Source organism: Sinohyriopsis cumingii, chromosome 2, assembly GCF_028554795.1.
Source record: "Sinohyriopsis cumingii isolate HCF-2022 chromosome 2, ASM2855479v2, whole genome shotgun sequence".
NCBI lineage: Eukaryota > Metazoa > Mollusca > Bivalvia > Unionida > Unionidae > Sinohyriopsis > Sinohyriopsis cumingii.
In genome coordinates, this window is record NC_142962.1 from 159,888,850 (window position 1) to 160,138,605 (window position 249,756).

At 34.8% G+C, this 249,756-nt stretch overlaps 1 protein-coding gene and 1 long non-coding RNA gene across 11 annotated transcripts; one reads left to right on the plus strand and one right to left on the minus strand.

Annotated features, from left to right (window-relative positions):
- Nucleotides 1–25,430: 25,430 nt before the first annotated feature.
- On the minus strand, nt 25,431–46,018 carry LOC149806206 (uncharacterized). 3 transcript variants are annotated; one of them, XR_016419871.1, is made up of 4 exons: nt 45,339–46,018; nt 38,985–39,123; nt 34,116–34,318; nt 25,431–26,537 (listed from the first exon to the last, which is right to left on the minus strand). It is a non-coding gene; the product is annotated as an uncharacterized LOC149806206 (long non-coding RNA). The 3 variants fall into 3 exon arrangements; XR_016419870.1 differs by lacking the exon at nt 45,339–46,018 and having other exon boundaries at nt 38,985–43,591; XR_016419872.1 differs by lacking the exons at nt 38,985–39,123; nt 45,339–46,018 and adding an exon at nt 35,100–35,462.
- On the plus strand, nt 44,962–190,101 carry LOC149806207 (uncharacterized). 8 transcript variants are annotated; one of them, XM_089951142.1, is made up of 13 exons: nt 44,962–45,057; nt 48,689–48,873; nt 55,825–56,241; nt 137,765–137,930; nt 146,874–147,071; nt 161,440–161,654; nt 169,775–169,839; nt 170,168–170,408; nt 171,412–171,510; nt 172,757–172,984; nt 176,158–176,274; nt 185,030–185,137; nt 185,618–190,101. In XM_089951142.1, the coding sequence occupies exons 3-13, from the start codon at nt 56,076–56,078 to the stop codon at nt 185,716–185,718; spliced, it is 1,704 nt and encodes a 567-aa protein (XP_089807268.1). In that variant the 5' UTR covers nt 44,962–45,057; nt 48,689–48,873; nt 55,825–56,075; the 3' UTR covers nt 185,719–190,101. The 8 variants fall into 8 exon arrangements, with proteins under 8 accessions (XP_089807268.1, XP_089807267.1, XP_089807272.1 ...); XM_089951141.1 differs by lacking the exons at nt 44,962–45,057; nt 48,689–48,873 and adding an exon at nt 53,828–55,605; XM_089951140.1 differs by lacking the exons at nt 44,962–45,057; nt 48,689–48,873; nt 55,825–56,241 and adding an exon at nt 115,945–116,552.
- The last annotated feature ends 59,655 nt before the right edge of the window (nt 190,102–249,756 follow it).

The following is a 249,756-nucleotide window of genomic DNA, read 5'->3' on the forward strand; positions in this document are numbered from 1 at the left end:
CGAGAACAACTGCACAAAATGGCTTTTGTTCTAACCCATAATATGCCTTCTTTCTTAACCTGGCTGTACTCGAACCAAATCTAGTCTTCAGGTAAAATGTTATTGTTTATCTTGTGACTCTGACTTTACGTTTCCGTTAAGATGATTGAGTAAGATTTATTGTGAATAAATAGTCAACGAACTTTTTCTATTTTACACATATTTGGTTACCAAGGTTAACTTTCAATGACGACAGCAAATCAAAGAAAGACAAATAAGATGATATACTTGCCAATGAAATTAGCTAATCTCTCATTTACATTATGTGATTTGTTTTCAGCATTACATAAAACAGAGAGTTTAGGAAGATAGACTAATATTAAGAGTTTGGACAATACGGCGGAAAATATGAATCTATGTCTGCTTAAAATGACCCGACTACATGTAATTGGCAGGTTACTTACGTCACAGTCAAGTTTAATATCCTCCATAGAGTAAACACTTATCTGTTATTGTTATTCGTTGCAGGCATACAAACTGGTTATGCAAATCTCCTTCTTTGGTTTTATTTTCCATTTCTTATATAAACATTCGTTTCCTTTAAATATTTTTTCCGTTTGACGGTACGCCAGTTACAGATTTGTCAGGTGTTATGTCTTCTTATTGAGGGAATTTCTTGCAAAAATAAACAAATCTTCTTCATCGTTATGATCAATGTTGCCATGACACGTCTTCATATACGTCATTCTGGCAATTGTTTCCTTCGTTATTATTATCGTCGTCATAATTATTGTCACTGTTGTCATCAATATATCAATAATATGCATACATGTCGTCGTTACCGTCGATGCCATCATCATCATCGTCATCATCAGAAATATCATTAGATAATAACAAAGCTGTTTTGACTATTCTCTCGATTCAATTCTTATTAAATACGTTTCTCTTTAAGTACACGTCACTAGCGATTGGATTTTCTTATGTTAAGTGTTTAGGCTCGAATATACAGTAACACAAGAAAGAGCGAAAACAACAAGCTTTGAAAAATATAAAAAATAATGTATTTCCCTGGAAAACTTCTGTAAAAATGAAAATATATGGACTTACGGTTTCCAGAATCAAATCCAAAAATAATCCAAGAATAATCCACGAATAAAAAATTTGAAGACCTAATATTGAAATGTTCTAATAATTTCAAGTTCGAGTCCCGACGAAGAATCCAATATGGAAGGCGATAACATATGCTGTAACCTGTACTGTGCTGAAGTATATAGTTCCTTGTAGAAACAAAATAATTAATCCTCCGGTTTTGAAAATCCAAATAAAAATATTTACGAAAAGTCTTTGTTCAAGAATTCTGTATAAGCAGAAAAAAATATCCAGAGAAACGAATTAATCTTTATGAATCCGAAAAATTAAAATAAAACTATAAAAAAAATCAGAACTAGTCACAACAGAAGAAAACAACTTGGCATCAAGTGTTTAAAGGCCCCCTAAACACTGATCTCTCTCTCTCTCTCTCTCTCTCTCTCTCTCTCTCTCTCTCTCTCTCTCAACATTACTATTAATACTAAGTATTTCGCAATTTTGGAAATGCCTAATTGCGAAATCAAGAATCACGTGATCATGTTTACATATAAAAATTACGTAACCCCTGTATGCCCTTGATAAGAACCAATCATTTTACTCCAAGAAAAGGTTGTTTACTTGACCCTCAATCAAGGCCAGAAAATAAGACTTAAATAGAAACAAGTGTTTAGATCATTAGGTATTTATGGAAAGATTAAAGACAAACTGAATTTTCTGGAAAATATTAAATTTCTAGTAAACAAAATTACAATATATTGACATAAAAAAAAAGATTCCAAAACCCACAAACAATCAAATCAAATCCAACACAAATTAAATCAAATATAAATTAAATCAAAAATATGTAACAATTTGAAAGATCATTTTTAACAACACCGTGAATAAAACTACAAGAATCCAGCAATAAAGCAGTAGTTATTGCCTTTTGAAAGAACGACTTCATTTTGCTAATCAGTATTTAAGAAGAAAAGATGTCTAGAAAGTATATCCATTTTTATTTTAGTAGTTTATTTTATCCCTCTAATGTCGATAACACAGCAGTTAAATTCAAAACTTACATTTATGCAGCAACAGTTATAAATGAATTTTTACAAATTTCAGGTAACACTAACAAAACCAAAAACTTTTTTTTGCAAAACATAATTACTGGCACAAGCTATTTGTACTGAATTCAGTAGAAATAATTAATGAAAGCAACAATGTCGCTGTCAAATAAAGATTTATTTACACATTTTGGATGGGATATACATTTAGATAGGGTACACGTTTGAATGGGATACAAGTTTGGATGGGGTACACGTTTGAATGGGGTACAAGTGTTGGTGGGAAACAAGTTTGGATGGGGTACATGTTTGGATGGGGTACACGTTTGGATGGGGTACAAGTGTTGGTGGGAAACAAGTTTGGATGTGGTACATGTTTAGCAGCAGGGGAGGTGAACCCACCTTTTTGTAGGAGCGTCCAAACGTCGAAAATAAGCCTTCCTACAAATGATAGAAAAAAAGAAAAGCGTGGACAAAATTTGAAAAAGCGTCGACACTTTACTGAGAGAGTCTCTATGGAATTTCTAATTAATATTACTTTATTGTCGTTGGTGATTTTTTCTAGTTTATTATACACGTTGTTTACGCAATTACGTCAACGCCAGGTCGCGCCCTCTCTGCTGCTATTTATCCAAATATTTTATCCAGACCTATACGATATCGGGATCTAGGATCATATAAATTTATTGTTATAAATCCATGCGGAGTAGCTTGCGCTCGTGAAAAGAAGTTTCTAAACTGAGATATTCTTCTGACTCGAGACACTGCGAGATAAACTAAGTTTGACCACTCGATACGATCATCTATAATCCAAACAACTGTATCAGAAATAGTTAATCCCTGAGATGAATGAATCGTCATTGCATATCCTAGTGTCCACGAAGATTTGTTCAACGATAATGCATCTTCAACAACATCAACTTCAACTTTGATAATATCATTTAATACTAAATTCTGTTTCTCGGTCTGTCCCGGTATATCAAAGTCAGTATTTTGCCGCCGTGTATCAGCTGGTCGATAACATAACGGAACCGCCAATGTTGGAAATTTTTCTTTATGCAACTGAAACGATTCCCGTTGAAGTGTATCACGAACTATTTTTGTACTTGCAACTATCAGATCATTCGGTTTCCACGTCTGCAAAAAGTTGTTCATCGAAGTTTCTGGAATTATTCCACGCATTACTTCACATTGAATTTTATTCGGCTGTAGTCTGATTAATTTTTTAAACTGCTTTAATTCTTCATCAATTGCTCTATGATCATCATTTATTTCTTCGTAATAATCGACAAAGTTCTTTAGCCATCCATGTGGAGATGGTCCAACAAACGGTGGTGGTTGACCATGATCGCCACACATTATTACAGCAGTATATCTTGTTAATAACCAATCAATAAATGTTTATAATGTTTCTAACGGCATCCTGCATATTTCATCCCATATTATAATCCTTGGAACATATTTGTCTCCCATCCTCGAGGAAGTCCATGCATCACCCTTCCATCGGAAGAAGCTATGATAAGTACATGATTGTACTCCTCGTTGTTTCATCTCTCGCGTGAGTCTGTGTGTAGGTGTCAGCACGATCATATCTGAGTTCTGAAACAGTTCGATCGCTCGAGTGGTTTTACCAGAACTGCCAAGTCCGTTTAGATAAACCGTTTTATTTCTAGTTATTGGATCGTATACCGATGGTGCAGATGATAATTGTAGTTTTTGATGTTTTTTACAATAAATATCTTTAACCGCAACATCAGCTGATTCGGAATAATCGAGTATATTTTCCTTTTTTATTCTCCACGAACCCCATGATGCACAAGTACCGATATGTAGTTGTTCTAGTAATCCTGAATATTTTTTATTGATATAAAAGGAATCTGTAGCGACTCTGACAGCGAGTGTAGAAACTTTATTTATCATCAATAATAGATTTATTGAAACGTACGCGAGCATCGATGATCTTAAATGAGTATACTGCGGTGACTCACCGTCCATATAACTTACAATTGTACCTAATTTAGTTTCATTTGACAAGAAAGCAATTTCTCGACTTATAAACGTATTTCTGTTCGTTGTATCAGCGATTATAAAATCTAACTCAGCATCATCCATGATTAGTCTTGTACAATGTCGTCTGTGATCATATGCTCCTCCTTGGGTGAACTTATCGATTATTTTTCTCCCAAGATCTTTTGCGATTTTATTCTCGTAATCGGTTATATCGGGGTTTTCATCATCGGAATATTTCTTTTGTTGTGGTAACCAAACTTCGGTTTGTTTCCGATATGATATAATTGCTTCACTTACAATCAACAGTATTAACATCGCACAATCGAGCATATATCGTAACAGTACTATTGGTGCCCATATTTGTTCTGAAAATGTTTTCCAAACCAAGTATAACAAATCGCATGGAGATCTTTAGACATTTCAGATGACTCGATACAAGCAAATCCAGTTAGGTCAAAATCCGGTAATGGTTCATTTATCGATACTCGTGTCATCTCGTGCGTCGGATGACCGAATCGCTCAAAGTACACAGAACAATCTCCGTATCCAAGAAAACTTCCAGGATAACATGCAACCATATCAACTGATATAACATCTTTATGATCGTATTTAGTATTCCACAATCCACCGTGTCCGTATTCGACACAACTTGATATCATATCATTGAGAAAATCAAATCTAGTTGGTTTCCACAAATTTTTCTTTCTAGCAAAATGAGCCGCAACTGACGGAACAGTAAAATAGTTCGTCATTATCATCAGTATACTGCACCGCAAGATTTTTCATTTTTCCTGGAGAAGATCTGTTCGATAAATAACACCATTTGGTCTTACAAACTGATCGAACTTGATTTTTTCTTCCATATCTGATTCGTCGTTAGAACTCTGAAACAGCCATACTGACACAGGATCGTTTTTTTTTTTCTCGTTAATAAAATCAAACATGCCTCCCCCAGAATTATCGGGGGGGGGGGTAAAATCTTACAGTTCGATCTCGTGGAAACACTGTTACCGCGCTGGTCCGCGCGTGAGCGTTTTGATCAATGATATTTATTGGAGCTCCTCCTTTTCATAATGTTTCGAATTATATAAAATCTCCCCTGTTATAGTTTTTAATATTATTGGGAATTTTAGTGTTTTTTCCAACTTAGCAACATCGTTTATTGTAGCTCCAGTATCCTTCACTAAATCAGCCCATTTGTTTATTTTTTCACGTCTTTTATCTGTTAAACAGCTTCCGCGCATCGTGTTTGTAAAATACTCCGTTACTCGCTCGGCTACACAATTTATTTTTGAAAATATCATTGGCGCCAGTTTATTAAGGCTGGGTTTTTCATTTATCATACAAATTCCATAAATAACCGCTGTCACGTGATATGCTCGTTCATAATACTGTTTGTCAATACCAGTCAGCGCTCCTGGTTTGAAATTTCTACTCAGTATGACAGTTTTTTATTATTGTGGACAGGATCATATTTGTCACGGATAATCCAGTTATCTGTTTCTGTTAACACGACAAATTTTATTCTGGAAAGATAACTTCTATCATCGAGCTGCTCAATAATCGGGGCCGCTCGTTTGTCATTCATCGTAGCGTCAATGATATCTTTGTCGCGTATAATTTTGAACGTTGACCAGACATGAGATGCGCCATCTGCGTTAAATTCTTTCTTGGCGTCGTGAATTTTATTGATCAAACTTTTATTTTTCTTATCAACTAGATGTTTTATTGGTAAATCAGAAGGTATCCTGTTGAGGTTGAATTTACTTGTTTCCCAAGACTTGATTCTGGATAATCTCTCAAACTCATCCATATTATATTTCAGACAAGTATTTAAATAAAAAATATCGTATATACACAATGTCTCAACAGAACAAGTGCAAATGGTTGATGATCGGATCATCAACTCCCTGCAATAAACCATGCAGGAAGGAATTCTGTGGGATTCACTTGCAGAGCGTTCGTAGGGGTTGTTTAGGACCGATACCGTGTCTGCGATGTGGTGTTGGAGTACGAAGCAAAAGAGAGTTATGTGCGCGTTGTGGTGGTAAAAAATATCGCGAACTTAAGAGATACTACGATAAAAAAAATGTCAGTGACGGAGCGCTAAAATCCGTGGAGGATTCTCTAAATAAGTTTTCAGACAAATTAAGATTTAAACAAATAATATTATTGTATAATGGAACAAAATGAATTTGTCCCACATCCCGTAATAACAAACTACGAATCAAATCGTGATGGTATAATCATAAATTGTAGGTTGAAAAGACCAGATGGTTTTGTTACTAATACTGGCTATCTGATGTTTTGTGTTGATAAAAAGAAAAATTATTACTGATATCATTTTGTGTACGAGTGTTTCTTTGGGATAATCAAAGACGGTCTTGTGATCGATCATATTGACGTGGATCCTCGGAATAATTAATCCAACCTTCAGGCTATTACATATAGCGAGAATTCTGCACGGGGTAATACTGGGAAAAGTATAAGAACCGGAAAGAGGGCGGTAAAATCTACAAATACAGAAAATGGCGAAGAAATTATATTTCAATCAATAAATTCTGCTGTAAAGTATTTTGATATTAATCCGCATTCTGTATATTTTGTCGCAGAAAATATAACCAAATCCGCCTGCTCTAAAAAATATAAGCAGAAAATTATTTTCTAATATCAATAATGGAGATAAATTATCATCACTATCAAGTAATTACGTAGAATTATATTTATTTAATTTCTTTATCCTTTTTGTCAGAAATCCCCATGCTGTCCTTGAAACATCCTCCTGAACTTGCTAAAACACTCGATTAGGGGTTCACATGGGGATATATATTTTTGATTTAAATAAATTTATACCGTATAATAATGAATCACGAAAATATTAATGATGTAATTGTTGCTCTTAAAAAATTGGAAAAAGATGGTATTAATATATCTGATGAACTAAATCCTGAAAAAATAATTTCAGATTTTGAAATTTTACAAGAACGTAAAAATGATGGTGGTTATGTACTATCATCCGAATACAGGTTCATAAAACAGATTCAAGCTGCGATGTTCCAGTCGCTAGCTACTATAGAAGATGATCAAGTGAAGGAATTCGTTCCTCTTTCTGCTGCAGTAGAAAAAATTAGATCGGAGTTATCCCACGAATACGAGGCAAAAAAATAATTAGTACTCGTATAAGACAATTAAGAAAAATTACGTCAGCGAGTAACTTCGTTACTGATGAAACGACCGAGCACGTGTAATATTTATTTTATCAGAAATATTTTTATTTTATTTTATCAGAAATATTTGTTTTATCAGAAATATTTCTTTTATCAGATATATTTTTTTATCAGAAATATTTTATTATTTTCAGAAACATTTTACTTTTTCAGAAATATTTTTTTTATTTTTTCAGAAATATTTTTATTTTATCAGAAATATTTTATTTTTTCTGAAATATTTCGACATTTTTAGTCAAATTTGTTATTTTTTCAGCTGTTTTAGTCGATTTTGTCAAGAAAAATTGATGAATTTTCCAATATCATTCGGGTCAAACCTCAAGCGGTTCTTTAATTAATTTATCGATAAATCGTTAAAAATCCTCATTATTTTTCGAAACTTACCAGAAAAATTAACAAAAATCGCATGAAAAATCTCATTTTTTGAGCTAATTTTACTGATTTTTGGTGATTTATCGATAAATCAATTAGAGAACCGCTTGACGTTTGACCTGACGAAAAACTGTAATTTGATGAATTTTCCTTGACAAAATCGACTAAAACAGCTGAAAAAAATAACAAATTTGACTAAAAATGTCGAAATATTTCAGAAAAAATAAAATAAAATATTAAGGTCAAAGATCTATGATCAAAAATCATCACGATAAAAGTCCTCAAGATGAAGACCTACGATCTTACATGCAGGTTCACAATTAATTTCTCCCCACGCAGGTTAATTAATCGTCCTACGTGGTCGGTGAGTTTGAAATTGATTCGTGACAAATACTGATTATGTGTACGTAGATAAACAGGATTGGTTGGCTCTTGCACGATCAAACTCCCAGGAGATACTTGTGGTGTGAACGTGTATAAGATATATCCTTGTTGAGCATGATTTGACTTTCCAAGATCTATTTGATAGCTGCCAACGATTACGTCACAAACAAGATTGACTGCGATCGTTGATTTTATATTAACGATTCCTGGTGAAACATGTCTACCACCTCCTTGTCGGTCGTTATTATGTCTGAGAATAAACTCCGGTGGAGTTATTTTTCTCCATGCATGGTGGTATAAAATTTAATAAATCTGCTTCATTTATCTTATAATGATCAAGATAAGTTTGTTTGGTACTTTTATCTGTCTTAAGCGGAAGAATACCTTTATTTATGACATCAATAAAATACTGATTAACGTATTTAAGATCTAATATAATTTGATTCAGATGTTGTATTTTTTCAATAATTTTCCTTTTCAGATCGTTATTAGGATACTCCAGGATATAATTTTTAAACAACTGTGTTAATGTGGTTGATGTATTTGTAAACTCGGCCTTAATTTCGTCGGATATAATCCTGACATATTTTTCACCAACATTTGTGGTTGCAGCTGTCACATCAACAACAACAAAATGAGGAAATGTTGGTGTAATAAGTTTTCCACCACCAGCAGCAACAGAATCTCTCCATGCTGGATACTGACGAGAAAATCGATATCCTGGAACCGTTATAAGTTTTGCTTCGACGGTGAGAAATTCACTTAACTTCGGTTCTGATGATCCATGATACTCTGGCGGAATTTCAGGCCAACCTAGTACGGATCTTATCGTATTCCAACAACGTTCCAGTCAGGTGTTCCATCTGGTTTGTTCTTGTTAGCAAATACAAGCGTATTATTTGCTGGTGTACCATTAAATGATTTCGATCTGATGTTTGGCCAGTTGTAATATACTCGTAATTGCGCTAGTGCAATTTCATTTGCACGACTCGCAGTTGGACACTAAATTCAGGATTAGTCGAGCTTACCGAGATCATTGTTGTTTTTGGTGGAGCTGTGTTTGTCACGATCTGTTGAAGTAGCTCAAGTGATGTCATTATTAATACTCGTACCTTTAACAGCACTGTTATATATTTTAATCATTTCTGAAAACTCAAAGTCAGAAATTATTCCATCGCTGAGGCTTGCTGATAACAACGAAGATAACTTCGAGTATGCGACCGTCGCTGTGTGTAATTTTATTATGTAATCGGATAATTTTTCATTCATGCAGGTGCATATATTTCTTTTGCAACGATATTAAAAACACCTGCAATTGTTGTTGTAGCTGAAATACAGATTGTTACGGCTACTGGTGCCATCATCACCATTGTTGACAATATAACACCTGTTCCAGCAACAACAGCGGATACTGAATAAACAATCACGTCGACGATAACTAGTCGTCGTCGATATTTTTTTACTTTTACCGTATATTGTTCGATGATATCTTTCAACGCTGCTTGCCATTCACGCGCTTGATTATACCTCTATTGAGATGCATCGTCGATTGAGGTACTCATTATATTTTATGCAGTAACCAAGTGAGGTGTTTCAGCTACAAATTCCAAATACCACCAGTAAGATGTTGCGGTTAATTTTTTATCAGATGCTTCCAGAATAAATATTTCTTCGGTTCGCTTGTTTAATATGATAGTTACAACTCCAGAAAACTTATCAGTTGAATGACGCCATGGATAGATTGTAAATATCTCGAATTTTGCAGCACTGAACACAGATAACCTGTACACACAAGTGACTATTGCGGTATATTTAATAGTTTTATTTTGCGTTGACCATGTTGCAAATCCTGATGATACCGTGTATATGATGTTGGTAATATGCCCAGGTGTTATTCCAGGTGGAATTTTAATCAATCTAATTTTGTTAACGATCTCAAGAATCCCCGCTACGATGTCTTCGAGTGTTTTTTTAATCGTGTCGATGTTAGTTTTGATATCAGGGAGTTTTATATCAGCAGTGGGCGGAGTACCAAAAGATTCCTCTGCGGTTTCGTTAATTTTTCTAAAATTTCTACGGAGATTTGTGAACGCGTTTACGTGAACATCATACTCGGCCCGCAACATGGATAATTTACCATCTACGGTGTTACAGTTGACGTCGACGTATTTTTTCGTTGCTGCGTCTTCGTCGGATGTCGGATCTCTCAACACTACTATCTTATTCCCGTTCATGCTGAGTTCTCCCGTCATTGTGTCACCGGTATTTTTCACGCTATTAGCAACGCTTCTTGCAATTTCATCTCTGATGGTTGTAAACGATATACTTTAATCCCTGATTTTTCCGCTGTCAGTTAATACAGGGATGTTATCCGTGACCGCACCGAGTACTCGTCGAACTATGTCATTCCATTTGATGTTACTCGTTTTTAAAACACCATATCGGTCCTGAAAACAACAACTTCATCTCGGTCAACTTCAGCAAGATTCATAATATCGGCAAGTTCATCTTTAGATGCGTACTTTGACAAATCGATGTCATCGGATTTTTTCTTACTTTTCTTACACGTAGAGGTAGATCTTCCGTAAATATCAACCATTATATAAAATCCTTGATCTATTTAAAACACCTTGCACGCAACGAAGCGGTTATTTGTATAATCATGCACAACTTTATGTGGTGGTTTGGATGATTTTGATATGGCGTTAAGTACATTAATTGCTTCACGGCCGCATATTGACGGATCTGTCATTGTTTGTGTTGGTACCGTTGAATACCAAACTTTTTTATGAAGTGGCTCGACATACTTGATAAATTCAACGGGTGGAGCTAATCCGTACGAATCGAAATAAACAATACCACGTGGATCAATTGCGTATGATACCCAATGAATACCGGGTCCTGAATTCTAGTCAAGATTAATAATACCCGTTTCAACGCTGTTTGGTCGTTGTGGTAACTGATCTCGCACAAAAACACCTCTAAAGGCAGATATTTTTAGTTGTTTAGCAGCATTAAGTAAATCAAAATTTGATGCTGGAACGTCTAACGGATTGTTCATGGAAGCCTCAGACCTTTTCCCCAACGAGATCCTGGTAATCTTAGGCCGCGTCCCTTTTTTTTGCATCCCTTTCCTGTTGCTTTCTTTAGAGCCATTCCAGCAGCGTTTCCAACAGCACCTAACACAGCCGCTTTTGCTACGGCTGGAGCAGCTGAAGCTGTTAATGCCGAATGACCGCGAGAAGTGGGAAAATACCACCTGTTTTAACCATGTCCTTGATGGCGCTTGGAGAAAGATGAAATTGAACTCCGGTTTTTGATTCCAGCGCTTTATTGAGATGTTTAATCTGATTATTTGTCAACGATAATTTGTTTGGACCGCCACTAGAAATCTGATCTCGCTTTAGTGATATTTTTATTCCGCATATGTTGGCGTTTTTTGATTGAAGTTTCTTCACCTGACCGTGAGTCAGAGTGACATTAACGTGATTGTATGACATTTTTTATATAAATATCTTTTTCTAAATAACACGATTAAAGATTTTCCACTGGTGCATCAACGACTCTCATTCGACCACTACCACCTTCAAGTAACATCGCTTTGTCACTAAGTATGACCGCGATTGCTCTATAGGTGCCGCGAACAGGGGGTGGACCGGCTATATCAGGAGGAGGGTCATTAACATGAGCTCGGAAGTGTATATCAACGACAGATTGTTTGGATAAATCAAGATGCTCCAGCGAAAAGTAATAAATCGGATACAGTTTTGTAAAATCTAACTGTGATATTTGCAGCCCTGTGTCTACGTTTAGATCACGTCCCATAAATGTCATCAAACGACGATATGCGCGTGCCACATGATGTGTGGTATAATCTAACGATATATCTTCGGATGGTTCTTGTTGTCCGTTTATCCTCAACGAAACCTAGCTAACACCGAGATTGTGAAATATCATATGTGAACGTCCCTGACTACCTATCCGAATTTTATCTTGCAGCGCAATAAAAAATATGTCGTGGCGCAGAAACACCTTGCTGTGATGCTATATGCCATGTAAACATACGTCTAAGGGTGTCTTGAGCAGCATCTGTGGTTACTGTTAACCATGATAGTAATGATTAACCGCCTTGATCCATAAAAGACAATAATTTCTGTTCTTCTGTGACCGATGGAGTTAATACCGGCATCCACAGTGAGAGTTTCGTTATATTTACTCTACCAGCATCGGCAACAGCATCCCCTCTCCAGATCGTATCATTATCATCACTTTTTCTTACAAGTGCAAATGTGTGTCTAACTCCAAAGATGACTTTTCTAACATCTCTGCAAAATCCGAAGATGTGAGACAGCGGAATTTCTATTTCCTAACAGCATTGCTCTGCGTGTTGCAAATCCCAAGTTGTAAGTTGCACTAACATTTATAAGTACCGACTCCACATCTGCGTCATCAGCAGCAGTAGAGTATTTTTGGTCGTCTCGTAACATACAGAATATGATCGGCGTTGTCGGTAATATCCTTAGCGCATCATTGTCGTCGCCTTTTCTAACAAGCACGACCGTATGTTTTGCTCCGAAAATTACCTTTCTGACATCTCGGCAAAATCCAAAGATATGCGACAGCGGAATCGCACAAGAAAATTTTTTACTATCTCCGCTCAACATTAATTTACGCGCGGCGAAACCCAAATTAAAATTTGCATTAGCACCATGAACCACCGGATTCACATCAGCGTCAGCGTTGGCGGCAAAGTTTCTTGGTCGTCTGATATTGTACTGATCATCGTTAGGATGATTAGAAGTGTCCTTGGCAAACATCATTGATGAACCAGCTGATCATGTATAATCGTCAGAATATCTCGCTAGACCAATTATTGTTGTAGCAACATCGACATCATTCTGAATCGATTCGATATTTCTTCCATCAATCATGTATGTGGCGCTGCTAAACAATGCCATGATCCCGTTGTTGACAAAAATAACTCGTGCATTGGCATCGTATGCATTATCATCCGTCTTTACAAGTTCACCTTCTACTTCAGTAAATGACTCAGCGGGCAAAAAGTATCTACTTGTGTCATAAACTGTTTGTTCAGTTCTTCCACGTTGATGTGGTAATCGTGCGTCATAAGAATAAAATTGATAATCACGTACCGATTCATCGTTGAGGACCGGTTCATCCATTTTAAATGCTGAGTCGGATATACGTTTAAACATTTATTATATAACTTTGATTTAAATCATCGTCGCGCTGACTTTGTCAAGCGAGTACGAAGTCCACTTCCTGCTATCAAATTGCAGTAATATTTCTTTGTACTTCATCAGATTCTTGATCCATCAACGCTGCTAGTTTTTTATTTGCGGCTTGATTTATTATTTTCCTGACGTCTGCGGACATATCTGTAGTGCTTGGTAATTTTACTTGTTGTCGTTTTCGTCGTATTAATCGTGCTAGTCTATCTTTGATCGCCGAGAACGCCTTACCACCAAAATTGATAATTGCACCAGGAGCTTTTTTACGAACAACATCGATAGCTTTCATCGATAATTGTTTTTCAACAGGTGCTACGTTTGGAGCTAATCTTCTAAATAACCTTTGAACAACATCACCAAGTCCATCTCCGTAAGTTGCTCTGTAGATTGGTCATCGTGAGTTTACCGCTCTGACCTGTACGGGTCTATAATGTCTATTGTACATGATCACTTTTATTTCATTTATCATTTATCTAATCGCAGTGACTAATCATCAACGAGCTCATCAATAAGTTCTCGGTAAACGCCGATATCCATGATGCCGCCGCGAAATAATCGTTGACAAATATCAGCTGCTTCATTAATTATTTCTGGTGAATTATTTCCGGCACGTTTTCCCCCTATGAGAACTTCTAACCGTGACACGTCATTGAGAATATTATCAGGACAGGTTTTAAAACCACTTCCCACTGTATTCAGGGAAGAAAGACCACTTGCAGTAACGTCAAAAGAATCATCGCCAGGAACTCTTTCTTTACCCAGTGAACGTAATTTCTCCTGTTGTCTAGTTTCTCCATCTCTAAATATTTCTTCTCTTTGTTTCCATTCTTCTTCTGCTTTTTGTTTCATTTCTTTTGCCATCTGTTTCCTTTTCTCTTTAGATGGTTTCAACATCATCTCTTTCTACGGTGAAGAGGATTGTTGTTGTTCTATTTGTTGCAGAGGTGGAGGAAGTTGATAGGAAGGCTCTTGCTGGGAGAGTTGTTATTGTTTTATTTTCTCTCTATAAAGTCTTTTTACTTCTTTATCAAGACTTTTGTATTCTGGACCTCTAGCTTGTTTTTTGTTGTAATATATACGATATACCCATTTAATAAAATTTTCATCACTTACTTTTTCATGTCCGGGTTTTAAAATATCAGATTTATTATCTTTACCAAATAATATTATTCCGGGTAAATCATTTTCTTCAGTATTTCTAATATCTTCGATAAACCCTTCGTTAAATTTGGCAATCAATTCTACGTTTTCTTTTACTGGTTTGGGTTTAGGTGCAAGTTTTTTTTTCACGTCGGCGACTTCAGTACGAAGTTTTCCAATACCTTCAAGTATTTCTTCATCGACGGGTGGAGGTTGAGCCGCAACTATATCAGTTGGAAGATCTCGTAAAATCTTTTTTGTCTGTTTAGTTCTTCTTGCTATTTTTTCAGTTTGTTCTGCGGATTGTTTTAATACTGGAAAAATACCCTTTTTTCTCTCCTCCTCGTCCTCCTTAATATCTCCCCATATAGTTTTTTTCAGCAGCCGCTGAAGCTTTTTCAGTAGCTGTAGTGACGGGTTTAAATAACTTTTTAGTGTCTTCCTCGTACTCAACTTGTGATTGTTGTGCTCGTAAGTTTTCTCTAAATGAGTCTCTAACAGGAAGAAATTTCTTAATTGCTTCTAATCGTTCTCGTGCTATTCTTGCAGTATGAGAATCAGAGTGAACCATTTTATTATAACAAAAATTTTTTTAATTAATAGCAGCAGGGGGGAGGGGGCGCGACCTCAATTAAGACGTAATTGCGTAAACAACGTGCATAATAAACTAGAAAAAATCACCAATGACAATAAAGTAATATTAATTAAAAATTCCATAGAGACTCTCAGTAAAGTGTCGACGCTTTTTTAAATTTTGTCGACGCTTTTCTTTTTTCGATCATTTGTAGGAAGGTTTATTTTCGACATTTGGACGTTCCTACAAAAAGGTGGGTTCGCCTCCCCTGCTGCTTGTTTGGATGGGGTACACGTTTGTATGGGGTACAAGTGTTGGTGGGAAACAAGTTTGGATGGGGTACATGTTTGGATGGGGTACACGTTTGGATCGGGTACAAGTGTTGGTGGGAAACAAGTTTGGATGGTGTACACTTTCGGATTGGATACAAATTTAGATACACGTTTGGATCTGAAGCACAGTTGAGTGGGATACACATTTGGTCAAGGCTATTTGTGTTGAAGTACAACATTTAATGTAAGAGGTGTTGTGTTAATGATTTAATACATCAATAAATAAATATTTACATAGTTTCGAATAGATGCAGACATACGAAGTGCATTTACTGATCAGAACATGGAAATAATCAACATCTTGCCCGATAGCAAGATTGTTAAAACAGTGCAGTAAAGAGACGGCATAAATGACGTATTTACTCTGAGAAATACAAAAATTTGCATTTGTGATATATTCAGTACAATAAGAAGTAAACTGTCCAAAATGCATCTACAGTGATTCAGCAAATGCAGACAGAATTTATGGAGAACAAAGTTCCATTTTAAAAACAATACTTGGTACCTCAGTCTTCGAAGAATATCAAAACAGTTTTAGAATCAACCATAAAAATGGAAAAATATATAAATCTGAAATAAAAGAATTTAAGAAACGTTGCAAATTAATGGAAATGAGGGCACCTGTTTTAAAGATCAAGCAGCCGCTCGCTCTTTATATACCGTCTTAAAGTATCATTACACTAATTGGTATAACAATGTGTTTGGTGTATCATATTTGAGTCCGTAGAAAAATCATTAGTAGTATCAAAAATGATTTTCCTGAGAGTTGAAAGCCAGTAAAGTGTTGCTTGCATTAGGTAGAAAGCAACATTAAAATCTAGAAAGAAAAATATAAAAATTATAGTGAGTTGAGCCTGTACCAAATACATGCTGGAGACGATGAAGTAATATATAATGGAGTATTGTGTCAAATGACGCAGACAAGTCAAGGAGGGCGAGAACTGTAATATTTCCACTATACAAATCAGAAAGAAGGTCCTTAATTACTCTCAAAAGGACAGCTTCAGTACTTTGGCGAGGGCGAGATGCAGAATGAACATTGCTAAAAAGACTATTTGAATTTAGATGAGATACAAGTTCGGATAGAACAACTTTTTCAAATATATTTTAGATAACTAGGGTGTTAGAAACGGGGCGGTAGTTATTTAAATTGTTCGGTTCAAGCGTCAATTACTTCAACAGAGGCTTTACAGCGGCATTTTTGAAAAATAATTGGAATTCACCGGATGAGACAGAAGTATATACAACATCATTTAGGGAAGGCAATAGTGAATCTAAGCACTCGAGCAGCAATGATGTCGGAATCGGATCGAGTTCACATGCCTTTGGTACGCGTTTCATCACAACTGTATGTACTTAATCCATAGACACAGATTCAAATGCTATTAAACGGTTCGAGTGATATGTATCACAGCTGTGTGGTGACGATCAGTCAATTGAAACTGTGTTTTCAAGTTGTGTTTAACGGATTGTACTCTGTCATGGAAGAAATTTGCCAATAGGTCAGGAAGATCATTGAAAGTGGTGTACATTTTTTGTGATTTCTTGTTACATTGGCTTGTTCATAATCTCGAATAGCTCATTGCAACTGGAAATTTATGTGCTCTTAGTATTGTAGTAAGTTGATTTTGCTGCATGAACTATGTTTGTGACATTCCTTTTAGCGATTTCATACATCTTCTTATGAATAGTGATGCTGTTGGAAAGCTAAATCCTCTCAGCCGTACGGTGTAGTGAGGCTGCTGAAAAGTTAATTCCTCTCAACTGTACGGTGCAGTGAGGCTGCTGGAAAGCTTAATCCTCTCAGCCGTACGGAGTAGTGAGTCTGCTGGAAAGCTAAATTCTCTCGCCGTACGGTGTAGTCAGGCTGCCGGAAAGCTAAATCCTCTCAGCCGTACGGTGTAGTCAGGCTGCCGGAAAGCTAAATGCTCTCAACCGTACGGTGTAGTGAGTCTGCTGGAAAGCTAAATCCTCTCAATCGTACGGTGTAGTGAGGCTGCTGGAAAGATAAATCCTCTCAGCCGTACGGTTTTGTGAGGCTGCTGCAAAGCTAAATCCTCTCCGCCTTACGGTGTAGTGAGGCTGCTGGACAGCTAAATCCTCTCAACCGTACGATGTATTCAGGCTGCTTGAAAGCTAAATCTTGTCAGTCGTACGGTGTAGTGAGGCTGCTGGAAAGCTAAATCCTCTCAGCCGTACGCTGTAGTGAGGCTGCTGGAGAGTTAAGTTCTCTCAGCCGTACGGAGTAGTGAGTCTGCTGGAAAGCTAAATCCTCTCAGCCGTACGGTGTAGTGAGTCTGCTGGAAAGTTAAATCCTCTCGCCGTACGGTGTAATCAGGCTGCTGAAAAGCTAAATCCTCTCAACCGTACTGTATAGTGAGGCTGTTGGAAAGCTAAATCCTCTCAGCCATACGGTGTAGTGAGGCTGCTGAAAACCTAAATCCTCTAAGCCGTACGGTGTAGTGAGGCTGCTGCAAAACTAAATCCTCTCAACCGTACGGTATAGTTAGGCTGCTGGAAAGCTACATCCTCTCAGCCTTACGGTGTAGTGAGGCTGCCGGAAAGCTAAATCTCTCAGCCTTGCGGTGTTGTGAGGCTGCTGGAAAACTAAATCCTCTCAACCGTACGGTGTAGTTAGGTCGCTGGAAAGCTAAATCCTCTCAGCCTTACGGTGTAGTGAGGCTGCTGGAAAGCTAAATCCTCTCAGCCTTACGGTGTAGTGAGGCTGCTGGAAAACTAAATCCTCTCAGCTGTATGGTGCAGTGAGGCTGCTGGAAAGCTAAATTCTCTCATCCTTACGGTGTAGTGAGGCTGCTGGAAAGCTAAATCCTCTCAGCCTTACGGTGTAGTGAGGCTGCTGGAAAGCTAAATCCTCCCAGCGTTATGGTGTAGTGAGGCTGCTGGAACGTTAAATCCACTCAGGCGTACGGTGTAGTGAGTCTGCTGGAAAGTTAATCCTCTCAGCGGTACGGTGTTCTGTTTTAGCAGTGTGAAGCTGGTCCCTAACGCTAATATACTAAGGAGAATCATTTTGAATTGATACATGGTTGCTAGGGAGTGATTGTCAAGCAATACACGCAAGCACTGATCAAGTTGTACTGCTGTAGGAAGTAACGAAGTTGCTAGGTTTGCTTGAATGTAATGCATTGGTTGACATCTATTTAACATACGGTAGTTTCTCTTAGTAGAGGGATGGAGGGAGAGGTTAGGGACTGATACGTTAAGATGGCATATGACGCAGAGGTGATATGATGCAGTTTGCTATGTCCAATCTAGTGCCTAGGGTTGATTCGGCAGGTTGGGTCACTAGCACTGGTAAGTTCATGCCAGTGCAACTAATTTTAAAATATTCATATATTTATTTGTTACGTCCCGGTTAGGACCTAGCGTTATATCGGAACTTAAGCTAATGCACTATGCACTAGATTTCAACGACAAATAAAGGAACATGAAAGAAATATATAATAAATTTAATTTAATTAGTTTAGTAATAACTTAAATAAGTTATTTTGGAAAATCCATGGTGAATACCCCATTTTGATAAACAAGCTTTCTATATGCAATCGAAGTGATTTAGTAGATGCATGTATGTGATATAAATTCTTTGATGTATATTTGAAAATGCAATGCCGAAAAAATCCCACTCACCCACCTTTTCTAAAGGTAAGAAGCATCAGATTCAGACATGATTATTTAAATTACTAATACACCTGCCACATATTTTCTGTCACATGGTTTCATAGCTTGGAATTTATTTCAAACTTCATTTGGACGCAAATAAATTTAACTGGACAAGTTTTACTGTAACATTTTCTTCACCCTTGGGGTAATGCTACATTGTGGATATGACACACAGAGTCGGTTCGAGTATTCAGATTTAATTGGGCGATGACAGTTATTAAGCACTGCCGTCATGCTTGGGTTAAGGCTACATTGTGTATATGACACATAGAAGCGGTTGGAATGTTCAGATTTAAAAATGGGGCGATGATTGTTATTAAGCACTGCTACCATAATTGGCGTATTGCTACATTGTGTATATGACACATAGAAGCGGTTCGATTCTTCAGACTTAATGGGGCGATGATTGTTGTTTAGCACTGCCGTCATAATTGGCGTATTGCTACATTGTGTATATGACACATAGAAACGGTTCAAGTCTTCAGACTTAATGGGGCGATGATTGTTGTTAAGCACTGCTACCATAATTGGCGTATTGCTACATTGTGTATATGACACATAGAAACGGTTCAAGTCTTCAGACTTAATGGGGCGATGATTGTTGTTAAGCACTGCTACCATAATTGGCGTATTGCTACATTGTGTATATGACACATAGAAACGGTTCGAGTCTCCAGACTTAATGGGGCGATGATTGTTATTAAGCATTTCCATCCTAACTGGAGTAATGGTTAGTCTGTCTTTAAATATAAAACACATACATTTATTGATCTTCTTCTAAGGAAACGTTTGGTTAGTCCATTCAAGATGACAGAGAAATATAATCATGCAGACATTTAGGCTACTGGTTTTAGCAGCCATTTTTGCTAATGGTTTGGGCAGGCATTTTGGCTACTGATTTCGGTTTGAGCAGACATTTTGGCTTTTTCAAAAACATTCTCCACTTAAACTGCTTAATTTTTTTGACCAATTGAACTCTCCAGCAAACCCCACCCTTCAAGGGAGAAAAATAGATCAAAGGTATGGATCAGTCTATTATGTAAAACACAGCTGGCTCATTTAAACGCACAATTTTAGAATAAGCGAGACGACATTGATGTTGGCTATTTTCCTAAGTTTTACAGAAGGAGTATTTAAAATAAAGCAGGTAATTTTGGATGATCCGTTGTTCACAAACTATAAGACTATAAGGGAGAGGACATGTTGTACAAATGAGAGCTCTCAACAAAATGACATATATAACGCTTGAAGACTAAAATAATGAACGGTGAAACATATGTACATGGAACGCTAAGGATGTGATGAGTCATTGAACAGTTGGAAACCGGCTGCAAAAGTTATGTCAATAAACAAACGACACCTCTTCTTCAGATATGACGAAAGAAAGGTGTATATACTGCGGTATTAAAAAGCTTAACAGCTCTATGTTTTAGAGGTGATTAAGCTTCTGGAACGTTAGGAATTGAACGGAAAATCTGTGCACTAGAAATTGAAGGTGTTAAGCCATCCACGGCATGAATATTTATACTGGTCACGACACCAAAGAGGAAAATGGAACGATATAGAAAAGCAATACCAGTAAATATAATGTTACACATGAAATACGTGACTGCCATGTTGAACAAGTCCTAGCAGGGCAATAAATAATATTACGGAAGAAATGAACAAAGATAATAATCAAAACTAGAAAGTTAATTTAACGTGTGTGTGTGTGTGAGAGAGAGAGAGAGAGAGACTTTGAACGAAAGATATACAGTCAACAATCCTTTCAATAGAGGTACCAATGAGAGAAAACAAAATGGGCCTTTGTGGACAGTTGGCTTCCTCGGTATATAGGTTAACCCTTCAAATTTGGAATGTGAACAAATATCATGCACCGAATACCATTATTGGCCAATTTGGTCTAAAGCGCGCTCCTTTACTGATCAATGCAATCTCACCTTTGTCCGAGTTGGTTCCAGTCTCAGGCTAGGTCTATGTGGGTATGTGATATAGCTTGCCAGTGGCTTCCCGTGGGTCCTTGGTTCTTCACGGGGTTTTCCAGTGCCACCATGTATAGCATATCAAGCCCACAATAACAACAATGACCATTATTATTATTATTATTATTATTATTATTATTATTATTATTGTTATTACATATGCCATTAGTATTATCTTATCGACATATTTAGTTTAGTGCATTATTCAATTTATGTATATATCACTTTTTGTGGAGATCTGTATTGTATGCTTAATTTTTGTCCATGATTGAGAATTATGGATTATTTGTCTCCCTGACTTTTGTCATGATTGTAAATGATAAACAGGATATTACGTTTGAGTTCATGGTCAGTCTTGTTTACAGTAAAACTAGGTTTCTCCGTTGGAAATCTATTACATCGTAGGTCAAGTGAAATGTGAATATTTAGCTAACTTTGAAAATAAATAATTATTCCTGCTTCATATCAGTCTTTCGGAATCTATTATCATGTTTTGTAGGTGTGTTAAGATATAACTTGAGAGTAACTATTTATTTAAATTACTAGTGCTCGTTCTCGCTTATTGAGAACTCATTGAAAGACATTCAGGACTGTAACATTGTGGTACATCGGGACATTCAAAACTATTCTCATTCATTCAGAACATTTTATACTTTTGGACATGGGATAAGACATCCATTATTTTTGGGGATTTAATTCACAATAATGTGACTCTTAAATTTTCACTTCGTAACTTTGAGAGATAAAGTATGTGTCAATTGTACTTAACTTGGTTTCACTTCTTTCTGTTGGATAATTTAAGACAGAGAGTCACAACACACTGATCTCACTATGTAACACAATTTTTGTTCCTTGGTTGTAAGTATTATTTCGTAATTGCTTATGACTAAAAGGTATAGAAAATGGGTATTATTCCCCGAAAACTTTGCTTTTTTAACCAGGACAGTGATATTTTGAAATATATTTATTTCCAATGAGAAAACGTGCGAATTTGTGTCTTTTCGGTTACAGAAAGTCAGAAGAAAAAAAACGTATGAACCAAAATTAGCATGTATTTATAGTAATGTAATAGAACAATGACCACAAAAGATTTAGAAGTGAATAGTTTTTTGAAATTATACTGTAAATCACTTTTTTAATAATCAGCCCCCAAATGTAGTCTCCCACCATGTTCTCGTTATATTTTCCTTAGTAGCGGCGTTCGAAGTTCAGTATATCCTGATGGAAGCGCTTGCCTTGCTCCTCCGGGTACGCTCCCATGCTCTCCTTGAATACATCAAGGTGACCATCGAGGATATGGACTTTGAGGGACATTTTCAGCCCATTGTACCGTAGCTCTTTACATGAGTCTCAACCAGCTCCACATAGCTTTCGGCCTTGTGATTACCCAGGAAGCCCCGAAACACTGCGACAAAGCTGTTCGAACCCGCTTTTACCTTACTAGTGAGCTTCTTGGGGAATTCATTGCACTCCATAATCTTCATTATCTTTGGTCCGACGAAGTCACCGGCTTTGACCTTTGCCTCTGACAGCTATGGGAAGATGTTTTGAAGGTACTTGAAGGCTGCCGACTCCTTATTTAGAGCTCTGAGAAATTGTTTCATAAGGCCCAATTTGATGTGCAGTGGTGGCATCAGCACCTTCTTGGGATCCACCAGTGGCTCCCACTTGACGTTGTTCCTCCCCACAGAGAACGCGGTTCGCTGTGGCCAGTCCCGCCTGTGGTAGTGCACATTGGTATCACTGCTGTCCCAAAGAAAAGATAACAGGGAAACTTGGTAAAAATGCCTTGGAGACCCATCAGAAATGTCACCATTTTTGAAGTCTCCGATGACCTCCCAGCCGTACTCATCATACTTCAAGTCGTTCGGCAAGGTCTTGATGCTGTTGTAATCCTCTTTGAAGTGCACAGAGTGAACCAAGGGAAGAAACGGGTACTTGTTCCCATTATGGAGCAGCACGGCTTTAAGGATCCTTGATGAGCTATCAATGAAGAGGCGCCACTCATTCTAGTTACAAGAGATTCCGATTGCCTCGAACAGACTGGTCACATTGTGGCAGAAGCAGAACCCATCTTGACGGGTGAAGAAGCTGGAAAAGCTTGGTGACGCTTCCTCTGATCTGCGACTTGTACACTTTTCTCCAGCAAGTTTCACTGCTTGAGCCTAGACGTCAAAAGCTCTGTATTGGACTTGGTGAAACCAAGATCTCTGATAAAGTCGTTGAGCTCTTTTTTGGCTGGAGTAGTATGGGTTTCTCTCCTCAGCTCCACCTCTGAAATTGTCATCTGGATCTAAAACGTCTTCCTCGCTCTCTGACTTTCTGCTCTCTTCTAAAGACAGCGGCTCTTTCTCTCCGGAGGAGTTGGTACGGGGAGCTCAGGGTAGTGTGACACAAGGGCGATGGACGAAGGAAGGTCCGGATACGTGATAGCGGGTGCATTCTTGCCAGTCATACGTTTGGAAGGGTCCACCATGCAGAAGTAGTAGTTGCTTAAGTGGTCCATGGGTTCCCGCCAAATTCTTGGGATAGCGAACTTCATGGCTCTTATCCCCTCTGTACCATCCTGCAAAAATACATTTATTTCACCCTTTACAAATTTGTAAGAGATTCTCGCAACATTTTTTATATTTATTTTTTCAATAACATTGAAAATTGTAAAACATTTCAAAATAAAAAGTTATACAATTTTAAAATTTGAACAAATTTTATAACATAAAATTCTGAGCAACAATTGTCCACCTTACCTACCAGCGTTTTTTGCAGTCCTCGCAGGTGAAATGATGTGCCCAAGGTTTGTCTTGATGTCCGTCAGACATGCCGAAATATGCCTTGTAGACCTCAAATATATTAGCCGATGCTTCCACAGAGTATATTTTCACTCTTGTCTTTATAATTTGGCCGCAGACATAGCAAAATGCGTCTGCCGGATGCTTGCAACCTCTTGATGCCATCTCAGAAAAATGCAGATATGTATCCACTTAGGCAGCTGAAACTAAACTGAACTGGTGGGCTTATGGCCCCTGCGTCTTTACTACTATTTATATTAATGGAAAGTTCTCGAAAGTTCTAGAAATTACTCCAAGTTTACTTAGCAATGAATCTATCTGGAATGTTATGGAAAATAGGTAAATTTTAAAATATCACTGTCCTGGTCCTAAAAGCAAAGTTTGTGGGGAATAATAAACATTTTCTATACTATTGAGACATAATCAATTAGGAAATAGCACTTACTATCCAGGAACAACAACAAAAATTTGTTACACGGTGTCATCTTTGTTTAGTGCCTCAACAAAAAATACCAATTCCGCTACAAAATGACAGCTTACATATGACCGTGAAACAGGATCGATTCTATGTTCGGCTCATTTATATAATTAGGTTTAGCAACAGCTGTTCACACTGCATCAATAACTGGATTAGAGAATTGTGAATAATAGGGAATGAAAAGAGGCTTTATGGAGCTATTATTAGTAGCACTTACATTGAAACTTCGCCTGGTTCTACAAACAATGTTTTATATATTGAATGACTCTTGACTCTAAAGAAAACGGATGTAACTCGTTTCTCCTCAAAGGTGAACGATTAACATCAAGATGAAGATATCGAATTATATTTGTCATACTGGCGAAAAGTTGACTTAAATTTCCGCTGCGACATGATGACTGATTTGCTGACCTTCCGGCAAACGAACTGCTTCTGCATTTTCTCATATTGATGAAACTGCGTCACTTACGATTTTGATATACTGACACGTATTGGTTATACTGACTGTTTGACTAGAGTAAGGTGAGTACAAGCGAAATAAGAAATGTTTACACATCGAATCACGTGATATGCCTTATCTGAACAATTCCTTTCCCATGAAGTTAAACTTTACTTTGCAGAGCACCAAGAAGTCACTGTCGATACTCTTAAGTGACGGCTTAAGCCGACGAGAAGGCATTGTTCTCTAAAAAACGTTGACCGTTATATCCATGACTTTACACAGAAAATATGTTAGGGTACATTAAAATAGCCGTTGATGCCATGTGGCCACTATATCAAGGTGGCGCTTGTACTGTTTCTCTCATTTTCTTAGGGATGAGCTGAAATAAATCGTCTCATTATCGTATAGGAGATTAATACTAAAGCTATTACTCTCTACTCCCTATGACAATATTCTTTAAATTTATTTCAACTTCTAAACTAAACTAATCTGGAGCCACCTTATTGCACTCAAACATTAGATTAATTACAGATTTTTGTATGCCAGAAGCCGACATTATATTGATATTGAATAATATTTTTATTACTTAATTATACTATTTGCCAATAATATCTCTTTTAAAATAAAAATGATAGAATGTAAAAGACAAGAAGCAGGACTATTAAATAGTTTAATAAAATAAATGCCAATGAAATAATATAAAATGTCGATGCAACAAAGAGCACATTAAAAATTACCTTATTCAATACAAAGAAGCAATATTGTCAACTACATCATTGATTATACGTTTTTTCTGAATCATCATTTACTGTGTTAATTTTAACATAACGAAAATACCATCTGCAACAAAGGATTTACATAAAATTAAACAAAATTATTTTTACTGGAGGATGTTACACACAAATAGGATGAAGTAAACTCTAGTACACATTCAACTACGTGTAAAATATATAGATTATAAAAATATTTTTTATACAATTTTCATTTAATAATTGAAGTTAACCTTCACATATAAATGATAAGATCAGCATTTCAGTTAAGTTGTAAAACTTTACAATGCAAAAAGAGAAACGTACGGATAAAACATACGATAGCCGAGATGCGAAGAATGTGTAAAGTCAACAAAAATAATTGATAATCAAAGTGACGGAATATCAACGATGACAAAATGGTATTAAGGAGGAAGAAGTGAAAAGATTAAAGCCAGAATGCGTTGGCTCCTTAAGACAATTTGAATAGGCTCAATGTATTTGCACCAAAAATACGTCAACCTTGGATTTATATTTGAATATAAATAATGGACATTAGATTAAAATAACCAATTAATACGGAGCATTAACCGCGTCCTGTCATTCAAATTAACTTATCAAGTTAGATAAATCGCCTGACCTTGTCAACATGGCACATGCATTTAGAGATATAAATATTTACAATACTGAAATCCGTTTTCTTAAACAAGCCATTAAACATTGATGATAACTACAATTGTGACAATAATGACTGACGAAACAATATGGAGCACTGTTGAACGTGGCAATTTTTCAAAAATCAAGTAAACGCAAATGTCGATGATACTTCCTAGTGGCATACTGTACCAGAAGCAGGCAAATCATTATACAAATTACAAATTTATTTCTAGTTGCGAAAAGTGTTGTCGTTGTGTAAAATAGCTTTATTAAATCAAATAACAAAGCATATATATTGAACAATTTAATTTGATCTACAACTCATTTAAAATAAAAAAATAATACCACTGGAGATACCTGAAAGGAAAGAAATACTTAATCAGTAATGGGCCAGAGGAACATAAATCTGTATTAGGGTTTTAGGAGCCTATGTTAGCTGCTGACAAACGTAGCTGTAGAGTATGTATAATTGAATAATGGAGACCACTGTCAGCTTATCAAGAAAATTATATGACAATTAGCACTATGAAGACCAAGTTACAGCGCAGATTTTTCGTCTCTGTTGTAACTTTGAAACATTTTATTCCAGGATTATGAATCAATTTTAAGGGTGAATATTGTCCTGAAAATTGTAAGCATCCAAAGATTAGACAATAACTCAACTAAATTCGGGTGCTTCATTTAACAAGGATTAATCCCTACTATTAATGTACATACAGCAGCTATTGACAATAACCCAAAGACTTATTCTTATGTTACGTGTTTAGGCTCGAATAAACAGTAAAGAAGGAAAGAGTGAAAACAACAAGTTTTGAAAAATTCAACAAATAATTTATTTCCCTGTAACAACAAAAAAAACACAACAAAAATAAAAAAAGAACTTAGGTTTTAAGAATCAAATCCAACATAATCAAAGATTTATTCATGAATAAAATTTTAGAATTCCTAATAATGACATGTTCTAATGAATTCAAGTTCGAGTCCCGACGAAGAATCCAATATGGAAAGCGATGATGTGTGCTATATCCTGTACAGTGTTATTGTCTACAGTTCCTTGTAGAAACACAAGAAATAACACTCCGGTGTTGGAAATCCGAATAATAATTTTTAAGAAATGTTCAAGAATTCTGTATGAGCAGTCAAATATTTCCAGAAAAACGAATTACTCTTTTAGAATCCAAATAATCTGAAGCAAAATTAATATATAACTCAAAAACTGGCTACAACAGAAGAAAACGACTTGACATCAAGTGTTTTAAGCGCAGAGTGAGATTATTTCTCTAAAACATTGGTTATACAGTAATTTTGAGACGCAGAAAAGGTACCTGTATAAGGGTCACGTGATCATGTTTACATCACGTACTCTCAACATGGCCCTGACATAAATCAGTCATTTTACTATAAGAATAAAATTTTACAAAGTTGTTTACTTCACAAAAACTATTTACAAGCCCAGGGTCACATATCCAATACAACCTTGATCTCACCCTTATTATTTCCACAATAAAAATAAATTATATTTAAAAAAACTTGTTCACGTGGCTCTTACTAATTTTGAATTAAGGTCAGGAATTAGATCAGCCTTTGGTGTTTATAATTGGAGTCAGATCAAACATATTTTCTACAAAAAAAAAATTCCAAATCATGTAAATAATATTATATTATAATAGCATATAATAGAATAACAAAATTTTAAAGCGGACTAAAAAGCAATAAAATTACAATAAATATAAATTAAATCAAATCTGCGTAACATTTTTAATAATCTGTGACAGTACGATAAGAAATTATAGGTGACCAAAGAAAAGAAGACAAACTGGACAAACATGTCGAGGAGAAGAACAAGGACGATGAAGATTATGAATATAAAGATGATGGATTTTCTTCTGTCAGGTAATACTCGGTCGTTCGGATGACGTTAGCCACCTTCCTTTTCTTTATCATGAAATTAACATTTATATCAATATCAGTGATTGCGGGAGCTGTTTTAATTTACTTTTTAAAGCAGCGGAGTTGTGTAAAAAAATTAAGAAATCATCCATAATTGTTTGTGTGGTTGATTTGTTTGCTCTGTTTTTGTTTTTGTTTTTATGTTTTTTTTTTTTTTTTTTTTTTTTTTTTGCTTTTCTTATTTATCTGGGGTATTTTGTTATCTTTTGTAATTGAAAAAAGGCCTCACCTGCACTGACAATAGAACACCTGAAGATATCACTTACGATGATGAGCTTTGCAAAATTCTTCAAGCTACCTTTTACCACCTTGAAGAAAAGTTTAAATTTCAAACGAACTATTACCAGAAACAAACTCTCCAACATCTAATTAACGTATTATACTGACAGAAATTCCAAAATTTTGCCAACGAAACAATGAATCAATTTAGCTACTGACGGAACACTGCCATCACTTATTTCTCCGTCAATTGCTAAACTTTGCACGGAATTGGCCACAGAGATATCAAAACCTGATATACTGCTACTCGTTGTAGTGGCTATAGCAACTATTATAATACATTTGTATTGAAATAACTATTACAGGATTTACTTAATAACAACGTGTCCTTAATATATGAATTGATTGTTGACTCTAAAATATCTCTAGCTGTGCTACGTGTCCACCTCAGTGAGTTGTTTCAGTTGCAACACTTTCAAACTGTTCTTGCAATACAGTATTTTGTAGGTATGTTTCTTTGCTGTTGTTTGTTTAAGAATTCGGTCTCTGTCATACATGCCAAAATCATTCTAGTTTAACTTTGAAAACATCGCTATTTATATAACCTTGAGTTTGATGTCCTCTTCTGCAGTAAATAATTATTTAACTTCAGGTAAAAGCTCTATACTCTGTATTCGTCACTTACACCTTCTCTTACCTGTTCATCAGATAGTCTGTGTCTATTGTTTGCATCTCTCTTTACTCGGGTATTTTTATGCGTTGTGTTGGAAAAGCAGTATGTTCTAACAGATATTTACACTCTCTCTTTTCAACAGGTAATATCGATGTTTTGCCCAACCTACTGTGACTAACATATTCCTTCCACTCTGACCTGCTATAATGTCCAGTGAGAACACTGACTTATTTTATTTTTTCAACTGTTTTACCGTCATATTCGTCATAATAGGACGTTTTTTGTGTAAAAGTTATTTGCTTCCGCAACATGCTGAAATTTACAGATTTTCAAAGCGTCACTTTATATCCATCTCGTTCAAGTTGAGACGTGGCGTGAAACATAAACATATTCATTTGTAGCAACACCTTCGAAACGTCTTGAATTTGCTCTAAAAATCCACTTGCAAACTTTACTGTCTGATAGCATTTCACAAAAACAGAGAAAAGAAAAGAAATGGGAAAGCACTGAATAAACAAATTCTTGATATATAAATGCGTATTATTGATTGCTTTGCTGCTTATGAAAGTGTGCCTTTAATAACAATTATTACAATGTATGTGATTACCAGAGTATAAGCTTACCAAGTAATAAAGCTGCACATGACAAATAGACAAGGTAAAACTATTCAAGATCCTTTCAGGGGAAATACCTGTGGTCGTACAGTCTCCTTAGTGAATAAGTTAATTCAAACTTTTCAGTTGATTTGCTTTAACTTCTCCACGCACATGGCATGTCTTTAGTTTCATCTTTGTATCTAACCAAGCAAATTTTAAATTACTTTCCACTACTCAAAGTAAATTTCAAAATTATAATGTGTTCCAATTCAAATTTATGTTCATTTTGCTTTCCAAATGTGAGATGCTATTACAATCAAAAGCAAAAGATGATAGTATAGTAAATAAACTGAAACTGTTATTTTACACCAAAAAAAAAGACCCCAGCTGCGTTTATCTTAAATGATTACCTGGAAGACGTTCGAAAGCAGATTAAGAACGGCACGTCCGAAAAAAGAACAAAACGACTCAAAAGCATCACAAGACATCACAAGCATGCCTCGTGAAAAGAAGACACGAAGTTGCAACATGCTCTTTTATGTAACTGCGTTATGTATCATTTTCATTTGGTCGAAAGGCAAATTTGTTTCTGGAAAAAAAACGTGTACATAACAATAATATCAGAGACTAAGAGCATCGACCACTAGAAAGCACAACTGCAAAACCCTACAACATTCAACAACATAAAACTATGTATGCATCATCCACCTCAATACCAGAAAAGCTGTTAGGGTAATTATCAACATAGCGTTTACCAACAGACAAATTACGAGCGAAGAAAAAAACATGATCTCTGTTTATCGCTCAGGATCTTATCAACTTATCCCCAAAATGCTATTTGAAGATGTTTATAATGTGAATAGGTCCTCATTCAAACATGTGTATTGGAGATGTTGAAGAGATAATTGTTCCATTTTCACTTAATCAGTTCACAGTCGAGTGCCTCATAGCATATGCAGTGTGACCGAGAAATGTTGCTTTCACTATGTGCACAAAAGGAATATCCATAGAATGTCTATATAACACAAGAATTGAGGTTCTAACAATAAAAGTGTGATAAAAACTACTTATCATGCAACACTGAACTCGATATAATGGTATCCTTAAGGTTGATTTTAAACAATATATTGAGGTTGCAATCGCCCACCGCCAATCATGCATATTGAAGAAATTATCCACCTAATTATTTCGGTTTCTATTAACCAGCTTACAAGTTACCACGAATAGCGTATGTCATTTCAATGGACAAACTTAGGAGAATAATTGTATCTTTGGTGCAATCTTCAGTCTGCACTTTTCAAGCGCAGGAAGAACTCATAAATCAAAGAGTAACTATGTTTAAAGCCTAATGAAAATTAAATTTAAAAAAAAATAAAATAAACTGATATAAGTTGCTTAAGCTTGTGAATCAGTTTTACTCCATCCTTGAGGTATGAATGTGACGCAAAGCAAAAACATTTACCATTTACAGAGAAAAATATTCGGCTACCCAGGGAAGAATAAATTCTCTCTCTCTCTCTCTCTCTCTCTCTCTCTCTCTCACACACACACACACACACACACACACACACTCACTTTGTGTATATCATATTTTATATCCTAAGATAAAGTATTGAAAACTCACAAAGTTGGTACACTGCCTGTGGTCTGCCTATGGTACACGGACAAAGAAACCTCCCAAACGTGTATACATACTATCTAACGAAGAAATAGCATCATTGGGTCAATACTTTTATATTCCACACTACTTATACACGAAACAATTGAGAATAGTCTTAGTATCGGGTTGCAAACCTTAACGAGATTAAAACTGTTAGAAAGAATAATAAAACAGCATACAGAGTTTGGGGTGACGACAGGGGTGGAAATAGTTTCAGCCTCTGTCCCTGTAGCTGGAAAGGGTTAATCGTGAATACTTACAGTAACAGTTTTTTCTTTGGCTATTTGCTACTAGTACGATCCTTGTAGATATTATCGCAAAATCCATGAAGGGTAAAATTTACGATAGTGTATTAAGACGTGGTTTAGTATTTATGTTCTATCCAGTGAAACTATATTGATGACATTAATTTCAATGCTAGCATTGAATATTTTGGAAGAATGGATGAAATTAAATTATAAAGATGCTATAGAACCTTTTATAAAAGACACCTCCAGTGGCCGTACAAGCAGAATACGAAACTGAGCATCATAACTTTAACGTTTTGCTGATTACAATGTCCCTATGAATATATAATGTCAACAAAACATGAAACCTTGTTCCGTTTTGACACAATAAACAGGTGTGCATGTAAACACACACTTTAATAAACATAAAAATGTGTCTGACACATGATTATCGCCAAACATAATAACCATCACCACTCATTCGTGTGTAGCATATGAAACACTCTTTTCACGCGGATTCCTTAGGAATCAAATATACCTCAACAATCCTAGGGGTAACAGAATTGGTAAATTATCCATTTTCATTACAGAAAATCTATTTCGTTGTTGAGAATTACGACACCCAGACAGTATGTTTAGCTTTGGAAAGGACAGTAATGAAATGAAAACCGTTTAATATATGATTGCTTTTACAACATTTTGATGTATGTTCATGTTTCAACAAAGCAAACTCAGAAATAAAATCGTCAAAAGTAAAATTAACACAAACAGCAATTCTACCTTACTAGAATTTAATTGCCTGACAAACTCTTCGTGCATCTCCCGAATTTTGCACAATTTATGGATTCCTTAAAATTAAAAATGCATACATTTTTCTCTATCAGATCAACAACACCAAACACTGATCTACTTTGTTCGAGTCTTTGTCCATTAAATATGTTTTCGTAATGACTTTGTTCATAATATCAATGGTTGTGACAAGAAATTACAAATATGTGCCCTAAATATATTGAATACCAGTGTAGTAGACGATGACGGAAAAGTGACTTTCACGGTATTCCTAAAAGAATGTTTCTTATTGTTAGTTAATAATACCAGAGTGACGTACGTCGAGAGATGCAGGTTTATCACTAGATAAATGGCATTGATTGTAATCTCTTTTAGACGATCCCAGTCACTTTCATTTACTTTTAAATTCTGAGACAAACACAAGGGAGAAGGATGCAACATTAAGCCATATAATTAACACTGATCAAACCTTAACAGTAACGTATCACAAATTCATGCAATCCTGTAAAATTAACGGATGCAGATACTAGCTGACTTGTGCAGAGACATGTTGATACAATAATACACAAAATATTCGAGGATAAAATTATGAAATCGATTCAATGCATTGAGAAAATTTTTACAATAGAATACAAGCTATCGACAGGAGACGCTGAAAGAGTTGGTGCAGTCAAGGATCTAAAGAAAAAGTTGAAAAGAGCAGAAACATTTTTTGATGCTCAAGACGAATTTAAACAAAGATTCAACACATTTTCTAATGACATTCGAGTTTTGTTAGCTGTAAAAGAAAAACTACGTGAGTAATCTAGCGTCAAACAATATTTACACTGAATAAAACATAGGATGAAAGGTTCGATATGAGCTTTAGAAAGTCATACGCAAAACATCAAAATTCCTACGACTGATCCATCAAAAATTCGAGCTAATGATGAATGCCATAAGTATGTTATACTTGCTGAATTTTGCAAGTTAAATACCGAGTCTATAAAATCAAAACCAAATTTGAAATAATACGTAGATCGAGAAGGTGCAGTAGGAGGTGGTGTATGCAAAGAATTAAACAGAAAAGATTTCAAAATTATTTGGACAAAACAGTATCACATTAGCAGATGCAATTACAGCTGAAATATATAAAATGGCTCACATTACGCGGTAAAATTTTATACCGAAAACCGAACTAAACGAACCTTTGGCGACATTCAAAACTGGTTTGAAATGATTGTAAATATTAATGCAGCTCTTTTCAAAATTAGAACATTGAAGAAATCGGTAAATCCAAAACAAATTTGATAATGAGACCGAAATGAAGCATGAATCTGAAATTCATTACGAATTTTGCATCGCACCCGTTTTTTCATATCTCTATATTGATGGCACTAAAATACGTTTTGCATGGAACAAATTAAATTTCATTTGTTAAAGACGAACAAGTTCGAGATACAAAATTAGTCAAAATGGTGATAGGTGTTGCAATCCTGACACTCCACCCAATCATTAGCAAATAGTTATCGATTTAACTATATATCATTTAAATCAGAAATTCAGGCTTATACATTATCGATATCATTTTAAATATTGTCGCAAACACGTTGATCTGACGTTTAATTAAACGTAAACAACCAATGTGTTGCTTGCTCGTTTGATTTTAAATATGAATATTATTATTTTCAGTGTAAAGGGATCTCGTATATGTTATTTAAAAAAAAAACAATTATTAAATAAGTTTAGCGATTCTGTCAGGAGGGAAGATAAAAACTGGCTGCAATACCAGAATTTGTTGCTTTGACGATAGAAGACAATAAATTATTTAAAGAAGCAAACCTTTATTGCGTTGTTCTTTGGAACACCATGCTGAAAGCAACGCAATTTCAAACATAGGAATATTTATTTCTGAAAGCGATAACCTTCACTATACTCTTTCGAGTGACTCAACTGGCTGTATCTGGCATGCGTAATGCAGAAGCTTTCGTGGTCTAGCATTTAACGGAAGCATCCTCTGTTCAATCGACTTCATCCTGGTACATCTGAAGAAGAAAACACTAGGCATGAGACAACATGCAAACGCTACAGAGGATGAATGAAGCTAGAGCCAAGACATGTGGTTACTTGAATCAAAGATTAAAAGAAACATCCATGTTACGCAGCAATAAAACCTTCTCACTGCTACATTGTATATGATTCTACTCATCCGGACATATATTCTATCCCACAAAACAAGAGAACACTTGACAACAGATCTACTGCTCTGAACGTGTTCAGCCACAACAACCAAACACTGAATAAGTATCAGTCTTCTGATCAAAATGTAAAACTACTTGAGCATATTCGTCGCACTTTGGATGGGAATTAGTGTGCTTATAGCTTGAAAGTCTTCGATGATTTTGAGTCTAATAAATAACGTATATCGTATGCCTTGCACCTTTGAAGTTACCTTAATTCAACACATCATTGTATTATATTCACACCAAATATCATCAAACCGGAACAAATTTTAGAAAGCTAGACGAAAATATATTGTACCAACTAGTTTGTTTCGTATCATATCAGATGAAAGGAACGGAAGATGCTAACAATGAAGTAGTAAACAAGTTCGGTAGAATGCTAGTGAAAGAAAGAACTCACATCTACGGAAGCAATGATCGTCTAAAGTTGAAGGACAGTAACCTAGTTATGGCATCAGTCGGAACAAACAGGACTGAACAAGTTGTCATGAGTGAAAAAAGTGTAAAAACGTACGAGGCACAAAACACATGAAACAAGTTTTTCACTTCACAGCTTGTGGTAAAAGGTTCAAATATCACTTACCTTAGACACTAATAAATCCAAACATCACAGTAGGCCTACTGTGCTCTTTCTATGGGAGTTCAAGGCAGTAAATAGGAAACGTTTGTCTCCAGGACGGTACGATTGCTTCTGTTTCAGTTACGTAGTCGGTAAATAATAACTACGAAAATATAACTACTTTTTTTACGACTACATTACAACAAAGGAATTGTCGACATAGCAGCCAATACAACTTTAGCCAGTCTTACACACAGCCTAGCAGGTGTGGTCTTCCAAGAATGAGTGTAAAATGTGTTTTGCTCCCCGAATGAGTCTAAAAGGTGTTTTGCTCCAAGAATGAGTCTAACATGTATTTTGCTACGGTGCAAAAGGAGTGAAAAATATGAACTTTAAATGATTCACAAGTCAGCAAATAGAAAAACACCTATGACAATAGAACGTAAACCAATATTGTTTATTCACGTAAATTCCAACTCTGACAACAACTTATAAAAACAACAAAGTACTTCCTTGATCAACAAGTGTAATATCCATTTCATCCTTTTATATTTGAGAAGTATACATGGTAATAGATTGTATTGTAGTGACCTTAAATTAGTTAACATTCCACAAGGTATTCAATTTCAGAAAGATAGAAATTGAAATGTACGTGCTCACAAAATTTATCTTATTTTGTATCTGATGTTGCATACATTCAAACAATTACGTATTCAAAATGTTTCCTTGGTATTTTTATGTATCCTAAGGAACGGCAAAGGCATTACTCACGAAAACCTCATACGATTATAATTTCTGGAGTGAGTAGTAGTAGGAAGACTACCTGCGCTAGATCTAATATAGAATATTTCATGATTACATGGTTATTACTCACAAACTGTAACATTTTAGCAAGACATAATACATGGAATTCTCATTCAAAGACGGAAAAGTGGTCAGACATAGTGGCTGATAAGTTGTAAAGGCCATTCCTGGATGTCCATCAAGGTACAATAATTTCACATCAACGACGGCAGGAATATATATATATAGTATGTACGTTGTATCAATGATATACCACGAGATGTATAAATTTTTCATTTAAAGGGAACGATGCTTGCCGAGTTTCCTTTAACGAAAAATGTATACAACGAGCGATGTATCATTGATACAACGTACATACTGTACATATATTTTATTTATATCAAATACAAATATATATATTTACCCTTTGAACGGAGTTAAGATTAACTACAGGCAGCTCTGTATTGACCAAGTGAATGAACTCCTAACATCCCTGAGTGTCCGCTACAAAATGTATTTCTATGCCTTTTGTGGCTATTCACAATCACCTTTGCATATTGATAAGTTCATTGTTTTTTTTTTTTTTTAGTTTTTATTTTGCTTCACATTGATTAAATCAAAATAATACACACTTATGATTTAAACGTGAAAGATGGTTATAATGATAAAAGTATCGCACTACAAAAACTTCGTTAGCTACGCCATTCATTTGAACGCTAAGCCATTCACCTACCGGCTCATGGAAATTAACGTGAAATAGAAACGAAAAGACGGACCAACAAGAGGTAATTAACATATTTTAATATATTTACAGTTGATCTAAGTCATCGTTCTGCTTTATTAACATTACCACTGAACATAAACTCTCTCTCTCTCTCTCTCTCTCTCTCTCTCTCTCCCTCTCATAAGTCCAGAGATATCGTGGGATGACACAAGCGGAAATCCTGTTCGTTCGTACTTTCATAGATGTTAGCCCGTATCTTGCTACGATGGTCGCGAGAGAGAGAGAGAGAGAGAGAGGGGGGGGGGGCTTTGGACATTTTCATAATTAATTAATAACAATAATCGATTTTTAGAACATTATAGTACGTTTAAGAAAATACAACAAAAACAAAACATAATACAGTGTACCATGTAACCGAGGAATTTATTGTATAATGTCGACATGGTTGTAACTTTGTATCATTGATAAACACTGTATATAAATCTCAAAAAGTGCACACGTATCATTACGAAGAACCATATTCTTGTAGGTTACTTGGTGTAATTTCTAATTCAAGGTTTTAATTCCTTTTCTCTCACTTCACATTTCTGCGTAGTTTGTTTGTCAGTTATGCGGGGGGGGGGGGACAGAAATCAAGGTTGTGATGAAAATGTCTACCATATTATATTCATTTAGAAAACGAGGATTATTGATATTTTTTATCGTTATTTTCATACATCACTAACGATTAGTGTGTGGAAATTCATCATTGAATTATAATTAACTGCAGACGGTCGCTAAAATGTTTATATATCTGTATCATTGCGCAATGGGCGGATCACAATTTGATATACCAATAGTATTGGTACTAGTATATCAAATAGCCTTATACCAACACTTTAAATGCCATGTTAATTTTAATGTATGTGGTATATATATATATATATATATATATATATATATATATATATATATATATATATATATATATATATATATATATATAGTATTTAAAAGCAAAGACCTATCGTATTGGACCTGCGTGAAAATGTTCAGGAGGTCTCCTATAGCAAGGACAAACAAGCTATAGAAACTATCTTCATGGAAAATGATTTAATCGCAGATTATACACAAGTTGAGATTATGGATAATCTAAAATGAAACTAAGCAAATAAGTTTTTAATCCGTCCAGAATTGTGCTTTTTTATGGAGTGTTTTAACGTAGTGTTCATGTCTGTAAAGTAATGTATATACGATGTTAACCTAAACATGTCCATCATCATACAGATATTAGGCATTTTTTATTTCATTATATATATATATATATATATATATATATATATATATATATATATATATATATATATATATATATATATATATATATATATATATATATATATATATATATATATATATAGATAGATAGATAGATAGATAGATAGATAGAGAGAGAGAGAGAGAGAGAGAGAGAGAGAGAGAGAGAGAGAGAGAGATTATGATTATTAACGTAGCTTTAACGATTTATCAGTCATCGCTACGATCTGCAGTGTGGCAGTTTATCGCACCCACCATCGCCTTGCCTGCCGTCCGTTTACCCGCGGATCTGGGTTCGAATCTCCGTAGAGTACGAGTTAAAAATTCTCTAACCTGTATGATAGTATTATTTGTATTAAAATATTAATTCTGCCAACTTTTATCAAGCATTCTTCTATAGGAATCAAGGGATAGCACTTTCCGTTCTGTCTGATGTATATTTATAATTCTCTATAATTAATTCTATATACCTTGATTTCTTTCATAAGAATCTGGAATTACTGTGTAGATAGATGATAATTAATTATTAGGTCGTCATGCGAGTGTGTCTGCTACACACGAGTGCATATAACACCGATTGAGAATATACGTTACGTTCGTTTGATTTGTTTAATTTTCTTGTTTTCTAACTACCTATTGCTAAGTTAGTGTCAATAATTGTTCACATGGCAAATGATAGATCTTTCTGGCATTTAAAAATGGCTGTCCTTTTCCCCCATACTCTCCCTTGGTTTTCCAAGCACAGTGTTATCAATTTCAAGTGATTTATCCTCATCTTTATGTCTTGCGTTTTGTTTTCAATTTGTATTTTGTTCAGTGGAGGATTCAGGCCAAGGTTTGTTTTCAAGCAAAACACACCTTTTTATTTTTATTTTTTTAAACATAACTGTATGTAAACTGTTAGGTTTCTCTGGTTTGCCAAAGTTGTGTTTAAAACAGTGCGCTTGCTATCATATATCATCTTCTATAACTCTGCTTCTAACATACACCAGTATCGTATGTATCCGGTATTTCAACCAAAATGTCTTCTACCTGTCCAATTTCTTCTTTTTTTAAAATTTCTTTCACTGACATATATTATGTCATGACCCAACCATAGCTATTACTTAGGTGCACAACAAGCAAGTAACTTGACATTTTGGACTAGCCACCAAGCATTGCTTCTCCATCTTCGTCCAAGTAGTTTTCAAAGTTCCCTTCAGGAGATTTGCATAGTATCATGCCACTTCAACCTCGACTTCGACTCTCAGTTTGAAAAAGAAAGAAAAAAAAAACTTTAATCTGTGAAACCGTCGTTCTACACGTGATGCCTTTAAATCTGCATTATACACTATATAGTAAGCAGGGATTAATTTGTTATTTTAGCACACATTTGTAAATTCTTCAAGGAAAATGTCAGAAAGCCGTAGAGTATCCTTCATGACATAATATACGCATGTAGATTTCTAAGTGTTTAAAGGTTACACATTTTCAATGGCATAATATACAAACTGACAGTCGTCATTCGTCATCAAAAGGTTGATATTGCTGGTACAGTTGTTTCATGACACATTTAAAAGCTATCCAAAACTGTTTCGTATTTTTACAGTAAGAGTGTGAAACCAATGACTGTGCCTATCCAAAATTTATTTGTACGGTATGTCATGATTGTGAGGATTTATAAAATTGATTCCACGGTATGTTATCGGTACATTGAGCATTAACACGTGGTTTTTGTTTCTAAACCATTTGACCAGATATGAAGCTTCCTCTTAACGTTCATACGTATATATGTAAAGTGTTAAATATTCAACGATAGAGTAATTCCAACGTATATTTTTATTTTTTTATAGAAATTTTGTACGTACAATATAAAATAAACTTGAAATTGTATTATCTATTTTACGCATGTTCAATATATTTAGAGAAGGCTTTGTGCAATACAAATTTCTGTAATCAACTCCTTCTCCATCTTGAGTCGGCCGTTTCATAAGTCGGACCCTCAGGTTTAACTGAGCCTCTACTGAACGAATTTTTCCAATAACGAACCTCTTCAAACATGCCTCATGTTCCTTCTAAACGTTAACAATAATAATGAGTGCTAACGCCTTAAAATCTGTTCTTTGGAAAAACGTATCAATATTGGGAGGTGTTTTGTTTGTAGTGACAATTCTGTTGAAATTATGTTTATTCGTACGCTTTTAGTTTCCTTTTAGTTTGAAGCCCTATTAGGGTCGATGTAATTTTGTCCCATATCTTTATGAAGTGTTCATTTTATGTGGAAAAAATTCAAAAATAGCTAACTAGTTTGCATGTGTGATGGATTGAAAAAGCTATCAACAGTGATAGTATTTACAAGAAATGACAGCTAAAAAATAAAGTATATTACTTTTCATTGCAATGATAAGCAATACTAAAACGGTGCACGTAATGTTTCAGTCATATCTATAATCTATTCGTCACTTACCAGCATGTTTTCTCTTTTAAACGGTATCTACATGTGTCTACATTAAAATGGTGTTCATTATTACCATTTGTCCTTATAGACAAGGCTAAACATAATGGTAACCCTTGGATATAAATATAACAGTTTTAGTTCGTACAGAATATCTCCAAAATCATTACTTAACTCTTAATATCACTGTCATGCCAGAATTTTCCACCAAGTCGCAAATTTGACTACTGACTGTTAAATATTGCCTTTATTGTAAAGAAATTACTGTTTGCCTTCCTTAATAATTTTAATGAAACTGACATATATTAAATATGCTGCTTTAATCAGAGATAGGCACATTACGAATATAGGTCGTCGGAAAAGGAATTGCGACCTTGACCTTACGTTTCCTCATAACAAGATCTGCCTGTCAAACATCGTCTTCATCAACTAGATGCAACTCAAACCGTTTACGCTTGAATTCTACACAATTTTCAGCTAATCGAATCCTTGCTGTAAAGATCTAAGTGACAAATATCTACAAGTGTGCTGAACTTACGAAATTGAACGTAAAATTCCTTATATTGCTTCCTAACTAAACTTCTGACATGCAAGCATATGCCTGTACCGACCATGAAGAGCTGTAAAATTAGGGGCGAACATTGCGTAATGATCTGAGCACATGAATGATTGAGCCGTGCAGAATCCTGGTGTAAGATATGACAAAAGCTAAAACAATTATGTGTTCGTTATGAAGTTTTGATTTTTTTACTTTAATGTTTCTGTATATCTAAACGAGTGCATTAGTCTAAAATTTACTATTTGCTATAATATTCAAAATATGGTTTTGATTTTAGTTACTGTATCAGTGAAGAAAAAACAACCGAAAGGAAATTCATAACGAAAATATGGTAAACTGCCTACAAATATCTTGTTCTTAACTATTCTGTAAGTACACGATTTAAAGAAACAAATTATTGAAGCTTGTATTATGGTATGTTCGTATATTTGCGTCGATATATATTTGTATATCATGTGCTGAAAAACTTGTGTTAAACCAAACCAACCAACCAATCAACCATAAACATTCAGTGGAAAATCTGTCAGTGTGGCTGACGATGACGTCATGTGGAAAGGGTCTTATAGAATAGTGAACACACAAGTTCCCAGAATTATTAAATCACCTTCTTACACAAGGAAAGTGGCTGGCCGTGATTGAACGTTGTAAGATTTTAGGATACTGGGCACAATGTAGGAGATTCTTACGACACCGACTATTCAGACTCCTAATATATGCCTGCAAGAAACAAAAAATTAAAGAAAATATTTTTATTTGGAAATGATCCTGACCCTCGTGTTTCCTTTATTTTAGATTGAATAACATCGATGCATAAGAAAACCATACACAACTTTAATTTGATTCAGCAGTATCTTCAATCGGTGACAAAGTGGTTTTGAAAGTCATAAGAGTGATTTTATCGTTTGGGGTAAAGAAAGGACCCACGCAAAACACTATATTTGCAGATGTTATCTAAAGCGCTGGGGAGGTAATAAATAATTTTGTTTTCCGACTTGTAAAGTATACAGGCAAACCTTTTCTCGAAATACCTGTTTAAAATGATGATTTAAGTGCAAGCTCAAAATGGAAAATTAGGCTTTTGCGATGAAGTCAGTAAAATCAGGCTTTTGTACGATGAAGACAGTAAAATCAGGCTTTTTTACGATGAAGACAGTAAAAATCAGGCTTTTGTTGTTGTTGTTGTTGTTGTGGGGTTTAACGCCATTTTGTTCGATGAAGACATGGCGGCCAGTATTAATGGTGGAGGAAGAACCCGGGAAAACCCCGGAAAGAACCACTGACCCACGCAAAGCTACTGGCAAGCTTTCTCACATACCCACATTGGCCGAATCCGAGACTCAAACCCATACAGACAGAGGTGAGATGGCAGCGATCCGTAACGGAGAGCGCTTTAGACCACTCGGCCACTCGGGGTCCCCAAATCAGGCTTTTGTACTTTGAATACAGTAAAATCAGGCTTTTTTACGATGAAAACAGTAAAAATCAGGCTTTTGTACGATGCAGACAGTAAAATCGGGCTTTTGTTCGATGAAGACAGTAAAAGCAGGCTTGTTTACGATGAAGACAGTAAAATCAGCCTTTTTACGATGACGACAGTAAAATCAGGCTTTTTTACGATGAAGATAGTAAAATCAGAAAGAAATGGAAAAATGTATATTCTATTATACTCAAGTGTAAAGATCAGTAAGATTAGAAATGTATTGTATTTGACGTTGCATCAAACACGTATATCCTGCTCGAATTCTTTTTGGCATTATATTATTTACGCATATAATCCTCAGAGTGTTTTCAGCCTACGGTTCATTTCTTTCGCCGTCGTTTAGGATTTAAGGAACAACGCCATTTTTGGCAAATGACCTTTATCATTATATATTCTTTCGCGATATTCCTCGCCCCCACTAAATATTACTTCCAACTGCCCATACTTCTCGTTTTCTATCATTTTCAATTAAGGTTAGTAATAAAGTCGTAGAGCTATATCCTCCGAACTCCAGTGCAACATCTTTTTTAGAACAATCTACTCAAACACAAGCAAAATAGAAAAGTGTGTTCTTAAAATCTATATTTGTGTATTTATTGTATCTCACGGAAAAGGAAAAAAAAAAGAAACGAATACAGATTCCTGCAGCATTGGGGGTTTAAGGAGTCGATGTTTCAGCGGAACATCATTTGTATGTGAACCCAAAGGGTTATCTCCAAGGAAGAGGGTGAGAAGCGGGGAAGAAATCGACACTTGTACATACGGCCCGGCCATATGACCACATGCCGCACAAAGTCCTTCGTCTATTAGGACTCACGGTACTAATTCAGTTCAGACAGTAAACCTATGCAAAAACCATGATATTAAAAATTCAATAACTTTAAATTTCTGAGTGCTCATGATAAACCTATATTTATCAGTAAAGATGAAACATGGGTGTCAGCTTCTGTGTAGAGAAAGGGGTATGAGCCGCGGCATTTTCTAGGCCTACGTGTGTTTGAAACATGTGCTTTCAATTCCATACCAAACAGTCAGGTGCTAATTTCAGTAATGAGTGTTTCAAATTCAAGACGGTTACAAGCTGAAATTTCATCAATAAAATAATGTCTCTGTTTTTTTCAGTTACAACTTGGATAAGCTCTCAAAAGATTATTTAACCTTAAAAAAAAAATAACTTACATTATTAACCAAGACTGGCCAGATAAATCATATATACTCTATTTTATGTTCACCCTTTGCCAGGCTGGTTCTCATTTTTCCATATAATTAGTACCGTGTGCCCATTGCGGCATTGGTGCCAGTGTGAGACGCGCGCGTGTGTGTGTGTGTGTGTGTGTGTTACTCTCATATTTCCACTACATTATACCAGGAACGGAACTATCAATATAGGGGGGGCGTAAACATGTAAGTAATGGAATGGGTCTGTGGTATATAAGCGATATATTTGAACCTCCTAAACTTTAGTATATCCAGTGCATATTTTAACAAATTAACTGTACATAGGACTCTGTGAAAGTCTGCTTGCATCTCACTTATTTTTTTTTGGGGGGGGGAGAATGGGTAACGCGGGGTTATACGCCCGTTATAATACGGCTCTCTTGCAAGTTGTTTTTTAAAATATATTTATGCAATTAAGCATGCAGACTGTGTAGATAATAATTGTTTAGATGAAAGGAGACACTAGAATAAATCCGGTTTCAAGTTTGGATAGAGTGGTGGGGTCACTTAAAGTATGCATACATCTGCTAAGGACAGAGCTTGTCGCATCACTTATACATGGAAGCAAGCTTTTTTATCAGTGACGTTTTTAGTAGGATTGTTTCCGTTTTGACTTCATGGTAAAACAATCTCTAAGAATGACACAAATTTATTTAAAATCCCATTTTACGGACAGTGTTATTGAATATTTTCCAATGTATTGAGTGTCGGGTGACTCAGGTCTATAATTCCCACTCTGGGTGAGCTTTAGTCGACAGAATAATTGGGTCTATTGTTAACTCTATGCCAGTACCAGTCAGCCAATGGCCTTATGATCGTACAAGGTGTTTTTTTTCCCAAACTTTCTAAAGACTTCTATTTTGTACATAAAGCTGATCTGAATAGGTCTACCTGTGCACTATTTATTTGGTCTCAGTGAGAGTAATGTACAATGACTGTCACGCGGCGAGAAAAATAACTCCTCAGATGACGGGTATTTAGAGGCCTCCGAAGGGATGGGCAATAAATGCCATTTCGTTTAAATCATAACGAATAGCGTTAAGTGCGGTTATTCTCATTATCCATCCATTGCAATTATGAGTTTGAGATTGATCTATTTTACTACTGGAATCGTTAAATAAATCTTTACGTAATAAAAGCACATTTAACTCGAATTTCATCACTTACCCCTCGACGCTCTTGACGCAGTCCGACGATGTGCATGCATTGAATTGGGTTAGCACGAGATCCTCATGTAATGTCAGTAATCAAAGGGGTCAATTTAGTGTTTCATACCAGGTAATTAAGGATGTCCTTGGAGAGGACAATGGTGTCAAGTTGCCCAGCAAAGCGTATGCATCAGAACACCTTTACAGTGTATAACTACTTGAATTATTAGTGGATGGGTGGTCCGTGCCAATTTGAAGAACTTTCGATTTCTTCTGTAGAGACCGTAAATGGAATACAAACACGAGAAAACTGTGGAAACATAAAACTAACCGCTTGAAGGTAATGTATTTAACAAATACCTCTTATGCTAAGTTCTCATAAATATAAATCATATAGGTAAAATTTATGGCATTAGAAGTCATGTCTCGTCTTATGTATGTACTATATTAAAAGTATCTGGAGAGGAAACTAAAATTGCCACATCACCTTTGAATGAAAACCACCAATCAGACATTGTTTAAAATTGGAAGGTGTAGAGTGGTGCGTACAATATTCAGACAAATATATGTGTGTTTGAATGGCTATCAATGAATGAAATTGCAATAATTAAACACGTATACCTTACAAATGAATTGTACTGTTTGCAATCAACAGTCTGGAAAATACTGTAATCAATTCCTCATCTGAACATGTAATCAGCTGCATGGAACAAGCGTCACAAGTTTTAATCAAAGATCTGGACTTGCGTGTTACACAGAAATCTCCATTTAAGATGGTTCAGAATTTTATCCGTTTCCTTCTAAAATATAAAAGTCCGATACTGCTTGCTGTTCGTGCTTGTACAAAACTCACTTACTACACACTTCATAATCAAGTCAAACACAAAATCCAACTTGAAGTTCGATATCCGTCTTGATCTGGAAATTTCTGAGAATTCCATCCTTCCGATATCTATTTTTCGTCACCAACACATTTCCATATGTCTGCGATAGATTCAGCTGAAGAAATATACGTGAACGTTGTTATCCCCTATACTACAGTTGCTACGACAAGTATCGTTAAACAGACTTTATCTAATACCGAACGTCAAGACGTTCCTTTGCCGCTTTGGTAGACACAATGCAACGGACTTGGCGCTCCAGTTCCTTCTGTTGTCAGTGGCAGGTGGTCAACCTTGCAGTTCCATAATTAGTTAGGGAAAATACAGATCACAGTGCCTGGGAATTACCTTTTCAACATGTGTCCTGTACGTTTGACTAATCATCCAAGACCAAAGGTCGTAGAATTCGAAGCCGATACTCCTCGCATAGTATACCGACTGAAAAGTTACTAGACCGTTGATGGCAAAACAAGGACCAGCCGTCAGCGCTGCATTGCAACTGTAGTATGCTAAATATGTGCATTTTCTCTCAACACAAAATTAATCAGCAAGACAAACCAACGAGAGTTTTGAAACATGCTAAATTTGTTTCCAAAACATACAGCATAATAGTCTGTAATGACGTCACCAACATACCCAGTGGTTCATCATCGGCGTTTCATGTTCATTTTAATTATATATATTGTCTTTCCAAGAGAAAATAGTGCAGTACCAAATGCTACGAGACCGACCGTTTGAGGGGTGGTTGGGTGCAGAGCATGTGACTTCTTTAAAAGAAAAGATCCAGCCTCAAACACGCTTGAACAAATTGTCTAGATTCTCATTTGTAAAAGAAAGGAAAAACAAATAATTATATGTACAATAATAGTTTTAGTGATAGAGAAAAATATGTGAGTTTGAAACAAAATTCCAGGTTTACACAAACAGACACACACACAGACACACACACAATTAAACGGTCGATGCCTAATGAAACGCTGACAGATTTTTCAAGCAAGGCGTCATGTCAATGTTACCATGTTACATAACACAAGCTGGAAATATAACAACCATTATCCATCTTTTTACATTATTTGGTTTAAATCGTCATCCATTGATAGTATATTTCATAACCAAAATATCGCCGATGTATTTATGTTCGTTTATATAAATTTTATAACGGGTTTCTAAATTTATTATTGTTGTTTGGGGTTTTTTTTGGTGGGATTTTTTCTGCGAAGACAAAAAATGAAAGATTTAAACGTTGAGGGACTGACACACGCACACACACACACACACCTTTATGTACAGAGCATCTCTTGTTTACACTGACAAAGTATTATCTTAAAAGAACCTTAATTCGTTAATCCCGTACATGGCCATGTCCCCGTCATGTATCGAATCATCTGCTTGTAAACGGAACGAAGAAGGAATGTATGTACGAGTGTGTGTGTGTGTGTGTGAGAGAGAGAGAGAGAGAGAGAGAGAGAGAGATTTATAACGTAGCTTTAACAATTTTTCTGTCACATAGCTACCATGTCGGCAGTGTGACAGTCTATAGTGATGTCTAGCACTAAGGCATCATGCCGCAGACATGTGGCATCATGTCCCACCCAGTCACACTATCCTGACACCAGACACACCAGTTCTAACACTAATCTCTTAATGCTGAGCGCCAAACGAGGCAGTTGCAAGTACCATTGTTACAAGTCTTTGGTACAATTCTGCCGGGGTTCGAACACGCGACCATTCGCACATGAGGCGGACGTTCGGCCCGATTAACCACCTAGAAGGAAAGAATACTACAAAAAGCGGAATAAGTATATTGGATATAGTGCATCAATATTACATGTTACAAGGAAATAGTTTTCTCGTGACAAAACCCTTCCCAAATGGCAAACGAAGCATGAAAATTGATGTTTAATTTCTTTTGGTCATCGCAGTTGGATATTTGCTTGACCCAGTCAATACAAACAGTGTTATTTCTTCTTCTGTACCTTACTTGCATCTATTTAACAACAAAATGAGAACATTTATGACTGGACCGAATACTTTTATCTCATCTCCTCTAATCAGTCTCTCAGTTACTGCTCACTGCAGAGAGAGAGGGAGAGGTTGTTCTTTTGTGAAGATTCTGACCTTAAAAAAGTGGAATTTGGAGGGGTGATATGAATTCTTCCGTCACAAGTAAGTTTTGGGATTGTTCTAGTGTGTATATAGTAGCAATCGACTACACCTCAGTAAGATATTGGCTATATGGTGCCAACTCAAAGAAAAGTTCCAAGAGTGCAAATGGATTTTTCTAGAGATACCTAAAGTATCTTATTTTCATATATGATGACTTTAACAACATTTGGCATGCGACTTTTCAAGCTCACGCCTGGCGATTGTATTTATAAGCAGCATGTTTATGGAATACTATTGAAAATTTCTTCCTGTGGAGAAAAACTAAATTTGTCCATAACATGGATTTCATAGTGTTTACGCAACAACCACTTGGATCTTAAGCGTGCGTGAACGCGCGCAGGTGTGTGTGTGTGTGTGTGTGTGTGTGTGTGTGTGTGTGCGTGTGTGATTTGGATTTTTGACGTAGTTTTAAGATATTTTGAGTCATATCGTTAAGACGTCAACAGTGTGGCACCTTATAGCGATGTCTAGCACTGGGGTATCATGCTGCAGATATGTAGTATGATGTCCCACCCAGTCACATTATCCTGACACCTGGCCGACCAGACCTAACACTACCCACCTAATGCTGAGCACCAAGCGAGGCAGCTGTTTGTACCATATTTATAAGTCGTTGGTATGACTCAGACGTGGTTCGAACCCGCGACCTCACACATCCGAGGCGCTATCTTAAGCGTCGCAAAACTGGTAGCTTTTATTTATATGTAGTTACCTGCGGATTCATGTGCACTTGTAAATTACGTACTTGTTGAGAAGCGATCACCTGTTACTCTTCATCTTTTCTAAATATTCGCATTATAGTTCCCATGTGTGCTTGTAATCATGACCACGTAAAGTTCAAATAGCAGTAAACTTGAAGTTACTTTATTTTGAATCTATCCAGAGAAAGCTGATACCTCTAAAATACCCTGTATATAATTTCAGGTACCTTCAGATACGAATGTCAAGGATTTCAAAGACATTAACTGCGAGTGTAGAATAATGGGAATTTGAAATCTTCAGTCCCTGACAGCGACAAGAAAGTCTCGAGGTCACCGAATGATTGTGGGGCTACCTAATGGATGGATATTTGAGAAAACCGAGCCCGTCCTGGCAAACAAGATTGTACTGTAAGAAAAACAAAATAATTGGATTTATTTTTTGGGGCTCAGATGTAGAACATAAAATATAGAATGTCACTCAGCAAATGGTTTTATGTGGAATTTGCAACTTTCAAAAAGTATAAAGTTGAACATGAAACGATTGGTGTTTAAATGTAGGGCAGTTATGCAAATTAAAGCAACAACAACAACAAATAATAATAATAATAATAATAATAATAATAATAATAATATGTTCATCACCTTTACCACCACCATTAAAAAGCAGTATGTTGTTAAAAACTGAATGCATGAGAACCAAGTATAAAGCAGATTCAAATATGGGTACAATTACGATAACTACTATAAACATCACAAAGTCGATGAAGTCACCGATGTGTGCACATAAAGTTTCTTTTAGAGCATAAAATAACAATATCTTCATTTCTATGTCAAATAATGAGTAAATGCATGGGATCCGCCAAATACTACCTCTTGTCAGAGTAATGGGTTTGTCAAAAGAAGAAAAAAATAGCATTGACTTGTCAGAGTAATGGGCTTGTCAAAAGAAGAAAAAAACTAGCATTGACTTGTCAGAGTAATCGGCTTGTCAAAAGAAAAAAAAACTAGCATTGACTTGTCAGAGTAATCGGCTTGTCAAAAGAAGAAACAAATAGCATTGACTTGTCAGAATAATCGGCTTGTCAAAAGAAACAAAGATGGCATTCACTTGTCAGAGTAATGGGCTTGTCAAAAAAAGACACCAAAAAATAGCATTCACTTGTTAGAGTAATGGGTTTCTCAAAAGAAGAAAATGGCATTAACTTGTCGGAGTAATGGGCTTGTCAAAACAAAACAAAAACAGCATTGACTTATCAGAGTAATGGGCTTGTCAAAAGAAGAAAAAAATAACATTAACTTGTCAGAGTAATGGGCTTGTTAAAATAAAAAGTATAGCATTGACTTGTCAGAGTAGTAGGCTTGTCAAAAGAAGAAGAAAAAAATAGCATTGACTTGTCAGAGTAATGGGCTTGTCAAAAGAAAGAAAAAAACTAGCATTGACTTGTCAGAGTAATGGGCTTGTCAAATGAAGAAGAAAAATAGCGTTGACTAACATTTAACACCAAGTTGACGATATCAACATCGCTATGTCTCACATTGTTCTCAACAACAAAAATTTCGATACACGATTAGTACGTAAGGTGGGGGGGTATTCGATGCAAATCCGTATACGTTTCACACAATGGCCACTTGAAAAATGTCAGTTTGGACCCTCTGATCCCAATGTAGACCATGACCCACTCGTTTAAATCAAAATCAGTCAGCATAATACAATATTTTCCCATTAAACAAATTTAAAATTTTATGGGAACTGAGATTTTAGTATACTTCACGTTTTGACCCAGGAGACAGGACGTAAAATACTATACCCCTCTTGCAAACAGTTATCACTTGGACCCAGGGATGGGACGTAAAAGGCTATACCCTTCTTTTACATGGTTATCTTTGGACTCAGGGGACAGAACGTAAAAGGTCACACCCCTCTTGTACATGGTTATCATTTGGACCCATGGGATGGGACGTCAAAATGTACACCCCTCTTGTACATGGTTATCATTTGGACCCAGTGGATGGAACGTAAAAAGTTGTACTCTTCTTGTACACGGTTATCATTTTGACCCAGGGGATGGGACGTCAAACATTGCATCCCTCTTGTACATGATTATAAGCTGGAACAGTATAGTGCGATGTTTAGCACATTTTCACCTTCCAGTTCAAAAATATGCACCGGTATGCATAGGGTTGAATGGCACATCGTTACAATCCAGACTATATTATGCCATGTAAGATTAAGCATCCGCCGAATAGGTATGTAAAATAAAGTTAAAGGCAAAAGAAAGTAGACTCCTCACAATACATTAAATTTCAGGTATCCACTAACAGGTATGAAGTTAAAGGCAAAAGAAGGTAGACTTCTCACAATATAGTATAAATGTTTAAGTATCCCCAAATAGGTATGCAAAACAGAGATAAAGGCAAAACAATGTAGACTCCTCACAATACATTAAAGTTTAGGTATCCCCAAAAAGAAATGCAAATTAAGTTAAAGGCAAAGAAGGCAGACTCCTCAAAATTGATCAAAGTTTAGGTATCCCCAAATAGGTATGCAAAAAAGGTAAAGGCAAAAGAAGGTGGACTCCTCACAATATAGTGTAAACGTTGAGGTGTCCCCAAATAGGTATGCAAAATAGAGATAACCTCTCCACAATACAGTGTCAAATCATTTAAATAAACAGCAATACTTTGTAAAGTTCAAGACTTTCTCAGCACCCCAGGGGAAAAGGTTGTGGCTGTTACTGAATGCAGTAAGGCCTATTCCACATATCCGATCTCGCATGGGATCGGTTCAAGATAAGAAATAATAAAAGAAAGACGGAAGAGATAATATGACTTTTTTATTGCAGATTATAAGGCACCATAGAACAAACTAAAACTGAAATATGCATTGTCATATCAAACTGAAATGCATTGTCATATCAAACTGAAATGCATTGTCATATCAAACTGAAGTGCATTGTCATATCAAACTGAAATGCATTGTCGTATCAAACTGAAGTGCATTGTCATATCAAACTGAAATGCATTGTCATATCAAACTGAAATGCATTGTCATATCAAACAGAAATGCATTGTCATATCAAACTGAAATGCATTGTCATATCAAACAGAAATGCATTGTCATATCAATCTGAAATGCATCGTCATATCAGTCTGAAAATCATTGTCATCTCAAACTTAAATGCATTGTCATATCAAACTGAAATGCATCGTCATATCAGTCTGAAAATCATTGTCATATCAAACTGAAATGCATTGTCATATCAAACAGAAATGCATTGTCATATCAATCTGAAATGCATCGTCATATCAGTCTGAAAATCATTGTCATCTCAAACTTAAATGCATTGTCATATCAAACTGAAATGCATTGTCATATCAATCTGAAATGCACTGTCATAACAAACTGAACTGCATTGTCGTATCAATCTGAAATGCATTGTCATATCAAGCTAAAATACATTGTCGTATCAATCTGAAATGCATTGTCATATCAAACTAAAATACATTGTCATATCAAACTGAAATGCATTGTCATATCAAACTAAAATACATTGTCATAGCAAACTGAAATGCATTGTCAAATCAATCTGAAATGCATTGTCATATCAAACTAAAATACATTGTCATATCAAACTGAAATGCATTGTCATATCAATCTGAAATGCATTGTCATATCAAACTGAAGTGCATTGTCACATCAAACTGAAATGCATTGTCATATCAATCTGAAATGCATTGTCATATCAAACTGAAATGCATTTCATATCAATCTGAAATGCGTTGTTGTATCAATATGAAATGCATTGTCATATCAATCTGAAATGCGTTGTCATATCAAACTGAAATGCATTGTCATATCAATCTGAAATGCGTTGTCATATCAATCTGAAATGCATTGTCATATCAATCTGAAATGCGTTGTTGTATCAATATGAAATGCATTGTCATATCAATCTGAAATGCGTTGTCATATCAAACTGAAATGCATTGTCATATCAATATGAAATGCATTGTCATATCAAACTGAAGTGCATTGTCACATCTAACTGAAATGCATTGTCATATCAATCTGAAATGCGTTGTTGTATCAATATGAAATGCATTGTCATATCAATCTGAAATGCGTTGTCATATCAAGCTGAAATGCATTGTCATATCAATCTGAAATGCATTGTCATATCAAACTGAAATGCATTTCATATCAATCTGAAATGCGTTGTTGTATCAATATGAAATGCATTGTCATATCAATCTGAAATGCGTTGTCATATCAAACTGAAATGCATTGTCATATCAATCTGAAATGCGTTGTCATATCAATCTGAAATGCATTGTCATATCAATCTGAAATGCGTTGTTGTATCAATATGAAATGCATTGTCATATCAATCTGAAATGAGTTGTTGTATCAATATGAAATGCATTGTCATATCAAACTGAAATGCATTGTCGTATCAATCTGAAATGCGTTGTCATATCAAACTGAAATGCATTGTCATATCAATCTGAAATGCGTTGTCATATCAAACTGAAATGCATTTCATATCAATCTGAAATGCGTTGTCATATCAAACTGAAATGCATTGTCATATCAATCTTAAATGCGTTGTCATATCAAATTAAGATAAAAGATACAGAGGTTGACACAATAATAAGACAACAGATATATAAGCAAATACTAATTTTGTTGCTATAGCAAGATATGTAACAAAAATTACATCACACATCGTATAAAATTAATGTAGTCTATTTATCATAAACGATGCAATGATTGAAGTTAAAATGGTATCGCTGCTAAAGAAGACAAACCAAACAAAACAGCTGGGGATAGAACGGAGCTATGGTATACTCATTGCCTTAAAAAGAAACAGTTAAATAATAAAACAACAAATAAAAATAATAGTCTTTAAATCAAAGCACAAAAAAACAATATATTGAATGATTTCTTCTCCCGTGACTTTGCTGCACAACGCACCCCACCCTACCTCACCCCCCATGATAATAATGTGCGTGGCCTGGATTGGGCTATGTGTGTTCATTATATCTTCCATAATACACTTTATTGTATATAAACACTCGCTCTTGTTGATTACAATCTTTGTTAGCTGTTGGATTTAGCTGTAGGGTCTTCAAAGACCTAGACGGTCATAAATGCATAGATTGATCCAATGCCTTCGGTCCTGTGTGAATTTAATGACCTTCAAGTTAAATTTGTATAGCTCCCTTTTACAAATACAAGACGGATAAAGGGAATAGATGTAAATATGAGAATCTGGGTTATGTTTGACATGTATTATTATGTTAAGAATACTATAAGCTGACACAAATCTCTCTCCCCATCTCTCCCTCAGCCGATATATATATATATATATATATATATATATATATATATATATATATATATATATATATATATATATATATATATATATATATATATATTAAATGTGTATTTTTAAAATAAGGCATAGTGTTGAACCATGGGCACACAAAATAACGCACATTATAAAAAGAATCTGGACAATCTAATACATCTTGCAGTTATCCTTTTGCTCATATATTAACTTCCTACATGAAGATGTTAAGTTTATTTCATTGAGATAAACTTCCCAACACAACAAAATTACAAGTATCTATTCAAACAGTTCGCATCATTGTCTTTTTCCTCGCATTTGCGACAAGTGTTCATAGTCGTCGTCTTTTTAACAGAACTGTTGATGCGTTTTCATATTGGTATAAAGACACAAACAGCGACAGCAATCGCCATCATCATCACTTTCTTGATTGATGATGATGATGATGATGATGATGATGATGATGACGATATTGATGAGAAAAAGAAGATCATCAACAAAAACAACAAGGCCAGTCCCTAAATGTAAAATGATTGACTTTGAATCTAATGTCAGAATGTTGAACCTACATGTTTCAGAGTAGGCGAAATACGGGTGTGGCTTTAAAAGCACTTATTATGTTCACACCCTGGAGGAAGTCGATTAGTTTCATAATGATTCATCCAAATTGGAAAGAAAATCCATCAAAGAGTTCAGTAAATATAAGCAAATGAAACAATTATAATCAAAACTTCAGCCCAGTTTTACTATGACTATGACCTTGACCCCAAGTCAAAGGGTCAAACGAGGGTCTCTGAATTGCCTTAGTTTCATAGCAGTTCATTTCACCACCGAAATAGCGATTGTTTTGCCTTGCTACCCAACAACGTATGCGTATTGATAGATTCGAGGGTATCATAGGCGCAAATCAGGAGCCATCTAATAAGAAATATAAAGTAAAAGTGTAATTTTAACACATAACTTATTTGCAAATAAAATGTTGAGAAACAAATACAAATTAAAATTAAATATGAGGTCGTGTTTAACTTTTAAAAAATTGTATATCTACCAGACCAGTAATTTTATGTAGGATAATGAATGTCTACATGGGAGACAAGTCTTGCAATATATTCTCGATTCCTCGTCAAAAGTGCATTTTAAATTATTAAGTGTATCGTTCGTTTCAAATTTTTGTTCTTTGCTCTTTGTTAATTTGACTGCAAAAATGCGGAGAACCGCCCGGCCATTACCACGTATGTATTTTTAAGTTGCATGGTGTTTACCTATCGGTTAAACTTTTCCCACGGTTTAAATAGGCTTTTAGATATTCTATTCTAGTGTATTTCCACCTGCATTAGAGCATCCAAATGAAATCTGGCGTCGAGAGACATTTTAAATAGCAAATATTACAATCTTTTCGATCAGCTGTGCTCTGTCATTCGCCCTGGAGGGCTATTCCTTATTGACGAGCTCTAGCATGGCGGGAATGACATGCTTGGCCAATCAGCGCATAGGACACACTGTAAATATGCATGACTACAAAAAATAGACTCAACTAAACGGGTTTCCTCATACCTGAGCCAGGTGTAAACGTACGGAACAGTTTATAAAAACAGAGTCTGGTAACTCGATTCCAATCAGGATAGGTGTATCCAACGTGTATCCGAGATCCTTGGAGTGTTTCGTATTGCTTCAGTAGGAAACAGAAAGCGGGTTCAGGATCAGTGACGCACGTCACGGAGTGACAGTGAAAATACCTGCGCGACGAGCAGTGATCTGGAGAGTGTACGGGCCAGTGGGCCCTGCGGTATGTAGTTAGAACTGTACATACACTTCTTCGCTTCGTTAGCTCTTCAAACCTAACTTGTTCACGGTCCCGTGGGCTCGGGTTTTCCTTTAATCTTTTGTCAATCAGTGGGTAGTCAATTGTTGAACAATATACTTTACTAGCGTTTACTACTAATTCTATAAAAAGGTATTTGTAGTTTTTGTGTGTGTGATATCCTCGCCTCCTGCCTATTTTCAGAAGTAAACAATCCTGACGTGAGGTGAATAGGAGTACTTTTCGATCAGCCTCGTCTTTATAGGAGAGTCGTCGTGGATCAAGGCAATTTAGGAATAATTTTAAAACCCGTCAACCTGGAGGGGGGAACGATTGTGGGTGTGTTGGTGCCGGCTTCAGGAGTGACAAGCCTAGCCACCAATGACACCAACAACAACAACACATCAGTGTCTTTATCCACTCCATCCACCGCCATAACTACCAATGCTATTGAGATGGTGGCGACGACCAGCGAGGAGTCTCAGATAACGAATATCCTACAGTCCATCCCAGAAATGCAACTCCATCAGGCCCACATAACAGGGCATCAGATTCTGGTACAGGCAGCTGCCGAAATCACAGGGCCAAACTCTCCTACATCGAAGACAGGCGCTAGTAAAGGTAAGAAAGACATCATGTGCATCTTTTGACAAGTGCTTCACTTTATTTTAAATAAGATTTTCTAACTACAGTTCCATGAGCTTCACTGAAGCAGTGCCATGGAAATAAACGGATTTTCTTAATAAATAATCCACTTTGGTCCGGCGAGTGCATGGTTACGAAGATGGCTCCTAATGTATATTACGCGCACCTGTCAGTAGACCCACATAACAGCAGCATGGTATATAAAACTAGCCCCATCATTTGTTTCCATCAACAGGAAGGTTAGGAACCCGTCAGGTGGTATCTTTAAACTACTGCTTTATTTTTAGTTAAATGAAATTGACCTATACTGTTCAACAAAATAGTGTATGCACACACAAAAACGTGACGGCGTAAGTGCTGTTTAGTTTATTTTTGGTGTATTTATCTAATTTTTGAGCGGTTGTGTATGTAGTTTATATTAATTTTCTCAACTTAACGTTGTTTATAGAAGTATATACAGCTGTGTATTTAAGAAACAGTTGAATAATGCGTTGTAAAAAAAACGGGCAAATTGGAATTGTAGTATTTATATGCAAGAACTCGAGTTCAACAATACTATTAAGTATAGTAACCTTGTTCACAGTTGTGTAACTTTAACCTGTACAGCTACATTTATGAATAAATGCTATCATCCTGACATCAGACGTGTTGGAACGGCTTCAGCACCTTTTTTTACGCTGAGTTGTCTGTGCTACTAACTGTGTAAATAATGATTAAGTATTTTCTTTAATTTTTGGAAATGAGTTGAAACTGGAAAATCGAAGTTGCACATGAAAACCTTAAAATCGTCCCAATCCTTTTCTAGTTTGTGATGTTATACCTTTTAACCCTTTAGACTGTCATGTAGCCCCCTCTCAACAGGATGTACCGCAATAATCGAGGTTTACCTGTAAATTGCTAACTTGTCTGGTAGTTTCAATACATAACAATCGTCTCCTCCTATTATCGCGAATCAAATTGCCCCGACTGAAAAGAATCGTAATGCTGCAAGTACAATGCCCAAGAGCCGAATTATGCAATGCTCAATTGTCCACCCGTTTTTGTCTTGGGAGTTGGCCTGAGGAAAAGAGACTAATATCTGTTGACACAATCCAGACAAGCTCTAGTCCCGCAAAGAAATGTGATGTATAAAAAGGGGTGACATTCCTTTATATAGTATTAACTGTAAATTGTTAGCCCGTTGATGGTAGTTATGCGTGTATATGTTTGTGTAAACTATACTTTTGAGACGGGTTGTTAAATATCTGAACATTAAAGCTGAAGTAAACTAATTAGAACTAAAATTTTAATGGTAATGTTTTAACAAAGGCTCATAGGAAACAGGCCATATATCGTTCCTCATTTAATATTTCAAGATTGGAAGGTGCTTGTTATTTTTATATGTTGGAAGAAATTGTGTATCTTGAAGCTAATAAAAAAGTAAGTTAATAAATTGAAGATATGATAAAATTCCTGTTGGAAAAATAAATCTTTAGAGAGGGATGAAATAAACACATGCACAATATATTGGTTATAGTGGTATTTTGCATCCATCAACGCATTTTCGAACAACTTCTCTCCACCTGACTTCAGTAAGAATGCAGCATCAGTGTTTCCCTTTACCCTCATTTATGCTTCAAGGACACCCAAAGGTTTTGTTTGCCGCCCCCTCCACCACCATCCTTTTGATACCAAAATTCGTTTCTTACTCAGTCTGACCCCCAGTTCTGACACCAAAAGTGATTTTTTTACTCCCCACTCTTGCATCCCTATGGAATACTCTGAGTACAGTCAGAAAATTGTCAAAATCAATGATAGAAATGTAATAACTATCAGTGATAGAAACATGTCATAACATCAGTGACACGGAAATATGCCATAGCATCAGTTTTAGTAATGTCATAACTATTGGTGATACAGAAATGTGTCATAACATCAGTGACAGAAATGTCATAACATCATTGATAGAAATATGTCATAACCTTCAATGACAGAGAAATGTCATAACTATCGATGATAGAAATATGTCTCAATTTGTAATGATACAGAAATATCATTACTATCAGTGATATAGAAATATTCCATAATATCAGTGACACAGAAATATGTCATGACTATCAGTGGTACAGAAATGTCATGACCATCAGTGGTACAAAAATGTCATAACAATCAGTGATACAGAAATGTCATGACTATCAGTGGTACAGAAATGTCATAACTATTAGTGATACAGAAATGTCGTGACTATCAGTGGTACAGAAATGTCATGACTATCAGTGGTACAGAAATGTCATGGCTATCAGTGGTCCAGAAATGTCATAACTATTAGTGATACAGAAATGTCATGACTATCAGTGGTTCAGAAATGTCACGACTATCAGTGGTACAGAAATGTCATGACTATCAGTGTACAGAAATGTCATGACTATCAGTGGTACAGAAATGTCATGACTATCAGTGGTACAGAAATGTGACTATCAGTGGTACAGAAATGTCACGACTATCAGTGGTCCAGAAATGTCATGACTATCAGTGGTACAGAAATGTCATGTCTATCAGTAGTACAGAAATGTCATGACTATCAGTGGTACAGAAATTCATGACTATCAGTGGTACAGAAATGTCATGACTATCAGTGGTACAGAAATAATGTAACTATTATCGATACAGAGGTGTCACAAGTATAAATAATAGAAAGAAAGTGAGATTGATGAAATGTGTTATATAAAGTTTAAATGTGATAAGAACAAGACGCCTTAAAAAATATAAATTGTATTCCAGAATATAGGCAGAGTATCTTGAAAATCATGAGTTAGAGAGTTGAATTATTCATGGTAACCCTGTCATAGTATAATTGAAAATAAATTAAAATGTATGTCCTAAAATAATTGCTGAGGCATTGGCTTGGGGAGGACGGGGCGAAATTAAACTTGAAAAAGGATAATATCTTAGTAAAAAATATTTTGTTTTTATCAGCATCTACTATGAAACGAACATTATTGAAATAGAAGGAACTGTCTGGTGAACGTATTATATAACTGTAAATAGTTTGTATGCTATCGCCCAGCTTTCATGAGAGAGAGAGAGAGAGAGAGAGAGAGAGAGATTAACGCCTGGGTAAATGGTGTAATTTGTCTTTAAAAAAAGAGACGTCTTTTAATTTCATCTTCACAACTTTGGCTGAAGAATAAATGTGCCTGGGGATGCCCAATTATGATAGACCAGTGACGTTTTTATTTATGACGTTAAGTCTAAGATTGGCAGTGTAAGTTGAGCAAGTCAAGAACAGTTACTAATGGGCATAGTGAAGCATATTCATTTTTGTACGATTTCAAACGAAAATAATTTGTAATAAATTCAAAGTTTCTGAATTTGTTAAAGTCTTTGCTTTCATACAAAGGACAAATTTTTGTTTGCCTGCTTTCTAAAATCTGAAACGAATTATGAATCATTTTACATTATATTTAAAAAGTGTGTTATGTTCTTTATTTTCTTCATGGTGTCTTTTTATTTTATTTTATTTTTTTTTTTTTCATTCTTAAGCAAGATCAGGTATTCCAGGTCAGAAAAATATTTTGAACCTTATTTTTATTCAAATCATGCAGACAAATTATGCAAAAAACGTACAGACGCAATCACACACAGTTTTATATGGGTGTGTCACAAATTGCTAAACCTTCTGACATTTGAGTCTATATAGCGATGGTGTACCTTCTATTTTACTCTCAAAGTATAAAATGTTGTCCAGACAGTTATTTCTATATTTCTATATTCTACACCAAAATTCACGGTTATTCACTTTTTCGCAGTTCGCTTTTCTTAAGATAAAGTAGTTTCCATAAATGTTACTTTCATTCAATATGTTAATTTTTCAAATTAACAGCATCAATATATTGCAAAACCTACCTTTCATTACCTAAGAATGTCAATTATATTCGTTCGAAATACAAAATACAATTATTTTTCTTACTTTATTCGGTTTTGCCGTTTGATATGATTGATGTGAAACGTACTGTCTGTAATGGCTTATACATCAAGTCCAACAGCAAACTACGCAGACCCAGATGTTCCGCCACGGAATGCGCTAGCATATCTGGATCTGTGCAGTTTGTTAGGAGCAATCAGTAGAATAAACAACATTTACCCTGGTCTGTATGAGCGTTCTGTTATGTCAGACCAGGGTCTTTGTTTGGTTCTGGGGTGACACTGTAAGTGAATACATACGTTATGCGAAGGGAAGGTGTATCAGATTTATATATATATATATATATATATATATATATATATATATATATATATATATATATATATATATATATATATATATATATATGTCATATTTACTGACGAATCTTAATTGATGTTATCAATTGCCTCACTCTCTTTTTCTCAACAAGAATGTCACATTTTTGTGTGGAATACATCAAACACACCTAGTTCACCTCTAAAGTCAATCCTTTTGTTTTAAACTAGCTTGATGGAAACCTTCGGGCACCGGTTACAATGATACAGCAATTCGGGTTTATCAATCATTTCAAACTCGTTCAGTTGCTTAAAGTGGAGACGACGACGTAGATATGGCAACAAAGTATTTTCAGTAATTGAAAGGTTTACCATGTTTTCAACTACTGTAAGTAAAGCAAAAGGCAATGAAGATGTAGTATGGAATATTTTATCATTTCCTCTTTGATGCCTAAGAAGGTTAAACCCTAGCTTTCTCAACGGTTGTATCTCGTCCAGTTCCGTGGCACGGTCATTGGGGTTTATACATGACGTAAATGGACTAATATATCCTGTCTGTAAGAAGGAAGATTCAGACTACAGGATACATTTTGTAACCTTTTTTTTAACCTTCATGCCGTTCCTTATTTTCGTCCTTTATACCGGTTTGCTTTCGTACAATGATTTTTCATTATTTATGTGACAAAGGACCAATATCAACATTTGCAAAGAATGTTAACAGAACACAATTTCAAATTAATACGTTATGGATAATGTATCTACCACCAGATCATGGCTGATATGCAGAAGGGGCTTTCTCATGGGAGACATTGACAATATAAGCCACATTCGACTTACATTTTCCACAGTGTATCCTTGTAAAATATTAATACAGAAAGATGTAGTAACATAGCATGTTCTTATACTCAGTCTTTGACGAGAATGGGATTGATATGCCTTGAACCGAGTAGAATGCACTACTCTGTCCTGTTATAAAAAGCAAGGGTGGGCACAATACGGCCCGCGGGCCTGATCCGGCCCTTGACCTGGTTTTATCCGTTCATTTGCATAATAGGGTGTACTTAAAAAAATCACTTATCAGGCCTGCGCCCGGGAGGAAGTTATCCGTGTCTGTTAAAAAGGCTTCTACTGTCCCATACTCTCCAATCTCAAGCTACTTTATAATAAAGAAAATCCACGTGCTTGCGAGTAATGACTAAAACAATAATTTAATTAACATGTATATCAATGCATTTCAGATTAATTCGAAATAATATACCGTTTGAATTGAAATTGTATTGACGTTCTTGTCATTCTAGCCAAAATAATTTTTACCATAACAAGGCATGAAAACCAGTAGCGTACCATGCCTGTCGGAACCCATACACAGATTAAAAAGCATAAGAATAAATGAGCGATAGATAATCCATCTACTAATCCTTCCGATCCACCTATTTCAGATTAGCTGTTTGGTTCTCAAAAAGAGGTTTGGTGCTGTTGGCTTCTGTCTGTTCGTCGATCGTTATTTTTGTCATAACATATCAGCACTGAGAGTGCCAACGTTAAATCGGATTGAGACAGATTAATGTCGGCATGCATTGGTTCCTAAATATTAAGTACATTGTTCATAATTTAATTGCATCTTTACAAGAAAGAAAGGAAGACGGGGATTTAATTTAAGTCTACTGAATGTGATAAATTCATTGCCTTGTTGATAGTGCATATATATTTGATAGTGTCATGACAGTTCGCAAAGTCGGCAAGCACTGCGGTCGACGTTACAAATTCATGAAACATTTGAATACTCGAGTTTGTCACTGGAACGATGTATTATCATTGACTTTATTTCACGGTGATGTTTTTGTTCGTGATTTAACCTTCAAACACCGACAAAATTAAAGAAAAAGATATTGTGGCAATAATGTTGACAGGTGCAATACCTTGTCTTAAATGTCAAATTTAGCAGCATGGTAAACCAAGTCGCGCTCACCTTCATCATACTCCTGACATTTGGCATCATATGTCTAGTTTCAGCTGTCTGGATTTATTACGAAGAGATGTGGAGGACATTTAGGTACAAACAGAGTAGTACATGGCGAAAAATGAGGACTCTTCGTGGTTTTATCAAAAGCTGAGTGGTAATGCAAATGCGAATAAATCAAAAACATATCTGGATTACTTCAAGTTTTGTCTTATCTTCAGGTGTGTTCTCGTCTGTGCATCATAATTCTCGGATCGCTCAAAATAAAACTGATTAAACACGCATACATACGGGAACATGTTTTAAAACTGGACCTGGTTTGACAGTGATCTATAGATTTTCACGTGTACTTTATATTTATATTGTATTTGGAGTTGGATGAAAATATGCATAAATTCTACAACTCGCTAATGTCACATTAAGCAATAATCGCCATGTTTAAATTTTCAGTTATGGGTTAATGTCCATTTATTTATTTCTTTTACAAACAAAACACAAAGTAGTTATTCTACTTCCTAAAAGGATAAGTTACATATATATTTCTGGACAGACATTGACCTTTTATGTACAGAAAGCAAACACTCCGCAAGACCGGTAATGAATATCTCACCACAGAGTCAGCTTTTACGATAAGTATTACATGGCTTTCTCTGCATGGAGAATGTCGCGTGATACCATCTACGCTCCCCGGAAGCTGCAGACAATTGTATTGTTTGTCGAGGTATCTGCGTCAGGCTGAAATTCGATATTTTGTTTCTATGGGCATTAGCAATTCTCACTGGAAATGTACACCGAACGTTGCATTCCAAAAGTGGCAGTGATTTTGTACCGTTTTTGTCTGCATTTATGTACTATACAACTGCATCATCGATAACCTTTGCCAGCTGCCGATGCAAGTCTCAATAGATGACATAGCACACGATACCCCAGTCCTCGGTGCTCATATGAAATGGACATCGTTTGGTCAGTGAGTAGCCTGCCAGGCTCGTGACCAGAAGGACATAGAACACACTTAATTTTACTATATGTTCTCTACATTTGTTTCTCAATACTGACCTTTCCACTGTGTGACAATCAATACAAATCATATGTTAATCTAAAATACCTTCAAAGATGACTTCACGGTGAAGTTCTTGTCAAAGGTTGACGTGCATTTTTGGAGAGGCTGGACTGTCAACAGAGCAGCATGTAAACAGAACACAGATTTCACTTCCGGATCATCACCAAGGCTTTATTACTCACTGTGCACTGTCGCCGAAATACACACGGAACACCACACGCTGAGCTCATATTCTCAAGAATAAACAATTACTTTTAAATCCATACCAAAAAATGCATAAATATAACTCTTCTATCACTACCAAAATGAGAGAGGAAAAATGTTCTTAAAATAGGCTGTTCATTCGAGTCCTTCAATCGGAACAGACCGGTTATGCTACCATTGTTTATCCCTGGGCAAGGTACATTACTCCCATCGCATGGGCACTAAGTAAACGGCGTGTGTTTCAGTATCGTAAGCCTCCAGACCAAACCAGTCTTGTAAACGCGTGTGTTTGTCTTGGATCCCAGACAGTTCATTCTCCATCTTGTCACGACACAAGCTAAAGCGTCGAACGGTGGTTTAAGAAACGAACGAAATAAAAAAAAAACCGAAAAAATAAAACAATTTTACTAAAAGGGATATAATGTCAAACTTGTGTTACGGTGCTGACGGCAATGATGACGTTGGTGAAACGACCACATCTCTCGGTGGCTTCTCAAGCAAGGCAAATAGTAGATCAAAGTACAGCTCGCCATATTCAAAAGCTGAATGACTATATATGTATACTTTTTAAAATAGCAAATCACTTATACTCCATGTTCAGTACCAAGTTTGACAGCATAATGTACATTAACTGGAACAAATTTCGGACCCGCCGTACCTCTATGGTTAGAGTGTCGTACTTGTAATCCAACGGTCACGGATTTCATACCCGACAAGGCCAACATGGGTCGGCTACCTCTATGTCTTGATGGGAAGGATACTTATCTTCCATTTCCTCAGCATATTATATCTGATGTCTTTAAAGACTCCTTAAAACCTGCAGCAAAAAGAAATGGTACATATTTATTCGGTTGCTTCTGACACTTCATTTCGAGGCGAAACAAATAGATCAAGGCAGTTATGTCTTAGAGGAGAGAAATAACCCAATTGTTAAACGACATGCGATAAGGTAGAACTGATTAGGATTCATTTCATTCATAACCCATTTTGTGATGTCATCCAAACTGAACGTGGAACTCGTGCAGCTCGTGCTAGAATAATGCCGAACAAATGGACAGAGAATAAATCTCTTCGCTGCCGATAAGAATCTCAATGACAATGTATACAATTTTACGATAAACCATTTAACTCTTTTTTCTTACATTTTAATTTTTCGTGCTTCTTTTTTTTTTGGGGGGGGTGGGGGTGGAAGGTACTGTGATTTTCCTTCCAAACAGGACAAAAATAATTTTCATCTCAACATAACTTTACGGGGGTAGAATTAGTTCTATCTATTTGGGGGGGGGCAAATTAGAGCATTATTATTTCATGAAGCTGTTTGCATGACGGAAATTTATTTATATAAAAAGATCCACCCCACCCGGAAACTTAATATGTTCGGTTCCTTATTTGGTTATTTGTGAAACGAATCAGTTGATTAACCATGTAGTAGACCGCTCCAGTGTCCTAAGTGGTTAGAGCGTCCGCCTCTGATACGGGAGGTCGTCGGTTCGCACCCCGGCCGAATCAAACCAAAGACTTATAAAAATGGTACTAGAAGCTTTGCGCTCAGGTTAGTCTTATGACTGGTCGGCCGGGTGTCAGGATAATGTGACTGTGGTCGGCCGGGTGTCAGGATAATGTGACTGGGTGGGAGTCACCGTGGAATATAATGCTACCTGTCTGCGGCGTGATGCCTCAGTGATAGACATCGCTATAAACTGCCACAATACTGACATCGTAGCGGTATGACTGACAAATTGTTACAGCTGATTTAAAATCCTATGTAACAGCTATGTTAAAATCCTATGAAACACACACACACACACACACACACACACACACACACACACACACACACATGTACAAACAACGTTCTTTCCGGGGTTTTACGGGTTCTTCCTCCGCCATTAATTCTGGCCGCCATGTATAGCCTATCGTGTGCTGAAAAATGGCGTTAAACCCTACAACAACAACAACAACAACAACAAACAACGATATGTTGAGCTTTCTTAAGGTGCCGAATTATTGACCATTCCATCAACTTTTTGGATCACTAATGTCAGTATGGGTAGCGTGGATTAACAAAAATAATCATTGGACCCTAGACAAGGGCGTTAAGCTGAAGTTGTGTTATTTTTTTTGTCTCAAAGAATCACTCTATTTAGGGCTTTTTGTCGCACATTCCGATTTCCATAAGATGTGGTTATCAGTTTCATATAAAAGTTACAATTTGCTGTAAATTGATGAGGGTAGATAAGTCCATTTAAAATATTAAGTAATAATTTTAAAGTCTAATCTGAAATAATATTTATGGTGTAAACGTATCTCTTCAGAAATTTATACCAAGACTTACCTACAGCTGTACATTGGTTCCTAAAAAATGTGAATGCAGATCTAAAATCTGATTCTTAATTCGGGCAAAATTTCAACATTATGGAGAAATATTCTGTTTTAGTAATTCAAATTAGACTCTATCTTACGGCCACTAACGTCTCTCAGGCCATATATACTGTGTTTTAATGTTCGTCTTGTCTAAAAGTCTTATTGATAATAATCGTAGAGCCGGTTGAATTGCCGAATGTTTTCTAAGTGCTCTTGTAACCGTGTTGAATATGTAGACGGATAGAAACTTAATATTTTAGTACATGGGGTTGAATTACACAATGAATTTTAAATGATTTACAAAGAGACCCTGCATGACATTTGCTGAGTGGTATATCGGTGTTTATTTTGTTGGTCTATACCATATCAGTCCATCCGACTCTGATCTTATTCCAGCTGTATGACAGTCCGATATGACAAGAAAGACGGTTGAATATATTAAATTGAAAGCGCTGTGCAATGTCAGTTGGAAAAGAATAAAACATATTCATTTGAATTCTTCTTATGATTCAGTGTTTAGTGGATCGCTTCAGTGGCCTAAGTGGTTAGAGCGTCCACCTCGGATGCGGGAGGTCGTCGGTTCGAACCCCGGCTGAAGACATAAAAATGGTACTAGTAGCTGCCTCGCTTCGGTATAGTTTCAGGAAAATGTGACCAGGTGGGACATGATGCTACATGTCGGCAGCATGATGCCCCAGTACTAGACGTCACTATCAACTGCTGCACTGCAGACATCGTAGCGATATGACTGGCAAACTGTTAAAGTTACGTTAAACATCGATATGAGAGAGAGAGAGAGAGAGAGAGAGAGAGTGAGTGAGTGAGTGTTAAGTGTGATGGACACGATATCAGTGGGTTGCTGCTTCATATTCTGCTATACTGCTGTTGGCTACCGCAATGTGTCTCAGGCAAGGTATTTTATTCTCATGGCCACTGCAAAAATAGTCTTTCGTGTGCTGATGTGTCGTGAAACTCCAAACACCTAAGCAGTTAGTTTTCACACTGCACTTGGTTTTCCGTGATTGTTGTAACATTGGCGTCGTACTCGTGGTATATACTCGCTTCGTATATTTTGCAAATTATAAATCTACATTGTTATTACGGCCAAATTTTCATTAATTGGCTCGTTTCAAGAAGTTCCCCCTTCCTCCAAAACAGTGACCACCCACCCCCTTAGCAAGCTACGACAGTTAAGCAAACATAAATACAAATCATCCGTCTTTAATTTCTGTACACAGCAAGGCAAATGTATTAGTCTTGGTAAAACTTTACATGAATCTGTTGCGTTCAATCCACAAAAGCCCACACACAAAAATATTCATCTCCGTTATCCTTTTAAGTCAATACTTTTTTGAGACTTTTATTTAAGCCAGGTATTTTTAAACGTCGGATGCTTTTATGGAATTTTCGCCATCAGTTCTTTTTTAAATTATTTTTCTAAAAATATTTTTTGTTTTTTGTTTTTCTCTTGTGTGTTTATATTTTATTTGAATAACAAGTTTTTCTTTACCATTCATAAACAGTTTATGTTTGGTATGGTGTTTTAAGGCGCAGTATTTAGTATCGTTGTAATTGGAGTAAATTGCCTTACTTCCCACCGCATCCGAAATACCCCTCCAAAAAATAACAACAACACAATAACCGCCCCGGGCTTATGTGATGGTAGGATTCGAACATGAACCCTTTTAGTCTCGAGTCCGGCACGGTAACCATCGATAAACCACCACACCTTAGCAGTCATGTTGAATAAAGATATCTGCTGACCCAATATTTGCCACTCAAATTTGCCATCGTTGCCACTTAAATTATAATGCATGTCGTTTTCTGCAGCATACCTGTAGGAGAAAAAAGTACGTTTCATAAAAAGATCGTATGTTTATTTTACACTGATTTGATGTCTAAAAAACTTCTGACAGGTTTTCTGCCACCTTTATTTGTTTTTCTTATTCATTCTTGCCGTGAGGAAATCGAGGAATGCCATCTGCATACTCCGTTTTCTGATGCAAATCATGTACAAAGCTCAGCATATATCCAATCATATGTCTGACATTCGTAATTTTTCTCCTTTCTTTGTAGTAATTATACATGTGTGACACTTTTCCTACATAAGACGTATGTCTAGAATGCAAATTTCTTAACTGGGTGCAAATGAAGACACGATTACGTCTTTGTGACCCGAATAATTACTCCTCGAGAAACATATACATGTGTATACATAAGTTCTTGCAGTTTAAAAGGTCGAGGAAATCTTCGTATCTACTATCATTTCGTTTCACAATTTATTTTTCCCTTCAAAAAGTTAACGTTTTAAGTTCAGTCTTGTCAAGATGTATTCTGACCTTTATAACCCCACTCCACCAGTAAATTTGATAAAGAATGCGCATAATTCTATGCGCTTTCTTCATGTAGATATAAGCAATGTGTCCCTGGGCAAGGCATCTTATACTCATTGCTTCGGCTAAAAAAATCGTCTTTCACGTGATTATGTGCCGCAAAACACAAACCACCTACTCGGGTAGAGTGACTCATCTAAAAAAATGTAATTTCTTTATTTTAACCACCTTTTCATATCGATAACAGTGCATTGTGCCCTCCTTTTAGCACTGCTCATAAGAGACATACGGAAAGTTACCTTTAATTGAGTTTTTTTTTTCTTCCAAAGGTGCGACATAATAATGCATGAAAACACATCAGCGGGGTATATAATGATATGCAGCAACAATGTAATGGGTTCTTATTAGCCAAGTGCTAAGGTTTTATGAAATTATATAAATAGTACCGATGATACCACAAACTTTGACCAGTTTTGCTGGATTCCATTACGCTGACCACATTATATGAGGGACTGCTGTGTAGAGAAGGGCTTTGTGGTTAGTAACAACTGTAAAAAAAAAAAAAAAAAAAAAAAAAAAAGTTGAAGATCTTATAGCGACTCTTGTAGTTTTTATGACACGAAAAGACTAAGAGCTAATGTCTTTCTCTAAGATATGAGCCAGTCGATCGAATGTTAACTTCTCTCCACGTAAGTAGTTGTTGTTAGCGTCATGTATTCTCCAAACATTTTAAAGCTCGGTTATAAATCTAAGATTCAAAAACTTGTACGTTCTATAACTTGTATAGAAATGAAGATGGAATCTTTAAAGCACGATTTAGCTAATTTCATTGTCTCTCTTCGTATGCTAAATTTCAATGAATAGTTTATCACAATATGACACACATCCAGATTGTGAGTTTGAGACTGCGTTTTCTGCCGATTGATTTACCAATATACAGGACCAAGTCATGCTTCCCTGAACATATTAAGATGACTTTTCTTAAAGTGAATTTTAATCCCTTACGTTTCAAATCTTTCTCAGCTGTATCATGCTTAATGTTCTAATCTTCTTGGGACAAAATATTTTTAATTATTATTTATGTATTCCTATCGCGCATGACGGCCAGCTGATATAATTTTCCGCACAATGTGGAGTCAACAGTTCCTGTCGTACACATAAAAAACTAATGACTGAAAGGTAAATTAAAGGCAGCTGTTGTGTTAGACATCAACAAAGGGACTCGTATTTTAATGGCAGGGAGTAGGTTTACAACTTATAAAAGTTACATGAATCTGAATATATTAAAACACTGGAGTAATGTCTGGAAACGTCCATGTATTCCAGCTAAGCACATGCTCAGGGGATAAAAGCCTTGGTTATGTTGGAGTTAGGATGGAGTGGCGAACTATTATTTGTTGGTTTGTTTGTTTGTTAATACATTTGACTTGATAATCTCGGCAAAGTTCTCTCCGGTGTAATGAGTGGCATATACATGCTCGGTTTAATGAAAGTGTGTTTTGCTTTTTTTAAAGAAATTTTTTATGTTCTGAGACAGTTACAACTTACTGAACATAACACCAGACAAGTTGAGATTTTTGGGTCTATTTTATTTATTGTGAAATAAAATATTCAACAATACTTATAAAAATATTAGTTTTACTTATAATGTCAGTTTCATCCTTTTTTGAGCAAAATGCAATGTTACTTGGATATCTGTAACAGATAATTGATATGGAAAACATGGATCCGTTCAAGTTAGCGGAAGTGACGCCCTAAACGAAACCAGTCCAAAGGAAGTTGCATCAATGAAAATGATAACATGAATGATATCAGGATCAGGAAAGATTTAAGGACAACATTTATGGACATATCGCTACAGCTGCGTTAAAGTATACACTGAATCCATCTTTTAGCTGTGTATACCATTTCACAACAGCCTGTCTTCAATTGGCCTGAATGAGAGAGATACAGAGTTGTTTTTATTTAGTATCTCCTTTAATTCTAGAGCTGGGGCAATGGCTTTATAGGTAGAGGCATTTTAACAGGTAATGTGTTTCTTGACATACGCAGAAACTGATATTATGTTTGGAGATTAACTTCAATTAGACTGTATGGAAATTTTCTATCTATGCACCTGTCTTCGCCAAGGAAATTACTTGTCTGGTACCCAAAATAGGTGTACCCTTCTTATTCCCATGTATCAAATGTGAAAATTGACACCGACAAGATTACCGTATTTATTATTGTGAAGGAAGTAGTCTATCCATAATCAGAAAGTCATAGGTCATACAAACAGGAATACATCTTATTTTTTAAATACGTACGTTTAATAGAGAGTAGTATTTATAAGGGCATGTTTTGTACTCTTCTCTTAGGTAAATGGGCTCTTGTGATTCGATAGAGTATCTTGTAATCATTCCATTTACCTGGAGAATCCTGGGTAGACCTTGTCTAGTTTTTACCTTTGGTACATGTTAATGAGTCTTAATATGGCCTGCAATTAAAGCAATTCTAAGATGTAGATGACTGTCTTTACGGTTTCCATGATTACAATATACAATTAATGAAGGATGTTTTGATTATCAATCCATCAAGAGCGTTTGTACTCTCGGGCCCACTTTAGCGGGAAGAGAGACATGACACTTGCTTTTCCGTTCTCGTCTTCGTCGTCATCAGTTTGTTAAGGTTATGGTTCAAGTTTTCACTTGCATTTATTTCCCTAACCTCTTGACAGATTCGTATCATACCTGACATTAGTCATTATGAAGCCAAGACAATTTATTCTACAGAAGCTACGGCAATTTATTCTACATGTGCTCTCTCGATCTTTTCTTGGTGGAGGAAGTCGAGATGCGAAAAGAGTCAAGGGCCAAGTGTTAGATCAGATAATTTGCACAAGGCTTTGGTTTTCTTTCATCAACAACCCAGTAATCAATAATATGATATGAATACAACATGGTTACAATTTCATCAACAACCCAGTAATCAATAATAGCATATGAATACAACATGGTTACAATTTCATCAACAACCCAGTAATCAATAATATCATATGAATACAACATGGTTACAATTTCATCAACAACTCAGTAATCAATAATATCATATTAATACAACATGGTTACAATTTCATCAACAACCCAGTAATCAATAATATCATATGAATACAACACGGTTATAATTTCATCAACAACTCAGTAATCAATAATATCATATGAATACCACACGGTTACAATTTCATCAACAACTCAGTAATCAATAATAGCATATGAATACAACACGGTTACAATTTCATCAACAACTCAGTAATCAATAATATCATATGAATACAACACGGTTACAATTTCATCAACAACTCAGTAATCAATAATATCATATGAATACAACATGGTTACAATTTCATCAACAACTCAGTAATCAATAATATCATATGAATACAACATGGTTACAATTTCATCAACACGTGCTTTTAACTGGCATCGATTTCAGATGCATTTAAAACTGAATGACAAAAAGTGCCATATAATTAATTTTTGAAAATAACAGTATTTCTACAAGAATTGTATGACGCTGGGTTTGCATTTAGTCTCATTTGTTGAACTTCCAGCATGTTATGAGACTCTAAAGATAATGTTACTAATAACCCGATGTTCCGGTGTAAATATTTCTAAATAAATTGAAAAGATGGATTTGTAATTATGTAATACAATATGACGATTATTTGGGAAAGAAGATAAGACAGTTTTGCTTATTTAGCTTTTCTGATGTCAAAGTGAAATTAAAGTTGTATTCCATGTATGCTTAATTGATGTCACATTGTATTCCATGTCTAAATGACGTATGATTGTATTCGTTGTCTGTCTAATTGATGTCTCATCTCATATGTCCAATAAAGTTCTAAAAATGAATAAAATCACAACTAGTTTGAAATAGAAAGGTATATTTAAATTGGAGTATCTTACTTTTTAATGGGAGTATCTGTATGTTTAAATTGGAGTGACAGTGTGTTTAAATGGGAGTATCTGTATGTTTAGATGAAAGTATCGGTATATTTAATGGAAGTATTTGTATGTTAAAATGGGAGTATCTGTATGCTTAAATGAAAGTATCGGTATTTTTATATGGAAGTATCTACATGTTTAAATGGGAGTATCTGTATGCTTAAATGAAAGTATCGGTATATTTAATGGAAGTATTTGTACGTTTTAAAGGGAATATATATTCGTTGAAATGGGAGTATCAGTACGTTTAAACTGGAGTATCTATATGTTTAAATGGAAGTATTTGTATGTTTAAAAGGGAGTATATATACGTTTAAATGGGAGTATCTGTACGTTTAAATGGGAGTATCTGTATATTTAATGGAAGTATTTGTATGTTTAAAAGGGAGTATCTGTTGTTGTTGTTGTTGTGGGGTTTAACGCCATTTTTCAGCACAAGATAGGCCATATATGGCGGCCAGTATAACTGGTGGAGGAAGAACCCTGGAAAAACCAGGAAAGAACCACCGACCCACGAGAAGCTACTGGCAGGCTTTCCCACGTACCCACGCTAGCCGAGCCTTGGACTCGAACATACGCAGACAGAGGTGAGATGGCAGTGATCCGGAACGGTGAGCGCTTTAGACCACTCGGCCACTCGGGGCCCCGGGAGTATCTGTATGTTTAAATGGGAGTATCTGTATGTTTAAATGGGAGTATCTGTATTTTTAATGGAAGTATTTGTATGTTTAAAAGGGAGTATATATACGTTTAAATGGGAGTATCTGTATGTTTGAAAGTATCGGTATATTTAATGGAAGTATTTGTATGTTTAAAAGGAAGCATCAGTATGTTTAAATGAAAGAATCGGTATTTTTAATGGAAGTATTTGTATGTTTAAATGGGAGAATTTTTGTGTTTAAATGAAAGTATACTTTTTAATGGGAGTGACAGTGTGTTTAAATTGGAGTATCTGTGTATTTAAATTGGAGTGACTATTTAAATGGGAGTATCTGTGTGTTTAAATTGGAGTATATGTACGTTTAAATGCATATGTTTGTATGTTTTTTATAAAGTGGGAATATCAGTATGTTTTAAGTGGAAGTTTATGTATGTTTAAACGGACATTTATATGTTTAATGACTGATCCGGTAGTCTAATGAATAGAGCGTCAGAACCCGGCCAAGCCATTCCAAAGACATATTTAAAAAAAGGTACTACCAGCATCCTCGCTAGGCGCTCAGCATTAAGAGATTAGTGTTAGGATTAGTCGGCCTGGTGTCAGGATAATGTGAATAGGTGGGACATCATGCTACATGTCTGCGGCATGATGCCCTTGTGCTTGACATCACTATAAACTGCCACACTGCAGACATCGTAGCGATATGACTGAATTTGTTTTTAAAAAATGCTACGTTAAAAATCCAAAATACTCACTCTTACACACACCCACAAACACACACACATCTGTGTTTAAATGGGGAAATATATTTTGTTCAGTGGTTGTATGTGTATGCTTAAGTGGCTGTATCTGTGTTTAAATAAAGTATTTGTATGTTTAAAAGAGAGAATATGTACGTTTCAACGTGGAAGTATCTGTATGTTTAATGGAATTTTCAATGTTTGAACGGGAGAATGTATGAAAGTATATATGTTTAAATTGGAGTATCAATACGTTTCTCTACAAAATGTTAATTACTTCTAGATTTGACAGATGTTACCATCACGCTTGAAATGAATAAAACACAATAATATATGTGAATTTATAGGACATGTGACAATAACAAATCATAAAGTAAATAATTATATTGCAAAATATAATTTAAAAACTAAGACAAGAAAAACATTTGAGATATATTCTTTGGTGTTACGTAGTTTACAATACAACCAGAGGCAAAAGCAGATTCGGCAGAGCGTGTTTTTCAACCCGCTGGCGTCCGATTCGAAGCAAGTGTTTGCCCATTCCTTTGCTATACAGATGTAATCCTGAAAAACTTTTTTCCTCAACTTGCTTTCTTCCAGAATGACTTTGGTTTCTTCAGAAAGCCGCGGGGCCCAGAGTGGCCTAGTGGTTTAAAGCGCTCACCGTTCCGGATCACTGCCATCTCACCGCTGCCTGCGTTGGTTCGAGTCTCAGGCTCGGCTAACGTTGCTACGTGAGAAAACTTGCCAGCAGCTTCTCGTGGGTCGGTGGTTCTTCCCAGGGTTTTCCAGGGTTCTTCCTCCACCAGTTATACTGGCCGCCATGTATAGCCTATCTTGTGCTGAAAAATGGCGTTAAACCTTATAGCAACAACAACAACAACAACATCAGAAAGCCGCTGCTAACAAGCCCAAATTATTCCACATGATGGTGGGACTATATTAAAGGCTTGGGGCGGCCATTAAAAATCGACAATAGAAGCAACGGTCGCAAAGGGTTTGTAGGGTACAAGGATTTATGTTTTTAAATTAACATAAATCATAACGGATGGTGACGTTTAAAGACACCGACTGTGTGTCTGTACGACATAAAAGGAATGTGTGGCTACCTAACACCTAGGAGTTTGGATTAAAGAATGCTGGTTGTGTTCATCTATATGTCTCAGTGGGAACTATACAGATTTGCACTATTTATGTCTTCAAGTTATACCCGCACTTATGAATGGTCTTTTGTATTGGCACTCCGGATTTTAGCACCTGCTTTTCAAGTAAATATTTGATAGGATTTAGGCTAAATTGAGCCAGCCATGTACATGTGCCGTCTTTATGTGAAACTTAATAACTGGTTGAACGAGGTCATTTATATATATATAAAGTACACGACCGTACATAACTGCGTACGTGCATGTATGAAGTTACCCGAAACCATTAAATATATTTTTGAAAAAAATGTCAATTTGGAGAAATGTTTCATTAAAATACATTTTTAAAAAATAAAAAATCGCACCTTGCGAATTATTTAAAGAATATTTTTATATTCTTCTATTCGGTTTTGTTAAGCGTGTTAATTCTACTTACGGTATACTTTTCATCGAATTTATCCGTTTTGTAAGCATGGTTGGAAAATCCAATCACAGTTTTGATTAAATCTTTTTACAGATTGATGAGAATTCTTATCGTCGCTAAGTCATTCAAAGAATTTACCTGAGATGAAAACCAAACGGTTTTAATACTTGCACGCGATTAGGTTGTCATAGTAACGTGCTGAATAATTCTCACCTTTATTGACTTGACGACACTTCATTTGGAGAGATTTTTATGTTATATCGTTTCACGATACCCAGGAACAACATAGTACCAACTAAAGGTAAAAATTTCGAAAAATAAACTTGAAATAAAGAATTGCAACAGCAACAACAAAATTGAAGATAAACCCTTGCAATTAAATATAATCATGAAGTACAATAAAAAATATTACAGTAAAACGTATTGGAGTCATTAATTGGGATGCACCTTGTACGTTTCGTGGTAAAGAAAGTTATATAATGGCTCGCATTACTATGTTAGCTTGACTTCGTTTGTTTTGAAACTGAAGAATTTAACCATGCAACTAGGACAGACAGACAGACCGACTGATATTTGTTTATCCTTCTCAATGCGCACTGTCCAAAGAATGTTTGTCTTCTATCAAAATGCAAATTCAAATGAGTGACAAATTTCATGATCAGTGTCTAACAAAATATTTATGTCTGAGGTAGTGTTTAAGGACACCTCAACACAATAGTGGCTATATCGTGCCTACAACAATCAAAGTTAAAAGTATATAAAAATGAAGACTTTCACAAAGTCTTTAAGAAGATAAACATTTCCAAATAGACACACATTTAAATCAAGATAAAATATAAAAGGTAAAGATGTAAAAATTCTCTAAAAGGTAATACATGATTAGTCTTCAAGTAGCAAGTTTTGTCAAAGATCAATCTGTAATGGTCTTCAAAGTGTTGTCACTGAGATGGTTGTCTTCATCACCCAATTGTCTATCAATTTAAAAACTCCAGTTCTGTCTCCTTTTGTTGGTGCTAACTGTGATATACTCGACACGAAAGCTGTTCTTCTATTGAACAGCCGTGGACTTTTCAAAGGGTTGCTTATACAACGTACATACGCCCTATGTTAAACTTAGAAACTAGGACAAAAATTCTTGAGTAATTCTAGTTCCAGGTAAAAAGGAGCTCCGACAGGGATAAACAAAAATTTACCGCTTACAAGTGAAAAGACACAAACAAATGTCCCCTTATCCATCAAAACCATGTTTTCTAAATCTTAAATCTTGTATTGATAGTATACGTGCGCTATCTTCGTATTATTAAATCATTTGCATTAATTTTGAAATCTAATTCAAAACCGAATGCTAGATAGAGCCATAGTTTCTTCTACGACTTTTCCCTCAGAGTCCCTCATAGCTCAGGAATGTAATCCTTAATATAAAACGCCTTTCCTTTCTTTGTCCCGCGAAACCGGTTTTGCGGAGGTAAGCAAAGGTGTTTTTCTATGCTCCGTGTTGAACAATTAAGTTACCTTACATTTTCTCTCCATGTAGCTATTATGGAGCATACATTATATTGTTTTACCCCGAGGCCAAGCTATTCGATCTAAACTACGGGCACAAGTGAAATGGATGTATTCCATCTTCACAACGGTACCCATCATGGCGCCCCTGTGTAGTCCAGTCGCGATGATAGTATCTCAAAACAGTCCTCAGAAATGACGGTCTGTCAAACGAATTGTGTGGTGTGTTCCAGATGACCCTGATTTTAGGACGATAAACCCTCTGCCTCCTAGCTAATTCATAATATATCATGCAGTGTCAATCAGTTAACTTCAAAATCACTTTGACAATTTTTATCCAGAATAATCATTTAAATGAAAAGGCCATATGCACTCAGGACACAGCTATCAGTAAGAAGCATTAAAACAGTTCCAAATTTACATTTGCTTCTTGAAAATGCTTACATTAAAAGGGTCGGTGTATGTACCCAGTTTGGTCTTTCCAGTATGTGTTCTTCGGTTCGTGTACATGGTTTATTTCAAAATGCGTTTAAAATCTTTTGTAGTGTTGTTCTTTTCGACGAAGTTTAAAAAGGTAACCATAACTAAACGGGGATTTAATTACTAATCAATTAGTTTCAGCTCAGCTCATTTGGAATCATTTGACCTAAAAACGGATGTGATGACCAAAGTTCCTGCATAGCGGTCGTGAACATCATTTCTTGTTGGAAAATTCGTTAAGGGACATGTTTGTTTACATCCAGTAAGGTAACCGTTTGCTTCGTTTACATCAAGTCCTTTGGAGCTCTAATAATAAATTCGATCATCACGTGATCGCATTTGTTAAACATCTTATGTGGTGTATTTATTTCATGCTTTTCAGTTGGAAAAGTCGTCACCCTGCTGTTGATAGCTCTAAAATTACGCTGTGTAGAACAGTGTCTTCTTTTGTTTTTTTAGCAGTATTGGAAGTAATATATATATATATATATATATATATATATATATATATATATATATATATATATATATATATATATATATATATACCACATACATTAAATAAACATGGCATTTAAAGTGTTGGTATAAAGCAATTTGATATATCAGTACTATTGGTATATCAAATTGTGATCCGCCCATGGCGCAATAATACGCATATATAAACATTCTAGCGACTGTCTGCTGTTGATTCTATCAATGATCAATTTCCACACATTAATAATTATTGAAAATAACCATAAAAAGTATTAATAATCATCGTTTTCTAAACGAATTTAATATGGTACACACTTTCATCACAATCCTTTCTGATTTCTGTTCCCCTCCCCTCTCATGCATAACGGACAAAGTACGTATAAATGTGGAGTGAGACAGAAAAAGGAATTTGGGCTTAATTGAAAGCTTGAAATAGAAATTACACCAAGTAACCTACATAAATATGATTCGTCGTAACGATACGTGTGCATTTTCCTTGGGATTTATCTATAGTGTTTATCAATGATGCAAAGTTGCAACCATGTCGACATTATACAATAAATTCCTCGGTTACATGATACACATGCTGGCATGTATTATGTTTTTTTTTGTTTTTTTGTTGTTTTTTTTTTTCTTTCTTTCTTAAATATACTATAATGTTCTAAAAATCTATTATTTTTAATTAAATATGAAAATGTCCAAAGGCGCCTCTCTCTCTCTCTCTCTCTCTCTCTCTCTCTCTCTCTCTCTCTCGCACCGCTCAGGTTGTCTAGTGGTTAGAGCGTCCGCCTTAGATGCGAAAGGTCGTGGGTTCGATCCCCGGGTCGAGTCATACCAAAGACTTACAAAAATGGTGCTAACAGCTGCCTCGCTTGACGCTCAGCATCAAGAGGTTAGTGTTAGGACTGGTCGGCCTGGTGTCAGGATAATGTGACTGATAATGTGTCTGCGGCATGATGCCCCAGTGCTAGACATCACTATAAACTGTCACACTGCAGATATCGTAGCGATATGACTGAAAAATTGTTAAAGCTACGTTAAAAATCCAAATCTCTCTCTCTCTCTCTCTCTCTCTCTCTCTCTCTCTCTCTCTCTCTCTCTCTCATCGTAGCCAGAGACGGGCTAAAATCTTTGAAATGACGAACGTACATGATTTTCGTTTGTGTCATCCCATGATATCTCTGAACTTATGAATGATGGTAAAAGTTAAGTCATACCGACCAAAGCATGAGAGAGAGAGAGAAGAGAGAGAGAGAGAGAGAGAGAGTTTATGGTTGGTGGTACTGTTGCTAAAGCAGAATAATGACTTAGATCAAGTATAAATATATTAAAATATTTTTATTACCAATTTTTGGTTCGTCATTTCGCTTAGTTTCTTGTCCACATTAATTTCCATGAGCCAGTAGGTGAATGGCTTAGCGTTCAAATGAATGACGTACCTAACCAAGTTTTTGTAGTGCGCTACTTTTATTATTAAAACCATCTTTCACGTTTAAATCATAAGTGTGTATGATATTGATTTAATCAATGTGAAGAAAAAAAGAAACTAAAAAAGAAAACAATCAGCTTAATAATATGCAAAGGTGAGTGTGAATAGCCATAAAATGCATAGTACGAGATTTTGTAGCGAACACATTCGGGGATGTGAATTCATTCACTTGGTCAATACACATCTGCCTGTAGTAAATCTTAACTCCGTTCAAAGAGCAAACATATGTATTTGTATGTGATATAAATAAAATATATGTACAGTATGTACGCTGTATCAAATATATACCACTCTTTGTATAAATTTTTCATTAAGAGGAAACTCGGCAAGCCTCGTTTCCTTTTTAATGAAAATATGTCCACATCTCGTGTTATATCATTGTTACAGCGTACATATTCTATGTGTGTGTGTGTGTGTGTGTGTGTGTGTTGCTTCGTGTGGGTCGGTGGTTCTAGCCTATCGTGTGCTGAAAAATGGCGTTAAACCCTACAACAACAACAACAACAACAACTGATGTAGCATTTGTTACCATCGAAGTACATGTCTGTATAACGATATCATAACAAGTTTATTATTGTTGTAATGAAATGAACATTATTTGCAATTGTTGGATAGTGAATGATGGTGACACGAAATTTATGGCTTGTCACGAATATTTATCTTTATGTATCACATGAAAAATTAAACGGATTCGTTTTGATCATTTTTACTGACTTATGGGATAAAAAATACCAGTTCCCCGTGTAAGTCCAGGGGCAAATTTTCCCCATAAAATCAATGTTACTGTTGCTAGAATGCCCATGATCCTCAGAAATTTTCCTGGTAGTTTATTGTGTTGAAATTTTGATATGGTTGATCAGAGAGATTGTTCTGACAGAACCGTATGTACTCACTTATACAACTAGCCCAACTGCAAACTGCACAGACACAGATCTGCCGTTGCATAATGGGTCGGCAGATCTAAGTCTGTGCAGTTTGTTAGCAGTAATCAGTAGAACAAACGACATAGACCCTGATCTGCAGGTGCATTATGCTATGGCAGATCAGGATCTTTTTAGTTTGCAGTTTGACTTAACTTAAAACGAGTATAGTCAGCATTTTATTGTACATTTAAGACTATGTCTGATTGTGTAGACAGTATAATGTAGAGTTTAGACGGTGTATCGTTGTTCTGACTATATTTTTGTGCATTTTAAGATGGTGTATGATTGGTCAGACAGTTTATTTTTTACAGATTAGACGGCGTACGATTGTTCTAACAGTATATGATCATATATTTTTGGCAGCGTATCGTTATTATAGGTTACTGCATTTGTATGGGAAAATATGAAAAAGCTTTGGGATGGAATACTGTACGACCTTGAGCATATAATAATATATTTTAATGATCAGTGCCCATTTTACGCTAATTCTGTTTTGTCTGAGACATATTTTTATGTGACGACTCTAGGTCTTGAAATATGTAACAGAAAAAAGCGAAACCAACAGTTTAAGTAAAATCAGCAAGTTATGTATTTCTCTACAAGTATGAAGTGAAAATTCAAGAGACTATTACAGTAATGTGAATTAAGATTCCAAATAATCATAACCGCCCTATCACAAGTAGAAAAGTATTGTGTATTCTGAATGAATTCCAATAGTCTTGAATGCCCTGTAGTATCACAGTAAGGCAGTCCAACATGTCGTTGGCGGGTTTACAATACTCTCAAATTAATGTCTATAAATTCGAGAGTTAACGAATGAACACTTTAATAATTCCAGTGAATAATTTAAATAAATAATTCCACTTGAATTATATCTGACAGACTGATCTAAAACAGGAATGAGCTTTTTGTTTATCAAATTCCTATTTATACACATGTTCAATAAACATATAAGGTAATAGAATGGGAAGATTTCCAACGGAAAAAAAACTAGTCTAACTGTAAAGAAAGTTGACCTTAAACTCCTGCTTTGCAAACATGTTGTTTATAAATTACAGTCATGAATAAACATTAGCAACGTAAGCATGCTGTTAACAGCATAAAACAATGGACAAAAGTTAAGCATTATCAGATAGACATACAGTTTTAAAAGAAAACTTTAATCCATCAATAACGTATGCATACACGTTTGGGAGAGTCGATTTGCAAATTAAAAAAAAGAAGGAAAAAACATTCTGGTCTTGGTGTATATTTCGAATCACATTTATGCGACGCTGTCGGAAGAGATCTGCATAACTGATGCAACAGAAATAAACAATAAAGCTGAAATGAATTTTCCCAGTGTGACTAAATTATCAAAAATTTCAAGTATTTGGCATAGCTATTTTATGCTAGCTTGTTCCAGTAAAATTTTGTAAGTTTTTTCTACTTTCTTCTATGTATTTATTATAGATTTCTTGAACGGCTTAATCAACGTTATTTATATAATCTGCTTTAGCGATTCAAATTTATTTCGTACACAAAGGTAGGAAATCTTGACATTTAAGAACAACACCTCTAAATTAAACAATAGATCTTACGGTATTGCGGGACCGCACCTTTGGCCTAGTGGTTAGAGTCTCTGCCTCGGATGCGGGAGGTCTCGGGTTCAAACCCCGACTGAGTCATACCAAAGACTTATAAAAATGTTACTAACAGCTGCCTCGCTAGGCACTCATCAGTAAGAGGTTAGTGTTAGGACTGGTCGGCCTGGTGTCAGAATAACTGGACCGAGTGGGACATCGTGCTACATGTCTGCGGCATGATGCCCCAGTGCTAGACATCACTAGAAACTGCCACATTCAGACATCGTAGCGATATGACTGAAAAATTGGTAATGCGTCGTTAAAAATCCAAACCACACATACGCACACACGGCATTGCGGGCGCATATATTCTCGCTTGTATATTTTTTTTTCATTTTGGCTTTGAGATACTTTATTGCAAGGCTTTTGCTATATTTTCCTGTAGAAAAAAGCACGTTTTCCCTGATTTAATCCTCATTGAATATATTGGTCACTACAAAAATCTATGATTTGATTTAGCAAAATATAACTGTAGTAAAAACACAACTGAATCAAAGATGTTATTGTTGTATGGTTTATCGCCATTTTTCAGCACAAGATAGGCTATACATGGCGGCCAGTATTAATGTTGGAGGAAGAACCCGGGAAAACCCTGGGAAGAACCACCGACCCACGAGAAGCTGCTGACAAGCTTTCTCACATACCCACATTGGCCGAATCCGAGACTCGAACCCACGCAGACACAGGTGAGATGGCAGTGGGCCCCTTGAATCAAAGGTGCAAAGTTGAATATGAGTAATTATGAAGAAAGTAATAAATATTCATCTGTGGTGTTTCTTCATTTAGATTTAATGATCAAAATCAGACGTTGAGTGAGCCTAATGTAAAATGGATACACTTCACACGTTATTCAGCGCTCTAATATTAGTGCGTGATCTTGGTTAGCCAATCAGATCGCTGCTATTAATCAAGCAACCTTTTCACATCCACATTTGGCGTTCCCAAGAAGGGGAGAGAGGTACTCGTGATTCGCGCGAAACTTTGCATTGATTATGCATGCAATTCCGATGGATTCGATTTCCTTAAAATGCATTGGATGATTTGTATAGTTCATTATAGACCGAGCGGTAAAGGGAAATAATCCCTATTGTTAAATTCAAATGAGTTGATTCTTCTTCAGGTGCGTGTGTTTCAGGATAAAGGACCTATGTATTACAAAGACTAAAGCCGTTTTGCGAAAATAACGGTCCAATTTTTCATAGGTTCCTGAAGTTCTGTATTCGAAATAATATTCGCCAGCGAGAAAATCGAACACTGTTGTGAAGATATCCCATTTCGATTTGCAGTCACTGAAAGAGGTGTTATACTTATTTAAATTTATAGTGTGTGTTTAACCTTTGTCCATGATTGTAAGTCGGAAACAAATTGTTTACATGCCTAACTTTTTTCCATGATAGTAATTTGTAAACAGAATGTTTACAAAGCAGCTCCATTCAAGGCCAGTCTTGTTTACAATTAAACTGTTTTTCCTTTGGAGTCCTTCAAATTCTAGTACTTATTGGTCAAGTGAAATGTGTATAAATAGGGATTCGATAAACAAATAATTTATTATTGTTTTACGCCTATCTATTTGAATCGATTACTGTTGATAATACTTAAATTGTTGGTTTTACTTTCTTTCTGTTACATATTTTATGATCTAGAGTCGCAACAGAAATGTCTCGACTTAAAATCAACAAGCAATTTACTTCCCTGCAATACAAAATGAAAACTCAAAAGGCACAATATTTTGAATTACATTCTAAATAATCCTAAATGTCCTATCACACGTCCAGAGTATAGAATGTTCCGAATGAATTCCATTCGTCTTGAATGTCTGAAATATAACACGATGCAATCCATAATTCCTTTGAATGAGTTCACAATAATTCCAAAGAAGTGCATTTGTCCAAATGTAAAAAAAAAAATCCAGATTAACTAAATTTACATAACAGTAGATTGAATATCTATCATTGTATGCTTATTCATTTTGATGATCGTTTGTTTCAAAGTTATTACAACGTCCAAATTGCTTGAATTAAATATTGTTTTTCTCTGTTCCATTATACACCACTGTTGTGCTAGTTAGGCTGAATCCGTCATGAAATTGTTGCAAATTGTACAGTTAGCATGGAGAGAGTATATTTGCTGAACAAGGGAGTCTCTGTAGTATTGTAAATGCAACGTTTAGGGTACTACTGTTGGTACGCTTATTTGTTAAAAGCCCACAGCATATTTAACATCTCTAGGGTAATCAGGCAAGTAGTATGCCAGAGCATACTTCATTGAATTTGCGCATATATTGTCATTTTCCAAACGGGAAAGAGATTCTATTTATGTAAACTGCAACTGCGAAATTATGACGTTTCGCTTTGGGGCTCAAATGAAGTCAACAACTTTCAAGTCCCAGCCTACCAAAAACCATGCATTGCTCTTGAGATTCAAGCTGCGACAGCAACTCTGGACCAGTAGCATTTATCACATTCTTAATTTGCTTACATTTTAGCCTACTAATAAGGACCACTCCGGTGGCCTAGTGGTTAGAGCGTCCGCCTCGGATGCGGGAGGTCGAGGGTCTGGACCTCGGCCGAGTCATAGCAAAGACATTAAAATGGTACTAGCAGCTGACTCGCTTGGTGGTCAGCATTAAGAGGTTATTGTTAGGAATGGTCGGGCTGATGTCATGATAATGTGGATGGGTGGGACATCTTGCTACATGGTGCGGCATGATGCCCCAATGCTAGACATCACTAAAACTGTCACACTGCAATCGTCATAGCGATATGACTGAAAAATTGTTAAAGCTGATTTAAAAATCCAAAACACACAAACACTTACACGCTCCTGTCTAATAATAATAATAATAATAATAATAATAATAATAATAATTTAACGAGACAGTACATTTGGTAATGAATGATCCATCTACGATGTGGTCATTAGCATATTATATGATCATGTTCTAAAAAAAAAATGGGTCATTTACACACACTCAGCTATACTCCCCTACGCTCTCATAGATTTAAACCGGATTAATATATGTAACTATATTGATGATCAAAGGCACATATATAAATAATATGCTATGCACAGGTATACAAATTTCAGCATGTCAGAAGTCGTATATACATACATAGAATAGTAGCCACGGTGGCTCGTTAGTTAGCGTGTCAGACTCACGACCAAAAGAATGCGGGTTTGATTCCTGACGCCATTGAATAAGGCTCGAGTCTTTGGGCAATGCACTAGATAACATACTTGTGTCGTGAAGTACCAAACCAAAATGAAACCATACAACGTAAAAATCGCACAGAGATGCCATGCCCCAATTCTGTATTAGGAGGCTTTAGTATATATCATCCCATCTGGTCAAGATAGAATTCTTGAAGATTACATTTCCACAGGGGTAGTGCATTCCTAAAGGTATGTGCTGATATAGTAAAAGAGCTTTTGATGTGTTTGGTTTTCGGCCGAGAAAGATTTTATGTATATTTAATTTGCATTTGTGATTCTTTCTCTCATTGATTCTGTGTTATGTATAATTGTAATTTGTAACTGACTTCGTCCAAAATCAGATTGAATGTGTACTCGACTAGGAAAATTGATGTTGTTTTGATTTTTTAAACAGCATAACACATAGCTAAATTTTCTTCATGAGTGTGGACTAAATATTCAAATCATTATTAATGTTTATTTGGGTCTGGTTCCAGGATATTGGAATTCTCCATTTAAAAAAACATGGTCTTCATGATGTTTACCACATTCTTTATTTGATTTTAGTAACAGATTTTCTAGAAATGTACTTTTGACCCTCATCCTGGTTTTACTTTTGTTTCATATGATGTTGTTTACTTGAGATATTACTCATTCTTGCGTTAAACATCTGAAGCAGAATCGGTCTTTATTTTTGTGTTCAATATTTGTTTTGGGTGGAATTGATAATATTAGTCACTGGAAATACAAAGTGCTCATCTATAATATTATTGGACTGGAACATTAATTTGGACTTATAGTGAATTCAGACAATAACATTTTTGGATTTAATATCGTGATACTCAAAAGACTTTTCAATAAAATTACTTTGTATTCTTGGTAAATACATTATTTGATGAATTTTACAAAAGCTTTTGATGTTCGCTTTTTCTGCTTCTTAATTAAGACCATAGAGTCGTAAAAATAATTGAGACTTTTAAATTACGATTCCTTTAAAATGAAGTATATTTGGTGATCCATATGTGAATTCCAGCTGCTGTATTTCATTGTAAGTGATGCTTATTTACACGCTGATAATTGTGTGGTTTTAGGTACTGTAACCAATATTTCCGATACAGTGAAAATTTGAACTAAATTTTAATTTATTACAAGTTGAAATAGATTTTAAAAGTTGCTTTCATTTTAGCTGAAACATAGATTGTTATCATTGATTTATATAGGTAGTTACTCAATGTTGTAATTTGATAAATTCATTATTTAGCAAACAAGAGTTAGACTAAATTTCCGTGGCCTTGGATATTGTCGTTTATATTATTTATTGTTGTGGTGGTGGTTTTAACGCCATTTTTTCAGCACACGATAGTCTATATATGGCGGCTAATTTAACTGGGGTATGAAGAACCCGTGAGAACGCCATTAAGAACCACTGACCCACGGGAAGCTACTGGCAAGATTGCTCATATACCCACACTGACATTTGATATGGCAGTGATCGGTAAAGGTGAGCACTTTAGACCACTCGGCCACCCGAGGCCCTATTATTTGGATGTTACTTTCCATTTTGAAAGTAGTAGCCAAACATCCATTTTGGGGTCAAATCGGTACGCACAGTTCCAAACACATTGATCATGGAACGTATACACCGATATCAAGTTGTTTGTTTATATATTTATTTTCACACAAAAGATCGTATCAAAACCATGAAAAGCTTTGCTAGACCACATGGAAATCTTAGTTTGCTAGCCCATGGATGAGAAAGAAAGATTCAAAATGTTGATAATTGATACATAACTTTCCATTTACAAGCATTTAGTAACTTTTTTTGTTGTAAAGTAAGGCTCTGCATCGAGCTGCTGAAGCATTATAGTATTAGCCTTCTTCGTCCGTCCATCAGTCCGTCTGTTCACACATCATGCAATGACCTTAGCTCTTCAACCTTTACACATAATAGGGTGTCTATTTGTGCGCTAATTGCGTATGACATGCATGTGTGCCTTTTATAGGTTTCGTCTTTCTGATCCAGTATGGTTATTTTTATATCAGTTTGAAAGCTCCACTATAGCAGATCCCATATAGTCGTTTATACATGTTTGAAAGCTCCACTATAGCAGATCCCGTATAGTCGTTTATACATGTTTGAAAGCTCAAGATAAGGTATGGTCATTTTTATATCAGTTATAAAGCTCCGATCGATCAGGTTGGTCATTTTTATCTCAATTTGAAAGATCCACTTTAGCAAGCAGATCCATGCAGCCATCACAGTTTAGGAACCAGTCAACTTATTCCGATGCAAACTGGCGTGCATACTTGTCTCATAGACGTCGATGTACCGCCTGTTATGGATATTGTCTTTCAACTTCGTGTGGAATTGAGTTAGGTCTCTTGAAAAGTAACTTCTACCTTCACAGGGGAAGCTGCCTGTAAGAGGCATATCTCAAGAACCAATGAAAATATTAATACCTAATATGGTGTGCACATTGTCATATAGACATCGATGTGCTTTTGGTGTTTTGTCTGGACGTTTTCATTTCAAAATGAGTTAAGACCCTTGACAGGTAACCTCATGCAAAATGTTTCTTGTAATAAGCGTAGCTCAATAACATTCCAAGCCATTTTAGTGTGTACGTTGTCTCACATATCTAGATGTGTTTTTGTAGCGTGTGAAGATATAAAGTATATCATATTGGGAACGTATTTCAGTAATTTTTATGTAAATGTACCAACAATCCACACGAGAAAACGCGTATGATTGGCCAGAGTTGCAAACTGACACCCAGTTAAACTCTTAAGTTCCTAAGCGCAAGGCTTTTGCTATGTACATTTTCAGCACTGCATATGAGTGGCAAGAAGTTGGTCAAATGTTGCTGTTTGCCTCCATTGAATAATTACGTCCTAATAGGATCTCTAATATATTTAAAAAAATACAAAACAGCCCTCACGAGAAAACAAAAAGATTTGTAAAACTACAGAAAATATTCAGGATACATTACTGAAATAGCCACTGACTGGAAAGCTAGAAGGTTGCATACTGCGCACCAGTGCAAGGAAAAGCCATTTGACGATATGACGACAATTTTAACATTACGAGGGTCTTGATCCATTGAGGGTACGTTGACTGCACATAATCCTTATTGAAAGGAAAAAATGGTATAGAATTATGTAAGCTCATTTGAAAGAGACTATCTTTGTCCATTAGAGAAACCATCGGCATTCACACATTTCTAGAGGCAGCAACGCGCGATGCCCTTTGAAACAACTTCAATTTTAATCTGTCCAGTCTGGACATGAAGTCCAAAAAATGTGCATGTGATCAGTAGAGCTTAATCAGTAGGTCAGTTTATCTTAATATTCCTACTTTAAATAGATTACCTAACCCATTTTTCCCCTCACCCTACCCCACCACCTTTATAAACATTCTTTTTATTCTAGCCTATGAATGAGTTAAATATAAAGGAATCTTACAGCTTTTTGAAAAGCAAATGCTTGTATGGATTTAGTGTTGTGTCGCTTTTTGAAACGCTCTTTACATCTTTGAAACGAAAGCTGTTTTCCAGAACTTTGCAGCCAGACACACAGAATCGATTCCTTCCCATTTCACAGTATTTATGTCCTTCTGGGTCTTTCCGTTACCTCACCTCTATAATTGTATCAATACCTTCTGACAGGCTAGGAATTTCATTCATGCACTTTACTGACTAGTGGTACTTTGTATTTTGTACTGACATGCAAGACTAACGGCGGTTGTAAACATGCTCGTCCGTAAAGAACATTTCTGCGTGAGTAATTATGCCTGGGAATGTTTTGGCGGAGGACCACTCAGGTATGGCTGCCCTGGACGCTGTCATGACGTAATTGACATAATAAAGCCGGAAGAGCCGAGATCTGGGGACGTGACTAAGGTGATTAATGGCGCAGAAGAATAGATCCGTGTTTTACTATTTGCTATGCCAATGTACGTCTGGTTAAAATTATTATTTAATAAAAATGATTTTTGTTATTTACTAAAACATTTGTTTAAACTGGATTTTTTTTTATTGGAGGGAATACAATGCAACCTGCATATCTGAAATATTTGAGCTTGACAGACCGTCAGTTTAATTGTAGATTCAATGCATGATAATAATGATGCATATCAAATTGACATCCATCATATATATGCCACAAATTTGTCTGCAATACGTATTTTTGGCTTTTTTTGTATGCAACCAGTAGGCCCATTTGCTAAATTCAACACATAAGTAGATCAATGAATTGGACCAAATGTACATTTTTAATCCACTCCTGATTTTGCCTTTCGTTTTTTGTTTTAATATAGATACTTATTGTTGCCATGTTACAATATTGTAGCTGTTGAGGTATTCTCATATACCACCTAAGTTTGGGCAGAATTTTACTTTTATTAATAACAGTTTTTTTCTGTTCTGTTCATTTCTGCATTTATTTTATCATGTATCATTGTTTTATTTCTCCACTCATTTTGATGGTCATGGGATTCTAACCGTTCGCGAAAGCGTGCTTGCGTTCATTTTGTCACACAGCTTGTCCAGCACCGTTCAAAGTAGGGACTTCAGACCTCGAGACATGATTGGGACTGGTCTGTAGATGCGCAAAACTGTTTTAAAATTTAATCTATCGCCTGGTTACGTGTTCAGAGGTTCGGCTTATATCATATGTGGTTATAATGGCGTCAATACCATTTTAAGTTTGTCTTAAAAATGACCCTTTCTTAAGTTTGTTCGTGATTCTTCAGACAACTGTCAACACATATCAGACGATGCTCTGAATGGGTCCACTGGTTCGTGTCCTTGGCATACGCACATTTGGCCTCTGGGTCATAACTCGGAGTCTGTCCTATTAACCGTATATATATATATATATATATATATATATATATATATATATATATATATATATATATATATATATATATATATATATATATATATATATATATATATATATATATATATATATATATATATATATATATATATATATATATATATATATATATATATATATATATATATATATATATATATATATATATCTGAAACTCGAACCCACGCAGACAGAGGTGAGATGGCAGTGATCCGTAATGCAAACACTTTTAGTATTACAACTCAAACTTTACCAGCTAATGAAGGTTTTAGCAACTTATAACTTTACATTTTCAGAGTTTAATTTGTATTCTGTACTATATAGCCGTGGTTGTGCTTATGTGTCCTTAAACTCTCAACACACATACATCGTATTCGTACTGGATATTTTACTACAGTTCTTAGATAATCTAATAATGTCGAAAACAAAACTGGTGTGCGTGCGTGTGTGTGTGTGTGTGTGTGTGTGTGTGTGTGTGTGTGTGTGCTTAGGATTTTTAACGTAGCTTTAACAATTTTTCAGTCATGTCGCTACCATATCTGCAGTGTGGCAGTATATAGTGATGTCCAGCACTGGGGCATCATGCCGCAGACATGTAGCATGATGTCACACCCAGTCACATTATCCTGACACCAGGCCGACCAGTCCTAACACTAAAACTCTTAATGCCGAGCGCCTAGCGAAGCAGCTGTTAATACTATTTTTGTAAGTCTTTGGTATGACTCAGCCGGGGTTCGAACCCACGACCTACCTCTTCCGAGGCGGACGCTCTAACCACTAGGCCACAAAACTGGGAAATATCATGACATTTTCAAAACTGCATCTTCTCGTTAAAGAGAATGCGTATCAAGCAGAGCCAGGGGTGTCACTTGTGACGAATACTGGACTTTTCTTGCTCTTTAAAACAATGTTGTCTACTGGTTTATTGAAGATTCGTCCACCATAACGAGAAGAATATTATGATATATGTTGTCCGCCTGTTTTTTTTTTTTCTGTTTTTAATTTCATTTCCAAACAGCAACGTAGGTTCTCTACCATATATAATTATCAAACTTTCTGGATGGTTTGCACTTCGATTTTAGGGTTAAAAGGTCAAAGGTCAATGTCAGTGTGACTGAAGGCTGAAAATAGATTCCACACAATAACGTTGCATCACGGACCTGGACTAAACGGTGTGGATGGCTAGCACTTTCCACAAGAAAGAAGCTTGCTTGGGGGTTTAAAAGGTCAAGGTCACTGGCTGAAACGAAAAATTGTCTGCACGGTAATTTAAAGTCTTGAGATTATAACTTCACCGGTGTTTATCGATAATTCTTTTTAACTAAAAGAAAATATTTATTTATTTTTTAAAAAAAAACTAAACTTTGTGTTTTTTATTGCAAGAATACTTTTAAGCTTGACCATGTGTCTCGACCAAAGCTTGTGAAGGGATTGCCTTGAAGCTGCTAGGCAGTCAACCATCTCTTGCACATATCTTGCACATAGCGACTTAGATACTATAAATACACACACAGACCCAGACACACACACACACACACACATATATATATATATATATATATATATATATATATATATATATATATATAAACAAGAAGCTTCGTATCATCAAACCTAGTGGGAGGCTTCATATAGAGCAAATAGTAGAAATGAGATTGTTCCTCTGAAGTATAGGCCACATACCTGTCCAGTATAGGCCACATCCATGACTAGTATAGGCCACATACATGACTAGTATAGGACGCATACCTGACTAGTATAAGACACATACATGACTAGTATAGAACACATAACTTTAGTATAGGACACATACTTGGCTAGTATAGGACACATAGATGACTAGTATAGGCCACATACATGACTAGTACAGGCCACATACATGACTAGTATAGGCCACATACATGACTAGTATAGGACGCATACCTGACTAGTATAAGACACATACATGACTAGTATAGAACACATAACTTTAGTATAGGACACATACTTGGCTAGTATAGGACACATACCTGTCTAGTATAGGACACATACATGTCTAGTATAGGCCACATACATGACTCGTATAGGACGCATACCTGACTAGTGTAAGACACATACCTAACTAGTATATGACACATACCTGTCTACCATGGGACACATACCTAGCTAGTATAAGACATAAATGACTAGTATAATATACACTTGCCTGAATAGCATAGAACACACGTACCTGACTAGTATAGGACACACACGTTTGACTGGCATAGAACACACATACCTGACTAATATAGGACACATACGTTTGACTGGCATAGAACACACACACCTGACTAGTATAGGACACATACCTAACTAGTATATGACACATACCTGTCTACCATGGGACACATACCTAGCTAGTATAAGACATAAATGACTAGTATAATATGCACATGCTTGAATAGCATAGAACACACGTACCTGACTAGTATAGGACACATACATGACTCGTATAGGACGCATACCTGACTAGTGTAAGACACATACCTAACTAGTATATGACACATACCTGTCTACCATGGGACACATACCTAGCTAGTATAAGACATAAATGACTAGTATAATATACACATGCCTGAATAGCATAGAACACACGTACCTGACTAGTATAGGACACACACGTTTGACTGGCATAGAACACACATACCTGACTAATATAGGACACATACGTTTGACTGGCATAGAACACACACACCTGACTAGTATAGGACACATGCCTAACTAGTATATGACACATACCTGTCTACCATGGGACACATACCTAGCTAGTATAAGACATAAATGACTAGTATAATATACACATGCTTGAATAGCATAGAACACACGTACCTGACTAGTATAGGACACACGCGTTTGACTGGCATAGAACACACATACCTGACTAGTATAGGACACATACGTTTGACTGGCATAGAACACATACACCTGACTAGTATAGGACACACACGTTTGACTGGCATAGAGCACACATACCTGACTACTATAGGACACGCATACCCGACAAGCATAGGGCACATGCCTGACTAGTATAGGACACACACACACACACACACACACACACACACACACACACACACGCACGCACGCGCGCATGACATACAAATACTCTTAAAGTTTATAAGATTTATTAACTACCACCCTGCGAGTCAAAAGTTTCTTTTCAGAAACTTTTTGAACTATGTACCCCTATAAAATGTTTTGACCATGTAATTTGACTTTGGAATAATGTTTACTTGTGTCAGGTTTAGAACATCTTTAATTATTATATTAACTATATTTGTCTAAATGTTTTGTTTATTTGGAATGTTTGACTAAATTTTATGTTTTTGGAAGGGCTTATCAGCCTGAAGATTTCGGGGAAATTTTAGCTTCACAGTTTTAGAGGTTAACTTTTAATAGTGTTAATCGGCACCGTGTAGTCATCCTTGTTTACATGCCGTTAAATGCTGTACAGTATTAATACAAATGATTCTATCATCTGCGACATTTATGAAGACACTCCATTTACGTTCTTTGGAAAAAATACATAACCCCAAGACATAATAAGTGATGCCAAGGTCGGGAAGCCTAGTGATGATCGCTGTACACACAGGACTCCTGTAAATATAACTGATAGGTAATAGTTCATTATTTATATTAAGACATACGATATATCGTATAGAAAGGAGAGAGGAAGAAAGACCCATGCATAGTGTTTCTAAGTACAATGAGTGCCAAAAGTTTAAGGATGACGGGTCTTCTGTAACAATAGCTTGTTTCTCCTCAGTACATTAGAAACAATCCTATTGTTTGTTAACCAGCCTGTCGAGAAAATGTGAAGAAATTAATAAATATAAATGAACATATTACCTGTGTTAGAATGTTATCTAGCCTTTCATTTTTCACTGAGTTTTATCAACCGAAATAAGCAAACGTGAATGGAAAAGTTCTAAATAATGTTTATACGTTGGTGTTTCCTTAAACAATAAAAATGGAATTGAATTAATCAGTGTCCATATTGTTGAAAGTGTTGATGACCTCTTCAAAACGAAGTATGGCTATTAAAGTCAGAAGCAATCATTTACGAAAATGACATTCTGGAATGACAGCTTCTTTGTCTACATGACGCAAATGGGTGACAATAATACTTGACGAAAGAGGTTCAAGTGAGTACGCTGTCGTCATTAAAGATGGATTTTGTCTTTGCAGAATCACCAAAACTATGCAAGTTCTGAAATGGATTCTTCGTTTGGAACTTCCCTCCTCATATAGCATGAGGATCTTCTTCATTCGTATATTAATGTTTCGGTGGTAAACCAAGTCACGTTTAAAACACTATTCCAAGAAAAATGAATTCGCTGTTATGTATGACGCTTCTTAAAGGTAAATGCAGTGATCACTTTGTCGAATCGATTTTGTTTTCTTTTACCATTTCAAAATTTGGGCATTCGTACATTGGATACTGATGAGCAAAATGAGTCAAGTTAAACCAAATCTGTCGAATACCACTGTGTAATTTATAAATTTTAAAGATGTACAGTATAGGCCCAGCTTGTATTGGCATGGTTACCCCATATTGGTCCTACATCTGCATGGTTACTCTATTTTGGTCCGGTATCGGCACGGTTACCCAGTATTGGTCCTGTATCGGCACGGTTACCCAGTATTGGTCCTTTGTCGACTCTGTCCTTTTTTTGGTCCTGTATCGACTCGGCTGACCAGTATTGGTTGAGTTTTCTCGTACAAACCTAATCTATAGTTCTGATGAATTATATATATGACATATCGATGCTTTGAAATATTAGCTATAATTTGATGGCGGAGTTTATTCATAAAATTCAAAAGAAGAATTTGTTTAGCAAATGGTAGACCAGAGAACATCCATAAACATGCTTTGTTTTGTTGTTTCGCATAAATCTGCATCGATGATTTAAAATTACCTTCATTACGATAAGTGTGACATGCCATACAAGAACCGTTATTGTCTAACGTGCCTTCGTACTTAGTAGAAAGGTCAGTAACACGAGTTTTATATGCAAACGATAAATACCGTGATTGATTTTATGGTCCTGATTTTGATGTAGTGTTGTCGTGTACATGTTGAGAAAACGTTCGCATAATGATGCAGTGTTGTCGTATACATGTTGAGAAAACGTTCGCATAATGATGCAGTGTTGTCGTATACATGTTGAGAAAACGTTCGCATAATTATGCAGTGTTTTCGTGTACATGTTGAGAAAACGTTCGCATAATGATGCAGTGTTGTCGTGTACATGTTGAGAAAACGTTCGCATAATGATGCAGTGTTGTCGTGTACATGTTGAGAAAACGTTCGCATAATGATGCAGTGTTGTCGTGTACATGTTGAGAAAACGTTCGCATAATGATGCAGTGTTGTCGTGTACATGTTGAGAAAACGTTCGCATAATGATGCAGTGTTGTCGTATACATGTTGAGAAAACGTACGCATAATGATGCAGTGTTGTCGTATACATGTTGAAAAAATAGGTTCACATAAGGATAAGTTAGAGGACTGACTTCAGACTAGAATGATATTGTGTGGCAAAGTTCCATCGTCACATCATTTTTCCAAATTTTTACGCCTGATACATTATTCAGTAGTTGTCTGTATCATCTGAGATGGTTTATAAGGTTCATATCTACCTTGTTGCATAAATGGCACCATCTAATATCGAACATTTAAGAAACCCTATCAGTATGGACCAAAAACATATTGGCTTAGTAACCCGTTATTGTCATATGCGCCATTCTCACCCAACCCATTTCGTAATTACGTTAATGTAAAATGGAATCTATCTTTGATTTTCTAAAGATATGTATAGAAAAAAGAGACTTGGTGTGCCTGAGATGCCTTATATAGGTCATATTTACCTAAAAGCGAAATGCAATAGCAAGTATCCAAGACATCAAGTGTGATGTGATTCGTGCTGATATTAGCCAAGACACTTGTTGTTGTATGAATCTTGCGTACATTAGCCAAGACACTTAGTGTGGTATGATTCTTGCTTACATTATCCAAGACATTTGGTGTGGTATGAGTCTTGCTTACATTAACCAAGACATTTGGTGTGGTATGAGTCTTGCTTACATTAACCAAGACATCTTGTGTGGTATCATTCTTGCTTACATTAGCCAAGACACCAATACACTTGGTGTGGTATGATTCTTGCTGACATTAGCCAAGACATTTAGTTTAGTATGATGCAAGTTGATATTTAAAGGCTTTTTTCGCCTGCGACAAGTATTTCAAAAGACTGTACATAGAGGTCATTGTGATATTGTGTCCTTCCCTCTGATGTCAAGTTTTTGTTATTGTTTTATTGTTGCATGAGGAAAGAAAGAGATTTGTTAGACATGGAAGACCTGTGAGCAGAGTGTTCAAACATCAGACGAAATGTGCTTATTTTTTTTAGTCTTGTGCGAATAAGGTAGCAGCGTATTTATATGTTGATCTTAATTAGTAATTGCGCTATACTGGGTCGAAGATCAGAATAATTTAAGCACCTTTTTGAACCGCCGAATTACGGTATACTTTATGGCAAAATCATTATATTTCTGCTAATAGTTTTTATTTTTTTAAATTCCCTTTGTTCATATCTGTGAAATTTTGATACGTGGTCAAAGATTATTTCCACAAAACTGAAAGGTTTTTCATTCCATGAGGCTTTCTGTCATGTTGGTCCTATTCAGCTGAGTAGTTGGTTTTGAAGGGTTCATTTTGTTGTAAGGCTAACTTACTTATAAGCATGACCTGGCGATAGTCGGGCGTCGTCCATCTTACGTCGTCCGCCGTGCGTCTTTCAAAAAACTTAGTTTAATCTTCTTCTGAAAAAGTACTTGACAAATTCGGACCGATTTTAGTAAAGAGTATCATGGCATAAACATCTTTCCAATTTTATAAATGTAACCGATTGATAATAATTAAATATGGCCACCGTTTCTAAAATTAGAAGGAAAAAATATCTGGCTTCTTTTTAGACAAAGCATCTAGGTATAAAAAAAGGCTTAAAACCACTTGTCAAAAATTACTAAACAGAATTTGACATAAATATGTTCGACTTATCGAAAATAACCGACCAACAGAATTTGACCGTCTTTCACAAAAAGCTTCTTTGCATAGTGACCTCGGTAATGGACAAATAATTCTAACGTGCCGTCATATATGGGTGCATGTACAAAATGCAGGCAAACTTTAAAATATTTTTTTTATATAATATAAGCAATCAACAACACTGGGATTAACTATTCAGAAAGCATCTTATTAGTCCAGATTTTCCAAAACTAATTACTCTTTCGCTTGACTATTATACATAATTTGTACAAATCGGAATGATCTCCTGTCAGAAGTCGGTTCATTTTTCGACTTCCGTTCTCAATTTTGAATCAGTATCATTTTTATTAACTTAAGAGGCATTTATGACAGTTGAAGAAGTAATTTAAGTGCAGTTATGCCTTCAATAAGCATATAACGGTGGCCGTGTTTAGCAATAAATTTGTATTATTTTTACCAATCTGAAAGATTTCTATCCACCGTGTGGATCTTTTTATGTGTGTGTGTCTAACTTTCTTGAACATTGGCAAGCACATTTTGAGTTGTTCAGATATGTTTTTGCATTTAGTAATGGTGGCCATATTTGATTATGCATTGACGTCAGTTGTACCACTGAAATGGCCATTGTACCGGGACATCATTTTGTCATGTTTTATGAAATTCTGTTGAGGAGATTCTTTTTTTTAAAAAAATGTAGTTCTTAAGTTTTATTATTTTTAGTAACGGCGTCCATACTTGATGGCGAATCAGCGACAGTAGTACAAATTCAAACGGCGTTCATACTTGATGGCGAATCAGCGACAATAGTACAAATCCAAACGGCTTCTATGCCAAATACTTTCTGTTCATTGTAAAAATGTGTTTTACCATGAAATATTGCTTAATCTGTGGGAAAGATGGTCGTATCTCTTATGACATCAATTGTATCATTTGTATCAATTTTAAGGTCTTTATTCCAGGATGCGTCCTTCAGACTTAGATGGTCATAAGGGTCTTATTTTTTGTTTTATATCAAGCAATTATGTACAGGCTTACTAAACTGGAATCTGTTTACTAAAAGCGGCTGTAGTCGAATACGGCTGTAGTCGAATGCGGATTGACATCATTTGTACAGATTTTAAAACTTTGATTCTTATGAGCGGTTTTGGGGCAGAATTCTTTGCCTTTTTATGTACTGCAAATAACGAATACTCATCGTTTGTATAAAACTGAAACTCCGTTTATTTTGTTGTTTTTTTTGTGTTGTTTTTTGGGGGGGAGGGTGTTGTATTTATTTGTTGTTTCTTGATATAAATTGTTGACGGACAGCGGACTGTGCGCACCTAGTCACGCACAACCACGTCATAACCTCAACTGACCTCATGGTCAAGTAAGCTAAAGACCGTACAGTGTTGTCCATGACATTCCAGTCATAGACACAATAACAACGCACAGATATCAACTGTCCATTATCATGTAGCACGATTTCCTTTTATACCATGCTTGTTCAAGACAAAGAGTCAGCTTCAAGTACTATGGATTCTTTTTTTTTATGGTGGAAAAGGTAAACAAAGACGAAAATATAAACCACTGGGACAGATAGTAGCGTGATTTAGTCAACACAACTTTAGGATGGACACTTTTGTGAAGTACACGTTCTGAAATTCCGATGGCAATCTCTGCGCATTTATACTTAATATGCCATGTCACCGACTAACTTAGACATTTTACACTATATTTGTACAACATAATATAATTGTACAAATCACCATTTTTAGCTTATGATATTTATTTTCTTTCATTGAATGTCGTGTAGAAGATATAGCGATAAACTGAGAATTATAAATTTTGCTAATTGGGTCTTCAAATGTCGACATACACTTCATTCAAAAACTTCAAAAACTATTTAATTGAGTGCGTGAAGAATTTGGACGCAAAATATTGATATTGGTCCAGGCAAAATATTTATGTTCTTATATTTATAGAGATGTAAGAGAGCCGCCTGTGTAGAGGAATCTACTTGCCTTCAGGTGACTTCGGGATTGAGTAATGAATCATCGTACTTGTCATACAGAAGACCTAGATAAGAACATGTATGCAGGACATGGCCCTGGTGATACCTTCAGAGCATAAAAAACACACATATTTACATACAGCTGGTGTTTGATGTTATTTACGCAATAAAATGTAATGACGTATGATTTGCACTTAGAACCTAGAACAAACGCGAAGGCATAGTTACATTGTTTTAACGTTGTATGCCCAAGACCACTGAAGTATTTTTATTAAAGATAATCTCTCTCTCTCTCTCTCTCTCTCTCTCTCTCTCAAGTCAATGAGCAGGCTGAAGAAAAAAAAAGGTATGCGATTGAGGCCATATTTTGAGCAAACAAACATTCTTTTATTTTGCAAGTCATATCTAATACACGTATTTCAATAAATATTCAAATTATAATCAAAAGACAACAAGCAACTGCTTGCATTCATGAAAACAATACTGTATTACAGCAGGATACAATACTTTTTGTACGGTATCTCATTTAAAATTCTAGTTTAAAAAAATATACGTGGGTGTTGAGTTAATGCATTATGCATATATTTGCAAGTGGAATCTTTTGAATCACGACATGAAGTACTATATTTGAATAGTTATGCCCACTAATATGGGGAAGTTAGGCGTGTGTTTTTCTTATTTGTGTGTTTGTGTGTGTATGTGTGACCCGATTTTCTCATATTCAGATAAATATTATTCCCATCTCTTGGCACCACTTTTGGGTTTTGACTTGCGTGGGATCCGGGAGTCAAACATGGCTTTTGGAACACACTTTGAAGTTTATTGTAACACTTAAATTTACAAAACTCCTTCACAATTTCACCCCATGTTTGGAATATAGCATACCACTTACCCCCCCCCCTTCTCTCAAAACTATTCCTGACCCAGAGTTCTGTCCTCTGGGTGGGGTCATGGGTTCGAGAAGTATATTAGGGCGACATTGTTTGCTTAACGGTTTTATGAAAGGTGTTATATCACTTATATTCCAATACCCGGATGGCTTCATACTTAGAATATAATATCATTTGATGTTCTTCTCTTAGCATCGAGCATGTACTTCCAATTGGGTGTGTCCATGGGGCCAGAAATTATAATGGTGACATCCTGGCTAAATGCGTTTTCATTCCTTATATTTCTATGACCCCAACGCCTGTTCACCTAATGTTTGGAATCTAACATCATCACCTAGTCCTATTCTCCCAGTGCCACTCGTGCTTCAGAATTCTGCCCCAGGGTTTGACCGTGTGGTCAAGATTTATACTGGGGACACAATCGTTTTACACTGACCTTATGGACATTACTGTTCATACCCCCCCCCCACCATGCCAAGTCCCTGATGTGGGATGGGGTCAGTATATAGTGTACTGTTTGGTTACGGATTTTCACTTATATTTTAATGGACTCATCCAGTTCATTATAAATCTGGAATATTCTATTATCCCCAGACTCCCACTTTTCCTTCTAATGATGTTATTCACTTGTGTTACGTTGCTAGATGGGGTCTTCTAGCCAAGAAGTAGTGCGCCTTTTCCCCTATACTGCAGTTGTACCCTGGGTCACGCCCCTAGATGGGGTCATTGAGTCAAGAAATAGATGCCTTTTAGTTGAATATTTTGTTCTAGCTATTCAGATAGCCCCTCACTCAGTTTGAACTTAATAGTTATCAGTATGTGTTGTTATTATTGTTGGTGCTATTATTATTATCATTATTATTACTGTTGTTGTTGTTGTTTCAGCATTAATCATACCCGATTCGGTACATATTTGGAATATAGCATGTTTATCCTTTTACATATCATCATGTACCACCCCTGTTGAGGAGTCAGAGTGGTTAGGATGCTAGACTTGTGATCTAGAAGATGTGGGTCCAAATCCTACCATCGAACCAACCCAAGTTGGCTACAGTGGTGTGTCTTCTGGTAAGGCACTTTACCCCAGTTGCCTCGATACTGTACATCCCACTTGTATTGCTGTGTAGTAAAACCCACAGCACACTGACTTCTGCTTTTGGGTTATATCTGGACGGGGACATTGGGTCAGAAGGTATTGTGCTTTATTTTAGTTTTAGCTTTAGTTGTCCTCGCCCTGTTCGGAATATATAATATCACATACTTCCCTTACTTCCTGTAGCTTTACTATCGACATAAGGAAATTTAAAAATAATATGTTTCCGTGCATCAAGATGAAACGCGGAAAGAGACATTTCTATATAATGTACAGATCTGTATACATGGTAATGCACGTCTAACAAGAAAGGTAATTGAAATGGAAATTTGCTAATTGGCAAATATGGCTACAATGTACAGTAAAAATATTCTGATTCTATCAGGCATGAATTTCAGGATTTTAAGTTTTCTATTGATATGATCACAAGAAGGTCAATATTACTGACCACTCAGTTTTGTTTGTCAAAACACAGAGTAAAAACTCTTCATCCTTATAACCGTTCTTACATATTATGGTTTGTTTCTTTTGTTGTTAGCTTTTTTTTGGGGGGGGGGGGGTACGTATCACCCTGTAACTGGTAACGTGGTTTGCGGTAATTATTTACGAAAATCATGTGATAGGGAATCTATATTTAAATAATAAGTACATGAAGTACCGTCCTACCCCAGTGAAAGACAAACTTTGCATTCCTGGTCCTAGTTCCACTAAACAGTCCAATTCCTTTCTTCAGTTGAGATCTTGGTAACAACTTTTGTTTTGATTGGTGGATAACAATGAGATCTGGCACAGAACATTCAGCAGAGATCGGGTATTAAAAAGCAGTACGCAAGTATTAAAGTTTGCGCCAAAAAGTCTTGCTTATTCACATCTGAGAACATTTAGAGAATTGTCTCTAATTTTAAGAATTCAACATTTAGTTCTGCAATATTTTATTTCTCGTGTTCGCATCCTAACCACTATCTGTACCTGAAACAAAGCATATCGATATTATTGGTACTTTAAACAGCAATAATTGGTACCATCTTAATTTGAGGAGAAATTCTGAGACTTTTGATAAAACCAGGGCCAGGAGATCATTGAATTATATATAAATAACAAGCTATATGTTAGACCAATGGAATTTCAAACGCTTAAGGAAAGACACAACTCTAAGAAATTTGTAAAAAAAAAATTGGGTATGCATCTCTCTGCTTTGGAACTAAATGCGTTTATTTATATTTGTTTTAACTGGAATAACGCAAATGCAAAACGTGGGCTTCAAGATTGAATCGGAATCATTAAAATTGATACGGCAAAACAGTTCGTTGAAAGTATTAGACTAAAGTCTTTACGTAATTTCCGCCTCGGATGCGGTAGGTCGTGGGTTCGATCCCCGGCCGAGTCATACCAAAGACTTACAAAAATGGTACGAACAGCTGCTTCGCTTGGCGCTCAGCATTACGAGGTTAGTGTTAGGACTGGTCGGCCGGTGTCAGGATGGTGTGACTGGGTGGGACATCATGCTACATGTCTGCTGCATGATACCCCAGTGCTAGACATCACTATAAACTGTCACACTGCAGACATCGTAGCGATATGATTGGAAAATTGTTAAAGCTACGTTAAAAATCCAAATCACACATCACACACACACACACACACACACACACACTCTCTCTCTCTCTCTCTCTCTCTCTCTCTCTCTTTGCGTAATTTGAACGCATTTACAAATTTCTTCATGCATTGTTAGTCGAACTATCAGCGGTAAAATGCGCAAATACGTTGCTTTTCATGAACTCTAATTAGAGCAACTACTTGTGTGCCAGACGGGCGGAGCTTGGATAAATCACAAGACTAACTGATTTTAGTCGGGAATTCATACATTCATCGCGTAGCTTGAGCCATAGATTGTTTCCTCCTCCCTCAGCCACCTAAAAGTCAGATTCAGACGTGAAGTCCCTTGTAATTGGCGGACGCATAATTGTAGGCTTCATCTCGAATTCTGATCCGATCAGTGCTTATGAACTGCACAGTGCAAGTAAGCAAAATACACACTGCCATCATAGCAGAATGGCATTCGTTAAGTTTTTGTTAGCAAAAAGTAAGAGTTGAGTTCATTTGTATTCATTGCAAAGATTGCTTTAATACTAACAAAGAAAACCGGATCAAAAACTAGTCGCTAATGAGAATTGTTACATTTATTTATCACATGCGCTCTTACTGCCCGGAATAGGTACTGTATTTTTCACTTTTGAGCAGTTTTATGTGGCGTGTATTAAAATCACATTCAGCTGCCTGATTTCATGATTGACATTTGCAAACGTAAGAGGTTCTGACAGCTATAAATAATTGAAGAAGATTTTAGTTACCTTCAGAAAGGTTGTTGCAAAATTTAGATTTGCTTTTTAGTATGGTATGATGAGTAATTTACAATTGACAAAAAAAAAACCATTACAAGGGAGATAACTTATGGTATATGTTGCTAGTAAATTTAATTTTGTTTTTATTTCTCCGTTGGATTGACAAAGGTTTCCACCCCTCCATCACACTTTCATTGCCACTTAATAAATTTGAGGCTATTTGAGATCAAGGAATAAACATACATCGTCACTAAAAGATGTGTACAACATTGACAATGCTGTCATCAAGGTCATGTTTTACGTTTTTCTCCCCTCTTCCTTCCTCTCCATAACTTCAAACCGTGCGAGATTAAGGTGTAAAGTATAACTAAATGATGAGTTGCGTACAATATATGTGGTCCTGTCTTCAAGCGTATCACATTGATGGTCCTACCTTCAAGCACGCCACATTGATGGTCCTACCTTCAAGCACGCCACATTGATGGTTCTACTATCAATATAAAGATCACTGTTCAGTGAGTTTTCAGCACAATTTTCGTTCCGCTCTGTAACTTTAAATCAGTTTGAGATTGAGCTATTAAACTTGGTATAATTGTCGCTATTAATTATGTCACGAACCGCTCCGGTGGCCTAGTGGTTAGAGCGTCCGCCTCGAAAGCGGGAGATGATGGGTTGGAACACCGGCCGAGTCATACCAAAGACTTACAAAAATGGTACTAACAGCTGCCTCGCTAGGCGCTCAGCATTAACAAGTAAGTGGTAGGACTGATCGGCCTAGTGTCAGGATAATGTGACTGGGTGGGACATCATGCTACATGTCTGTGGCATGATGCCCCAGTGCTAGACATCACTATAAACTACCACACTGCAGACATCGTAGCGATATGACTAAAAAATTGTTAAAGCTACGTTAAAAATCCTAATCACACACACACAATTAATTATGTCACGCACACATTGGGGCTTCTATCTTAAAGGTCAAGGTCACAGTTCAATAGTGTACGCTTTTTTTAATAATATTTTCCTTGTCGCTGTCTATCTTTAAAGTCGTTTAGATTTAAGGAACGAGATTTGTTTTAATTCTACAGCATCAGCAGTAGGTGAAAATTGGTATAACTGTCATCATTAAAAGTGTTACTTACCACAGTGGTAATCCTCTCTTCAAGGTTATATGTTAATTACAATCTGGGTCAAATTTACTATTTTGCTTTCTAATTTAACAGCTCTGTAAGACAAACGGATTAATAATGGTTTATTTATTTATTTTCACTAGAATACGTGGTGTATTGCATACACGTCAGGTATTATCCTTAATGTCAAGGTCATGGGTAAGTATTTTAATGTCTCTTATGTTTCTGCAGTAAAAGCTGTATGTGGTACAGGGATGAACACTGGTAATATTCTTCTCAGTTTGAAGTCTTTCATGTACCGTAGTGACGGTTTTATCTCTCAAGGTCTGTGTTACTGATAAATTGTGTTACTCCCATTTCTGCGCCTGTCCTGGAATGCCCTTTAAAATAGAGCAATTAAAGTTGGTTACTTTCCTGACCAATAACTTTACAGCTGTCTTGAAGGCCATAGTCAAATTTCATTATTATGAAATTTCGTGACCTCCCTATTGCAGGTAGTGGAACCAAATTCGCTGAATTTGCTTGTTCTCTCATCAGCTGGTATTGAAACCAACGTTTCTCATAGTGAAGAAGATATTTTATTGTACAAATCTGATCATTCACAAGCTATGAAGACAGCAATTTCATTTCAGCCTGCAATTTAAAATAATCCACATGTTGTGTTCTATACTGTGATATTTTTTAACGTTAATCAAAGAGCGACCACGTCTAATCTCTGTGTCACTTAATTTCTCAACATTATATTTGGCATTAAGTAAGGAGAGATACAATATAAATAGGGAAAGTAGTACGTTAGTTGACATTTTTGGACATAAGTGAAATTTTTAAAATTGTGTGATCTTTCTAAGGAATTCGCACCACCTTTTGAAAACAATATTTATAAATTTCCCGTAAATCAAATTCAAGTGCTCCCTATTTGCCTACAGTGGTGAAATTACAAGCTCACTTATATTCCATGGTCTTATTTCAGACTTGTATACTTTTGAAATTCTCGACACAGCATACATCTGTTTTAAAGGTACATTGCATGGAATTAAATAGTTTCCATATAGGTAAGTAGCATTCAGGTTGACGCGAAATCGGTACATAGAGATTAAAGCTTATTTATAAGATTCGATGGGATAAAAGTATGATCAACGCTATTTGTATTTTAAAAAATAAAATTCAGTAGAATAATTATGCTAATTTGTTCATTAAAAACATTTAACAACATATAATCGGATCTTTCGGAAAAGATGAAGATTTACGGATTACATTTGATGATAAAATTTGCAATAAGTCGTATCACACACACACACTTACACTCACACACACACACACACACACACACACTCCCATACACACACACATACCCACCCACACCCACACTCACATACACACACACACATACACCCCACCCACCCACACACATACACCCCACACACCCACACCCACACTCACACACACACTTAATCTGATTGAGGTATACAGTTAAGTTCATCACACATATTATCTATCAAACCTTTTATTATGAAGTATTACTACAACATCAACCAAGATCAGATGATTTTGAAATAATTTGTCACCACATCGATTAAGAAAAACTAGTACACATTTTACAGTGTGTAGATGTACCGGCTTTGAAGATAGTTTTCTGTTTTATTTAGTGATAATCTCGCAAATCTTAATTTTGTAGCAATCTGTGAGTTTTAATTGAGTGAAGTTATTGCACAAATAAATAGCACAGTTAACACAACACTTGATGGTGTAGACAAAGTCCGATTGTGTCAAAGGCAACACATATCAGACGAAAGAAGAAAAAAGGTGACAAATGCATGTGAGTGAAGCTGTTGGCGAAAAAGGAAAAACAAAACACAAAGTACCACATATATAAATAGATATTTATAAATAGTATGTACAATAAATGAGGTGAAGATGGTATTGCAGTTGGTAAAATTAATAGAATAGATAGAGAAGTCAACAAGAAATTGGAAAAGCCTGAATAAATTTAAATATGAACAGGACTTCACTGAATAGCACATGAAGAATGGACTTCAGGTACAGGCATAGACACCATACTGCCTTTGCAGCCCATAGACACTGGAGGACTCCACTCTTAAAGTAAGTAAATTCGTTGTAAGGAGACGTCGAATCTACTTATAATATGCACAGTGTCCAGTGCAATGAACTTCAATTTTTTTTGTTTTTGTTTTTTGTTTTTGTTTGTTGTTTTTTATTTTTGTTTCTTTTTGTGTAAACTAGTGCTACACCTTACTTTTGTTCCGTAATCAAACTGAATACAGTGAAAACCTGGTTAAGTCACCTAAATCAGTTTAACATAAGTAACAAAATTATTTAATGCAATAAAGCTGGTTGGATAACTTGACAGTGAAGACTGAATAAAGTGATAACCTAGTTTTAGTCACCTTTAGTCAAATTAACATATCAGACATATTTAATACAGCTAATACAGTAAACTTTGTTGAGTTACTGCAAATCAAGTTAACATGTCAAACATTTAACGACATCATAATTTACTACTGTGAGACCCGATATTTCACACACAAAACATTAAAACATTTATGTATAACAACACTTTCAATTTTGAAACGGAATCTGAACAAACCAGGAGAGCAGTGTAACATGAGATTTCGGCAAAATATTTTAAACTAGGCAGAGTTGACGACAGCAGCTGGTTGTGCGATTTATCACTTAAAATTTATACATAAATCAGTTTGCAGGTTTATCTTTTAAATCAGAAAACTGTTATCTAGCTGTAAACTACCGTTACCAGGCAACCAACAATAGCATAAACTTAAAACAATTTAATGTGATCTTCGACACATTTCACATCCCTCCGCTTCTTGATGGGAAGATAGGTGGAAGTTTCAGCTCTGAATCTTTGAAACATTGTGTCTGCATGAGTGGAAGATAGATTTCGCTCAGATTCTGGTGGAAAAAGTTTTTTAATAAATTAATTGAAAAGTTGTTTTAATTTAATTCAATGATTATCTGACTTTAGTCACGAAAGCTTAAATATTAGGAAGTTTCTGACAGTAAAGCTATGACATTTTGCGCAGTTTCGTTGCTATTTGATTTTGTTTCAGTCACAATCTTTGGCAACGGTTTATTCAAGGTATGGGACACAACTCTGTTAGATTTAACCAATGATTTCACGCTTATACATTCATCAACGCCATAGCCTCTCCAAAGACATTGGTGCTCCTCTCCGGACGTTTAACCCACTATCACACGTTGCTTTCTTAACTAAATTCATGCATAAGACGTTTAAGACTGAATGGATATGGTGTAATGTTTGGACATATTGTGATAGCATTTTGATATGTCATATTTGCGGAAATAAAAAGTGAATAAGATGTCTAAAAAATGCAACAATATTTGGATTTGTCATAATTAATTGTTTCCACCTTCCATAGCATTGAATCTCAGCTTGTCTATAAATACCTTTGTCATATTAGACTGAACACTGATTTCAGCAGATAGAAGATATTGAAGGTAGGTTTCATAGTGTGTGTGTGTGTGTGTGTGTGTGTGTGTGTGTGTGTGTGAAACATTATTACTTTACGATCCCTATATCAGTTTGTTTCAGATCTGGTTTGTATTGAAACCACTCCGTCCCTGAAGTCAGTATTCCTGTCATTCTTTGAAATATGAATTAAGCGCTAGTCCATTGTTGCATTTAGTTCCAGTTTCCATCAGGGCGGAGAAATATCACGTCAATCAAACAAATATTGATTCAACTCCGCCCACATGCGCAGCCAAAACAGTTAATACTGCTAATGTCTTGAGAAAAAAACGAGTATATGGCAATTTACCTGGCAAACCGTAAATAAAGGCATGTGGATGAGGTCATAAAAAAATATACACATCTTCACGGTTTAAGCGCTCTCTCTCTCTCTCTCTCTCTCCAACACACTTCACATGAGCCGCAGCTTTAAATTATTATTATTATTATTATTATTATTATTATTATTATTATTATTGAAGCAGTTCAATATTTTTGCTGCTACAGCGTAATATTTACCTGTTAGTTGTAACCCTATGTTGCCAGTGCTTACAAGATAGTAGTGTCAATTTACATATAAGGTGATCGACTTGTGTATATCGCCCACCTTAATGTGAACAAAGTATCGTCAGATACTCCTGCACAGACCCTGAGCAGATCACAGGAATCGCTTTTAGTGCGATATTATTTTTTTTTAAAAAGGGTCTTTTAAATTCTCCATCATTGGCTTTCTGGACCAATTGCTTGTTTGTAAGGATTGTATTGATGCGTTTCCCTTAACTGTAATTTAGTCCATTGCAGTAACCCAGGATTTGTCACAGTTGTGGTTCCTCTTTTCGTAAGGAAGATGTTGTGTAAAAGTTCAGATTTAAGCCTAAGAAAGGTTTTTCTTTGTTATATGGAAATGCTCAGAATTTACTCAAGTGTTTACATCTTCAAACAATAAACCAATGTGAATCAAGTTTACAAACACGGATAAGAGGAAAATACGTGCAAACACGTACACACACACACACAATATATATATATATATATATATATATATATATATATATATATATATATATATATATATATATATATATATATATATATATATATATATACACGCTTAACGAAAAAGTTATGCATTCTGTAAATCACCGTTTAGTTTTCCTATTTCATTATTGCTAAATTTTTTATTGTGTGTGTGTATGTGTTTGTGTTTGTAGTACTGAAAAATGAAAAAATTAAATCCTACACCCTTTATTGACAATACAGGATCATTGTTGGTTACCGTAAGTCGGTATTATATTGCTCTCGCTTGTCTGCACATAAGCGAAGTAACGTTAGGGGAAGTAGTACTTCATCGATTCAACGGACGCACCAGCTCATTCCACTTGTTTGTTTGGAGGGCAGGTTTAGGGGCGGGGCAGAGGAGGGGTTTACACGCCCCTCTTTTGATTGGCTGCTTATTTTGTGATGCGTTACGTGTTATTATTCCACGGTCCGTAAAATTGTTCCATTCATATGCATATTTATAGTTTAAAGGTTTTACTGTTGTGTATTCAAGCATGTTTATATATTTATTATAAAAATAACTTTTAACGAGCAAGTTAGACCGCTATGTTAAGAGGTGAATATACCAATTATGGAAAGGATTTCTTTCACGATATGAATGCAATGGATATTATGATCTTCGTCCTTTTAATTTTCAGACATTTGTTATCAAAACAAGTATTTTATATCACGATCTAATGTTTCGCTAATGCAGCGTGGCATATATAAACCTACATTTCACTATCCGAGTTGACATGATTTTGTACACAAGTATGGTGATGACCCTATTTAACTTGTTTTATGTTTGTCCAGAAAATAACTTTTGTAACATTTTTTTTTTAGATATTTTTCCTTTTCCCGCCACAAATACGAGAATACAGAGTTATCCTTGACCATCCGTCCATTGCCCAGATTAAGACATAGGGGTAGGGGGCACTTATGTTGGATGGGGAGCTTATACATCTATAAATGCACACTGAAAGCAGTCGATAAACTGTCTTTGCTATGTGTATTATTATTATTATTATAGCTATATTTAGCTAAGCATTACACGGTTTAAACCGATATAGGGTTTATTTAAACACATGTAATTTTATCAACGGCAACCAGTGGGTCCCCAATAACTACGGGGGCCCTGGGCACACATGCATCCCCTCCCCACCGCTTCATCCTGCCATGCATCCGTCCCATGAAATTGTTTTTGTTTTGTTTGTTTGTTTTGCGGGTGAATTGATTTTTCTTTATTTCATTTTCTTGTACACTAGCATTCGCCTATGTATGTAAATTGATGTACATCAGTACCTTTCAGAACGTGTCTTCAGGACATCTGGACATTCGTGTTCAGTGGACACGTGATGGTGTTTTTCATGGTAATCTGTATCGGAACCATGACCGGTATTCCCTCATTGGTAAGATATATCAACCTGGCTTGGATACTTGGAGATTGTAGTAGTCTGATATGATAATGAGAAACTACAAGGATAAAAAAAAACAAGGCACTTAACTCCCATATCGTCAGCATGATATTACACATGATGTACTAAATGTGTCGTTAAAACCCAACAAAATAATAAAAAAAAGTCGAACACACCCAGTAATTACAAGTTAACTGCGCATTAAAAATGCGTCCACTCGAGGAAAAACATTAGAATGTTCTATACAGTATATTACACGAGCATTATATGGATGACTACTAACGCACGTGTTTGACAGCTACGTTGGTTACAAAGAAAAGTTTGCTTTTTAGTGTTAGTTTTAACGGTACTTTTGACACATAATAGGCTATATTGTGCCGCTTGGACGGTAACTGCCTTTTCCAGGGATGCACGGTAGCAGCCTACCCAGACTGGCATATGCGGGTATCGACCCCGCGACTCTTGGATTACGAGTCCGTAGGTCTACAAAGAAGACGGGTGTTTTAACATCAAATGCTGATCGTATTAATAAATTATTAAACCACTCAGTTTTAAACTTATTTGTACTGGGGGGAGGGAGAGACCATCCATATTAGATCACTGTGCAACAGCGATCCATTCAATTATTGTATTTTCTCCTCGTTCCTTTTGTTTTGATGAAATGCAATCTAATATTCGCTACAGACATTCGCGGTGGCTGGAGGTCATAAAAGTTTCAGCATCGGCCTGATCTCGCCTCGACATTAAATAATGTAATTTTGCAGCTCACTGGACTGATACCGCGGTTTATCAAACTCTAATACAGAAATCCACAATTTTATTGGAAGATTTGTTACCAGTCTTCATTGCGCTCTGAGTCATGTCGTCTGCCTAATTGAGGTGAATAGACTTTTCTTCAAAATTTTTACATCGCTCTTCCTCCACTGAAAAGAGTCATACCGCTATGAAATTTTTGTTTGAAATAAGAAATATTTGAATAATTGACACTAATATTGTTCGGGTTTTTTATATTTGTAAAGAGGAAGTTAAGTTACAAAGCAACGCACCGTAACAAGTGCCCATCTGCCCTCCTATAGGGAGTTATTACTTGACTGTTCAAAATGGATTTAAGGAGTGTTCCACTGTATGACAGTTAATAGATACTTTTAATTTCAGTGGTTACGTTCCTGCTTCGTTCTACTGAACCCTACCCCCACCCTCTGAAACATGTGTTTCTAAATGATATATTTAAACAATGCGCAAGTAAAATATATTGGCAAATATTTCAGTGCAAGGCACTCCTGTATTACTCATTTGTTGTGTGACTACACTTCTTATGTGTTATTTCGTCTCCATTAACAAACCTGTTTTTTGTATTCACATATGACACAGCGATTTATTTATTCCTTGTAATCTAGAAGGCTCCGGAATAAAATTACAATTTTACATTTTCAATTTATTATATTATTCAGCGAGACCACCACTTCCCTTTACAAATTTTGCACTGACAAGTGGGAAATAGTCCTGGTACAAGTTTCAATCTCTGTTATGAATTATCAGAGCGACCGGAATATATCGAAATCATTTTATCATTTGTCTAACATCACCAGAGGGAAAGTTTGATCTATTGCTCTAACAATAACTGCGAACAATTTACATTGAACTTAAGTCTAGTTTAGTGTGTTTCCCTGTATTAAGTAATATTCGATGAAGAAAACTCTGCACCGACGAAAACATTTGTAGATTAAAACGTTATAAGTGTTCCATAGGGACAACATCACATAATACTTGCCGGAGATTGATGAGGTGCTTGGCAATTCTTATCATCGGCGTGTAAATTGGTTTAAAATACGGAGCCTTTATTCTCTGCCAGCATCTGTTTGTGGTCCTTTATGTGATTGCTGTATCCATTTGTTAATTTTGTCATCAAACTTCAATAAAGAGTTACCCCGTCAAACTTCAAAAGCGCGGCTGTGCAAACCGTACACCAATTTTCGGTTTAATTGAAGTTAAATTTAATCATAAGGGAATTCTTGCTATCTTAAATATCCACTTTGTCCTTCACCGTGAAAACCTTCAATTTCAGGGCAAGAAATTTAAAATACTCAGATTAATTACTAAATGCTCTCTCTCTCTCTCTCTCTCTCTCTCTCTCAGACATAAACGATATTTCGTAGAAAAGTGTTTGTACAAATCACAATTCATAGTGTGTGTGTGTGTGTGCGTGTGCGTGCGTGCATGTATGTGTGTGTGTGCAGCATAATGAGCTTTTCGGACAAAATAGACAAGTCGAATGTGTGATGATTATGATGGGGACAGTTTCCAAATGTTTTAAAATAATGAAAGGAGATAACTGTTTTCATATAATTTATTAATCGGTTAAGACGTATGATAAATAACATTGATATAAATCAAAGTGTCGCACTTCTTAATCGAATAGAAATGAATTCACAGAAGTCTAGACACATAATGCCTATAGTCAGCATTGCTGAAATTTCAGCAAAGCGATTAGGATCAGTTTTTTCGCTTACACTGATTTAAAATACAAAGCTTTGAAAATTCAAACCTATCTTGAAATAAGAGTAAATGACTTGTAATCTTACCATGTTATGCGCGTACAGAGACAGCGTGTGTGATTGCTTTAATAATGTTTTCTCACTTGGTGCCTTTATGATACTTCCATATTGTTAATTAATCTCCTGCTGTTTTATTATATATTGTAATTATGTGCAAGGAGGAACATTTAAAAAAATACTTTCAAACTACATTTTCGTTGGCATTGTTTTCGTGTTGCAAATTTGAAAAAAGAAACAAAGTTATCGTAGGCATTCTAAATGTATACTAAGTCAGTTTCCTAGTATATTTACGTCTTGCGTGTGTGAATGTATATATATATATATATATATATATATATATATATATATATATATATATATATATATATATATATATATATATATATTCAATTACAATGCCTTCACGAGAAATCCCAAGGCGCGTTTATCACGTATACATTTAATTAATTGTGTGCCTAACCATTTCTAAATCGTAAGGTTGATGGTATAAACAGTCGATGTTTATGGGTCTTCTGGCGTGAAATACGGCCTTGCTTAGACTCTGGGTGGGAAACAGTGACATTCTCGCCTTCAAACTGAAGAGTTGACAAGTCAAGTGACAGTGTAACACGCTTATTTACCCCGAGGGACAAATAAAAAACGTCTCCGGTGTTTGCCCAAAATGCATTGCTCCGGAAAACATGCCTACGAATAAGATTAATTTCAGTACTGTATGACCACAATTTTCAAACTTAATTATTTATAATTTTGTGAAACAGAGTAGATAGAAACGTTGTAGGCTAGGGGTAATTTTTGGACCAAGCTTAAATGCCATATTTATTATAGTCTTAATGCATTTTATAACCTTTAAAAAGGCGAGTCCCTTTGTATAGTAAGCAATGCTCGAGTCTTTACATATAGACCTTTTGTTGCTTTAAACGCATTTTTAGCTGGTATATTTTGTTACATTACTTTTTGGAAATACACTTCACATGTTCAAGTTCTTATCCCGAGGTTAGTATAATTCCGTATATGGTGAAGATGGAGCCAATTCGTCTCAGTTTAATCGTTAGTTGTTTCATGTGTTGTTCCTTTCTGTATTTTCGTTCCAAGTGGTAAGGTTTTCCATAAACTAGGTAGGGCAGTTTCATATTAAAAAGTTTGCATTTGACAATAAGACCAAATTGCATCAACTGATCTGACCCGGTATCCAAATCAGTTTAGAAGATCTGGTCATTGGACTCGAATGTTACTAGAAAAATGTATACAGTCGTTCATTTGTAAGGTACTATAGTGTTTCTTTAGAATCAGAATCAGTTCCTCTAATTCGGTGTAGTGTATAACTTGAAATATATCTGTTCGCCTAACTCATTGTAGCATGTAACTTAAAATCTATCTTTTGATCCACGTACATTTTTTGTACGATCGTATTAAACTTGTGAAGGAGTGACACGATATTTCTGAGAAACGTGTCAATTTACTGAAGACAAATCTAATTGGTGGCAGCTTATGTTGCGTACTCTTCAAAACAACTCGTGATATCTTAGCCATCAAAGAAACTTGGGGGAGGTTTGGCAGTAACCGCTTAAGGATGGATTGTTTTGTTGATGTCGACGATTCTATACTTTGTCCATGCTAAATACGTACGAACTTTTCAATTGATGCCCTCTAGTTCCAACGAAATCATCATTTGGCCTAATAAATACGGATGAGGGTGGGGTCGTTAAATATAATTTATAGCATATGACACTTAGAAATTGATTATAAAATTCTCTCTCTCTCTCTCTCTCTCTCTCTCTCTCTCGGGTGCCCCGAGTGGTCTAAAGCGCTCACCGTTCCGGATCACTGCCATCTCACCTCTGTCTGCGTGGGTTCGAGTCCAAGGCTCGGCTAGCGTGGGTACGTGGGTACGTGGGAAAGCCTGCCTGTAGCTTCTCGTGGGTCGGTGGTTCTTCCCTGGGTTTTCCAGGGTTCTTCCTCCACCAGTTATACTGGCCGCCATGTATAGCCTATCATGTGCTGAAAAATGGCGTTAAACCCTGCAACAACAACAACAACAACTCTCTCTTTCTCTCTCCTGCGATGGAATGTAAATTCGAATATAGTGTTTTTTACATATTGTGCCCTTATGCGAACCGATAATTCTTTCGGGCATTGATCCCACATTATTAACAGTTGCGTTTTTATTTCATTTGTTGTTTTTGTTGTGGGGTTTAAAGTCATTTTTCAGCACACGATAGGCTATTTATGGCGGCCAGTATTAATGGTGGAGGAAGAACCCGGGAAAACCCCGGAAAGAACCACCGACCCACGAGAAGCTACTGGCATGCTTTCTCACATACCTACATTGGCTGAATCTGATACTCGAACAGGCGCAGACAGCGGTGAGATGGCAGTGATCCGTAACGGAGAACGCTTTAGACCACTCGGCCACTCGGGGCCCCTTATTTCATTTGTTTTACACTTCTGTTTTATGCTACTGAAGTAGTAATTTTTTGTATCTAAAACTGAAGAAAACTCATTGAAAAAAAAACGCATTTGTTGAGAGTGTATGTCTCCTCTTTGGAATTAAGAATATACATATATTACATCATTGTTTGTTCAAAGGTGTGTGTGTGTGTGTGTGTGTGTGTGTGTGTGACAAGGATTCTAAGATTTAAGCATCATGTCAACATTCCTATGTACTAGGAGGGAAGTAGATTCTAACAGCTTTATTTCTTGACTTTGGATGTTGAGAAATTGTTCCTTTTATTCGTGCTTTGGTTTGCCGTTCTAAACCTTAATATATAAGCTTATATTCAGTGAAAGTGTCGGTGTTTATGATCGGGGCCAAGCTACCAGAAGACTTTAACTGTCCGCTATGACAGTATGAAAAATTAGCTGGAATTCTTTAACAAGTGTTCCTCATCGTTATTTCGTATGCAACTCTCTCTATCGGCCAGATCGCGCGCTCGCATCAAGCGCTCCAGGGTGTCAGATTCACGATTAGCATTTTGATTCTTTGCCGTGCTCGTGGTCGATTCGGAGATTTGGAAGTGTAAAAGGAAAGATTGACATTCTTGCATTTGTCATGGATTGTGATCTACATAAGTAAGAATAAATCGTTGAACTTCGAGCCAGTTCGTAGCATATAATCATATTCCAGACTGGCTACAAAGCCGTCCTGATCGGGAAGTGAAGTGCTTTATGTTTTTTCATTTGTTCAGTGTTCATCTTTTGGGGTAGCATCTGTGTATCAAATAGTCTTTGGGGGATTATGTCCAAGATTTGCATCCTTTGATATTATCCAAAACATGGAATGAACACTAAACGTAATAAGTGAATTGATAAATCCAATTTATATTCTTCCATTTTCTCCTTGTGGTTAAATCTGGACATTTGTAGATTATGGACATGTTGTATTTCGGAGACTCTGTTCCTTATTCCTACCAACATCCCTATAAGCAGGGATTTAACAGCTATAACCCCGGGGAATTTAGCAGTTCGTGTGCCTACCAGACTGTGGGGGACATGGGAAACTGTAGGTACAACTCAGTGCCTTCTGCTTACGGGATGTATGCTATTCAACAAGCCAATTGTGCAAGCTTGTTTGCAAGGAAAGCAGGGAGAATCAAAGGTATCGTTTCTGGTGTATCTATTTTATTTTTTATTGGTTAAAAAATTCAAATTTCACTAAAACCTAAAGACATTTTGATTATCAAGTTACGTTGGTATAGTTTTCCAACTTCAGAACAGTTCCCAATCTGTAAAAGTTGACCATTTTCACATTCCTTGCCATATCTGAATTTTTACGATAACAATAATCATAATGGGATATATTATTAACTTTATAAAATTCTGTTGCTTTTGGTTCTTTGTTTATACTTTAATGGCATTCTTATGTAGAGCTGTTTTTACTGAAGAGTAGATTTTCTTTTATTGTACAAATGTGACTGGGTTTTTTTACGGATCAACAGTACATATCCGTATATCCAAAGTTGAACATGGAAAAAGACATTTTTTATTAGGAATTTCTCTGTATGTGAGAGCACTTTAAAGGGAGCATATTTTGATGGATTGTATTGTTGAACCAGTATTTTCTTTCATATCGGCGGTAAGAGCCACGGGTGGCAGAGAGGTCAAAGGCACTTGCCATTACCGATCTGACATTTCACCTTTGCCCACGTAGGTTCGAGTCTCACACTCGTCTAACGTATGTGCCAAAGTTTACTATCAGTTTCCCGTGGGTCGGTGGTTCTTTCATATTCCTGTGTTCTACATTGACCAAATGTACTGGCCGCCAAGTGCTAAAAAATGGCGTTAAAGCCATAACAATGACATACCGACAATGAACAAGTGCAGTTAGTACATTATTTGAAACTCAAATGGACAGCTCGACTGATCACAATAAATACTACAGCTAATGTATATAGTTTTGGACGCTGTTATCACTATATATATGTGAGGTATGATTTTGTGACAGTTGCATGGAAAAATAGCTTACTTGACGATAATACACCGTACCTTCGGTTGAAGTTATTCTTTGAAATTCAAAACATGTTAATACTATATCAAGACTTTAACAGTATACTGACTAGGCAAAAAAAAATGGCCTCTGATATCTACATACATACATACATACATACATACATACATACATACATACATACATATTGTGAGTAATGATAACATAGTCCTGCAGCTCAACTGAAAATGTATTTTGATTATATAATTTTTATTTTCTGTGCATACCATAAATTGAGTTCACAAAAAGAGTGTTCTAGCATTCTGTGATAATACAAAATCATATATTTTGCTGATACTCTTGCTGTGAAGAGTACTTTTTTCAAACTTCATTATTGGCTATATCGTGCCGAGGGAATGGGAGTTAAGTGTCCTTTCCAAGGACATACCGAGGCAGCCGACCCAAGTTCGTTTGGGCAGGTATATAACTCTATCGCCACGGGTAGCGGATAAGACAAAAGATATTTTTTATCTTTTCTTCATCGGTAAAGAGCGGTGAGTTCATCTTTTGGCTCATTCATGTATCTGGCCCGCTTTGGGGCTAAAAATCAAAATTTTCAGATGGGGGATAATACAGTTAGAATGATCGTTTTGCAATTGATACTTTCTAATATTTGAAATTTTTCCTGATTGTATTGGCTTTTTCTTACGAAATATCATTTGTGAGTTAACTGTCGCGTGTGTCTCTTTTAATTTCCATTCATGTTTCACGTCCAAAAAATAAAATATGATATGTTTTTCTGCGATAAAATCTTATTCAAGGGCGAATGCAGGTAATATGTGTACAATACATTGGGTTTCTATGTATTCAATTTCGAGTTACAAATGTTCTGAAAATATTTTCACTGCTTTCGAGTGTGCCAAAATATTAGCATTATCACAGAAGAAAAGAAGAAACAATTAACCAGGAAAACTTGCAACTTAAAAAAAATAAATTTCCTTTACTTGCTTGGTTTTGTGAAATTTTGATGCAGACCGTTTACCTTGGCTTTTTGCACAAAATTGTGACAGTGTCAGAACCAAAGCATTGGCATTTATTTATTTATTTATTTATTTATTTATTTATTTATGTATTTATTTACATATTTATGTGTCGTCATCATCATCCTATTTTAAAGTTAATTATTAACTTTCGTCAAATTTTAAATAGGTTGAATGGAAATTGTGACAATGTAGCAAGTTATTCTGTAATAAAAACACTTGATGTTTAGTCTGATACTATTATGACGTCATGTCATGTATGTGCTCACTTCTAAAACCCAGTTGTGTACAATCTCTCTCTCGCTCTCTCTCGCTTCCCAGTTGGTGGTACGTCGGACTGGTAACCCGAGGGTCGCGGGTTCGAAACGCGCACAGACCAGTGCAGGTCAGCTGCCTTGGGCGCGTCTTGTGAAAAGACATGATATAGCCAATAATGCGTTAAAATTGCCGTTCCTCTACACACAAAAAAAACAAGTAAAAATTCTCTCTTTTCTCCACTGTAGCCAAACCCAACTTCAGTTCTGTATTTCGTTAGCATAATACACGTAATATAAAACTGTATTGATTCTTTACATATAAATCAAAGAGAATTAGCTCTGCTTGTTAAAGAAAGCTGATTTGTAGCTATGTTAACATTTATAAATTGAACAAATTATGGTATTATTATACACTTTGATAAGTATAACGTTGTGAAAATGCATGAGCACATGGTAGGTGTTGTAAAACAAGATTTGTTGTTTTGCAGTGTGTGTGTGTGTGTGTGTGTGTGTGTGTGTGCCTCTAGTTGAGAGAATGATCCGAGTTCTCAAATAAGGCACTCGTATTTTCTTGTTATCTAAATGCAACCATGAATCCAGAACATTATTGCCATGCCATGAGGTATATTCACAGAATGTCATGTTTATGATCAACACGACGAAATTTGCATAGCGTAGATTTAATATAAACTCCAATAAGCTTTTAGATGAAAACAACCAATTTTCATCATCTATTAGGATATATGTTTTTAATTGATTATTCTTCATGAAAGTTTCTCATACAAGCTCTTAACAAAGAATAAATAATATTGTAGAAAACGAAAGTATTTACCCACAATATGGTGTATATCGCAGAGACAAATTAGTTGCCCAGATGGGTATCGTTACATTGAAAAAGGATGAACTGGAATGTTGTACAGGAGATTACAGGATGGATACATTTAAGGAGTTTTAAGGATTAATCTCGTTCCCTTGTCTTATTTATCATTAAATAAAGTCGAAAAAAGGGCGTGTTCCTTAGTTTCATCAGAAAGGGTCACTTGGTGATGAAATGTTTAGTGTTTATAAGTAATCGTTTTGTATATATCCTAAGCCAAATTTACATACGAGACATGATGTATTACCACATCTTGACTAGGTTTACACAAAACATTATTGTAAAATGTACCTGGGACAATTTGTCATGTCAACGTAGGTAGAGATTTTATTTAGTTACTGGACAGTTGAAGAGAAAATAAAATTTTCTCTCGCCGAAGCGGTCAGGAGGAAGCATTGTCTTGTCCATTTCTAGGAGAAAAAATAACGTGTATATCTCTGTGTATCACGGACCGTGACATATTTCTGTCAATTTAGGATGAGAAAATTAATTTATACAATATATTTATAACACCTTTATGTTTTACATCTTTGTTTGTGACATTATTTTTTCTAATGGGTCGTTAATGTCATAAGGGGCGGGAAGACTTTAAGTGGCATTGCAAGGATTTGGGTATTCCCAAAAAAGTAGTAAGTTTTCCAAGATATTAATTTTATACAGGGACTTCTGATCATTTGTTTGAATTCGACTGCTTTCAATTTAACAGAGTATACTTATAATTTTCGCTTAACTAACACTTTCAGCTATTTTGCGCTATGTAGTAATAATGTTTCGAGCTGCTGTTTGACTATATTAATCGTATGTCAGCTTGTTTGTATGCTATGTTGACATTTTAGATGTACCTTGTTTTACAAAAGTGATTCATTGAAATAAACAAATGTAAAGAACGTTGAAGAATTTCTTTAGCAAAGATTTAGAAATATGGTCTCTGAGTATTTGAACTGTAAACAATGCAAGTGATTGTTATAATCGAAATTGGCTATCAAAGATAAATTATTTCGTTCATTTTCTATGAGCAGAGGCTCCTTACAAACGGCTATCTTCGTGCACTTGCCATTTCCTGCATGTGCGTGTTTAATCAGTTGATCTTTGACATTGGAAAGCTATGAAATCAGTTCCATGACGGGATTTTCCCGCCTTTGTGATGCTTGTCTTCTGACGATCTTATGTTGGAGAGGGCCACCAGAACGTACAGAAGTTGAGCTGATACCCATCCTTTCCCGAGTTTACCATTAGTAGTACACAATCTGTTTTGGTACCAGAAGTTTCTATAGACTCGGAAGTAAGGAGAAGGATTTCAACGCATACAAACCATGTACTTTCCACTGAGTCATAAAACGCATGGAGTATCGAATGTACTCGGGGTTTTGTTTCTGAATACAAATTTAAAATTGACCGGTATTATAATTTGCATATTTAGTTCTAGCTAAATCTGACCAATCAAATGTCTCTGAATGTACTTCATTCAGTACTATGGTTAGACATGAAAGCAACAACCTTGATGCAAGACTGGCCGTACATACAAATTTAAGATTTCTTTACATCAATGATTGTAATGAGGTGAAATTTATATAAAGATAAAATTTAAAAAGCTCCTGTACAGACCCCATCCCCAGTATATTTGGCTATGGATATATGTTTACTATTTTTCCTTTCCATTAAATCTCCCTTTAAATATGAAAGATTTTTGTTTTTCCTTTATATTTAAATTTTTTAACCTCATACAGAATTGTAACATCCTTGCGTTTTGTGTTTATTTTATGGTGCTTTATATTTACATTTGTTTGGAATTTTCAGTCAGTCAGTCAGTCATACATACATACATACATACATACATACATACATACGTACATATTGCCTTCTACATGACAACATCATGAACCATACTAGATAGATTATATGATAGCTAGATAAATTGTATCCTTTGTTCTATTGCACCTGCCGTCATGAGCAAGAATTAGTAGTTACGCGGTAGGGTTTTGTGTTTGGGGTGTGTGTTTTCTTTGTTGTTTTTTTTCGGTGGGGGGGTGGGTAGTTTTTTTTTTTACTTCTGTTCGTGTATGTACAAAGTTTGACCAGAAATGTTTTGATTTCAAAGAAGTTTATATGCTGGGAGCATAAATGTAGTCGATATGGTAAATAATTCTTGTCCATGATTTATTGTTATTGTACTCAAATTATCGGAACTTACATGTAGGTTTCAATATAAAAATGTTAATTCCCCATAAGACATTGAAATGGATTTAAAAATGAACTTGCTTCGTAATTGTCTTGATTCTTCCCCACGAAGGACGAACTGCACTTGCTACCATGAAGTCTTTCAAAAGGATGTTTCCCTTGCCTGAAGCCTCAATCAGCTCCTAATTGCTAAAACAAATGCTCCCTGGTATTAACTCGGCAGGACATGGAGTGAAAAGGATTAAATTCTATTGGTATTAATTGTTTCTACGACTGCTTCCCGGCTTGTTTGCGTGTTGGAATGGGTACTGATAGGTCGATAATGACTCTAGCTGAATCTAGTACGGCACTATCTCTTTTAGGAGGAGGAAATCCAATAAATTAATCGGAAACAAACTTCATTTTCCAAATAATTGCTGCGGATTGTTATTCAAAAACCATAAAGACGAACTCGGTGTAAATTTCAGCTACTCAAGAAAAAGTCATCTACGGAGAAATTAAGTTAGGGCTTAAACGCAAAATCGTCAAATGGAGGCAGATATTGCCACTACAATTTATGAATGTTAGAAAACTTAATATAGTTGATTAGTGCATATAAATTCATCGCATAAAATCAAAGTGTATTCGATGTTTATTGCTAGAGGGTGCAGTCGTCTGATTTTGTAAAGAGAAGATCTAACACTTTTATTTAACACGATATTTTATTTTAAAGAGAACAAGAACTTTGAAATTAATTAAACAGCAAAGCAAATATTTCCATACCAGTTAATCATCATCCTTCTTTATTATTATTATTATTGTTGTTGTTGTTGTTGTTATTGTTGTTGTTGTTATTGTTGTTGTTGTTGTTGTTGTTATTGTTGTTGTTGTACTTGTTGTCATCTTAACCATCATCATATTTACCGTAACTAAAATTAGCTTCATTGTTAAATAGGTAATGTGCTTTTTTTGCAACATTGGCTTATTATGGTAAATTGTTATTAAAACATAAAACAATGGATACTAACTGAGATATTCTTTAAACTTGAACTCGCTCACCTCCTCCCACCCTCCTCTCCCTTTCTCCATGATGCATGCATGGATGCATACATACATACATACATACATACATACATACATACATACATACATACATACATACATACATACATACATATGTCAGTGTGATTCCATTGACGAAAGATGACAATGGTAAGATAAAATCGACTCGTGCATTTTGTTTGGCATATTAGTAAATAATCCGCTGATTGTCATAACAGTTGCCAGAAACTTAAGATGAATTAAATCATCTGTTCCGCCTGCCTTAAGAATCGGGTAGGTCTATTGCAAATCTGTCAACCCAGTGCACTCGAGAAAACTCTGGCACAATTCAGCTACAGATATGTGAAAACTGAGTGTCCCTCCTCACTGTCAATTTGTAACTTAATCCAGTTCATTGAAAAACTCCGTTCTCATCGAGTGCCTTAGATCTTACTCAAGTGGAGCGAGCGTTTCGGTGCAGTTTATGTTGTTTTTTTTCTGCTCAATAAATGCTGGAAATTCACCGTATCCCAATATTTTGACTAGCTTATTGTGTATGGTGTGTAGAAGACAAGCATAGTCAGTTTGTTAGAAATATCCAAGAATCCAAAACAACGTACGCTTAATTATTATGAAGTCTGAGCAAAGCGAAGGCTAAGTTGTGCTCGCTGACTTTTGCACCAGAAACTGTTTATTGATATACCAGAAACCGATAGCATTCTTAAAGCGGTTTTGTTCATGATATGTTGAAGTCTTTCTGAAACGGTTTTCGGCCTGGCACTTGGAATATGCTGCTGCGTAAGCATTGGTGTATCATTAAAAAATATATGAATCAGAAAAATACAGAAACAATAAATAAATATTTTGTGTCAGTAGATACATTTGTGTGTTATGATGTATTTATTATACATAGTTTTCCCCCAAATAGCATAGGGCTAAAAGTCAAGGTAAATTTGGTAACTGGTGGCGATATTATACATTTAGATCCAATATGTTCCGATGTCCACTGTGTTTTCCTCTTTTGAAATTTGTTTAGAATCTGGAGCAATACATGAATATGTTAGATAATATTTTTCTTATCTCATGTTTGCTTTTTTATAATAACGTTTCATTTGTTTCCTCACATTACTAGGTTAATAACAATTGTCTGTCTAGAATTCTAGCGGAAAGAAAACTTATTTTAAAAAATTGAATGAAATTATATATATATATATATATATATATATATATATATATATATATATATATATATATATATATATATATATATATATATAATAACGAAATAAATTTGAGGTAGGACTACACCGTTCACGTTTCCTCTAAAACAATTTCCGATGCCTCAGTGTGAGATTTAGAGACAAGTCTTTATTATGATAATAAGTTATTGGAAAGGAGGAGTCGTTTAACTCTCCACGCCCATTGAAAAGAGCAGTAAATGTTCTGTGCTTCGTTAAAAAGTTAGCAAATCGAGGGGCGGTCGTTATTTACAGTTTGTGCTATCCAGGTGCATCCAGGTATGCTAGAAATTGTTAATCCGTGGGAACTTGGCGTGATGTTAACATGCGCGATAGCTGATAAATTAAGCAATTAACATTTCTGCATCATTAAGTGGCCGATGACTACTACACACTTATCACTCTGCGTGTATTTCAATCAAAGTAATACTTTATCATATAGTTAAACGTAGTTACTGCTAGAAACTGTCTTTGTCTACATTTTCCCGTCAAGTGATGTGGCATTATTCTTACTAATAAAGCCAAATTGTATTTATTTCCAAGCGATTCTATTGTTATTCATAGCCACGGATACACGCAGTACATACAAGTGGACAGACATGATTAAGAATAAACACGAAAGAATTACAGGAATTAGTTGCCTACTCCCTACAAATGTTGCTTGTGACGTTTTCGTTGCATCTCCCATCGCTTGATTCTATTACGCATATTTCAAATCTTTTATATATCTGATCAGGAAAAAAAGAGAGAAGAAAAAGACAAATAAAATTACATCAGATCAGAACGTTTTCAGTGAACATTATGGGAAGTAATCTGAATCCCGATGTAAACTTGTATCAAAAAGGCTTTTTGAAGTATATAGCTGGAAAAAGCTCAGTAAAGTCAGCATTCTAACATTGACGGTTTCTAATGTGGTTCTTGCAAGCTGTCTTAAAGTACAAAACACACGTAATCTCAGATAAATGTTAAGTCCACATTTGATGTCCAAACTGTTTAATATGCATGAAGAAAATTGTTTTATCACACAAGAAGCGTGTAACTTAAGTGGCACAGAAACAATTTTAATGCATGTTTGCATGCTAATATACGTAAACATGCACTCTCCATTTAGTTGAGTTTGTTAATCGTGTGATACGAAGTCGTTGTAATCAAACGTTTGCATCAGAATATGGTTTTTAGTTGCAGAAAGATGGTATATATCGGTTGAATCGATTTAAAAATATAGGAACTATCGAAACATAGACCGAGAATGGCGGAAGTTGTCTAAGATAGCAGCCAGATACAAAACATAAGACAACGGACTGATTATTTCCCGATTTGAACATAAAGGTTAGACGGGTTCTCGGATAGCGTTATGTCGTGATCAGGAGCATTTAAACTAAACCTAAAATGTCAGTCGGTGCTCTGCTTCGTTGTGTGGCCTCAACGACTGCTAATATACATAGCAAGATGGCGATCATCATATGTTTAAATAGAATCCATTCTACAGATAAATAATTTTAAAAACATATGATGCGGTCATTTAGTATTAAGTTTGCTGTCAAATTTCTGTGGGTTTTCTTGAACACGGTTAAGTAAAATGTTTTAATAAAATTTAATAGTGATTAGAAATGCTTTGTCATTATTGTCTTGATATTTCTTCTTAAATTGTTGACCTATATTGTCGTCTTTTATGTTTGTCCAGTATTTGCTGACTGCTGATAGGTATCACCTTCATAAGTATTGTCTATTTTTATATTTCTTGGAGTTGTTGCTTTTAAACACACCAGAAATTAAAGGAGTGAATAAATAACTAAGTGAACTAAAATGTTCAACATTTTGTGTTCGCACTATAAACGTAAATGACATCGAGAATATAGACAGTGGTAGAGCCCCCCACACACATACACACACACAAACACACACACACACACACACACACACACACACTCTGATACAAACACACACACACAAACACACTCATACACTTTTTATTTCATAATTATTCACATATTTTAATCAAGTACACAAACACTATTTGCTTATTTATGTATCTGGTAGCCGATAGGTATGTTCATATTTTTTAATTCTTAATTCACAATACAATATACAAAGAAATTACCGGTATTGTTAAATCTTCCTTTGATCATAATATTCAGATTATTTTATTCTTCATTATTTTACTTTTTATAGCCGTAAAAGACATTTTATTTTATGTTAATTGCGTTAATGATGATTGGTTATCTACTTAGTCTTTAAAGAAAAAAATTGACAAACAGCAACTTTAGTCCTCTGTTAAATATATCATTGTTTTTAGTCCTATACTTTCATGTTTCTTGACATAAAAATTATGTAGCAATGGTAATAAATAAAATTATCTGAGAACAATTAATAAGTTTTGACAATGAATTTTAAGATGCAGCATTGGAATAAAAATGTTCCTCCTATTATTATTATTATTATTATTATTATTATTATTATTATTATTGTTGTTGTTGTTGTTGTTATTATTATTATTATTAAATGATAATAATAATTATTATTATTATTGATATTATTTTTATTATTATTTAATAATAATAATAATAATAATAATAATATTGCGTCAGAAAACATTTTCAACCTTTTGCAATATGTATCTTACAAATATTGAATGATAAATAAAATAAAAATTACAAAATTAATTAATAAATAATTTAAAGAAATATCAAAGAAATTCTTCCCATGTTGTTAAACTTCATTATAACAAAATGTGAACGCACCTTATCTTCGTTGAAAACTTTCAGTGTAAATCTTTTAAACCAGAATAAAATAAATTTAAAAAGCGTGTTGTTCACCCGATTTCCTTTGCCACACTATAGCGCTGCTTTGCAAATTGTTCTTCTATTTTAAGTTTATATACGCCTTGGAGGTAAAATAAAGATGCTATTCATGTTTGTTTTAATATTATTCGAAACGTTTTCTGTTTTGCATTATCAGCAAAAAATATAGTTATATAATATTTTCTCCATACTTTCAAAATGTGACTTCACATTGTCTAAGATTTGATTCTGAGACAGCTATGCAAGTTTTCTTATTTCATATCATCTACATACTTTTCTTCGAAATTCTCTCCAATTTATATGACTATCTTTATAATCAAAGTGTGGGATTTCAAATTCCTATAATTTAATTCTTTCTATATTTTCTGTTAAATTTATTTATTTATTTATTTATTTATTTATTTATTTATTTATTTATTAGATAGATAGATAGACAGACAGACAGACAGATAGATAGATGGATAGATAAATAGATAGATAGATAAATTTCCTCGTGAGCTTTGTACCACCATAGTGTGTCCCTGAGCAAGGTAATTTACTCCAATTGCCTCGGTTCTAAATAACCTACTTGGGTTGCTGTGCCGTGAAGAGCCAAAACTTGATTCGTTAAAATGCTATTATTATCATATATGATGTGTGTTACTTAAGACTTTATTATTATGATACAGTATGTGTCTTAACGACTTGAAAAGTATATTGAATATTAAACATGTGCAAGAGCTTGCAGAATTTTGACCAGTACAAGTAGTGTGGGTCGATTTTTTTTTTAAATATGTAAAATAATTTCTGCTTATACCGCTGTATGAATATCTCTAAAAAAGAGAAATCGTAAATTTTAAAAATTTCGTATTGATTTTAAACTTATTAATTTCAGACAGATTTTACACTGGTGTTGTAAATTCCGAAGTTAGACATTACACACACGGTATTTGCATTCGTCTCCATTTCACAGTCAAACTTGTTTAATAAATTAAGTCCCTGCAGTCGACATCAGTACCTTATTTACTCCATTAACTATTCTTTCTTTTATTTACAAACGACGCTCCTAAATGCGTCCGATATTGCGAGAAAATGATTTGCTTGGACAACTCCTATCTTTTATGAAGGGCACCGGTGCACCCTTGTTCACTTTCTGCTCCAAAAAGAAACAGAATATGGGTGGCAGGGATTAAAAACGTGTCTTCTTTAACGGCACAATATGAATTATCATATAGATAGGTTGGCGTAGTATGGAGTGAAATCTTCCATTTTGCCCCCAGCATTTGCGCGGTAGGGCACCAAGAAGCGGCAACGCCGTTTAATAGCCCAACGTGTTTTGACTTTTTCTTCGTTCTAATACCAGCTTAAAACTTTTGTATTTCTAATCCTACGCACTCATTCTGGTTAGTTTACGAGTAAATAAACTAAAAAATAAGTAAATTATCATTCTTTTCATGTCTTAGGGTGCCTTTTTCCACGATCTTAAAATAACAGCTCTTTTTTTGTAATTTCGTTTTGAGATGGAAACGGAGATCGGAAAGTATAAGGAATATTATTTCAGTCTAGAGCTATATGGTATCTACAATCGTATATGTAGAGAAATTAATAACGGCATCGTATGGCAATGAAGTTTGTATTCTAAATCATAATATAAACAGTTGAAATCATCTATCACAAGTTTTGTGATAAGCATATAAATTAAAAGGAATGAAAGACTATGTCAACTCATTTCACAAAACCCATCCCTCTTCATGGATTTATATTTGTCTTTCAGCGCTTAAAACCACGTATGCTCTTCAGAAAATGGAGCATTACTCCGTCTTTACCCCATGCATAAGGGTTTTCTTTTCAACAAAAAACAAAAGATAACGAAATACAGTTTCACATTCATTCTCATCAGCTTAGCCCTTACCTTCGAACTTTTGTAGAAAAAAATAATCCACGCTACTGGTATAACCATAATCCATCGTTTACATATTGGTAGTAAAATGTAACACATACAAATAACATCCAAGTAACTGAATATGACATTTGTTAAATGTCCTAATCGCGTAATCACCTCGTGAAATCCATTGTATTTCCTGCAGTTTCGTCCAGCAGAAATTCAGCAATTTCGACATATGCAAAGAGGTGTTTGGTGTATGGAATAAAGTTAACCTGATCTTGATGGGCTAGATTGGATGTTTCCATGTAAAATGTCTCGGTAGCTAGATGTGTAAAGAGTTTTAATACATTATAAACACCTCCATCGGAGCAGAAGACTGATTCTAAAGTGTTGATTCTGCATAGCGTTCCGTGCCGGTAAATTTACGCGGTATCCACTTTTCAGCTGTACCGGAAGAGAGGGCATGGGTTTTAAATTAATATGTTCTCAGTCTGATAAACATACATGGCTAGTAAGGCAGCCGTTTAGCCCCCGGCATTGTTTTACTATATGTATGTATACTTGTTTTAATAAAATTCTGAAGATTCAACTTCGAAGCCGTGAAATTCTTTTGCACACAATTAGGTTCAAGTACTGAGATACAGGGCCTATAAAACGAAGCACACACGCCGAGAAGCACTTTAGTACACACCGAAGGAAAAACAAATCCTACAAAATAAATTCATATTATTCTTGTCGGCATTTAAAGGAAATTAAAATACGCATACATAAAAATATAATATTGTTTCTTGATATAGTAGATCAAATATTGCTTTATTTATCTACCACATACAATATGTTTTTGTTTATAAACAATATTTTTTTGTTTATATACCATACCCCATAAAATATTGATTTTAAAAGTTGTATGTCGTAATCAAAAATGTTCTTCTCATCTTTTTATTTGCTTTCTAAATTTTAATTTTCTCAAAAAATATCAACACGTGGCCACAATGATTACATCTTCTAAATAAAATTATTTTGGGATAATTATTCTCTCTCTCTCTCTCTCTCTCTCTCTCTCTCTCTCTCTCTCTCTCTCAAGAAAGAGAGAGAGGTTAAACTTCGGATTGATTTTTATTTAGTGTCGCTTGACTTATATTTTTAAACCTGGATGGTCGATCTATTAAGTTATCATGACAACGAAAATGTTTGTCCAATATGTCATTATAAAATGAAGACATTCATTCAGTAATATGTTTGGCAGCCATTATTGTGTCCTAAGTGCTTTGCATGACCAGTTCTATTACTATGCCTATCATATTATACCGAGGAATGTTGTTTACATGCAAAGTCAAAACGGCAATTATGAATGGCAAAAAGACTATCCGCTATTCCAATTTCACCTGAATACAACAAATATTTTCTTCATTAGCAACACGTGTATTGATTTCTTTTCATTTATTATTGATTTCTTGCGTTATAGTAGTCATTGGATATTATCATCCGTCATATAATGAACTACATATTTTGCTCATTAGATCCGTTTAAATATGTGACTTTTAAAACTGCTTTGAACTCTAGGACCTTCCTGTACATAATGGAGATTGTGATCACCAATTTTCACGTCGATAAACGAGGCATAGCATTCTACAAACAGGGGACAGTAATTACAGTGAATTATACCCTCCCGCTCTGAAACTATATCAGTGCTTTGCATGCGGCGGTTACGGTGAGAATGGGGACTTTACACCCTCCATTTAATCGCCAACAGGTCGTCTTGTTCATTTTTTTTTTTTTTTGTGAGGTTAGAATTATTGGCGAACTGGTGCAGAGCGTATATCGCAGCAAGTAGTATTTACTGAAATGCTAAGGTCCTCAGCAGACGTTAAATTTTTTACACCGTGTGCAAACAAACAAAAAACCACAGCCTATACGGATCATTAGGTCAGTATCTAATAAAATAAAGAACTTAAGTAAAGCTGTTAGTATTGATAATTTTAGTACAGCATGCAAACCCTAGTGTTAAATCCAATAAAAATTCTATTTTCATTCTTTTTACTTCAAAAAATGATGTTTTTAAAATTATATTTTTTATTCTAAAAATCCATAAGGTCACATGCTATTTCTACGAATATTATATGCCAAATGTCCTTTAGAGTATTTTCCCCTTCCTTTTCTTATATGAAGACTTTATAAAAGAAAATTGGAATGTATTTTATCTTAAACTGCAGTAAAAGAATGACATTCGTGATTAACGGAATAAAATAAAAATACAATTTTAAAAAGACGGAAGACGAGAAAAAAGCATGGCCAGAAGTACCGGTATTGCTGTCAACAAAGCTTTGTGTTGATGCTTCAAATGTTTGAATAGTATATGAAAAAGGGGTTTGAGCGTCGACAGTTCTACCTAACTAGACACTTCTCTGTCAAATACAACAGAGAAATGGATTTAAAATTTAATGTTTCGGCAGGCATTTTACAGAGAATTGACCAAGCGATAGATCGACAGAATCGTAAACCTGCGAAACGTTGTCGTATGACCTTTTCTATGATGTGCCCTGGCATGTTTATGTAACGGTGTGTGCTTTTTCGTGCGCGTTCGTGTGCGTGAGAAAAAGATATAGATAATTAAATCATCGAAAGATAGCATTTTACAAAGCAAGTCAACCGACAACGTAAACAATCAGCAAGCTAGAGCCGTCATGGTTCCTGCTTAAAAGGTGACAGATTGAGGAGACGAGAAAGTGGGCCGGACTGTGACGGTGGCGGAGGTTGTGCCTGACTAACGACAACTCCGGAACAAGAGGGCTGGGCCTCAATGATCGATCGTTCATGGATGCTCAATCACCTTGGCACATCACGTGCCTATCGGCGTTTTGAATTTATGATACTCACTCTTACACTTAATATCAGTTATGATTTATAGTAAAAATTCCGCTCTTTGTATATGTCGAGTCAAAGGAGGTTCTAGATCGTTGTGAAGTCTTTTGATGTGAGAATTACTCGCCGTCATGTGTTGGATGGGTCTCTATTCACTTTGAACCGTGACTTGGTTAACAAGGCGAGCAGATTTCTGCCTAGTCTGCCGTGTCTGTTGGCTGGATTTCAATGCATGAGAGGCACATCGTGTCATTGTCTTTAAGATATCTTCAGCTTCTTATAAATTTCTCTGATTCAGAACGCTGGACATAGGCTTAACTTCGGAACAAATTGCTACTTGGATTTCGTTAATCAGCTGTCAGTGTTGAGCATTTGGAACATCGGATATGGATCTGAGTACAGCCTATCGCTACCATAATCCCAATTTAAATATGATGGATTTTTACCACTCTTGCAAGAGTAAGTACAGTGTTAGCTTGATCACGTTTACCTGTGCACTGTTTGCTTCGGTTCACTTCAAAGGAATACACCTGTAGGCCCCACCTCTTCATTTTACACTCCAGATGGGTGTTAAATTGTACAACCAATGCCTGATTGATCAAGTTACACCCATGCACACTCTGCTGCGCAAGTGCAAATATGAAATCCAAGCAGCGTGCACTGTTTGTTGCCAAGATTGAATTGAATTTCTTTATAAAAACTTAAGGCTATCTCAGGTGACAATGTTATTAATATAAATTAGTGTGAAACTCTTTAACAAGTTTTCACTGTCAGAAAAAATGGTTTCATGAAACGTTTTGATAAATTGTGGTTTCTTACAGTTTGCGTGTATAAAGATAAACGAAAACATACTCGAGAATACTATTTTTAAATACGTATTAAATAGAACATTATGAACTTTTCCTGTATATGGCAATACGTTTGCTTTGAAAAGTATATAAACAATGGTTATATATTTGTCACCTATTCAAAATGTTAAAAGAACGAGTCGCTGGTTACATAGACAAACCCACACAAACATGAACAAATTCAGAAAATATTCTAATTCTTTTCATTTTCCGTATGCATTTGACTTCGCTTCATAGCTATTGTATTGCCAAATAACAGCTATCACATATATACGTATGACTAGGATTTTAGAATTCATTAATTAAGCGACGTTTATTTTAAATGTAATTATCCCAAATCCACTTGTAATGCGCAGTGAATCTGAAAACACGACAAACGTAGATTTGTTTAGATAATTAAATTACTATTGAAATGTATGTACGTTATTTAAATCAATTATATAGGATGAATTGGATCAATGTTCGGTTTTCATTAGGTTTGTTAATTATTTGTTTTACTGTTCAGCTACAAATATATGTATAAAAATAGAAGCAATTTACTTTTTTTTTCACTATATGTAAAATGTTTAAAACGGACTTTAACTTTTCTAGATTGAAAATATGAAGTATTATACATGTCAGTGTTAGTTCCTTTCTTTATACGTGCATATGTTTCTATTAGGGCGAAAAAGACAAGAGGTATGTTATGAAGACCCAGTTGACAAGACGGTTTTCAAATTTTAATTGTCAATTTCAGCAATTGTTTCATCAAATTGAAATCTGATTCTCATTTCAAGCACGGTTTAATGGATTTTTAAAAAAAATTGGGTATATGGTGTTAATCGTAGTTTGTCATTGCTGTAACAATGTTATGTCGAAGAATGGTGTGCTTGTTGTTTTATTTTCATAGAAAAACTTCATGAATGTTTTTTATAACAACCTTTAGATAACTGTAAATTGAAGGTAAAATTGTTCAAGGATATTCTACAATACAGTCGGAGACAGAAGAAGGGCACTTAATTAATCAGTTCTAGAGAGCTATAAATGCTGCCAATGAACAACAACAATAATAATAATAATAATAATAATAATAATAATAATTCTGGATAACACATGTGTTAAAGAACATATATTTATGTTTTCCTATGATATTATTGGACCATACATGGATTTACTATCATACAAGTAAAACGAGTTTGTTTTTTGAGGAGTTAAAATGTTCACCTTGTAAATTTAATTCAAGACCCGATTTTATTAACAAGTAGATGAAAGGTATCATACATATATATTCATTCCCATCTAACCATCTAACTCATAGGTCAGAAGCTTGCAAGTCCAATATTACCCATTTCGTTGTGATTTTGTTATATTACAGCTAATAGTAAAATTAAACATTTTCTGATTGAACGTGTTTAATTGTGTGATATGAAGCCATTTGCTTGTCTAGTAATGTGTCATTGACGTCTCCGTCACCTCGGAAACATATGTTCCTGTCTCATTCCACTCAACTAGGGATGCATCTTCGTTTAAATATATCACAAAATTGTCACTATGGGACCTTTGCTTGCAAAAGACTCCTTTGTAACTGTCCTGCGAAAAAAGGGGTACCTCGTTGTGGTTAATGACGCGGTTGACTATGTTCATCCTTCAGAGATACCATGGCGGACAGAAAGTTGGTTATAAGCTTGTGAGAAGATTAATTTCTAAACTCCGCGACGAGCGATAGCCGCAGACTTGCCCTTTTATTTCGCCTGCTATGTCAAAATTTATATTATTCTCCATAAAAACGTGGCAGGTAGCTTGCTAATTTGTTATCTTTCTGTGAAGACTGAGTCTGTGAAAATCATCCAGTTGCCTCAGGGCCGATTGATATCGAAGTGTTTTATATTATCCAGAGTCGATGCGTGGTTTTTTTTTTTTCTTCTTCTTTATTTAGACTATTCCCGACTAAAATGCAACTATTTTCATGGGTTTTTTTTGTGGTTTTTTTTCTTTTTCTTTATTTAGACTATCACGGTCGACTTTAAATGCAACTATTTAAAAACAATTATTTAGACTTTAAATGCAAGTGTTTCATGTGTTCTTTTTTATATAATACAAGTACAAGCAATTTTTGCCACTGATAAGAATGGACTCGCGACTGAAAACATCTAAATCCAGTAAAGCCCCTATTTTCTTATGTCACTGAGAGAGTAACTTATCTACTTTAATCTTATATTTTTGTATGTTTTGTTTTGTTTTACAGCCCATGATATTTATTAAGGATAGAAACACGACGATGGAATGATGTTGCTTTGTGGTAGGAATAATATCATAGTTCGGTGTTGATTAAGGGTAGGAATAATATCATAGTTCGGTGTCGATTAAGGGTAGGAATAATATCATAGTTTGGTGTCGATTTAGGGCCGGAAAATTATCATACTTTCGCTTTAACGCTTTAAAATACTGACGATGTAAAGCTGTCTATTAAAAATTATTTAATTCGACATTGCAATGTGCAGTATTTACTTTATGAAATGACAATACAAAATAAATATTGTGTGTGTTTATATATATATATATATATATATATATATATATATATATATATATATATATATATATATATATATATATATATATAGTGTGTGTGTGTGTGTGTGTGTGTGTGTGTGTGTGTGTGTGCGCGCACTCAGGTTATTATAATACCAAGTTAAGTCAGACTTTTTCACACATGAAATCCTAACCGTGGCTTTAGCTTGAAACATTTACAAGAAAGACTTTCTTGTCTTCGTGCAATTCCATTGCTTTGCCGACTCAAAATCGGATACGTGTGTACGTTTAGATGTTAAGTTCATCATTACAATGACATAGGTGGATATGGAGATCTCGACACAGTTAATTGATTCATAAATGACACCCCCCTGCCCCGTGTTGTCAGACATTAAAGGCTCTATTAGTTTCCTTGTATACGCAAATTCCTAAATCGCTTCGGTGACCTTTGCCTCTTGAGGCAGAAAATGAAGCTTTCACTTGCAAAGTCACATCGCATAACGAAGGCTGAAGGTATTCTAGCACAGTTTGGACAGTGCAGAAATTTGTTCTAGCAGAAAGAAGTCATCTATGAGTATGCGTGAATACATGCCAGAACAAAATCCAATGTCTTCATTGTCTTTGGTTTTAGCCAGTTGAATTAGCCCAACTTAGGTTTTGATTGTCTCTACAAAGTGGTAGCGGGTTCAGGAGGGCCCCCCAATCAGAGCCAGTACGTATGCGCTGCTCACTCAACCTGGACCTAAAATCAGTCCCAGTGCCGGCTCAAGGAACAATAGTAGTCCTAGCAAAGAAAGATCTTCAGGCATAGGTCTGCCACACACGTACTATACACCAGAAGCAGTGGTCTTCAAAGATAGTGGCGAACACATGCATACATACACTCAGGGACAGGACACTCGCTTCCCCCCAATGCAAATGCAAATGCAAATGCAAAATGCATGGGGGTCGTATGCGCCACCCACGCTCACCCCCTATCACCTGGGACCTAGGAGCTATGATATGTTTCAGGGTACATTCATGGACGGTACGTTTTCATTTCCTTCGGATATTTATACATGAGGTCAGATGTATTTTTCGTTTTTTTCTTGGGGTTTTGCCGATTTTTGCTTAATTTCTGTGAATTGTGGAAAATCATATAAAGTGTTGAGATTCTTGGATTGTAAGGACTAAATTTTCATTCCAAGGATTTTTAATTTTAAGTTGAATGTGTTTATTATTATTATTATTATTATTATTATTATTATTATTATTATTATTATTACACATAATGTCATTTTCGAGGTCACAATATACAAGTACATCAATTAAAAAAAGTATTCATAATTAAACTCTTTCTTCACGAAAAAAATCTAATTTCTGTAAACATATACATTGTTTTTACTGTGAATAACTTTCCATATTCTATTCATAATCAGTAATGTTTTGAATCTGGTGATTTAATTTAGTATGCATGTTATGCTAATTTGTTCCTGCAACCATTCCTGCTTTTTGTAGCGACTATTACGTGTGCGTAGATACATCATTATGATAAATATGAAAGATAAAGTTAAGGGCGCGGCCTTAAGCTAATGTATAACGATCAACCATGGATCAAAGAAACTATGATATTTGCACTTATATGTAGCTGACAATATATGATAAATATTTCCGTTTTTCGCTGTTATGTGGAATTAATATTCTTTGTTAATTTTCCATGTAAATTACTGTGAGGTTGTGGGTTTTCAGTCATACCGTGTGACTTAATTTGAAAGTAGAGTCTATTTTACAAGAACGTAATGTGAGAAAAGCTGCGATTAAACAATAGTCGTGGTTCGATATAATTGAAAATTCAGCTAAAAGTGTAATCTGAAAAAAATCAATTTCGTTAGCCCGAAAGTTTATTTTATTATTATATTTCAAGTATCATCACACACACACACTGCAAAGAGTAGTATATAATGCTTTTAAATGTTCTGAAACAACGATTATCAGTAATTTGATGTGTCATTTGTAGCCATGGAAACAGTTTCAGCAGGTTAAGATTTTTTTAAAAATTATAAATGATAGAAATTTAAAATACACAACTCAAAATGTCCTGAAAACTTGTTGTACATTGTTTATATTATTCCCACTTAATTATAAACACAATTCTGGATAATATTTACCCTGTCCAATAAGTAATTATGTAAATACACATATTATTGCGAACATTCATGCATTATTATTATCATTATTATTATTATTATTATTATTATTATTATTATTGCATTTTTACTTTCTTTGTATGTAAAATATAAGTTCTAATTAAATGTAAATTATTCGGTGACAAATCTTAGAGTGCAATATAACTATAAATATGTGAAGACATTTATACATTGTGCTCAGTTTGAAATGTAGCACACATTCAATGTTCAAGTCATAAAATATGCCATCAAAGACAATATATAGTTGGCAGGTCAGTGACGTGTTTCAGCGAAAGTTTCATGTCATTAATGATCCCCCTTCGTGCAAAGTGTCCATCGTTTCAATAGGCCAACGTCTTGAGATACGAGTTTTAAAAACAATTATTTTAATGATATAATTCGGATTAGTTTTTGTTGAAGCCATGTTATCGATATTGTTGTGGCTCTCAAAGATGCCACTGAAACTCTTTCCCATATATTTAATATCTTCCTCGTGTGAATGCACATTACCCTGTACCTTATCATACTGCATTTAGTCCGTGTACAGACTTTAGGGAGATAAAATTCTTTTGTTAGGTTTTAATGAAAAAGAACATTATTTTCATATTAGTGCGTAGGTAAATAGTTTCATACAATTTGTGGTGATGTGTGGGTTGTTTTGCGTAGCAACGTATGTTCGTATACATGTTATGGATATATTGGACTTTTCTCCCCTCTTTGCAGGCCATGGAGGGGTAAACCAGTTGGGTGGAGTTTTTGTGAATGGACGGCCACTACCAGATGTGGTCAGAACGAGGATAGTGGAACTGGCTCATCAAGGTGTCCGTCCGTGTGACATATCAAGACAACTCAGAGTTTCCCATGGTTGTGTCAGCAAAATTCTCGGCAGGTGAGACACATTTGCATGTAAATGTCTTTGTCACCTCCGTTTTCTCGAAGATTGCAGCGAATATTGTCATACAGATTATATCATATTTTAATTCGTCTCCTACAGAGCTTCAAAAGTTGGTCTTTGGTTCGAATCTCAGTACTGAACGAATTTAAAAAAACGATCTAAACTAATCGAAAATATTCTGTCTCCATTGATAATTTAGTTCATAGTACTATGCAACCTCCTCTGGGATCCATATATAGCACTGTCATTATAGGAAATGTTTGAAAATAAAATTTCAGCTGCATCTTTGCATCTTTTGAAAATTTAAATAAACAACGAAATGATTTTATTTTGAAAATGAGACCGTATTTACCTCACGACAGTTTACCTGGAGTGTCTGATACGATGGGTGATATAATTAAAACGGATAGAACAAAGTAATGCGTAATTAAAACGGATAGATCAAAGAAAGTAATGCGTATCAAAGGGACAAATGTTAATGACATAAACAGCCATTGCGTAATGTTGATTACATGCCCGACCAAGAAAGAAACGAACGTTTACGGTTGCGTCCCCTTTTCAAAATATATTGTATAAACTCTATGTACGTTACATATAGAGGAGCATCAGCAAGTTCCAAAATTCGTATTAACCCGGATGTTGAGCCAGGACAGCTGAGTGGCTATAGATGTGTTCAGAGCAGCTCTATTTAAAAAGTCTCTCCACTCCTTTTGCTGGCACAAAGATTACCATGTACTTTACTTATCTTGTAATGTTTTGGCTGAGTATACTATTCTTAGCAAATACAGCTTCTATTAATTTTTTGTTTGCACGATATTTGTCATGCAACATGTTGACCATCTTTAATTTCTCTCTGACACTTAGTTATAGCAGATATTAGATTGTGCAATGTTATATTTTATCACAATTATTTCCTTGTCATGGATGATTCTATTTTACTTCTTATCGCAACCCTTTGCCTCTATAGGTCACTGTAAACCATAGCTCTTTGCTATGTTCTCAAGTTTAAGGCTTTTTTTGCTCATTTAAAGACTGTCATTATGGGGCTAAATTCGCTTTTCTCTTTTTGTAATGTAAGAAATGGTGTTTGCTGTGTATTGCAGTTTTTGTAATGTAAGAAATGGTGTTTGCTGTGTATTGCAGATTTTGTAATGTAAGAAATGGTGTTTGCTGTGTATTGCAATTTTTGTAATGTAAGAAATGGTGTTTTGCTGTGTATTGCAGATTTTGTAATGCAAGAAAGAGTGTTGACTGTGTATTGCAGAGAGATAATGTTTTTGTTTTTAATAAAGTTCTGGAACCAAAAGGCAGTGTTTAATGTTATCGAACCAAATAGTATGGTTAATTGATCAATAATTGGAAAGGTATACATATAAATGGCTCTAAACCGTCCCCATAATAAGAAAAATTATTATGAAAAATAAAACATAACATGTGTGTGTGTGTTTTACGTTTTAACTTACACTGACGAAGATTTAGTGTTACGTATATGTATAAGGTATTGGTAGAAAATATAATAAACAAAATAATAAAAATATTTTGGCTCATATACCATAACTATTCATAATATTTCAAACTGTAAAATTATATATATATTACAAAATGGTTCTATTTATTTTTGTACGAAAACTGGCTGTCATCCAAAACTGAGATCTAGATGATTCCTCTAGGACCATAGTGTAATTCTTGTTGTATGTTGTATAGACTCGCACACCATCAAGTCAATCAATTAAGTTGTTAATGTTATATGTAAATTGCCATCTTGCTTTAGAACCCTCATAATGTAACACTTTTGAAAAGAATAATCATTTTTCAGAGTTGTACCTTCAGTCACTGGTAAAAAAAATATAAACCTATATTTCTCCTTTGGGATTCATCCCATCTTTGTCCAGATTTTGAACACGTTCTGTCTGAAGAAAAAAGTTATTTGTTCGATCAAAACTGATGAAAATTTTTAATGATGAAAGGTCATGTTAGACGTTGATACCAGAAGACTTAACCAGGAACATAAACAAGAGTTAGAATGGCAATATTTAAGACAAAAAAATACTATTATGGTTGCTATGATTTATTTTTTATGATTATTTTTATGTTCTCAATAACGACTCACATCCACGTGTCTTATTTTAATGGTAAAGCGATCCTAAAATACAATTGCATATTGTGTTATCGTTTTTCTTAATATCTTCATAATAAGGATCGTAGTGGAATGACACATGTTGTACTTCCCTTTAGCTGTTTGACGTGCTGTTAATACAAATGTTAATTCCTTTTGCCAGTTCCCATGCTAAAGTTTTGGGCCCATTGCCATTTGCAATACTAGAGTTTTGGGCCAATTGCCATTTGCCATATTAATGCTTTTAGGTGTCATTTTACCCAAACTTTCTAGAAATAATTTTGTGTTCAGTTGTTTGTTTCCAAAATATTTTGGCATAACTTTCTCAATCTACATGGTCCATTTCTTAGGCTCGTAAAGCTCAGCGGTCCCAGAAACAGGCACTGGCGTTCTATTTATGTCCTTTGATTGGTTAGAAGGCAGCTTGCAAAGATGGAATTTGAATGTAGTGTGTAAATTGTTCCTATGAATGGTCTCAAGTTTCCCTAGGTCTCGTAAGTTGATGTTTAGTTCGTCGTGTATCCCACCGACCTTTAGTGACAAAGATTAAAAAGCAACGACATACATACATACATACATACATACATACATACATACATACATACATACATACATACTCATTCGTTGATAGTCACAGAGAGAGAGAGAGAGAGCTATTATTCCATCAGCTGATATATTTATTTTTTATATCTATGAATCATGTATGACTAGACCGAATTTGTTGAATTAAATAAGCAAGTATTGGAATTGAAAATCACGGTATGATGCACTGACTATGAACAGTTCCAGGGTGTCGCCAGATAATTTAGTTTTATTTTAAGGTAATCCTTTATTTCTCAGCCCAGAATTGCATTTATAGTTTATGAAGTATGCATCATGTTATTAGATACAGTGAGTCTTGAAAAAGAGTGACACGAATTAATAATAAACAATATTATGCTCTAGAGAGTTATGCGAATTACCGTATATTGGCAAGTTTTCGCATAGTTAAATTTTCGCCAATTAAGACTTTTTGAGGATTCCTTGTGCTTAAAATTTCGCAATCATGCAATTTTAATGGGACAGATTGTTAAACTTCCTAACTTTTCGCTATTGTAAAACCTCGCAATGTTGGACTCAACCGCGAAAGTCCAAAAAATAGCTTGCAAAAATACTACATATACGGTATCTGAATTAGCGTTAAAATGTGCCAAGTCACCAGTGAAGTGAATCATTAACAGTACTGATACAATCTTCCTCTGATAAACTCATTGGTTATTAAACACTTTTATTAATATTTTCAACGATAATTGTAATGGAAGTCATGATCTGTCCGTTTCCCAGCTGTTTGTTGGTAAACTTCGAGTCAGAAGTCTGCCAGGTACTGCAGGGTTTTCTACCTGAACACTAGCGGATTAGATTGCATGATTACCTGGTATTAATCAGTCCAGAAGCAGTCATGGAGTCCAATAATAAAACTTTGGGGAATGCTATGGCCATTTTGCGGGTAGGGAGATAACGATCCGATTGGAATTGGCTTGCTTCAATACTAGCTCTTTGTGTTTGTTTCTTATCTTCTGATTTGACATTTTAACAGTTTACGAATAGCGGTTTGGTGCACGAAACAAAGCGAGGAAAAAACATAATACGGATGCGTTGGTTTTGTTGACATACACGATAAAGATGACTAAGACAATAGTAGCAAAGGAAAACATGCTATTACAGGTTTATGAAACTGTAGTACTTCATTGCGACTGCAAAACGTAAGAGACTAGAAAAACTAACAATTCTATCACGTACTTTCGTATGTACAGCTACAGCCGTCCTCGTATTGAAACACGAACTGTATGTTCTTATTTAAAACTTTTAAATTGTGTTTTGACTTAGTTTGGTGAATCTCGGTTATGAAATAAATATTTTTGATTCTACACTATATATGTTCCAGTCAGTTTATTCGTGCCCATCTTTGGAGTTTGTATCTAAATAACACTAGCACCCTGTTTGTCTCTTTGTCTATAATCTAAACATGTAGGATGGATTTTCCTAAGCTTCGTACTGTGCGATAGGTTGATTGAGTCATTGATTGATGAGTTGTGTTTAATGGTACATCAACACACGAAAGGTTATGTAGTGCCTAAGCAATTGGACCACTGCGGTAGACCAAGCCTAACTTAAGCTGGATTCGAACCTACACCTTTCTGTTATAAAATTGTTTTTGTGGTCTTTCGTCTATAAGTTAGTATGAATCGAGTAAAGGCCTTCTGAAGTTCAATCATAACCGCGGAGTTATTACACCATATTTTGGGCAGTGTGACTTCAAATTAATCACTGCAAAACCTATACACTGTATGGAATTCATACTGCTTGTAGTTGCTAGATTGTATTATGATAGTTGCTAATAGATGCAGGTGTTAAATAAAATGATACTAGAATGAACAATTTATTTTTGTAGTTTCGTAAACTTGACCAAAACTTGACAAATCCGTAAACATTTCAAACTTAGTTTGAAACAGCCTCAATATATTTACGAGAGAGCGCACGCACAAATGTATTGCAACCATATTGGTCATGTTTTCAGACCATATTGTGCATGTTTTCAGACAATATTGGTCATGTTTTCAGACCATGTTCGTCATGGTTTCAGACCATATTATGCATGTTTTCAGATAATATTGGTCATATTTTCGGACCATATTGGTCATGTTTTCAGACAATTTTGTCATGTTTTCAGACCATGTTCGCCATGGTTTCAGACCATATTGTGCATGTTTTCAGACAATTTTGGTCATGTTGTCAGACCATGTTCTTCATGGTTTCAGACTATATTGTGCATATTTTCGGACAATATTGATCATGTTTTAGACCATAGTTGGTCATGTTTTCGGACCATATTGGTCGTGTTTTCGGACCATATTGGTCATGTTTTAGACCATAGTTGGTCATGTTTTCGGACCATATTGGTCGTGTTTTCGGACCATATTGGTCATGTTTTAGACCATAGTTGGTCATGTTTTCGGACCTTATTGGTCATGTTTTCGGACCATATTGGTCATGTTTTCGGACCTTATTGGTCATGTTTTAGACCATAGTTTGTCATGTTTTCGAACCATATTGGTCATGTTTTGGACCATAGTAGGTCATGCTTTCGGACCATATTGGTCATGTTTTAGACCATAGTTGGTCATGTTTTCGGACCAGATTGGTCATGTTTTAGACCATATTGGTCATGTTTTAGACCATAGTTGGTCATGTTTTCGGACCATATTGGTCATGTTTTGGACCATAGTTGGTCATGTTTTCAGACAATATTGGTCATGTTTTAGACCATAGTTGGTCATGTTTTCGGACCAGATTGGTCATGTTTTAGACCATATTGGTCATGTTTTAGACCATATTGGTCATGTTTTAGACCATAGTTGGTCATGTTTTCGGACCATATTGGTCATGTTTTAGACCATAGTTGGTCATGTTTTCAGACAATATTGGTCATGTTTTAGACCATAGTTGGTCATGTTTTCGGACCATATTGGTCATGTTTTAGACCATATTGGCCTCTTATGTTACTAGTAAGTCACATCGCCTTTGCCACTGCATGTTTTATGGATCAGTTTAAAAATGTACGTTAAGTCAGTTTGGATGAAGTTTACTAACCAAAAACATTGTTCCAGTGATAGTGTTTCGATATTGTTTTCCTATCAGCAATAATCATGAATGGAGCTGGATACTACCTGCAGTTATAATTTATTACAATACATTTTTTCCGCTGTGCTTATTTGTAATCATATAATAGATATACAAGGTGTAAGGACCAAAGGGTTTGATGTACCCTAACATTTTAAATTTCAAGATTTACTTGTTTTCAAACTTTGATACAACAGATTCCACTAGTGGGGTAAAAGCTATTAATTTTATGTCTCTAAAGGATGATGTGTATTAATTTCAATAAGGGTGGGGTGCAGTGGGTGAGGCTATTAAATATTGCAAGAGTGAAACCTTCTGTTATTTATTGCCCAAATGGTTCTTCCTACTAATAAATTTGCAAAAGATTAATTCACCTGTTCGAAGGTAAATACGCATGGTGTATAACGTTTCCAAACTGTTCTCAAATGTTACCGATAGTATACATGTTTCCGAACTATCGCGTGCATCCAAGAGCTGAAACTAAATTCGGAGATGGCATTTGGTGCAACTGACTCCGTTTTTATCTGAACTGTACTGAGTACCCATTTTACCTTTTGTGGTCAACTTGATATATACATTTCTAAGGTAGCAATTATATAAATTATTGAACCGTCTCCATCTATCATATTACAACCCGTTGTCTTCTTTTACAAGCGAGTCTTGTGAGGACGGTGCTAGTATACGACGTTAAATCCCCTTTTTCTTCTTGTTCAAACGTTATGCATACCGTGTTAGACATGAATACTCCAAACAAATACTGCCATTCACGATTAGGAATAAGAGAGCCCCGTTGTTGTTTAGCTTAACTAATTAACCATTGTGCACAGTCTGTGGTAAAAATTTGCCCGTTTTTCTACGTTATTTCAATACCAGGTTTGCCCCATGTTTTGCCGTAACTGTATATGGCTTGAAGTTATCAGAAAGATCTGGCTACTCGCGGTAAGCCTCTAATTATTAAATAGAATGGTTTCCTTAATACGCATCCAAGTAAAAAGAAGTCTTCCTTAATGTTTCTCTTAGTTACTGACGCTCGCCTCAACGATGGAACATCCAACTTTTCTTCATGCAGTTCGAAAGTAACTTTTAATTTTCATGTAAATGCTACCTAGGATTGGTCGTTTACTATAATGTATGGTTGTGTAACTAAGGACATGTATTACGAATAGTTTATTTTAAGCTGTACTTATACTAAGTTAGCATTGCCATTCTATTTCAGTCACTTTAGTGCATAAATACATGCATTGTTCACAATTAAGGGAAGATGTTTTATGAGTGTTCTGTGATTTTTAATTAATTTGTTAAATGTCATTTTTAAATATCTCGCGCATTTTCCATCATTCCTTATCATGGTGAAAGAATGACACAGTTATGTTTTTCAGTCGGTTTACATGGAAATTAATCAGTGTCTCTATGCTTTAACAAACTGTTGAGCTTTTTTCTTTGTATAATTCTAGAATGTTTATGTATAGTAACTTGACAAACTTTTTCCTCCAAATTGAAAACGGTGCTCGTGTTTCCTTTGCAAAAGTAATTTATATCCAAACATACCTTCAGCCTACACTATAGCAGATGAATAATCACATATTTCTAACTGTGCAGGGTTTAATTTTCGTTCCCGTATTGTTCGCATTTCTCTTTGTCCAGTAAATATTGTATTTGCACATACTATTATCGTTTCATGACTGTTATTTTTTATTGAATCCTGAAGAAGACTTTTAGTGTATTTTTCGACTGCTCTGACAGGCTTTGTATCCTTCAAGTGGTTGCCCATCTTGACATTCTGCACAATACCGTAGGAGGCCAATAGTCTAGGTGTGGAACATGTTCTGGGATGCATTATAAAAGCATTGCCCTCGTTGCCCATCTGAGGTATATGTTGTTATCCGAAAGTAACTTGACAGATATCGTGAGTTGCCGATTTATCGTTTAACCTCAAAACGAGAACAGTAATTCTGTTATTATTCTGAAGAAAATTGAAATTACCCGAGGGAAAAACAAAAGGCAGAATCTGAGCCATTTTATCATGCTTGATAAAACACCCTTTTTGAACTACATGTAGTCAAAACACGTGTACGGTAAAATAACAGTAACGTAAGGGTAATAGGACGTGACGTCACACGCGCACGACGATAATATAGCGTAACTTTAAGGTTATGTAAGGACGGATATATTTTCGGGAAATAAAATGTAATTTTTTATGGCCACGTTTTTGAATTTGAACCAGTAACCAACGGAATTCTAAAACTGAGATATAATAAATTAAGTTGTAATAGTTCCTGAACACATGACACATAATGCTCTTTCATTGAACGACCGCTCCGGTGGCCTAGTGGTTAGAGCGTCCGCCTCGGATGCGGTAGGTCGTGGGTTCGATCCCCGGCCAAGTCATACCAAAGACTTACGAAAATGGTACTAACAGCTGCCTCGCTTGGCACTCAGCATTAAGACGTTAGTGTTAGGACTGGTCGGCCTGGTATCAGGATAATGTGACTGGGTGGGACATCATGCTACATGTCTGCGGCATGTTGCCCCATTTTTAGACTGAAATTGTTTTAAAGCTACGTTAAAAATGCAGATAACACACACACACTTTTATTGAACAGACTGTTTAGAGATGTTCACTGACTCAGAATAGTCCCTTTATTGATTGTTTATAACTAAGTCTAGTTATTATAAACGTACCCTTTGTTTGACCCACTAGGTGACAATGTTAATGTCACAAAACAGCTCTCTTCGAAGACATTTCCCGGTCTTTATTGACGTTTTCGTATTAGCTGTTTTGCTAGCTGCCGAACATGAGAAGTGTCTTGCAATTAACCTTGATTGGAAATCGATTCTTGTGCCGTCATTGCAGAAATTGCATGATCCCTAAATAAAAGCCTGGACATTTATTTTTCAGAGTATCTTTGAATACAAATTTTAGGATAATCATGCGAAGTTCCAACAGCACCAGATTCTCGTACGATACACATAACATTTGTCAACAAAACACTTGCGTCTCCCAGTTTGAGATATCAACATAAAAATCATACGACATTGGCATATTGGCATACACCTTTCTCAATGTTCACATAATATGTGGCTAATAGGTTGTTTTTATATGTATCCTTGAAGTCTGAAAAGATAACCTCTAGCACAATGACTATATTTACCTTTTTCAGATACTATGAAACTGGCTCAATCAAACCTGGTGTTATTGGAGGTTCAAAACCAAAGGTGGCAACACCCACAGTGGTGGAGGCTATTACAAGATACAAACAAGAAAATCCCACTATGTTTGCATGGGAAATACGAGACAGATTGTTATCAGAAGGTGTTTGCAGCTCGGATAATGTTCCAAGTGTCAGTTCTATAAACAGGTACTTTTCCAACCAAATCTCTCTCTCTCTCTCTCTCTCTCTCTCTCTCTCTCTCTCTCTCTCTCGCGCACCCACGTCGGCAGCGTCAGTTTATCCTAAGAAAGGTACTCACATTCCATCCGCAGATATAGCCAATAATGTGTTTGAAGTGCCGTTAAAGCTAACAAAAGCAAAACATATATATATATATATATATATATATATATATATATATATATATATATATATATATATATATATATATATATATATATATATATATATATATATATATATATATATATAAGCGAATTTAGTATCTGGGTAAATTAAAACCACAATTTAGGATATATTCAACTCCCTCCAAAAAATTAATGAAGGGAATAAACAGTTATTTGAACATTACCTTAGCTATACACTATCCAACCTCTTTTTTTAAATGGTCAAGACAAGCTGTGGGAAATACCGGGAAATTATTTTTCTTGCATCTAACCCTATGCAAAATACTAAACTGTAGAGCGCAACCTTAGCAATGCAATATATATGTCGATAAAATAATATATATGTTCGAATCTCCGTAGAGTACGAATTATGATAGTAATATTATCAAGCATTCTTCTATAGGAATCCAGGGATAGCACTTTCCGTTGTGTCCCGTGTATATTTAAAATTCTCTCTCTCTCTCTCTCTCTCTCTCTCTCTCTCTCTCTCTCTCTCTCTCTCTCTATATATATATATATATATATATATATATATATATATATATATATATATATACATGTAGATAGATAGCCACACACTAAACTTGACTATGCATATATCCACGCAGTAATTTTTTATTATGTCTTTTCAGTCTGTAATATGCATTTTGAAACAATTGCTTAATTTTGCAAAGTGTGCATATATAATTTGTACTAATAATGATTTATAAAATATATTCTCAATCTAACAAAAATAACTTTACTTATTGGGACATGCAACAAAAAGAGCTGGACAGTGAAATACGCTGCTTAAAATTTGAATGGTTATATTAGCAACAAAAATATTTAATATTATAAATGTGATTATGGCATTTTAAAAAATCGGTTTGCCAAGTGCACCTGCACAAACTGTATTAACAACAACATCAATAATAATAATAATAATAATAATAATAATAATAATAATAATGATAATAATAACAATAATAGACGACTTTATTTATTATCGATAGAGTGTTGAGCCGCAGGCACATTTCACGCAGCATTGAGCTGCATTAAAATGAACAGGATTGGCATTATGTACAGTATTTGCATTGTGTACAGTATTCGCATTGTTGACAGTATTCGCATTGTGTACAGTATTCGCAATATGTATAGTATTCGCATTGTGTACAGTATTCGCAATATGTATAGTATTCGCATTGTGTACAGTATTCGTATGGTGTACAGTATTCGCATTGTTTACAATATTCACCTTGTGTACAGTATTAGCAATATGTACAGTATTCGCACTGTATACAGTATTGGCATTATGTACAGTGTTCGCATTATGTACAGTATTCGCATTGTGTACAAGAAAATCAATTAACTTTATAAGATAAATACTAGCACATGCAATAAAATACAGCAGATTCATAAAAGAATTTAAAATTCTACTTTGGTCTAAAAAGTAAGCTTTACATTTGTGTTCAAAGCAATAAGTGTTCTACAGGATTTAGTATCAGTATGAAAGATAAGCTGTATTAAACCACCATTGTATGCAAAGTTCCTTGTAAACATTTCAGTCTTTTATTTTGGGATACTCAGTTAATATTTCACAGAACAGCACAGGTCATTAACTTCTGAGACTGAAGTAAAAGTATTTTTAAAGATAAGACCCCCCCCCAAGATTGGAATAATAATTAGCATGAGGTAATATCTCTGCAGTATACAATACGATGATTTAGCATTCCCTTTGCCTTTGAACAGTGCCAATTATTTGCATTCTTTTTTGCCTTTGAATAGTGTTAATGATTTGGCATTCTCTTTTGCCTTTGAATAATGCAATGATTTGGTATTTTCTTTTGCCTTCGAATAGTGTTAATGAATTGGCATTTTTTGCCTTTGAATCGTGCCGGTGATTTGGAATTTTCGTTCGGCTTTGAATAGTGCCAGTAATTTGCTTTCTCTTTTGCCTTTGAACAGTGCCAGTGATTCGGCGTTCTCTTTTGCCTTTGAATAGTGTCACTGATTTGGCATTCTCTTTTGCCTTTGAATAGTGGAAATTGTTAGGAATTCTCTTCTGCCTATGAATATTGCCATTAATTTTGGCAGTTTCTTTTGCCTTTGATTAGTGCCAGTGATTTGGCATTCTCTTATGCCTTTGAATAGTTCCAGTGACTTGGCATTTTCTTTTGCCTTGCCAGTGATTTGGCATTTTCTTTTGACTTCGAATAGTGCCAGTGATTTGGCATTTTCTTTTGCCTTTTAATAGTGCCATTGGTTTGGCATTCCCTTTGCTTTTGAATAGTTTTAATGATTTAGCATTCTCTTTTACCTTTGAATAGTGCAAGTGATTTGGCATTCTCTTTTGCCTTTGAATAGTGGTAATGATTTGGCATTCTCTTTTGCCTTTGAATAGTGGTAATGATTTGGCATTCTCGTTTGCCTTTGAATAGTGCCAGTGATTTGGCATTCTCTTTTGCTTTTGAATAGTGCCAGTGATTTGGCATTCTCTTTTGCCTTTGAATAGTGGTAATGATTTGGCATTCTCTTTTGCCTTTGAATAGTGCCAGTAATTTGGCATTCTCTTTTGCCTTTGAATAGTGTTAATGATTTGGCATTCTCTTTTGCCTTTTAATAGTGCCAGTGATTTGACATTCTCTTTTGCCTTTGAATGGTGCCAGTGATTTGGCTTTCTCGTTTACCTTTGAATAGTGCCAATAATTTTGCATTCTCTTTTGCCTTTGAATAATGCCAATGATTTGGCATTCTCTTTTGCCTTTGAATAGTGCAAATGATTTGGCGTTTCTTTTGCATTTAACTAGTGTCAACGATTTGGCATTCTTTTTTGCCTCTGAATAATGCCAATGATTTGGCACTCTCGTTTGATTTTGAAGAGTGCCAATGATTGGCATTCTCTTTTTGCCTTTGCATAGTGTTAGTAATACCATAGATTTTAGCCAAAATGTATGCACGCAACATTGTTGGTATACCAAGTTGAAACATTTGACATGTCAGCATTTAGATTATTCTAACAATTTTAGAAGTTTTACTTACAGCTGATGCGTCTGTTTCATCAACATAAAAACACACACACTAAAACATATCATTATGGACAGATACCAAACAGAAGCATTGATAAACAGCAATAAGAAAAGTGGTCATAAAATTGGCCTTGATGAACTCCAACATCACATTTAAATCTCCATTAAAATAAATGTTTGGAGATCTGCCGTTTATATATGAGCTAGTGAAAATAGTGTTAAATTTGAACATCCATAAATTCCTAATTTTTTTCATAAAAAAATATGATTGACTTGGTCTGATGTTTTTCTAAAAGAACTAATTAGATTCCCTTTCTTAATGTCAGTATACTAAGAATTAGTAATATCTCTTAAAGCCATCTGACAGAAGTGGAACCTTAAAAACATGATTGATTTTTGGATAACAAATGTATATGTTGACCGGAGGAATACAAATAGACACAGATATGTAACTGAAGTAGTTTTGACAGTATGGGGTGGCTAGAAATTGTCCTATAGATCGATTTATTGTCTCTTGCTCCGTTTTTGAAGAGAGGCTTGAGTGTAGCAGATTTTCGTCGCCCAGGAATATAATAAGTTTCTTCCGCGTAGTTCATAATGGAGATAATAATGCGTAGAATAAGGTTAAGTTTTTCTTTTTAAAATTTGCACTAATCCCATCCGGCCAACATTTTTTTTTATGATGAGTGGATTTAAAGAATTTGAGAACATCTGAACTTTGAATGGAAGAGTTTAAAATTTAACACCTTATGACAATTGTTAGATATTTAAAAACATTATCATAGTTTCTGTGCAATATTATCACTGGGATAGTTACTCTCTTGAATGTGTTATGTATCATCGGTTGTAAAACAGATTGATTAGACAGTTCCTGTTTCTTTGCTATCTGTTGTTTTTGACTGATATCCGGGGCCCTGAGTGGCCGAGTGGTCTAAAGCGCTCTCCGTTACGGATCACTGCCATCTCACCTCTGTTTGCGCTGGTTCGAGTCTCGGATTCGGCCAATGTGGGAATGTGAGAAAGCTTGCCAGTAGCTTCTCGAGGGTCGGTGGTTCTTTCCGGGGATTTCCCGGGTTCTTCCTCCACTATTAATACTGGCCGCTATGTATAGCCTATCGTGTGCTGAAAAATGGCGTTAAACCCTACAACAACTACAACAACAAAATGACCGATTTCCTAGTAAAAGGTAATGTTTGTGACTTTTGACACAAACATTCACGTGCACGTTACGTGTCATTCACTGTTACAGTGTCGGGCCTTTAAGACCGATATTTCACACTAGCTAAACCAGTTCTATATTATCATGGAAACAATTTTTATCCCTATCAAATGTTGAATGCTATATGTTTCATCTCTCCTATCACCATTCCGTTTCTAGCATTAGACGGAATGCATATGTCTCTTAATGTCTGGCAAATCAATTAACTGTAATTAATGTCCTTAATTCAATCAAGGCACTGATGGTAAAACAAAAATATTTTACGAAATCGAATTCCAGGAGATGTCAGTGTCTACAAAAGTGTTATCACTTGAGAAGAACGATGATAAACGTTTAATTGTAAGGATGGAAAAACACTTGGGCATTAAGATTGAATGAAAACAACAGATGCTTTACGGGCGGTCTGAAGGAAACGTTGATTTTAGTAAGTTTGTTTCAAACATGCTAGGAGAACTGAACGATGCACACTCGTTGCTCTCTCATGTTCTTGAGCTCCTGGACGAATGAGAGTAATCGATTTACGTCAATCATTTTACGGTAGTCAATCGAACTCATTTAAAATGACAGTAATTAATTAACAGAATTTTCCACGGCGGATGCAATCAGTTTCTTCTATCTGAAATAAAGGACGCAAAATTGCATATCTGAAATTGAGAAAATGGTTAATTTTGAAGATATAATTTATAGTTAATTCACACTGTATGTGTTTTAAAGATTCGTCTATTTATTGATCTTGAAACACGAAAGTTAAACGAAGTAACATGGCCACATGTATATTTTCTGTGACGAAGTAACATGGCCCGATTTAGTTTTATATGAAGACGTGACATGGCCCAATATCATTTTAAATGACTCATTGGCATGGCCCAGTGTAGATATATTTCTCGAATAGCTTCTCATTGTTGCATGGACTATATCAAAAGATTGAAATCAATGCATAGATAACTAAAAAGTGTGTCTTTCAATACTTTATGTTCCTTTTTCTGTCATTTTTGTCTTGTTTCCCCGCTTGTGTTGAGTGTCGTCCATTTTTATTCGTAATCGTATCAGCACTTTTATGGCTTTGCTACCGGTAATCAAAATTCAAAAAATTTAAATAAAACAAATATTTTATGACATATATATTTAAAATATCTTTTCCAAAATGAGATATCATATGTGACGAAAAAGCTAAGGCTGTGTTGCAAGCTTAGCGTTATAAGTTGTAAAACAATAATTCATCTCTCTCTCTCTCCCTCTCTCTCCCTCTCTCTCTCTCTCTCTCTCTCTCTCTCTCTCAAATGAACAATATAATTTCATTCACAGCAGAGTTTCCGGAGAGAATTATTGTATTTAAAGAGATTAATTTCTTGAATCGCAATGAAACATTGATAGCTATGCTTGAAGACAGACGTCCATAGTAAATGACCCTTTTTATGCGTCCTCTCCAAGATATAAATGCATACCAAATTAAACCAAATAAGGATAATTGGTGCACTTATAAATATACTGAGTTCAGTTTCCTTTGCAAATCTTGTCAGAAAGTTTTAAACTAGCCTTATCCACATATCAGTGCAGATTTTCAAACAGGAAGAATAAAAGACGAGTTTTAAAATAATTTAAATTCTAATAAAGTTGATTAACGTAACACTTAAGAACCAGCCCTTGTATTGTTGTATTGTTTTCCGGTGGGGGTTTTCTTTATTACCAGGATATTCTGTTTGTTTCACCTGAGGATAATTTATTTTATAGATAATATAATGAATATATTTTTTCTTTTCTATCTCAGTTCAACGCAAGGTGTTATTTCAAGATATATATGGGGGTAGACATTTTGAATTTTGTCCATAAAATCATAGGTCCTTGTCAAAGATACGTCTTCAGAATATATATATATATATATATATATATATATATATATATATATATATATATATATATATATATATATATATATATATATATATATATATATATTCCACTGATTCTGACGATAAATATATCAATTATGATGTGGTGGTTATACTAATGGTTAATTTTCATACCTTTATTCATTTACCATCGCGTCTACTGGCGTTCTGGCCCTGATATAGAAGAAATTTAATACTGTTGATGCAATCTCGTACCAGGTGTTGCACAATGCTTAGCTTATGCATGTTCATTATGGACAAACTCGAAAAATTTCAGAGAAACTAACCTCAGAATATAATTGTTTCGTATTTTAACGGCACTAAGCGCCTTTTTTAAGAACACGCCGAAGGCTGGCCTTAGTGCGTATCGAACTTTCTACCCTTAGATTACGAATCCTACGCTCTACCGACTGACCTAATGCGGCTTTCCTGAACATTTAATGATTTGTTTCTTGCATCCTTCTAAATTGCTGTATCAACTTTTATAGAATAATAGATATCGGTTAAGGAGATCTTCTTCACATGTATGCACACACGCACGTATGCACCCCCCATCCGAATAATTATAGAGACCCATTCATAAACGTATATGTAGCTATTAGAGGTTCGCGGTATTATCAATAGATCGATTTACCAGGATATTTGTGTTTTCTTGTGGTACGTACTATGGTGTTTTTTCCACTGTACCAGTAATTCGGTAGTTTCCGTGAGTATGGATTGTACGGAAATTCCCGAGTAATTTTGTTACTAATTTAAGAGCATCTTTTCATGACAAAATTATTTAAAAAATGGGATATTGTGAAAGATATTTTAGAGACGTCCAACTTTTTCACAAGTTTGGGATTTGAAAAATTTACTAGCGTGTGTTCATGTGTTAAGAATATGTATTCCTTTGTCAGATTGAGAATCATCCTAAGAGTTTTAAGGTCGGAGTGTAATTTCTGTTTGAGTTTCTCAAGCTCACTAAATATTGTTTCGTTTGTTTTGTGTGTTTTATGTTTACTGTCCTTCTAAGATAAATATCTTGGCCTAGTGCTGGCACCACACTAAAAGTTTCCCTGCCTAGCATATCAGTAGTGTAGGTAGTGAATTTGTAGGCTTCATTGTCAACAATTCCTGTTCTATCAACAAGCTCTCTAATGTCAGTATAATGTATTTCACAGAGTGTCAAATATAATGTAAGCTTAATCATCCCACTTTGGTTACAGTTTTAGATTACAACTAGAAAAACAATTAACGTTAACATAGCAAATTCATCAACAATAAGAGTGTGGCCATTTAATTTTCAAGGGGTGAGGGCTGCGATTTTCTTTTGAGCTGAGACATTTTATGTTCTTTTATGTCAAGATAATTGGGTTTTTCTGAAAACTATAAACTCTGAATATCCTCTATAAAAGGATATAATATGGTGTTATTTTACTATAAATCAGAGCAAGACGTTTTTCAGTTACTGACAGATAGAATTTTTTTTTATATTAAAAAAAAGTGTCAGGCCACTGTCCCAAACATTAAATTGTTGGTTCCTAATATAATTGCAGTATACCGTGGTACGTATCGCGATATATATAGAAATACGGCGGTATAAAGCGATACAAAAGTGTTCATGGTACCCACCTCTAGTGACAGTCATGGTCAAGCCTATTGACTCTTATTAAGAAAGTATAGGGTAACCGCAAAGACAAACGAAGTGACTGCAAAATAAGCATGAGATAGCTATAACATTATTATCATCGGCCGTTTCAGTTATGGATGACTCTATAAAAACAAATCAAGGATTAAAAAAATAAGGATTCATATTAAAAAAAAATTTAATCAAAGTTTATTCTCATTTAATGTCGTTAAAACAATGCTCATTCAGCGTTAAGACTGCTCCTTTTGTTTAGCTTGCTCTACAGAAAGGCCAGATGGCAGCTTCCACAGGCAACAACATTTCTGACGATGAAAGAAACGTCATCTCTTTTTGATTCTCTATATGGTGCCAATTACAAAAGGAAACCATGGAGCGTCTTTAGAGAATTGCTGCACGACATATCCACCCAGGCGAAATGAGTTAAAGTCCCTTTCCTCTAGACGCATAGAAATACATACCAAATTACATGATTATGCACCTGTCCCCAGACAGTAACATCAAAGGCTGTCCCTCGTCACATATTCAGAATTTATTGTTCGCTATTACTAATTTCTCAGCTTGCAGGGGTAGTTTTTGAACATTTGCATGTCATGACTCAAAAATAATTAGTTCGGTATTACATACATTTCAAACTACAGCTATAAAATGTCTGTGTGTAAGTAATAAGATGTTTTCTAGTGACATTAAACGAAGTTTTAAAGGTAATCATAAAGTTGTAAATAAGGAAGATAAGAGCGTGAGTTAATCTTTATGACGAATCTCGGCCTGATTTACGCAATGTACATTATCAGATATTGCACGTTTTGTGGCAACTTTTGTCATCTACATAGACATGCTAAGCGATATTATTTATATTTATGCTGATGCAGTCATTATTGAATTGCTTTTTTGTAAAAATAAAAAAATGTTTACTGTAGTTTCCTTTTGTTAAAACTAAAATTTGGCTTTATTAACTCGACATTAAAGTATGTTTAGTCATGTCCTTCCTTCGACTTGTAAACTGTGAAAACGATTTTTATCCTCCAGTTTTCGTTTTACCTTCTTGTATATCCATTATCAGCCAACGGGGTACATCGTTGTCTCTGTCTGGCCTTCACAGATTATTCGCACATGTCACGTCTATCCGCGTTGACTCCAGCCTCGACTCGACCAACGAGGGTATGCGCGAACGCTTGCCAGTAGCTTCCTAGACGGTCAATGGTCCTTTCCGGATTATTATGGCCGCCATACCTTGCTTATCCTCCACTAAAACATGGGAGTCAAACCTCACAGAACGAAACCAGTTCTGTCTATGCTATCATTATACTTGCATTTCACTTCCAGCACACCTTGTAATGTGTGTTATAGACTTGTCTCAGTATTTTTTTAAAAAATATTTCTGTGATTTTTAATTAAAATCTCTGTTTGTCTGTCTCTGTCATTTTGTCGGTCTCTTTCACTAGTGTTCCCTCCCTCCTCCCAAAGTTCCACTTCAGCTATAAGATTCCTGCTATACTGTTCCTTTCTTAATGATAACCTATGCGAAGAACAGACACGTCGAATCTGTTTCAGGTTGCATTGCAGCAATGTCGAATTTTTAGGATCAGCGATTTGTCGAAAAATGTGGGAATCTTTTTTCTAATTTTACTGATGTGAACTTAAGAGATTGCATCAGCTACTTTATAAGTTTTTATATTTGTTTCTCGAATATATATATATATATATATATATATATATATATATATATATATATATATATATATATATATATATATATATATATTATTATTATTATTATTATTATTATTATTATTATTATTATTATTAAATAATATATTTATATTTCAAGAAACTTCTGCATTTAATAACCAATTTTTAATAATTAAAATGTTATATACAGGATCCTAAATCAGTACCCATTAAAATTTAAACGTATCAAAGAAGCCCAAAATTTGCCATCTTTGTGCGAGCAATAGATTTAAAGTATTAGACGAGCTTCGTAAATTTCAATTAAAACGAGGACAACAATACGATTGCATTTATTAAATTATAAAAATATTGATTTCATTTAACTAAACCACAGAATATTATGACTTTGGAATACATTGGATTTCTCAATCGTCACGCCTTACCTTTGCATGGACTTCATGGTGTTATTTGTGGCGTAAAGAGGTGTTCTATACATGCAATTAAAATGTCGGTATATTAACATAAATAACACGTTAATCATACAGTAAATAATATTAATTCTCCCCAAATGTGCAACTACTGGACTTCTTCGTACGAATCAGAATTGTTTAACTCATATTATTGTCTTTTTCGTTCTTGTTTATTGAGTTTACGAAGAAATAAGCATTCCATTCGATGATTAAAACGTGAAGATTCAATGATTTTAAAATGTACTTTGTTAAAGTTTTTCTTCAATGTACTATAGCTAAGGAAACTGGCAAACCGTTTGTTTCTAACTTTTTCGAGAAAGTTTTGATTATACATATGGATCATTAACTCTACGTTGTGAATCTGTTTCAAGGCAATCCGATAAATTTATTGTAGAGGACATGGTTCAGAGGCGAATGTTGCTGGCGCGCAGTGGCTTGAAAACTATCAGATGTCACATATTGTATCATTACAAGACGGGGAATTTCACAGTCCAAAAGCGTGGCAACGTTACACAATAGTGTTTCATTCACAAGACTAACACTTTGAAATAGGCCTCTTCCATACCCGTCAAGGATCTTAGAAATTATTTTATCGGGTTTTGTTTTCGCCACTTATCTCAGTTATACAGAAAAAAGAAGTTGCTCGTTGCCTTCGGATTCACTATTTGTCTATACTCTTTCTCAGATAGAATGAAGGCAAAGGTGTATTAAATAATAATTACCTCGGTTGTCCCTTACCTTCAGTAAAAACATTCAATAGCCGTTAATTATTTTTTAAGAGGCAAGCATCGTAATGGTAAAGTTACAGGATCCGTATCAGAAAGGTGTGTATATATATATATATATATATATATATATATATATATATATATATATATATATATATATATATATATATATATATATATATATATATGCATCTGATTTTAAGGCCTTGTACTACAGGGCTTGGGGATACAACCGAAAAGGACTTAACATTGTATAGAAAATCTAATTAGATATACGATTGTACAAGATATGTCTTGGATTCATAATATGCTTACGACCTGAAAAGAGTTCAACAAAATTCGGAAAAGATATCAGGTACATAAAATGTATCCATTTTGATACTCAGTGAGCCGTCTTTTAAAGTTTAATTAAAATTTAATCTTCCGGTGAACTCCAGCCTTGATAGCATAAAACTAGATATAGTCATATATTTGAAGCAATAAAACCATCTGACCAGGATGTATACAAAAGAAAACAAGAACATAATACAAAACACACATGTCATAATTGTTAGAGTTACACCAAAAATTAATTTTTTTAACCTTTTGAGAATTAACGTCTAAACGAGTGAGGTTTGCAGGGCTTAATCGATAGATAGAATAGTCTTAAGGTTAAACAGTCTTACTTTTGATCCATTTTAGCTTCAGACATTTTAGATTTTAACTGTTAGTTCAAATTGAAATCAAACATTTCTTTCTCGAGCACTTGCTAAATCAGATGTAAATAATATGAACAATTTGTTTGAATTGCGATCTTTTGTAAATGGAAATAATGCGACTCTGATAATCCATAGATAACAGGTTTTATGGCTTAGTCACCGTTGACCCTTGTCTTGTACCGTCAAAGCTTTTGTTTCGAACTCACTACCTTTTTATTCGAATACCTTTTCAACCCTTTTCGAAACAAAAGAAATTTTAAATGACTATGTCCCCAGCACTATCTTCAGGGGGATCTTCGTATTTGATTTTGTTATAGACCTTGACTCAAAACAATGGGTTTCAATTTACCACCATCGAGCAAAGACTAATTCTATGGGACACAAAAACAAATATTTCATCTTTGTTTCAAGATGGTATATTTTTGCGGCTAATTTAAGGTGTGTAAAACAAGAGACGGATCTTTTTCTTATCTCCCGGCGAACAAATAGGCTCATTTTCCACCTCTTTGATGGCCTTAATTGTCAACAGCAACTGCTAGTGTCACCACAAGACTTTTTGAAGAAAACACCCTTTAAAGTATCCAATAAAGCAAAAGGTAAAATGCCAAGACTTGTTTTTTTGGGGGGTATGGCATCTTTTGTTCTTAAGTGGCGTGATATATTACATGCCCTTTTTATTATTATTAGCAGTAGCATTATAAGAATAATATTAATAATACTGTTCACGTTTTTATTATTTTTTATATTAACAATTACATTAAAGTGATATGTTTACCTGCTGAATAATTTTAAAGCATGCTCCTTTCTCATACATACATACATACATACACACACACACACACACATACATACATACATACATACATACATACATACATACATACATACATACATACATACATACATGCATACATCTTAATCAAGCTTGCAATTTTTACGGTTCATCCATAGAACAGAAAAAAATATAGAAATCACAGGCGGTACATTTTTAAATGTATTGAAAATATAATTCTATCAAGTTTAAACTCGTAATTGATCCCAAAATAGCCAGATATGCCTCCCTGCGATCATGTTTCTATAGGAACAATAAATGTGCTTTAGCGAAGGATTGCAGCTGATTGTAATCGTCAGCTCTGAGCATCGCTGCCCACATGGGCTGCACAATACGCGTCTAACATTGGTTCTTCGCGTGGATCTAATGAAATATTATGAAAATGAAAAGTGTTGGTGTTTAAAACGCGTTATTCAGAAACGTTTTTGATATTACACGGGCGTTGTGCGTTGCGGTGTTTCCTCTACCTGGAAGCTGCCGTTTCTGAAGTGACTTACAGGCTTCCCTGTAGCGCCAACATGGACAACCCATTAGAGCATGCAGGGTTTTTACACTCCAATAGGAAATGACTGCCCTCGGAGGCTTGTATTCCCTCTCATTGCGAATGTTACACCTCCTGATGTTTTTTCGATACAACATCAAAGTCGGCACCTAAAGCAAGGGTATTTCTTACACTACGCACCGAGGGGTATCAAGATTCTGGATTCACGGTACAATATTGGACCATTAACTCTTTGGAGGAAAGTTGAACAACTCCGTCCTGATACACCGGCTCGTCATTGTATCTAGAGTTGACAGATTGTTCCCAACTTTGATGCGTAATACACTCCCTTAAGAGCTACCTAGTTGTCATCGCTTGCCTTGTGTTATAGACGCATGTAAAACGCTTTCAAAACCAATTATTTTAACATTCATGGAATACCTAATGTCCTCTAATCAGTACACGCTAAGCCTGATGCACGAGAAACAGCATTATCACATTTAACTGTACAAATTGATTACATAAACGGTTTTATCCTAATTGCAGTTTATCATCCAAAAATCATAGATAACTTGAGGCGGCAATTATTGTACAACTATTGTATTGAACCCGATGAGTGAATTCTGAACGGCTGCGCATGCTATGGTAATTGTAAGACTTTAAGTTATATATATATATATATATATATATATATATATATATATATATATATATATATATATATATATATATATATATATATATATATATATATATAGATACATACATACATACATACATACACACACACATACACACACACATACACACAGAGGTGATACAATATGCAGGTTTTATCTAGTTTTCTGTTACTTGTTTGTTCAGGCTCGTACCTAGGATGTGCTGGGCCCAATGCAGCGCAAGCGATGAGCGGCGCCCCCAAGCAAAACAATTGTATTGCGGAGTTGATTCCCAGAAAGCGCGGGGGTCCAATTCGGTTGTCAGGCCTGTGCTTGATATGCCTTTATACGTTGTTTCCTCGCCAAAACGAAGCGAGTGATCGCTCGAAAATTGTTGTGTTGGGACATTGCGCCTTTACCAAATGTTTTGGTGGCCATGCATATATATATGTGTGTGTGTGTGTGTGTGTGTGTGTGTGTGTGTGTGTGAAAGCAATGTTGCGTTTATTCTAATTCTAATTTCGTTAATTGAAGAAGTATGTTAATTTTTTATCAGGAAATAGGCAAATGTGGTACGCGGAGTGCTATTATGGACTTGGGATGTTTGTAGATGCTACGACAAGATTATAGCATGCAACTATTAGATTAAATTAAATTAAATTGCTTTTGTTACTTGGTTTTTAATGATCATACATGCTTAGAATTCCGCACACATCAAGATTGTTGTTGCAATTTGTGTATATGTTATTGCTAATTTGTAAAGACGTTATGTAAGTAGTTAGTAATTACGTTAAAAATTATCACTACACATGTTCTCCGCATGAAGAAAAAAATCCAAGCAAAGGGAAGAATTTTTTAAAATAAAAATACAGTTTTGTTTTCCTTTCAGAATTGTAAGAAACAGAGCAGCTGACCGAGCAAAGAAATATGACTCCGGCAACCAGTCTGATGAAGGCTCTCCTGTGTCGAACACGTCCCCAAATGGGGACGTTCTGCAGAGACAGGGTACCTACTCCATCAGTGGGATACTTGGTATTCCGCCGCAGGGAGCACCGTCACTTACGGCGGAGCCCACCAGTGGAAAAAGGAAGCACGAGTCCGCAGGTATCTAAAATTTAGTCATTTGTTTACTTTATCTGTATATTGTACGAAAGAGCATCCTGTTATCCACTAAAGCAAGTTATCGGTTAGACTCTTTATTCATGCTGAACTCCTGTAACTCTAATTCAAGGCTTACCCATCAGGATACATCTCGTCTTTATCTTTTGCGCCTGGGGATTGTAACTGATGCCATGTCTTGTGGCAAGTTCATTTTCATTTGTTTCCATTGATTTTTCACAATTATTTTCAGTGTAAAATAGTTGCGACTGTTTCCATCAAGTGCTATACTTATTTTCTTCATGCAGCTTTAGAGCTTTCTTCTCTTCGCACTCAGCTCAGTGAGAAAGTACACCTACTCATACACGACGGTATTTTTGGAATGGAAATGGATTATGTTACATTAAATAAATAAATAAATAAATAGAGTCTAACTTTTCCATTTACTTTCCTTGCAAATTGTTTCAGTCAGAGTTTGTCCTCGGTTTTATGTGCGTGCGTGCGTGCGTGCGTGTGTGTGTGTGTGTGTGTGTGTGTGTGTGTTCCATCATAACACTGGTATGAGCATATAGCAAGGATCAGTCTGCCAGTCGCCAATTTAGCAATCTGCACAAAAATACTAATCTGGTGGAAAACAATGTACACTTAACACGAATCTATATTTTTTATGCTGTCTGGCTTTTTCTTAGGGTATGCCCCTCCCGCTGTGAGGTGCATAAGACTTGAATGTGTTTGTCTTCTAGACAGGTAGACTAAAGATATATAATCTAATTTCTAACCTTATTATTTAACACTCATGATTAAAGCTATTCAATAAAGGTGTGAAAATTGTCTTATTTAGTCTTAGGTTTTCAGCTGACAAAGCCAGTGTTAATTCGCGTTAATCATGCAATTCTAAACTTTATTTTTGTCAAATTTATTAATTAATTTGCAGTGCAATGTGTGATGCATGGATGTTTGTGGGGGCAGCAGTTACTACCCGCTCTCGATTATTTAAATAACATTAGTGCAATATATAATTATATCCATTTAATTTAGGCTTTACACCACCCCACCCACCCCCCTTCAAAAAATGCCTGAAAACACACGTGATGTTATGCACTATTATCAAAAATGAAATCTGCTCACAGCTCACATGGTTACATGACAAGTGGGAAACCATTGGTGCTCATATACAATAATCCCATTTTGAATTATATCCCAATTAACTGTCTCAGTGATTCTTAAAACATAAAGAACAGAGCAAAGAACAATGAAATTTTAGATTACAGCTAAAACAATTGTATATTTTAATAATTTTAATAAATGCTAAAATACTTTAGAAAATTTATTTTGTTTATTTTTTAGTTAATTGATTTATATACAAAGGACAATGATGCGATTTAGCCTAAAGTAACATTATCCACACACACAGAGTGATATAGTGTTAACCTAGTATGTTTGTCTGTCCGTCACGCATTGGATACCTTTTGTGTTTATGATCTCTCAGGCAATGCGATGGGTTATCATGTTCCATGAGCAAGAATATTGTTCATACAGGAAATGAGCCATCGACACAAGGAGGCCTCGGCCGGCCCAGAGGTCTGAGGCGCTCGCCTTTATAGATCACCTAATCTCATTACTGCCCGCGTGGGTTCGAGCCCAACGCTCGGCCATTCAAGTGAGAATTCTGGCCAGGAAGGAGCTTCGCGTGGGTCGTTGGCTCTTCCCGGATTTTTTCTTCCGGATTCTTCCTCCACTACATGTAGTGGCCTCCATGCAATGCCTTTTCATGTGCTGAAAAATGGCGTCAAACCCAAAAACAAAGGCTATGGTCGCAAACCAAGGGCGAAAATCCGCCAAGCTCCTTTTTTCACCAGTGGCTCCATGCGTTAACGTTTCATCGTTTTACATGAATATGCATATATATATATATATATATATATATATATATATATATATATATATATATATATATATATATATATATATATATATATATATATATATATCACAATCAAAGAAACTCCTGCTCATCAACATCGCTCGATAAGTGACTGCGTTGGAAGAGAAATTTGTATTGCTCATTCAAACAGCATTAATAGACCATGTTAGGTCAATACTCGGAGCAAAATTATACTCTGGTTCGGATTGATTGGTTACACAGGTTTATGCATATTCATTAGAAACGGTTGGCAAAGGAGTGTGCGGAATTGTCACCCGTAGTTTATGACTATGAAAAAGACCATTGGCGTGGATTCTAAAAAATCATACTCCTGACAAATTAAATGTGAGTTTAGAGATTTAATGGAAATTCTTTTATTTTGAATTTGTAAGTCTTACGTATATATTTGTCTTGTATCTTTAACCCTGACAAAAAAATCTAAGTTTTATTAAGCAAGGATATTGAATTTATTATATGATGAATTCCACTATATACCTTCATTCACTTTGTGGTTATTTAAATATTTTAGGATCTGACATTAACGTGAAATCTTGTCCCAAAACTGTGACTTCAAAGAATACCCATTGACTATCAATATAAACATATAAACAGAAGATTTCTGATCTCTTTTAGAAATACATAGACACAGTAGCCGCTTATATTGCCAATCCTTTGTCAATCCTATGATCTGTGACAATGAACTGCGTATGTTTTCCGGTATCATATACTTCATATTACAAACTGATCAACAAAGAGACAGTGGAAACGGACGATATATAAATAAAATCCTTTGCTACTGGTCAAATAAATTGTTTATGTATATTTCATTTTGTAAGCATTTAAACTAATAATATTATTGTAAAAGCCGAGAGTGTAAACTTTGTCCTACCAGTTGGATATTGTTATGACATTGGAAACTTTGTCCTACCAGTTGAATGTTGTCATGACATTGGAAATTTTGTCCTACCAGTTGAATATTGTCATGACATTGGAAATTTTGTCCTACCAGTTGAATATTGTCATGACATTGGAAATTTTGTCCTAAAAGTTGAATGTTGTCATGACATTGGAAATTTTGTCCTACCAGTTGAATGTTGTCATGACATTGGAAATTTTGTCCTACCAGTTGAATGTTGTCATGCCATTCAGATACAGCTATCGATTTCTACTTTAGAACTTGATAAATGAAGCCGACATTTACTTTTGAATAATTAAAATGTGAATTTACTATCGCTGGATCAATTATAGAGTTTCGCCTTTGTTCGCTGTGTCTGTGATAGTCGCAATGGACAAAGCACAACTCTTTAATTCATGTATGGATTCATTTTTACAAAGTTTAATTAAATAATCTTTTACGACACAGACTAATATTTTAATACATGTATATATTATTATTAATTTGATGTTTTTTTGCACGGGCTAGATATTTAATGATCCATAGTACTGTAGGAATAATTCAATAGTTGTATCTCATATACGCGTAATTATCAAATCATATACGTACAACTTTAAACAACGTATCAGTCAGAAAGGTATTCAACAAATTTGAAAAGGATATGATGATGGAATGTAATCTATCTTTATAACAAGTTACTTTCATAATAAGAATAGATCTCTTATTTTAAAAGTTTCATATACAAATTTAGCTAATGCACATATTCTTCTACTAATAATAGAGGTTATCACTTGAATGAACTAGTGCATGAATGGCTTGTTCCAGAGGTACTTTTAATTAAGTTTCCGCGTATAGAATGTTTGCGGTACATTTCTTTTATTCTCTGATCTCTCCACTATTAAATATAAGTTACTATGCAAGTAATATTCTTGTAAGTGCGCTCCCAATACATGAATTTTTCGGAATTTATTCATTTTTTAATTCGGGATCAACGTCGAATCAATAATCCAATTGATAACCATCTTTTTTAAAAATTCAAAAGGGTACAACAAAAGGCCTGTTCTTTTTTAGTGCAACAAATGATAGGCCAGAGATTTTAATTTGTATGTAAATGAATCGGTTTAATTGTACACAGACTTTTGATGCTCAAGATAAAAAGGAAAAAAAATTGGTAACAATTATGAAAACTGCCTCTCAGTAATTATGGCATTGCTTAAATAAATTAAATGCGCATTTGGATTTCTTGTATACCCTGTGAACTACTTTGTACTAGCTTTTCATACTTTATACTAGTGTTTGGATACTTTATACTAGTGTTTGGATACTTTATACTAGTGTTTGAATACGTTATACTAGTGTTTGAATAGTTTGTACTAGTGTTTAGATACTTATACTAGTGTTTGGATACTTTATACTAGTGATACTTTATACTAGTGTTTGGATACTTTATACTAGTGTCTGAATACGTTATACTAGTGTTTGAATAGTTTGTGCTAGTCTTTAGATACTTATACTAGTGTTTGGATACTTTATACTAGTGATACTTGATACTAGTGTTTGGATACTTTATATTAATGTTTGGATACTGTAGAGACCAGAATAATACATTTGGAAATAATTCATTAGCTTAATAATAATAATAATAATAATATAATAATAACCAGCAACAGCAGTATCAGCAGCAAGGCCGGATACAGGAAAAAACGGAAAGGCAAAAGATAACAACGTACAAACGCACAAACGTAGTCACTTGTCACTTGAAATTTGACAATCATTTTATTCTTGCGCACGTTTATTGGGTATTATACACACTTTGAGTAAATAGACACCTAGACTTTGCTTTTGTACCCTTTCGAGGAAAATCAGGACCCTCTAGAAATATTTGGGGGGAAGAAAAACATCCACCCAAGACTTGAATGATCGTGTCCTGATCATTGTTAGCATAATCATCGACATGGTTTAGGTATATGATTAGTTAAGAGCAAGAAACGATGTATGTGTTAATCCTTAATTCCATTTGCGAATATGGACGTGTTGCTGTGGGATATATAACTGTCTGATTCAGCCGATTTTTCGCAACAGATATGTATGCATGAAACCGATTGCAAACCAACACACACACCCTTTATTGAAGCCTACTATTCTATGACACGCAGATAAGCCCGAAGTAACACACACACACACACACACACACACACACACACACACACACACACCTTTATTGAAGCCTACTATTGTATGACACGCATATAAGCCCGAAGTAACACACACACACACACACACACCTTTATTGAAGCCTACTATTCTATGACACGCAGATAAGCCCGAAGTAAAGAGATGTAGAAGAATTTATTCATTAACTTTTGGTTCTCACTTTAAAAATTTTTGTCCGTGGTAATAAAGAACTTTCTCTATCAGCTGCGAGATGTGAGGTTGTAATGACAAACTTATCAGTGGGGACACGTTGGTATCAGCTACAGACTCTTCACGCCTTGATGCTCCTGAAAGGGGCTATTCATCAAAGGTTTCCAACCGTGGGCTCTCAACAATACGGTTTGATAGAAGTATTGCTCTGGCTACATTTGTCATTGGCATGTTACTGGCTTGTAAGGTGTTGGGGCACAACATCCTATCAGTGACTTTAATTAATGATTCTATCAACGGGGTGGATCAATATTAACCCTCATTATCATATGTGAAAGCGCAGCAACAACCCCCCCCCCCCCCCCCCCCGCTTTCGGCATATTCATATGAACACATGGTAATAGCCCATTTGGTGAAGATTGTTTTCCTTCTAGTTGATGCAGAAACTGCAGTGATACCTTTCCTTGTTTCCTTTACTAACTGAGGCCTAAAAACAAGTCATAAAAAAACCTATTTCATTGAGTATTTATTCACGTAAATGACTGATACGTTGTTTCCCTGAACTTCTGGAAAAAAACTAACATATCTAGTTTTTGGCTTTGTAGGCTATTAAAACTCTGACAGTTAATTCAAACCTTCCAAGCAATAGGCTTAGTACTGAAAAATAACAAAGGTCTAAATCGCTTTTCAATGTAAATGCTTTCGTATTTTGTATAAATATGTAATAATGCAGTTAATATATAGCAGACATGGAAATTTTTGCATGAAAAATTTCTCCAGTTCAATAGGCCCAAATGCATATATCGTTATGGATCTCTTTTATTTATGTAGTACTGCTGAGTCCTTTTATTTATGTGATACACTTACAAGTCCTATTACTGTTCTTTTATTTATGTGGTACATACACAAATCGTACTACTAAGTTCTTTATGTATGTGGTACATTTACATGTCATGCTACTGAATCATTTTATTTATGTGGCACAAGTATAAGTCGTACAAATGAGTCCTTTTATGTATGTGGTACATATACAAGTCTTACAACTGAGTCCTTTTATTTATGTGGCACATATACAAGTCGTACAAATGAGTCCTTTTATGTATGTGGTACATATACAAGTCTTACAACTGAGTCCTTTTATTTATGTGGCACATATACAAGTCGTACAACTGAGTCCTTTTATTTATGTGGCACATATACAAGTCGTACAACTGAGTCCTTTTATTTATGTGGTTCATATACAAGTCATACAACTGAGTCCTTTTATTTATGTGGTGCATATCCAAGTCGTTCTACTAAGTCCTTTTACAACGTACAATACTTAGAACTTAATTCGTTATCAATTTTTTTTTATAAATTATCAGTTTGAAATAGGATACCTAATATAAACATTATAGGGTATTCACGGGTCCTTTCTTCTACAAAGCATGATACATTTTGTAGAAGGTTTTGCGACAAATAGGGGCTCTATAGAGCTTTCCGACGATTATTATGATTAGCTGACCAATTAAACGTAACTTGATCTACCATTCTGACAATATCAACGCTAGTTCTAATAACAAATGAACATTTCCATTATGTCTCAAATTTTGTGTATTATTTCTCTGGCAGTTGAATTAAAGAACTACATCATCAGCGCATAGTTTCAGTCAGTCTGACATAGCTCGAGCAGTCTGTATTTATTACAAGCCCTCCGAAGAAAAATGTCTTTTTCATTCCGTTTTTCAATGTTGAACCCTTTGAATAGACATCCGGCAAACTGGTGTAGATTTCTCGGCTGGCTAGATTACAGGATGTTTCAGCCGATTTTACATTGTCACGTGCCCTTGTTTGAACCGTAAGCACTGCGCAGCACGCGCTCCACCGGAAATCAGATGTAATTGGTTACTTGTATAACTCAATAAGGATGCTGGACAAGGCTGCAATTCGGTTGTCATACGCCATTGTTGGATTTATTTGATTAACTCAAATGGCTGCTGGAATTTCCGCCATACAACTTAGACCATTAAAGTTGTAAATATTTAGAGCATCCATGGAACTAGTAATAACAAACATTATTTTGCAAAAGGCTTAACCATCAAAATCAGAGTAACCACAAGCCATGAACGCTGAAAGCCATTGATGCGATGTCGTTGCATCTAACCGTCTTTGGTGGTTTGATGAAAACACTAAATCATTTGTGCACACTTTCTATTCATGTCACGATCTTCTGACGTCATTATGTGGTTATTGATGTCATTGTAGTCATTCGTCTAGTCAAAGTGAGCTTGTTGCGTTAATGCCTATCTTTTTACTAAGTAAAAATGATGCAATTCTTCAAAAGCAAACTTTTCTTTATGAGTGTTTCATAATTGATTACAATAATTTATTTTTAGAAGAGAACTTCACGAATATATGTCATTACTAACAAAAATATACGGTACACGATTTGGGACGACTTGTAAGCCACGTTTCTGGAACGCTGTAATCCAAATTTCTTGGACTATGACTAACTTACACGTCATTTATGCATTAGTAAACATTTTACGAGATTTCCAAAACTCCATTCTATCGTTGTATTTAAGGAAGAAATTCGCAGTTTCAAGATATGAATACAATATTAAAAAATAATTACGGAAACATTCGCAAAGATTCTGATGTACATAATAAACAACTCTAAATATTATTAATAGTAGAAAGTTCACCGAAATTCAGCCCTCGTCCACCTACATGACGGGGAACCACCAGGGTCCTTAAGTATTCGCTTCTCTTTAAATTTTGGCAGATAGATTAGTTTGTGTGCACGTCAGCATAAAAATGACTATTTTATAATGAGGCAATGGGGAATAAAGTACCTTGTCCAGTGACACATTATACACATTTTTGGATTTTCTGTACATTCCTAATTTTTTTAAGAAAATGAAGCTGTGTTCCAGACTTGAAAATAATGCGTTTCCGTTTCAGTTACGAATGGACACGATCCTGACATGAAGGCAGACGGAGTCAATGCCAACAACAACAACATGGAAGTAAGATGCTTTTATACATTAGTCAACTAAATTATACTAATTATGGACAAATAAGCAACAGGAGAGACCCATAAGTTATGTTTTAAAAGAAAAGCAATTCTTAACTAAAATAATATTTTCTAACAGGATTTGTTACCATGATCTCGCCTTCTGCATACCATAATGAAATCCATATTGACGAAATGAAAAGTTTAAGTTATCCGATGACAATACAAGTTTATGTTTTGATGGATGCATTTGAAATATCCCATGCATATCAATGTTTTATAGGACATATTAGCTACTTGAAGGACGTCATCAGTATCTTTTTGCGTTCTCTATCATCTAGCTCTGGTATGGCAGACCGGCAAAGACATCTCGAACAGAAAATGGTCTGACCGACCCATCCCAAACAGCGGTCATCATGAACAACGGTCAGATATACACGCATGCTGTACCTACCTATGCAAGCTTCGTCACCACTACAACAGCCACTGACATCAAACAGGAATATACCTCATCACCATCCCATATAAACAATGATAGTGCTGACGGCAACTCAGCATCAGGGAGTTACAGCCCCAATATAGGTAGGACTAATTATTGTGGTAATTAATTACATTTTCACTCCCAACCCTTTTCCCCAGTATCGTAAACGACTTGATATCATAATGCACGAGTTAGATTCCTTACAAGGAGGTCTTCATTATGTTGCAGTTTCCTTTTTAGAAATAGAATGCGCGAAAGTTGCGGGTTTTTTTTTTAAATTAAATTTCCTGGGGTGGGGTCGGGGCTTAATAACAATTTACAGGTAGTAAATCAGTTGTGTAGCATCAACATTGGAAACACCAATCGATGCTATATTTCTACAGGGATTCTTTTTTGTTAATCCAGCACAGCCGCAAGGAAAACGTGAACTGTTAAGACACTCGGGACCTGGGGATTTGAAGGTTGCTTGCACTTCATTTTTCCTTGGCTTCCATAAATTCTGAGATTAATTCAAATTAAGAATTGGGGAAAAGGAAAACCTTGTACTATTAAGAACATAACTTGTATTTTACTCGTATTAGAAACATATTTGTTGATGCCTTGCGTACGTGTTGCACACACATGTCCCCAGACAATAATGATCACATGAATGTGTTCTAAAAACTAATGTATTACGAACTACATTACGGTCAGCGTTCTCTTGCTTTCATGTGCTATTTTGTCGTCTGAATGTTCTGTTTACATATCCAATGGCTGCACGTTCGGTCTTGTTACGAAAATATTAATATTTTTTATCTTTATAGTGCGTGTGTATGTTTATGTTATTTGTTTGTGTGCTTGTAATATTTGTTTGATCTTTTCGTTTTTCTCAGTATCATGTTCATAGAAACGTAAGCTATGCAGTAAAACATCCTCGTCTATTTGTGGTGATATTTAACATCTGAAAATTGCCATAATTTAATTTTACCTGCATCCCGCGAATTTTTTCCAAGTTGCCATTTCAATTTAAGAGGATTGTTTCACTGTGTATTAAGCATGACACTCATTGTATGTCATTTATTATGTACCCAATTTTTGCATGGACTTCGTTTGTGTTTCTTTGAGGCCCGACTTTGGCTCCTCTAAATCCGGTTCCCGTGGACGTGAAATCAGAAGATGCCAGACATCAAGGAAGACAGGAATCTCAAAACACTGAATATGAAGGTAGATGCCATATTAAACTTCTGTTCTGAGACCAAAAAGAAAAGAACAAACAAATAATACAACTGAATATGAGAAACACAGGCATATATATATATATATATATATATATATATATATATATATATAAAGCAAGAAAATTCGTCTGTGTTGTACCTTCCAGTATCGTCTTGTGTAAACAGAATGTGTGATCAAAAAGGCAAAAAGTATAAGCAAAGACATTCTTATACTAGTTGTAAAAAAATACAGCAATTACCGTGAAGATTTTATAATTTGTATATGCTCATGCTGTATGTACATAAATGTAGAAAATTATACAGTAATGTCAGTGAAAATCTTTGCATCCATTGTCTGAAATCTATTAGACTTGTGTGCTCGAATAAGCAAGAAAAGATCGGTTTGTATTTTGCTTTTAATGCTGAACATCTGTCATGTTGTCCATCAACGCCCCTCTATCAAGACGTATCTTTCCCGCAAAAATGTTTCTGCGGAACCTTTTCTGGCTAGATTTCTCTGGTATTGCCATCAAAACAAGGTGCGGATGTCGTAAAATCGCCGTACTGCTATGTAAGATGGCTGATAAATATGCCTCTTAGTCGAGATAGCCTCGGATAAAATTGGTGTCTATCATTTTCAATCGGGAGTTGGACATAATTTATTTCGAATAAATATCTACCTCAGATGAGAAAGATCTTTTCTCTGCAATTGTCATTATCGTAGTACGACACTGTCACAAATTAGAAGGTGAAATTGAGTACCTCAGATGAATATCTTATTTATGATTCTCACTATTACGAAAATATATTACGTTTCTTTCTCGTTATTACTAGAAGTTTTGTCTGAAAAACGTGTTTTTGTTCTGTTCAGCACACATGGTATTTCAATCTGTTTTGATAATTTCTACTATCAAATTCCATTCTTGTCGTGTTGCTTATACTTACGGAGATATATAATTCACGTTGAACCTTACATTTATTTGGATGCCAACTCACCGCATACGCCAGAGGAGCGGAGAAAAAAACGCGAATATAATATAATATAATATAATATAATATAAGATAAGATAATATAATATAATATAATAGGACAGGTAATGCACGTGTAAACTGTTACGGACACAGAGAACATAACCAACTCGTGCATGTATTTTATTTTTATTTCATTTTTATATATTTATATATTTAACTTAACCTGCACGTGAACCTGTTGCGATTGTTGTGAGACGGCTTGTGTTGTTTCCCATTTTCAGCAACTACAAACAATTCCAACAATAGTACAAATACCAACTACAATAGCAACAACAATACCAACAATAATAATAGGAATCCCTCCCCTTCGTCCAAGCCCGGAACCCCCTCTAATGTCAACACAAGCAGAAATCTGACGGAGCTGACACCCGTGCAGCCCGTGCAAGCGACACCCCTAAGTCAGACTCAGACGTTTACTCCTTTGCCTTCGTTCCCCGCCCAGTTCTCAAGTAAGACTTCGTGTTTAGTAAGCCGTTTTCTTTTCACTTCATCAAGTTTTGGACATCTTTTTTGATAGCACAACACGTTTTCTTTTCGAGCACTTTCATGTTCCCCTTACTAACTGCATCTCGCACGTCATATTTATTGTCACCTTCGTCTACATGTTTTCGGTATACCTAAGCACTATTCTCTTGCCTACTGATAGATAGTCAGGAAGCTTAACTACAGCCAGAGGAATGTTGAAAAAATTAACTAAATCGCACTCGAAATATTAACTTCGCAGACTGATTGATATTATTCGCTGACTGTTTCTTCAGACATTTTTAAATAAAAAGTAAAATAATTAAATATACCTCATTACAATCTTGGTGTTTATGTGCTTAAACAATCTCCTGTTCACCAGACTTGAAAACGAAGGTGTCGGTTATTTTTTCGAGGCCTTTTCTTCTCGTTTTCAGGTGATGGTATTTCTTTTCTTTTAAAATTCCGTATACAACTCATTCAGATTTGCATGCTATGTGTACTTTTTGAGCATGTGCATGTGTCAGAGCATATTGGTATCATGAAAGGATTCGTTAAATAAGCATGGCTATTCCTTTCCTTCCCGTTTCTTTTTGTCATCTGTTCTAACAATGTAATATCTCCAGGTAGCAATTCTAGTTCATTTTTGTATATGCAGGGCACAAGTCTATCATCTTGTTCTTTGTATCAGGAAAAATTATTTATTTCCAGTTTATTTTTAATTAACTTTGGTGAATCTTATCTTTGTTTTTTTTTCAACAAACGTCGCTTCTTAATTGTACAGACTTTTCTGTCTCAGCAACAACAAAAAAAAACAAGTACAATCAGTGTTACAGCATTAATAGAATATAAATCTTTGCAGGAGACACGGAGTGAACTAGAATATGTTCACCTTAATATTAAATAAGTTAATTTAAAAGAATAAGTCATTTTTGCTCTCTCTACGGAAATATGATCTCATGCATCAAATACAACGTCAAAAATATGTTCATCAAAAAGAGTACAGAAATGCACTTTTATAATTGACAATATTTTTAACGTTTCAACTGCTTACACAAACAATAGAAAAAGCTAACCCGAAGCTCTCCACCTCAAGCTAAGGACTTCAATAGCATTCTGCTGATGAAGTCCTTAGCGTAAGGTCGAAAGCTTTAGGTTAACTTTCGCAATTGTTTCTGCATTTAGTTGAAAAGTTAAAAACACTGTCAGATATGAATATTGCTACACAATTAAGTTTTCACCAAAGTAAATGCAAGTTTAATTTAGATTAACTCTTTTTCTCATTCTTTCTAGTTTCAAAGGCCCTGTCAGCTTCGTGCACATTTATTTTTTGCATTAGGTATGAAAACTCTAGATTATCAACTGATAAACTACTCACCTTTTTACCCTACATTGTGTTTAAATTGTTTTATAACGCCGCTCCGACGTAAAAATATGAGCTAAACAGAGACAGGACACCCAACCCAGTATGTCAAAGCACAAAAGACATCTATTTAAATGTTTACAATAAATACCATCAGTGATTCACGAATTTACACAAAGGCAACGCCGTTTTCATCCGTAACACAAGTAACCGTTCGTGCACGTAACAAAATCCTATAAATTTGTTATATTGGTATTACTCCAAAGACCACACAAGGTTACAGTAAAATGAAGTACACAACGGGACAATTTTGATCATTACTGGGCTTTGTTTAGAAATGGTAGTCACACTATTAAAGCAAAATTGGGGATTATTGTGCAGTTTCCTGTCTCAGACTTTGAAGACCTTTGGAAAAGCTTTACCACATTTCCTCGTTTCTTGTCCGTTTCCTCTCTTGAGTCGTGTGCAGAAGCACTTAATGAATATTTGACAACTCACTTCTAGGTTGACGGATTGTAGATTTCCTTGTGGAAAAGACGCGTGAACACTTGATTTGAGCGCAAAGGATGTTGGTTTAATTGAATTAGAAGTGGTAATCAATCGTGTCAGTTGAGATAAGAAGTTAGTCCTTCACATTCAATATTTTTCCAGTTAGTATAATAAATTTCCCTAAAATCTCAGAGTTATATCGCTAGACACGATCTTTGATGATTGATGCATTTAGGAAATGAAACAGACATCAAAACAGATCTTTATTGGACCCTATTGTACATGTATTTATTGTAAATTTCATATTGATGCACACTTTGGTATTGAATAATACACGCTGTTACGATTGATCACGTGTGCTGAAGGCGTGACTTGGTCACAGGGAGACATTACATAGCTGTCCCACAATGTAAAACTTTGCTCAACATCTCGGAACAAACCAGAAATCAACATTTTCTAAAATCAGGAAATAGAAGTTACAAAGCATAGTGAGGCCAAAATATTATTTTCAGTTGAGAAACAAGGTAAACATATATACATATTAATTTATTTCCAAAGTTTACGCCTAACTGCGTCCAAACTACCGTTCACCCTATGACATTTTATGCGAAATCAATCTTTGCTTTTTCATATACTTGCTGCAAATGCTTTTAGCCCATACATAACAGTCATTCTCCTTTCATCCGTTCATTCTATTTCACGAGACTGTCTACCTTCATTCCATAATTTATTACATTTTCCATTATTCACTCCTTAATGTAAAATACCCATATCTTGACATTATTGTAAATATTTTTGGGCATAATTAAAGTTTAAGTTTTCCATAACGAATATTTAGTTAACAGTGTATGTGTCGGCATATTACATTCATGTAAATATTTACAAAGTTGTTTCTTATGCAACATAAAACAAACTGTGGACAAAAACAAGCCATGACAGTCTATTAGAAACAAATGTACAAGTTCGTCTTTAAGTATTTGTAGGTTAATTCTTTTCTTTTATCCTAACGATGTGGAGTATTCTATTAAAAGTTTATTATCATTACTAATAATTTTAACTATCAGAAAGTCTTTATTTAACATAAGTTAAAGGGCAATGTTTGTTTTTTTTTTAAATTGATGCAGGGCACTTGGTAAATGATCACAATCTTGGACCAAAAATTGTTACAATATTTTTGAAACTTTCTTTTCATTGTTGTGATTTTTGCCAAATTTACAAACAAAACCGCCACTATGATCATGATCTATTTATTATTATTATTATTATTATTATTATTATTATTATTATTATTATTTCTTTTCTTTGAAGGCCACGCCAGTACTACGTACGCCTCGACATATCCAAGCCAAGCTGCCGTCGGGTCCATCTCCTCTCCCATCGTCTTGCCTCAAGTTACATCTGCATACAATATTAGCACAATGCCTTGTGAGTAGATTATTATTATTATTATTATTATTATTATTATTATTATTATTATGTTCTTTTTATTGTTGCTATTGATCAGTGTGTATGGTGCTGAACGCTTTACTGTTTGCTTTGTCACCATTGGTATGTTTTGTATACCTTACAAAACTTGGTAATATTTGATTTGCTTATGGGATCACGTCATCTTCATTTGCATATGACCAATTGGTTAAGTAAGTAGATTCTAGTTTTTTGCAGAAATCGATGATGGCAACATTGATATGTACTTGAAATCAAATCTCTCCCATGTTCATCCATTGAATCAACACAAGACATACTTATTTACATACGTATGCACACGTATGCACACTTGTTTCAACATGAGTATATGATACAGCATAAGTATATGACACGTGCAAATGTCTGACTTTTGAAAATATACCAGAATATATTTGTTCAAGCGTATACATATAATAAAAACTTTCATCAATATGTAAGTAGTATTTAAAAGGATTAGCATCTTAAGAATGTTATAAATCAAATATGGCAGAATCATTAAGGAATAATCAATGAAGCAGAGATGAGAGGGGGCAGAAAGAGAACAAAACAATAATAAAAATAAATAGAATCCGGTAGTTTTATGTACTTAAAAGTAGCATTTGCCATATTACTATGTTCAGTTAGTACTCATTAGATATAATGTCCCAAATTTCTAACTTCGGCAGATTTCGTGGAATTTAGTAAATTTCATATATTGATTGTATCACATAATTTAATTTCAGATGTCAGTTTTCTTTCAGAGCAAATTAGATTAATTTGTTGTTATTACAAGATATTTTATTCAGAATGTAGTAATTTGTACCCATGGGTTTTGTCCAGTCTGTTTATAATAAGTCTGAAGTAGCCATTGCGATTAATAATAAGTTCAAGAACAAGTTTGTTTAAACAGGAAAAATGCCGAATAATATAAACATTTGGACTGGTTAATGTTTTGCTACATCCGAATTTTTTAACATTCAAGTAAGATATTATCTGGTTTTAGTACAGCACGTATACAGTGAATACCTCAGGCTGGCCACTTTCTATCATTTATCAACTAGCGTTCTGGAACACTTGCACTGCATTGAGAAGCCATGTTTGGCCTTACAATTAAATCTGCCGTCTAAACAAGGAAAATTAACGACTCGTTTAAAATTAGGATTCCTTTGGTAGTTGCATTCTGTGGGTTCTTCCAATGATATTTTATTCTGCATCAGTACGTTTGATGATCAAACTCAGAAATTAGATCTGGTCATTATTCATGTAATGACTGTAAAATCCACTACATGACAACCAAACTGGAACTGATTGCCTTAAAAAGATGCTTCTTGGTTGTCCCTGAATACGCAGGCAGACACGCAAACTCCTTCAGTTGACTGCCTTTCACGTGCATGTGTAGCTTTATGACGGAGTTAATCCCACATCACCAGATTAGTGGTGAGATTTAATATTATCCTATTACATAAAAAAAAACTGAATTAGAGAGTTCTTTAATTTTGCCAGTGATTGCTTATATCTATATTGACTATTCAGTTCTGAGTTTTGTTACCAGGATTTTAGGTGATATCATCTTTCAACACTGAATTTTTTGTTTACAAGTATTTAAGATGGTATCATCTTTAACTCATCAGAAGAATTGAAAGACACTATGCGGTATTCATTGACTACTATGATAAAGAATTTTCAGATTTGTGGCATGTGTTTTCGGAGTTTGTTTTTATTTTTTCGTTGATGTCGAACACTGGCAGTCATTTTGTCCAGAATGTTTCGAAAACATCATGCGTATTATGAGACCTATTATCACGCATCCGGTTGTGTCAGCGTCGGTAGAGGCGTCAACAGTGTTCAAGTTTTTGAAAGAAAAAAACTGGTGGTTATAGTGGGTTCGAGTTCTTGTTAACTTAATTAAGTTACCCAGCAATAATGGGATGGGATAATATCACTTTTTATAATTAAAGTTTGGATGTCATGAATTGTATAAATAATAGTTGATCTATTAGCAGTCTTTAGTATATCATACTTAAGCAGTGCGTAACATAATTCAGGAGTGATTTATTCTGTAAATGTGTGCACTCTATATATGTGATACTTATATAATACATTCGCATAATCTGAAGTTTAAAGTAAATAAAACAAATGGCTTCGAAAACGGTTCCTTTTTCAAACAGTAGAGAGAAATATGCTTCCTTCAATCCAGCTTTAATGTACATATCTTTCATGTATATCGTTGCAGTACTTTACAGAAACATCATACATTGTATTCGCCGTAAATGTCCTCCAAGACAAGAAATAGCTCTAATAGCACAATATTCAGATCACCGCGGCTATTTCTACGATTGAATGGACCGAATAATTGACAGAGAAGTTGCGAATGAAAAAATAGTTCGATGTAATCGCAACTCCTCGGTTAATCCTTGTTTCGTAAATGGCCGAAGTGTCCAAATGGCAGGCATCAAGTTACAGTATGTACCGTATCACTGACTTCAAAAACTTTGATGAAGTAATTGCTGGCATTCATTCAAGCAGAAACAACTTGCTTATTGGTTCATTCGAAAAGGTCATTCACTCTGTTTGCATCCCGTTAGGCTTTTGACTTTGATAGTGAACACAATATTTCCAGAGTGCCATTTTTGTTTTAGGAATAAATATATATTATAAATAACATGCTAACAAAGCTACCAAGAAGAGGGATCTAGCAGAGTCTCGTCCACGTGTTTCAATTAAGTACAATCTTACATTGCTTCTTCACCATCGAATAACTGATCAAATTTGGAAATATTGTTGAAAGTGCAAATTAGTTTAGTGACTTATTTCAGTCGAAAAATTAAACATTTTAGTGTATATATATATATATATATATATATATATATATATATATATATATATATATATATATATATATATATATATATATTAGAAAGTGCTGGGAATAATTTGCGTTATTTAGATTTGTTGGGTGATAGTGACGAGAACAATGGCAAAATGTAATGCCAGCAAGTGTAAGATTGCCCACTGACAGACGCTATTATATTACAAGTCATGTGTTCCTTATTGCGTTTGCTATCTCGCGACGTTATATTTTTATATTTTATATCTAAAACTACTTTGATTTAAACGTGATATTAGTTCTTCGAAAATATTTTTTAAAATTGCGATTTTTATGTTTTTAAAATTAATAAACATTTCCTAGGTTTACCGACGGAGAGATCTGCCAGTCCTTTATTGGCGGGCCTCGAGTTTGTCATGGTAATTATCAAATAAAGCCATAACGACTTTATTGTTGAACATTAGTGGGACAAGTTTCAAATCTGACTGTCATTTACGTGTAGAAGCTATCGACTGTCTGTATGTAGCCCGGTCCATATCAGTTAATATGGTGCTGTCAGCACACGCGAGCCTGTTAACATTTGACACGTTTCTCTAACAATTCATCAGCTAAATCAGTGTTGAGGTTGCCATAGAATGAAAAGCTCTCGGAACGGCGAGAGATCGGCATAACAGGCCCTTCATCCTCCGTAATCTGCTTGATGGACGCAAGAATAACAGCGTACATCTAATGGAATCTCGCGTCGATTTGTTTAGGCCGTCTAATTGCAGGCGCGAGTTAATAAAATTACTTAGTAATTTTTAGAAATGTGGACAATCGTATTAGTGTCACATGTATGCGTCTCGAAGGGGAAATCTAAAAATTATATCGATATGGCTGAAATACAATTTTCTGAAAGCATCCCTTAAACGATAATAACCTGAATAGCTATTTTGTGCTTCTCTGCTTCCGAATAACCGCTCCGGTATTAGTGTTGAACCAGCTGCTGATTCAAAATATCCCCTACGGTAGACAATAATATATGTGAGAAAATGGAGTCCAATAACAAGCTTTGCAACTAAGTCTGCTGATAAAATGTAGGAAAGAAAAATATGAAATTTCTTGCCAATTGTGTCCTAAGTGCTGAATTCAATATTTCACGAAAACACCAAAAGCCATCTATTGATCGTCATTTCATTTTTCATGTTAATGCCTTTGCCATCGTTTGAGTATACAGTTGCAACCACAAGACAGCATTACATTCCTATAAGGAGACAAATAAGACGTTCACAAAGCCCATAAAAAGGGAACTGATGATTGGGTTTGCTGAAAAGGTTTTGCTTTCACAACATTCGTCGGGGCGGAAGCATTTAATGGCAGCCGAGATTGCATTATTTGCAGTACTTTCACTGATCAATGACTCATTTGTCGTTCTGAATGAATCAAAAATAACATGCTGGAAATTAGGTTGAGTCAAGTTGAACTGTTTACCATTAATGGGCTTTGCTGCATGAAAAAGTACGAAAATGTGCTGAGCATTGGAGAATAAAGCTAAGATAGTTGTCGTTCTCAATATAATGGCATTAAGTAAGTTTTCATGGGTAATTAAAAAGCTATTGCTACATTTACAGCATGCAAATTTGGGTGTGTGGTTGTCTTGTGTAATTTCTCTTCTATTGTCTGTAGAGTAGGGTTCCAATGCCTGGGTTCCATCTCATCTATAAATTTGTTTCGTTATTGATAATACACCTATGGTCATAATTTTTGAAATCTGTTCCGCATTTCGCATTACTGAACCCTAATAGAATCTCTTTAAATACTTGACACTTTAAAAAAAAATCCCTGGCTTGGTGGTTTTCATACTTATAGAAAATATAAATAGGTAAGTATATATCATAAAATCATCAAACACAAAGAATGATTTATCGAATGATATGCCCGTTACAAATTAAACATAAACCCAACTTCATGTACAAATTAATTAAACCTTGCAATTCTAATAGACCTCATACACCTGTTCATACAACTATACGTCTAATCTTACAGTAAGCGGAATCACGTGATTTTGAGCCGAGTTCGTATTTGAGACAAGATAATACTGTTTATTATATTGTTCATTTTGTTTATGCGTTTGAAATTATAAGAAGCAGTTTCCATGATTGAAATCTTGCCGAGTGAATTTTCTTGGTTCTGCACTGCTTCAAGGCAGACTTGTATGCTTGTACTCTCTATCACACAAGTTTGTGTCTTTTTTAAACACTATCCATTTTATTCGCATTGGAGTAAGATGGGTTTCCTCAGCTTCCTCTAGGTCTTGATTTATACCAGATCTATTGCAACTGTATTGTCTTTCGCCTTGATAAGCTTGCATAAGAAAACTTATCTGGCAAGCGCCTGTATCGTCGACGTCACTTTTTGTGTGAAAGATTCATTGTCGTGTTGATAAGACAACTGGTTTTTCGTTTGAAGTGAAGTCGATTCCGAGTGATGAATGGGACGTAAACTACATTTGAGGGACTGTAGCTGATGACATAGGCAAGATAATATCTGACGAAGAAATATCAACGATATGTTGTTATTCAGGATGACGATTTAACATATGGTTTTTATAATTTATCCCCGCATTCTACCAATTTTACGCAATGTTTCCACAATTTTACTACCCCTTCTTTACATTTAATCAAGAATTTAAAGCTTTGTTTTGGTTTATCGTATGTACGTATGTATTCATGTATGTACGTCGAATGTATTAATACATGTGTATGGAATCGTTCGGTTTTATTCCTTGTTTATATTAATATACTCTTGCTGGCCTCCCTTGTGTGATGTACACTGATTCTTCTATAATCAATATATATCCGATTCCATTTGAAATAGTGTTTCATTATGGTAAATTCAATCAGCGGATAAAAAGCGAGTGATAACTTGCCAATGTAGAATTGAGTCGATAATATGCCGGAATGGCTTGTTTATTGCTATCACAAGACAAACATGGATGAGGCAAAACAAATTGCTAAATTAATATTCACCATATTAATCAAGCAATGTGCCAGTGATAATGTTTGTCGATCGAAAGCAAGTAGAAGTGACAATAACTCGGTTATGATAATAGCGAACCAAAGATAAAAACAAGTTTTCAGTCAATATGCTAAGCAAACAAAACACAAATAAACAGTGTGTTGTCAATTTTTCATTACAATCAGAGCTGTCGGAAAAGGGGCGAGAGAATCAGATATCGCACGTTAGACTCGTGCAAGCTCTGGCGGGTTTCAGATGGTGAAAGTGATCACTCTAATCTGCTCCACTTCAATTTATCATAACAGTTAAGGCCGCTAACAAACAATTCCGGGGGGAGTGATTTCATGCTTTGGGCATGTTGACTTACAAATAGTTTTATCAAGTAATTGTTAGCTTTATAATCATTTTGCAGCAAGTATCTTTCTAATAATAAATGCGAGTTGAGCTTTCCGGTGTCAAGGCAAATTTCATCATGTAAATAGCTCAAACGGTAGAAGTCTGAAGATATGACACAAACTTGAGCTTGAAAGATACAGCAGGTAATATTTGAATTGATGAGACAAAATAAGACAAAAGACGTAGTATGCCAGACAAGAGTGACAAAGTAAAATTCAGAATTATAGTATACTTCACCAAGGAATTAACTTTTTCATGATTCTTTTCGACTTAGAAAATATATTTGTTGTGTATTTTGATGATCTCTCTATTAAAGTATAGGCACAAGACTCACTTCATTTGTGTAGTGTACCCATCGGATCCTTCTTGCATTGTATGCGCGGTATTTTAGTTAATAAACAATAATAAGTGTTAATTAAATGACTTGATAATTCCCGAGTCTTTCTCTTGGTTAGATTTCATCGAAGTACGGGTCAGACACAGTATTTAAACCATAATCCTAAAGTGCATATAGTTTAGGAAATGTGTTTATACAATAAAATAACTCTTGCATATCCAGTGAGCATACGTTTCTGCTTTGTCATCTGTCCAAGGAGAAGGTGCCCACTGTTTAATTTTCTATCAATCAAACTAGCTCCTAAGGTCATTTGACCTGGAATAGCTAACTGAATGGCTGTCACTGATACCCCTTCATGAAAAGTGAAAGGAATTCTCCATTTAAGTAAAACTTAGGTTAAAAAGATACATTATCAGAACAGAAGCATTTAATTACAATATTGCCTTTGTTTCTTCGCTGCTAGTGGTGCTATCCTTTGTATTCCTTAAAATTCACTTATCATTCAAGTAAAATATGTCCTAGGCATGGTTTCGTATTCTGGATGGGTGCCAATGACATTGTCTTGCCACATAGTTGTTCGTAAAACGGACATGATATTGTATACCATAGGACCCTTATCGGTTTGTATTAGAACAATAATGAAAGAAATAAAGCAGTTTTGTCACGTAGTCATTCTTTTCATCTAAAAATATGGAAACATAATAGAAGATCTGCCATTCTGACAACCTCTAGAGGTACCGCTTTTAAACAATTATCTATCTGCGATAATTGTTACAGAAAACAATAGCAGTACATGTCGTGAAAAACTATGTTGTACTTATGTCTTATGATGTACTATATTCTGAGTAATAAATTCTCTATTTGGACTGGCAGGGTTTGATATAACACAACCGTCTATTATTCGTTTGATTAAACGTTATAACTGTGATTCATACTTTCAGAATCGCTCCTTTCTACTGTTTTCATTTTGCGTCCTAAATTTGAGTTTAGCATAAAACTGTAGAAAAATATTCGATTTTGTGCATATCCGAAGAGAATTTGCTTAGACGCGAATGACATGGGTTAAAATCTCATGTAGTTCAACTTGACTTGTAATGTAATGTAGGTTTAACTTTTAATAGAAACCAGACACGTTTATAAATGTATATCACAGCTGTCAATCAGATGACATTACAATCTGTGGGCTCTTGTATCTCTGTTTTAGGCCCTATTCGCCCTCCTGCATATCGTAAGAGACGATTAACACGGAGACAGCCTGTTTGTTGTCATGTGCGTCCTGTAATAATGTTCCGACCAAAGTATTTACTTTCTAAGAGAGTGCGGATTATATAGAAAATATGAGACATGTATTTGAAGGAATTAACGCTTTTTTGCCTTATTTCCCTTTTTTTATAGAGGTTTTGCAGATCGTTACCTTCTATCTTTTGGCTTCATCATACAAGCTTACTTTATGTTTATTGATGTTTATCTTCAACATTTTTGGTGCCTTGCAGTCGTTTGGTTCTAAATGACCAGGGTTGTGCTGATTTGCCGTTCAACAACACACACACACGCACACGGACGCACGCACCCACCCTCCCCCTCACTCCCCCACCCACATACATACATACATACATACATACATACATACATACATACATACATACATACATGAAATCATGACAGTTAGCCCCACCCCCACACTAATTAATAGAATCTTGACATTAGTTATTGTGCTAACAACTTTATGAGAACAATGCATTTTAAGAAATGATCCAACAACATTGAATTCAAACCTCGAAACTGCCAAGAGGGGTAAAACAACGTTTCAAAACAATGACAGTATATCGAGTGGAAGTACCTCCATCTCATCCATACTGTTTGTAGTGCTGTATCCTCGTTGTATCGTAGCATCTTGGGACTGTTATCGGGCAGGTTTTCTGTTTCTTTGATAGCACAGATTTAACACTGTTCCTAGTTCTTGATTGAAATAGCAAAATTGTGTTACTGAGACTTCCATTGTATTCAAATATGGTCTGTATTCGGCTATGACTATCTACATAAACTGTACTTACCAGAACAAGGGATGACGTATACTGAGAATCTATAATACGCATTCCTCCTGACAAAAAGAAATAAAACACTGAAGAAAAACTACAATTTTTCAGTCCATATATATATTCTCCAATTTACCTTAATAGGTTCAACAGGAGATTACTACACCTCTCAGATTCCATACAGCCAGTACAACAACCCATATTCCGATTCATCATGGACAGCGGTTAGATATGGCGCAGGTGGAATTATAAGTAAGTATCCCAAATCCAAAAAGAATATATATATATATATATATATATATATATATATATATATATATATATATATATATATATATATATATATATATAAACAAGATATATTGTAAAACAAAGGCAAAATGACAAAATAATTCAAAGTTTCCAATTAAGTAACATAATAAAGTAAATAAAAGATTGAAAGCAACATGTTAACAGAGCTTATAATAAATGTCAATAATAGCGAACCCCATTAGTAGATATAATGCACAGAATCATGTATATGTATGAACCTACTGGACCGTTGTAAAAATTGGGAATGGTCAAATACACATTTAAGTAATAGACGATAATTTGAACACACACACACACGCACATATATAAACAGACAGAATTTAATATTAAAACTGGTATATAAGGATATATCAAGAGTTTTAATGTCTTAGCAAATTTATGTTATTCTCTATATAAGATGTATGCTATTTTTCTTTACAGACACACCATACTATTATTCCCATGGTGTTCCCGGACGCACGGATCCTAATAATAGCCAACCAACAAATGCCGCCACTGCTGCTAGCCCCTCTAAATCATAAGGAACAATATTAAAAGGCTTAGATAAAACCGAGAATGGTCAAAGACACATTTAAGGAATGGACTACAATTCGAAAACTTCAGTCGCTTTCTAATCGCTGTTTTCATGAGCTTTAGGAAGGTAGAAATTCCATGTTCTGTTCCATTTCTTGTTCTGAAACATGACGGAAATAAGAACACATCATCATGAATGTTTTCTCACAAAGTGTTCAAGCATTCTCATTTTGCATACTGAGACTGTAACTTTCCAGAGGTCGATCGGGTCACGGGTTGTATGTATCACTTGAAACAGGGTCAGGATCGGAATGCTGGAACCTCAGAACCCAACTGTATACCTAAGAGATTCATTCCGAGTCATCACTCATAATTTACATACAGGGTCATTATAACAGTGCAAAAGGACTGGGCCGCATTTGCAACAAAATGAGGAGTGTACAGTTTTGTATATTGGAGATATGTGGTAGCAGAATTAACTGTAAAGCGAAATGTCGTGATGCCGACTTTAGAAACTGACCTAATGTGGGATGACTGCTGATTTGTATGGAATTTTGTGATAGCTCACGTACCCCATATTTGAGGGATACACAAAAGTGAATCTCAGTGAAAAAAACATAACATCGCTGTATCATTTTTTTAGCTGACTGAATGTCAGTGTGTGCTTGGTTTTACGTTATTTTTTTACAGTTTTCATTCCCAAATTTACACAATTTATCGTGTACATATTTCATTCTTATGACATTATCTTGTAAAATTTTATCATATCAGAGATACAAATTATGATTAAATTATGCTTACTATGAACAAATGAAATGTTTAAAAAATATGTTTATAGTGTAGGTCGTAATAGTTGATAAAGGTGTATATATATATATATATATATATATATATATATATATATATATATATATATATATATATATATAAAATTAACTTGGATAAAGAACCAAATACTCGAATATCATTCAGTTTTAATTTTGTGAAAATAGGTCTTTCTTTACCCCCAAAAAGCAAAAGTATGACAGTAACTTGAACCAAAGCAATTATAATGTTACTCAAAACCAAACAGATTTTAAACATTTTGTACGGCCCATATAATTATTATGGTGTCCTATTACCTGTATCAGTGCATATGCACCACGAGTGCTTTTAAAAAGTGAACAGCGTTCCATTTATCGATTCGGAAAATTATGCGATGGCCACAACTCAGTTAAGACTCTGGTTGATACATATTTACGCTCAAAGATAGCTGTTGTGATTTGGTAATATTCTACAACCAGATGGGGTTTCATGCCAGATGGGATTTGTGTCATAACTAATGTTAATTTTACATACAAGCGACTGAGCATGAAATGAAAGAATGGCTTCCTTTCAAAATAAGAGCTGTATTGACTGACATCTTTGACCATGAACGATTCATTCATTTTAATCTTGATTATCCGAAGAAATGGGAAACATCTTACAATCCCTTGCATTACCGTCAACTTGCAGATCACTGAAGTGTTTCTTAAGGTTTATCAATCATCATAACACCTATTAACATGTACGCTAATTGAGCCACATCGGACGGATATGTCCCGTTAAGGAAACCAAAAGGACAGGGAGTTGATAGTATACATATATTTATGGGACTTATCAATCATATCAAAGTCAATAGCATTTGTTATCTCTGTTCGATTATTGGAATAGTTAAGATATTTTCACACCAAAATTAAAACTAAAATCAGAAACTGAATTAATTGATATGGAGATAAGCGATTTTTATATAATACCAATATGTTTATTCGAGTGTAATCGAATGTGAATGGATTATTCAGACTTTTAAATAAAATTGTCTAGTGGGGGCAATTAATGAAAGAAAGAAGGCTTTCGTAAGTTAAAACTTAATCCATTTCTTTGTGCTAGAAAGTTTGTTCTCTAGAATATTAGGGTGTGTATGTATATACAGCATGTTGGAGAATAAAAGCTTTGTGAGTTTGTGTGTGAATTTGAATTTGTTAAGTATGGTTTTGGATCTTTTACTTTGTGGTGTGTCCCGATTGTTCAGTTTGCTCACTTACACTTTAATAATCTTTAGGATGTGTGTTTTTTTTATTGCTTTAGTATTACACCATATTGCATAATAATACGTTGAGAATCTCATCTTTCATTTTATCATGCTATTTCTATCTGCGCATTTATGACATGAACATCGACACTAGTGAAATAAACTAGATAAAATCACTTGTGTGCAATAAAGTTCGGTTTTACTTCTTTACTTACAGACATTGCTATTTAGCGGATATCTCTGCCTACCTAAAATGGTTTGTTGAGAAGGTGTGCAATTTTTTGATACCGTATATGTTCTTCAGGAAACAAAATTTTATTTTAGTACATAAATGTCTAAATCATCCCAATGGACTTTGTCATTATCATAGAACGTTAAAATATTTGCTCAGTTATTACTGTTTAAAATTTTTGTCAGTTGATGTTTATACATTACCTGCATATTTAGAAATTAAGAAATTTCATTGTTTTGTGAAAATTTTGATATTCCATTCAAAACAGATTTGTCAAAGTGAGTCGTGAGTCTTTTTAAATAGTCAGCATCATTTATCTGCTGCAAGAATAACTTAAAATTTCTATGTATCATTTCTTGACACCTCAGTGGGGTTGTTTTCACACTTTGATAAACCTATATACCGAGTTATGTGCACATAAAATAAGAGGCTACAAAATAAAAATATAATAATAATAAATAATGCACATTTTTTCACGATTTTAAAAATACATGCAATATTTGAGCTAGTTAGCGTCTTATTAGCAGGTCATAACAGTGGCATTATAGTAATGACATGTGCCAATTTTGTGTTGACGAATAAAAATATAATGTCTACTTTTGGTGTCTTTTATCAGAACTATTTCGTGCACAGAAGTATCTCTCCATTCAGATCATTTTGAAACTTTTAAATTCTTTAGTTATTATGATAAGTGATTGTTGTGTATAAAGTACAACAGAGCAAGATATGTAGATTTTATTTTGTCCAAGGTTTTGTGTAACTTGGAGACCATGCTTTTGATGGAAATTTAAAAAAAATTTATTTCCATTCGTAAATTTGCCGTGATTATATTGGCAAAAGCTGTTCCAGGATTTTTTACAAATTTGAATCAAAATGCACAAAATTTATGATGCTTGGAATGGGGTTACTTTTTAATTTGAAATTAAAGGAAGTGTAAATTTCAATCTATCAGTTTGCTGCTTTCAGACTTGCATAAAGCCATTTTAATTAATTCATGTATAATTTCATGTTAATCTTGCCATCTCATATTTCCATTTTGCTCAAGAATGTGTTCCCTTGTTCGTTTTAGAACACGACGAGGCCACTGTTAGATACATTTACCTCGTTGAAACTCGTGAAGAGCATAATTTTCCAAACAGTACTTTAGTGTAGCATTGAAGTTCTCTTTCATAACACACAACGTGCCACACCAGTACACAAATGTAACGAACAAGTTTGTTTTCGTTTGGCACTTTGCGGTACAGCAACACAAGTAGGTTATTTAGTACTAGGGCAGTTGGAGCAATGTGCCTATCCCAAGGACACACCATGGTAGCTGGCCCAGGCTGGTCCGATGGTAGGAATCGAACCCACGCCCTTTCGGTCGTGAGTCCGACACGCAGACCACTAAACCACTGCAGCTCCAACAAGCAAATTGGTTTAAAAGGTTTAGCCGCCAATGTGTATCGATTAATACGTACCAGTTCTCAACGATTAAATTGGTCTAAATATTTTTAGTATATCATAAAAAGTATGTCCCTGTTATTAGATTCAGATTTTAGGTACAAATAACAGCTTCAGATTTGTTACACAAGGATAAAAGTATATTGTGGAGGTATACACCCTTCAGTATTGTACTGATTGTAGCATTTATGAAGCTGAATGTACTCAGAAGTAGGGCTATAAATGGAAGGTTGACTTGGTTCAGCTGTGGATAGTGATATATGAATATTATGTAGTGGAATTTAGTTATAATAATACATCCAAGTTTGATGTAGCAATTGAAAAATTAAAGTTAATAATTGTTTATAGGGAATATGTTTGCCCCATAGTGTTGGAGTTGTGTACTTGTTTACAGAGATATTTCATCCACGAGTACATATTTTGTTTTAGAAAACACTGTACAGAAGGTTCTGTCAATCTGTTGTACTATTTATCTGTCAATTTTATGTATAAAAATATCATGGGGTACGATCTACTCTTAACTGAAAGCTCGAAGAGATTACTCGTTAAGTAAATTAAGAAAGAGTGTAGACAATATTCTTCATCAAAATATTCTGACATGTATATCATCTATATCGTATGTCTGAATATTGTTTTACAATAAACTTTTGTTACATTGACATGAAACGTGTTGTTTTTAATTGTCCCGGGTATGCGTTTTCTACACAGGTGTTATACTTCAAGGCATTTTCTATACAGGTGCTATAATTCAAGGCATTTTCTACACAGGTGCTATAATTCAATGCATTCTCGTACAGTCCCATGTTAGTCATTCCGTAGATGGAAAATCACTTATAGTTTTAGAGCACGAGGTCCCTTGCAAACATGATATATTACAAAATGAAATTTCGTAATTTTCACTCTTAAATTGTAGAGTAGTTCCATTGTCCTTAACATTACGCTGGCAGAAGATCAGTGTAAGTTATGTGTATTAAAGTCACCATCGTTAACGAGCATGATAACGTAATATAAATTTGAATTACTCACGCATGTATAATTACATATATAAATTATATAAGCAAACTCACTTTGATCTCTCTCTCTCTCTCTCTCTCTCTCTCTCTCTCTCTCTCTGTTTTCAAATTCTTTATTTGTTCATTCTGTCTGATGATGCAAAGAAAATAAGTGCAGCATATTTTAACAGGACATTCCTGTTAGGATTGCAGTACTCTTTTATTTTTCTTTGGTGTCAAAGGATAAACTGCACGTGGAATTTTATAATTTTCTTCTGGAAAATTGTTGTTAACTCCTGAGCAATTACTAAGCTGGCATCTGTTGGTTCAAATAAAAGTTTCCCGATAATTAGACAGTGTCTAATATGAGACTACGATGTACAGTGGCCAAGAAATTAAATACTTTCTTTGGGGTCGAAACATTTGAACATGAAGTGAAGTTGCTAGTGACAGGTTTTTATGTCAACTCCAGATGTATTCTTTCCAGACAATAAACTGTATAGTTTTGCAATACACCATTTTTGGCTGTCTTCGAAATATATTGCATCGACTAGTAGCGGTCGTTCTAAAGAGCTGGTCATTCGACTGAAAAGGAACTATGTTAGATGAACTTTCGATGTTCTATAAAAAAAACTGCCGTTTCCGTTCTTCTCACGATTTTTATTATTATTTCCTCTTCAAGATATTCCTTGTCTAATCTATTATCAATCAAACATGCCTTTGAGCAACTTTTATTGCTTAAAATGCCTACTTCTCAACATCAAGTTTCCAATTTACTTATAATACATTGTAGATCGCCTAATATGACCAGCCAATTTGACTTTAAAGCAAAATATAATCATTAGAGCCTAGACCTTTCATACAGCATGTCATGATGTCATCATGTTTTCGTGGTCTGACGAATTAGTTCGTCAACATCCAAATGCCTTCCACTATTCTTTTGGCTGGAAAGGAATTGTGACCAAATATCAACGATAATGATGTCAATGAAGTGTTCAACAGTCTGATTATGTTTGAGTTATACAAAAATTAAGTGATAAATGATAAGTATTTCTCATTACTTTACATACATACATGCATACATACATACATACACGCACGCACGCACGCACGCACACACACACACACACACACACACACACACACACATACATACATACATACATACATACATACATACATACATACATACATACATACATACATACAAAACAAAGATGGTCAACTTCTCGACATTTATATTATGTTGTGTAATTTTACGGAAATGATCAATCCAGATAAAGTTCTGGTACCATGCTGACTTTTCAAAATAGCGTATCTCTTCTTACCAATTGCCCTCCATACCCTCCAATTTGTACAAAAGGCCGTTCCAAAGTTTTGTATTGTGGTTATAGATCACCGTGATTATTTTACATATCAATATACACTGCTGGAAATATTATGCTTCCAGCGACAGACACTGCAAGGAAGATAGTCTAATTTTTTGTATTAGCCAAGTTTCTAATTAAGGTAAACCACTCTGAAACATAAATCTAGTTTTTAAAGGCCTCAAGAAATGATAACTTAGGCATCAGTTTCAAAGGAACTGCACAGAGAATCATCCCATCAAAATCTTTAACTTGTCACATATTTTTTCGTAGTGCAAGATGCTGCAAGATTTCGGTGGTTTCGGTTACTTCCTAAAATTCCATTTGTTGTTAATCTGTATTTATGATATAATTGAAAGAGTTAAATCGTCCATGATCGTGGACTGTTGTGTTTAAACAGTTTTATTTCCCACAATAATTTTAAACATTTTGAATTAAAATTTGATGGAGAAACGTCATCTATTCTACAAGAGATAGTTAACTTACTTGTCAGACACTTTAAACACATATACACCCCCAGAGAATAATTCATTCTCTAGCCCTACGGTGAATAAAGAAATTGATTTTAAAAGACACCTTTTCTTCATGAAAAGTTTACATTTGTTGAAATAGCAGCATCCATAAAACAACGTAAAGTGACGGGGATATTTTGTGTACAGCATCCATAAAACAACGTAAGCTACGTAAAGTGCCGGGGATATATCGTGTACAGAACGAGCATATAAGATATGGTGGCAGGAAATTATTGAAATTTTTACAAATATATTCATTGCGATACTAACAGAAAACCAGTTATATACCATGTGAATGGGAACTCAGCATAATTGTACCAATCTAAAAACTTGAAGGAGAACGAAAATATTACCTGACAGCAAACAGGGCTGCATCTTTGCTACCGATTTTGTACAAACTATGTGAAAATGAGTATAATATAATGTAGAAAATAAAAAAATAAAAAAAAGCTTTTCCGAATACTCAAGAGCAATGCTTTCAAAAGGGAATGGGTTGCATATAGTTAGCTCTTAACTTAATACGAAGCTATTCGCTAACCTGGAATTGGACTCTTAAGTCCATGCCGTATCTTTGCATATAAGGAAGGCGTTTGACACTGTATGGCACGAGGACCTTTTCATAAAGCTTGTCCTAATGGGAATTACTGGTAAACTCCTCAAAGTAATCAGGAAACATAGTCTAGATTCTATAGCACTGTAACTATACTTGGTACTAAATCTAAGTCTATGCCAATCAAGCAAAGAGTCCGCCAAAGTAGGGTGTTTTCCACGCTTCTCTACTTGGCATACATCAATGACATGTTAAAATTTATAGAAGATTCCAAATTAGGATCAACGTCTTTTTGGAAATTCTGCGTTAGCTGATGATATCACCCTTATAACGACAACCCCAGCTCATGTACAAGTAATACATGATATCGCTCACTTGTACTCGGTAAAATGGAAATTTTAAAATCGGTCAAAATAAGAGCTGCAGTGTCATCTTCAAGCGAAACAGACAGAAGAGATATTTAGCTTTCAAGCGAACAATCGGACCAAACTTTATTCCGATTTACCGAACTACTGAACACGTAGGTATTCATATGACCTCTGAAACGAACTGCGTGGCCAAAGTAGAAAAGGTCATGTTATAAAGGAAGAAAATCACTAAATTCCCTTATCGGTTATGCGAAAACGGAATGTAAATTAAACCCCTTAACCACTGCAATTGTATATTTTTTTTTTTAAAATTCCAACAGTTCTTTATGGCGGGTATGGTCAAAAACTGGATCGAAAGACATTAAAAATGAGATGCGTAAAGCATCCATGTTTGAAGACCCTTCAAGAATTCTCACAATGAGCGAAAGCATGCTTGGACTTGAACAGAATTGCCGCTGAAATTGAAAAATGATCGCTCATTTTCCTTTTCAAATAATGTCATATGCCTGAGAATATGTTGTCAAAAAAAGAATATTGTTAACGAGTTTGTATACCTTTCTTTTCAGAAAAGACCGTATGAAACAAATGGGATTTATTCCCTATATATATATATATATATATATATATATATATATATATATATATATATATATATATATATATATATATATATATGTGTGTGTGTGTGTGTGTGTGTGTGTGTGTGTGTGTGTGTGTGCATGTATGTATGTATGTATGTACGTGTGTGTGTGTGTGTTCACAAACGCTGCTTGAAAGACTTTATATTTTTTATACAAAATAAGGCCTTTCTGGCGAAGAAAGAATGGGGGTACATTGTATAGAACAAAATAAATGAATATTACCATAATCACTTCAAGCGCATATGCTTTACCGATTCAAAGATATTTTAAAAAATCATAATTTTTGTATTAAACCCGACATTTTGTGGCAAATACCAAGGTCAAACAAGTAGCTTTCACTGGTCAAACGTTTAGCCAGATTTATGGTCACTCTGTGCAGTATTATACTTGGTAATTGTCAACATTGAAATGCTTCATACACTGATGTTATTGCGTACATGACAATCTCGCGTTCAAAACACAAAGAATGCGGGATCTATTTTTCTTGCATATTATCAGTAATTTTGATGATCTACTTGGTGGATATTTCCATAATATATCTGACGAAGAATTTGTTCAGCACTTATTAGAGAGGAAATTCCCATTCACGTGTGGACTGAATGACCCCTATGTCTGCAGAAATTTATTATGTCAGCTGCAGTTTTTATTGAAGGAAGCTTGCATGAGTTTTGCAACTAATCGGAATCTTTGTTTGTTTTTGCTTGTGATTTGTTTAATGGCTAACTAACGAAACGATGATAAATGAACGAATTCAGTCTAAATTATCCCGCTGGGTTACCTTGGAGATAAACTGACTGCACTGCTTTTATTATATCACTGTTCAAACATAAGTTGTACTATTTATCCTAGTTTCCATTTTTAATAATTGTATTATGTACGTCATATATTATGTTGAATTAGAGAATATACGAATGACCCAATTATCTATTGAAAACGTCATCAAGATTTTACATATCGGATTTATTCCTATTTAGAAATGCATGAGCTTGCGATTTGTATATTTACGTGTCCGCCATGTTGTTGTCATTCTAGTGCGGGTACCATTTCTCTATCTTGTTATGTTGATTATCTCCTGAAGGAGGAAATGCCATGCCTATTTAGCTTTCCTCTTGTGCATTTGTGTCATACAAAGTGAAAGCATTCACTGACATGTTACTTTCGTCTCTGAAGAAAACAAGAAAATGTTTTACTCGCTTTATGCACATCAAACTTTACCAATATTATCTCCAATATTTAAATTATTACCGAGGAGTACACTACGTTGCTAATATATATACAGTACTATATCTATACAGTACTATAATCTATACAGTACTATATCTATACAGTACTATATCTATACAGTACTATATCTATACAGTACCATATCTATACAGTACTATATCTATGCAGTACTATATTTATTCAATACTATATCTATACAGTACTATATCTATACAGTACTATATCTATACAGTACCATATCTATACAGTACTATATCTATGCAGTACTATATTTATTCAATACTATATCTATACAGTACTATAACTCTGAACAGTATTGCATCGTTTCACAAATGTACATCCTGTACCGAGCTGAGAACTAGATAAAGGCTAAACTGACCAAAAACATCAATTCAGTATGTTCCACTTTGAAAAGCAAGGTCCAGGGTCCAGTCTTATTATTTGTTATTTTACATGGACAAAATGGTTTATGAAATACATCATAAACTGACACAGAAATATGTCTTGTACAATAAACTCCATGCGATAAAAGTTTTATTCAGCTTCATTGAGGCTGTTAAGACCTCTCTAAAACCTCAAATCATAAAAAAGGGCTTGGTTTGACATTGAGGCTGTTAAGACCTCCCTAAAATCTCAGTTCATATCAAACGGCTTGGTGTGTTGATATTAACTCTCAAATATCGCTTATATAAGTTGAGGTTACTACAGCTCACCGATCAAAGCTTTGCACCTCAACCCGAATTATTTCAAATATTATCGGTAGCCCGCCCGTCAAGTAGAGTTTGGAAATAAATCAAACCTACGTATATTAATTAAACCAAACTAAGCGTCCATTCAAAATCACATTGATCGTGAATGTAGTTTATGATCAGGTGACGGTGATGAAACCCTTAAAGCTTCAAACAAGAATGAAAATTTTGCAAATTACAGAGATGTTATTTACTATGCCCGACCAGCTTGTAATAATTAAGGCCCATAACTTACAATCTGATGGTTCAACGGTGATAATAATGCTGACGGTTTAATGGTAAGTCATTAGCATATTTAGTGGGAAGTTGTGTTTGAGTTTCTTGTCTGTGATAATTAAGCAAAATGTACGACCGTAGAAAACAAGCTATCGATTCAGCAGAGAATTATATGAACAGAATATTACTGAGCATATGTAAACGCAGGGCATGCCAATTTATCCAACCCTCGGCACACTAGTGACAAATTATACAATCATGTAGTGTATATGTAATACAAACTTCAGCAAAGAGAAACGAATAAGCAAGATAATTCTCTTTTAGGTTTCATACATTTATCTTCAATATCTTTTATATCACCCCACATCTTAATGTTTCGACTGAGAGAGAAAATAGACTTATTGGCGGAACACGGTGCACAATTTGTTTCGTTAGTTTTCCAGCGACGCGTGACCAGATAGATACAACAAATCACGAATTAGTTTTTCATCTGCAAGAAATTTCTTTAATATTTCCCTGTCACTGACAAAAAACGACGGATCTAATAATGTGTGGACAAAAAGAAAGTTTAATCACAGCCTAACCGCCAGTCTTCAAACCGCAATATATAAACGCATGAAAGTTTGTGTTGTGAAACCTATTGTTGTATCTAAAAGAATTATCTTGGTTGAAAATTTCAGTTAGGAAGACTAGCGATATTTTTAGTCATATAAGTATGAAAGCAAAACCAAACAAAACATGAAATATTCTGCTATTTTTAATTGATGCCATCAGTTCAGTTATGTAATATCGTAAATTAAAGCCTTTCAAAATCGATGAACATTTTGAATTGGTACAAGCTTCACACTATAAAACCATTTAGCACACAAAGACGGTGACATGAATTGCTACATTTTAACACATAGTTACTTTCAAATGTATGAAATGACACATAATTGGTCGTCATTTACAAATAAATAATGCTCCCCGTCAGTTATCACTGCGATCTACTCCCGCCATAGCTTTGAAGGTACTTCACGACAACCATATTAGTGTTTACCATTTAGTAGAAAATAGTCCTCTATGATTCAGCATTATTTGGTTTAAGCAAAAATATAGCTTTCCCGCTAAACTTTCCTTTATGGCCGCAGAAGCCGGAGTTATCTGATTTCACATAAAAGTAAATGCGAGTTTAGTCACTTTGAAGTTTTAACAGCAATCAAAACGATATGTTCTGAATATTAATGCCGGCTTTTAACTATCCTTTTAGCTGTAATGCAGTCCTTAACCCAACTTGTTTTCCTTTAGAAGAAACTTTGGTGTATATAAGATGGTTGTTGTGATATCGTACCTGGAATTTATTAAAATTCGCAGATTTGTGTAAACCTGTCCACTTCTAAAGGCGTAAAAGATTGAAAGGTATTTTTGTAACCACGTCCTCACTATATTTACTTGATTAATTCAAATTCACCAAACTTAAACGTCACCTCTATTATTGGGACACGAAAGAAGAAAAAAATCGAACATTACACATCAACTAGAAATTCAAAAGCGGGGATACTGTTTCCGTACAATTCTCTCTCTCTCTCTCTCTCTCTCTCTCTCTCTCTCTCTCTCTCTCTCTCTCTCTCTCTCTCTCTCTCTCTCTCTCTGAGCCCCAGGTGGCCAAGTGGTCGAAACTAGTGTGTTCCAACATTTTCAACACCGTGGGCCAAATGGACCAAAAATGTAAGTTCATGGGATGGACACACACGCACGCACGCATTTCCCCACTCACCCATGTATTTATAGAAGAATGACCCGCGGTCAATATTTGGACCACTCTCATCTAAAGAGTTCGCCTTTGACTGAGATTACATTTTTCCCAATTAAAACAATGTATTTTAAGGATCAATTAGTTAAGGCTAGCCCTTTAAGCGTAACAGACGATTTCAATGCTTTTACAAAATATGAACATTAAGTCTGAGATACATTTTATCTGACCTCGTGGAATCAACAGACTTGTGAAATTTGTCCAGAACAAAAATGTACTTTATATCACTGCAATTTAAATTCCCCCACTATTAAACTTTTCTCTATAAAAAAAAATGCATACTTTATTTATTCACGCATAGTTTCTTGTTTCTTGATTTTGTAGATTGATTGGAACTTATTTCAATGTACTCATGTCTAGATAGGAAATATTGATACATTTTGTACATGGCGATTTAAGATGTTCCGATGGTAATCATTTTGTTCACGATTTGACATTATAGGTTGTTATTATACTACATTGCCGTCAACGTTTTCCATTTGCATTTGTTCAGTCAACTCAATTCATACGAACGCTGTCGGTCATTTATCGTGTCTTTGTCTTATCACGTATTCGTGTAAGAATACGTTCACCATATTTTTGTCTGTTGATAGTTGGTTATTAATGAATTAAGCATTATCCTATTCATTAATTGTATCATATTTAAATATATAATAACACTGAAACGTTTTCATTCGAAGTGTATTTTTTCATGCGTTTAACAGATATCATCTGATAATCTGTTACATAATCTAATTACATGTTTATAAGATTACTTAATAATTACTTGCGCGCTGTCATTGAGTAGTTGCTCTTTCGGAACGTCGGCTATCTGCCTGAAGCTTGTGTTATAGCGATCGCTTTGAAGATATTCCTATCAAGGTAATGGACAAGTAATGGACTGATAGATGGTGCGACAAATATATGCGTCCTTGTGAAGCCACATGGAAGAGCAGCGCCGACAAAATGAGCGACAATACCTTAGGTGAGCTTTGATTGCTTGATTATATACCTCATTTAATGTTTAAAAAGGCATTCTAGTATATACGTGCAAATGAAGATCGAATCTGAATTTATACGAAACAGCATGCGCTCATATATATATATATATATATATATATATATATATATATATATATATATATATATATATATATATATCCATCCATGGTATACGTGACAGTATCGGATTTATTACGGAAAGAATTTCCAATAAAACTATCATTTTCGTACCATTCTTATATTATTATTATTATTATTATTATTATTATTATTATTATTATTATTATTCGTATTAGTAGTAAGATAAATAAAAGAAATTATCATCAGAGAAAATATCAGATCAGTGTCACCGTTAAAAATTGTAAGTACTGTTTTTCATATACTATGACTCGGCGTGTTTTGTCGAACCGTCCTTGGCGGAAGCGGTAAATAACTATTGTTTCGGCATCTATGCTTTTATACAAATCAGATGAATTTTACATTTCAGACTATGGTGTTCTTTCTTTTTCTAAACGATGATATATTGTTTTTTGTCGAGCTCACCTTGGCAGGAGCTCCAGAAAGAGATCACAACCGTACGTCTATCCGTCCGTACATAGGTCCATCCATACACCGACTTAACCTCGATGCTATTTTTGTTGTTGTTGTTGTTGGTGGTGGTGGTGGTTCTTTCTTTTTATTTCGATATAATTTCCTCTGCTTATGTGGAATGTTGATACAGCAATGACACGTTCACTACAGTTCTAAAAAAAGAATTTATCATCGTTACAAGCACTATGTGTGCACATCTAAAAAAAACGCCGATGACTCATGTAATAACTAACTGTATATTATAAAAAATACGGTTGAATATTTTTATGAGATTAGATTGTTTTTGCAGGTTGTTATATTTTTAAAGTAGATTATTATATTTATTTTCATTAGCTATGTTTCTTGTTCTTCGGGACCTCGGGAGAGTTTTGTGTTGTTCAAATATATGTGTTACCCTCTTGAAAAAGATGCTTGTTGTTATTATTATTATTATTATTATTATTATTATTATTAAAATTATTAAATTATTTATTATTGTTATTATTATTATTATTATTATTATTATTATTATTATTATTATTATTATTATTATTATATTATTACATCATCATCATTATTGTTATTATTATTATTATTATTATTATTATTATTATTATTATTATTATTAACATTCTTTTGGCTCTGAACCGGCAACAGGTAAAACTCCTTCCGATTATCATCATTACCATAATCGTCGTTGTCACCATCATCATACCTAGGGTGTATTCTGTGAGATTGTGCATGATCTAAATGCAGAACTATCATTCATGATTAATATGTATTATTCCACGAAACTATATTTAAGTTTGTGAAAATTCTATTTCTAGATAGCTTAGAATTTTCTGAACTTTCTGTACCTATTTATCTTTTCATTTAAATTTAGTTTAAAATATAACACAATTTAACATTGCCAATATGACTCCGCGTCTAGATCCTTTTCACCTGGATCAAAGATGCATATCTGGGTTCTCCAAACGTATATTCTCTTACGAAGGAAAATGTCTCTCAACATGGCCCGTTGCATAATATTATTAGCATTGACGGTTTTAGAATGTATGGAAAAACGATTTAACTAAATAAAATTATTTTATTCATAAGAATAATGCTTAATAATTTTGTTAGTAGAAAATTTTGTCTCAGATATAATTTCAGCAAACAGATTTATAGAAGATTTGCGTTTCCTTTACAAAGATGCAAGGAAATATTGCACGAGTGAACTGGACACATTGCATTGTCGCTAGTGGCAATATCAAATGCTTCCATTTCACGAGTGAAATAGTTTCTGATATGTCCTAAAAATACCAACATACTAGATTTTCATTATGTATCTGTGACAGCAAAACCAGTCAACTTGCAACGATTTTGTGTGTTTAGTTTCCCCTTCTGTGCCAACGATTTTGTGTGTTTAGTTTCCCCTTCTGTGCCAACGATTTTGTGTGTTTAGTTTCCCCTTCTGTGCCAACGATTTTGTGTGTTTAGTTTCCCCTTCTGTGCCAACGCAGTTAAGGAATAAGCTGAATACAAAGAAGTTCTTAAACCTTACAATAATGTGGGACAATTACCTTTTTTATAGTATATATAACTGACTTTTGTATATGAGCACGCGCCACGGAAAGATGGTGCTTCAAATTGCGTATATTGTTAAATTACTGATTGTTTTCATACATAAAATAAAATTAAATTATTTTTATTTTTGTTATCACATTATTGATACGGGATCCGACAGACATCAGAGAATAACATCTTTAAGCCAAATAGTTTAATGATTGTCGGTTTACCTATTAGGATTTCGCTTATTTAGTTTGTTTACCTTATTTTGTGTATTTGTTTATTTCTGCATTTGAACGTGTTTTCGGTGGTCCTGGCAAGTCTGTTATCTAGTTTGGTATCAAAAGATGCACTCAAATTTTGATAGTCGCTTAATGTCGGTTTCCAATCAACACTATCTCACCCCCGACTCCTCTTTCCTTTTCAAATATGCTTATGTGCGTGATAAGAGTTAAAACCGCGAAGTAAATAATTTTTAGTATTATATAATCCAGCAAACAATGAGAAATGTTTAACGATTGTCTCAGAATGTGGCAGATGTTGGTTACATTCAAATTCGAATAGAAACGTGGCATGCAGTTTCAATCGATGACGATTTGCACAATTTATGCGAAAAGCTAATACATGAAACATGCATGTGATTGTTTGGAATTGTTTTGAATTATTTTTTCTTGCCACCTTCTTTCTCATTGTTCACGTACATATACAGTGTTGGCATTTTGAAAGATCTGTTCATTGTTGTAGTTTATTGTGGTGTGGTATGTGAAGAAGAAAAACGAATAAGGCTAAATTATAAAAATATTACACACATAATGGGGATATATATTTCCTAAAGGGAAAGAGAAAGCAGTTTCAGGGGTGATGTCGCCACAGTGAAAATACCAGCCTTTTCTCACATCGATACATCATCTTCTTATAACTCGTCGCAATCGTCGCCATCTTTTCAAGTAACGTTTGCTACCATGACCTTGACAGCCTAACCTTGTATTTGTCTTCTTGTTGCTCAGCAGATCGCATTTGGCCTTTTAATTTGATTTGCATAATTATGCGATACCTGGTATATACATGACACCTAAAAGAGCATAAAAGTACGACAATCTAGTAATAATTATCCCTGAAAAGTATAGTCATATTTAAAATTAATGGAAGTCACTCATGTGGATTTTCAAAGGCTTTGATAAAAAAATTATCATAAATATTGATAAAGACACCGTAATCATTGCATCGAAACATCTAACGAAAGCTCTCGTTTTGGGAGTATTACTTAAAACTTATGGCCTAGTGGGAATATGCAGACCTTACAGACATTAAAATATTTAATAACTTCAGCAGTTTTGATTGTCAGAATTTATATGAATATGTTTTATGTGTATTTGATGGTGCTGAAATTTTATGTTACAGAGGTACCGTATGTATTCGCGTAAAAGACGATTCAAATTGCAAACGACAACGATCTTGATCTGTCATCGTTGAATGCGCCTGCAGATCGGCGTCTATGTTGTTTGTTCCACTGATTGCTCCTAACAAACTTCATAGATATAGATCCGCCGGAACTTTATGCCAGGCAGATCTGGGTCTGTGCAGTTTGCACTTTGGCTCGTCTTTTAATCTAATATCGCCGGTAAATCAATGAATTATTCAGCAAATTCGAATGCTAAGATACAATGAGAGCAATGCCATAAATTTTGTACAGTTTTTTTTTATTACACGCTTCCGCTTATTACATACGAAAAGAAATAATTACCAAATGTGGTAGTCGTAATGGTGATAGCAGTCTTTCAAATAGCATCAGTAATAGAAACAGTAGTAGTAGTGCTAGTTGTAGCAAAGCTGTTGTCATCATATAAACAGAGACACTGTATGGCATGATCTGTTTTAACAATATAGGCGTTAGTGTCGTAATCATCGCTGATATTTTTGTTGTGGTGGTGATGTTGGTGGCAGTAACAGCTGCATAACTGATGATAGTAGATCCACCAAGCTAGTTAAACATGGATTGCTGACGAAACCAATTATCGCTTAAATGTGAACAATGACGTCATTAAGACGGATGGACGTTAAAAGCTTAGTCACCATGTGGTTTTCACATTACACCGTACTTATTTTTTTATAAATCACACATTCTTCAGTCAATATTTATATGTCGTTCACTTGGGGTAAATCAAGCAGTGCAATTTTAAGGAAAAGGTATGTTACTGAGAAGGCACAGCTAGCATTCTTCAATTTTCCGAAAGATCTAAGAAACATATACATACATACGTGGATTATTGATATTTTGCTTGCGATCTTGTAAACAGTGCAATTAAATAAATGTACATTTCTTTTTATTCGTTGTGATTTTTTCGACACCATATCAAAAGAGACCTTTTCTAATTATAACTATATGCTTCATTATTAAATGAGTTATATAAGTTAAGACCCCCCCACACACACACACACGAACAGACACACACAACTGTATAAGCTCTAAAAGTAGATCATGCATCTCTCTCCCTCCCCCCTCTCTCTCTCTCTCTCTCTCTCTCTCTCTCTCTCTCTCTCTCTCGTCCTTTTTCCCTTAGGAGTAAGTTTTATTTTTCACGCCAGTGAAATTGGTTGATACTGCAAATATTTAAATATCTGCCTTACTTGTTTCTCATGCAACGTTTAGATGGAATAGACTGTCAGATTGCTAGGTGCTATTTTAAAGCCATATAATAACCATATCGAACATATCGAACATGAAATGTTCGTCCGGTGACTCCTGTATTTGTGTACGTGATGCTTTGGCGTGCTGAATATACAAGAAGTCATTATTTGCTCAAATGCCAGTACTTCAGGTCGCACTTTTGAAATCAAATAACAGAGACCCTTTCTTATTTATTATCTTGAAAGTGTGTCCGAATTGTTAGCCAATTAAAGTACAAATAATACCTAGAGTAGTATTGGGTTGAAATGCGTAAAATTAAACCGTATACGTTCCCTGATTTACGATCCATGGGCATGACCCCTGGTAAAAAATTTCATCTATGGATTGAGTATCAGGATAAAATTTGTCCTCGACACCGGTTCAAAAGGGTGGTTCATCCGGGTCACGGAGGTCAAACTCTTGACACGATCAATCAAGCGTGAAAGAACTCGAAAACAAATCGTTATCTTTTAAATCTGACTGTGTGTAGAAAGAATGGGGATTATTTTCGCTTGCAGGTGTGTCCGGCAATGTCTTACCGGAGACGAATTATTTCAACCAAACATTAAAAGAAATTTCATCTCTTAAATCACGAAAACACGACTTCTATGTACCTAATCAGAGATCATATGCAGTATTAGCAAAGTAGATCCAAGCTGAAATCTCTAAAGTGGCAAAGTGCACTAGGCACAGTTATGTCTACAAAACATATCGCTATTGTTCCGGCAAGTTTGGTATTAAAAACCAGTTATACGTACATACAGTTAGCTAACCTAAAACAGCATTTTAATTTTTATTGTAGAAACATTCCACTAAGTAGAAAATGTAAGGCCCAGAACGTTTTCGGTTATGTGAACTAATGATAGAGTTTTGTGTACCAATATTGCTGATGTTACAGTTCGTGTTTATATTATAAATAGTTTCTGCTGTGTATTTATTTGTCACAGATTTAATGCATACTTACATGCAGCTACGGTAATAAGTAAAACAAACTAAACGACAGTTTTTTATATATATATTCCGGTATTATCAGACTGCATTACATTCCTTAGAGACAAAAATGTGGTCTTTGTTTGTAACATCCATCTTGTATGCCAAATACATTTTCAGAGACGTTGATTATTTCCGATATTTCAAAATCTGGGAATGACAAAGCCTTCTCACAGCCCAGACCTGTACTCTGATAGCACATATATATAAAGTTGGTACAATATTTGTTTCTTGTATTCGTGAATAAAGGCTCTGTTCAGACATGTTATTTTCTTTTCTATTCTTGATGTCATTTCGATACACACAGGCCTCTGACTCAAATATCGCTAAGTTATTAGTTTTTATACCCCCCCACCCCCATATATATATATATATATATATATATATATATATATATATATATATATATATATATATATATACACACACACACACACACACACACACACATATATATATATATATATATATATATATATATATATATATATATATATATATATATATATAACATGTTTGTGTACAACAAATCAAAGCCATACAGAAGTCTTTAGTAAAATAAAGCCGCTTAATTAATTCATTTTCCAAAATAAACTTCTTTTTTTACCGTGATATATTATGGTGACAATTTTGATGGATTCTTACAAAGTTACATAATAAAATGTATAAATATCCGTCTCATTTCATCCAAATCATTTGTAAAAATAGTGATGATAAGTTTGTGGATAGTTAATATTTTGAAATTAAGCGGTGATAATATAAATGTTGAAATGGTGTACAACATTTTATAAACAAAGCAACAACAACAACAAAAAACAACAACAAAGAAAACAACATTATTTTATTTAATTTTTACCGCGATTGAGAAATCTTCGGCAAACTGAACCTTTGTCTGTCTCAGAGCCATGAAGCGAAATTTGTTGTGACTCAAAAGTATTGAATTAGAAATGGTTTAAATTATTTAAATCTGGACTACGAAGGAAATTTGGAAAAGTATTAAGATATATGTATGCCACAGTCAAATCGTGTGTATTACACATGAGTAAATTATACACCAAATTTGTGTTTCATTCAGGTTTGAGACTTGGACAAGTTTTTCGTCGATACTAATTTTGTTGTTTGTTTATTTTAGAAAAGCTTGTAATATTTATACAAAAATGTCATACATTAGGTGTATCACTCGAGGAAGTATAGTTATTTTTAACACTTTTTACGAATGATTTCCTTCTTTGTTCAGAGACTATTGATGTGCTTCACCCACTGTAAATAATCCATCTCATTATTCTACAAAATTAGGGCTCAGGGTTAACTAGGAAAACAAAAATAATGGGTTTATAAATGGATAGTTTTGTCAGACTAAGTGAAGTTTGGAAATACTAAGCATGCAATTTAGATGTTGATCCCTTTGATTATTTTGGTGTTTAGTGTCCTATTTTAAAGGAAAAGTAGACGTAGTACAGAGAATTGTTTTAAAGAACATAATTTACTGTAAATGAATGCAAAACAGCATATATTTGTCTCTTTTATTCCTAGTTATATTGCAGAAGTATAAGATGGGATTGTAATTTTTTTTACATAAGAACGGTGTAATGAGGCAAAGTGTTTGTGATAAGCGATTTATGGGGAATCAAGTAGAGTACCGATACAAATAGTTAAATATGTACGAATTTCGAGATAACTCCAAGAATCTCGTATTTATTAGATGCCATTATTATAATGAACAAATGAAGTATTCACAATTATAAAGTGGGTATAGTGATTTATAAATATGCTACAAAGTTCTAGTTTTGCGGAGGTTTGTGAATAGCTTGATTTTCTGTCTGCAGTTTATCCACGTATTTAAACAACCAAAAATGTGTTTTCTTGACAAATTGGCGGGATTATCTCGAAAACTCGTAACAAATTACTTTTATAATTTTTAATTTATAACGTTTGCCATTCGTTCTATCTTGATGTGTTACAAAATTAAAAAGTATTGCCAGCTTTAAAATTAACATCTGATATATTCCGATACTGGCAGGTATAGTAACCAAAGAATAGATGTTCATCATAGAATGTGTATTTTGTACTTTTGGAATTTGAAATTTATTGAAGATTTTATATATATATATATATATATATATATATATATATATATATATATATATATATATATATATATATTCTTAAAATTGGCTGCAAGTAAGATAAAGAATACTCGTAGAGTGTCATTTTCTTTGTGTATTTTTCGTGTAATTTCCTTATTATCCAGATCTTTTATGTTTTATTACAAATAAATAGTACAATCAGAAATTTATATATATATATATATATATATATATATATATATATATATATATATATATATATATATATATATATATATATATATATATATATATATATATATATATTTATTTATTTATTTATTTATTTATTTTAAAAACTGCGACAAATTAAATAGCAATTTAAGATATCTATCTATAATTGTAACAACCAACCATTTGAAATAAAATGCAAAATGTATCGATAATAACCATGTGGGCATCGTCGCTAGCCAAGGCTGCAGTGTGTTAACCCAGTCTACATAGATTGGGTCAAAAAAACCTGAACCTTGTGTAGCGAAGATATCACGTGTAAGACTTTGCAAGACCTGTGACTTATAGGACACATAATGTGCAGTCTTGAGTTGACAAATACCACATTCAACACTTTACATAATAAGTCGACTACAGGAAACACACGAAAAACTTAGCATTATTCTACAGTCATGTTAGCACCATAAAGATTATTGTAAGCTTAAGGAATGGAAAATTGGCAGCGCAAGAGGGCTTGGGGGGGGGGGGTCAGTCAAGGGGGAGGGCAGTGGTTTTTCTTTCTTTGCAGATAATATTTTCATCTCATTTTAACTTTACTTTTGTGTAAATGGGGCAAATCGTCACAAACTTATATTTTGCGGGCGTGGTGTGGGAGTGAGTTGTTGTTGTTGGTGGTGTGTATGTGATGGTGATTGTGATGGAGTGACAAACATATAAACGTTTCTCTAGGGTGTCACTAAAGAACTTTGCCTCATAGTAACCTCTAATCCTCGCGCCGACAGTGGACTGTAAAAAAAAACAAAACAGAGAACACGTTGAGAAATTACGCAAGTGACGTCTTTACAACACAAGGCTTTACAATTATATATAATCTTCTATTTCTAATAATTTATTTATTTTGTTTATTTTTTTTTATTATTTATTTATTTATTTATTAAACCTATAAGATTATTTTATCCCTAACAGACCACAGACAATAAATTTCTAATTACAATGTTTTATTTACGTTACACTTGTGAAATAAATATACGATGATATTGTTCCTTCTTTCGTAAAGCATCTCAATGAAAGATCAAAGATGGTTCGCTTATTCAAGAGTTCATGCATATTATTGAATCACTGAATCTACAATTACATGCAAAAATATATTTAATGTCTCCCAATTCATCGGCCTTTAATACTTAACATGTATTATCTCATGAATCATTTCAGTTATTTGAGCTATCCGTTATCAGGAGGAGTTTTCAGCATCTATTTCAATTCCCACCGTATTCCATCCAGAATGACTTCTTTAATTCCAGATTATCTCACAAACAAAATGTTCCGCTAGATACTATTGTTTGATTAGGATCACTCAATCTCCAGACATCCTGATTTTCTCACGCGATGGTGATTGGTTTACATAACATCGCCTCCAATTTTATCAAACAACATGATCAATGCTGCTCAATGTAGCCATTCAGTCGAAGACAATAATAGCATGTCTGTAGGAAATATTGTATTTCCTCTAGGAACATGGTAAAGGAAAAGAAATAAAAAAGGAGGAAAGCTGATCGAACAAAATCATAGTTCTAAATCTTTGGTTAAATAGATAATTTGATATGAAACGTTTATCATTTGTATCATAATTGTGTATCAAGGTTACTCTTGATCATAACTGATAAGTTCTTTCTATACATTTATCAATGCATGTTTGTGTCATCTTATTATTATTGTATAAAGATTGATATAGGTATAGTATCTCAGTCAGTGATAAATAGCACACCCCTCCATCTAGTACAGAGAAAAATACATTCATATGTACATTCATATATACTACCTTTAATTTTAATAATATTTGAACTAATGAATGTACCATCTTTTGACAACAAGATAAAACTACAATGCATACATAAACGGAGAAAATTAATAAATTAATAACTTAATTAATTAATTAGCAAACATTATAGATAATAACAAATTGTATGAGGCAACTATATTTACCCATATACGGCTCTTATTACTGAATCTACTCTAAGACGTTTTGAAAAATTATTCTTTTTTAAACTGAGAAGGTTGTCAATGTTTTAAATAATTGTTGATCCAAGAATATTTGTAACATTTTGTTAAGGAAACATGCTATAAGAGTGCATTTTAGTCCAGGTACAGGTGAGTAAAGTTTGAGCTCTCGTCAACAGGCGTTTTAATCGAGACCCAAATGAGGGATGATCCTTATTCTCAATGACATGTCCGTACCAGAAAACTCCGAACGTTGTAGATTTGGTAAAATTATTGTTTGCTGATACTGGCCTACTTATTAGCAGAGTAACAAAATCATCCGTTAATTAAAACTTCTTGTAAAAGTTCAAACGTTTTCCTGCAAAAGCTAAGTTATAAACGCGTTTGTATTAGTTCGATTTGTAGTGATTTTTCTGTGACAAAATAACTGAAGGTATCGTCAGGGGAGATGATGAGTTTGTCACTGAATTGTGTGTAGTTAATGTTAATGCACATTTTATGAGCGAAAATGTATTCAGTCCTCTTTATCGCGTACAGCATTACCAATAGATGGTTGTTGTTTAACAAGGTGGGTGGAAAGTTCTTAAATATCTAGTTCTGTTATGCCATTACTGCACGCACAAAGTACCTGCAGTGAGAGCCCGATTTCCTCACGTTCTGGCTGTGGATATGGCCACATCCAGCGAACTTAAAAGAGCAAATTCTCGTTGTGATTTGTGATTTTGTGATTTTGATTTTTAACGTAGCTTTAACAATTTTTCAGTCATATCGCTACGATGTCTGCAATGTGGCAGTTTATAGTGATGTCTAGCAGTGGGGCATCATGCCGCAGACATGTAGCATGATGTCCCACCCAGTCACATTATCCTGACACCAGGCCGACCAGTCCTAACACTAACCTCTTAATGCTGAACGCCAAGCGAGGCAGCTGTTAGTACCATTTTTGTAAGACTTGGTATGACTCGGCCGGGGATCGAACCCACGACCTCCCGCATCCGAGGCGGACGCTCTAACCACTAGGCCACCGGAGCGGTCAAATTCTCGTTGTATTGTAGCAATACAACACAGACGAATTTTGTCAAGTTGTCTACTTTCGGACGCAATCATCAGTTGCAGAACTGTTTCATTTGGAGTCGTAGAACTCCTACGGTCGATTGCGACGTTGGCTCGTAGGGCAGTAATTATTTGCACTCAGTGAGGGACCAAAGCTTCGAAACCAACGGGTCCGTATAAAATAAGAAGGCTTTGTCATCCCCGGTGATAGATCCATACATGGTTCACATTTATTTATCACCTCTGTACACTGATATTCCATGGTCATAGATTCATGCAGCATTCATATTAATAAATTCCATACGTTGATTCTTGTTTGATTATTCGTATCCGTTATATGTTCTGATTAGTCCAATTTAGCGCCGATATCATTTTCTTATATCCGTTGTTGAACTCTGCGCATCATTCTGTTAAATCCATTGTTGGACTTTGTGCGCACGTGTATGGTGTCAGATTCATTCATCGTTCTTTAACATTGTAAATAAAAAAAAACTCATTCACGGAACTGATTTCAGTGTTTTCGCTATATCAAATCCCAACCAGGCTTCATCCTGTTAGAGACTTAAGCAAGAAGGGACAGAATGTAGATATACTCTGCCAAATACTACGGATATTTGTATATAAACTTTTACAAAGTAAAGTATTAACCAATATTTTTTTAAAAATCTTAAAAGTCTTTTATGGAGGATTCGTTTTCTTTTAATTATAATAATCGAATTTCTCGATGTTTTACATATCTCCATATAGTAGGCTTTTTCATGCCTTACAAAATTTGTTTGAGTGCATTCAGGTTCTGCTCTACAGTTATTATATACTTCTGAAAACGGGACAGGTATAAAGGTTTGTATACGTGATATTAGGAGAAAAACGCATTTCCTGAAGCAGACGGCTTCTCAAAATGGCTGCTACCATGTTCTCGAGAAAAGAACCAGAAGTAGTACAACGTACAACAACTTTAGACGTTATTACAGTAGGGAATATTTCTTTTGCCTAAGCAGACACTGCTAACGTTTTAAAGATCAATAATGAACTTTTGAGTATAAACTATACAATATGAAGAAGAAAAAATAAACAGTTATCTGCTAGATTGTTTAGAATTTAGCTCTGAAGGTCCAGGAAGTGAAAATGCCTAAGTGAAAATGCCTAAGTGTGGCTAGTAGTCTTCTGAAATATGCACATCTGAAGAAATCCCCAGCTGTATAATCTATAACCTACACCAGACCTATCAATCAAAGATTAACATAAAGGGAATCGAACGTTATTTAAACAATACCCTTAAACATACAAGGTCCTTTTAAAAAAATCAAGATAACCAGCGAGGAAAACATATAAAATTCTTCTTTAAAACTCAAATCCTGTGCAAAATACAAAACTATAGAGCGTAATCTCAGCTCAGTCACTACGTGATTGTTGGTTCTGCTATTTATAGCTGTGCCAATCGAAACAGTCATTGTCGAAATTAAATATTGTATACGTGGTAAGGGGTTCGATATAAATTTGTGTCTAAGTCAAATATCGGTAGTTTATGTGTAGATGGTGCTTCGCTGTTTTTGGATGATTTTTTGTTTGTTTGTTTTGTTTTAATAATTCAGAGACAAAAATCACCCTTCGATGCTTGAACCATTTCACCCTTGCCTTGATCTACCTCTGCATGTTTCTATACAGTCCTCTAACCATGTTTCTATACAGTCCTCTAACCATATTTCTATACAGTCCTCTAACTATGTTTCTATACAGTCCTCTAACCATGTTTCCATACAGTCCTCTAACTCGAGATTCACCTCCCAGGCTTGGGTGCAGTAGGTTAGGACGTGTTTTAATTTAAAAGTTTAGGCCTAAATTACTCTGGGGTGCAGGCTTTCACACAGCGCCCTGGTCAAGTCTTTTCTGGTATTTTGCTTATCTCCGAAGTTTGCAGTTCCTCTCCTGTGAACGCTGTCCAATTTTGTCTCCAACCATATTTTTGTGTGACGTTGTTGTCTCAGTAATTATCTACATTATCAGTGCGTTTTCTTTACCACAACAATTTAACTGACAGCTTTAAGAAGCACATGCCGGAAAGTTTAAAACAATTATTTTAAAAACAATTGGTGGCAACGTAACTTAATTTGTGGTCAACTGGATTTCCTTTTCCTTTTCAAAGATGACTCTACGACCAACCAACATGGAGCATCAAACGTACTGATCGAGGTTAGTGACTGAGTTTTTATTCTCGTCATACGTAATATGTAGAAGAATCCTTATACGTTTTAACGAAGAAATTTCAACACCACGCAATTTTGGCAAAGGCCGAGAAACTGTTGTGAGGATTATTGGTGAGTAACTTTGCGTCGCTACCGAGATATCATATACCGTTTTCATTAAAAATTAGGGGGCCCCGAGTGGCCGAGTGGTCTAAAGCGCTCTTCGTTATGGATCACTGCCATCTCACCTGTGTCTGCGGCGGTTCGAGTCTAAGATTCAGCCAATGTGGGCATGTGAGAAAGCTTGCCAGTAGCTTCTCGTGGGTCGGTGGTTCTTTCCGGGGTTTTCCGGGTTCTTCCTCCACCATTAGTACTGGCCGCCATGTATCGTGCAGAAAAATGGCGTTAAACCCCACAACAACAACAACAACAACATTAAAAATTAATTTCTTTAAATTTTACAAGATCTTCACTGTGGCAAATTATCATCGATTGCAGATTCACTTATGTGAGGTAAAATGAGAAGGAAAAAAATGTAAAATGAAAACGAGATGAGGTTAACGTAATAAGACATTTTATCCAAAGAAATTTTGGTCTTCAGAGTGTCGTGGACTGTTGCAGGTAGTTGGATGTGTTTCATTCATATCTTACAAAAGAAACAGATACAAGAATATAATTCACGTAAGAATTATGTTCTATGTCAGTAATAATATAAGTACTTAGCAAATTTATACCACGCGCTTTCTATGGTTCATTCGGCGTTATGTGATCTCTTTGGAGGATGAAGCCATATAATCCTTGGCAATTACTATTTACCCTTGTATATACAAGCCCGAACAAATTGTCTTAACTCTGTATAGACGTTTAATGTAGACATCATATGAATATCGAATTATGCAACACATATCGACAAAAGCTTTATGTTTATTTTTGTCTCGCATAGTGCGGCAACCATTCATGTCGGTCACATTGGGCTTGCATGGACCATCATGTATATCAGAATGGAAGAAAGCATTGAATCTTTTAAGGATAGGATACCTAAATTATTGATGAAGAAGTCTCAAAATCACCATGTCTTACCAACATATCAGCCCTCTACCATTTTCTTTTCTTTTTTTAAAACCCACTAGCAAACAAAAAACGATCTTATCGGTGTTTGATTCCTATATGTGATTTCTTTTTAAAAAAAGCTGGCTGGTCAACACAAGACAATCCACCGTATTTATTTGTTTAAAATAAGGTGATTAACCAATGTAAGACTTGATTCCCTCCCACCACCAGCATTTTTTGCTATTGAAAATTAAACCTGGCTCAAAATAAATAAATATAGGGATTTTCTTTAGAAATCGAGTCACAAAGAAGTCACCAAAGACAACAAGTTCTTAAGTAACACGCAATGTCATTAATTCAAACATATCACTTGTAAACTAATTCACACGCGTAAAAATATGATACATACAGCAATTATCCACACGAACGTCGTTGAGAAATTAAACCATTAAACCAGCAATGATTAATACATACTGCACAGGAAAAAGATCTTCAAAGAAAATGCAGGATCTATAAGTGGGCGGTAAGTAGTTTTTGTCCCATGTACTATCCACGAGGGAGAGACGCTAGATATTCAGGTGGGCATACACACACACACACACACACACACACACACACACAATTAAATAAGTTGCAATTAGAATTAAAATATAGCAAGCTGTGTACCTTATTCTTGTATTGCAGTTCGGTTTATGGAGAAGTTGATGAATAAATATTAAGTATAAAGATATGCAGATATATAACGGAAAACAACCATATTATATACAAAATAGGAAACATGTTTGATAACTGCACTTTAAAATTTGACATTAATAACTATGTGAATAGATAGCAGCATAGTGTTACAAGGACTGTTGAAAATGGATGACATCATCAAGATATGGAATATCTTACTATCGTGAATATTATCCACGTAAAGCTGTTATTAAAACAATTTACACTTTTCACATTTAATTCCAACACGAAAACTACTTTATAAATTTAGTATACCATCACTTGCTGATATTATTTTATTTAAACATACAATAATATAGATTTAATGCAATTTTATATAATTTTTAAACACTTCAATATTCCTGCCTAATATGACTGAAGATGTATGAATATAAAACTTAATATAAAAATTGATAATGGACGTTAAGTACATACAGCTGTGAATCGGGGCTGAGAGAAACCTGCATCAGCTATGATATCTTGTGCATATATATGACATTATAAATATGGAACCGGATCATCTGTATATTGGATAAAATAATGTCAGCTGAAGGTAATAAATTTATAGTTCTCAGAAGCGTAAAAATAGCGGATGGACTATTTGTTTTCTACAAGACAGCAATGGTTTGGGAAATTGTGGAATATAATATATCTTAATATATATGTATTTAAGATGGTCAGATACAAAAATTACACCTATTATTTAACGTATATATAAAACACTGTGAAAAGAGTTTATTAAAAATTTAATTATAGACAAGTCAGGATATGGCTCCGATGAAAATATGACAATATGATTTCAGCAAATATTTTAAACTGAAAAGTTAGTCTAAAGTATGATATCAATAGTGGTGGAATATTTTAATTCCAGGTGACATGGTGAAGAAACTTGGTAGCATTGTAAACTATAATAGCAATTTAGAGACATCGTCAGATACATTTATTCTGGACATGAATACGGATGTAAATGTCGATGTTGTAAAGATTTTAATAAGCAGTCTGCACAAATTAGACACAAGATAGCCAAAGAGTTACAGATGAACATTGCGAACTACTTCTGTAGAATTATGTTCATAAGAAGAAAGCAGCAGTTATTTATTAAATTTTTTGATGAATTTTATGCATAAGAAGGATATATAAGAAGGAATAAATAACACAAGAACTAGCTTTTCTCAGGCAACAAATAAATGATCGTTCATATTTATACTTATGACAGTATGAGCTGGTATAATTTACTCTTTTATGACACAGCATACGATCTTGCTTAGATATCCCTCTTTAGTTTTAGCTTGCTTTACTGCTGTTTCTGTATCTTTGATAATACAAACAACAAACCAATTATTGCAGCCATAAGGTATATAGAATATTCAGTCAGAAATAATAAGTCCAGCTAATTAAGTCTGTAGAATATACTGTTAATGCTTATTTCTTTAAATATATTTTGGCGGACTCAAACAAATGGTCTGTAATATTCATCAAACCTTTTTCAATATTTTAATGAATTTATCTATAGTACTTCCACCACCACTTTCCACTTAGCTCCTACTGTTCAACGTCTCATACAATTAGCTATGTATGCAGCATTAATTATTGCAATTATGAATATAGGAATAAATTGTGGTAATTGTTATCTAGATTCGTATGAGTTAATGCTGACTTTATTACCTTAGTAACATTTACATGATCTATTAATTCCTTTTCTTTTTCTAGGGTAAAAAAAACCCCTTGAATAATCTTTTGTAATAAAGGTCTCTACATTTCCTAATTGTTGATCAATTTGTTTCTTTTCTTATTCATCTAAATCTGTAGCGAGTTGTCTCTGCTGAACTCTTAGTGCAACTGTATTATGAGTTTCTTTATACACTCTTCCAGGTTCATCTGCTACATTTTCTTTAGGCGTTCCGATTTATTTCGTACTCTAACAAATCCTAATAGTTTTATGTATTCACTTACATCATACGATTCAATAGATCTACGAGGTAACATCCATTTTAATTTCCCCCCTTTTTAAATTGATGTTTAGTTGCAAGGTGATTCATATTAAAGTATATTTTTTTATGTTATTGGAAAATGGAGTTCAATTAATTTATACTCGTCGTCATCTATGTCTCCATAATGTATACTACATTAATTGTGTAAAAACAGCTATATTTTACATGCTGGTTATTGTAAAATATTTGCAATCATGATCAATTAAATTATTTTAAAACGGAATGCTAGTTATTTCATGTTATCATTGTATCAAAACTATAATCTTCCTCTTAAGCCGCAATTTAAATTCAGTCAGAACATGCCACTTTCTTCGTACTAATCGTGATAAAAAGGAACTTGAAAAATAACTGGGTTCTTTTAATAAAATGGATGAAGTATTCGAACAAATTCGCAGCGGGAAAAAGAATAAAAACAGGAAATAAAAATTAATATTGCAAAATGGAGTCTACGAAGAGATAATTGTTAAACATTAGGCAGGATTTAGATAATATATATTCTAAATGTTAGATCATCAAAGAAGCATTGTCTTCATCAGACGTAATAATACTCGAGGCAGCATCTCTGATCACTGAAGACATTTACACGCTGCATTGAAAGAAGATTAAACAACGACACATATAATAAGACGTTTGAATGGCTTTTTATCACTTGCTTTAGCATTACCTCTGTAAAGGATGCAATCTTCATCGGATTTAAAGTCATTAATTTAAGAGAGAGAGAGAGAGAGAGACAGAGAGAGAATATTGAAATGATTCTTAAATAAGTGTGTGCTCGATGTTCAAAATAGATGCAGATTTGCCAATAATATCCGCCAAACCTACTGCAATTCTTATATACCTTATAGTTGAATATTATATTTAATAAAATATAAAGCAATGAACAAAATTAAAACAACCTACAATAGATGGAAATGTAGTAAGAGACACGTAGAAGAATGGAACAAAATTTTTAACATTTTATAGATATCATATTATTAAGCGAACACTATATGATTTAGAAGCCCAATGAACAGCGAGTAAAAATAAAGTACTACTTCGCGATAAGTATTATCTTTGTATTCGTTGGACTATTGTTGTTTTTGGGATAATTTATGAAATTTATTTCAAAAATATTTTTTTACTTCAATAAACGGAGAATAAGTGTTTATGCCAGTAGTTCCTGGCATCTATATTTGTTTTAGAAAACATGGTAAATCCGTGTCAAAAAATTAGATTAGAAAAAGCGAACACGTTCGTAAATATTTAGTAAATAAAGTGCATATAGGGGGATAAATGGAACGTAATAATTAACACTATTTATTTAAATTCAGCTGATACACTTGGTTATAGCGTGATTTTAATATGGTATTGAATTTATAATAGATTCACCATTAAATAAGAGCTTTGAAGAGATCGTGAAGTTGTTTATCACAGTTTCTTAAAGCAAATTTACGAATAATTATCTGAAACCTAAGTGTGCACTACTAGAGAAAATAGTCAAGTAAATAAAAAAAGAGTATAAGTGAACCTAAGATTAATAGGATAGCATTGGTACAAATAAAGAGAAACAATTAGTCTTATATTTTTAGCATATCAAACATGTTTTATAAAACAAAATTTAAAATCCTTTAAATGTAAATACCAGCAGAAGGTAAAGCTTTGAACGATTTTTTTTCTAACCCTGTTTATATATAAATTATCAATTTCACCACAGACAATAGATTGTGTCCTTCGGTGTTACGATATTTTAAATACACTAAAGAACCTATTACCTTATATTAAAAATGAGGATTAAACAAAAGCAAAGGTTTAATTTCAGATTAACCGAATAATCATAAAATCCACATGAATTAGTCGAGGAGGGAATGGCTATTAAATAAGGACAATATATTGATACCGAGTGCTCAAAAACACAATTCTACTAAGAATTAAACACAGTCTATAATCAACTACAACTCCAAATTCTTCTACCTTAAAAGCCAGGGATCTATGCAGACTACTGATTAATCTAATGCCGGTTGTTGATGCTTACAAGCTACAAATATTTATATTTTTCTTGAAGCAATCAGTCGCACAAGAATTACTTCATTCACAGTTAATTCGATTCTATTAGTGACAAGTCAACATTTTGATCATGCTCATTTCGTTTTATTCACGTCTGATGGAAATTAGACGTTATTGCCATAAACGATATAAACAGGGCCGGCGCTACCATATAGGCAAACTAGGCAGCCGCCTATGGCGCTGATTTCAGGGGGCGCACTTCTCCAAATCAACAACAGTTTTGAAAAATAAATAAAAACATTTCAGTTTTATTGAGGGTCTTTTTTTATCCTGGTTTATTTCATACAGGGACAAATAATCGGGTAGATTCAGTCTGACCGAAACACCGAAATATATTCGGGGTGGGTGGGGGGCGCCAGAATCTAACCTTGCCTAGGGCGCCAGATAGTCTGGCGCCGGCCCTGGATATAAACAGATTAAATATCAGCATTAGAGATGAAGATTTGAAACGCATAGATTTTCATGGAATGCCCGTTACTTATTGTTTTCGCGTTAGGTAAATATAATAATGTTTTGCAAGTTATCATTAATAGGTCCTGTGATTACAAGTTTGAACTAGTTGAAGAATATAAGAGTAATATGAATAGAAACTAACTAAATAATACAATGAACTCTCTTTAACAACAACCGCATTATAAATTTTTGATGATTTGGAAAATTTAAATGATGCAGGTATTGCGCAGTTTTCAATAATTATAGTTGACTCACAGATGTGTCAGAGTTTAAACGCTAATAATTTGAGAGATACTATACCAACTAAGAAACAAACTCAGATGTTAAAGAAAATAAAAACAATCTGAGAACTGCAAAGAGACATTTCAGTAATGTTGTCCCTTAATAATGAAAGCTAAAAGAATATAAACTTTGGAATTATGTAATACATGGAAGATGGTATAATCCATCTTTAAAACGTTCTAGCATTTTTTAAAATATTTTTTATGTGTGGAATACTAAGTACGTTATCCTTTTTGTTGGTACTGGTGTAAAAACGCTGAATATTTTGTTTCATCTGTTCATAATAATTATCTTTTTCAGCATGAATATATAGAACAATTAGTATCTGTCATTAACAGTTTCATTTTATCACCATTTATCTTCGCGAGCTTGTCGTTGTAGTCACACATCAGCCATGTTCTAACTTCTCATACTCTTAAACCATGCTGTTAAACTACCATAATTGTGTTAAATATAATTTCATTGTTTTTTTTGTATTATTGCTAATACTATGTCTTCATGCATTACATTGCTTCTCTAACATTCTTTATTTATTTATCTTTATATGATTTTCCAGGTGTTTTCCAGGGGATGAATTATTCAGATTTATAAGATATTTGATTCAAAACAACTATCGTTTGCTTTTTTCTTAATTCCTTATACGATTTTAAACTTGCGTATTGTCTAAATCTGTATTAAATTCAGTATATGATTTAAAAACTTTGTTTTATCAAATACGTTAACTCGATTTATCTTTTATAGTTTTATACTTAACTGCGGATATGCTTTTAAGCTCTAACTGTGAATAACATGTTTTTTCTTTTTTCATGTATATAATAATTTATCAACTGAAAGTTTTGCCCCATATATTTATCTCTGAATTTCTTATTGTAATGGAAATAATTAAGTTTAATCTGGGTCTAATATTTCAGGGTATAGTGCGAAGTCTTTAAAATATGTATTGAAACTTCAAAATCAACTTATAAAATGTAACCAAATATAATATCAACATTTTTTAACATCTATTTTTGTGAACATGGCCAAATCATGCAGATTGCTAATTAAGCAATAGAAGATTTTGGTCTTAAGTTGTTGTTTGTTTTGTCATCATCTATTATATTATTTTATCACTAAAATAAAATTAATTGTTTGCATTCGTATATATGTGTAAATTTACATTTTTCTTTCTCTTCATCTTGATTCAACCACTAGAAATGTGTAATAATCTGTTAAGAACTCTAATTCAACAACCAGATGTATCATCATACGCTAGTTGAGAATCACTCAAATAATACGAAGGATCTCATTTGTAGTTATGTTTGCATACTGCTATAAATTATCCAAAATTATCACTCGGTATTATCATATTTTTTCTCGCAATGATGGCGAAGTTATCCTTAAGTTCTTACATTGAAATATTTCATAGGATCTTTTACGTGTTTGAAATCATCTTCACTAATTCTTGATCGTGTTCGAGTGGAATAAATGTTTCAATTTTAGTAGCTTAGTCTCATTAAGCATTTGATATGAATCGATATATGTTCATTCGATATGTGTCTTTTCTTAGATATATTGACTTTATCGGACAAGGGTTGTCCATCTTGTTCCAAAATTACATTCGCTTCTCTAAATCAATCAGCAGTTAGATTATGGAGAGCTGCTCTAACGATTATCACTTTAAAACGAAAACTATCAACAAATCTTATTATCTTATAAATATCTCTTTCCATCTTTCTAGACTTGTCAACTATTATTTGTTTTGAAAATTATGTTTAACGTTGATTGATATAATAGTGACCATGGCAATACCAGAGCGAAATATTTGCTCAAATGACCATTCGGTAAAACATAGAAAATATTTTTCAAACTAAACTATAAAATTTGAAAATGTTAATAATTCTGTGTTATATCCAAACAAATATTTCAAGTATTCTAAATATTTCTCACTAGATCTAATCAACAATTTAACTTTTATCTTAACAGTGTTTGTATTTGTGTTAACGTAGCTTTAACAGTTTGGGTCATATCGCTACGATGTCTACAATGTGGTCGTTTCTGCCGATGTTTAGCACTGGGACATCATGCAGCAGACGTGTGGCATCGTGCCCTACCCAGTCACATTATGCTGACACCAGACCGATGAGTCCTAACACTAACCTCTTAATGCTGAGCGCCAAGCGAGGGAGAAGCTAGTACCATTTTTATAAGCCTTTGGTTTGACCTGGTTGGGGTTTGGATCCCTGACCTCCAGCATCAGAGGAAGACGCTCTAAACACATAGACCACCGAAGCGGTTGATAAATAGCAATGATTCGTCTAGGAAAAAAAATAGAATTTACATTCTTTAGTTTTGAAGGTTCGTATGAGGTAGCGTTTATTAGGGCAGAAAAAGAAATATTTTAAAGCAATAATGAATTCCTTTTTCCTTTGAATCAAATGTTTGGTCTCAGAAGATTAAAATACCAAAATGAAATATTTAACGATAAAGTAAAAGAAACTACTGATTCTATTGGACCACTAAACGGATTTATTATTTCATGTGTTTATGTCATTTATATAAGATACTTTTGATATTTAAGTGAATGTATTTAATTGCCGAATTAACAATAGACCTTTGTGAGAGTCAACAATCCGAGCTGGTCACTACAACTTAGTAATTTCAGATGCCTTTATATTTTAAAGAACTTGTTCCCTTTGCTCTCGAACTTTAATTTTTACTAAATTTTCAGCAATATGTGCCTTTATTAAATATTTTAGAATGTGTTACCAATTTTATTGCAACTGTGGTTATATCACTTCTGAAACAACTTTCTTTTTCTAGTTAAGAAGTATATAACCGTATTTAGGCTATTGAGACATGTATTTTCATATTTAGGCCTTTTTCATTTTTTCTTCTGCTTCTTCTTCTTTTCTTCTTCTTCTTCTCTCTCTCTCTCTCTCTCTCTCTCTCTCTCTCTCTGTGCCTAAAATCAACCCCAACCAACAAAAAGCAGCCTTCAAGTATAATATTTTTATAACTGATATTCAACATGAATTATTAAAATTTAGAGTGAATGTACTTACATAATCTGTTGCTGTTTTATGACCTCTATATAATGCTTGCACGACAAGCGGCACACATTTTCATGATGACAAATAGTAATAGAATTGTTTAATATATCATAATCATGTCAGAAAACGATTGAGAAGCCAGGCACTGATTAATGTCAATTGCACCGAAATAAAGTGACAAAAGAAGTTGGACACAGCCTCGGTTACCAAATAGAATTCAGGCTGGCCTACATACAAAAATTCACGTCTGAATGCAGAAATAAACACATTTAGAAATTAAAGTCCTTGTAAGCAAACTCGCAACCATAAAAATCTGTTGTTTACTGATATTACACTCTGATGTATGTTGGACCGTTTTGTAATGTTTCTACGGTTCCCCCATCCCTGCAAGGTGCACTGCATCAATCGTACAACAAATGTGTTAACCAAAAAACTCTCTTCATTTTAGTATGAAATCATTTTTTAAAATTCTACAACATACACATAGAAGGATGTAAAAACAAATCCATGCAAATCGAAGGCTTTTGCCCTAACACTATATACAATAAATGAAAACCTACGTTCTTTTTGTCGATAAAAGTAAACAGTTCGCCTTTGAATGGTTCGGGTTGGACGAAGCCACCCATGATAGTACGTTTCCACTTCACTCATGGCATTATTCCTTATTTGTACTTTAAAAATAAACCCTATATATCCTGTATATAGTTTAAATATGTTGAGCCATGTTTTTTTCTCGATAATATAAATGGTGGTGATGGTAGTTTTTCTTCAAAGACTAAACATAATTGATGGTCACGTCTTTTCTCGGTCAGCCATATTTAGTTTAAATTTTGTTAAATAAATGTTGTATAGCCAGATGTTGGCGAGTCAGCTTTTCTTAAACAAAAATAAAAAATAGTAATCATACCCAAACTAAACGTTTTGAAAGAAAACAAATTATGTTGTGGGGTCATTTGTCGTTGAGATGTTGTTTCTTGTAAAAATGTAAGTGATCATTTTAGAGGTTTAAAATGGTAGACATGAGCTAGCCATGGGAGACATCTCTTGTTTTTTTTTTTTAAAATAATATGGTGAATGGTCACATCATAGTGAGCGATTTTTAAAACAATTTAATAAAGTATTAAATAAATTGTTGAACACGGTGGATAATTATATTCGTGACCGGGGAATCACGTTTTTCTGTCTTCTGATTTGACTTTGCTTCGTGTCCTTATAATGGATACGAAATTAATTTGAATCAAAGATTTTATTACAGGAATATCTTTTTAATGTTGTATATATTATTAGTTTGAATTTTTTTGGTAGTACGTTACTGATATTTGACGGAGCAAAAATTCCACTTTAATGTATTTTAAAATGATTTCTCATGTAAATTTAGAATGTTGGTTGTTTCACATTAATGCACTTAATATTAAAACAAATACTATATTAAATTCTTAAAAACTGTGTAAACAAAAGAAAACTACTTTTAGATTATCTGTTCTGCACAGGAAGCCATTATAAAGTACTTATATATTTTGGTTCTAAGATTGCAGCACACTTTTGCCAAAGACTTTATATCTTTCCCAAAATGTATGTGCAGTGTTCAAAGATGTCTCGCAGGTTTATCTGAAAGATATTTTGTTTTGTTTTTTAAAAAGAGAACTGATTTGTAGCAAAGCTTGGCGTAAAACGACGGAAAACGACGGACGACGGTTAACATTGTAACCACCTTCGTGTCCGCTTGGACACCGAGGCAAAATAAATTATAAATTGAAATGTGAATTCGAAGTTAACGTCCATATGTCGTACACAAAAGAAACCAAAATCCTTGTCAGTAATTCATGAAAATTGGGTCCTATATCGCGCCAGCATCTCCTGTTGTAGTGTAAAATTCATATTTCCACTCAAACATGGCAGAAACAGTGCAGGTCGGTATAAGTCGATTTCAACTCACTGATAATATCGTTTAGCCATGAAAGAGCCATATATCGAAATATTTCCTCTGCTTAAAATCGGACTGCAATCTCCCGTAATTGAAAACTGGCATTACGTTATGAAAACGCTTAATTTCCAACCAGCTGGTAATTGTATCTAATAATGGCATCTTTTACAATGCGGTTGCGTGACCTCGTGACGCGTCTCCTGTCAAGCAGGAAAAATTACCATTTTATTGGCTCATCTCGTAACAAGCAGTCTATCACTTGTCTTATTCAGTGAAACTTACCCCGGATGATGTTAGCGTGATTACAAAGTATTACCCCCTTCTCCCCAGGGTTATGTCGTGCTACTTCGGATATGCAAGTGATTTCATCTCTCTGTTGTATTGAAATGCTAGCCGTTCTATGCTGTACATTAAACATTTACCAAATGTGTCCACATTAAAAATTAAATGCATAAATAACACGAGGCCTGAGTGGCCATGAGGTTGCTCACCTGGCAAGAAAAGTTGCCAAAGAAATCTGTATGAGAAGAATTCTTTGTATATGAATTTCTTTCAGTTTTGATGATTGCATATGTTGTGAAGACAACGATATCAATATTTCTCTATCTTCATTAATATTTGGTGGTAGATCAGCACCACTTGTTCAATGTTGAAACGTCTTATGCCACGATGCTTTCTGTCCATGTTGTTAAAATTCTGCTGAATGGTATTTTGTGATGAAGTTGTTGAAATGTTTTCCGGGTTTTAGTAATGCAGCCGTTTTTATTATGTCGGATCAGCATCAGTTGTGCACATTTAAAAATCCTCATGGTTCGTGCTTAATGTAGCATTTAGTCAAATTATGTTTAACAGTTTTTGACAGATCGTTTTTATTTGTGTAACAATGTTAGTAACGGCAGACTTTGACAGTGGATCGGCATCAGTTTTAGCAACTTTGCAGTTATTTCAGGGTCATTTCTATTACGTTTGGTTAATTCTGTTCAGTGCTTTTTTTAAGGGCGTTGTTTTATGTTTCAGTAATGTCAATATATTTAATAACGGATTGGCATATTTTGCATGAATCAAGAAGCCAGTTATGAAAACGATTTCTGGTAAACTTGACTGAATGATGTTAGGCGGTTTTTCAGAAGAAGTCTTTTAAATGTTTTCTATTTTTAGTATTAGCGGCCATACATAATGGCCGATCGATGTCATTCATAGAAACTGTAAAGTCATTTACGCCAATATGACTTATTTTAAATTTGGTCAAATCCTGTCTAGTTGTTTTTGTCAATAAGTTGTTTCGAATGTCTACCTTTAGTAACGGAAGCTGTATTTAATGGAAGATCAATATCCTTTCTAACTCAAATAAAAATCCCTAAATTCCCAGATAGTTTCTGTCAAATTTAGTTAAATTCTGTTGATAGAGGTATGAAATTTTTTTCGAAAGATTTAATGTTTTTAGCAACGGTGGGCATATTTGATTCCAGATATGCATTTTTTCTATAAATTCGAAAACCCGTCTAGTCCATAATACTTTCTGTCAAACATGGTAAGATTGTGTTGAGCGATTTTGTTTTAGATAAAGGCGTTTAGCGGTGTCTAAATCTTTTCTTTAGTAACCAAGTCATATTGACACGGTTCTTTCTACCAAAATTGGTTGAAAATCGTCCCAGTCCTTTTTTTTAACAGAGGCTTCAAATGGCAAAAGTTGACAGGGGGCGGACAGGGGGCCATGCCAGAAGCTCACCTGGCCTAAAAACAGTCTGGAATTAGATCCGTTCTGTCTCAATCAAGCAAACGGAATAAAAGTATTTTCGGATGGATGTGCGTGCGTATGTATGTATGTATGTATGTATGTACAAAACATTGATTTATCTCCTTGATATACATTCTGTGTAAATTTCAGATAGCTACAATACAAAGGTTACACTGTTACATGTAATAATGACACTGTTTTTCCAATTAAATAGAAGCGACATGTGGCTCAGAATATAAAAGTATTAATATCGAGGCAAGTCTTCTTCCTTACATGGATTTCGCTTGAAAACCGCAGACATAGGCATTACAATTGACTACAAAGTATTCTTTGCTGTACGGGCGCTTCTTGTATTTTTCTGGGTGCAAAGACATGGCGCTGATTTGACGCTTGGTCCAAATCGATGACCTCAAGACTTGCAGGAGACTAAACTAAGGTTCCGAAATTAGAATCACTGGGGTAGAACAAATAGAGTCTGTGATTTTGCTTATGGGAAATAAAGAACAGTATCTGCTTCTCCTAATTGTGCCGACCGGAAATCATGGTTCGGATAAACAGAGATATATATTCCTTTTAGGTTGTGCACTGCTACATCTCATCACACGCGTGCAAATGAAGGAAAGTAATTGTGTAGGGATTTCTACAAACAAGATGCCGGGACTAGCAGTGACAAATGTTGTAATAAATAGTGTACCATATAAGTCTGTCAAGAGTGTCGTCTGCAATAACATTGCAAAGACTGAAATAGAGTTCTCTGAATTTGCTGACACTTCTTGATTGGATTATGGCTCAGATAGGCAGACACAATAGATCAAAATGTGCTTCCTTTGCTTCTTTCTAAAATATACTTTTATTTTTATAATCATGACTTCGAGACAAAACCCAATTAATCGTCGGGTCTAGCCCCTATATCATCTTTCAGAAACCATTGCTTGTGGCTGCGGAATAATCAGTTTCCAGGCCGTGGATTGATGAGGTCACAACTATACTCTCCAAAGAGACACAAATCAGCACCAAATTTCTGTCTAGGAACTTCAACGTTTACTTTAAAAGAGCTGCACAAAACATTAGTGAATAGCTTAAACGGAGTTTGGAAGTATCGACAATGATACCTGACGACACAAGTGCCAAAGAAAACTGGATTTTTAAATTTATGTAATATGCATGGCATTATTATTTGCATAAATTCAAAAGTACATGTGCGACAAATGGCTTAAATTACATCTCTTATTATACTCATAGTTTCTCTCAAAGAAGTATTTTCTTAAACTATATTCACAAAAAAGTATATTTTCGGATTATACTATTCTAAACTTTTGTTTATTATATATAAATTTTCTTAAATGTTTAGATCGAATTCAACAATCTTTCCCCGTCCGGTTCTGATAAAACAATTGAAACTTATGTTAAAAGCAATGGATAATTCAATAGTACCTCATCTAAAACATATTAAATCGCAAGAGATGTCAAAATCTTGATCTTGAAGAAAGCTCATATTGTACTTTTGCAACTGTATTTCGTGTACTTGGCTCGAGCAAATATTTGCATGCATTCAGTGGAGTCCTACCGTGCAGACATAGTGGTTCCCAATAAGCTTAGGTCTTTGATACCTTTTTGATCAGAACTACAAGGAGAAAGGCAGAAAAGCTGCATCGAAATGGTTCACGACTGAAACAACTTTTGTCTCGAACCGTTTTATATTATTGCTACAAGAAGAAGAGGAAGAAGAAGAACAAAAAGCAACAACAATTACTACTGCCACTACTACTACTACTACTACTACTACTACTAGGGCTGCACCTAATACGACTACTACGACTGATACTACTACTACTGCTAGAACTACTACTTCTGCTGCTACTGGTATTACTACTACTAATACAAGACCTGCTCGATTTAACATGAATATTACATTATCGTCGACTCAGAAAGAAGGAGTCAATATCGTAAGGTGATAAACTTAAGCAGTACATTTTAAATTGGAGACCCATTTCACTTCTAAATGTATAATACAAGGTGCTTCTGCATTGCATTGCATGTAGGATTAAAACCGTGCTTCCTACAGTTATATATAAGCATCAAACAGGGGTTTTGAAAGAAATATACATCAGAGAGAACGTTAGAAACTTGTATGATGTAATGTTTTACACTCTAAAAGGCACAATATTCCTGGTCTGCTTCTTTTCATTGATTTTCAAAAATTGACTCGGTCACATGGCCATTTATTGATAAAATTATGTCCCTTTTTCTAAGATTTTGATGAACAAGTTATAAATTAGATAAAACTGTTCTCTACAGAAACATTAAGTCTTGAGTAATTATTAACAATCTAGTCTCATTGGTTTGGAATTAAAAGAGGATGCGCACGGGGGGATCCACTATCCCCATATATTTTTTATATACGTAATATAACCTATGTTCTTTCTCTGTATGATGTCTATTCATCACTTCCTCTTGATGGTTCAAATAAATCTCAAAATATATTTTTATATCCTTTATATCAATATTCCAGATTGTCCGGTCTTAGTATAAATATTGACGATAGTAATTTTGATAGAAAGTAGAACAGGTAGCAACAAGAAACACTGTCTATAATGTCAACTTTATTTTGGGTTATACTGGGTCTATTGTCTTCCGTATAAAGCTTTTATAAAGTTGGACAAATGTACAACTCCATATTATCCATCTCAAATTCGTGAAATTAAGAGCCTTCTAATTCAGTGGATTAAGAGATTTTAACTACCTTTGGAAGAATAAAAGTGTTATAGAGTTTAGCTACTTCTAAAATGAAATATCGTTTATTATCATTATCAACTACATCCAAAGAGATTCTTAGTAATAAATAATCTCTTGCACAAGTTTTTTATGGCATGTGTCAAATGACCAAATCAAAAGAAATATTTCTGTGAAGAATAGTCATGATGGGGACAAAATATGACTTATATATTTAAGTTTGTAAATTCGTTGAACATTACAACACTTTTCTGTTTCAAATATTGATAATTTCTTTTTATTTGGAATAGATTTTATTAACTCAGTGAGAATTCCTTTTCCCTTAGATGTCTTTGGAGCATATTTAGAGCTAATTAAATCATTAAAATGGTCAAAGTTGAACACTTTTTTTTACAAACCCAAATATAGAGTAATCCTTTTAGTATAGCAGATGACAAAGTGTATATTACGAAACATGGTTTCAGAAAGGCATTGGATTTGAGAATGATTTGATTAATTAGGATGGTTCCTGAATAAGTTTTGGGAGATAACAATTATTTTTTTTATCTAATGACATTAATTTCATACATTTTCAAGGTATACTTGCAGCTATAAAGTCATATCCAATAAATTAAATTTAGTAATAATTACGATTCAAATCAACAACGGTCTTTATTGATACTGCTGAACATAGTAATATAATAAATAAAAATGGAGTCAGAGGTTTAACTGAAAAAATGGTTGAAATGTCTAGAATAAAAATGGAATTTGAAATCAATTTGGCAATTTAAAATATGACGACTGGCAGAAATGCTACCATATAAAACTTCAGAGGTCCAAATCTTAGATGGTTGAAGCTAAAAATAGTGCATAGAATATTACCTACTAATACCTTTCTCAAAAAATTCAAAAACCTGCTCTTCGTGTATGGTACATGCAGAGATAATTCATATATCGTATGGGTTTTTCACAGATTTTAATGAATCTTATTTTACAATGGATAAAATGTAAATATAGTCTAACAAATTTTAAAATTCACGAACATAAATATAATCTTTGTAATTTAAGACAAAACTCAGGATGATGATCTAATTAATTTGATCATTCTCTTTAACTTAATATATAACAATATAAAGCAATTGTCCACGGGAAAACTTGATCAATCGATGGTTATTATACAACCAGTTAAGAGAGTGGTAAACTACGTTTTTGAAAACGTGTCTTTGTATGGTTATGCATATGTTTGTCTATATCGGGTTGATGTGTATATGTGAACGTGCATATCTATATTTTTGTGAATTAGTATGCCAATATATCCATGCATGCTAATGTTTTCCATATATATATATTGATATCTTATCTTTAAAATAAATGTAAACTATATATTTTACTATTATCTTTTTTCTATCTATTTTCTTAGCTACTTTCTTTTCATCCTAAAGTGACAATAATATTCGTCTTAATAAATATACATGTTTGTCTTATAGTTTAAATATTATACCATTATATGTATTACATGAATGTATAATATATCAATCTATAATGAAACCTTAACAAATTCATCCTTATGCTTTATTCATTCTTTCACCAAATCACTTTCTGTTGAAATTTAATGTTTTACATAACTCTAAAATCTATGTGTTGCACTTTGTATTCACGCTTTCAGGCTTTTGAGACTATGTAAACCGTTCATCATCAGTTAATTAGTAAATTACGTGGATTTGTGTTGTGTATTAAATTAATGTCTATTATGTTGTGTATTAAGTGATTAGATCCTTAAGGTTTACTAATCTGTCTTTTTATAAAAAAAATTAATTCCTTGTTCAGTTGGTGTTAATAACCAGATGACAGATTAATCTATGCACGATCTGCTGTCCTCTACAAGTAAATGTATCATCATCGTCGTCGTCATCGTCATTATCGTCATCATCGTCGTCTTCGTCATCATCGATATTATTGTTGTTGTTATTATTATTATTATTATTATTATTATTATTATTATTATTTGGTTTGGTTTGGTACTGTACGACACATTAACAAATGTAGGCTATTTAGCGCTGAGACAATTGGAGTAAAGTGCCTTGCACAAGGACGCACCAATGTTTTTTTAATTATTATTATTATTATTATTATTATTACTGGTGGTGGTGGTGCTGGTTATAGTATCTTTTACAAGTAGAACCCACTCTTCATAACGCTATTACGGGGAGCCACACTATTCTTCCGTGTTATAACTTAAGCAGTCTCGCATTGAGTGTTGTTCAAACAAGTCTATCTCCTGATGGTGCTTAAAGCACAAAAGTAGGGTATTTCATGTTGTGAAATCACGTTGTATTTGGTTCTCATAATACAAAAACCAAAATATTCCAATAAACTAAGTAGCAGTGACATAGCGCATGCTATATGAGGGACATCAGTAAACTGGGGGAGAGGGCTTTTTACAGAGGGATCACTGAAGCAGAGAGAGAGAGAGAGAGAGAGAGATTTCTTGGCGTACCGCCAATTTCAAAACAAATTTATGTACATTTTGGCTGGAAGTAGATATTATTGAATAAATTCGATAATTTGTTTACGAAACTTACTTTAAGACTGACTGATACATGTTTGTCAAGTATTTATGAATGAAATCAAAGGTAATTTGTGGGAAAATTTTAGACGTGTAACAGTGGGGGGGGGTACACACACACACACACACACACACACACACACACACACATATATATATATATATATATATATATATATATATATATATATATATATATATATATATATATATATATATATATATATAGATGTATTTGGTTGGTATGGGTATGATCCCTAGAGTATTGGGATGAAAATAGAATTTTAGTCTCTTCCTGAAAATCAGTTTCCCCAGCATGATGGTATTTAAACGTATTAAAATAAATTACGTTAAAGATAAACGAAATGCTAATTAATATGAACACATATACAGAGAGCATTTGAAGTTTTGTTTTGGAGAGATAATTTTCAAGAAATCCTCTTTACTCAACTGAATATTCATCATACTGACACAGAGAAGTTTGTTTTTAAAAACTATACTGAATATATGGCAAAAAAAAGGCTTCAATATGAAATAATAATAATTTTAAAAGCAAACTAAACAAAACATAAAACCACTGAACACTTAGCAGTATGTGGTCTTGCGGGGAGCCGGAAACTGCAGGCATTTTCTCTTAGACTGTACTGAATGTGTTACTCTCAGAACCGAACAATATGAATATTGCCCCATATCACAGATAAAACATCGTTATTAGCGTGTATCCCCTTGCAATCAGTCGGGGTCAATGAGACGTTCAATGCCATCCATACGTGAATAATTACATCTGAGAGTTTTACCGGATCAATAATGATATCTTCACGTTAAGCTGTTACATCTCTGGTATAAACATATACCACCCAAGCTAAAGTTTAAAAAAAAAAAAAACACAACAACTGTATCTACCCACCCCCGAGATTGAAAGACGGGGAAATCTGAGCGAGTTATAAAAATAGAAGAAAGAAAGATTTTTTTATTACAGAAATCTATCTTACAAGAGGTAAGCTACATGACTATTTTTTGTTACCGTCAACCCACCGAAGTTGAATAACAAAATAAAAAGGGATAATCGTGCCAATCGCACAGGTAACCAAAGTGATTTGGTTTTATATAATGACCATTAAAAGACGGTTCAACTTAAGAAGACTATAGCTGTCTTTAAATAGTTACGGCTGTTGGCTACTGCATGCCCAGAGAAAATGTTCACAAATTCAATGAATAATTATTGCAAGATTGCAAAACTTTGGGAAGGAAGTACAATGTGATAGTTCTGATTAAGATCACACTGCAAATATATAAGATTTATCCAACATAAGCTTAAAAAGGAAAGAGCAGTAAAAGAAGGATTCTTACATATTTTTAAATCTAAAATTGATTGTCGTGATTAAAGACATATTCTACAACAGATTGGTAAGAAAAGTCACAATGTTTCTCTGCTAACTTCAAGACACATGTCATATTGAAAGCGAAGACCTACAGATTTCAAGCAACAATAATTTTCGGTATTTCATCAAATCAAATTAAACAACAATAATGTACTAACGTTTCATGTCTAGTGTCTCATATAATAGACGAACAATATAGGTCGACAGAGATGATGTTCCCTTTTTGTTACCTGAATGTTTTTTATTGCTTTGCTTTGGACCTAATAATTAGATTATATGGTGTTTGCCAATTTCATACAACATAAAATAAGATAATAATAGGTTTAGTCTGGGGCAATAAGGATGATCGGGTTCGTCCGGAACACTGGAACGTTGTGTTGGCTAGTAGGAGAACCCAAATGATACACAGAAACTGCCCTTTGCCCTTTGTATACTATCTGATAAAATCTACAGATAACATGGATCGTGGGTTTCTGTTAACGATTGATTTAATTCGAGATCGTTGTTAAAGAGTGGTATATGTCGGAACTGTTCAGAATTGTTTTACATACAATTCTCTTGCACACGCAATGCAAAATGTAATGTTCTAATATGATACAATTTAAAATAACAGCAGCAGTGTTAAACATATGATGTCGTCGTTTGCAATATATACATAACTTCGTAGTACAAATTTAGTTTGGTTCAAACGTCAGCATATCCTGAAATATAAAATAAAATTAAAAAAACATTTCGGAGCAATTCCACAAATAAGCAACTAAAATTCGGTAATAATTATAATTATAACTAGGCTTAAGAGAAAGGATTGCATCTTCATCCAATTAAAAGAAGAGAACTATACGAAACATTATTTCTTTCTTTTAAAAAAAAAATATAATAACAAATACATGTGCAATTTCTAGAATCAAAGGGTAGGGGGTCTTGAAGACAGGATGCCGATAATTAATCTCAAGTCTAGTCAATGAGTAATCGCCGATAATGTCATGCTCAAAAAAATTAAAAGTATTTTTTTTCCTTCTTCGTGTACTTCTTAATGCATCGAGAATTACCACAAGTCTGAGGAACACTAGGCAGTAAATGGTAAATACTATGCGATGTTTGACAGAAGATTACTGATCCATTATATCTTCTCTGCTGTCGCAGAACTGTTACAGATTTATTTATTTATAACTGTTTTGCTGAATGGCAAAATCCAACTTTATATCTTTTGTAACTAAAACATAAAATGTTCGTTTCGTGTTTGATTAAAAATATTTCAGTTACTGAGAGACAATTTTAAAAAATAATGAAAGTGTCGACAAAAGAGATAAAATTCCTGTGTTTTGACTTGTTTGTAAATACTAAAGGTCCTGCGCTATAACCTAACATTTGCACACATTCAAAGTTTTGACCTCGAAACACATTTTCTGTCATCATTCATAAGACACATGTACCACCTTAAATTCACTAATCTATAGAACATGCATCCAACGAATCTGAAACAAGAGAAAACGGATATAAATAGAGAAATCACAGAAGAAAGCATTTTTGATGGAAATTTGATAATGAAACATATTTGAGGAAAATTTTGAAGTATAAAGTCTCCTAATAGAACGAAATATTTGCCAATGAAAGTTACGAAAAAGAACATTGTGAAAAACTGTTTTGAAGCAAACAGTTAAATTGATTGTTCGCCCAATCATTTTATAAAAAAACACATTTGTAACCAGGCTAATGCATCTAGTAGAAAGCGTTAAACAGGGAACGTATACGACACTCAAAGAGTATACATGCAAACGATCGTACCCAATCAAATAAGTAAACAGCACGTCTATTAAAGCATGGTGTACTGACAAAACATCATGTCTATTAATCATGGTGTACTGACAAAACAGCACATCTACTAAGCATGAAGAACGGACAAAACAGCACGTCTACAAGTAAAGCTTTACTGACAAAACAGCACGTCTACTAAGCATGGTGTAGTGAGAAAACAGCACGTCTACAAAGCATGGTCTGCTGACAAAACAGCAAATATATTAAGCATGGTGTACAGACAAGACAGCACCTCTATTAAGCGTGATGTGCTAACAAAACAGCACGTCTATTGAAAATGGTGTACTGACAAAATCGCGCGTTTACTAAGCATGGTGTACCGACAAAACAGCACGTCTACAAAGCAGGGTCTGCTGACAAAACAGCACTCTACCAAGTATGGTGTACAGACAAAACAGCACCTCTGTTAAGCATGCATGCTAAAAAAATCAGCACGTGTACTAATCTTGGAGTAATGACCAAACTGCACTTTTCTTAAGCATGGCGCACTGACAAAAAAGCACGTCTACAAAACATGTTGTACTGACAAAGAAGCACGTCTGTTAAGCATGGTTTACTAAGAAAACAGCAGGTCTTCAACGCATGGTGTACTGACAAAACAGCACGTCTACAATGCATGTTGTAATGACAAAACACCACGTCTACTAAGCTTGGTGTGATGACAAAATAGAACACTACTAAACTTGGTGTACATATACAACAGCACCTCTGTTAAGCATGGTGAGCAGATAAAACAGCACGTCTACAAATCAAGATGTACTGACAAAACAGCACGTCTATTAAGCATAGTTTACTGACAAAACAGCACGTCTATAAAGCATGAAGAAAGGACAAAACAGCACGTCTACAAGTAATGGTGTACTGACAAAACAGCACGTCTACTAAGCATGGTGTAGTGAGAAAACAGCACGTTTACAAAGCATGGTCTGCTGACTAAACAACAAATCTATTAAGCATGATGTGCTAACAAACCAGCACGTTAAGAATGGTATGCTAAAAAAACAGCACGTCTATTAAACATGGTGTATAGACAAAACAACACCTCTATTAGGAATGATGTACTGACAAAATAGCACTCTACAAAGTGTGGTGTACAGACAAAAAAACACCTCTATTAAGCATGGCGTGCTAACAAAACAGCACGTATACTAAGTAGTGTGTACCGACAAAACAGCACGTATACAAATCATGGTGTAGTTACAAAACATCACGTCTACAAAGCATGGTGTACAGACAAAACATCACCTCTATTAGGCATGATGTACTGACAAAACAGCACGTATACAAAGCATGGTCTGCTGACAAAACAGCTCTCTGCCAAGCATGGTGTACAGACAAAACAGCACCTCTATTAAGCATGGTGTGCTAACAAAACAGCACGTATACTAAGCAGTGTGTACCGACAAAACAGCACGTCTACAAATTATGGTGTAGTGACAAAACATCACGTCTACAAAACATGGTGTACAGACAAAACATCACCTCTATTAGGCATGATGTACTGACAAAACAGCACGTATACAAAGCATGGTCTGCTGACAAAACAGCTCTCTGCCAAGCATGGTGTACAGACAAAACAGCACCTCTATTAAGCATGGTGTGCTAACAAAACAGCACGTATACTAAGCAGTGTGTACCGAAAAAACAGCATGTCTACAAATCATGGTGTAGTGACAAAACATCACGTCTACAAAACATGGTGTACAGACAAATCATCACCTCTGTTAGGCATGATGTACTGACAAAATCGCACGTCCACAAATCATGGTGTACCGACAAAACAGCACGTCTACAAATCATGGTGTACCGACAAAACAGCACGTCTACAAATCATGGTGTACCGACAAAACAGCACGTCTACAAATCATGGTGTACCGAAAAAACAGCATGTCTACAAATCATGGTGTATCGAAAAAAAGCACGTCTACAAATCATGGCGTATTGACAAAATCGCACGTCAACAAATCATGGTGTACCGACAAAACAGCACGTCTACAAATCATAGAGTACCGACAAAACAGCACGTCTACAAAACATGGTGTATTGACACAATCGCACGTCTACTAAGCATGGTGTACCGACAAAACAGCACGTCTACAAATCATGGTGTACAGACAAAACAGCACGTCTACAAATCTTGGTGTACCGACACAACAGCACGTCTACAAATCATGGCTTATTGACAAAATCAAACGTCTACTAAGCATGGTGTACCAACAAAACAGCACGTCTACAAATCATGGTGTCCCGACAAAACAGCCCGTCTACAAAGCATGGTGTACTGACAAAACAGCACGTATACAAAGCATGGTCTGCTGACAAAACAGCACTCTACCAAGCATGGTGTACAGGAAAAACAGTACCTCTATTAAGCATGGCGTGCTAACAAACAGCACGTGTACTAATCTTGGAGTAATGACCAAACTGCACTTCTCTTAAGCATGGAGTACTGACAAAACAGCACGTCTACTAAGATTGGTGTAATGACAAAATAGAACGCTACTAAGCTTGGTGTACAGATACAACATCACCTCTGTTAAGCATGGTGAGCAGACAAAACAACACGTCTACAAATCAAGGTGTACTGACAAAACAGCACGTCTACAAAGCATGAAAAAAGGACAAAACAGCACGTCTACAAGTAATGGTGTACTGACAAAACAGCACGTCTACTAAGCGTGGTGTAGTAAGAAAACAGCACGTCTACAAAGCATGGTCTGCTGACAAAACAGCAAATCTGTTAAGTATGGTGTACAGACAAAACAGCACCTCTATTAGGCACGATGTGCTAACACAACAGCACGTCTATTAAGCATGGTATGCTAACAAAGCAGCACGTCTATTAAACATGGTGAGCAGACAAAACAGCACGTCTACAGATCAAGGTGTACTGACAAAACAGCACGTCTATTAAGCATGGTTTACTGACAAAACAGCACGTCTACAAATCATGGTGTACTGACAAAGAAACAAGTCTAAAATGCATGGTGGAATGACAAACAGCACGTTTACTAAGCTTGGTGTAATGACAAAATAGAACGCAACTAAGCTTGGTCTACAGACAAAACAGCATTATATTAAGCATGGTGCGCTGAAAAAACAGCACATCTACTAAGCTTGGTGTAATGACAAAACAGCACGTATCTTAAGCATGGCCTACTGACAAAACAGAACGTCTATAAAGAACGGTGTGATGACAAAAACAGTACCCCTACGAAGCATGGTGTACTGACAAAACAACACGTCTGTTAAGCATGATGTACTGACAAAACAACACGCATAGAAAGCATGGTGTACGTACAAAACAAAACGTCTACTAAGCATGGTGTAATGACAAAACAACAAGCATACAAAGCATGGTGTACGTACAAAACAAAACGTCTACTAAGCATGGTGTAATGAGAAAACAGCTTGTCTACTAATATGGTGTAATAAAAAAACAACATGTCTACAAAGACTGTTGTAAAGATAAACTATTTATTCAATACTAGTATTTGCTTGTAATCTCAAATTACTGCAATGAGCACTTTACCACTATCAGTTCACATGTTTGCTTGAGTTCTCAACTCTCCTGGTGAGTAACAAACAGCAGGTAGACATTAGATGAATGGGTGGATGATTGCTGTTGTTGTTGTAGGGCTTAACGCCATTTTTCAGCACAAGATAGGCTATACATGGCGACCAGTATAAAACCACCTAAAAGAACCACCGACCACGCGCAGCTACTGGCAAGCTTTCTCACATATCCTCATTGGCCGAACCCGAGACTCGAAATCACGCAGATAGAGGTGAGATGGCTTTGATCCGTAACGGCGAGCGCTTAAGACCACTCGGCCACTCGGGGTCCCATGAGTGGATGAATGGGTGCAATATGTAATGTTGTATGGGTGGATGAATGGGTAGATAGGTAATATAGGTAGGTAGATATATATATATATATATATATATATATATATATATATATATATATATATATATATATATATATATATCACATTTTCATAACTACCAGTGGAAACTCTTGAATTTTAATGAATATATTATTTGTTGTTTACACTGTCATTTCTGTAACTGGATTGATGCCTTTGTATATAAGTAGATAGGTGCTACTGTGCAAAGAGCATACAGCAGAAGCTGGGCGGCCTTTCGATACTCTCCGAATGATATAAAGGCAGACATGGATAAAATTTAAGGATGAATTTCCTTTTCATATTGTACAATGTTGAGGTGATTTCATCGTTTTAAAGACGATTAGGAATCGATGGAAGACGACCCACATTCTGGAATATCGTTGTCTGCATTTTGTGAGCGAGAAGTGGCTCCTACGAACAGGGTAATTGATGAAGATGTTTGATAGTGGAAGATATTTATATTATTACAGGCATTAATTTGTCAGCTATTTTTAATATAAATACTAAAGAGTCATTTGAAGCTCAACAATATTTTTGCAGGATGGTCACGCATTTTATTTATGGCTGACCAAAAACAGTCTTGTGTTGAAATAGTCAAGCTGCTACTCGCCAAATATGAAAAGACTAACAAGGAACTTTACAGCACACTGATAGTCAGAATTTTTTTAAATACCCTTCATATAGTGACATGAAATGTTTTTCAGAATTACTGTCATCGATGTTAGCCATTTAGCACCTCAATTCCTGCGTTCATCAGACAGTGCAAATCCAATAACTGAAGTGAATAAAATGGGTTGGTTGGTGGGTGGAGAGAAAGAACAGTGGACCATTCTATATTACTGGTGTAATGAATGAAGCTTTGTAAATCAGCATCAGCCATCGTGCCTTTATATATGTACATTGAATTCACTTCTATAATTAAAATGTTTCTTGGACATACAAAAAGATACCTGAAATGAAATATAATCATTGTTTTTGTTGTTGTTGGCAAAACTAAACGTCATACGCATACCTGCATTTCAAATATTCCCAAAAGACCGAAAGGTGAACTGCCATTCACTTTGTTCGTCTTGCATAGTAAAATAGCTCTCATATCGTTCTTTCGCCTAATCATTATAGGTAATGTCAAATGCCAAAATAAAAGATATATTTCCAAGCACACAAACAGTACAAGAATTATTTATATCGTCGTCTCATTTATCTGCAGGCTGGTATATTACCAGCATGCATTATTAAGGACGATTGGATCCTGCCAGCTGTAAAACACCTTAGGAACTTGGTACAAAAAGTGTTAAATAAATTTAAATAGAAAAATAAATACCTATCTGGCACGTTCATATGCAGCTAGAATTTGATGGCTTGAACAAAGATATGTAATTTCCATGGAAATTAGTTCAATTCCTCGAGCTGGTCGTGGAAACCTTTGATAATGTCATTGCGCATGCGTTCGAGATATAAAGATGCATACTAGCAAGAACTTTCTCGTTCTCTGTTGATTTAGAATATTGTTCCGTTCTCAGGACAAAATGGTTATAAAAGTATCTGGAATCCTCAGACAAGTTTTGTTTAAACTGAGAACAAGGTTGCGATTCTTTCAATTGCAGAGTAAATTTATTATGCCCCTAATCTTGGACTCCAGATTTAATAAAACAACAGAGAACCACTAATATAACTGACTCCATATTTAATAAACCAACAGAGAACCGCAAATAAATAATAAAACAACAGAGAACAGGTAATATAAACGTCTTAAGATAGAACACAGGGCAAACGAATTTCTTTAACCGATCAAGCCTCAGCCATAATTCCCAAACTAATTGTAGTTGGTCATCACCATATGAGAACTTTAAACTCATTCGGAAAAACGAAATGAAACTAAAATAATGTGATGCTTCATTTTTTAATAACAGCAACATCAAGAAAAACGCGCTTTGGGCTACTTGGCAATAGTTTCAGCATAACATTGAACACAAAATCGAACTTTTGAGATGCTGTCTTGAAACTGAAAACCAAGAAATCGTCTTTAAAGTTTTGAACATTTTCAATATAACTGGCTCAAATGTTTAAATTGTTCAACAACAAAAAAAGAATTACAGGGTACCGTTGTTCTTTATTTTCCAACGTTCGCTCGTTCAGTTTTGATATTTTGCGAGGAAAGATCAAAATGCAAAACAATATTGGTTAACATGACCCCACCAAACGGTCAGACATGGCATGAGCAAAACTATATTTCCAGCAAAATAAAATGTTGGTTCCTCACTCCTAATAACTTTCTCTTGTGGGATTTGATACGTTCGCGAAATTGTTCATTTATCATTACAAGTGGCATTTCTTGTTCAGTTTTTGTTCTATTATTCCGAAGTTTTTTTAACAGCGATTTCAAATGCGGCAAAATGCAAATCACCTGTTCAAAACGCAGTTATCTTCTTTCAAACTTTATAAATGTCTGAGCAACAAACCAGGTCGGCACTTGAAGAAGCGATTGCATAACAGGTGGCGAGTGTCACATACCCACACTTTCTACCACTGTGAAATCATATAAGACTTACATGGTGATTCAAATTACACCCACCTACCTAATAGTCTGCACTTTATGTCTGAAATATGCATGATTGGTGTACAACAGTGTTGTGATTCGTTGTGCATGTAATTTGGCTAAAACAAAGAAACAAAACCAATTGGCAAACATTAAAAATTATAAAATCATAAATAAAAGAGACGACATCAGTGCTTTTCGATGTCTCAGACAAACCGTACACCGTTGAACCAGTCTCCAACGTTGCCTCTTACAACACACAGAAGGACTCGGGTCACAATCATTTTTTACGGATCAGTATCCACGAATGTAGTCCCAGTATCTGTGTAGCATCTTTTTCCTCTGTCGTTTTGGTGGTGATACAAGAGTTAGATTTAGGCATTCTTGGAACTGATTTACAGGCAAATATTTGTCTTCAGAATATGATCATTATGGTGTGGTTATCCGTGCATATTTCGTCGACATTGAACAGTGATAGTGAGGATTTAATGCTGATCCGGAAGTGAAATGTGCGACCCATTGAACGTGATTTGTTAACAATCCAGCCTCTCCTAAAAATGTCAGATAACCTATGACAAGTACATAGCGTGATTTCATCTTTGAAGGCATTTTAGATTAACATTATATTTTAGGGTTTGGACACAGTGGATAGTTCAGTACTGAGATACAAATGCAGAGACTATATAGGAGATGTAATTGCCATCTGAGACCGGAAGAGCGCATCGGCTGTTCAGATATTACAATCAATGATCCCGCAAAAAGGGAATGATGTTGGTTAACATGCCGCATTCATGACTGAAAAGGGTGCGAGTTGAAATCCTACTCTCAGACCATCTCGAGTCTGCTACCATAGATCACTATACTATAAATGCATCGATACTAAATAATCTACTTGTGTTGCTATCCCCTAAAACACAAACCAAATCAAACCAGTGCTGCCCCATAGAAATATTAAAAGTTATACTGATTCATCTTTCTTTCTTTACATCTGAAACTTTGAGTTTGAGATGCATTGTCGTCCATGCAAAGCTGAAGATGGAAACATACATGTAACTTTTTATTCCAAAGACCACGATCAGTGTTTGATAAGGATTTGCATTATGTTATTGCATCTCCAATTCATGCAGTTTATCACCAAACATTACGTGAGGTCCTGTGGCCGAGAAGAGCACGATCAGAATGTCGATAACTAAATGTTAATAGACGTATTATTATAAAAATACTCATTTCATTCCTGAAGTTCTCACGTACTCAGAAAAATCAAGCTGGGAACCAGCAGCTTTCGACAAAGGTAGCTAAACTGTAGAACAGATTTAAGAAGCCTATTTCTTACGGTAATGTCAGTAAATTACCATTTATATTCTGCTGTATTTTGTGTAGATTCACGCAGAAACTAAAAGTGATAACATAATTCACTTTGCCAATTTAAGATGTAAAAAGCACATACTGGGGAAAAAATCAAAATCGAATTCGGACGTTTCTCTTTTGCGAGACATACAGACATGTTACCACTGGAAAAGCACCATAAAACACATCAGCATTCTAAGGTAATAACGTTATCGATGGATACAAAAAGGTTTTTCAGTGAAATAATAAAACTGATAATAATCCTGTTAATTATCAAAATTATTTCTCTTGGAAAATCCACTACTTCTCGGACTTGCATAACAAACGTTATTGTCTCGATGATGCCAACATTTTCTCAAGCAATAAAGTCAAAATAGATCTGCTTGCTGCTAACAGTCTGCAAGGAGGCCCAGTTGGGGAGTATTTTCCCACATCGCAAAGGGGACCAGTTGGGGAGTATTTTCCCAGATCGCAAGGGGGACCAGTTGGGGAGTATTTTCCCAGATCGCACGGACAAGTTTGGGGCGTATTTTTCCCAGACCGCAAGGGGGCCTAGTCTGGACGTATTTTTCCTAGACTGATATATGCTTACTTTCTACTAAGATACAGCCTGGGTAGGTCTTTGCTAGAGACTCTGATCTGCCAGCTCACAATGCGCAAGTAGATCTAAATGTACCCGTGCTGGGCGTGCGTTATTTGTTGCAAAATATGGCATATACTTGTCTTGGTTGTTTTTTCTTCAGTATATCCGCTTTTAACATTGTAAATACATTAAGTTTTAGTAATGTTTTAATGATCGAATCATCTATCCGTTGCGGTATTTCGATGATCCCAAACAAATATATCGAAGTCGATGCAATATATTATATTTTTTCCCTGAACAGTCTTAAAACATGATGGCAAATATTACAACACAAAACCAAAAGAATGTTCTGTTTGCCACAAGCATGATTTATAAGGCTGGACTATGTGTCAATTAATACCCGCCAACACATTTTGCATTAGCAATTACGCTACTAATCAAGTAACCAGAAATATATTATTAAGTGAAAGAATTATGGAACGAATAGCTGCATCATGTAATAAGATACTCAAACACCTGAACAGTTGCAAGACCATTTTTCTGACTATACTTTGCCACCTGAAAAATGAATTCCTTACGAAAAAATGTGTATCCATTACACGAAAAATTATTAATCAAATAATATGGCTATAACACCAACGTTATAATATTCCCCGTACGAGAAAACCAGATAGGTCATCCATTACAGAAATGTGTAACTGTACCTGCAGCTTGTGTAAAACCAATAATCCACGGGTTAATCATATTTAACTTCTCAAGCAGGTTCAAAATGCTGAAAACTAAACTAGGCACAGAAGCCCTAAAACCTATGAAAAATACTTTCTTTTAGATAGACGTAATGAACAATACGTGTTTGGTAAACAAACAGAATATTTACGAAAAAGAACCAAACTCGAACTATGCAGTGAATACATAAATAATAAAATTTAAAGGAATAATTACTGCAGCAGAAAGACAATCGACGATGACCTTGTCCTAGATAGACTGTGAAATAAAAAAATGAACACTATCAAAACCAATTTCCAATGACGTGACAGTCCTAAAATCCAATAAAGGTGTATTGTAAAACTGTTATTAAAACACATTAAAACATTTGCATATTAATGAAATAATACGTTTTTACTGACAGAGAAAGAGTCACTGTGTATCATAATTCAAACTGTTGATTTTTACCGTGTCATGAAAAATAACATTAAATACATCAGATATCTACAATATTCCACTGTTTAATGAGAAAGTCTTAACCATTTGTTAATGAGAAAATCTTAGCCATTGGTTAATGAGAAATTCTTAACCATTGGTTAATGAGAAAGTCTTGCGTCACTGGTCAATGAAAACGTTTTGAGTCCCCATTTAATGAGAGAGTCTTAGCCAATGGCTAATGAGAAAATCTTAAGTCACTGGTTAATGAGAAAATCTTAAGTCACTCGTTAATGAGAAAATCTTAAGTCACTGGATAATGAGAAAGTCTTAAGTTACTGGTTAATGAGAAAGTCTTAAGTCACTGGTTAATGAGAAAGTCTTTAGTCATTGGCTAATGAGAAAGTTTTAAGTCACTGGTTAATGACAAAGTTCGAAGTCACTGGTTAATGATAAAATCTTAGCCACTGGTTAATGACAAAGTCTTAGCCCTATTCAAACACAAAATGAGTGGAATTCCAGTACAACATTAATCTGAGGAAGATAGCATCTATATTCATTCAAAACAGAAGAAAATGCTTGCAAAGGAATTGCAAAATATGTTTTCATAAACAATATAAAAAAAAATGTGAAATGTACAAACAATGTATTCCTTTTTCAATATTTGTTAAATTCAAATTATTTCCATATACTTCATGGTCAGATGTCGACCGCCGTTGTCCAAATAGTGATAAAAACCATCAACAGTTATTGTGAACTAGTAATGGAAAGATTAGCTATATTTGTGACAAGCAACTCCCAATGGAGCAGCAGCATACTGTCCATGCTAAAGCAACTGGAATGGAAGGCCCTATTAAGAGGGATAATGCTCAACTGGAATGGAAGGCGCTATTAAGAGGGATAATGCTCAACTGGAATGGAAGGCCCTATTAAGAGTGATAATGCTCAACTGGAATGGAAGGCCCTATTAAGAGTGATAATGCTCAACTGGAATGGAAGGCCCTATTAAGAGGGGTAATGCTCAACTGGAATGGAAGGCCCTATTAAGAGGGATAATACTCAACTGGAATGGAAGGCCCTATTAAGATGGATAATGCTCAACTGGAATGGAAGGCCCTATTAAGATGGATAATGCTCAGCTGGTATGGAAGGCCCTATTAAGACGGATAATGCTCAATTGGAATGGAAGGCCCTATTAAGATGGAGGGATAATGCTCAGGTCACTATGATGTAAAAAGTTACCCACCAGCTAGTTGATGCACCTCCTTTGCCATATCTTATATCTATTATCTCTACAAGTATGGGGCACTGCATGCATTTCCAATATGCACTCAAGTATCCACGGTCTACCAATTCATTTTCTCTCCAATCCATATGATCATATTTTTATAGTACTTCCCTAAGAGCATAGTGTGCCAATTCATTATGGAATCTTTCCAGCAGGTTCTAACCTCCAGCAGTCTGCAAAACATGGCGTCAAGTTTTTAGTTTTACTTGCTTGCAATCTCTTTTAACACAGTTTTCATCAAGATGCATGTACACTTAACCACTGTTAAATTGTTCTGTCATGACTGATGCAATCAATCAAGTTGATGATGACAATGATGATGAGGAATAGGGGAGGACAACATATGTCATGTACTGATCAGATAAATATATTTCACTGCTCCAGGTCCATAATTACCATAGTTTGTGTATTTTGGATCAATATGAAAAAGTGTTAATTTCATATACAATGAATATAAATCTCGTGTGAGCTTCAACTGATATTTAATTTAGCTACATTCACAATTGATCAGGAAAATAAGTTCTTACTTCAGTGACTGTAGATCAAATTTAAAAGCCTTTTAATAGGTCCTATTTATCAGATCTTCATTAATAAAAAGAATATTTCTATTCCTGGTTTAAACTATTTTTCAACACAAAAGACATCTAGTGTGCATAATAAAAATAAATCTTTTCCGATATAATTTCCATGATTACAAATTCTAGGTGTGTCCATTGTACAGTGTGTACTTTTGTGTTTGGTTGGCTGCAACATCCAATGCAATTTCCTTGGTTGCACATTTGAGGTATATAGAGAATCCTCTTCTTAACTTTTTAATAACTGATTCAGCAAATGATTCCAGTGTAATGGTATTATATTCCTTCAATGACTTCTAATGCTTTGGCAAGTGCTTCTTTTAACTTAAAGTTCTCTTGCATCATGTGGGTAACATGGAACTTGATCCCTACAAATAAAGTCCAACTTATTGCTAAAGTGGAACTTGATCCCTACAAATAACAAAGTTGAAGATATTGGTAAAGTGGACCTTTATCCTTGCAAATATCAAAGTTTAGAGCTATTTAACATACTTTTTCCAAACTGCAAAAATGTTGTATTTCTTTGCCAGGATTCTCTTACATGGGGTGCCTGATTATCTTTAACCTTCGTTTTTCTCATTTGTCAGGCATGATGCTCTGTTCTTTTGAGTGTGTTTTTGTTCTTTTGTCAATTAAATTCTGGTTGCTACATATCTTTGTACCATGAAAATATTAACATGACCAGGCAAACTGTTCCCTAATAAAGTTCAGTCTGTTTAACCAAAGACTTTCTAGAATTACTGAAAACAAAATTTCTAGCAATTTTTTTTATTTTCAAGTCGAATTATAAAAGAGAAAGGAAAGAGGAATAATCAACACATTATGAACTTACTCAAAGGATATCATTTTTAATATATTTGTTCTTGTTTTGCTAAATTAGGTGTTTGGGGTTATACAATAATCTGTACCATTTGCATCCTGATACCCTGTGTAACATTTCCTTTTTTTTTGTTTATTTATTTTGTAATAAAAGAACCTAGCAGCACACAAGCAACAACAAGTATGATAATGGTTTGATGGATTTGAAATAGTATTTTTCCATACTTCAGCATGTTATAGAGTTATAAGATCAGTTAACAGACATTTCTGGCATTTAGTTGAAGCAAATTCTGACACAGGTATCATGTCTAATCATAATATCTTTAACAAGTTGAACTACATGCTTTATAGGTGTAGTGGTAAATGGTATTTCAATATTTAATTGGATTTCTATATTACTTGCCTTTGTACTTTATGTATATATAATATATCTGTATACAAATATTAATGGATATCATAAAACCACCAGCTATAATAACTAGAAATAATTTCCTTCCATTCTTACTATCACCAAAGTACATTTCTTAAATAACAAAATCCAAAACACTTGATTAGCCTAAAATACATTAAGGAATAGGATGGTGAACTGTATATTTATAAACCCAAATGTTACAAAAATAAAGCCAGAAAACTGTGTTCAATTAACAAGGATGAAGAATAAAAAACTAATATATGCATATTTAACTTTGGCTAAAAAAATGTTCATATAAAATCTTTTTTAAAAATCAGTGTTTTGTATTAGAAGAATTTGCAGACCTTACTGCAGGCTGGTAAATGCTACACATTCCATAAAAGATGACATAATTGATGAAATAACTGATGGACAGTCATATAAAGAAATTACAAAGTAAGTTACATAAAGATAGGAAGTATCTTTAGTGGAAGAAACTATATTAAAACTCTGTTGATACAGCAAAACCAATATCAGAACAGTATGAAGAAAATTATAAAAGGTTAGGTAACAAAATAAATGATTAAGCCAGAAAACAACATGTTGCTAGATGAACACACTGAAAAAGTAAGCCACATTAATTATGGGTATATAGTGTGTGTGATTTAGATTTTTAACGTAGCTTTAGCAATTTTTCAGTCATATTGCTACGATGTCTGCAGTGTGACAGTTTATAGTGATGTCTAGCACTGGGGCATCATACCGCAGACATGTAGCATGATGTCCCACCTGGTCACATTATCCTGACACCAGGCCAACCAGTCCTAACACTAACCTCTTAATGCTGAGTGCCAAGCAAGGCACCTGTTAGAACCAATTTTAAAAGTCTTTGGTATGACTCGGCTGGGGTTCGAACCCACGACCTCCCGCATCCAAGGCAGACACTCTACCAATAGGCCACCAGAGCGTTCATGGGTATACAGCCTCTGTGACTAATTACAATGGACTGAAAAAAATGCAGGGATGGAAGAAGGACTTATATATTAAAAACAAATCCAGTTTTCAATACTGACAACAATCTTCCCAATAAAGTAAATTTAATATGAATTGCATCAAAATAATGTGTTTTGCTAGATTTATATTCACATACAAAAATCATGCTGGGCTTGTAGCTGGGAAAACATTTTGGAAAGGCAAATACAACTGGACAAATAACTTAAAATATTATCAGAAAAAAACTGTGACATTGATTAACTGTTATTGGAACATTAGCATGTATTATAATGGTGTTATTACAGCCATAATTGCCCATGTTATTCATACAAGCACTGGCAGTGAGGTAATTTTACCAAAATCAAAAGATCTGCCAAGAGAACCACTGTTTTAAGAACCAACAGTTAAATGAAGACCAGAAGAAACAATGCCAGAACTAGCAAAACTGGTTGAAATTTCATTTGTTGAAAAAAGTCAAGGTGTAGTGATAACGATATTTTTCAGGAAGGATGCCTGAGGTAAAATTGACACTATTAGTATTCAGGACCATCTTGCGATCATATGAAATACTGTGGTGAAAACCCCATGTCAATGTGACTTTACATTTAGGAGTAGCAAGAAAATGATGTTCATCATGGCTGCATGGCAACCCAGTTAATTGTCAGATCAGCACCTCTTCCACTTATGACCAATTAGAAATCATAGAGTTATTTTGTGAAAGCCATATGTTGATGTGACCTTCAGCAGTAATCATATTAAGATTTTTAAGATGGTTGCTCTGGTGGCCATCTTGTAAGTCTGAGAGGTACTATTTTCATGTCAGCAAAACTAAACCATATGGTAAATGTGTGTAAGTTTCACAGCAATTCCCCAAGGACTTTAGAAGCACAATAACAAATTTGTGCTAATGGATAGATAGATAATGGACAACATACCAACAAAAAAGCTCAATAAAGCAACAAAAGAAATCACTGTCAGCATAAAAATGTTTTTTACCAACTCATCCCTTTGTGGGATAGACTGGTTTATTCTTGTTGTAGCTATGTTACAATTAATTATATCCAACATTACAGGTGGACAAGTATATAATTTACTGTTTGTCATTTTAATCTGGAATCCATTTTTACTTCTCAGAAATTTAACCAATCTTTTGATCGTGTTTTCTTAATAGTGTTAATTTTTTAAATTTAGAATTAAAACAGTTCACAGTTGAAATTATTTTCATGTCTTTCATCAGCTTTTAAAAAATATATTTCAATATTTTGAAAGACTTTTAAAGAAGGAATATGTTTTTTCATTACCACAGCATCATTGAAAACTATATTTTCCAATTTCGTTTTCTTTACATTCAGCTAGAATTACTGTAATCATAGATTTGTTTCTCTGCATCACAGTCTTGCATCACTGATATTTTGAGTTTCTCTTTATCCATTTCAAATCTTGATTTTTCAACATTAAAACATAACACAGCATTTTATTGACATTATTTCAACAGTACAGGCAGTAGGAAAGCAAGGGTATTGTGAAGATAAAATAAAATTTGCAAAAGAACAAAGTGATCCAGTACAACAATGACACTGGCATTTATTGATCACTAATAAAGTAAATAATGGTGACCATTATGTAGAGAGAACCCATTTTTTATTTTTCATATTGTGTACAACTAAGTAAATGAAAAGATGCTGGCTATTGTTCTTGATCTTACATTGATACCAACAATTCAGATTGATTTATTTTACTTTCATGATCAGGTATTTATGTAATTTTCTCTCATTACATACAAGACACCAAAGGAGAATGCCCTTGAGCTGGTTATAGCAATCTATCAATGCAAGTAATATAGCAATTATCTGACCAATCTGTCAATTCAAGCATTATAGTTAATGGTCTGACCAATATGTCAATACAAGCATTATAGTTAATGGTCTGACCAATATGTCAATACAAGCATTATAGTTAATGGTCTGACCAATATGTCAATACAAGCATTATAGTTAATGGTCTGACCAGTCTGTCAATACAAGCATTATATATCTGTGTGTGTGTGTATGTGTGTGTGATTCAAATTTTTAACGTAGCTTTAACAATTTTTCAGTCATATTGCTATGATGTCTGCAGTGTGGCAGTTTATAGCGATGTCTAGCAATGGGGCAGACATGTAGCATGATGTCCCATCCGGTCACATTATCCTGACACCAGGCCAACCAGTCCTAACACTAACTTCTTAATGCTGAGTGCCAAGTGAGGCAGCTGTTAGTACCATTTTTATAAGTCTTTGGTATGACTTGGCCGGAGATCAAAACCCACAACCTCCTGCATCCAAGGTGAATGCTCTAACCA

Bases quoted from the DNA above. Each gene is read 5' to 3' on its own strand.
- LOC149806207 (XM_089951140.1), top strand. From the start codon at position 116,324: ATGGACATGTTGTATTTCGGAGACTCTGTTCCTTATTCCTACCAACAT. The intron at 116,553-137,764 runs GTATCGTTTCTG...CCCTCTTTGCAG, and splicing joins GAAAGCAGGGAGAATCAAAG to GCCATGGAGGGGTAAACCAG. The intron at 176,275-185,029 runs GTGAGTAGATTA...TTACCTTAATAG, and splicing joins CAATATTAGCACAATGCCTT to GTTCAACAGGAGATTACTAC.